At 45.8% G+C, this 288,358-nt stretch overlaps 2 protein-coding genes and 1 long non-coding RNA gene across 20 annotated transcripts in view; 2 read left to right on the top strand and 1 right to left on the bottom strand.

Moving 5' to 3' along the window:
- The window catches only part of HMBOX1 (homeobox containing 1), a 136,957-nt gene extending 70,197 nt beyond the window's left edge, over positions 1-66,760 (top strand). For 6 of the 16 annotated variants that reach the window (XM_082047562.1, XM_082047548.1, XM_082047549.1 and 3 more), the window contains 8 exons: positions 1,213-1,298; positions 10,700-10,810; positions 18,123-18,276; positions 39,980-40,062; positions 42,485-42,580; positions 45,717-45,811; positions 45,987-46,118; positions 49,218-66,760. In XM_082047562.1, the coding sequence (XP_081903688.1) occupies positions 1,213-1,298; positions 10,700-10,810; positions 18,123-18,276; positions 39,980-40,062; positions 42,485-42,580; positions 45,717-45,811; positions 45,987-46,118; positions 49,218-49,355 (895 nt within the window). In that variant the 3' untranslated portion in view covers positions 49,356-66,760. Of the gene's footprint in view, positions 1-1,212; positions 1,299-10,699; positions 10,811-18,122; positions 18,277-39,979; positions 40,063-42,484; positions 42,581-45,716; positions 45,812-45,986; positions 46,779-46,821; positions 46,903-49,217 lie in introns of those variants that run through there. The other 10 variants (XR_014183524.1, XM_082047554.1, XM_082047553.1 and 7 more) reach the window with 10 other exon arrangements.
- Positions 66,761-73,849: 7,089 nt separating this feature from the next.
- LOC309438134 lies at positions 73,850-77,672 on the top strand. Its single transcript, XR_014183714.1, has 3 exons — positions 73,850-74,555; positions 74,590-74,883; positions 74,963-77,672. It is a non-coding gene; the product is annotated as an uncharacterized lncRNA (long non-coding RNA).
- Positions 77,673-77,819: 147 nt separating this feature from the next.
- On the bottom strand, positions 77,820-199,733 carry KIF13B (kinesin family member 13B). 3 transcript variants are annotated; one of them, XM_082049082.1, is made up of 40 exons: positions 199,621-199,733; positions 191,458-191,551; positions 158,631-158,646; positions 157,610-157,670; positions 154,938-155,030; positions 153,251-153,431; positions 151,592-151,679; positions 150,721-150,855; positions 149,514-149,626; positions 148,441-148,552; positions 141,806-142,018; positions 137,511-137,621; positions 134,954-135,088; positions 133,462-133,592; positions 131,666-131,752; positions 130,641-130,831; positions 129,667-129,877; positions 127,920-128,082; positions 126,805-126,951; positions 126,182-126,331; positions 125,392-125,520; positions 124,290-124,460; positions 123,029-123,186; positions 121,874-122,006; positions 119,594-119,740; positions 117,626-117,655; positions 115,428-115,527; positions 113,955-114,081; positions 112,500-112,555; positions 110,901-111,025; positions 109,647-109,823; positions 107,503-107,595; positions 105,526-105,678; positions 104,509-104,586; positions 103,864-103,917; positions 96,730-96,844; positions 94,526-94,659; positions 84,544-84,606; positions 82,372-83,380; positions 77,820-78,561 (listed from the first exon to the last, which is right to left on the bottom strand). In XM_082049082.1, the coding sequence occupies exons 1-40, from the start codon at positions 199,673-199,675 to the stop codon at positions 78,272-78,274; spliced, it is 5,829 nt and encodes a 1,942-aa protein (XP_081905208.1). In that variant the 5' UTR covers positions 199,676-199,733; the 3' UTR covers positions 77,820-78,271. The 3 variants fall into 3 exon arrangements, with proteins under 3 accessions (XP_081905208.1, XP_081905209.1, XP_081905210.1); XM_082049083.1 differs by having other exon boundaries at positions 151,592-151,676; XM_082049084.1 differs by lacking the exon at positions 117,626-117,655.
- Positions 199,734-288,358: the final 88,625 nt, after the last annotated feature.

Below are 288,358 nucleotides of genomic sequence, written 5' to 3'. Positions count from 1 at the left end.
ACTTTGGTCATAATGTTGGAATGTATCTTTTTTCCCCCAAATTGCAACATTTATGGAATACCTATGAGAGAACTGGAGTCCATAAGCTTCGGGGTGAAAATATGTTTGAAGTAGATTGGAGATGTAGGGTAAAGGTGTGACTTTTGGGGGAGAGGATTAGAGATGAGCAGGAAAAGCTGATAAAGCTCATTTACTGCCAGCTGCAGGATAATGGAATAATGCGGGGAGATGGTGAGTATAGCAGAGCACACGAGTTCCCATTGCTGAAGTTTAATCGTTCCTTGGAGTTTTGGGTTCCTGTGCAATAAGTCTCAGGTAACGCTTTTAGCGCTTATTTAAACTGAAACCACTTTGATTCGCAGACGTATGGAGGATGAGCGTTACGTAGAAAAATAGAAACGAACCCACAATGTAGCATTTATTTTACATTTACATTTGCGAGGCTGGATCTGCCTTGAGTGCTGCTGAGGCAGGAGGAGAGAAGGGGAGGGGAAATTACCAAATAATAAAGCCTAATAAAGACTGATTTTAATTGTCTGCCCTTCTCTGGAAGGGAGAGAGGAAGAGCAGGGACAAGTATGTAGTTACAGCAACTAAAATTTGCTGCACATCACACAGTCCCTGTGCAACCTCCACATCATTTACTTTTTAGCAGTTTTAGTCCCTTCTGAACCATCTTTGCACACCTTGTGAAATCATACAAAGGCTCCAAATAAGTGGCACTTGTTCATTCCGTGCAAGCTGTGGACTCAGCAGGTAGGGGACAGGGGCTGCAAAATCCTTTCTCCTTTGGGTCTTTTCCTTGAGCGCTCAGAGGTTTATGTGTGTACATTCATTTGTATCGCTAACCATGCAGACCCTGCTACCCGTTCTTCTTTATTTTTGTGCCTCATTTTTATGACCGAGGTTTTTTATGCCGGTACGAGAGATTTATTCATCCCCGTGTAATGAAACTTTGTACATTCCATATGGCAGCACTGCACCTAATATGAATTATATAGGACATGAGTCATCCATTCTGCTGCTGGGGTACTTTGATCAAACGTGACACTTGTTAAAAGAAGCGTCCACTGCTGAGGCACTTGGAGGATTTTAACGCCTGCCTTCCCCTCTCCTGGTCCCCCAAATAAAGGAGATAAAGCCATTCTGCATCTTCAAAGTGCACTTTGGTCTGTCCGTCTTTTTGTGTGTTCTTTTGTTTTGTTTTGGTAGGAGGGACAGCAGCGTGATCAAGGAGGAAATCAAAGCCTTCCTGGCCAACCGGAGAATTTCCCAAGCAGTCGTTGCACAGGTAACAGGTAAGAGCTCGGGGAGCCCGTCCTTTATTTGGGGAAAAACTCTGTCTCGCTGCCGATGGGCGCGCGGTGCAGATGTTGGAGTATCGCTTGGCTTTCTGCATTGCAGTGCAGATCTGTCAGCTTAGTCATGATAATGTATGCCTTTGATTTAAGACCCATTGTCCCGCACATCATGGAACTTCCCCAGTGAATCACTTTTTCTTTTCTCCTTTTTTTTCTTGTGGCTTGTGCTAGCAGATTTTATTTTACAGCATTATCATAAGCCCGAAGTTCTTATCTTAAAATGAAAATGCTTTTCCTTAATTCTTAAATTGTTTGTTGAGTGCGGCAAATAGATGTGTATCTGCACCTCTGTGTATGGAGAGTTATGTAGTTATATTATAAAATGCATGTGAAGAGTCAGGAGGCTCGGCTATAGCTGGTATCGTTACATCCAGGAGTCAGACTGTGACATTTTGAAGTGTTTCAGTCATTTGCTTTTGAGTCCCAATTAATGAAAATGAATGTGAGGTTGAGGGTGTCACCAGATCAGCTCAGATTTTACCTGGAAGGAGCAGTAGTTATTATTTTGTGCTGTACCTTCTCTCTTCGACATCAGGACAAGTGAACAGATTGCAGAGATTTTATTCCCTGTGTGTGTTTCTAGAGCTCTACACACACAGTAACAATGTCTTTCTGCTCCTCCACGGAGCTGGGTGTTATTAGTTCTCCTTTCAGGCTCTCACTGCTTGTCCAAACAGCATAGCTGGGTGCAAATTTAGGATGAAGATTGATGATAAAATCCAGAGAGCTCAATCCCATGTTATACCTACAACATCTATTCATTTTTAAACCCAAGCTTGAATGAAGATCTTGAAATAGATTGTTTTTAAGGCTCCTTGATGACTAGGAATGCCAAAGCAGCAGGAGGGAAGCTGTTCTTTTATGATATTTTCGGTTTGTGAAATGTCATAAGAACCCATCTGGCTGGGAGCTGCGGGTTTGCAGACACACGAGCAGTTGGGGTGGGCAGGAGTGGGTGTATGAGCCACGGAGCCAGGAATTACAGAATCACAGAGTCCCAGGCTGGCTGGGGTTGAAGGGACCTCTGGAGATCCCCCAGTCCAACCCAGCTGCTCACGCAGGGTCACAGAGCAGATCACACAGGTGGGTCCAGGCGGGTTTGAATGTCTCAGAGCAGGAGACTCCACACCCGCTCTGGGCAGCCTGGGCCAGGCTCTGGCACCTCCCAGCAAACAAGTTTCTGCTCATGTTCACATGGAGCCTCCTGTGTTTCAGTCTGTGCCCGTTGCCCCTCACCCTGGCGTTGGGCACCACTGAACAGAGTCTGGTCCATCCTCTGACACCCACCCTGACATATTGATCCCATTGATCACATCCCTCTCAGTCTTCCACGTCTCCAGCTCTTCTCTGTGATCTTGAGCAAAATTAGTTGTCCTTCTCTGCTTTCTCTCTCTTCTGCAAAATAATGAGATGAACATTTTGTGTAACTCTAGGAATGTCATTATCCTTATCAGATTTTATTAGTAGTACTCAAAAAATAAAATGCTAACCTCAGTTGCTTAAAATTTACCCGAACAGTGCAGTTTTGGTAGGTAGTGGGTCATTCACCTATTTTGGTGTAATCCTTGCCTGCCTCTGAATTAACATCTGTATAGCTTTTCATAAGGGCAAACAACAGAAAAGCTTCTGATTCTGAGCCTGAGCCTGAAGGTTCCAGCGCCCTTCACATCTACCAGCAAGTCAAACAAGCTTCCCCTTCCGGAGAAGGGATGCGGACGGAAAAAATTGCAGGAGAAGAGTATTTCCAAAACAGGCCAGCGTTTTTATTTTGCTCGGTGGGACCTACTGGATCAGAATTACCACCCCGAATCTAAGACAGATTCTGTATCGGTTAAAGTAATTGATTTAGTTAGCCAGGTGTCTCGGTGCACGTCTTGATACCCCATGCAGACTGTAGCAAGGGCAAGACCCGTCTTTTCACTCCTGGTCATTCTTTTTCCTTCCATTTTCAATCTCTTCTCTTGGATTTCAGTTGCTGAAGTCATTAAGTCAGTGTTCAGGCTTTGGGAGCTTTCCCAGGCTGTTCCTCCTGGGAGTAAATGGCACCATCCACCTTCTATGTAGTAGATTGAAGTTTCACACCCATCCCACTCAAACCTGCTGTGGAACATGGGGGAGAATCCAGAAAGCGCATGCATGGTGAGCAAAGAAAATATTACTCCATGTCTCTTTCTAGCCTCTCGGTGGGACAGACTGAACTAATGGTACTGTTATTATCTTGTTTTCAAGCCAAATCAGTGGGAAACAAGGGAGAACTAAAGGTTAAATGGCTGTGTCCTTTTGCAGCTGACCCAGTAGTGTTTCCATGGACCTTTCAAATGAGAAAAGAAGGTGGTATTTTGCACATGAGGCAGCTTCTCCAGCAGAGAAGTGCCGCACCGATCTCTTCCTCCCATTGCCCTTTGCATCTCAACTGTGTCATCCTCCATATGCTTGGTGGGAAGGTCTACAAGAGCTGATTCGTTTGTATATATAAGTGTGCAGATGTGTAGTACTTTTGTACCACTGGTAAGTACGTAGTTATGGCTTATCTGAAAGGAATAGAGATGTTTGAGGAGCAGATTAAAGAGTGTGCTCAGCACTACCAGAGAGGAACATCAGCTCCCTTTCAAAAGCACGGGATGGTGAAGAGTGACTGAAAACAGCTGGCGACAGAGACCCGGAGCAGAAAACGTGTCCCAGGGCTCTCACTTCCAGAGTTCTTAGGCCTGATGAGTGCTGCTTGACTTGTGTGTTCTTCACATGTATCCAACATCCCATTCAGCTGTGAGACACGCTCCCAGGGAAGGCCTGGAAACCACTTCTGCTTCATTAAGCAAGTGGTTTTTATAGATAGAGGTAATGCTTCGCAGAATATATGATCCCAAACAGTGTCATCTCAGTATTTACAAACTTAAGCCTTGTTGGTCAAGCTGTTCAGTAAATCATTCAGTGAACAAGAGGAAAAACACATAAATAACATCCAAAGTAGCAGATGGTGTAGGGAGGACCATAGGGTGAAGTGATGCTTTTCCAGCCTCCGGTGGTCCATATCTCAGGATCCTCTTTATTATATTGCACATGGAGATGGGACCCTGTTCTTGCTGGGAAAGGGGCAATTCTGCAAGAACAGACCAGCACCCACAGAGACTGGTGTGTTTGCATCCTCCATCACCCTTTGCTGTGATGCAAACATATAATAATACATGAGTATAATAATAATAAATAAATATGTAATAGACATAATAAATATGTGATATGTAATATATATAAATATTTAATAATAAAGAAATGCAGAATGGAGTGGCCTTGGCTTTTAGCATTCATCTCTTCTGCCCTGTGGAGAGAGGCAAGAAAGAAATGAGATGAGATGAAAAACGGCTGGCTGGCTCTGCCCAGAAGGAGAGTTGTTTGGCTTGGCCGCCCATGCTTTGAACTTTCTCCTTTCAATCTCCACCAATTTCTTTACACACACCATTTTTTAGAGTAGCGCTGGGAGGGGAGAATGGCACGGAGATGGGAAAGGACTGAACAGAGGGATATTAGACCTTTAGCAGGAACTGAACACTTCGCTTCTTCAACTGCAGCCGGGTTCGAAGTTGGCCAAACTGGACACCCAAGTGATGAACTTTAGTATTCTCATGCCTTCAAATTGCAGGTCATGGATTAGCTCATCCAAGTGTAAAGTTTCCCCTGCGCTTATAACTATTTGTCACCGTTCTGTGTCTTGTCACGTTCTGTCCTTGGTTCAGGAACCTCCACTGCAACTTCTGCACCTCGAAACTTCTGTTTTACCTTATTTCGCTAATTCTTCAAGCCACTTAAGATTTCATTTGGAAATACCTTTCTCCTTTTTCTCATCTTAATTCTAATATTGTGATATACTTATTAAATACACCTTCTGACATCAGCTTCAGAGCACACTGAGCAGGCTCAGATTTACAAACAGCAACAATAAATGGCTTTTCCTTTTGGTTTTTTCCTGCGATGGAGAGAACGGAACTGAAAGTCAAACCCAGCTGTTGCAGTAGAACCATTTTTCAGGCTCTTTTAGTCTTTATAAAATTACCAGAAACTTTACAAGTTATTTAGATAATCAATCTGACAGGGAAAATTAAACCTTGAAGACCTTCTATGGGGCTGCCTTGTGTACTGAGAGGAGGGGGCAGGTTGGAAAATAGTATTAAATGGTGACTTGAAAACAGAGGAACGATTGATAAGAAGCAAAAACCACACCACTTATTAGTGCTGGGCCTAAATACAGGAGCTGCTTTTTATAGAAACTTTTTAAATGGTGTCTGTAATAAGATAAACAAGAAGCACTTGGGTTGGGCTCTGTATAAATAATCTCCCACTGATAAGAAAAATGACAGTATAAACAGGAGCTAATAATAGTTCCTGCTGAATTTCCTATCTTGTTATTTGAAGCTCCTTTTAACACAACTGCAGCTTGCTCCGGGGTGGGTATTTAGCCCTACATGTCGCAGGTGAGGCGCCCAAGCTTTCTCCACAAGAATTTCAAGTCCTGTGCTGCAATTTGCTTGAATTGCCAGCAGAATTGCGCCTGGATAGCAAGTAAGATCTGGTCAGAAGGCGAAGGATAAAGCGATAAATGTAAACTTATTAGGAGATGCTGTCTCTGAGCTTGCAAATCTAGACGGAGGGATGCTAAATGTTTGGAGGGATGATATCTCTGCAAGGTTTGGAAATCTTACCTTTGCCATTCTTTACACTTAGACAGTAAAGGAACAGAGGTCGAAGTGGCCATAGTTTGTGGCAGAGCAGGAATTTGAGTTCACACTTTTCAGTTCTTAGACTCATACCATAAAAACCAAACCACCATTAAAAAAAAGGCAACAATAAAATGCAAAGCGCATTTTTGTTTCTAAAAACACATTAAAAATAGAGCTTTGCAGTGTGCGGTTCTACTACCATTCCCAATTATTCTACTTGTATAATTCAGGCCTGTCCTACTGTTTCTGTCTTAATGAATCTTCAGGACTTAGCTTTATATTCTGCTAAATACACCCAGCATATAACATGGTGGAGGGCAGCCCTAAAGCACTGCTGGAAGTGACCTGGACAGGCTGGAGAGCTGGGCAGGGAAAAATTTAATGAAATAGAACAAGGGCAAGTGTAGAGTCTTGAATCTGGGCAGGAACAACCCCAGGTTCCAGTGTAAGTTGGGGAATGACCTGTTGGAGAGCAGTGTAGGGGAAAGGGACCTGGGGGTCCTGGGGACAGCAGGGTGACCATGAGCCAGCACTGGGCCCTTGTGGCCAGGAAGCCAATGGTACCTGGGGTGGGTTAGAAGGGGGTGGTCAGTAGGTCAGAGAGGTTCTCCTGCCCCTCTGCTCTGCCCTGGGGAGACCACACCTGGAATCTTGTGTCCAGTTGTGGCCCCTCAGTTCCAGCAGGACAGGGAACTGCTGGAGAGAGTCCAGCGCAGCCACCAAGATGCTGAAGGGAGTGGAGCATCTCCCGTGGGAGGAAAGGCTGAGGGAGCTGGGGCTCTGGAGCTGGACAAGAGGAGACTGAGGGGTGACTCATTCCTGGGGATCAATATGGAAAGGGGGAGTGTCAGGAGGATGGAGCCAGGCTCTTCTGGGTGACGACCAATGGTAGGACAAGGGGTAATGGGTTCATACTGGAACACAGGAGGTTCCTTTTAAATAAGAGAAGCAACTTGTTGGGGTGAGGGTGGCAGAGCCTGGCCCAGGCTGCCCAGGGGGGTTGTGGAGTCTCCTTCTCTGCAGACATTCCAACCCCCTGGACACCTTCCTGTGTAACCTCATCTGGGTGTTCCTGCTCCATGGGGGGATTGCACTGGATGAGCTTTCCAGGGCCCTTCCAACCCCTGACATTCTGGGATTCTGTAGTTCTGTAACAGAAATCAAATTCCTTAAGGTTCCAAACCTACGCACAGCGATGCTGCCCACATGCCAAATTAACTAGTTCCACTGTGATGAGAATTCAGAGAATTACTGAATTACAGATGATCTGAAATGGCAAGAAAACAGGGTTTGAAAATCTTTTTCCTTCCTTTTTTTTATTAAGTACTCATGCCAACGCAGGGAAAGGTTTGTTTTTCTGTGATTTTGATCTTCGCAGGTTGTCTGTAAACAAGCTTTGCTAATCTCCTAAATTGATAGCTGTCCTTTGCAAGCGTGTCGTATCTCAAACTAGGGCTTTGCTTACAAACTGAAGAATTAAAACCGTCGGTTGCTTTCTTCTCCAAATCTGACGCATTCCAGGTGCTTCTAAACTCATCCTGAAAGAGACATTAAAGAAATGCAAAATAGAGTCGCTGAGCAAACCTGTGAAGGTGAAACCCAGTTACCAAAGACGTGCCGAGCAGCGGTTTTGAGGGCTGTGAGCAGATTTGCGCCGCAGATACCAGTTCCCTTCTCTTGATGCTGCATTTTGCTGTTTCCTTTATGTATTTGAAAGGGAAACGTTTTCCCCAAATAATTTCTGTAGGAGAGAGTGGGGCTGGTCAGAAGAATGTGCCGTCGTCTCCATTGCGTTTAGAGTTACAAAGCATAACCTGCAATGGGAAGGAGTGACATGTGCCACAAGAAGTCAATGTTTGAATTGCCGTAATCCGTTGCCATCACCTTTTTTACCATATTTTCTGTGAGGAAACCACTTGTACTCATTACATGTTGGTGTCCCGATGCTGAGCCTTCCTTGAGGTCCACGATTCGGTTGGAGAGTGAATTTCCTCAAGACAGCTGGATTTTCAGTACTCCAGAGAACTTACTAATCTGCTTCTGGCAGCAGGATGATTTCTTTCTGTGTATTTTCCTGCCAGTGCAATTTCCTAAAGCAGCGTGATTACCGACAGCGTGACAGGATGGGACTGGTGCTGCGCCCTGTCCCTGTGACTCAGTGGTGTAAAACCCACAGGAGATGCAGAAACCTCTGACGTGACAATTTGGGGCTTTTTTGATGGAAGGGAGCGAAGTTTGGGATTTAAGACGCTGTGCTGGGATTTGGGAGATCCTGGATCAGTTCTGCTGCTGGGAGCTTGAATCAATATACAGTTTGGAATGTACAGTTTTGGGGGCTCTGCATGAAAAACATTTTATAACTTAAAAAGAGGAGAAGTTTAGGTAGAAGAAACCTTTAAGAAGCTGGGCTCTTACCACAGAGCTCTGAAATGAGAAGATAAAACAGGAAAAGGTGATAGGAAATGGGATGTAAAGGGTCTTCTGTAAAGGCACCTTTTGGCTCCTGCTCTTTGCTTTGTCTGGGGTGGGGAACATCTGCACCGCTGGACGCCACATCACGCACCATTTGGCTTTTCCACCCTGCTGATCTTGTGGAAGATGCTCAATCTCTATTTATAGTTTCTTTAATCTAATAATGCTTTGCGTTTATATCTTACGTTGTTATCCAAACACTCGACAAACACTAATTCACTGCAGTAAGTGGACAGGAGTAAGTAAGTAAATTAATGATGCTGTTGCCCATTGATTAATAGGAGCGAGACACAAACATTCGTGTTCCACGGGACTGTAAAAAAATGGCTTTTATAAATAATAATAGTAGGTGAAGAGCTGCAAAACTTGGCCGTTTCACTGACAGTCATCAAGATTGAATGATTTCAACAGATTGAAGCCGTGTTTTGGGCTGGAGAGTTTTATCAACTTCGACTGACTTCTTTTAGTATCAACTTGTACGCTCCCACAGTTACTGGATGTAAACTTGGCAGGATCCAAGGTTTGTGTTTGGTTGAATAATTCCACTTCCCTCGTAGTATAAACTCCATTATATATCCTGATTTGAGCCCTGGGGATTGTGAACTCCCGCCTGCCCCGGCTGGTTCTCAATTCTTGCAGCCGTGGGGCAAAACCAGTTGCTGGGAATAGGTGTTAAGAAGATAATTCAGTGTATGGGGAACAAAACCAAACCAGGATATATTTTGTGGGCAGAGCTTTGCTGAATGGCAATAAACTTCTGTTCTCGAAACAAAACACACCTCTCCCTTTTCCCCAGGACAATTAGAACTTCATAGGCTCTGGAATTCTGTATAAGGAAGAGCGGTTGAGAGCATAAACCATGTGATTTAAAAATATATATTTGGAATAAACGCACTGAATATGATGCCTGTGAGTCAAGTTTAATCATTCTAAAGTTAAGTACCTACAGTGTGCAATGTGCAAAAATAAGGCATAGTAAAACCTCCGTATTAGAAGTGGTAAAACTACAGGGAGTTGTTTTTCATGAGCTAAATATGACTATGAGATCTTCCAGAAGCTTGATGCATCTCAGAAGGGGAGAGGTAGTTGGGTTTTTGTGTGAAAAGCGGGGTTTTAGCTGCCTGGATATGATCCCCAAGCAGGTGGTGGCACACAGGGTGCCGAGTGGTATATTGGTGCTGCAGCACCTCCGAAAACTGGACTTTCAATGTCCTTAACCCCTTCTGGTAGCTGAGGAACCTCATGGTGGCACAGGGGGTGCTGAGCCGTATATTGGTACTGCAGCACCTCCAAAAACTGGAGTTTCAGTGTCCTTAACCCCTTCTGGTAGCTGAAGAACCTCGTGGAAAACACAGGGAGTGCTGCTTCAGTGAGTCATCAAACCCTTATTTATTGATCATTCCAAATGAACCTGCAGTTCACCTCTTAGTGCACTTTTAAACCTCTCGCTTTGTTTTTTCTCCTTCTGATCACTTCTTTTCCCGTTCTGCATTGATCCTTCATTCAATGCCATGCTTTGGAGATAACTACATTAACTTCTAGGGGATTTTTCTCTCTCTTTTCTTAGAAGTCTTGTTTTAAAACATCTGGAACTCTTGTCCCTGATCTTGCCTGGACACCCAGAGCTTGAATCCTTCCCTTTCTTTTTCATTAGTATTTTCTGGCTGTTATAGCTGCCGATAGTTGACTTGCTCCATTCCTGGGCCCATTTGATCTACATCACATAAACTATTTCTGTGTTTATCTCCTTTCTTATCCAAACATTGAATGATAACGATCTCCTGACTATCATTATTTATATATCATAGTGGGTAAGTGACTTGTTCCCTTTTCACAGATGAAGACATTTTACAACTAGGGAAGTTGTGGACAGTTCAGGTCAGCAGTAGATGGATTTGGCTTCCCAGTTTGTGCCCAGATTGGTTGTGCAGCTTCCAGGAGGTACCTTGAATAAGGCTGAAAATAACAACAGGGAGAAATTAAAGAAGTTAATGATGGGGGGAGCTTGAACTCTCTGCTTTTTCTGTGATTGAAACAGTGAGTTCGTAGGCTTTGCAAGTCAACACCTTTTATCAGTATGTAAACCACTTTGAAATGTTTTTAAAAGGATGACTTTTTTCCTCTTTTTTTGCTTTTTTTTATATATTTTCGCAGGTATCAGCCAGAGCCGGATCTCCCATTGGCTGCTGCAGCAGGGGTCGGACCTGAGCGAACAAAAGAAAAGGGCATTTTACAGATGGTACCAGCTCGAGAAGACAAATCCTGGTAAACAAATACAGCCTAAACATCTCCTGCTGTGTTATTTACGGAAAAGAAGCCTTTGTCCCTGTTTATTAGCACTGATCGTTCAGTTCTTGGGCTGGCGTACTGAAGAGGTGTTCCCTCCGACCAGAACAATCCATAAAGTTGTAGCCTGCTAACATGAAATATATACCAAAGCTCTTAAGAATGAACAGATAGAAATCATTAATATTGGCTGCATAATATAAAGTAGTGAAGAAAAACCACACATTTGGGCAGAGAGGAACTTTGGGATAACTTCAGAAGGTTTGCGGTTGGATCTCGAGCTCAGGGATGGGATGTTGAAAAGTTGAAGATGTGTCTCTCAAATCCCACCTGCTTCTCCAAATCTCAAAATAGATCTGAAAGAGAAAAAGAGAAGTAAAGCTCCTCATTATCTTTAACTAACCAGCAATCTTCAGAATCACAGTTCAATTAATTTCCTTGCATTATGCTCCTCCATAGATTGTGTTTGACCACAGTTCTTTTTGTTCCCTTTAGCGGTTTTATTGTAAAGATAAAAATATTTATGTTTCATTTCCTTTAAACAACGGCACAATTAAATTAACTGTGTAATTGTTTTAAGGAATTTAAGCCTCATGCTCTCTAATGTGAACTTGGCTTTAATATCCAGAATTTTATTATGAAAAATTCCACTGGAAAAGAGATCCTCGAAACTCCTGCTTTGTGTATAAGCTGAAAATCAAGCTGCCAGTTGGCCTGAGAACACTTGAGCTTCAAGCCGGGGGGGTTCAAAGTGACACCTAAGCCCGTCCTTTCTGTTAAGCCTTGACTTTTGCGGTGGCTGCAATTGTGACACCGAGGATCAGCAAAGCTACAGCCATTCGGTGGCGGCTGCTTTGAAAGCCACGTGTGTCGCACCCTATGAACTAACACTCAGCCGTTTCCCTTTGATGGAACGTGTTGCCTCCAAAACAGTGAAGAGAGGTTATATTTGGAAGGTGTATTTTGCCAAACAAAAAGCCCCAAAGCCTCTCCTGACAATGCAAACTCCATCTTTTCTTGCCAATGTCGTTTGGAGTTGTTTAAGAAATAGTGTTCTGGGCTAAGAGAAGCCTTGTCAAACTTAGCACTAAACTCTTGACTTCTTCGTCTTAACCTTTCCCCATGTCCACAAGCTCGCATGGTGTTTGTCCTTTCGATCTTGAGAAGAGTCTAAGGAGGGAAGAACTTGCCCGCTGAAGGTTGTGGCCGAACTGGAAATGAACCGACATGAACCTCTGCTTTTCCAATGCGTTCTCTTGCCGAGCTCTTGTTCGCTTTTCTTAATACACAGATGGAAAAATGTCTTGAAAAGTGGTTGTTTGAAAACAACCTTTTCCAAGTAAGAGATTTTGTACGGTATTTCCAAGACAAAAGGTAGAACGGCTCCTCTGCCTATGCCAAGCGACTATTTGGATGCGCTTAAATTCCCTTTAGAACCAAATAATATTCGGTTTCTTTTTCGAGACTGAGGCAAGGAGGAGAACCCTCTGTTTTCCTGGAGCTGTTGGAAAAACCTACTTGAGGAAAATGTGGTTGTATTTATTTATTTATTGTAGGATAATCCACTACTTCGAGTTATTGCCATCTACTATATTGTAGGTCAGGCTGGCCAGCCGAGTGATAACAAACACACACATGTGCAAGTGCATACGGTGTATTAAAGAAGGTATAAACCAAAGAACCCTGGATTTAAATTACAGTTATAAAATCAATTTGGAGCCAAAGTTTTGGAAACTGCTTACAGTATCCTGTGATTAGTAGACTAGACTGGTTGTTCTTGGATTCGGAAAATGAAGAGTTTATGTTTATCTCCCTTCTTATTCAAACATTGAATGATAACGATCTCCTAACTATCATTATTTATATATCCTAGTGGGTAAGGGCTCCCTTTTCATAGATGAAGACATTTTACAACCAGGGAAGTTGTGGACAATTCAGGTCAGCAGTAGATTGATTTGGCTCCCCAGTTTGTGCCCAGTTTGCCTGTAGCAAACTCCTGCCACGTTCACAAAGAAGATCGTTCTCCTTCAAATTTAAGACATTAAATGACTGGCATGTGTTTTTGCTAGTCAATTCCTGGGAAGTGATAGTTGGCTTTCTATTCTTTTATACTCCATCTTTTCCAGTTCCACCTCCTGGGAATAGAATCTCCGTTCTTCTTTGGGTGATGGCACCAGGTCCCTGTGTGCAGAAGCACCTACACGTTGGCGTTACCCATGGGCCAAGTGAGACCTTTGGAGGCTTTTATTCCCCCCATTTCTTCAAATTCCTTATTTTGGGAAACTGGATCTTCAGCCTAAGTCCATTTTCTGGCTGAATTTGTTTAGTAATGGGAAGGAAACTTAAAACGAAAACAATCTGAAGGACTAGGGCACCAGATATAATCAGTTTATGAGCTGTGAATGAGGAATAGTTGTTTAGCGAGGCAGGACTGGAGATCCCTTGGTAGACCTGGAGTCCCTCTCTGGCTCTGCCGGTTTTCTGGATGACTCTTAGGGAATTATTTCACATTTGTACCTCCCTTTCCCATCTCCTACTTAAAGATGAGACCATTTCCCTGTGCAGGACTTGCCTGTTGGTTCCTCCCAGCAGGGAATGGCTTTTGCTGTTTCATATATTGCACCCAGCCAGGAGTTTCTAATAATATAGGGGACAGAAGATGACTTATAAATACATCAAAAGATATTTTATTTTTCTTTATTTTTTCAAAAGTATAACGCTGCTATATGATGCTTTAAGTCATCCCCAGGCAGCCCTACACCTGACAACAAAAGAACTTCACGTCGTGGCAATTTTGAGACATCGCTGCTGTTGAGATGTCGCGAGATGTTGCTCCTGTACAGAAGGACTCAGCAATTCCATCACATTTATTATTTACCAGCGTGTTTTGACCTCTCGAATACGCTGTTTGGTGTTTGCTTGGGTTCGATTGCTGGTTTGCAGGGGCAGTTTCCTCCTGTCTTTGGCGCTGGGTACCCAGCAAACTGGAACATTGCAAAAGAGACTCGAGTCAGGATCAGGAAAATAACCACGCTTTTTCTACTGTATGCAATAGTCTTGCTCAAATTTTCTTGATCAACGTTTTCCTGGTAGGAGCGATGTGGGATTAATAGCAACGCTGCGAATTCCAGTGCACTAGCAACTATTTTTTTCTGGAAACTCTTGCCAATTAGGGTGAAAGGCAGTTTTGTATTGAAGGGAAAAAATCAGTGCTAAATGCTAGTGTGTTAAGGGTCTTTAATCCAATTAATAGGGATGCTTTTCATTTAGCTCGGCCTTTTATCAGACAGGCATCGCACCTCTTGTGTTTTGTGGAGGACTGAGAGCATTTTGACAGCAGACAAACAGTCTGTGTTTCAGAACTCAAACAGTTGAGTTTGGAAGTGCACAGAGTCCTAGAATGTTCTGATTATTGTTTTCGGAGCCCAGTAGTTTTAAATACATAATTCCCTATTTCATTTTACATTGGTAATTGTTAGCCTGATTAGTTTGACAGGCAACGTGGAAGGTCTGTTATGGAATAACTTCAGCGTGTCTATTGCCTCTGTGCGCTGCAAACTGAAGCCGGCACCTAGAAATGACGTGTTGAAGCTACAGATGAACACAGACTGATTCCATTTTGGCTGGATATTCATTTCTGCTGGGCTTTTGTAATAGAAAGGCAGCTGTGGTCACCTTGGAGAAAACCGTGTGCTCTTCTCCTTGAACAAAAGGGAAAAAGAAAGATAGTTATTATCAAGATGTAGCATCTCTTGTGTTATTCCCATAGCAGCTCTTGTTTAGCTGTAAAAGAAAAGCCTACAAAAAAAAAGAAGAAAAACTCAGGGGCTGGATCTCCCGTGAGATTTGCCCTGGAAATGGATTGTTGGTGATTTACTGGTTTACAGAGAAAATCGTCCCCGCTCTGGTCCTTCCCATCCGAGCAGTGAGCTCTGGAGGGAGCTGCTGCTGATCCAAACCCAGCCCGGCTCTGTGCTCACTGGAAGGTGGTTCTGGTTGTCAAGGGTTTGATTGCGGGGTGACAATAAACCCGTGGTAGATGTATTGTTAACCCCCTCTCCCCCTTCCCACTCAGGACAGGCGATCAGGAGGGAAAGAAGGACAGAGAGAAGAGACTTGGGAAAATTAAACATGTTTTACTAATGCTACTGATAAAATAGAGAAAATAATACAAAATATACAAAACCAATCTGGAAAGTCCCGGCAACTGCTCTGGCACCCGAAGTCCTGGACTGGACTCTGCAGCCAGTGGAACTGGATTCAGTCTGTCACTGGCCTCAGTTCGCAGGGATGACTCGCAAGGTCCTCTCCTAATGTCGCCATGAGGAAAAGGGACGAGATCCTTCTGATCTCCCACTTTTATATGAATTATCACGTGAATGGGATGTTATACTCCGTTGGTCAGTTTTTGGTCACCTGTTTGTCGTTGCCCCTCTGGCGAGATGTGCATCCATGCTTATCAATGACCTCGCATTCCATTGCTGTGTTCACCAGAACATGGATCTGGTTCTCCAGGAAAATGCAGCTAATCTGAAAGCTTTAGCTGACAGGCACATTCACTGAAAGAGAAGCTTGCTTTTAACAAAACCAGGACAATGATGTGATCTGGGGTCAGGCTGGCTAAAAATACAGTGTGACATCTGTTCTTATCAATATCATATCCGTACTTGCTGCAAAGGCTTGGCGGTAGATGGTTTCTCAGAGTGAAGAGGTGGCCTGAGGCTCCTCTGTGCACCCCCCTGGCCGAGACGTGTGATGAGGAGCAGCAATGTGACGCCTTTTGGAGCAGCGCTCTTTCTTCAGGGTGGTGTCTGGGATGTGCTGAGAGCTCTTTCCATGGGGAATTCTGAGTTTGGAGCTGCATTCCAGCACCGTTCTTACCTCCTCTCCCCAAAACCCACCTGCAGCATCCCCAGCGTTTGAGAGAATGCTGCCTTGCACAAAGAAAACACTGGTGCAAAAGATCCTCAGCGCTGGCAGGTTGGGAGAGATCTCACTTTTGATTTTGCTCTGCAAAAGGAGTTCTTCCCACAGAGTTCACCTCTCCACCCCTCCCAGATCTCTTGCTTTTTGATGCATATACCAAGATGAAAATCTCGTACTGCGTTCTGCTCAAGAGAGAAGTTTCAGTTCGTAAAAGCTGTTTGAGAGGTTTGTAAAAAGAACCTGACCTGGTAACTTGGGATGTAACGTATGAAGTTGTAAAGCAGAGGAGCTGGGTGAACATTGCAGTGGAGCTTTGGAACAGCAGAATAAACAGGACCCCAAAGTGCTCACTTAATTGAGGGGGATGAAGAAAATCTCCATAGTTGCCTTATCGAATGTGACAATAGTGTATATTCCACCACTTTTGCCACTGTCTGATAAATCCGAGCACGTTTTGTGCCTCTCTGTGCATTCAGATGTTTCCATCTTTATGTGTGTGCAAAACAGAGGTGGGCACTTGCTTGTAATTCTCAGCATACTTCTCTTATCTGCGGCTGATATTGATGTTACCCCATAGAAAAGAGAAATATCTTCTATTCAGTAAGTGAACGTATCAGTAGCAGGAGAAAATTTATGCTTTAAATGCCCTTTTTTTCCCAACCTTTGTCTGAAAAATAGAAGTATTTTGCATCTCTCACCTTGATGTTGGGCATCACTGATATTCCTATACTCTCCCTGTGAAAAGAAGTCCCCAGATAGGGGAAGTATATTGCTAAGACCATGCAGAAAAAGCTGATTTCTTATCCTATTCTCCTCTGCTTTTTCAGTTTTTGTATATATTTAAAGCCTAGCGACCCAGTGCTGACCCAAACCCACAACCTGTGCAAATACTAAAAGGAATAGATGAGGAATTTTCCTGGAAATGCCCTCCCAATAAACTGGCAGTATAGGAAGTAGTTCATGTGTCAATAGAATTTAGGAGTCTGGGTAGCTGGGAATTAGTGCGATTCGCCACCCGTTGTGCGTGCAAGGCGGAGATTGTGGGTGTCAGTTCCTACACACTTCTCCTGGGTGAAGGTTTTAGGTGGTTCTGGGCTCAGAAACAAACCCCTGGCAGGAGGAAAATACTCATCGTGCAGTTCTAGAGAGGAACGCAGCCAAATGCATAAATAGCCAATTTCTTGCCTTTTAACTCTAGGAATTCGTTTAGTGGTCAAACCCTAAGTTCCCCTAACCCTTTTCCTCTGTTTTCAATTAAAGCAGCAGTGTTGTTTTGCTAATGCAGTGTGTTTTTATGATTAAATCCTAACCATTTGGAGCAAGTCTGTGCACTCGGAGGGATTTGCTGTCTCAGCCCCTCTTTCCATGTTCTCACATGCACAGAGCTGCCTGCGGCTCTTCCATCTCCCCAGGCTGCTTCAGGGCATGAATTCCATAGCTCACTATGCATATGGGATATAGGTGGTGATTTATCTTTTCATCCACCTGTTTGGATTTGATTTTGGTTTGGGTTGGGTTTTTGAAATCTTTTTGCACACAAGAACTGCTATTTCTTCCCACTAGAGAAAGTCACCGGTCACAAAGCCGCCCTTCACAACATACCCCGTTTTACCTACTAATGTCCTATACCAGGTTCCCATCCTCAACCAAGCAATATAGGAGAGATCAGTCTCCCAGTGGGTCTTGATTGATCTTGATTTATTAACTTAGAAGCTGTTGTGGAAAGAATCAGGGGTAAGTTTCAAAGGGCTTTGCACCAAGTGCTATCTCTTGCTTAATGTTTTCCAGCTCAGGCCTCTTGAAAGGAGAAATACATCCATAGAAGGGGGACAGAAGAGGAAAGATGTGGCGTTAATCTGCTTTCAGTGCCTTTTTCAGGCAACCTGGCACTCAGGAGCCCGTGTTTGCGCAGGTCGCAGGGTGTGTTTCTATCGGTGGAGCTATTTCAAAGTGTTTACTCAGCTCTTCAGACACATCAAAATCCCTTTGGTATAAATTTACATTTTGCTTTTTGTTGTACAAAGAAATAGAAACCTGCTGTTTCTCGTTTTGTGGCAGAAGAGGTAAAAGCGCAACCTGAATAAATCCTGGAGCGTAGATCACCCGTTCTGTACGACCCTTTTCCTCTTGCTGAAGACAGGACAGCTTTTCCTATCAGCTCCATTACATCTCCCTTAGATTTCACCTCTACCTTGGAGGTTGGAGAGGGCCTTGTGTGTCTTTAAGGTGTCTCTGTTTGATAACGCTTTACCTTTTTAGTTTGAACGGTTTCATCACCTGTCTTGTCTTTTTTTCCCACGAGCAGGAGAGAGAAAACGGGCGTGATTTTTAATCCACTAGGAAACACAGTATTTATCATTCTTAGGGGCTACGTTAAGCATGAGACCCGCTCCTATCCCAATAGAAGAGCCAGAATGGAGACAGACGCCTCCCCCAGTCACAGCTACCTCTGGGACCTTCAGACTACGGCGAGGCAGTCGGTTCACGTGGCGGAAGGAGTGCCTGGCTGTGATGGAAAGGTACGTCACCTCGGGCTTACCGACGGGCATTTTAGAGCCAATACAAACATCCTTTTTCCTGCGCTGCTGAACACCAGCTTCATTTTGCGTTGGCATCGTGCAGCTTAATAACAGTGTAATCGTTTGATTCTCAATGGGAGGAGCTATTTCACACCTTTTGTTGTTTAAAAAGATGTTCTACTTCTCTGGACAATATCTCATATTTTTGTAGCCCCTAAGGCATCTTGTTCTTACTTCACTATTGGTGTCCAGCTCTTCCTTTGCTTTTGCAGAATCCTTTCCATCCAGCCCCACGCAGGCTCCGTCGCTGTGGGGCTCTGCACGCTCTTTACATTATACATTTCTCCTCTCCCAGCTTACTGATTTATCCTCATAATGCACCGGGTTATTTTCTAGCTTATACTGGCACTTCAGCAGCCCTATGAATCGTTCAGGATGCAGAGCTTTGCCTAACAAGCACTAGATTCCTTGTCCAAAAATGCTCTTACGGCCCTTTTATGTGAACTGGGAACAGCACAGAGCAAAGTGGATCTTTCAACTACATATGCAGAGTGGCAGGGGATCATTAGAGCTCCCAGCTCTTGGGTCCTGCGGAGACGGAGCGCTCTCTGAGCACGGCTACCCGAGCGCTTTGCCTTCCCCTCTGCTTGCAGTAATGTCTCTTTTGTGGATAATATTGTATAATAGAACAGGGCCAGGGAACTCAAATGGAGTTTGGGGATGAATGCTTGTTTCTGTTAAGGGCTAAATGGCTGGGAGGAGTTTCCTTCTCTCTGAGGAACCTCAGATGACTGTGTGTGCTACACTCCTCTCTGCTTTGCAACTCCGTTAAGTCCGCGGCCAGCAGATTTTGGGGATGTGCTTTTGCTTTCTGTAATGCTCCTCTTGTTCGCACAAGGGTCTTTGGAACTGATTAGGAGCAGAGAGTGTCTCCTTTTCCCTAAACTGAGACCAAAATACCAAGTTCTCTCAAGGACCCAAGGTGTTCTACACACAAGATGGACATATCCATACTTCTGTGTGGCCACAGGCCATCGTGGGGCCTTTGCAGCGCTGAGACCAGGATCTAAGTGTTTATTTCCATAATCTATCCTGGCACAGCACTGATGTTTTCAGGTTTGGCTGAATGTACCTCCAAAGGAAATAATCTAAATGTTTGAAATCTGTTCTGCTAATGCAAAGTCCTGAAACGTGACAGCACATAGACTGTGTTTTTCTAGCGTCCCCTCCACACAGGCAGGACAACATGCAGTGTAGGATCTTTAACGCTTTCAAATGCTCGTGTGACTGTCCTTATTGCAGTGTGTATGATGACAAAAATGTTCCAGCTCTGTGTACCATCTCCTTATTAACCCCCGGGGAGTGAAATATTTAGTTACTCCGAAGTACAACTAGAACTTTGGGCATGGATGTTTTTCATTCTTGGTTTCTGTCTAGCCTAAAGCGTGATAACTGCTGTTATTTGCTGTTGGAATCATGATAGTGGAAACACAGAGCAGAAAGAGAAAGCCAGGTCCTTCAGCTCCCTCCTAAAGCCGGGCTTTGCTGAGACAAGCCAGGTCCTTCAGCTCCCTCCTAAAGCCGGGCTTTGCTGAGACACTCAAGGAGTCAGCCAGCCTGTAAGGGTTTGGTATCTGTTAGAAAGATGTGAGGTTTAGTTTTGTGTACAGAAAGCAGCATGCTGGTGTTGACGTTGGAAATCATCCAGTTGTGTATGCAGATGCATAATCACTTGATCTAATTTGTCGTTACTCTCTTTCTTCTTTGTCATTCTGGGGTTTGTTTGCTGTGTTTTGTGCTCTGTAAGGTCTTTGCTGCTGGGGTTTTCTTCCTATTCTGCTGTTCTGCCACATTGCCTTAATCCTGGCTTTAATATCAGTTTGCAAAGCTCTTGCTGGGTCACTGCTAGCACTGAATTTCGCAGCCTTCTGTGTGGGTGCTGGAGAATATGGCCAAGGGCTTTGACTTGAGGCAAGAACACAGTAACCTCGAGCTGTGGCAAGTCACACTATTTGTGTGACAATAAAACTACACCATAAAGCAAGTTGGAAATGCGGTTGTTTAACTGTTATGCTTTTAATAGGCCGAGTTGAGCTGTGGGGATGGAGCTGGTTTATGTGACAACTTTTGAAAGAGTGGGAGGAAAATACCCCTTTGGGAGCCATAGGAAGAAGGGAACTAATGTCACATACAAGTCACCAGAGACTTCCAGGCTTGTCTGTGATGTGACTCGCATCACCAGCCAGGGCAGAGGTGACCAGACTCCTGCACATCAGGTTCACTTGGTGCCATAGGGTGAGGAATTCGGCCCCCTAAAATGCTGCTTTACATTACGTGTGTCCTGGTGCCATTTATCTGCTCATTTGCTTTTCCTTTTGACAGTGAGTGAAGCCATCTTACTCAGTTAATCCAGTGTTTTCCGTAATTAAACACAAGTTGCATTGCGTTGGTATGTTCTGCAGCACCTTGTGCTGCTGCTGCGGGGGTTTAGGCACCTGCTTTGAGCTGCTTATTTGGGAACGTCCGTAAAATGCTTGTTCATCCAGGCTTCTAGCAATTCAGCCATGAGAAACGGAGATCCAGGAGACAATTCCATCCCACTAATGCAACTATAAGCACCTTTCTGGCTGCAAGAGAGGAACCTTCTGCTATTAGATGTAACTCTGGTGGTCTTATTCGATGCCCGAAGATAAGAGGGTTGATTCTAGACCTTAATGGCAACTCCTGGGTCGGGAATGCAGAGCTACTTCTTCCTATAAACTTCTGAAACGCTGCTGTGAAGCTGTATAAACACTTTTTGGAGGCGAGGATCAAAGTCTTGGGCTGCTCTATCAGTTGATTGTGGTACGTGGTTTTGACTTGGTAAGAGATGCAGTCGCTGAAAGTCGCTGTGGCAAAGCAGCTGAGAGCTCTTCAAGAAAATAAACCCTGAACTTGATTGCAAAAATTAGAGAGATTTGCTTGCAAGAGCAAGCTCTTCAAATGCACAGCACCGGTCAGGGTTTGGCCCATAAATGAGAGGGTGAGGGTTGAAGGACTAGTTTCTCTTTTTTAAAAGATTTAAATCAAGCAAAATTCCAGTGCAATTAATTATTAGATTGCTGCCAACCTGATGTAATTAAGACTAGAGTTAGGGCCAGCACATATACTTAAATGTCTCATGTACAGAAGTGTCTGTATACAGGGTATGTGTATTAAAGAAACTAATTGGTTTATACTGGGTTTCCAGAATGCTGCTTGCGGTTTCTGTAATTCAATTCTCCAGCCTTTACTGCTTTTTTGGAAACCCTCCCAGAGCAGTTTGTTAGTCGCTAGGCTTACATTTCGGACAATAGATTCAGGTCTCTTTCTCCCTCTCTCTCTCTTTTTAAGTATCTCTCGGAATATTTATGCGCTGAAGGTTAAGAGGAGCAGTGGTTGCAGAAGGTGAAGCTCTATATTTAACTGCGGACTAGGTGTGGTTCAGACTGCAGCACAAGCTCCTTCTCGCCGCCGCGCTCCCCGGATCCACCTTGACCCGTTCCCTTCCCCAGCTCCCGAAATGTGCTGAGTTTTGCGTGCGTTTGTCGGCGGGTGGCTTTACCCTCCTTTGGGAGCTACAACAGACCTTTTTGTGAAAAGCTGAGGTTAAACTTGAAAGTCTGTTTCTGGTTCAGTTCTTCTGCATTTCGTCTTGTCCCACAGATGTTTTTTTCCCTTTTCTCTGCTTTCCTACTTCTTTTCAACCCCTCTCATTAGAGCTACGAAACTGAAAATTCCCTTAGGGGTTTTTCTATTTTAATGAAGCTGTGTTGTCTTGTCTATCTTTTTTTTGTAAGTGATGCGTGCTTCTCCTCTAATCGTATGTTAGAGTTGAGGTTTATCTTCCTTTTCAGACAAAAATACCACCCCAGATTGGCAGCAGAATCAATGACAATACACCCGTTTTAAGGCGCTTCCACTGAAGATGTTGGGCTGGGGGATTGCGTGTTGTTTTTTAAGTATATGTTTTATCCAAAGATTAAAATAACTGTAAGTTCTGCTCTAAACAAAATGAATAATTCATCCGTTGAAAGTATTTCACTTTGTCTGGGCAACAGGGACTTTGCTTTCAGGTTGGGGGTTATTCGGTTTGAGTTTATGGCTCTGGTTTTTTATTTTAACACTTTTCTGTGCTTTCGAACCAAGATGTATTTAGATTAAATAAGACTGGATGATATAGATACCTATTATTCCCATTTCATAGATGGAAAAACAGAGTCAGGTGTTTCATTTGGCCTTGCGATCCAAGGCAACTTTATTCATAAGAGAAATGGGTTTAGATTTCTCAAGATACCAAGGGTATGGTTTCGCGATACAGCTGAGCTGAATTAACAGTTTGTCACCATCTCATCCTTAGGTGTTATCCTGTCTCATCGCCCTTCTCGATTCCTCCTCCGTTTCCCTGCTCCTGCCTTGTGCCAGATGTGCTGCTTCCCTGGTTGAAATACCAGCCAATTCTGCTCGGTTCAGGACAAAACAAATCCTTTTTATCTCCCCCCTGCGTTGTATTGAGTTGGTTCAGCTTGCTGTGCGATGAGGAGGTGCCAGACCTGGGATGTACAACATGGAAGGGGGAGTTGAACAAAAAGAATTTTCGCGGTGTGTTTGTGATCCGCTCGCTCTTCTTGTGGTTTTTGCTTGGTTTGAATTGAATGCCCCATCCCTGGAGACATCCCAGGCCAGGCTGGATGAGCAGCCTGAGCTGGTGGAGATGTCCCTGCTCTTGGCAGGGTTGGCACTGGATGGGCTGTGAATATCCCTTCAACCCAAACCATCCTGTGATTCGATGATTCTGTGCTGACAGTTGTGCTTTGTCCTTTGATTTTTGCCCAACAGCAGGAACATCTCGCTGTATCACCCCTGTCAAACTCTTTGTGTAATTTGACCTGGTTGTATTCTTGTTCCCCCTTTAAATCAGACCCAAATTGATGAGGAAGGTTGTCTCCCATCCCTGCTGTGTTTCCTTCGCACCACAGAAGATTGAGCATCGCCCACCCTCCTGAGTATTGCATCCGGGTAGGAACAACCCCAGATTCCAGTATAATGACCTGTTAGAGAGCAGTGTAGGGGAAAGGGACCTGGGGGTCCTGGGGACAGCAGGGTGACCATGAGCCAGCACTGGGCCCTTGTGGCCAGGAAGCCAATGGTACCTGGGGTGGGTTAGAAGGGGGTGGTCAGTAGGTCAGAGAGGTTCTCCTGCCCCTCTACTCTGCCCTGGGGAGACCACACCTGGAATCTTGTGTCCAGTTGTGGCCCCTCAGTTCCAGCAGGACAGGGAACTGCTGGAGAGAGTCCAGCGCAGCCCCCAAGATGCTGGAGGGAGTGGAGCATCTCCCGTGGGAGGAAAGGCTGAGGGAGCTGGGGCTCTGGAGCTGGACAAGGGGAGACTGAGGGGGGACTCATTCCTGGGGATCAGTATGGAAAGGGGGAGTGTCAGGAGGATGGAGCCAGGCTCTTCTCGGTGACAACCAGTGACAGGACAAGGGGCAATGGGTGCAAACTGGAACACAGGAGGTTCCACTTAAATCTGAGAAGAAACTTGTTGGGTGAGGGTGGCAGAGCCTGGCCCAGGCTGCCCAGGGAGGTTGTGGAGTCTCCTTCTGTGCAGACATTCCAACCCGCCTGGACACCTTCCTGTGTAACCTCATCTGGGTGTTCCTGCTCCATGGGGGGATTGCACTGGATGAGCTTTCCAGGTCCCTTCCAACCCCTGACGTTCTGGGATTCTGTGAAAGAAGCACCTTGTGCCGCGGTCGGGCCGGCAGAGCCCTGTGCTTGGTTCTGGCCCTGAGCGATATCAGCCCTGACATGCGTTATTAGAAATTCTTCCGATTGTGAAAGCGCTATTACTGCAGCTCTCCTGAGCGCCGGGGTTTCCACGGCTTCCCTGGGGAAAATGAGAGCTCTATTAGCTCCTGAAATTCAGTTAGGAAATTTTCTTAGTTAATTTAATCCCATTACTCTTAGTTATGTCTTCTAGCAGAACCTTAATACCGGCCCCATAGGGGATCTAAGTTTCCTGTGCAAGGCTTTGGAGGAGATTTAAGTTTTGGATTCATTGCATTTCTCCCTTTTCAAGCTGACAACAGAGCAGGAAGTAATGTCTTTCGGTCTCTTCCATTAGCCTTGTACATTGTTAGGAACAGAACATCAGTTTCTCATCAATATAACGATGTCCACCGCTTGGCTCGGGGATGCTGCTCATCTTCCTTGGGTTTGTTTTGCAGGCTGCAAAGAGGTGAGGAGTGCTGAGAGTTCGGCTCGGCCATCCCTGTGACCCTCAGGTGTCATTGAACCTTTTGGCGACTCGCTGTTCTTACCCGTAAAATATCTACGACCTGCTGGGGAGACCGAGCCAAAGCGCAGAGACCATCAGCAAGATGCTAAATACCTGTAACTCTTGGGTTACCTACAAAGATTGGTGTTGGGAATTAGGAAAAACTTTCTAAATTAGGAATGGTTGAGCACTAAGAAATTATGTAGCGTTTCTCAGGAGCAAATGAGCTCAAATCTGTCCGGATGGCTCTGTTATATTTGATCTTAACGCAGAGGGAAACATCAGGTGATGTCTTTACATGATTTTCCAGCTTCTTCTATTCCGTCACAAGGTGTTTATTAGTCAGCAACTTGCAGTGGGAGGTTTAACTTCATTCAATCCCTTGAGATGTTAGGAAGGGAGTGTTTTTTCAGCATCTTTGCTGTTCACTTTGCAAAGGCATTGAGGAAAGTTCACTTGACAATTTAGACACAGGCAGGATCGGTTTATTGTCTGCAAGTTCAGATGCTTTGGCTCAGGGTCATTGCTGTATGTCTTCATAAAATGCAAGAGCAGCCATTTTATGCTTGCTACACGGTATCTTTCTTCTTTTGCATTAGATCAAGCACTGTTCCCTCTTAGACATGCATAATATTCCAGCTTCCTATTCTAATCAGCCATAAGCAAATCCCAGTTGTTTGGCAGCTTGCATGCAGTAAAACACAGCACTGGGCTGTCTGTCCAGAGAGCTCGCCAGACTCTGCTTTCCTGAAGGATCCAGCACCTAACAGGGTATTTTTCTTTTTCAGTGATCTCAGGTGCTTTTTGTATCTTTATGTTCTCTTTATTATTTGTTAATAATAAAAAGAGCGATGTGTGGGAGGGGCAGCTCCTTGCAGCAGACTCCAGATACAATTTTTGTACCTGCCAAGGTCACAATAATTGAAATCAACATTTGCAAAAGGAGCCTTGTCAGTCTGACCTGCAACAGCACTGGCTGCTGCAATAACCCTACGTTTTGAGAATGGGAATTCTTCCAGTCCAGATGCTCTCCGGCATTTCTGCAGGACCGGTTTCCTCTGTGTTCTGTCTCCCTGCTCGTGAAGGTGAGAAGCGAGATCTCACCCCGAGTTAGAACGTTGTCTTCTCGCAGCATCAAAGCACTGGTCGTACAAATGGGATTGAAACTCTCTCTGGAAGTGCCCAGGTGCTTTCAGCGCGGATGTAAAAACTCAGAGCTGCTGTTTACTGTGCAGGCTAATGTCATTTTTACTGGCTCCAGTAGCACCGATGTGTGGGAGGATCTGTAAGACCCGATTACCTCTTAACCTCTCATTTGTTTTTAAGAACATCTGCTGGCTCCTACTCACAGACCCCATAGTCAGAGTGTACCCCCGAATATTACGTGTGTGACATCCAGCTGTCCTGCTTGCCCGTGCAGTGATTTCATTTGACCGTCCCCAGCATGTGAAGTGATGCTGGGACATTGCATAAGGAGAGGAGCTACAGAAACATCCTCAAATCAACCCGAGTTCCTATTAGGAAAACACAAGTGTGACATGGCAGGTCTGAATAGCACCGTGAACAGAGTCCCAGCCTGGCTGGGGTTGAAGGGACCTCTGGAGATCCCCCAGTCCAACCCAGCTGCTCACACAGGGTCACCAGAGCAGATCACACAGGTGGGTCCAGGCGGGTTTGAATGTCTCAGAGCAGGAGACTCCACACCCGCTCTGGGCAGCCTGGGCCAGGCTCTGGCACCTCCCAGCAAACAAGTTTCCGCTCATGTTCACATGGAGCCTCCTGTGTTTCAGTCTGTGCCCGTTGCCCCTCACCCTGGCGTTGGGCACCACTGAACAGAGTCTGGTCCATCCTCTGACACCCACCCTGACATATTGATCCATTGATCACATCCCTCTCAGCTTCTCTTCTCCAGCTCAACAGCCCCAGCTCTCTCAGTCTCCTCATCACAAAGATGCTCCAGACCCCTCAGCATCTTTGTGTCCCTCCCTGGACTCTCTCCAGTAATTCCTTGTCCTTCTTCACCTGGGGAGCCCAGCACTGGACCCACAACTGCAGATGGGGCCTCCCCAGGGCAGAGCAGAGGGGGAGGAACAACCTCCCTCCATCTGCTGCTCACACTCTATTGCAGCTGTGGGCATTCTCATTATTCGCATAAATATGTAATTCCTTCTAAATCCTGCTAAGGACTTCAGGGTACTTGGGAGAACTAATTACATACCTAGTTTCATTTTATATGCTGAACTGTGTTTAAAATGTTGGAGGTCCCTTTTTCCTGAGTCTCATGAAAAATAATTACAAAGAACATTCTGTTTACCTTCCTGTCATCACTCCTCGTACATATTGCTATCAATATGCTGCTTATTTATCTCTTCTCTGAACTAAACAGGCATTCTCTTATCTCTTTTTAGATGGCGAGTCTTCCCTTGCCTCTAATACTATTCATTGTCACTCCTCTGTGGACCTTTTCTATTTCTGCATTCAGTTTTTAGTGACCCGGGGCAGGTGAGCGGGGACAGGAGACCTCTAGATGCTGCTCATTGTAAGGACAGCGCAAAAGTCTAAGTTTAGTGCTGTGGCTTATCTCTCTTTGAGCTTTCTTCTGTGCCAGCACTAAGCTTTCTCTAATCTTCCATGGTATCCTTCTTCCTATGACTGTTCTGTTTAATGTACACGGAATGGACTAGTAACAGCAAGCTCATATTAATTAGTTACGTCGTTATTTTCTTCACCGTGATTTCAGGAGGCAGGGCAAGTCACAGAAACTGCGAACATTCTGTCTACATTTTATATGCTGTAGAACAACTATTTGCTATAGACTGGAACAAAATCTCTTGGTCATATTACAGCCCTTGTAAGGGTGATGTGTCTTTGGATGTGCACAAGGGTATAACAGTTATAATCCACTGTCCCTCTGTCCTGAAGGAGTGGAGACACCGCTGGGGAATGTACTCGCTCTCCGTGAGCAGAATCTGGGGGCATGTCACAGGTAAGGCAGCGGCAACGACAAACACAAGTGACCATAAAGCTACAATCATTCCCCCTTTGGCTCTTTTTCAGAGTCTTGGGAAAGATCTGGGCAGCCCTGGCCCGCCAGGGAGGATCGTTCCAGGTCTAAGGAATAATCATCTCTCACAGGGAGATTTCCCTGACCTGGGTGTAATATTCCCCATGGAATAAACCTACTTCGGTCAATTACAAAAATTAACTTCTTGAGCGACCTGGGAAGCGTTTGGAAGGAATTAGTGATCAGGTTGGCACCTCGTTGTGTCTCAATTTGATGGGGCGGCTGTCGGCGGGAGCAGCTCCAATCACTCTCGGATTGGCCCATTCCTGGTTTATAGATGCAAAGCGTTGTGCCGACTCTTGCTTCATCTCCTCTCTGAACACGGTCCAAACCTACCTCAGCGAAAGGAAATTCTCTGCCATCTAGTAACAGATGGGAGGGCTTTATACAAGCAATAAACAGAGTCATTACGAGGAGAAGTGAGGGAGCAAAATTCCAAAGTACAGCTCCTAAGTATGTTGCATCATGTATTTATGGGCTCTTGGTCAGGCTGTGGAGCACTTTAAACAGACTAAAAAGAATGCTTTGTCAGGCAAGCATATGGGCTTTAACCACAAAAGTCACTACCACATCCTAAATTCTTTTTTAGCCTTTTTTTCTTGTAGTCCGAGATGGCACAATTGACCCTTTTTTGTTTCATTTTCCTTCGGAACATGCATAACTTTGAATTTGTTTTGAATTTTCTGCCATTCGCGGGGAACTCTGTCAACAGAATAAAAGGCATGGACACGTTCCAAAGAGCTTTTTTAATATGATTTACTTATGAAGAAAAAAGAAAATAAGGTACACAAGTAGAAAACATACAGAAAAAGTCATCTGATTTGTTGCTGATTATGTCCATCGGCTGGTGCTCCTTCAGTTTTTAAATGCTCCCTGATATTCTCTTAATCACAGGGGCTTCCAGTTTCATGTTCAGCTTCTCTTTTCAGTCAAACATTATTATCTGTTTCTCAGAAAGTGATTAAATTCTCCATCTTAGAAGCAGGTATAGCCAAGGGTACAAAATCTCTGCCCAGCAGGCTCTACTTGTTTTAGCGGTTAGAAATCTACATTCCCATGGCTGTTTGTGACCATATTGAAGCGATATTATCATTTAACTAAAATAAATCCTTCCTTCCATCTCCGGTATTGGTCACCTTCACGTATTTGTGCTAAACCGCATCCTGATCTCAGCCTTGAGCTTTGCTCAGCTAAAACTTGCTCCATCTCCTGCAAAACGGGCTTTTCGTTCCTCTGGCTTCCTATGATCGCTCCCTGAGATGTTCAGTATGAAATTCATCTTTCTTGAATGTGGGAGACCAGGTTTGTATAATACTTAGTCCAGGTGAGGTTATTACTAAGATCATCAAGTGGTTTTGTTCTTAAGATAGGCCAGAGTTGGTACCCGAGGAACAGCACTTGATAACCATTTAAAGTTTCAGCCCAGTTCTTCATTTCTTTTCTACCCTATCTCATAATTATACTAATCTTTGTCTTTTTCCAAAATTATGAATGATTTCCCATATGCTTTACTGAAGTCCAAAAATGATAAGACTTTATTTTTTGAGACATAGGATATATAGTCAATTACTACCAGTATTATTCTAGTCACTCTTCCCGACGAGATGAGACTGTCCCCAGGGAATTTGGCTTTTCTGAGGTGGAGTGGCCATACTTTTGAGTCCTCGGTGCTTATTATTTCCAAGGTAATTATTTACAATCCTATTGGGGAATAAGTAAGTTAAAAAAAAATACATAAAGTGGATAATAAACTCAACTATTTCCCTATGGATGATGAATGGTCATTGAATAATCTGTAGAAAATAAGTAAAAATATATTGCTCTTGTCAGACTTGAGAAGTAACACTCTCAAGGACCCACAAAGCGACCTCCTTGCTTAAAACTTCCCTTAAACCTTCTTTTTTGCTGTGACGTCTACAAAAAGCCTCCTGAAGCTGGCCTTGGCACTGTAGTCGCTTAATCAACTTGCATGCTGGCCTGTGCTAATTAATTATTTCTTGTTCTCGTTTGCTGATATCCATCTCGTTGCATTGCATTTCGGTTGCAAGGCAGGGAATGGATTGATGTTTAAAAACCAGCTTATTCTGCTTTGCATCTGTACGATATTTACTAGAGTAACAGTTCTGGTCCAGATCTTGTAGATAATGGGCAATAGGAAAAATATAAGTACTGAGCCCAAAGTCGGAAGCTTTGATCCTGAACCTTTTGACTTTGGGCACTCGTTACCCTGCAAGAATTGGCCTTATCCTGTCTTCTGAATCCTGTAGGATCCTTTCATTAGTTTAATCAGCTTTTCTTTTCTGAAAAAGCAGCAGCGGTGCTGTCTATGAGCTTCTCGGCTGAGTGGACCTGAGTCTGGTCCAATACTGGACATTGAAAATAAAAGCTTGCGGATCTTTGGGGGGAAATGCCAGTGGTGATGCTGGAGGTCGGCAGCTCATATGAAGCTTTATCACAAATCCCATGTTGGGTAATTTTCCTCTCCCGGAGGCTTAGGACAAAATGAGACTTCAAGGTTCACAGCCAGAAGGACTATAACATTTTGAAAAACACGACCTTACCGAGGCCAAACTAAGAACAGCTTGAAGGACCTTGCTGCTTATCCTTCACATTCTGTACATACTTACTTTTTCTGTGATTCAGTGCTGAACTTCCCATTAAAGAGTTTTGAGGCAAGGATAGGCTTTTCCTCCAGATGAGCTGAAAACTGAGAAAACTGCATCTGATGCATTTAATATTTTTTTCGAGAGAGCAGAGAATGGTGTTTTGGATTGAGTCCCGTGAAATCCAAATCAAACAATTTGCTGTTTATTTGTGTTGCCAGATAAAGCCTTGGAATCCTCTGCTGTCTTAAATGCAGTATCTCTAATGACCGTGGTGTTGACTGGAGGAACATCTCGTTGGAAAGGTCACGAGTGGGTGGACTCATTTCTGCAGGGTCCTGTCTCTTCACAGAATCCCAGAATGTCAGGGGTTGGAAGGGCCCTGGCAAGCTCATCCAGTGCAATCCCCCCATGGAGCAGGAACACCCAGCTGAGGTTACACAGGAAGGTGTCCAGGCGGGTTGGAATGTCTGCAGAGAAGGAGACTCCACAACCCCCCTGGGCAGCCTGGGCCAGGCTCTGCCACCCTCACCCAAACAAGTTGCTTCTCAGATGTAAGTGGAACCTCCTGCGTTCCAGTTTGAACCCATTGCCCCTTGTCCTGTCACTGGTTGTCACCGAGAAGAGCCTGGCTCCATCCTCCTGACACTCCCCCTTTCCATATTGATCCCCAGGAATGAGTCCCCCCTCAGTCTCCTCTTGTCCAGCTCCAGAGCCCCAGCTCCCTCAGCCTTTCCTCCCACGGGAGATGCTCCACTCCCTTCAGCATCTTGGTGGCTGCGCTGGACTCTCTCCAGCAGTTCCCTGTCCTGCTGGAACTGAGGGGCCACAACTGGACACAAGATTCCAGGTGTGGTCTCCCCAGGGCAGAGCAGAGGGGCAGGAGAACCTCTCTGACCTACTGACCACCCCCTTCTAACCCACCCCAGGTACCATTGGCCTTCCTGGCCACAAGGGCCCAGTGCTGGCTCATGGTCACCCTGCTGTCCCCAGGACCCCCAGGTCCCTTTCCCCTACACTGCTCTCTAATAGGTCATTCCCCAACTTACACTGGAACCTGGGGTTGTTCCTGCCCAGATTCAAGACTCTACACTTGCCCTTGTTCTATTTCATTAAATTTTTCCCGCCCAGCTCTCCAGCCTGTCCAGGTCTCTGATGGCAGCACAGCTTCCAGTGTCACCACTCCTCCCAGCTTGGTGTCACCAGCAAACTTGCTGACAGTCACTCTATTCCCTCATCCAAGTCATTGATGAATATATTGAATAATACCGGCCCCAGCACTGACCCTTGAACACTCCACTAGATCCAGGCCTCAACTGGACTCTGCCCCATTGACCACAGTCTTCTTGGAGATGTTTCATCCATGGGCTGATCCTGCTTTATTTTTGATTTCTGAGAACTGTCTAATCCATTGGATGGAACTTTAATAACTCGTCCCCTGTAGAAAGTTTAAAAAGATGTAGATGGGATGTTTGTTTCACGGTTGTCATTATAAAGATCATTTTTAATCAAGCCGTCAAGTCCGGAGGATTTAATTCACATCAGTATCCCTTTAGTGTGTAGGTCTCAATTTAAATACTGCAAGTAAATAAAGGAGAATAGAGACACTATTATTCACGCTTAGATGCCTTGTTAGGAAGAGCTTTGAAGGTGCTGTATGTTCACACCAACACGTTGTTGAAATATCACAGAACAATTCTCACTTTATCATGTCTCGATGTGTTAGCTATTTGCTGGTTTCAAAAATTTGTCATCTTTTTCTTTTTCCTTTTATTTTGTGAACAATTTAGTTAACTACCTTCGTTTCGGGAGCCTGCGATAACATTAAGCTTAAGGATGGTCATAAAATGTTACCTGTTGTCTGCTCATCAGCGATTTCGAGTTACCTGAAGCAGAAGGTGTGTTTCAAACTGCTCAAACCTGCAAATCTTTCTACTCAGAGAAGAGCTGTTGTGTCATTTCGAAAATATTCTTATCACCAAATCCAATTACAAGGAAGAGTAAATCGCCACCTCCAATGTCTTAACTATTCTTTTTTAAATTGTTAATTATCTGGCCAGTAGGGTGCTGTAGATTAGGAGGCAGAGATTATCTTTTGCAAGTACGAGGCTTTCAGAGCTATTATCAATTAATTCTGGTCTTAAACAAATTTTAGGATAATATTATTCATAATAGCTTGATAGGATTGTGTTGGTGCTTGAGACCGCTGTCAAAACACTGAGAAAGTTATTTTAGAATTGGAAACTTGATGATGTTGTAGTAGCTTTGAAGGTCACACAGTTAACAGACTCCGGTGCAAGGTGTATTTTTGGCATTTTAATCTACATTGCAGAGTAGATTCCTGCTAGGAAACATCAGTTAAACGACTGTCTCGGAGTTTAGGTGCTGATTTGTAAAACCAGAATAGAATCGACTCAGTCATACGAGGTTTTTATAACGTGTAGTGGAACGACTGTGCAATTTATGTCCATAAACACATACTAACAAGGGAAATAGTTAGGATTTCTAGAAGTCTGGTGCTCTAAGTGATCTAGTCGTGTTGAGATCTCATCTCCAGGTTTGCATTTTGCATGAAAAGAAGTAGAAGAATGAAACATCTCTTCCAGTAAAAGACTTAAAAGCCGTGCTCTGGGGTGAGCGCTCGAGCTGTGAATGAGGTGGAGATCTTTGGAAAATGAGCGGTTTTAGTTCGGTTCCAAAGCTTATTTAAAGTTGGGGTAGATTCTACGTCAGATAAAATCCTAAATTGTGATGTTGGGACTGGATATCTCTGTAGGTTGAACCTGGACTTAATGCCACGATTGCGGAGAAACCTCTGGTGAGATAAAGAGTCCTGCAGGGGTTTATTCACTCCTTAAATTGCACAGCCCTACGAGAGCCCCTGGCTAAGTGATACTGCTGTAGGGAAAACCAGAGAGAGCTGTAGCCATCACCTTCATCAGGGTATTTTTGGGCCTTGGGATTCTTATTTAAACTTGTCTTTTGCCTGGATGGAAGGTCTAGTTGAGCTGGTGCTGGGGGGATATCTCACGTTCATCTCTCGCAGCACATCCTCAGCCAATCTCAAGTGGAAAAGGACCTCGCCAGATGTTTCCTGTAGCGACTAAACTGGTGGTTACATTTTGCAGAGCTGCGAGGAGGAGATGGTGTTGTCAGTGTAATTCTCAGCTCCATCAGAGTTTATCTGCAGAGACGATATCTTTGAGCTTTAACTCTGCTGTCTAGAATGGAAATGACTTTACTGTATATTGCAGCACACACTTTAGTTGACACACATGCCATTATTATAGAATCTGTAGAAATATCAGTAGATGAAAGGGATGGTGTCATCTGTTGACCTCGCTGACAATGGCATTAGTGACATTCTTGGCCAGTATTTACTGGGAAATAAACCAGTCATTACGCTTCCCGATGAGATTATGCTTTGAATGTCACTTCTCTGTCTCATGCCACGCAGTGATAAGATCTCAGGCACAGATGACAGTCGAACTTCAGAAATCTTTCCATTGATTTGACAGGCTGAATAATAGTTCTCTGAAAAGCCACAGTGACTGAAACAATGACCTCTTGCTACTGGGTCATACTGCGTTGATAAATATACTAATGAGTGATAAAGTAGGTAACGATATTCGAGTGTTTCATGTAACTTGTCAGTGGAAAGCAGAGGTGCCGTTCGAAGGGAAACCGGATAGGGAGCTGGAATTACAGGCAGCCTTATCGAAGAGAAAACAGCAGCTTGTGCTCTTGTGTATTTTGAGACAGCAGAAGGTTTGGCAGGGAGCTCAGTCCCTGGGGGCAGCAAGATCTTCTGTTCCTCACCAGGGGTCAGCTGGGAGCTGGGGAAATGGGCTGGACCAGAGGAGCAGGTGGGCAGGAAAGCTCCCCCCAAAAAGGGAATCGAGGGGAGAGGATAGAGCTATTCCTTTGTGCTTAAATTGTGTTAAGCTGGACTGCAGCCTGAGCCTTGGGAAAGATGGTCTTGGGTGGCGGAGGTGCTGGTGGGTGAGAGATCGGCCATGACCCGGCCATGCGCGCTGGCAGCCCACAAACCACCCGTGTCCTGGGCTGTGTCCCCAGCCCCATGAGCAGCAGATTTGGGGGGATTCTGCCCCTCTGCTCCGCTCTGGTGAGACCCCCCTGCAGTGCTGGTCCAGCTCTGGGTCCTCAGCACAGGACACACATGGAGCTGCTGGAGAGGGGCCAGAGGAGCCCCAGGAATGACCCGAGGCTGGAACAGCTCTGCTGGCGGACAGGTGAGAGAGTTGGGGTGTTCAGCTGGAGAAGAGAAGCTCCAGAGACCTTAGTGCGGCCTTTCCAGACTGAAAAGTGTTGATAAGAAAGATGGGACAGACTTTTGAGCGGGGCAAAATGATTCTGATTTCTGAGATAAAGATTCTGAAAGCACACATTTCGCTGCATCTTCACCAGTTGAACACGTCATGAAGGGAAAAGAGGGATGGAGGCAGAGAAGGGAACGATTCAGAATGAAAAGTCATAGGGCGGCCGGTCACACAAGATCCCAGGGGACATTTCCATTCTGGAGTCACTTTCTCCAGATGCAACTTTCTGATCCAATATTTCCTGAATATCAAGAGCGATGGTGCAGCTGTGAAGCTGTTTGACTGTGGAAGAACCACTTCAGAGACAATATATACTACAAACTCAGGCAAACAATACGACGTATTCTTTACGAGGCGATTCTGTGCCAGAAGGATGTCTGTGCAGAGAGATGGGGGAGACCTCAGTGTGGCCTTTCAGACTTAAAAGGGGCCGAGGAGAAGGATGGGGACAGACTTTAGAGCAGGGCCTGTTGCGATAGGACAAGGGGTGATGGTTTTAAACTAAAGGAGGGAGATTCAGGCTGGACATGAGGAAGAAATTGTTGGCCCTGAGGGTGGTGAGAGCCTGGCCCAGGTTGGCCAGAGAGGTGGTGGCTGAACCATCCCTGGAGACATCCCAGGCCAGGCTGGACGGGGCTCTGAGCAACCTGAGCTGCTGAACATGTCCCTGTCATGGCAGGGGGAACTGGGGGAGATTTTGAAGATCCCTTCAACCCAAACCATCCTGTGATTCTATGAAGAGCACTGGGACATTTCACTCGCTTTGACAGAAATGGGAACCCAGAGATGCAAACACAAAGTTCAGTAATGGAGTGAACTTACAGCACATCCACTGTTGTTCAATAAATATCCACCTGTGTATTCTGCTCTCCCTTTAATTGCAAGTTAAATTATTCTCCTTTCAGCGCCATTGCCCTCTTGTCCACATACCTGAATTACCTCACCTGGGGTGTCTGTAATTCTGCTGTGAATTGTTACCCTGCAACACATTTCACCCTATATACTCTGAATCATTTCCACACTTTGAAGCTTTAACCAATACGTCATACTCTAAACTAAACCTTTCCCCAGTTCTGGGTGGTTTTATCGGTGAAAAAGCACCGAAGCCGTCCGTCCTTCCGCTGCTCCATCGCTCTGCTCCTTCCAAACGCTTCCCTGGCAGCTGCAAAGCTGATAGAGAGCAGCAAAACTTCCACCATGGATTATCAGGAGCGCTACCGAGGCGTTGCTTAATGCATCTGATATCTAAGCCTGGATAACAGAAGCTGTACAGCCAAGCCGAAAAAGAAAATAAAAGAGAGATTGGCAGCTATTGCAAGAATTCAGATGGGGCACCTTGGTAAAGAGTTGAGGGGATGCGTTTCCTCCCATTACAGAGCCAGGGGCTGAGATGGATTCTCTCTCCGTCATTGTCCCGAGCACATTATCCCTGAAAGAAAGAGGGTTTCTCTGAATCTGCAATTTTTCTAGGCTTCAGTGTTATTGAAATGAAACCGCTTCAAGGATATCTACATTCTTTACCATCGTATGGATTCTCATCTCATGTAAATTATTTGGCCACTTTTCATTTTAATCCTCCACTGTCATTTTCTACAAAAGAGATCATTTGGTTTCTTCATGGAAGGTATTCAGCTGACAGCTGCCCTTTGTCTAGAAAGCAGTTTGCCTTCGCAGGATTTACTTGTGCCTGCTCTTTTTCTTTTCTTTTTCCCTTATAATTTCATATTGCTTTATATATTTCATCCGGAGTTTTCAGGAACTGTGGTTTGTTGATGCAAAGACAAACTCAGACACGCCGCATTCTTTCCCCATCCCTTAGCACGACTATACCTGACAGATAAGTAACGAAACTAGAGGCAGATTAATTAATTTCCTGCTTGCAAGGAGAACCGTAGTCCAAAAATTCACTGTGTGTTGACAGCAAACCAAACCAGTCAGTGATGAAGTATTGAATTTTGTGCCCTGGTTTCCATATCTTGAAAACCCAGTTACTCTCACCTACTTCCCAGAAACATTGGGAAGTTTTAAATGTGTTTTATGTCATGACATGTCACCCACAAGTCCCGTTAGAACATCAGGATGAGTGATGGGAATGAAACGTGAGTGTGTATACGGAGAATTTGGAGGTTGAGGATGAAAATCAGCGCTTATGCTTGAGGTTCTATATTTTTGGCTACTTGTAGCTATGGGGCCTTTTTCTTTTAAGACTCAAAACTTCTGAGCACAATCTCTTCCATGATAAAACCAGCTCACAGTCTCTGTCAAAGGTTAAAATCACAACATGAGGATGGAGAAAAGAATATTATCAGAAGTCGAGAAGAAAGTCCAGTTTTGGGGAGCACGAGTCAAGCGATGGACAAGTTCATAGTCAGCTCGAATCTATGGGAAAAGGAAGCGGCACATCATTAATGTGGGTGAGGAGCAAACCAGGAGATGGAAGGAGAGGCAGGCGCTAAAATCACTACAGAAACCAAATTTAACTACTTAGTTTCCTTCCAGCTCCCCGTCGATACCCACTTCACTTCATGCTTTCCATGAAAATGTCGTATTTACCACGAGAGCTGCCTCAAAACTGCTCAGTTTTCTGTTCAGTTGTAAAATATGTTGAGATAAGAATTACTGTTTCAGTAGCGAGTTTTTTAAATCACAAAAGTGATTGGACTAGATAATTGGCTCTCGTGTTGTCTTTTCTTCATTAATTGGTGTCGCAGTTTCTTGTGTCAATGGGCAGTTCAAGTACACAGCATTTATTAATTTTACATCTTTTGTCTAACAGTTTGTGATCGCAGATGGTTTACATTCATAATATCGCAAGATATCAGGGTTTCACCTCCTGGTTTCACTACATCGCCTTGTAGATCCGTCAGGTTCTAATTTTATGGGGTTTCTTTGTGGTGTTTGTTCTTGACTTTTGACAAATATTAGAAACAGGATAATGTTCAGCAAAGGGAGGCCCTAAAAGAGCTGTTATGGCTACTAAAATTTGTGGAGTTAATTTTTGTGCGGAACAGCGATGACCTGGATTCCTGATCAGGATTTCAGACCGTACGATGTATTCATGTAAGTAATAGCACGGCAGTTTTCAGCTGTGATGTCTTGACGTTCCTGTATCTCTTGGCACTCAAGATGGTAGTCAATGGTGCGGAGTCCAGTTGGAGGCCAGTATCTAGTGCAGTGCCTCAGGGGTCAGTGCTGGGGCCAATATTATTCAATATATTCATTAACGATTTAGACGAGGGAATTGAGTGTACTATCAGCAAGTTTGCTGATGACACCAAGCTGGGAGGAGTGGTGACACTGGAAGCTGTGCTGCCATCAGAGACCTGGACAGGCTGGAGAGTTGGGCGGGGAATAACCTGATGGAATTTAACAAGGGCAAGTGTAGAGTCCTGCATCTGGGCAGGAACAACCCCAGGTTCCAGTATAGGTTGGGAAATTACATATTAGAGAGCAGTGTAGGGGAAAGGGACCTGGGGGTCCTGGGGACAGCAGGGTGACCATGAGCCAGCACTGGGCCCTTGTGGCCAGGAAGGCCAATGGCATCCTGGGGTGTATTAGAAGGGGGGTGGTCAGTAGATCGAGAGAGGTCCTCCTTCCCCTCTACTCCGCCCTGGTGAGACCACATCTGGAATATTGTGTCCAGTTCTGGGCCCCTCAGTTCCAGGACAGGGAACTGCTGGAGAGAGTCCAGCGTAGGGCAACAAAGATGATTAAGGGAGTGGAGCATCTCCCGTGTGAGGAAAGGCTGAGGGAGCTGGGGCTCTTTAGTTTGGAGAAGAGGAGACTGAGGGGTGACCTTATTAATGTTTATAAATATATAAAGGGTGAGTGCCACGAGGATGGAGCCAGGCTCTTCTCGGTGGCAAACAATGATAGGACAAGGGGTAATGGGATCAAGCTGGAACACAAGAGATTCCACTTAAATTTGAGAAGAAACTTCTTCTCAGTGAGGGTGGCAGAGCCTGGAACAGGCTGCCCAGGGAAGTTGTGGAGTCTCCTTCTCTGGAGACATTCAAAACCCGCCTGGACATGTTCCTGTGCGACCTCACCTGGGCGTTCCTGCTCCAGCAGCGGGATTGGACTGGATGATCTTTTGAGGTCCCTTCCAATCCCAAACATACTGTGATACTGTGATACTTAAATAGTTCTTGGAGGTGGGAGAGCTCAAACATTCCTAAGGCATCTGGACCTGGGTGGGGATGAAAATCAAGTGGAAGGACATTAACAGTGCAATTAACTGTGCTAGTTAATTGGAGTAAGTTTGGACCGTGTTTGGGGTGACTGTAAATAACACTGTGAACAACGGGGCAAAGAAGCAGTGGCTAAAATTCAAAGCGAATGTTCAAAATGTGTATTTACAGTGAACTGATCTAAACTGGACGTGAAATAGTGAGATCTGCGTTAGTAGCACTTACTCAAAATAAAGCTGGACACAAAAAGGTGCTGGATGGAACAGAATCCAGGTTTCCATAGAACGTAACTGTGCTGGGGAGGAGAAATATGACCATGGAAATAGTAATTGCCTGAATACGCGTGACTCCGCTGCTACCAAATGATCCACAATCCAAGGAAATCTCTTTATTTTCCAATTCAGAGCAGCTGTGCAGCAGCTGAACCTGCTGCTGATCGAAGTTGATCAAAGAGATTGTAGGATTATATATTACGGACAATCCACAGAAAAAAAAATGGTAGTATTCGCTGCTTATGGCGCGCTTATCAGAGCCCATTGAAGTAAACAGGACTTTTGTTGTTTGTAATGCAAATCTGATAAGTTCTGTCGAATGGAAATCAGTTCATTAAAATTTGTAAAGCACTTAAATGAAGTAAAAGAGAAAACAGTTTAACTTTTAGAGGGTGTTTACTGCATATAAAGTGGAAGCAAACCACAATTATTCAGAAAAATATAGCGTTAAATATGCTCTGCTCAATTGGTTCTGCAGAAGATTTAGAATTTTTGTATTGTGATTTACAATAAAATAGTCGAACTCCAGAAATCTGACTATATTACTGTGTGATTTGTCTGTACAATCTTCATACCTTATCTAAAGCATGCAATGTTTGTGTGCAATATATATCCAAGTATTTATGTATGTGTGTGTATTAACCCAGGGATCCAAGTGAATATTGAACAGCTCCATTTGTAGGATGCCGCCTAAACTGGGGGTGTATGTCAGGAAAATATAGAAATAAATGATAATAACCAAAAGCAGCAGCATGGCCTGTGGTGTTTCTGCTGTGATGCTTCACCTGAGAGTCTTAATTCTGATATTTGTAGCATTACCTGCTTCCTTCTATCTCCTACTACAATATTCCAAATGCCGAGTTAACACCTTTTAGTGAAGCTGCTTTGGAGGTTCATGCTCTGATTTCTTTCCTATTTTTATTGCCCTCCTTGCAGTTACTTCAATGAGAATCAATATCCAGACGAGGCAAAGAGGGAAGAAATTGCCAACGCCTGTAACGCGGTTATACAAAAACCAGGTGAGGAGCCGATCGCTGCATCCTTTCCAAAGGCAAATGCATTTAGATTTCCATCTCCTGCTAAATTCAGCACATCTCATTTTATGGCTTTTCCTAACAAATATAGTGCTCTCAACTAGTAGCAGGTTTCTTGGATATTCTATGACTGGTGTTGTTCAGAGCTGTGACGCTCAATGCCATTTTCAAACCTAAATGCCAGTGTTTGCAGCTGGAATTCCCACCAGTCGCAGGGCAACGAAGATGCTGAAGGGAGTGGAGCATCTCCCGTGGGAGGAAAGGCTGAGGGAGCTGGAGAAGAGGAGACTGAGGGGTGACTCATTTCTGGGGATCAATATGGAAAGGGGGAGTGTCAGGAGGATGGAGCCAGGCTCTTCTGGTGACAACCAGTGATAGGACAAGGGACAATGGGTACAAACTGGAACACAGGAGGTTCCACTGAAAGATGAGAAGCAACTTGTTGGGGGTGAGGGTGGCAGAGCCTGGCCCAGGCTGCCCAGGGAGGTTGTGGAGTCTCCTTCTCTGCAGATATTCCAACCCGCCTGGACACCTTCCTGTGTAACCTCATCTGGGTGTTCCTGCTCCATGGGGGGATTGCACTGGATGAGCTTTCCAGGGCCCTTCAACCCCTGACATTCTGGGATTCTGTGAGATATGAAGTGCAAGTTGTGCATCTCAACTTTTCATTTATACGGCGTTGGAAATGGTGTAGCTGAGAAAATAAATATGTCTGAAAGATTTTCGTCCTTTACATTACATTATTTCAAAGTCCTTGCACTCAGTAGTGACCTGAGAATTTTATTACACTCCACAAAAGTGGATTTTGCCGGTTTCTTTTTACAAATCGGAAATTTTAGGTTCACAGACTGAGGCTTGCTGGAGAATATACTTGGAAGAATAAGAGGCACAAGTTTCCTGTCTGTTGGTTTTCTTTACCACTTCTAGACAGTGGATCTCCTACTGGAATCTGGGTGTTAATGGAGGACCTTGTATTTGGGTCAACAAGTTGCATTTTCCCTGTTCCTGGAGAAGTTTTGCTTGTAGAGGTGCATGAATATTCAATGTACTATTAGTGGATGCACCTGCCTGTGCTTAGTTTTGCTAACCAAACATTTGCATAGTTTTCAGAACTGGTAAAATCTAAATAGATCCAAACTACATAACCAGACTGAAAATGATTGCAAAGCAAAGCTAAGGCACAAGTCCCAAACATTGGAACAGTCACAGGACAACACAGAATCTGAACAATTAAGGCTGGAAGTGACTCTGGAGAACATCTGGTCTGGCAGAACCAGCTGAATATGGTTGCTTGGGGTTTTGTATCATTCAGTTTTGAATATCTGCAAAAGCAAAGGTTTTCCCACCCCTGGGCCCTTGTTCCATGATGTCTCATGGTAAAATACTTGTTCCTAATACCTGCTCCAAATTTCTGGTGTTGCCTCTTTTCATTGTGGAAGCAGAAAGATGCACCAAAAAGGTTCAGGATTTTATTCCTTCTGGTTGGTTTAGCCCTTTGGAACAAGTGGCTTAAACGCTGTCTCAGGTTGGTAAAACACTGCAAGTGGCACTGATGTAAAGCGTTAGGAAACAGCGTAGCTATCATATATATTTCCAGATTTTTCCTTTTCGCTTCTCTCTCCTTGCTTATTTAAGCTTGCATTCGATTACGTGAATGTTTTGTATGCTGAATAAATAAAGTCTGAGAAACAGTCTGAAGCAGGGCAGTCTCACCCCCATGCAGCCTGCAAACGACTGCCGCTGCAGCCACGTTTAATATTGTATATTATATAGGGTCAAGGCCAACTGAAGAGGTTTCCATGATGTCCTTGCAATGCTGAAACCCTCCGGCCTTCCCTCTTTTATAGTCATCAGAAACAATTGTTTCCCGTAGCTGGCCGGTTGTTGTTGGAATTAGTTTTTATTGCCAGTTTAAGTGTAGAACTCCAGAGATCTGGTTCCCAACATCCACCCCCATGTCCCAAAAGATCCCAAATGTCCTGGCAGGAAAAGCAAATTTGAGGGGGGAAACACGACATTTCTTCATTCATTTTGCTGCTGAAGAAAACACGTCATTGAACTATATCATAGGAAGAGACTCGCCCAAGGGGATGCGATTTGCGGCGGGGCTGCGAATTGAACTTGAGCTGTTGTGCTTGAACCAGCAAAGCAGCCCTCTGGTCTCCCATACCTCTGCATTCCCTTGATTGAAGCTGCAAAGAAATTCCTCTATTTCAGATTTTAATGTTTTTTTTAAAGAAGAAAGGCCACTTTGTTTTTTAGAGCGATATTTGGCATTTATTGCTGTAGCATCTGGGCACAGTACACACAAAACTCACTTTATTCTCAGTAACTTTCCAAGGACCCACCTCTGGAACCCAGTGAGTAACAATGCTGTATGTTATTTTTTTCCCCCTTACTTCCATAGGAAAAAAGTTATCGGATTTGGAGCGAGTTACCTCCCTGAAGGTGTACAATTGGTTTGCCAACAGAAGAAAGGAAATCAAGAGGCGAGCCAATATCGGTAATGTATCAGAGCGCCTGCTTTCAGGGTTTAGTACATAGGCTTGCTCGGGGGAGATGGAAATGATGTAAGATTATATTAATGAAAACACTAGAGGTTCTGACATTCTCGGTAGAAAAGTGGAGGAATTATTGAAATGAGTCTCTTGCTGTTACGGGTTTTATTTCTAAAATATGAGTAGGGATTTAATGTATAGAATCCCATCATCAATACGGGAAAAATGGTGCAGTCACAGTTTTACTGGAAGATCAGTCTTAAAAGCCAAAGTGCGAATTCTGCTGGTGGAAGGAACATCATGCTTGGGCTCCTTGGGCATCCAAGGTAAAACCTACAATAAAACCTGGAAATATCTGCATTGGGAATGAGGGAAATGGAGCTGATTGCAGCTTCACAACCTTAGCGTGCAAAGGTCCTGCAAACCAAGTGTTTGTTCTGGTTACACCTGCGCTCCTTATTGCTTTCCAAGGGTTGCACAGTGACAAGTGGTTGGTGTCACGGTCCATTCGGTAATGGACTCGTGATGGTTCTTTTAAACTTGATCTCAGAGCGCAAAATTAAGGCGACCAAAATGCCAAGGGGTTATAATTCAATCAAGCAGTGTTGCTTTATTAATTTGCCTGTAAAGCGGCACGCGATAGAGAGAGTGAGAAAGAGAAAATGGAAAAGAAACAGGGAACAGTAAAAATAAAGATGAGAAATGAGGTTGCGTTTCTCACCAGTCCAGCTCCAGAAGCTCCCTCTGGTCTCCGGTCCCGTGGAGTCCGGCCGGTCCTCCGTCGTGGTTCGGGATCCTCTGGTGGGAAGATCTTCAACGGTGTCCATTCTGGAGTCACCTTTTATGCTTCTTCACCCCCCCTTGCTCCCCTTGTTTCAGGCCAGTCTCCACCTTGATTTTGATACTCAGGCTCATACTGTGCAGGCTCGAAAGAGTCACGCTTTCTTTTGCCAACGCTTACGTGCCCAGCATTCAGGGGTCCTTCTCTGGTCCATTGAGTGACCTCAGGACCCTTGGCGAGCTTCTGGGCGTGCTCCTTGTCATTGGCCATTGTTTGGGGGAGCAGGTGAGGGACACGTGTAGCTGAGGCTGCAGGTGAGAACACATCTTCTGGACAGCAGCTGTTGTCCCTGGGTCGAAGAGACCCTCATAACAATCCCTTTCAGGAGGTGGGGGCTGGTTTGGCTGGAGCAGCAGGTGAAGTCCACACAGCAGCCACTGTGAGCAGCAGCCCCTGTATCACAGAAACCAGTGCAGCACAATGCTGCTCCTCGGGCCGCTCTCCAAGTCACTGTCCATCTGTTCTTTCTGTCAGAGCCTCAGTTGTGTAAGTTCTTACTGGCGATGGTCAGGCAAATACTGCTCCATCTTCAGACCGACTCTCACAGTTGGAACAAAATAATCATTTTTCGTGGTGATCAGGATAAAATAAAACCACTTCAGAGTTAGTCCTGTGGGTTCTTTGAGTAGCTCGTCATCAGAAATTTAGAAGCGACTCTTAAACTTGTAGACCTTCTAATGAGAATAAGCAGAAGACGTTTTAATGTGAAAAAACACACATTAGTGGCCAGGACTCAACAAACCTCTGCAGTCCTTGCAAAATTTACTTACTTTTAGGTACTATTGCGTTTGCAATACATAGATGAGCAGAGATCCATGCCTGCTTGCTCACCACTATTCTTGCTACCTGCTGCTTTTCACTGTATTTGTGAATGCGCAAAATGTCTTTTTATATCGTTTAATGTGTTACTTGAGATTTAACCTGAATTTATTTTTTCTAAAATGAAACCTACCTGTTGAAGGGAACAAAGCAAAGTTGGTCCGAGGTGGGTGGATTTACAGCTGGAGATTAAGAACCAAAGGGAGCTTTAGCTGCATGGATCCTCCTGGAAGATGAACATATGTGTGTTTGTACATCCCTTAAGTGCTTTAAGAAATTTCTCCATCTATTTTCAGACGCTCCCCCCCACCCTCAAGTCCAAACTCTGTAGGAGGATCTCTAGGCGTTGCCTTTGCCACTCCAGTACATTAGAAATTAAGCAAATTTCTGATAGAAATTACACTAATTTCTAATAGGACCGGCTGGAAAATAAGGATTCTCACTCACAAATAAATCCGTTAGTTGGCAGGGAAGGATGGAAAAAACTGGAAAAATCAGGAAAAATGGGCTGATTCCAATGGGATGAAGTTCAACAAGGCCAAGTGCCGGGTCCTGCCCTTTGGCCACAACAACCCCCTGCAGCGCTCCAGGCTGGCACAGAGTGGCTGGAGAGCAGCCAGGCAGAAAGGGACCTGGGGGACTAATGGACAGGAAGCTCAACATGAGCCAACAGTGTGCCCAGGTGGCCAAGAAGGCCAATGGTGTCCTGTCCTGTATCCAAACCAGCGTGGTCAGCAGGACAAGGGCAGTGATCCTTCCCCTGTGCTCTGCATTGGGGAGGCCACACCTGGAGTATTGTGTTCAGTTCTGGGCCCCTCAGCTCAGGAAAGAGATTGAAGTGCTGGAGCGGGTCCAGAGAAGAGCAACAAGACTGGGGAAAGGACTTGAACACAAGCCCTATGGGGAGAGGCTGAGGGAGCTGGGCTTGTTTAGTCTGGAGAAGAGGAGGCTCAGAGGTGAGCTCAGCACTCTCTAGAACTACCTGAAGGGCAGTTCTAGCCAGGTGGGGATTGGGCTCTTCTCCCAGGCATCAGCAATAGGACAAGGGGCCATGGGCTTCAACTCTGCCAGGGGAAACTGAGGCTGGAGATTAGAAAGCAATTCTGTGCAGAGAGAGTGGTCAGGATTGGAATGGCTGCCCAGGGAGGTGCTGGACTCACCGGCCCTGGAGGTTTTTCAACTGAGATTGGCCATGGCACTTAGTGCCATGATCTAGTCAATGGACTGGAGTTGGACCAAGGGTTGGACTTGATCATCTCTGAGGTCTTTACCAACCCAGTCCATTCTGTGTGTGATTTCAGGCAAACCAGCACCTGTACCTGTGTTACCTTCCCCAGTACTGGAGAGTGAAGAAGAAAAGGCTGAGAACTAACTCTGTTCTTTCAGTTATTCTAATTTCTTAGGGGAAAAAAAAAAAAGTAGTTGCTTTTAATGACTCTAATGCATCAGATAAATTAGGGATCCATTTGCTTTTTTCGAAGAAGCAGCAATCCTGGAGAGCCATGGAATAGATGTACAGAGTCCGGGAGGTCATTCCAACAGTGACGACGTGGATGGCAATGACTACTCGGAGCAGGTGAGCCCAAAAAGGGGGAGTTCACGCCTGAAGAGGCCTCTCGCAAATCAGATCTCTCTCGTTTAAATTTTGCTCTTGTGTAATTGTAATGGGGAAAGTGGAAGAGCACAGCTCCCCTGTTTGAATGTCTTGAGCAACCAGTATTCACCCACATGGATTTATTGTCATACAACAGGACACTTGGCAAGTACGCAATGGGGAGGAGGAGGGAAGATGTTCAGAGGGAGGCAGAGAAGCAGAGAAGGTAGAAGAAGACAGGAGGATCTGCTCCAAACAAGCAAGTTACACCATTCACACCACACGCAATGTATGAAAAACGCTAGGAGAGCGTTAACTCGCCCAGCGCCCCACGAATAACTTGCGCTCTCCTTACCCCGGCACTGTGTTCTAGTTATCGGTACTTGAGGAAGGACGTACAGATTTTAACCGTTCCTCCTAAAATTCAGGCACCAACGTGCTTCCCTGCAAACCTGTGCCTTCCTCTCGCACCTGTTCTTTGTTTCTGCGAGAAATGTCTCCGTTATAGCCTGTGCCGCAGCCTCTGTGAGTTGTTGATCTGGCACCAGGCGAGCGCAGCAGTGAGCCCCCGCCCCATACATTTATACATATATTTATATGTACGCACGCCCCTGCCCCGTACCCTTTCTAATCTCTTTTGTCACCCTTGCCCAGCGCGATCCCGAGCGCCGTCCTGCAAGGTGCTGAGCGCCCAGTTTGTCTGGGGCAGCACCTTACGGGAGCGGCTCAGGATCCCTCCCTGAGACACTGACAGACAAAGGGTGACGGGTGGGGGGAATTAAATCGATTCACCAAAGTTTGACGTTTATTTGGCCCCGTACCTGTTCCCTATTGTTCTGCTACAATGTGCCACTATTTGGATTGCTTACCTATTATCTGTCTTTTTTATTATTATTATTATTTTTCTTTTTGCATTTTAACTCTTGCCTATTCTCTTATTTTTCTTGGTTATTTTTAACCCTTGACAGCGACTTCTTTTTTAAATTCTCTAGCAAAAGAATACCCCTTCCCGCACTCTGAGCCCTCACCTACCCTAAAGTTGGTGACCCTTCCTTCACACACCTTCCTGACAGGTATTGCACCCCCTTCCCAATTTTCCTTCAGGTGTCAGTGTTGGCCAAACCCCCCCAGGGCTGTGGGTGAGCTTAGCGGTTCACTCATTCATTCTGGTTTTTGACAGGAGCCGTGTTCTGTGCTGCACCCAACAGGGTGGGCAGATGGCTTTTAATTACCTCGTTTGGGAGAAGTTGGTAGGTCTCCCTCTATTAAAGGCATCAGAGTGGCCTGGAATGAGTCCCTGGCACAGTTGGCGCTGGCCCCGTTGGTCTGGCAGGGGCGTCCCCAGCCCCCCTGCTTCCGATGGCCATTAAATCCCTTTTTACAGGTCATCGCCAGCAGATTTGGTGCAACCAGCTTTGCTCTCTGATCAATATAAACTATTTCAGAATTGCTGCCGAGCACAGATTAATTGTCAGTCAGACACAAGACCTGAAGCCTGAGGTGTTACATAGACTCCCACACTATGTTTTCCTTCTGTTTGTTACCCAAAATACTTCGAGAAGCGAAATAAATTGGTTATTAAAATTTAAAGATCTTTGCTTAGAGTCCTTAAGAGTTACATTTCTCAGTAATCCCTGTGAAGTTTAATTACAGTGAAGCAGATGAAATGGCAAACGCTCCTGATGACCATGTAACATCCCTTAGCCATTAAAACCATAAATTCTGTTTTCTGCAGTGACTCCTCTTAGTAAAGTTTAAAATCAAACTTCATCCAAATACTAATGAAGTGACTAAACCTCCACAAGTCAGGACTTTGTAGATGGTAAAGAATACTGAGAGGACCTCAGAGTGTGTGCACATAACACTATTTGCCATGTAAACGAACACATTCCTTTAAATAACCTCCGAATTTTACCCAATCTTGGCTTTTCTGTCCCTCCCAGCATTTGCCACCTGTCATTTTAATTTAAAAACACATAATACGCGTTTTAAATTTCACAAGTTCATCGCTTAAAGGCTGTTGGAAGACTGATAAATGTTTATCATTTCCTTTCTGTAAATGAAAAAAGAGGTGAGGTCGTGATTTGTTAACAATCAGTGCCCCTTTTAAATAGGGGGAAACAGTGTGATTTTATCCAGTGTCCCAGAAGAATTAATTTAACAGATGGGATTAGAGATTAGATATTGCTGGTTCTCCTTCCTGTCATTCAAAACCCTATTTCTGATGTAGGCTGAGAAAGATGCGCAGCTTGCTATAGGATTTATGTTAGAATTGTCAGACTTTCGGATGTGCTGTTGTGCGGCCGTTCCGCACCTGTACAAGTTTTGCTGCAGTCCTGTAGCAGCAATTGCTCTGTATTGCTTCCCAAGCCATCACCACAGCGCTCCTCTTACAGCTCACAGACTTTGCTCTTTATTAAATAGATGAAGAAATATAGATATATAAAATATATAGATTAAAAAGAATACATATTTTTATATATATATATATATACATATGGCACATAGTTCAGTGAACTGGAGAACCTGGCAATATCTTCACCTGGATCTTTGAGTTATTCCAGTCCCCTGAAATCATTGCACTGTTGTTCTGAGCAGTCTAGGAGTTTTTCAGCATCTTTTTCCCTATATATTCTTTTTTTTTGGAGTAGCCTTTGGAAATCAGTAGTTTTGAGAGGCTTCCTGAGCCAGGCAATGTATCTCCTTTCAGTTTTGATAGTTTCTAGTGGACTAATTTTCCCTGCGCTTGTCCAACCCCCACCTTTTAAAGCCATTTGTACTTCTCATTGCTGCTTTGGAATATATTGTCATTCCCTTGCTTATTCCATCATGAAAAGTCACAAACAGTTGTTCTGTATTTACTAATTATTTGTGATAAACATTTAGCATATCAACCATCAGCCATTTCTTTTCCAAACCAAAAAACCTGAGTGTGTTCGGCCTCCCGTCCCAAGGAATCCACCCCACGCCTCTTCCCCTGGGCCGTTCTCTCTGCCTTTTCTATTGTGTCTTCTTTAAATGGGATGAGAACTGTATATTCAAAACCTAAGCACAGCATGAATCCGTGCGGTGCATAATAATTCCTATCTTAGTTTGGTTTCCCCACCCACCTTTATAATTCAATATTTTCCTCAGAATATCCCCTCCCCGCTCAAATCCCTCTTGAAAATCTGGAACGCCGCTCCTTGGCCCGTTTCCCTTTGTCTGCACAGTGAGGGAAATCAGTCCTGTATCCCTTTTGTTAATTCCTATCGATGTTTCACCTTCTCCCCCCGTAACGAATGTGCGGTTTGCCGCCCCGTGTCCATTACTTCACGCAGTAGTTTTATGGGCCGGTTTGCTGCTCCCGGAGTAACGATGCTTCTCTCTTCTCCTTTTGCGTGCACAGGATGACAGCACTAGCCATAGTGACCACCAAGACCCCATTTCGCTAGCCGTGGAAATGGCAGCGGTAAACCACACCATCCTGGCACTGGCCCGGCAAGGAGCCAACGAGATCAAGACAGAGGCTCTAGACGACGACTGATACAAAGAAAGGGGAGGGTCGAAGCGAGAAGTAACTTAGTTTTAGACGTAGCACCTTAGCAGACTTTCCTCGGTCCTTAATATGTGTTCTTACAGTATAACTTTGCAGTTTCTTGTACGTCAGTTAGCTGTTAGGGTCTTGTTCTGTGAAGATGGCATGGTGCCCTCAGCCTTTGCATATACTCTCTCAGTATTAATTCCCAATCAATAATCAATCAACCAACCAACCAACCTCCCTCTCCCAGCCCCAGTGGCTAGAAAAATCTTGCTGCTCTGTCTTAGCATTCAAAGTGCTTCCAGGTATTTTAGACAGTCCTTAATTACAAGTCTTAGGCTACACTTAAAATCTTGGATACCCTTAGAGATTGTGTTTAAAAGAAAAACAAGATTAGTCTGTACGCTTTTCCTTCTGAGACTGAAAGGATGCAAGCTGAGGTAGTGGCACAGGGTCGATGGACACCAGGTCGGGAGTACCAACAGAGAGTAAAAAGAACACTAGAAACCCCACTTCAGCATGGGAATAAATGATTTCCAGCTGCAATAAGCTGTGCCTCACTGCTCGTACAGTGACTTGATCTACTTTTGGGTGCTGTGCTGGGAATGCCCATTGGAAACACGCTCACATAGTTGGTCACATATTCACCACAGACATCCTCTGCGTGGCTTAGTGGATAAGTAACCGCCTTCTGCCTCTGGGACCGGGATTGAAACCCAACCTGGGATCGTGTGACAAATGAGCCGAATGTCTAATGGGCAACAGTCCACTTCTGAAAGCTGGTGCTGGTGATCCGGCACGGCTGGCAGAGCCTGCTCAGAAGAGGTCTAGACTCTTAGCCATCTGTCATTCACAGTGTCACCTTTTCAGCTCTTCCTCTTGCCTTTTCCGTCCCCACCCTGCTCCCCCCTCCACTTTGCCACTTTTCCAAGCGGTGTTTTCCAGGAAGGTTGTCGAGGTCGCGGAACGGGTGAGTGGATTTTTACACGTCTGTGTAACTAACGCTTACGTCCTGACTAGCCTGAACCGTTCTCGGAGAACTTTTGCGTCTGACCTGTGCTAGATCACCATCATAGCATCAATACTCTCCTATATATGGACTTTTTTCTTTGTTCAAAGGCAGGAGGATCTTTTACCTGAGAAACAGGATGTGAATGGTTTGTGTTCTCTTTACTCTGTCCTCGTTAAGATGTGAGAAAGCTATACTGCTACGAGCAATTTAATTAATAATTGGAAGCCATACTGATAATGGATGTGGTAATATTTGTAAAGTGAACCTACTTTAAGTAGCAGAAACTAATGGAATTGTTTTCCTTGATCATATGTAGCACTTTTGTTACTTTTTTCGTAAAGATATTTATATTTGATAAGTCTTTTTTTTATCATTTGAGAATTCAAAATACCAAACAGCGAAGTTGCATTACAGAGTCACCCTGCGATCACCTTGTCATCTCGTATCTAAATGATGAACTGTGTGTGCATCTAAGAAAATTACATCTGCTGGCATTGTGTGGAAATGATCTCCTGGCATGCTGATAAAATGATATGTTGCTGCCGGTAAGAGGAAACATTTCGATGGAAGCAGCATGGGAAGCGTTAGAGACGGGCAGGACTGTGCTCCGTTCAAAAATAAACGTTAAAAACCTATGTAAATCTTTTCATATATAGCTACATGAAGATTTGCATAGTGTTGCCACAACATTCCATTTTGATCTTCCTAGTTTATAGCTCCAAAAGAGGAAAACGGCTTAGTGTGACAGGTGGGTTTCCTTTCCTCCCCTCCACTTTTAAGGTGGAGGGAACGAAGCAAAGTCACTTGTCTTGTTCTCGTCCCTTCCTCACGCTTCGCTGTCACATAGCGTTGTGAACTCCCAAAATGTGGCTCCTCAGCAGGTTTCTAGCCAGCCTAAACCCCTTCGAGGCGCAGGCTTAACCAGATCATCTTCACCTCTGCTCATCTTGTGCAAATTGCTTAGGTGAGTGCAGGGATTTTGCGCTTTCGGAGGGCACCGAGTTGGCGTCTCTGTAACTTTGAAGACAGAGAGGTAGGGCTTGGCCTCGTCTTTCATTTATGGATTTCATTGGGAGATTTATGTGCTTTCCTCAGATATACATCACCGAAGCAGAATGAAGCCGTCTTGTTTCAGTTTTATTGCGTTGCTGGAGTAGGCAAATTCACAAGTAGCATCAGGGCAGACTCAGGAAAGAACGGAATTGGATCAGCCACCATTGCAGTTTTTGTCTTAATGTGTGTATGAATGTTTTGGTACTAAGGACCGAAAGGACGGGGAGAGCTTTTATTTCTATTTTTGCACAGCAGAATGATCGAGCAAACTATAGCCTTAGTGGAGTTTTACCTACTTATTCATTCCGCAGTCACACACCAAGCTGACAAGCAACATCCACGATTTATAGTAAGGAGATTTTAATAATCGATGGCCTCTTTGCGTTGGGATTGCCACCACCATTTGTTCTGGCTGTTTCATTTTAAAAAGAACAGACTCAAACTGTTGGACAGCTGCAATTTTAGAAGAAATATTGCTTACTATACCGTCTTTAAAAAAGTCATTGTTTCGAGCATCGCCTTTATAAAGCAATATGGAAGAATACAAATAGTACTGGAACTTCTGTATCCTGATTATAGGTTCATGTGATGCAGGATCAAAGTAACACCATTAAAATTGTGTGTCTGTACCATCTAATGTAGAGTCATCTGATCTTCATTCAGGTAGCTGCCGGTCTCATCCTGCATCAGTATCCCAGCTGAAGGTTAAACAGTTCAAACCCCTCGCGAACAACTGGAGATGGGCAGATCCTCCTTGTCTGTAGCTTCCTGGTAAATACCAGTTTTCTGCTTTCCCACATCATCATCTCACCAGAGAAAATAACAAATAACTGGGGAATCAGACGCTTAGTTCCGTGCTGCCAGTTTTTGGGTTGCCCCCATCTGTTTTCTTTGACTGCCGAGAGGTACGAGGAAGAGAGTTAAGAGTTCAGCTGTTAGCAGGATGCTCACGCAGTCTTATTTCCTTTATTCTCAAAGTTCATCATGAACAATTTGCAGCTGGCTAATATTTTTTGGTTTGAATTAACTAAAAAGGAGCAGAGGCTGGTGTGATGATATCAGGAGAAGTGTATGTGATCTGGAGTAAGTGCAAGAATTGGTGGAGAGCGTGTTGCGGACTTTAGGCTTTGTTCTAGGGGCTTTTTCTGCAATATTGAAGTCGCCTTTGTCTTTCTGTCTCTGGATTTTCTTGAAGATTAAGCCTCATTTTTGTAGCATTGCAGTTCACTTTGCAATTTGTCGTAGTCAGTTTGGAATTACCGCAGTTTGTTCTCATGTGGGTTCCCTTGAAGTGGGTCTGGTGGCCAACTAGATCCACCTTTTTGTTCTGTGAACAGAGAAGAAATTATTTAAGGTGCTCCTTTTCTGTGACGGGCACGGATTGCTTTTAACTTTGTAGAGTTCTGGCTGTTATTTTGTCGCTCATGAAATCCTTATACTTGAGTTGTCGTCTCTTACCGTCTTCTTAAAACAACAATTTCTACCTCCACTTACGTTTTGGGGTTTGTTTTTGGATTCAATCTTTACTTTCTCATTCCCCCGCCTTTTTCCTGAAGTATGAGATCCCAGACGTTTGCAACAGCGTTAGGAACCGATGGAAATAAGTCAGTGTAGCAATGAGCAGACGTGTTATCTGTTGATGCCCTACTCTTGCGGCAGCATCTTCTTAATACTCTATAATACTCTATAAACATCCTTATTGTTACAGTCCGATCCCATTGTTGGATGCGAACAGGTTGGTCAGCAGCGCGCCCTTGCAGCAATTAAATAAGAGCCTTCAGCAGGTCAAGGAGAGCAATTAGTCCCCTCTGTTGATCACTTTTGGGACCGCGTCTGGGGTACAGTGTGAAGCATTGGGTCCTGGGGGCCGCTGGGACCAGAGGGTTGGAGCACACGTGGCATCGCGAGAGTTTGCGAGAGCTGGGATTGTTCCGACTGGCGCTGGAGGCAGCTTCTATTCTGATTTTCATCTCTCTTAATGCGCGGATTTAGAGAATATGGAGCTGGGCTCTTCTCGGAGGTGTGTAGCGAAACGGTGGGGGGCAGCGGGCTCAAGTTGCATTAAAGAAAATCCCAGATGAACGGAAAGAGAAAGATTTTCATGCTCAGTGGTAGAACAGCGAGCAGGAAGGCAGTGGCAGCCCCATCCCTGGGGATACGCCAAACTCAACTGGACGAGGTGGGATGTTGGCTTGGAGACCTCCAGAGGTCTCTTCTGACATAAATTATTCTGTACAAACCTGCTCAGGTGGAGACGTTGGTTGTGGTCTATACATGTTGACTTGTTTAAAGAAATTGTCTTTTGGGTTGTTTTTTTCCTATTCATAAACAATTATCTTTCCTATTCTCTTAGCAGAGGGGACCTTTATTTGCAGGGTCTGGCTCCAGGCTCCAATCAAGCCATAAGTAATAAATTCCATTAGTTATTTGTTCTGTTTACACAGTTCTTTCAGGGATATTGGAATTACTCTGTTTGTTTCCTTGCCTGACACCACACTGGTAAGTTTTCCATGTTTCGTAATGTTTGCTCTTAGAACAGTTTTCGCCTTCATTTGTGAGGATTTATTGTCTTGCTGCTTTGGGTGCAGGCGAAAAATTTCATGTAGGTGAGCGTATTAGAGGAAAAATTGTAGTGACTACTATGATAAACTGGAAATTTGTGGTTCAGTACATCATTAATTGGTGATTCTCAGAACCTGCAAGGGTATGACTGGGAAAAAGTCGCATTATACTTGCTTGGATCCTCCTTTGCTTTCCTAAAGTGTTTTCCTGCAGCCACTGCTAGGAAAAAACAATACAATACTTTCCGTTAGGTCTGATTTGGATGTTATTTTGAAGAGAAATCGCAATGGTATTTGCCAAAATGGACTGGATGGGGTCAGGTAACGCTCCTCCTTATTCATTTCTGCCTTTAAGAGCATGGAGGTGATTTCACCAACATTTTGAGTTCTCCTGTGTGGTATAAACATTTTCCTTCCCAATGAGATGCTGCTCGCAAAGAAGTAAAATAGAAGCAGCAGAGTAGCTGAGTCACCGAGACGTGTGCTGGTTGGAACTGCTTTTCATTCAACATTTCGGTTTTCATATAGATAAATCCAGCAGAATTAGTAGAAGGGTTTTCCAAACTCAAAACTGCTGCCCCTAAAGCACTTAGTGAAGGATGTGTGGAATTTTAACTGGGATGCAAAGCTGCATTCACACCTCTCTGAATGACTAAAATTCGGTGCGAGATTTTGCCCATAGTACTGAGAGCTGTGGATGTTTATTACAAGATATTTTCCCCTGTTTATCCCTGGAATTCTGCTTATTTTAGATAATTTTCTTACCAGGAGGTTGATGTTCCTCCTCCCACCCCAGCTCCATCACTGCGCCGCCTCATTCCCCAGTGTCCATCAGCCGCTTTCCACCTCATTGGAATAATTACCAGCAAATTCTAGGGGTATTTTTGTCAAAATAAGCTTGGCTTTTATTTTAGACAAGGCTTCCCACCCAAGTAGCTCTTGCACTCTTTGAAGTCATTTAACTTGATAATATTCTTTTGATCAAAGTCTTAAGCTTGTAGGCAATAATCTTGAGTTTGGTGTAGCTTTTATCGCTTGGCAGGAATCTTTGTTGGTCTTGAAAACTGTGTTCTGTATCTGTGACCTGATATGTTCGTTTTGATTAGACAGCCGAAGATTGTGTGTATGTGTGTTAGTTGTATGGAGATCCCGGCTAATTTAACGGAGTTTTGTGGATTCGGGTGTTCTCACTGTGATTTCTTGGAAGGGAAGGTTGATGGCCCGACCAAAAAGAACGTTGCAGATCCCAAGAAGAGTTGCAGGGACATTTCAAAACAAAACGTTCCCTTTTGGGCTTTTTTTTGCAGCTGGGATGTTTACTCAGGATATTGAATCGGTTGTTGGCCAACAGGCATTTGGCAAGCTGAAAAGCCCTAAAACCTTCATTTTAGCCTCTCTTACTGTTGTGTAATTTATGGGGTTTAAACTGTCCGACTAAAGATGCTGCATGTTCATGAAAAGTGAGGCATTCTGGAGGTGGCAGCTATAAATGAGAATTTCAGATACAGAAAAATTATTATTCTCCTTTGTGAGAAATGTGTTAGAACAAGAAAAGCAGACTTGGTCCATTTTGAGGGCTGTCAATAAAGTGACAGCATCTTGATGTTGGTTTTTGCTCACCAGATATAAATGAAATCAAACAAATGGAAGTGATCTCAGCAGCACCGGGGAAACAGAGATGTAGGAAGAAAAATTCAAGCATCGCTAACCTTGGACTTGGGTTTGGTTACTTAAAAATAACCTAGAGTTGTTTGCTCCTGCTTGTTTTCACATCCATGATCATAGAATCATAGAATGTCATGAGCTGGAAGAACCCACCAGGATCATTGATTCCAACTCCTGTCCCTGCACAGGACACCCCACAGGTCACCCGTGTGTCTGAGGACGTTGTCCAGTCTCTTCCTGAACACTGTCAGGTTGGGGCCGTGACACCTCCCTGGGGAGCCTGTTCAGTGTCCAGCACCTCTGGGTGAAGAACCTTTTCCTCATGTCCCACTGACCTTCCCTGGCACATCTTCTGCCGTTCCCTGGGGTTCTGTCGTTGATCACCAGAGAGAAGAGCTCAGCCCTGTCTCCTCCAGGCTGAACAAACCCAAGAAAGCCAATGGTACCTGGGGTGGGTTAGAAGGGGGTGGTCAGTAGGTCAGAGAGGTTCTCCTGCCCCTCTGCTCTGCCCTGGGGAGACCACACCTGGAATCTTGTGTCCAGTTGTGGCCCCTCAGTTCCAGCAGGACAGGGAACTGCTGGAGAGAGTCCAGCGCAGCCACCAAGATGCTGAAGGGAGTGGAGCATCTCCCGTGGGAGGAAAGGCTGAGGGAGCTGGGGCTCTGGAGCTGGACAAGAGGAGACTGAGGGGTGACTCATTCCTGGGGATCAAGATGGAAAGGGGGAGTGTCAGGAGGATGGAGCCAGGCTCTTCTCAGTGACAACCAGTGACAGGACAAGGGGCAATGGGTGCAAACTGGAACACAAGAGGTTCCACTTAAATCTGAGAAGAAACTTGCTCCCGGTGAGGGTGTCAGAGCCTGGCCCAGGCTGCCCAGGGAGGTTGTGGAGTCTCCTGTGCAGACATTCCAACCCGCCTGGACACCTTCCTGTGTAACCTCATCTGGGTGTTCCTGCTCCATGGGGGGATTGCACTGGATGAGCTTTCCAGGGCCCTTCCAACCCCTGACATTCTGGGATTCTGTGAAACCCAGTGACCACATATTCCAGGATGTCCTTGATGCTTTGGTTCTCTGAAGCATTTTGGCGTGAGGATGCTGAATGCCATGAACTGTCAACCAGAGCCCCCAGATCCCTGTCCATGGAGCTGCTCTCCGGCATCTCGTTCCTCAGTCTGTATGTACAGCCAGAGTTGATGCGTCCCAGCTGCAAAATCTGGCACAAAAACCCCATAATCATTACATACAGAGCGTGTTGGCCCATCCAGGCACTGCACTGCGCTGGGTTGACTCAGCAGCAAACCAGAACTGGATTCAGGGCTGTGCGGTCTGGAACCAGGCCGAGGATCAAAGGCAGAACAGGCAGGGGCTTCTTCACTTGGTCAAAGAGTGCGAGACCCTCATCATCTCCCACTTTTACACGGTGTAAGACGTGGATGGGATGGATGCTTAGCTGGTCAGTTTTGGTCACCTGCTCTGTCCATCACCCCTCTCTACTTACGGGACACGCAAAATTCATCACCAACTTCGGCTGCCACAGCAATAAGTCTAAACCTGGGCCTATTCTGCACACCGTTGCTGCTGTTATCAGCTCCGGAGCAAACGGGGTATGAAAAATGTGCAGCCAGCTTCAGGAAGGTGCGGTTGATTAAAAGAACTCGCAGTAGCCAGGCCATAGTATTGACAGCGTATGTCACGGAGATAAAGGATTTTCCGTATTGACAGTGGGGGAAAAAATTCACAAAACATATTTCAAAATGCCTATTTAATCAGGCCTGTTGAAGAAAACAATGAATGGGTTTGATTTGGTGTTGTCCTTTTCCCCAGTCTTTCCAGAAAGCTTTGGGGCGCTCTGGCCAACAGCTTAAGCAGGAGTTGAACTGAAACGGTTGATCTGGGACGAACTGGGTGACGGGCCTTTGATATTTCGGTATGTTCAGCGCGTCGTGGCGCACTCAGCTGCCTTGGCAGGAGCCTCGCTCTGCCATTTATTCCCTGCGCCGTTAAATGGGAGCGGGTGCATTCTGATCAAAACACCCAGCGCGCTTCTGCCGAATCCTTTCAAACCGCGGCCGGGGTCATCGGGATGGGTGCGATAAATGGGTAAGAGTACGGCACTAAAGTGATGGCAGCTCTTCGGAATGACTGGGTGTCCTCCTGACATGTAATTAGCTGCTTTAGAAAGATGTGGATTGGCGTGGTCGTAATTAAAAGGATTTCTGTCTTTTCTGTGATTGAAAACAGAAGATCTTCCGCCCCCTAATTCTCTTTAATACCAGTGTTATTAGTGACACAGGAACACAGCTACTTCGGATACTTAAATAATGACCTGTTCCTAACGCTAGCTTACAACAGCAGGGACTGAAACCGAGTTTAGTTTTCTATGCAAAGCTGATTCTCTTCCTTTTGTTTCCCCCCACCCTGCTCACGTGTGTGTTGCTTCTCAGTGGGTTTTAGAAATAAAACAGACGCTTAGTTCTGTGTGACAGCGTGATTACAGGTTACCCCGGGTTCTGGTTTAGCTCTCCATGGTTTATCTTAGATTTGCAGCATTGAGGAGGATGCGCCGTGGTCCAGAACTCTGCCGAATCGCTCATCCTGTGGGTTTTTACCCATCGCACAGGTAGAGGGACCAGTGGCACTGGTGTCCCCCCGTTCCCGAGGCAGGGAATGTCATTGGGCTCTTCTGCGCCATTCCGAGTTGTCCTTCATCGTAGCTCGGTCTGAAAGGCTTACCAGCGGTTGTTGCCAAGTATAACATATAACCGTATGGTCCTCGAGTGTGCGCTGTCTCCTGTTGCTGTTAGCGTGGCGTAGGGTTACAAGCTAATCCACCTTTTTCTTACAAAAATCTCAAAATAGCACACAATGGAATGGTTGGATGGTACCACAGGAGAGGGATATGTGGTGGTGACCTGAAATAACATCGTAATCTTTCTCTGATATGTTGCCAGATTCTGAAAAAGCATCTGTCATAGGGCCTTATGTGCCTTTTTATTCTGTGTTTTTGTGAGAGGTGCTGCCTGTTGACCACGTCTTGAGCATTTTTGCCCTTAAGCTTCTCGGTGATATTTTTCCCTAGTGCTGTTCTCCTGCTGTAGTTAATCATCAAACAGGTTTCCAGAGTTTTTTTGTATGCAAAGATGCATATGGAGACTCTTAAATCAAATTTAGAAAACTTATCAGGTTCCTAACAGCAGATTTGTGAAAGAAGTTAGGAACTTACCTTCCTTAGGCTTTTGTTTAAATCCTTCAGTTACTTTTCAGCTTCTTTGTACTGAAATACTTGTGTAAATCTTACCCAGCGTCACTGTGGTTCGGAACAGACCTGTGGGTCTCGGGTACTTGAGTTCTTCCACCGGTGGCACTACACTCACTGTAGCAATTTCTTCTCTAAAATGTACATTTTAAGACATTAACTTGCTGCTGTCACTGTCACCTCAGTTCAGCTTCCTCCCCTCCCCATCCCTTCTCCTTAACTAATCAAAGTCTTCCATGTTACGGCAAGTTGGCGTATGTAGCTTAAATAACCCACCTCTCTAATTACGAGGTTGACCTCAGCCTTCTGAGATGCATTTTACATCATTTGGGATTTAAAAATACGTTTCACTTACAAAGTTTATCTGTCAAATCGCTCGAGGAGGGCAAAGAGATAATGAAAGCAAATTATTAATTAATATTTCTCACCCGGTATAGTCCATTAAGAATATTAAGCATAAATTCCATTCCTCAAAGCACATTTGACTTTGGATATATATATATTTTTGAAGTCTGCCTGCTGCTAAAGGTGCTGCTATCTCTCTTTGACAGGACTGTAGTGACAGGACTGAAAATACCCTTCAGGAACCAACCCGAGCCAGAAACTCAGAATATCTAGTTCACTGAGCAGGTTTTCCTATACCAGGGTACAAAACCATTTCGTTGACGCATGATGGCAAGTGAGTAGATCTTTTCAAGACCAAAATGCCGTAGCGTCTCCCTCGCCACATTCAAGCTGTGCTTCTGTTCCATGGGTTTGATGTCATTTTGGAGTGGAAAGCAGCAGCAGGAGCATCTCACCCTTCTGCGTGGTGGATAGCTTGGGTTTAGGTGGAGCTACGTTGGATACAGAACAGCAGAGTGGAAATTCGGTGTATTGCTGGGGAACACCAGGTGTATTGCGCAAAATACGTAATTACTGCTTGAGAAGGATGAACATCTCGGATGCTTCATTGAGGAGACAGTTGAAGCAGTTTATGAAATGCTCTGAAATGCCCATTTCTTTGTGCCAGGGTGTGTTCATGGCACACCGTATCACACTATAAACTTCATCCTTATTGGAATTTGATACATGCTGTTGTTCCGTAGTTGCCCATCAGTTTAACTTAACATTTCCATCTTGGCACATGGCTGCTCTTTGGTTTAATTCTGCGACTCTTCCTTCCTTTTAGAGCAATTTTGAATCACAATCCTCTTTCTGCAGGTGCTTGGAGAAAATAAATGCTATTGAGATGTGGGAATGGATCCCTTCGTTTGCAGAGTTACCAGAGTCAACATCAGTGGAGAATTTGTCCCAAGATCTCAACAATACTCACTTACTGATGCTGGGATTTGTAGCAGAGCAAGAATGAAACAGTACTGGAGTTTCATTGCCAGTATTTCAGTTTGGTGATGTAGGCTTGAAAATTAGGTGTCTGGTTGGGAGTTAAGAGTCAATGAAGTATCCGTGGACATAAAGAAGATATTTGTAAATGTGTTGAGAAAAAAAATACATTATTCCATTTATGTTTATAAATCCATTGGGTACAAATGGTAGAAGTTGTAAAGAGTTACATGGAAAAGGCAGACACTTTCCATTAGGGGATTTTGATTTTTTTTGCATTTGGAAGGGCAGGATGGTTCTGTGATTCTGTTCGTCCGTTGGATGAAGTAGATAGAACGGGGAGTTTGCATCAGAAACTGGGAGACCACTTAATATTCAGGGTCTCATTGTAGGTGATAGACTGGTCCCTTCTGGCCTTAATTGCAAAACTCTGATTCCAAAGAGGTAGACTTGGCTTTTACCCTTAGAACCTGTTCTTAGTATTTAATGATTTATAAAGATTTGAGTAGGAGAGGGGTTCTCTGCAGTAAGAACTTCCTTAGAAAGTCTGACTTTCCATCCGAGAACATGTTGTGCCTTATGTCTCTGAACCACGGGAAGTTCCAGTTAGGTATGATAAATGTCTTTTTACACTTTGTACTTCTGCCATATCAAACAAATGTAGTTTTAATACCAGGTGGTTTCTCTGCACTGCCGTATTACTTATTTTTCCTCCCGTATCTCACAGATTCAGTCTGTTCTGCTCGCGCAGCGATTCAGACTTTCATACCGGTCAGTGTTGTAGCTCTGGAACAGCTTTATATTCCGTTCAACTGTTCTTTTTGCTTCTTATTTGAAAATGAACATCAACAAAAAATGCCTAAGCAAAAGCCCAGGTCAGTCTGAATTTCTAATCCGGAATTCTTTGTTGCTTTTCACTCCATTAGACATTCAGGCACATGGATTCCTGTTGTTAAGGGTACCTTGTGGTATTTTGTACCGCCACCCAAGAACACTCAACACAAAACTGATTCACTGTGAGTAGAATTTGATGAGTCGTGGCCATTGCCTCAAGCAACTTGTTTGAGCTTTGTTTGCTTGGGTTTCTTTTCAATACTTTCATCAATTGCCAGAGCGCTTCAAAAAATATCGCAGGCAGCAGAAGTCCCTTTGCTTCCATTTATGTGTCCTCTTATATCCACACTGAGCCTTCATTTCCTTGAAGGAATTCCAGGCGAGTTTTGGGCTGAGCCCTTCGCTTTCCTCTCATCTGGGTTCTTCTCGGCACCCAATTTGTCACACGTTCTTTTCCCAAACTTCAGTTCTTCTCATCGGGGCAATTTCTCTTTCCTCCAAGCTCCTTCACCCCCTGCTAATCCTGTTTTCTCGTTCCGAAGTGCTCTGACCTGCACCCGTTGTTCTTACAGTCTCTAAATAAGGACTATATTTTATTTCCAGCCTAATAAAAAGCGATCCCGTGTGATGCTGAAGCTTGGATTTGGTTCAGCCTTAGGAAATCTTCTGCCAGCCGAAAGCCCTTGGGTTTTTCCAGCGTGATTCGTTAGCAGCTCCTCCCTCCCCTCATTTCAGTTTTGACGCTTAGATTAGCAAATCAGGGAAATAGTAGCTTTGAAGTATAATCTTAGTTTTTTGATTAATACTTGGGCTGCCTTTTGAACTGGGAAGACTGGTACTGGGTTCTGCAGATACTCAGCAACGTTCTAGGAAACACAGATCCATCTCCGAAGCAGCAGTGCTTCTAAACAGACTAATTGGAGGTTTCTTGCACACACTTATAGCGCTCAGGTTTATCTTTTCTCCTTCGTTCCTTTGATTTTCGCCTCTCCCGCTCCTGCTAAGACTCACTCGTTGCTCTCCATACCCTTTCAGTGACTTGTGCCATTTGGCTTTTCTTCCCTCGTTTTTCTCCTTATTGTCTTTTTCCTGTACAGGCACTTTATTCCCTCCACACCTCCAAGCGGCGTATTTATGCTTAGCCGGTTTTTAATTCCTTTAATCCAAATCCAGAGCCGTTCACCTTTCCTTTATGCCTCTTAGATGGTGCTGTATCAGCTGCTTACTTGAAGCCCAAATACACATTGTCCGCGGTGTCATGTAAATACGAAGAACGTTGTCTTCTCCCACAATTAGCTCATAATTCAGCCAATTTACAGCAGGTTCTTTACTTGCACCCTCCGGTGTGAAATCAGGTAGTTCCAAGGTGTCGGGCTGTGGTTAACAGAGAGGAACAAGGCAGGGGGGTATTTTTCTTGAATCTTATTTTGTCTTGCAGCACTTGGTGTTGGAAGCCGTCTCCATCGATGCGTTGTTTTTTTAGGTCGTGTGCTGCTGTCTGCTTGCTTAGTTTTTGGGACAAGAAACTTGGATTTATGCGGCTTTTCCGAAGGACGTTCCCCATGTCCCTTATAGAACGGTTTGGGACCTTTTAAAGCTCATCTCATCCAACCCCCGACCTCAAGACCACCTTTTGCAGCCAGAAAAGCTTGCTTTCATTATTTTTTTCAAGTTGTTTTAGATTTGAAGATAATTGAAAAACTCCAAGTTACTTTTCCAAATGACAAATCAGAATAAAAGTAGAGTTTGGATTTTGGGCTTCCCATCTTTCCATAATATCTACTGAATTTTCTCTTTTGGCGTCTGCGTAAATTTAAGCGTCATGGTGAGACAGGTGCTGGATTGAACCTCGCGACTTGTTTTCAGTTGGGTCGGGGCCCCGTTTGTTCTTTCGGGAGGGACAGATTTTCCATTTCATCACCCGTCGCAACATAAACTCGAAACCAAAAAGCCCCTTTGGCTCTGGCCATAGCGTTAGGAGCGTCTTTCCGCATCTCGTCAGCTCCTTAATTTGCTGCCGGGGTTGTTCTGGAGGGTTACGGGCCGCACTTCTCACCCCGGTACAAACCCCGTGCGCTACTGGTTCAAACTGGGAGGGCGCCGTGTCACTCTGCGTGGCAGATCCCATACGGCAAAGCCCTCTTGCCGTGCCACAGAACCACAGATGGGCTTGTACCTTAAAAGATGATCCAGGAATAACAGGTTTAATCGGGATTTAGTTCAACAGCGGCTCTATCAAAAGGGGACAAATAAAAGTCAGCCGTGTCCACGGGGAGCGCTGTTTTTGTGACAAATGGCCTTGGCTTGTCTCCCTCTTGGTCTTTATGATCTTCCTAAGGCTGCCGAAAGCCTGGGACGTGTGAAATATGTGCAGTACTTTTTTAATTTTATATATATGTATTATTATTATTATTATGATTCTTTTCTTTGAGTCAATTTAAGAAGTGCCTAAGTGAGTAACAGGACTCCAGAGCGAGCTGGAGGAATAGGATTCGACCTCATGTTTAAGAACAGAGCACGTACGACTCCGACCGAGTCCGGAGCTTTGCAGAACCCGGCTGGACCATAATAAATCTCCGCTCCTCCGTCCCGCCGCCCACCTCGCTGCTCGGGATCCCATCAGCCCACCGCATTTCTCAGCCAAACCTTCGCCACCTCCCGTTTGGGGTGGACGGTGAAGAGCGGGGGAAGCTCTGAGCAGAATCGGGTAGGAAACAGCCTCTGGGGTTGCAAATACAAACAGCTTCGTGCAGCTGGGTAAGGGCACAGCTGCCACTCGGGATGGAAACAGCAAATATACACGTTTAATCATCCCTTTTTGGAATCGCGGAGGCAGTTTCTTCCTCTATTCTTAATTATTTCTAGGCTTATAATAGCGGCACCTGCTTGACATTCTATCAGAATAATTATACCTGTCGGCGGGTGGTTATAATTTTGTAAACGTACGTGAGAATTTTATGTGGTTTAAAAGAAATATGTATTGATGCTAGTTTAAAAAATTACATTGAAGGAGGATTTCTTCTGACCGTAGTAAAAGGAAATAACGGAACACTATTAAGATGTATTAGTACCACTTAAAGATTCAGAAAATGAAAGCGATCCGTATGTAGATGGTTTATTTTTCATTAATAACAAAATGTTTTCACTCTGACAACTTAATAGCGTCTGAGTTGGGAAAGCCGAGGAAATGACTGTTGGCAGGAAAAGCTGTGAGGACGTCTGAGAGAGCAGCAAATGAGCTTGTGGGATGCTGATGGGTGTTGATTTAAGCCATGATCGAATGGGAACGTATTGCTGGGGTACTAATGCAAATCAGGTCTTTATGGAGCCTGCAACACATACGGACTGTTCGTTGTGCCGTCGTCCTGCTCTAGAGATGCCTTTTTTAACAGTGATTTTTGATTTTCTTTCCTAAACGAAGTGATTGTCAGTAACAGTGGCTGTAAGTGGAAGGAAGGATTCATGTAGTGGTGAGTGTTGCAAACCTCAGACAGCGGAACGGTGCCAGAGGCACAAAAACGAAGCAAAACTCCCCAAAAAGCTCCTAGCGAAGCGCAGGGGAGTCGCGGTTTTCATTTCCGAACTTTGTGCGTCTTGGTTTTGTTCCGCTGTCGCGTCCCCTCGGGGACGGGGGGCGGGCGACAGTCACCCGTGGTCGCTTTGTCACCCGTCCCGCCGGTCACCGAACCCCCGGCGGGTCCTTCCCCGCCCGCTGCTCCTCTCTCAGCATCTCGCGGCTCTGTCTGTCCTTCCGCGTGTCCCCACGGAGGTGACACCCGTGTCTCATCTGCTGTAGGTGTCTCACCTACCTCAGGAGCCCGTCGCGGTTTCCAGGGTTGTCCGTTCGCCGTCCGCTCCTCTCGTCCCCGCGAGCACTCGCGCACACACACACACACACACACACTGGAATGTAGATTCTCCTCTTCTCCTCCCCCAGATCGCCTCTGGACCCCATCCTTGCTGTAGCCACCACCAACTCCTCTTGCAAATTGGATGCTGCTTTAAATGTGAAAACAAATGTTTCAAGAAGCTATAAAACCTGAATGAAAGCTAAAGCTGAATTTATAAAGCCTTGTTGCGTATGAGCCAAAAGTGCAAAAAGCTCTATATAATGAACTAACCTGCCACTCATATAAATATAAATATATATAAATATATTAAAATCAGACTGTTCTACAAAATTGTGTATTTGTATTTTTGTGTACGTACAATTTTCTGCTAAGCAGAAGGAGGATGTAGTATAGGATGATGTGAGAAGAGATTTTGTTTAATCATATTTCTTTGTTACTTATTTTTGTTAACATCCAGCTGCCTGTCTTTGTCTTCTGTGTATGACACTGTTCCAAGGTGCAGTATCTCTCTCCCATCAAACCCTTTCCGTCCCCAAAGCGCCGGGGAACACGTCCTCATCCAACCAGGTCTCCACCTTCATTAACAAGGGCTGTTCGTTCAGCTTAATGACTATATGATAATTTTCTGTTGGCGCTTTGTGTCGTTGCTCCTCGTAGCCACGTCAAACACTCACAAACGGGTTGATCGCTCTTCACGCGGGAGTTCCCCGAGCACCTCGTCTGCACCATCCGTGCTCTGTAGGATCGTTGCTGCCGCTCCTCGGCCTGGAATTTCAGGGGGAAGACAGAAATGAATGTAGAGGTTGATCAGATCTTTGTGTTGGGAAGCTGCGGTGAGCAGTGAGCGACGGGGCGAATCTCGGGTAGCACCGCCACGGAGGGTGGAGGGAGCTGCATTCCCCATGGCTGCGCCACCAAGGTGGGTTTTGACTTGGGGAAGACGTGTTGGCCGTGTCCAAGGTTGTCACGTCCCCTGTGCCACCTCGGACACGTCCTCCCACCCTAGGAGCCCCACGCATCTCTTGTGGCTTCGTGACCGCTCGGTGCCTCGTAAGAACACTTGTTGCAGCCGTGCTTGGTGGGCTCCATCTTCTGGCTTGCAGCAAAGATACTGATTTTTCAGACAATATTCTAAAATCTTCTCCAAATCAGCGCGTTTATCTGCAAGACACCAAGCGGGTCTGCTCCATCGCTTGCTGAGAGGAGAGTTTTCCCCCTCGGTGCACTGGGGAAGCGTTAATTACTCATTATAGATCAGAGAACGACCCGAGGACAGAGGGGGGTCGGCGGAGAGCGAGATACACCGGGACGTGGTGGCCAAACAACGCGAAGCGTTGGGTGCGAGGTGGCGGACGTTCTTCCCTGGGGGCGAATCGCTCCTCGGTGTCCCCATCTCCAAATTGCGGGTGAGCGCGTCCATCGGCCGCATCTTCCTCCTTCCTTGGCCAACCGCCAACCTCTTCCCTCGTGTGCTTCCGTTCTTATTTATTCCTTTTTTCCATTTAAATTCTAACGCTGTTTGAATTCTGGCCCGGGGAGAGCGATACTGCATCTTTACACGTAGGGCTCATATTTATAACAATGTGTAATGACTGTAGCAAAAGTCCTTGTTTCTATATGTGAATGGACAGAGAAACAAGTGCTCTATTGTATTGATTAAAATAGTTAAAATGAGTCCTGTATCATTGTATCTCCTATTCTGGATTAGTGCCTTTTGGACAGTAGACTGTTCTGTAATTAAAAATGTAGTATAACTGCTTTTTTGTACAGTTTTGTTTTAATAAAACTTTTTTTTAATTTGTGTTTATTTTAGTATTGTACCTATTAGAAAATAAAACCGTATAACTCCACCACGCCGCGTTGCCTCCCTGGTCCTTTCTGAGCGGAGCTGTCGGGGTGTGAAGGCCCGAGAGAGGCCTAAGACGTGAGTAAGGCCTAAAATGTGTCTTTAGAACTTAAGAAGCGTAGGAAAATGAATTTAGTGAGGAAGACTTAAATATTTGTGCCTTCCCTTTTCCGTCAGGAGGGTCTGGGGGGGGATGAGGGTGGTGGACGTTGCTGTTCGAAGTGGTGGCATCGCTGGAGTTTGGCCCATGGCCTGAGGCCTTTGGGGGCTCTTTCCACTGGAAAAACATCTTAAAAGTAGCGTTTTATCTACTTATATCAACTTATTTGCATGCGGTTGTGTTTGCCACAAGCACGGGAGCTGCTTGGGGTAGAATGGATGAGGAGATGGTGCAATAAGCCACAAAAGTGCCAGTTTTCCTCAGAAACCCCGCGAAGGGCCCATCCCCATCTCGAGGGGACGCAGGGAGCAGAATTTGGGGCCATTTGGGAATAAAACTGACAAGATATGAGGTAACGGGGTGTGATTTTGAGGAGGCGCCGGCTGCCCCGTCATCCCGGTCTCGCTCAGCGGCTTCGGCGGCTCCAAACGGGGAGGATTTGTGTCAGAACAGGGATGAGTTTCTGGTGGGGCTGACCGAGCCGGTAGCAGAACAGACTCTTGATGACACAGGAATTGATTCATTAATTGAAATGGTGTTCTGCAATATGGATTAAAAATCAGTTTGTGCAGGCGCCGATGCGGGGGGGACGGACAAGGGATAGAACTCGGGGATGGGGAAACTCCCTTTGGACAGAGGGGTTTGTTGGTTTGCTTTTGGGGTGGGTTTTGTGTTGTTTGGTTGGTTTGGTTTTATTTTTACAGAAACAACCATTGGAGACGGGAGCTTTGCGCAAAGCTCCATTTCCAGCCTGTTTTGGTTGGTTGGATCTGTGTTTTGGGGGGTTTTCTTGGTTGGTTGATGGTTGGTTGGAGGTTTTCTTTTCCTTTTTGCTTCTGTTTTGTTTTCTTTTGGGAGGGAGTTTATTTGTTTTGGTTCTGGTTGGTTGGGTTTGCTTTTTTGTAGGGTATTATTTATTTGTTCGTTTAGTTTGGTTTTTTTGGGGTTGGTTGGTGTTTGCTTTGGTGGTTTGTTCTTTTTTTGTTGGTGTTTTTTTTTTGGATGGGGATTTGTTCATTTGTTTTGGTTGTTTTTGGGTTTTTTTTTATATGGTGTTTATTTATTTGATTGGTGAGGTGGACTGTGAACTGGCTGAAGGGAAGAACCAGAGAGTCGTGGTCAACGGGGCAGAGTCCAGTTGGAGGCCTGGATCTAGTGCAGTGTTCAAGGGTCAGTGCTGGGGCCGGTATTATTCAATATATTCATCAATGACTTGGATGAGTGAATAGAGAGACTGTCAGCAAGTTTGCTGGTGACACCAAGCTGGGAGGAGTGGTGACACTGGAAGCTGTGCTGCCATCAGAGACCTGGACAGGCTGGAGAGTTGGGAGGGGATAAATTTAATGAAATAGAACAAGGGCAAGTGCAGAATCTGGGCAGGAACAACCCCAGGTTCCAGTGTAAGTTGGGGAATGACCTGTTGGAGAGCAGTGTAGGGGAAAGGGACCTGGGGGTCCTGGGGACAGCAGGGTGACCATGAGCCAGCACTGGGCCCTTGTGGCCAGGAAGCCAATGGTACCTGGGGTGGGTTAGAAGGGGGTGGTCAGTAGGTCAGAGAGGTTCTCCTGCCCCTCTGCTCTGCCCTGGGGAGACCACACCTGGAATCTTGTGTCCAGTTGTGGCCCCTCAGTTCCAGCAGGACAGGGAACTGCTGGAGAGAGTCCAGCGCAGCCACCAAGATGCTGGAGGGAGTGGAGCATCTCCCGTGGGAGGAAAGGCTGAGGGAGCTGGGGCTCTGGAGCTGGACAAGAGGAGACTGAGGGGTGGCCTCATTAAAGTTTACAGATATCTAAAGGGTGAGTGTCAGGAGGATGGAGCCAGGCTCTTCTCCTTCTGTGCAGACATTCCAACCCGCCTGGACACCTTCCTGTGTAACCTCATCTGGGTGTTCCTGCTCCATGGGGGGATTGCACTGGATGAGCTTTCCAGGGCCCTTCCAACCCCTGACATTCTGGGATTCTGTGATCCTGTGATCTTTTAAAAAAAAAAAAACAACCCAGAACAACAAAAATTAACCAACCCATCCGCTCCCTGTAGAACAGCGGCCAAAAATGAGCAGAATTCTCCTTTAGCAATGAGCCCATCTCAGGCACATCATCTGTTGGGTAGTGACAAAACCCCCCTTTGCAAATGTCCCCATCCCCACCGCTCCGTTGTGGCCAAGGCCTTCGGGACAACGACCACGGTGTCAATTTAAAAGCAAACGGGAAGAAAAACAACAAAATAAGGTGTTATTTCTTTGTGGGTTTTATTTTTCCTGCTCGTTTTGATCGGTGCCTTTTCAGCTTTGGGTGAAGAACAGAAGGTGTTGCAACCGCCTTCGGGAAGAGCGAGGATTGAACAAAGTGAAGCGGCTTCAAAAGGCGCCGGTTCTGGCCTAAGAGCTGCGTTTCTTTCCTTTTTTCAGAAGGTAAAACATTAAAGGAGAAAAGGAAATAAAAGCAGGTGTATTTTCTGTATTTTCATGCGCTGATTGTGAGACAACGCGGATAAAAGTGTCCTCTGCTGGATGGCTTTGGTGGGAATTGGGGAATCAACATGGTGTTTGGTGCTTAAAAAAAGGAAAAAGGAAAAACCGCAACAACCATCACAAAGCCAGAAATGAAACCACCCAATAGAAATACACAGCAAGGCTGACGGTGTGTGATGGGAAAGGGTGGTGGGGAGAAAAGGGCTGGGAAAGGGGGAAGGGCAGGGGAGGGCAGGGGAGGGGAGGGGAGGGGAGGGAAGAGGAAAGGAGAAGAGGAAAGGGGAGGGGAGGGAAGAGGAAAGGAGAAGAGGAAAGGGGAAAAGGAAAGGAAAGGAAAGGAAAGGAAGGAAAGGAAAGGAAAGGAAAGGAAAGGAAAGGAAAGGAAAGGAAAGGAAAGGAAAGGAAAGGAAAGGAAAGGAAAGGAAAGGAAAGGAAAGGAAAGGAAAGGAAAGGAAAGGAGAAAGGAAAGGAGAAAGGAAAGGAGAAAAGGAAAGGAGAAAGGAAAGGAGAAGGAAAGGAGAAAGGAAAGGAGAAAGGAAAGGAGAAAGGAAAGGAGAAAGGAAAGGAGAAAGGAAAGGAGAAGGAAAGGAGAAAGGAAAGGAGAAAGGAAAGGAGAAAGGAAAGGAGAAAGGAAAGGAGAAAGGAAAGGAGAAAGGAAAGGAGAAAGGAAAGGAGAAAGGAAAGGAGAAAGGAAAGGAGAAAGGAAAGGAGAAAGGAAAGGAGAAAGGAAAGGAGAAAGGAAAGGAGAAAGGAAAGGAGAAAGGAAAGGAGAAAGGAAAGGAGAAAGGAAAGGAGAAAGGAAAGGAGAAAGGAAAGGAGAAAGGAAGGAGAGGAAAGGAAAGGAGAAAGAGAAAGAGAAAGGAAAGGAGAAAGGAAAGGAGAAAGGAAAGGAGAAGGAAAGGAGAAGGAAAGGAGAAAGGAAAGGAGAAAGGAAAGGAGAAAGGAAAGGAGAAAGGAAAGGAGAAAGGAAAGGAGAAAGGAAAAGGAGAAAGGAAAGGAGAAAGGAAAGGAGAAAGGGAAAGGGAGGAACGGGGAAAGGGAAGGGGAAAGGGAAGGGGAAAGGGAAGGGGAAAGGGAAGGGAAAGGGAAGGAAAGGGAAGGAAGGAAGAAAGGAAAGAAGGAAAGGAAGGAAGGAAAGGAAAAGGAAAGGAAAGGAAAGGAAAGGAAAGGAAGGAAAGGAAAGGAAAGGAAAGGAAAAGGAAAGGAAAGGAAAGGAAAGGAAAGGGGAAGGAAAAGGAAAGGGAAAAGTAAGGAAGGAAAGGAAAAGGAAGGGAAAGAGGAAAGAAAGAAAGGAAAAAAGAAAGAGAAGGAGAAAGAGAAAGAGAGAGAAAGAGAAAGAAAGAGAAAGAGAGAAAGAGAAAGAGAAAGAAGAGAAGGAGAAGGAGAAGGAGAAAGAAAGAGAGAAAGAGAGAAAGAGAAAGAGAAAGAGAAAGAGAAAGAGAAAGAGAAAGAGAAAGAGAAAGAGAAAGAGAAAGAGAAAGAGAAAGAGAAAGAGAAAGAGAAAGAGAAAGAGAAAGAGAAAGAGAAAGAGAAAGAGAAAGAGAGAAAGAGAAAGAGAGAAAGAGAGAAAGAGAAAGAGAAAGAGAAAGAGAAAGAGAAAGAGAAAGAGAAAGAGAAAGAGAAAGAGAAAGAGAAAGAGAAAGAAAGAGAAAGAGAGAAAGAGAGAAAGAGAAAGCAAGCAGGACCTCGGGAGGGAGGGAGTTTCAAGGCCGTGTTGCTGCATGGGTGGGTGCGTTGGGTCTCCCATCACCCCAAGGCCATTTTGGCCTTTGGCGGGCGGGTGCACAGAGTCCCCACTGCACCCCCAGCCCGTCCCTGCACCCCCGGAAACGCCCCCAAACCCTCAGCAAGGCAGGAAACCCCGTGGGAGCCCCAGCCCTGCAGCGTGTGGGGACACCAGGGGACAGTTTTGTGCCGGGTCTGGGACACACGGTGTGACCTGCGGGGTGTCCTGTGCAGGGACAGGAGTTGGACTCCAGATTCCTGGTGGGTCCAACTCAGGACATTCTGTGAGGCTACGATTGATTCTGTGCTTGCAGCAGGTCCCGTGGTGCCACCATGGCCGCTCCTCGGCCACCAGCGAGTTCTTGGAGCACCAAGGGACAACCCACAGTGCGACCCACGCGCTTCAACCCCGGTGACGCAGCCAGGGGGGCAGGGGGTGACACGGGGCAACGGCACCGAGCGACAGGGATTTCCTGGGCCTGCAACGCCCCGGACGATGCTGCAACCTGAAAAATTTGTAATACGGATTTTTAAAAAAACTTTATCACATTTTTTTTTTTTTAGTTTGCTGATTTGCTGCCATTATGTTAATTAGAGCCATCGATAATCTGTAAGAGGTGCCTGCCCGGCCTCTCACTGCTCTGCCTGAACCCCCAACAGAGTCACAGAATCCCAGAATGTCAGGGGTTGGAAGGGCCCTGGAAAGCTCATCCAGTGCAATCCCCCCATGGAGCAGGAACACCCAGATGAGGTTACACAGGAAGGTGTCCAGGCGGGTTGGAATGTCTGCAGAGAAGGAGACTCCACAACCTCCCTGGGCAGCCTGGGCCAGGCTCTGCCACCCTCACCCCCAACAAGTTGCTTCTCCTCTTTCAGTGGAACCTCCTGTGTTCCAGTTTGCACCCATTGCCCCTTGTCCTGTCACTGGCTGTCACCCAGAAGAGCCTGGCTCCATCCTCCTGACACTCCCCCTTTCCATCTTGATCCCCAGGAATGAGTCCCCCCTCAGTCTCCTCTTGTCCAGCTCCAGAGCCCCAGCTCCCTCAGCCTTTCCTCCCACGGGAGATGCTCCACTCCCTTCAGCATCTTGGTGGCTGTGCTGGACTCTCTCCAGCAGTTCCCTGTCCTGCTGGAACTGAGGGGCCACAACTGGACACAAGATTCCAGGTGTGGTCTCCCCAGGGCAGAGCAGAGGGGCAGGAGAACCTCTCTGACCTACTGACCACCCCCTTCTAACCCACCCCAGGTACCATTGGCTTCCTGGCCACAAGGGCCCAGTGCTGGCTCATGGTCACCCTGCTGTCCCCAGGACCCCCAACCTGTGACACAACCCAACTGTGGGCACCTCCAGCAGCATCAGTGTCTGGGGACCCCAGGCTGCAGTGGGACAACCTGGATGGGGCCCCCTTTTGTTATTTGCTTTTGTCTTTCAAAACCAGCCCCAGCTTTTCCTCCCTGTGCCCCGTGTCTCTGGTCCCTGCAGAAGGTCCCGCAGCACCAGGGCCAGGTTTTCAGGCTGTGGGGCACGTTATCCTGATCATCAAGTAAATGAACCTGCAGCTTCACCCGCAATGGGGTGACCCCGGCACTGCTGGGATCTCCTGCGGCAGCGATGGCTCCAGGAAACAGTGGCTGCTCATTGCTGAGTTTTCGGACAGTGGTTGGACAAGCCCAGGTTCTCACGGCTCTTCATCTGGACACCTGGTTAGAAAATAAATCATTTCTTCAGCCTTATATTTCAATTCTTGTTACCAATTCGTAACCAGCTCGGGCGGCGGTCGCTGTCCCGCTCCCCTGGGGATGCAAACCAGCGCTGAGCTCGCTGCTGCACCCCCGCTTCTGGGGGAATCAGGTAACGCCGCGCTGGAAACACATTAAATCAGTGTCAGCACTCACTTCATTCTCATCCACTTTTCCACAAGGAGCAAACCCCAGTCCAGCTCCCTCCCCACTAACCAGGTCATGGATTTTTTTAAGCAGTTTCCCTGCAAAATTGCACCACCCCACCCCATCCCATCCCATCCCATCCCACCCCATCCCACCCCACCCCACCCCACCCCATCCCCTCCCACCCCACCCCATCCCATCCCACCCCACCCCATCCTACCCCACCCCACCCCACCCCACCCCATCCCATCCCACCCCATCCCACCCCACCCCACCCCATCCCATCCCACCCCATCCCACCCCACCCCATCCCCTCCCACCCCACCCCACCCCACCCCACCCCATCCCATCCCATCCCATCCCATCCCATCCCATCCCATCCCATCCCACCCCACCCAACCCCATCCCACCCCACCCCATCCCGCATCCACCTTCCCTGTCCCCAAAGCATTTGCCCAGGTCGGGTTGGTTTTTACAGCCCAAAAGAGGAGCAGAAGGAATAAAAACCACCTCAGTGATTCAGGGCAGGGCCGGCGGCAACAGCCCCTTGTCCAGGCTGGAGAACAGGGGGAGCACGACCAGAACCCATCTGCTTTTATTTGGTGGAACGACAGGGAATGCCAGCATTAAATCAAACTGAGCATTAAATCAAGCTTTTCCCTGGCTCAGCACCCCCTGAGGATCCCCACACCTGAAGGTAAAGCCCTGGGCTCCTGCTCATCAACGGGAAGGTCCCTAAATTGCAGGTGACAAAGGCAAAAGTCACGTTTGAACCAGATCTCAGCCCCTACGATGCTGCTCCACTTCTTCACCTAAACGCACCCGATTAACGAAGCGCAGACTTCCCAGCTCTAAAGATGATGTTTATTTAAGTACAGCAGGCCGCGTTGGATGTATAATACAATATTACAGTCATAATTAAAAACTTTACAGCTCATTACGAAGTCATCTTTGGATTTTTAGCTCGTTTAAAGTACACCGACGGACACGTAGCGCCACAGGGCAAAGAGCCGCTCGTTATATACAGACCCACCACATTTACAGAACTCAACAGGAAGACGAGCTGGAAAAGGCTCAGGACACGGTGAGAAAAGGGAAAAGGGGAGGAACGGAGCTGAGGACGAGGATGTTTGAATTGGGGAAGGGTTTTCCCCCCCCCGCCCGTTATTGCTCAGAGGGTGGAGAGAGCAGAACCCAAAGATGGGGAAAGAGGATGGAGGAACAAGACACTTATTGCGACCCCAGCTCAAGAGGGTTTGGTATGTGACCAACCTGCACCTTCGCTGATGATGTTTCTTGCCCAAATCCAGGCGGACGGTGCCAAATCCAGCCCCGCGGCTGCTGACCTAAGGCACTGTGAAAATGGAGCTTGTGCAAAGAACCGGCACAACGACATGAGCATCAGCATGGAAAACTCCTCACCAGCACAAACGGGTCCCCACTACGCCCCAACTCAGCTTGTGTGGGTTTTCACGACCGACAGGTGGGAACGAGGGGGTTTCTTGGTCCGTAGGATGTGTTGGATGTTGGATCCCAACTCAACCACCGAGCAAACAAAGAGGTGTTGGATACCATCTCAACCACTGAGCAAAGAGGTGTTGGATGTTGGATCCCATCTCAACCACTGAGCAAGCAAAGAGGTGTTGGATACCATCTCAACCACTGAGTAAACCAAGAGGTGTTGGATGTTGGATTCCAACTCAACCACTGAGCAAGCAAAGAGGAGCTGGATTCCATCTCAACCACTGAGCAAACCAAAACGTGTTGGACGTTGGATTCCAACTCAACCACTGAGCAAACCAAGAGGTGTTGGATGTTGGATCCCATCCCAACCACTGAGCAAGCAAAGAGGTGTTGGATACCATCTCAACCACTGAGTAAACCAAGAGGTGTTGGATGTTGGATTCCAACTCAACCACTGAGCAAGCAAAGAGGAGCTGGATCCCATCTCAACCAGTGAGCAAAGAGGTGTTGGATGCGGGATTCTAACTCAACCACTGAGCAAACCAAGAGGTGTTGGATGTTGGATTCCAACTCAACCACTGCACAAACTCACTTCTTAAGGACTTGGGCATTTTTACCACAACTAAGCTTTTCCTCAACTAAACTCCATCGAAGAGCCACGTCCCTTGAACCGAAAACGTTAATATTTTGGACGCAAAGATGGAAACACCTTGAGAGCTGAACATAACGCAGGAAAAAGTCGTGGCTTGGGTTAAGAAAACCCCAAAAAGTCCCTCCGAAAAGCGTCATTGTCGTGGTTGAGCAGAGCAAACACCCCAAGCTCAGGACCAGTGGAGACATGAACACGTCCCCAACATCACGTCCCCAACATTTCCAACCCACCAACACCGTTTTCTACCCCCGTCCCCGGCGCAGAACACAGAAAGCAAAGCTTGCCTCCCAAATGACAGTTCCTGCGTTTAATATCCTTCTTCTCTTGTATAAAGTGCATGAAAACCTTGGAAAATATGCATAGCTATTAACAGACCAGCCTCAGCTGCTGGGCAGTTCCAGTTAAGAGCACCTCCTCCTTTATGCTGAGTGTAGAGTTTTTCTAACATTAGTTATCAATAATAATAATTAAAAAGATATCTATGTAAGCTACTCTATGGTTTTAAACAGTTTTCTGGTTAGCTGGTGCAAAGTAACGATGGCTTTTAGAGGGATGCGCTCTCACCGCACCAAAATCTTGGAAAGTATCATTAGAAGAAGCCTCGGGGGCCCAGGAACACTGGGCTGAGCAGGATGGAGTCCGAGAAGAACATGCTCAAATTCCATTTGTTTGGCTTTCTGGAGCTTGTGTCCCATCGGGGTGACGCGTTTATAGGGCGGCTTCATTTTTTGGGTGGAATTTGAGGAGAGGTTGAGTTTCCAAAGTCAAACGAGATGGTAAAACCCAAGAGAGCTCCGAGTAAAATCCCCCAGTAAACCCAGGCGGGCGCTCTGGTGACAGCCGCTCCGTTATCCTCATCACCTGCTGGTAATTCAAACCACACCGGCCGGATTTAACACCTTTGCTCCCAGGATAACTCACCTGGAGGAGACGGCAAGAATGTTTTGTTCCAACCCCTCTCAACATGTGGTTTTTGTAGAAGAAACCCAACCGTATCAGTCATCGGAGCCTCCGACCGCGTGTCCCCGATGGGCAAACACTGAAATTCGTCCCTATGCGGTGAGATGTAAGAATATGGCTGGAGGAATTGCTAGTGGGTGGTGCTACGAGTGAATTATTAACCCAATGGCATCTGCTCGACCCCTTCGCTCCGGCGCCTTCGCTCCCGTCTCATCGGTCCTGGAGAACGCAGAAAAGAGGCTTCCAAAGGATCCGCAGGTTCTTCCCTTCGTCTCTCCACCCAAACAGCAGGAAATCCTAAAGATATCCCTAAATCCAGTCCATGAAATGCTGAGACTAAAATAATAACCCACAGCTCGGGCAGGGGGCTGTTTCACATTAACGAACTTTCCGCAGAACAAAGTGCAATTAGGAACACGGGAAAGATGGGGTTGAGAAGATTCACAAGGCAAGTTTAAGAGGCATCGTGTTAATTAGCGACTGGAATTCATCAACAAGACTCATCGTTTCCCAAATCAAAGCGTTGTTTTTCTAGTCACAGATATAAAAACAGTCACGACTTTAAAAACCAGGATTTTAGCGTCTGGATTCTTTGCTGCTAAATTCCTCCCATCGCCTTGGCTTGAATGGACAGGAGCTTCGTGCAAAGGACAAGGAGGGAAAACTGTACACTAAAAATGTCTTTTAAAAGCTCGTCTGTACATTTTATATTAAGATTCCTTTAGGTAAAATTTAGGAAACACTGAAACTAGTCACAAAAAGCTGCAAGGACACCCAAATCCCTATGCATGCCGCATTGTAACCCAACCCACTTATTGCTGCTACAGATTAGTTTCTATTTTAATTTTATTCCTTCTGCGTAAATGATATTAATTACAGTAAATCAGCATAATTATCTCCTTCGCTAAGCATCTCTGTCTCCTCTGATGACAATATATCTTTCTCTTGGACCCCTGAACCAGATGGCTAAGGCACTTGGATACCCACGGGCAGCGATTAGGTGCATATTAAAGTTTAATCATTAATTTAGCATCCGAAATATTCCCCACGTAGATCAAACGCCTATTGCTCAAGCTGTCCAACGTGGTGACTAAACAAGACATAGCTCAGAACACGAAAGTCCGTGGTCTTGATTTGTTAGAAAATGAGTGTAGGTTGATATGCGCACATTTATATATATGGGCACACAGTAATTTGCGCCAAGGTTAAAAAAACCAGTAGGGGTTACCAAAAATAAAACCAAGTTTAATAAAAGCCCGCCCAAAACTCATGCTTTTAAGAGCGGGATTAGTGGTGGGGCCGAGGTTTGGGATGGAGGATCCTCCTCTCAGGGCAGCGGAGCTCACGGTGGGTGATTGTAAAGCGCAAACGTTTCGTGTTTTAAAACAATAAATAAAAATAAATAGAGCGGGTTAGTCCCGTTGCGAGGCCAGCAACCCCCTGCTTGTGTAACGCCTAAAAACACAGGCCGGGGGAACATCGCGGCACCAAGTGCCGATGGCGCCGCGAAAATCGGAACCTACGAGAAGGTCCCGGCGCTTTGGGGCAAGCGAGAGAGGGGATCCCGTTATGGTTCAATGGATTAGACAGTGAATTCGCTCAACTCCCCTCTTTCCCCAAAAGAAGGGGTCAAAAATAGCAATTTCTCCAATTCCCTGTAAATCAGCGAGAAGGATTCTGCTGATTTCCACAGGACAATCAACGGCCCAGGTCACACAACCAAAGAGCTGTAGCTTTTTAAAAATCAAATGGGTTTTGGGGGTTCTTTATTTCCAAATAAAGTTTTATGTTTGCTTCTCTGCCTGCCTGGAATCATTATAAACCTGCCCTTTCACCATACGGACTTAAAATTAGAAAATAAGTTATTTTGAGGCTTCTTTTTTGTAGAAATTGCAGTCGCAGCGAGAGGAGCGTAGTGTGTAAAGCGTAGTGGAAAACAACGCTGTAGTTTGAACCATTTACGTGTCTCTTGGTTGTCTGAAAGGTGGGAGAGAGCAGAGCTCACACCGCCACCTGAAGCGTCACCATCTGTGACGGGAACCGAAGGACGTAGCCCCAGCACCACGACAAGGCCAAGAATTAATGTGTCAACCACCCAAAGCAGAGGAAAACAAGAAAATAACCTTCATTAGCGTTTGCCACAAATTCAAGTTCGCGTGGTTGGTTTATCACCCTGAAGGTGGAGGAGCTGCTCCCCCGTCTCAATTTGCCCAAGATTTCCTGTTCTCGGCGTTTTTCTGGCTTTTCTCCGGTCGTGGTGTGGATGCTCCATCGGGTTTGGCCATGGCGGTGAGGGACGCCAGGCTGGAGCCCGAGCCGGACAAGCCGCTGCTCTTTCTGTTCTCGGCGGTCGCTCCTTGTAGCCGCAGCCCAGCGCTTCGCCGTCTCACCGCTCCCGTGGCCCTTCGCACTCTGCCGGGTTTCACCAGCAACCCGTAGCCCGGGTTGCATCGGAAATATTGCTTCCCTCCGATCGAGCCATCGTTCTTACCTTAAACAAAAAGAGAAACGATAGAGAAAATGGTTTTATTCTGTGCATATGCTGTGCTACCAGAGGGACAACAATCAACAGAGTCACAGAATGTCAGGGGTTGGAAGGGACCTGGAAAGCTCATCCAGTGCAATCCCCCCATGGAGCAGGAACACCCAGCTGAGGTTACACAGGAAGGTGTCCAGGCGGGTTGGAATGTCTGCAGAGAAGGAGACTCCACAACCCCCTGGGCAGCCTGGGCCAGGCTCTGCCACCCTCACCGGGAACAAGTTTCTTCTCAGATTTAAGTGGAACCTCCTGTGATCCAGTTTGAACCCATTACCCCTTGTCCTATCACTGGTTGTCACCAGAAGAGCCTGGCTCCATCCTCCTGACACTCCCCCTTTCCATCTTGATCCCCAGGAATGAGTCACCCTTCAGTCTCCTGTTCTCCAGCTCCAGAGCCCCAGCTCCCTCAGCCTTTCCTCCCACGGGAGATGCTCCACTCCCTTCAGCATCTTGGTGGCTGTGCTGGACTCTCTCCAGCAGTTCCCTGTCCTGCTGGAACTGAGGGGCCACAACTGGACACAATATTCCAGGTGTGGTCTCCCCAGGGCAGAGCAGAGGGGCAGGAGAACCTCTCTGACCTACTGACCACCCCCTTCTAACCCACCCCAGGTACCATTGGCTTCCTGGCCACAAGGGCCCAATGCTGGCTCATGGTCACCCTGCTGTCCCCAGGACCTCCAGGTCCCTTTCCCCTACGCTGCTCTCTAATAGGTCATTCCCCAACTTACACTGGAACCTGGGGCTGTTCCTGCCCAGATTCAAGACTTTACACTTGCCCTTGTTCTATTTCATTAAAAGGTGAAGAAGAAGATGCTGAGAGGGTAAATGTTCTTTATAAACATGCTGTGAAGGGAAACACCCAGGAGGAGAGAGCACTGTTGGCACGAGAGGACAAAGCTGGGACGAGAGCAAACAAATCCCGAGATCAATACACTTATTGATTTAAAGTCTTCCAGCTACCAGAGAGGTGGAGTCGCCTTCCCACAGAAGATTAAAAAAACAACAGTCGCTTTTGTATCTGAACTTGATAAAATTAAGAGATTAGAGGAAGCAGCGGCCTTGTGCTCCAGTGACACCAGTATAGCTCGCTGCCCCACACCAGTAAAGCCATTGCATGGAGACGGTTACTCCACATGGAACGTTCCATCTTATTCTCCCTCCCTGCTTGCCATTTGGTGGAATTCTTTAATTTCACCAGAAGTGTTAAATAATCAGTTCAGCAAGAGACGCATTAACAAACCATCAGGAAGGAAGGAAAAAAGACAATTAAAAGAGCTTCTGGGTTTCTGAGTTGATGAGAATCTGAAGTTGAGCAGAGTTATTGTTTCCATATCCTAAACCTCCCCAGAACAGAAAGAATAAATTTATGTTGATGCTGTTCAGATCGTTCTATTTGTCCCTTTAGATCATTCAAAGTTGGCACGGTCATTGTTCTGGGTACTGGGACAGAGACAGCTCCCATCTTTAAAGGGAACAAGAAAAGATATTTTAAATGACGTAAGGACACCACTTTAGTTTTACGGGTGTTTCCTTCTCTCTACAATCATCACCATGTTGGGTCCAATGTACCCACACATGGCTGAGGACTTGGACTTCGACTCCAAAGACACAAGTTCGTGACCGTCTTTCCCCAGTGAAGATCCAGAGAAGCCAGTTTTGCTCCAGCAAACCAGGGATTAATCACGGTGGAGACAGAAGGGGGGGAAATAAAATACCCAGTAACATTGGCAGTTGAGTCCTCAACAGACCAAAAACCTCGTAGCCATTCGACTCTTTGATGGATGGAGAAGCTGATGCTCAGCGGGTGTGTGCAAACGGCTTAAAATAAGGGAAGGTGGCCTTCCAAGACCTAAATGAATCTGTAAATATAGATACATATATGTTGCTTTGTTGTGTTTTTTTTTTTTTTAATAGGGCATGAATTCAGGATTGAGAATCAGCTCTACAGCTTTCAAAGGGATCAGAGCTCCAGTTTGCTTTCAGCATGGCCAACTCCAGAGAGATTTCTGAAACCAGCTGATGAGACACCGTCCAGTTCAGCTGTTCTGAGCACACCCATGTGCAGGAAGATAACTGCTCGTTCAACGGGAGCTCAGGACACTTGGCATGGTATTAATCCAGGTGAACAGCCCCAACCGCAGGGAAACGCGCAGCGACTCCCTGCGTGTCCTGATTCAGACCTGGAGTGCTGGAGATTGGTTAATAATTTCAATAAAGAGCTTTACGCATCCTTGCTAAACCAAACCCTCTTACTATCAAGGGCAGCGATATCTCTGCTTGTCTCCGGGATTTTCCACTCGCCTTCCCGCAGTCCTGCCTGCTCTTGGAGAAAATGAGTCCCATGGGAGTGGACGTGGTTTACTGCTGGACTTGACACTGTGAGTTTAATGGTTGGACTTGATCTTAAAGGTATTTTCCAACCTAAACAATTCCACGATTCTATATAGACACAAACAAACAGCCTTCTGCAATTTTACAGCTTATTTTAAAATAGCTTGTGGGAGACAAGGTAATGAAAAGAGACTTTGCATTTATCTAGTCTGATGTTCCTAAATGTTTTTAGTGGGATCTGTTGCGATAGGACATGGGCTGATGGGCCAATATTATTCAATATATTCATTAACGATTTGGACGAGGGAATAGAGTGTACTATCAGCAAGTTTGCTGGTGACACCAAGCTGGGAGGAGTGGTGACACTGGAAGCTGTGCTGCCATCAGAGACCTGGACAGGCTGGAGAGCTGGGCAGAACCTGATGAAATTTAACAAGGGCAAGTGTAGAGTCCTGCATCTGGGCAGGAACAACCCCAGGTTCCAGTATAGGTTGGGAAATTACATATTAGAGAGCAGTGTAGGGGAAAGGGACCTGGGGGTCCTGGGGACAGCAGGGTGACCATGAGCCAGCACTGTGCCCTTGTGGCCAGGAAGGCCAATGGCATCCTGGGGTGTATTACAAGGGGGCTGGTTAGTAGATCAAGAGAGGTCCTCCTTCCCCTCTACTCTGCCCTGGTGAGACCCCATCTGGAATATTGTGTCCAGTTCTGGGCCCCTCAGTTCCAGAAGGACAGGGAACCGCTAAAGAGGGTCCAGCGTAGGGCAACAAAGATGATTAAGGGAGTGGAGCATCTCCCGTGGGAGGAAAGGCTGAGGGAGCTGGGGCTCTTTAGTTTGGAGAAGAGGAGACTGAGGGGTGACCTTATTAATGTTTATAAATATATAAAGGGTGAGTGCCACGAGGATGGAGCCAGGCTCTTCTCGGTGGCAAACAATGAGAGGACAAGGGGTAATGGGATCAAACTGGAACACAAGAGGTTCCACTTAAATTTGAGAAGAAACTTCTTCTCAGTGAGGGTGGCAGAGCCTGGCCCAGGCTGCCCAGGGAGGTTGTGAAGTCTCCTTCTCTGCAGACATTCAAAACCCGCCTGGACACGTTCCTGTGCGACCTCACCTGGGCGTTCCTGCTCCAGCAGGGGGATTGGACTGGATGATCTTTTGAGGTCCCTTCCAATCCCAAACATACTGCGATACTGTGTGATATTGTGATAAAAGAGGGGAGATGCAGACTAGATATGAGAAAGAAATTGTGCTGAGGGTGGTGTGAGGTTTACACAGAATGGAAAAAAGATCACAGCAAAGCAAGACCTTTCACATTTCCCTTCTCAAAATGCACCCAGTAACGGTTAATGAAATTCCCTCATTGAAAGGAAACGTTGAAATGGACGCTGTACACTTCGACACGCTGTCTGCTTTACATCATATTTTACCTGAAGGTAAATCCAGTTCGACACCAACCCACGTTCCCTCTTGAAAGTCTGTGGGCCCGATGTATCTAACTGTGCCCGTCTTATTTGCACCGACGGTGACGTATTCTCCCTCTTTCAGCCACTCGGGAACTTCGTTGGCATCTTCCGAGTCGGAATTCACCTCCAGTTTGTCCTCTGCCGTGTCTGCCCCGTTGTGGTTCATTCCACGGGCACTGGACGTGCTCTTTTCTCCTTCTTGTTGCTCTTCTGTGTTTGGCCAACACGGGGGATCCGTCCCCAGCATGCTGGTGAAGGACTTCAGTTCTGATGTCTTCACTTTCTGGATTTTGAAGGGAGACGCTGCGACGCCAGGCTGGGACAATTGATCAGCATGAACCTGTGGCTTGGGAAACCCCAGTTCTGAAGCCACAGACGACGTTTCTTTTATCCGAGCTTGTCCCGCCGGCTCCGTTGATTGTTTGGATAATGACTCCTTCTTCGGAGCGGAGGTAGAAACGGAGGTTTTTGCATCGGTGGCCACAGAGGCGTCATTTGCCAGCTCGCTCGCAGTCACAGATGTGCAGGACTTTGATTTCGCAGCATCGCTCCCGTTCACTTCAGTGCCGTCTTTAGCTCTTGCGTGAGCGCTCTGAAGGCCGAAGGCGGGCGGACTCTCTCGTTTAGTACCAAGAAAGCTTTCTGGGTGCCCCGGTGTGTCACAAGAAGCGGTTTGAGCCGCGCCGGGAGACGAGGAGTCGCTCACCGCGGGCGCTTGGCCTCCCGGCTGGGCCGCAGCATCGCTTCCCGCTGCCAGGGCCTCGGAGAGCGTGGCCGTGGAGACGCTGTGGGAAAAGTACCCGCTGGAGGCTTCGCTCAGGGGGCTTGGAGGCCCCTCCTGGGTGTCCTGCGCTTGGGCATCTCCTGCGAGCTGCTGCGAAGGCACTTTGGGCGACTTGTCCGCACCCTTGTCCATCTCAGACGTCTGTGCTGCGGTTTCCAGTGGCCGTTCCCCTGCTTGCTCTTGGATAATCTAAAACAGAAGACAACACGCACCGTGGTGCTTTGTTATCCAAAACATCAGGGCTAAAAGGACACAAGGCCTTGGGGAATCACTAAGGCCTGAGCTTATCTAAACCCCCATCTGGCTGCAAACTGCGATGCGAGCTGATACGAAGTCAGCTTCACAAAACCGGGAGGATTGTCAGCTCGTTTCTTCCATCAATAAGAAAAGTGTCGACGAAAAAGAAATACGTCCCCCAATATTTACTGAAAAATTATTTATATTACAGGAATGGCCATTTGCTGTTTGAACAGCAGGATTTATATGAAAAGTGAAACAGCCGTGATCTATAAGTCTCCCGCAGTTATTTGGCTTAACTCGCGGGATTGATAAATCACGTCTCTCCAACTAAACCGTCATTTCTGTCCCCGTTTCCAAGCGCCATTCCCACCTCGACGCCGCCAGCACCGCGCACTTTCAGAGGACAAAATTAACTGCACCTCATGAGATTAACAGCCCGTTTTAGTGATGTATTTCTTGGCTGTAAAGTTTACTAAATCTGATGGATCAATATCTTTTGCCAGCACATGTACTCTAAAAGATTAGGATGTCTCTAAATCTCTTTGGGAGGGAGGAGGTTGTTAATATGAAGGACAGATTTGTACATGCCCTGTCTTAACTCTCGGGTGTACATTTTGTTCACTGTTCAAAATTTTGTGGTTTATCCCATCTAGTGGTTAAGTGTCCCAAACTACAGGATTTTCAGCTCATTTTGATGCACCTTTTCTGACGGAAACAGAAGCGAAGAGGGTATTGATTGAATCACAGGAATTTCAGAACCAAAGGCTAGCTTGCTAGTGCTAAGTGAAATGTCATACAGAAAGGGTGTTTTTTTAATATTCCTGTGGATTAAAGACATATTTTTAGCTTTTCTATGGGGAGAAGGGTGTTCATGCGGACCCGCGAGCTCTGCTCTTTGGGTTTTCCCTTTAAAGCGTTCAGATAAGACAATGAAAGCGGAGTGGAACAAAGCTGCTTCGCTATTCATCAGACTGAAGTTGTGCTGAACTGGGGCAGATCACAGGCTCTATTTTCCCTCCCGCTTAGCAAGAGCCTGTTTTTCACGCCAATATCATGAATTGGCCTGAAATGTAGAACTGAAAACTGTATCATCGCGACCGGGACGCGCTCACTTGTTTGATCCTCGCGGCGCTGGCGTCGGTACCGGCCGACTGGACCATAATCCGCGGGACAGCCTGCAGGAAAGAAAGAAGAAAAGAGCATTAAATACAAAGCACATAAATAAAAACCAGAGGATTGAATATTAAATATTGTCAAGCTGGTTAAACATTAAACCTTATATTGGAAATTTCGGAATTGCAAGCAAACCTTTGTCATGAAGGGACAGCACGTTGCTATTTTATTGCACTCTGATATACCAAAGGTGTAAAACATTGAACCTTATATTGGAAATTTTGGAATCGCAAACAAACTTTTGTCATGAGGGGACAGCGCGTTGCTATTTTATTGCGTTCTGATATACTGAAGGTGTAAAAACCCTAACCACGGCATCCCTGGATTTGAACACACAAGCAGCTACACGTACAAATTCACAGTGTTGGTCAAAGACAGACGGAGGAGCAACTGGACGAACCAGATCTGACCAGTGAAATCCATCACTTCAGTCCATCTCCAAAACTCTTTCTCCATCTCCAGTATCTTAACTCAGCTTAGATTTAGCATTTCCTGCTTTAAAGAAGCCAAACCCAAGACCTGTGCATCCTCTTTTCGAGGGTGGCATCACCACGGTGAAGACGACACGTGCTGTTTGCTATCACAATATCTTATGCCAGAAGAACCAGTTCTGCCTGAAGTCCGTCGCTTGCTCTGTATTCAGGTCTTTAGGTTAAAGATTTGAAATAATCACCCTCCTAAGGCTGTAACAGCAAACTTGACTACAAATTTTAGGGGCCACCAGGCCAATTGAGAACCATGGAAAGGGAAGAATGAAGAACAGGAAAGAGGAGAAAAAGGCAGAAACATCGCTCCTTATGACCATTAAATAACGTACAGATTCATACTTTCAGAGAAAGAGCTCTTTAAGGGCAAAATATCATACAATTTGGGAGGAATATGAGTAATCCTGTCCCATAAAGACATAAACATGGGAGAAAAGAACAGCTATTATCTATACAGAGATTGCTGGGCACTAAATAAAACCCACCGTTGTTTGAGGGAACAAATAAACAGTGGGAGAGGAGGGGTTTGCATGTCACTAAACCCGCTCATTGAAAGCACAACACTGAAGTGGGGCTCAGGGGAAACTGATTTTGGGTACACAAGGTGTCCGCAGTTTGACATCCTCCAGGTGACCCAAATCCGAACAAATCAATGAAGCCTAAAAATAAGCTCAACCCAAGAGGCTTCAGACACCTCGCAGTCCAGTTTCCATTGGAATCATGTGGGAATCTTCTCAGATAAAAGTATTAACCTGGAACCAAGTGCAGTGCTGACTTGAGACCGAGACCAGCGGTGGCTTAAAGCAACGAGCTGTGTGAGTATCCAGGCTCGGCCTAAGTATCACCAATATTAACTCAGACACGCAAGGATAATTTGATTATTGTAACAGCCAAGTGCTTCACTTTAACAAAGACTAGAGAGGAGATGGATTAACCTTCTTGCAAATTTTGGTTTAACAGAAGCTTATGGGAGAGTATTTGGCAGAACACTTATTCTATTATATTCTATTATATTCTATTATATACCACCTTTCAACCATGGGTTGGTCCATCTTGGAAGCGCAAAGCCAAGCTATTAAATATCACCTTTTAACAAAAAAACCTATCTGCAGTCACAAGGCGTTAGGACTAATCCCTTAGAGAAGCCAAAGCTCTTAAATTCAGATTATCCCAGTTAAACATCTCCATTCTCCAATGCTAAAAGCAAAGCATTTCGGCATCGTGGAAAGGTTGTGTGATGGAAAAACTCTGTCCTTGCCGCTTCTACGCTACCGTTTGTGATCTGGTAGATATAGTGGGTAAAACAGCTTTTCCTTTGTTTCATTAGACCTTGTATCAGGAGGTAAAACCAGCTCCAGGCACTGTAACAAAACTTGGTCTTTTCACCCCATTTTCTCCAGTAAATGTGTCATCTCTGGGATGTGCTCTGAGGTTTAGCATTGTTAAGCACTCAAAATTGGAATAAGCATTTGAAATTATTTCTCGGCTCCTTTGATTTCCTTTTATCACTTTAAAACAAACAGGGAAAAGTGTTCGGTTGGGTTTTTAATCTCTCGAAACCCTTCGGTCTCGCAGCCTGTTAATCCATGAAATCTAAAAATCCAGTTGATATCAAGCAGCGAAAGCGAGGAAACCATCACACTTCAATCGCTCCTCGTCGAGTTCTGCTCCTGAAATCTCCAAAGTACAATCAATTTGCCAAGGAACATTCAGAAAAACATGGAGAAAAACAAAAATGTCATTATGAGAAGTGGCGCTTGCCCAAATTTGGTGTTGACAAGACCCAGATGGGCACAAAACCCCTCAATGGAACTAAATCAGACCTTTGTTACGAAATATCATCAAGTAACTTGGGGGTGATGCTGAAAACAACGTGTTTGACTATCTGGGAAGACGTTTATTGGATGAAAAAGTGATTCTGAATCGAGAGCCAAGTTCTGTTATTAAACATTTGTAGATAGCGATGGCTAAATTAGACATATATATTTACCCCATGGAAAAACGTGACCCTTCCACAGTGATAATTTTTGGCGCAATTCCTTCAACCAAGCTGACAAGAAAATACAGAGTAAGAGAGAACATGAAAGCAATTCACTTTAAAGCATCTTTGTAGAACAAAAATTGTCTTTTTCCCTCTGTGCAGTGAATTTCTAAGGGTTTCGCATTATTTTCTGGTCAGACGAGGGTCGGTTTGCACGGACTTTGAGGTGACCAAAAGCCACGTCGTCACTGGTGATCAGTGCAATTTGGAGGCCAAGCCGGTATGTTGGTGAGATTGAAAAGGAAAAGCAAATGTGTATCTCACCCCACTCCCAGAGGCACCAATATTAGTCCTAAACGAGCTCTTTTTCATGCCATTTATTACATATATAATGGCAACGAGCTCAGAAAAACACATTTGGTGTTTCTATGTCGTTAAGCACTTTGTAAAATGCCTCTGACAATGGTGATGGATGACTTTGGTACAAAGCTGTTTGACTTGGTGTCGCTGGCTGAAAACCCTTCAACGTTACCACCCGATATGTAGAAAATGGGAAACTTCTGCAGCAGAACACAATATTTGCTTCGTTAAATGGACATTTAAAGCAGTTTTGAGCACTCAGGATGAAACACTTCCACAAGACATCACAGCAATGCTGTAAGGATTCGGAATCCCCCAGTACGTCACCAAAAGAGTTGAATTCATTTTAAGAATGTCCCCTATTTCCAAAAGTTCTCCCTCAGCAATAGTGCTCCCTGCCCTCTTTTTAAAAGTCATTAATCATTCAAATAGAACATCTTCTGCATTATAAAATGAGATCTGAATATCTTCTCTCCTCTCCTCCTCTTCTTCTTCTCTTCTTCTTCTTTTCTCCTCTTCTCCTTTTCTTCTTCTTTTCTCTCCTCTCCTCCCCTTTCTCCTCTTCTCTTCCACATCAAACTCCACCTGCTCCAGATGTGGCTTCTGAGCAGGATCTAATGCTTGGGCAAGCAGACTAGAAGAAGCTACTGTCTTTTTGAGAAAATGGATTAAATACAGAATCTCATTATAAATAATATCTCCTTTATTTGAGAGTTTATTTATAAAGGAATAGATCTCTATAGTGTAAATCTGGAAGATCACCAGCCCTGGAGGTGTTTAAAAGACACACAGGGACACGGGTTAGTGCCAAAGTTATGGTTGGACTCGATGATCTTGAGGGCCTTCCCCAACCAAAACAATTCTATAATTCTATAAATCTAGACCAGATCTCACTTGTTAAAGTTTGTGGCAGTCTGTTTCATCTATGCTTCGTTAACCATCCAGCTTATCCCCTGTCGTCTTCTCCATTTGCCGGGCGTTCTGGAGGCGCATCACCTGCTAACTTAGACCTTTCCTCACCCATTGACAGGCAGACAAATATTTTAAAGGCCATCTTTTGCAAAACAAACCCTTAAAATCCCCAAGCAACTATCTTTTTGTGGTTGGATCCAGACATTCTGTTTGCTACAACTAAGCTCGCTGCTATAAGAATGCCCTGGGGCTAAAGGAAGATGTTTCGTTCTTGTAGAAGTATGGTGTAATATTAAATAAATAAACAGACCAAAAATAAATCAGCCAAGGAGTATATATTTTTAAAGGTAACTTAGACCCAGCTCAAATAAAAATAAGGTGTATTTAAAATATTTTTAGTTCCATTGTACTTTTATTCTCTGCAAAATGAGCAAATTTTCATCTCAAATCTTTAATTTAATAATCAGAGAATCCCAGAATGTCAGGGGTTGGAAGGGACCTGGAAAGCTCATCCAGTGCAATCCCCCCATGGAGCAGGAACACCCAGATGAGGTTACGCAGGAAGGTGTCCAGGCGGGTTGGAATGTCTGCAGAGAAGGAGACTCCACAACCTCCCTGGGCAGCCTGGGCCAGGCTCTGCCACCCTCACCCCCAACAAGTTGCTTCTCAGATTTAAGTGGAACCTCCTGTGATCCAGTTTGAACCCATTGCCCCTTGTCCTGTCACTGGTTGTCACCAGAAGAGCCTGGCTCCATCCTCCTGACACTCCCCCTTTCCATCTTGATCCCCAGGAATGAGTCCCCCCTCAGTCTCCTCTTGTCCAGCTCCAGAGCCCCAGCTCCCTCAGCCTTTCCTCCCACGGGAGATGCTCCACTCCCTTCAGCATCTTGGTGGCTGCGCTGGACTCTCTCCAGCAGTTCCCTGTCCTGCTGGAACTGAGGGGCCACAACTGGACACAAGATTCCAGGTGTGGTCTCCCCAGGGCAGAGTAGAGGGGCCCCAGCACTGACCCTTGAACACTCCACTAGATCCAGGCCTCAACTGGACTCCGCCCCATTGACCACGACTCTCTGGCTTCTTCCCTTCAGCCAGGTTTTGCTTACAACAGCCTCAGTATTCAGACTGGAATCCTATAAACCTACTCATCTACAAAATTTAGAGCATTAAAATTACCACAGTGTCTTTCTTTAAAGGTATCAAAAGATGCAAATAGATGCTCTTTACAATTCAGTGACAATTTCACAATGTCTTGACTCGGAACTGAACCGATGAGAGCTGAGCTGAGCTTACAAACCAGGCCTAACTTCCTGCCTCTGGTTTAACCACCCATTCCCACTCCGCCCCACAGGGCTGCTCAAGATCAGCCTTGTATTACTGGTCTTGAAGTCAGTTTTTAAACTACAAAGAGATCTATTTTAAGAGATTTTAATTTATGTTGTGGATTACTTAGGGGACTCAAGCAATCAGATAATGAATGCAAACATTTTTAATAGGATGGGATGCTATTTCTGCTTTGTTTTTAAATAATAAAAGCGAATATATGAACAGGAGTAGGTGAAGACTCAATGCAGTTGCACTGGAGAGCAACCCAAGTTTTTCCGTGATCACTGGATGTGTGTAATAAAATGAAAGCTTAAAATTGCTACTTTTAGTTTTGTAATAGGATGAGTTAATTGGATTACAAATGCAGCTCAGTGATTGGAGAGGTTTATAGATAATCTTCACAGCTCTATCAGTAGAGGAATTTGGATTCTTCACTCCTGTTAGTGATCGCAATGCACGGAAGAGCGGAAATTGACGGAATTGCTACAAAATTAGCTACAGCACGGAAAATAAATAGAGACTTTTGTTGTGAGACAGGGTTTAAGATCATAACTATCATGTCTCCTGATCTGACTTGCAGCTTATTTGTATTTGTATATTTATATACTGGGTGCGTGATGGGGCTACTGGGGGGTCAGTGTTTGACAACCAACTTCTACACCTTTTACACCAGCTTCTACACCAACTTCTACACCTTTTACACCAGCTTCTACACCAACTTCTACACCTTTTACATTAACTTCTACACCAACTTCTACACCTTTTACACCAGCTTCTACACCAACTTCTACACCTTTTACACCAGCTTCTACACCAACTTCTACACCTTTTACATCAGCTTCTACACCAACTTCTACACCTTTTACATCAGCTTCTACACCAACTTCTACACCTTTTACACCAGCTTCTACACCAACTTCTACACCTTTTACACCAACTTTTACATCTTTTACACCAGCTTTTACACCAACTTTTACACCTTTAACACCAACTTTTACATCTTTTACACCAGCTTTTACACCTTTTACACCAGCTTTTACACTAACTTTTACAACTTTTACACCAACTTCTACACCAACTTTTACACCAACTCCTACATCTTTTACACCAACTTTTACACCAGCTTTTACACCAACTTTTATACCTTTAACACCAACTTCTACACCAACTCCTCCACCTTTTACATAAACTTCTACACCAACTTTTACACCAACTTCTACATCTTTTACACCAACTTCTACACCAACTCCTATACCTTTTACATCAACTTCTACACCTTTTACACCAACTTTTACACCTTTAACACCAACTTCTACACCAACTCCTACACCTTTTACATCGACTTCTACACCAACTTCTACACCTTTTACACCAGTTTTTACACCAACTTTTACACCTTTTACACCAGCTTTTACACCAACTTTTACACCTTTTACACCAGCTTTTACACCAACTTTTACACCTTTTACACCAGCTTTTACACCAACTTTTACACCTTTTACACCAACTTGCACACCTTTTACACTACAGAAACTACAGAACGATGCATCTGGGTTCTGTGGAAGAATAAAACTTCGATAAACAGCAACAGGGGACATAAATGAATGTGCGAGGTGAGAGAATTTGACCCCTAACTGGCAACTGATGGGTTTCTGTTACCATAAAGAGCAAATTTGGAGGAATGAATGACTAAAGGAATGCTTTACAAAGACAATGGAAAGGTCTCAATCATCCTTTCCCGGCTGAAAGCAAATGAGTGGATAAGTAATAAGTTTTTGCACATAAATACCAAAAAGTGGATCAGTTTATTATTTTCTCCTGGTTCATCAAACAACTGAAGCGAAGGAGAATTTCCAAATGCTTCTCAAGCTCCCTTTTCAGTGCATGTCCGCTCCATTATTTAAGAGCGCTCAATTATCTAATGTCATTAAAACCTCTTGTGGAAAAATGCTGGTGAAGTCTTGAACTAGATGGCCATCTAATACTAGATGTATTAAATCTCCAATATGTTAAATTATAGTTAATGGCTGTACATCTCTGTAGAAAAAGCACCAGATTTGTTTTGTTGTAAGTTGTTGATTTTAGTGCTTTTGAGCATCATTTCCGATACAGTACTTAACCTTTGCACTCATTTATAACTGAAGTTCATCATGACCGAGCAGCTCGTTGCCCAATTTCTGATCCCCGTGAGTAAACAGAAGATGAGTTCTGATCCCTCACGCTGAAAATACCTTTTCATTTCAATCGCACGCCGTTGTTAGCCTGGCATCAACTTTAAAGTAAGCGAGCACATATAGGAATTATAATTCCCAATGCTGCTTTTGTTTTATTGCCTGAGTTTCATAAATACAAACCCATCCCAGCCAAGGTGGTGGCAGCCGAACAAAACTGCCGTCTTTGACCTTCTGCTGCAAGTTTAGCGACTAATCTGGAGAATAATGAACCGCAATTAATGAAATCTGCTCTCGTATTCAAGTGCGTTCCTCAGACGGCACATAAAATAATTGAAAGAACTTCCTGCTCTCTAATTAGTTAGATTGAATTAATTTGGCATAATAGGATTCTTTATGTAACTAGCAGAGCAGCTTCCGATGAAGCTGTTTATGTCCCTAAAAGATTGGTTTCTGATGAAGCTGTTTATGTACTTTTAAGTTAGAAAGTGCCTATTTTCTCCATTATCTGATGCCTTTAAATTAATTGCCAGTGGTCTGTAAGTAAAGTAAGCCAAAATTTAAGCCTTTTTGGATCGCTGAAATTGCTTTTAATTTCCCTACCCTATTCGTGACAAAGCTTAGCACGGCAGCGCGCAAGATTTAAAGCCTGCCCCAACCTTAGTGCTGATGGGGAGAAGTTTAAAACACTTGTGTAAAATCTGCAGGTGGATGGAGAATCGGAGTTCCATCTGCCTGTGCTTCATTATATTATGTACCTGCTCTTGAGCTCTGTCTTTTCCATTAACGTGCTGAGGCTTTCGTGGTGTGTGCTGAGCAGAATTCCTGTTCTTTACCTTATGACCCTGGTGATCTGCAGGAACCACCATGTAATTACATTTTAGGGCATCACCGGGTGCTGACATTAAAAAAATATACATATTAAATTCCATTTTCTGCTTTTTTTGACATTGCTGTGGCAGAAGCATCTTCCTCAGACCCATGTGCGTTTGGTAAGTGGTTTTCTTTTCACCTTCATACTAAAGAACCTCATTGAATGCTCAAATCTTCGTTAGTACGTGGCTTAAACAAGAGATTTTGAGTCACAGCTATGTTAACAAAATGATAAACTATTGGAGTGCAATTCAGGTTTGTTTTGTGGTATAGAAATACAGACACATGGAGAGGGCAACTCTCAGGCTTTTCTCTTTCACCTCCTGGTGCAGACATAGTAATTAATCTTAAAAAATAATGAAACGCTGTTAATGAGAAGCTATCTAAGCAGACAAAAGCCTTCTTCTGATGGGGCGTTAAAGCCCAGCAGTTTCGTGGGGTTTGGTGCGGGGTTTAATTGCTAGAACGGCCGTTCTTTAACCAAATGTAAATAACGTGGCCTTGGAAGAACCTTCTTGAAAATCTTGAAGGCTTTTCTGAGTTTCATATAAAAATTGTTTGGATGCTCTAATCAGCGCCGCTCAACAGATCCTGTGTGGGCAAGCTCATACGGGTCCAGTTCTGGTGATTGAACTGTTGGTATTTCGATTTCTTTCTGAGTTCTGTTTCCTCTATCACCCTCATACAAGCAGTTTTTAATGAGAACGAGTACGGAAAACTGGCTTTTAAAGTTCTTAGAGCAAACTGCAGAAATGTCTTGATGAACTAACTTGAAAACAGTTCTGAGTTCCCCTTTTAATCTGCCCGGACCTAGGAATGAAGTCATTTAACTGCGTACAAAATGGTATGAGTAATTTTCATAAAGTATATTAGAAATGTGGGAGTCGGAAGTATTATTACGGGCTGGAATGTGCCACATATGGAAGGTGGAATAAGAGGGGTTTGTGTCAAAAGAGGGAGAGGAGGGGAGGGGAGGGGGAAGGGAAGGGAAAAGGGAAGGGAAAAGGGAAGGGAAGGGAAAAGGCAAGGGAAAAGGCAAGGGAAGGGAAAAGGCAAGGGAAAAGGGGAGGGAAAAGGGGAGGGAAAAGGGGAGGGAGAAGGGGAGGGAGAAGGGGAGGGAGAAGGGGAGGGAGAAGGGGAGGGAGAAGGGGAGGGAGAAGGGGAGGGAGAAGGGGAGGGAGAAGGGGAGGGAGAAGGGAAAAGGGAAGGGAGAAGGGAAGGGAGAAGGGAAGGGAGAAGGGAAGGGAGAAGGGAAGGGAGAAGGGAAGGGAGAAGGGAAGGGAGAAGGGAAGGGAGAAGGGAAGGGAGAAGGGAAGGGAGAAGGGCAGAGAAAGAGAAAGAAAAAGAGAAAGAGGAAGAAGAGGAAGAAGAGGAAGAAGAGGAGGAAGGGGAAGGGGAAGGGGAAGGGGAGAAAGAAGAGAAGAGAGAAGGAAGAAAAGCAACTGTCCAAAGCACAGAGCAGAAGATGGTAAAAGGTGCCACAAGGAGCAAGGGAGAATGGCACAAGAAATAGCCAATTAAAAATAGAATGACATTTTCCACTTGGCGATACGCAAACAACACTAAGTGCACGTCATAAATTTTACTACTGTCACTGCAAGTGGTATCACCATCTATCACACCGGGAGCGCACTCGGCACCTCTGAAAAGCCAAGTGAGTATCAATAAGTTTGAACAGCTCCGCTATCTCGGACGGAATGGAGGGGAAATGCATCGCGAGGCTTTACCATGACTAAAAGCTCGGTTTGCTCGGCATCAACATATAAAATAGCACTCACCAGTATTAATGCATAGCCCGTTGGGGTTAATTTTTTACCTGCTGTGCAAGAGGAGAGGTCTGCCTGCCCTTCTTCTCATCTCGGACAGGAAAAAGAGACTTGAGCAGCTTTGGCATCTGAGGCACAAAGGACTTGACGGGGTTCAAGTAGGAAGCAGCAATGCTACCAATACCTGTTGGAAAAAGGGATAAAACAAGGTTAGTTATGCTTTGGAAAGAACCCCAAACAAACAGAAAAACTCCAACGAACAAACAAATGCAAACAAAATACAACAAGCCCCCAAAGCAAACACAAAACCAAACCAAAAATGCCATAAAACCAAACCCCAACTCATTATATTATAAACCAACCCAAATATATTACAAAACTATTAGCATTTCAGTCTAAGACGGCATCTTGCAGTGGTCAAAGCATTAGCCAAGGGAAAGCGCTGAATGTTTGCTCCTCCCTCGAAAGGGACACATGGATTTGGATGGATCTGAATCTGTGGCCCCAGGAGATGGCATTTTTTTCATCGCATGGTGTGAAAAAGCTTCTCGTTTGCAATGGGAAACATAAAACGCTTTGTAACTTGCAGAAGCAGGAAGAAAAGCAGCAAAATTGAGAAAGGATGCCCACACAGTACACATTTTTAACAGCAATTACAGAACTTACTAGAAATAAAAGATGGGAAGATGCAAGTAAAGAAAAAGAAGAAAGTTAGGGGCATTCAACTCTCCTTAATCAGACTGGCATTTTTAATACACTAACCCCCCTTGAGCAAACCTAGTTAGACGTACAAAACATCACTACTATAGATCTCTGCATTCTCGGTTACACATTAGGCAAATCAGCTGCAAAATCATGCGTCCGATTCAAGACCTGCTCATTTTCTGCCACATTCACAGCTTTGCTGCTTTTGCTGGTTTTACTCACAGAACAAACGGTGCTTTCTGAGCCCGCTAACTTCAGACATTGAGATAATCCTGGGATAAGACTGGATCTTCGGACAACTTAAACCACGTGGCATTAATGGAACCAGTAGCAGAGATAAAAAAAGTGAGACCTGGACAGGCTGGAGAGTTGGGCGGGGAAAAATTTAATGAAATAGAACAAGGGCAAGTGCAGAGTCTTGAATCTGGGCAGGAACAACCCCAGGTTCCAGTGTAAGTTGGGGAATGACCTGTTGGAGAGCAGTGTAGGGGAAAGGGACCTGGGGGTCCCTGGGACAGCAGGGTGACCATGGAAAAAGGGTTTAGTTCAGATACTATCAGGATATACTTGGGGAATGTATATACATACATATATATATATATATATATATATATAATATATAGCCATAGCACCCTGAGAACACCCGATCTCATCTGATCTGGGAAGCTAAGCAGGGTCGGGCCCGGTCAGTACTTGGATGGGAGACCAGCTGGCAATAGCGGGTGCTGTGGGCTGAGCCAGCGCTGGGCCCGTGTGGTACCTGGGGTGTATTAGAAGGGGCTGGTCAGTAGGTCAGAGAGGTTCTCCTGCCCCTCTACTCTGCCCTGGGGAGACCACACCTGGAATATTGTGTCCAGTTGTGGCCCCTCAGTTCCAGCAGGACAGGGAACTGCTGGAGAGAGTCCAGCGCAGCCACCAAGATGCTGAAGGGAGTGGAGCATCTCCCGTGGGAGGAAAGGCTGAGGGAGCTGGGGCTCTGGAGCTGGACAAGAGGACACTGAGGGGTGACTCATTCCTGGGGATCAAGATGGAAAGGGGGAGTGTCAGGAGGATGGAGCCAGGCTCTTCTCGGTGACAACGAGTGACAGGACAAGGGGCAATGGGTGCAAACTGGAACACAGGAAGTTCCACTTAAATTTGAGAAGAAACTTGTTGGGGGTGAGGGTGACAGAGCCTGGCCCAGGCTGCCCAGGGAGGTTGTAGAGTCTCCTTCTGTGCAGACATTCCAACCCGCCTGGACACCCTCCTGTGTAACCTCATCTGGGTGTTCCTGCTCCATGGGGGGATTGCACTGAATGAGCTTTCCAGGGCCCTTCAACCCCTGACATTCTGGGATTCTGTGATTCTGTGAAAAGGCGTGTTGGAATATTCTACAGTCCAAGTAGCTTTGCCGCAACTGCTCAGTATTCACATAGAGGGCACCGCATGAACTCTGAAGAATAAATTTCTCTGCATCTCCCAAAGCAGCTCAGCTTTACCTGACACGCAGGAGCTGGACAACTTGAGTCCAGTTTTAGAAAAGCTGTTCCAGCTTTAGGAAAGGCCTTACCTGGATCAGGGGAGCGGTTTTGCTGCCCGGAGTCCGGCAGAGAGGTACGAGATGGGCTGATTCTACTGGAATTTGTGGCACCTTGGGATACATCTTGCTGACTCTCCCATCGGCCCTAGGGCAATAAAAAGAGTTGTATTTTTCAAAGTTGGCACATCAGCAGGAATACAGCAACACTTACATACCCTGCCAGCCCCTCCACAAAGATCAGAATGCACAGACCCTTACCCAGAGACACTTTGAGCTGAAACACCCAGTCCAGCAAAGATAAGCACCCTCAGCTCCCATCAGCATCAAGGCACAGAAAAAACTCTATGTATAAACATTAAAACTCTATTAGTTCACTCAGTTGTGCAGCCGTGTAGTGGAAGTTGAGTACATTACAACCAGTCTACCCCAAATTCCTAAATATTTTGTGTATCTGCTCCAGAAGAGTCACGAGCAAAGGCTGAGAGTGCCAGAGAGAAGTGGGGAGGACACACAGAGCTCTGAACAAGAGAAGAAATACAATCCTAACGGCTGGACATTAATACCTGGGGTCAGAGAATGAGGCAATGGATGAGCTGGTCAGATTGAGAAGAAACAATGGTGGCAATGTGACTTTTGAACAGCCTGGGAAAGAGGCGGATGGAACACAAGACAACGAGCTGCAGATGCCAGCAGCCAAGAACAAGACTAAGATAAGACAGGTTGGAGTTTTGATGCTGTTAGGAAAGAGCTTTTATAAAGGTCCATTGTGGCTCCGCGTCTTTCATCCCAACCTCATGGGTCAGAAACCGGCTCCATGACAAAGTCTCTTGGCTGATGGAGAGAATCTCCCAGTTAATACTTCACATCAGTGCACGGGCGTCAAGAATCTACGTGGCCAAACGGTTTTATCCTAACTCGATCATCTTGAAATGTAAAATCTTTTGCAGATGATTATGCTAAGTCTCCAAGGCTACAAGAAGTCTCAATGTCTTTGTGGAAAAGTGTTGGTCTGTCCAGCACAACAACCTCACAAAGTTTCACCTTTCCAGAAACAGAGGTTGCAAAGAGAGGACGGGGCAGCCAAACCCATAGAAATCCAAGTCTGATTGCACTTTGGTTAGTTACGCTGTGCTTGGTTGATATATTTGCTTGTCTGGATTATATTGTATCTGAATCTTGCTTGTCCTTTTAAAAGACATAACAAAAAGAGGAATACTCTAACGATGAGATGGTGCAGCAAACATAGTAGAAAGGAGTCACAAGGGATGGACAGACCTGCTGCATCCCAGAGCACAAGTTTTCCATATATTTTCCTAGGGGAAGAAGGGGAAATGTGCCTTTTCCAGAAGCTTCACGCTGTTGGATGCAAGGAAATAATCTGACCTTGAGCAGCAAACGACAGGCAGCTAAACTAATCTTAACTGTAACTTCAAGTCGTGAATGTTTCACAAACAATAAATAAGCCAGGATAGGAAGAATAGATTTCTCCAATGGGTTGAAGGTCAGCCCAGGGCAAAAATCGTTTCCAGGCGGATCTATAAGTCGGTCCCATTGAAGCTCTCCTGCTTTGAATAGCAAGTAAGTCGTGCTTTTGCACAGCAGCACCCTGTTCAGACCTCTCCCTGCTAACGTCTATATATTAGATGTAAAGAGCACAGGCGCCGTTTCTGTGAAGTGACGTTTGGGACACATAAAGACTAATGACGTCTAAGTTGAGCTGGGCCCATCGGCCTGAACATCAGAACTGCTGTAACCAGGCTGGGACTAACAGTAACACCCAGGCTTTGTTAAGTCTTGTGTTTCTGAGGACGCTGGTGTTTGAGCCCTTCTTGCAAGCTCCCTGCTATCCGTGTGGATGACTGAGATGTTCTACACCTTAAGCCTTCAATTTAAACATTATCTTTGACCTGCAACTTATTTATTTCTTACACGCATCAAAAGTCTGGAAAATTCCTGCCACAAAATGCTCCTCTTTCCTATCCCAATGCCCAGAAACTCTTGTGCAGGCTTTTGCCATCTTGTGTTTCAACTACTGCGGATTATTCCAGGTGGTCTTAGCCCATGCGGTCCTGTCCCGCTTACATCCATCCAAAATACCGCTTCATGGACTGATTTCTTATCCCGCCGCTGGGATTATTTCACGTTCTGCAGCAGACAAAGCCAGCATGGAACCAGCCAACGACTTCAGACTACGCTCAAACCATCTCTGGGATGTAAAACGTTCCCTGCAGTCTCCTCTGCCTCCCACTGATGGATTAGTTTGCAGGAAAAGAGTCAAACGTGAGAAGACACTTTATCCAGATGGCGAAAATATCTCAAGGTAATTCAGTATTTTTTTGGATGCACGACTGTAGCCATAAGACTCAAAATGATCTGGAAATACTGTTTGGTTTTGGTGCCTTCTGGTCCGCAACCAATTCCGTAGATGTTGGCATTAGGTTAAGACAAAGAACCACGGAAGAGCACAAACCACCTCAAGGCTTTTTTTTAGAAATGAAGTTTGGTGGGTGGTACTTTGGGATCACAGCATAATGATCCACTTACTAATGCCAAGTGGATAGAAGGGACATCTTAATCATTTTTTACCTATAGGCCAAGCCTAAGTGCTTCTGGAGACCAAGAGACAGAAGGAACAGAAGGACTTACAGGAAAGTTTTCCAGTTACTACAACGCTGATTTAAGGCAGGTAAGGAGCAGCTCCATCATCTTCTGAATCCCTTTGTTGAGTCAGAACCGCCCTTCATCGACTGCTCCAAAACAAACCATTTCAGGCATGTGTCTTACTTCCTAGATCTGATAAGATCTGATAAGATTTAGTGCCTTTTTCCTTAGGAAAATGTTTTTATCTTAGGATCTTTAGGTAATTTTGCATCAGCCTTAATATTATGGATGACCATGTTTTCCAAATAATTTTAATTTAATGTTCTATGCTTTGTGAGGTTAAATAAAATGCAGGTCCCAAGAATAGGAATATAAGCTTGAGAATAGGATTTGTCTGGCCATATACTTGGGTTTTTAAATAACACTCATTTTGGAGGGAGAAGAAAAATCATCATTTTAGACTAAGATGACAGCAAACCAATAAAAATAGGTAATTCAGGGCAACAGGTGGAGAAACATTGGCAAAATAAACTACTGAAGGCAACTGAAAGGGTCAACGGCCATGCAAAGGACCTGCAGACAAAAGGCAGTTCACCAATGATTGATTTTACTAAACCGAAAGGTAACCCATCTTAGTCTCACAAAAATAACAATAATAAAAAGAATTATTAACTATATTAACTTGATGAAGTTCCCAAGTTTCACATCGCGTGTTATATAGCGCTCTCGCATGATTGCTTTGTGCATTCGCTAACTGAAACACTTCAAGTCTAAGCAACGGGGGCTATTTAAGTGCTGTGAATCTTTCTTCTATCAAGAAGGGTGGCGAGAGAAAGGAAAGAAGCTTGTAAATCATCTGCCCAGAGGAGCCATCATTTCATGAATATATTTGGTCTCTGCCAAGTGACCAAAGAGAGGTCAAGTGACTCAACTCAACAAATCACAAATAGCCACTGGAAGAACACACGTCCCTTGATGTATTTTAACAAGAGCTGTTGGGAACGTGGTTTATTTATATAATACCTTCTTCTTCCCTTCTTTCACACACAAAAACCACCAGGGAATTTATTTCATCAGCACCAACACGCATGAAAACTTTGGAGCAAATAGGGGCGATCGCTACCTAAGTCATCTATAGGCTTTACCTGACAATTCTTCTCCTGGAGTTGACAGACCATTAAAATGCTGCCACTGGGTAAGAGAAATGAAGAGTGCTTGCGTTTCATTATTTTCGCAGTTCAGAAAAGGCTTGGGAAAAGGTGACCACGTAGCACTTAAATAGAAGCGTACGGCTGGGGCAAAAGGCACTTGTTCTCATGAACGGTGAGATCATTCCGAGTGATCTAGGTGGTACTGATTTGGTGGAAAAAACCTCTGGTACACAGCGAAACCTGAAGGTTCAATGGCACAATCTTGTCTCTCTTGGCTTCTGGATACACGGTTTTTGAGCTACAAGGTACTGGGATTTTGGGAAAGGAAAGACGACTGGCAAAGACAGTTTGTAGAAAGATGTTTTAAGAACAATTTATGAAATGTTTCCTCTGTACAAGATTATAGGCTGAAGAAGACCCGTAAAGCAAGTCAGAGGTGCCTTCCATTCTTTGGCCATCTCATTCATCCAGTTTAAGTCATTGCTTCCAATGCAAACACCCTGGATTGTAAAAATCCAGTTCTGAATCTTCTATCACCATTAAGACTCTACACTCTGCCATGTGCTAATGTGCAAGATGGAATAAAATCCACCTCACTCGCCCATAATCACATCTGGAGTGATAACAGGAGCAAAAATCATCTTTTTCTCATTTAAACAAGATATAGCTTAGAGCTGAGACCAAAAGCAGTCTTAAGCTAATTCCTGGTTAAAAAAAAACGATTTATGACTCCTTTTTCACTAAATTTCTCTGCAAGTGACAAAGACGTCTGGCTTAGCTGGAACTCCATGTATCGAGACGTTCTCAGATCCTTTATGCTAAACCTGAGCAACCTGAGCTGGTGAAGACGTCCCTGCTCATGACAGGGATGGGAATGGATGGGATGGGAAGGTCCCTTCGACCCAAACTATTATATGATTCTAATAATTCATGTAACATTTCATTGTGATCGCAAAAGCTTTTCTTCAATCTTCCCAAGGAAAGTGCACCAGAGACCCATTGGAAAGCAGAAATTTCTACCAGGGGTGTTATAGGAAAATAGGAAATTAGGATTTTAGGCCTATATCAGTGTTATAAGCTGTGCTGCTAAGGCTGCAAGTCTCAGCTTGTCTCCTGTATAGCCCTTGCCCAGAACCACGGGCGTGGTTACCTTATGCTTGCTTTGTATCCTTAGACATTGATAAATGCTATTCTTAGGTTTGCTGATTTTTGTATTAGATTGATGAACTATGGATAACAAATAGACAGGTAGAACTTCAAAGCTAGCCCTGCAACCGAGGACTTTTTGTTCGGTACTTGCCAAAGTGGAACATGAAGAAAGAAGTGAAACATGAAGACCACTGGGACGGAAGGAACCTGAAGACATCAATAGTGATAGACAGTGATAAATTTTGCTTAGCTGCATAATACCTGTTAGAACCCTATATAATGACTAGCTATAATGCTATATGATTGTCATTCTCTGAGGAGGTGATCCAACCCTGCTGTTCCTGCGAATCTTCTACAATAAATACTGCTCAGAGTAACCCACGAGAGTTCGAGTCTCTCTCCAGCGCCTTCCTAATAACCTTTTTCAAGGGGGGTTGTAAGAGTTGGTCTGAAGATGGAGCAGCATTTGCGTGAACAGGAACTGGGAGAACTGAGGCCCTGATGGAAAGAACAAATGGCCACTGGCTTGGGAGAGGCCCGAGGAGCAGCATTGTGTTGCACTGGTCAACAAACAACGGCCAATGAAAAGGAGCACGCCCAGAAGCTCAACACAGGTCCTGAGTCACCCAATGGACCAGAGAGAGACCCTTGAATGCAGCCACGTAAGCACTGGCAAAAGAAGCATGGATCTTTCAAGCCTGTGCAGTTAAGCCTGGCTTGCAAGATCAAGGCGGAGACTGGCCTCAATCAATGGGAGTGATGGGGGTGAAGACGCATAAGAGGCGACTCCTGAATGGACACTGTTGATCTCCCCACCAGAGGATCCCGGATCACAATGCAGGACCAGCAGGACTCTACAGGACCAGAGACCAGAGGGATGCCTTTGGAACCCATTGGTGGTAACCAATCCTCATTCCTACCTTTTCCTTTTCTTTCCCTTTTTCCTACTTTCTCTATCGCGTGCCGCTCTATGGGCCAAATAATAAAGTAACACCGTTTGATTGAATCCTAACCCCTCGGCATTTTGATTGCCTTAATTTTGCACCTCAAAATCAAGGTAAACGAACCATCACGAGTCCATCACCGAATGGACCGTGACAGTGGTTTGCATCCCCCACGTCCTGAGGAACAAGTGCCTTGAGATGAAGCTGGGAAGCGGGGACGATGCGCGATCTCAGCTGCATCAACCACAGTGAAGAGCTGCAGAACTCCATGCAAACCACGGCCGATTAACTCCAGTTAACCAAAGCTCGGTACAACCAAGTCATTCCTCCCAAAGCGTTAAGGATAAACACATTTTCCATTGGCCTAGTGTTAATATGAAGTCATTCTTTCATAGAAATCAAAGTTGTTAACACTGAACTATCCAAAGCCTGAGGAAAATTCAGAAGAAACACTCAATGTTTCATCTCCAGGCTCATGTCCACATGACTGGCACATATATGCTTGTTTTCATATGTATCATTATATTTTTTTAGCTAAGATGGGGTCATTTCTGAAATAACTTCACCCAAAGAACCTCAGGAAACAGCATTAAAGATGCACCCAAGAAGGAGAAACTTCTTGCGTTTGTACCGGGTTCGCGCTGCATTAATGACAGGCTTTTCAACGGAAAAACTCCTTTGCTATGTGCTATGCAAATAAGACACCGCCAGCAGCATCTTCAAAGCAGGAAGGAAAAGCGCTGAAGTGAGCAAAACGAGCTTTATAGTGAGATAAAATTATTATCCCACTCATTAGGTGGACCTAATGCATTTACCTCTGCTGGGACCTTTGGGCTCTGAAACATGCAATGGGAGGAATCATTGAGGGGAAGGGAGGAGAGAAACAGAAATCATTAACAACTCCAACCTTTAATTTTTGCTTTAAAAACCTACAATATTGAAGCATTCTCTCCAAACAGAAGTTGTTATAAGCACTTTATCATTTTAGCATTCTTTACATGGATGAGATGTAACAGATTTAGCAACCAATGCTAGAGCACTACATCAAAATTCCATCATTCCGTGCAACCGCATTATGCATTAAAATGCCTTGTCACCACTAGATTCTCCCTTTTAAAATGAATACATGCTCCCTGGGCAGAATATCTATCAGACGACCCTTCGGTTTATCAGATTTGGAAAATAAGGGTAAATTCAATCTTTTGCTTTTGAAATAAATATGGTATATTTAAGGAGTGTAATGGGCTGAATTATCTGCTATTGTGTAGTCACCATAATTACCTTTTTTCTACAGATTTCCCAGACCTTCAGCTACTTACCCGGTTAAAGCTCAGGTTATAGGGGGGTGCTAAATCTTGGCGGCTTCCAGAAAGCTGAAACAGTCAAGACAAGCAGAATTATTCATTAACAAAACCAACTGCTAAATACACCTCTTGACAAACATGAGGAAACATGCAAATAATGTTGCCATTAAAGCAGAACCGAAATCCAAGAGATGAAAGGTGAAATCCTGATTATTGACCTGGAAGGAGCCAGAACTTGACAAGTTTGGCCACCAGTTCTACCAAAGCATTTCATTGCAAAGTTTGGACAAGTCTTGTCTTTGTTACAAAGTTTAAGTTCAGTAAATACCTATAACTTGCTTCCAAATCTTCTAAAGAAAAAGAATCTTGAACTTGATACCTAAGTGAAAAAAGCTCCAGCAAAAAGGCAGAAGTTCTTATTACGTTGCTCTTTCAGTCTGGATTTACGGGGGCGCTTCGAAGCACGCCCGCCTGTATGATGAAAGCATTAATGCGCGCAAATTGTGTCTCCACTTGGCGATTTACGTGCTCACAAACACCACGGAAGGGTCGAACAGAAGGGAATTTATTGCTCTGCTCCATGATCCGGCATCACAGGACCTGTAAGCCAAAAAGGGGCCCCGCTGCCCTCAATCCGCTGCAGGTGGGATGGACACTCACCCGGTTCACATTGGGAGAGCTCAGGCTCCTGCGGCACAGTTTCCCTTTTCCCATCAGCTGCTCCTTCACTGCAACTTCCTGCCCAAGAGAAACGAAACAAATTAAAAGATACATCTAAGCTCCAATCGTCCCGGGATACCTTTGTCTATATAAGAATATTTCTAGTCTTACTGCTCTGTAAAGTCTTGTAATCCAAAACTTGCATGTAACGTGGCTACAACTATAAGAGTGGATAAACTTTGACATCTAGTATTTTGCTGATTGGCACATGTATGATTTTCCAGCTAGTTCTCATTCTAGGAGATGACTGTTCCAGCTGCAATGACTAAGACTCCCCTTCCCAGCTAAGCTCCTATTTTAATCCTTTAAACTAATTACATATGACAGGAAACTTGCTTTCAATACTTAGAGTGCATCACACTTCAGCATTAATTTACAGTGGGCAGGCGCATATTCTAGCTTGTTTTGCATAACTTTCTTTTGTACTTGCATAATTTAGATTCAGAAAAACAATTTTCAATAAGTGTTTTTCTCTCCTGCATTTTTCCCAGTAAACAGATCGAGTTACAGCACTTGAGATTAACCCAATCAATGTGTTATTTATGGACAGAATGGGTTTGGTTAGTTCAAGGTAGAACACGGGCAAAATGGCAAGAATTGTACCAGTGACTTTGGAAGCTATCGCTAAACCCCAAGCTTTCGAAAGCAAAAGCGAATGCCACGCGATGACTTTTTCTAAGCCAAAATTAGCAATGCGCGGTCTTGAAAACAAACCAAGGATCCCATCATAGCGAATTTAATGTAAAGCTCTCAGTCTCTTCCATCTATACGGGAGGTAGTTGAGTGAGGACACGTCTCGAGTGAGCTGCATTTGCTGCTTTGGATGTTTGCCACACGCACACTTTGTGGGGCGGAGGTTTGTGAGCCACTGCGTGCACTTAGGAGAACATTTGCATTGCCATACACTCTTCCCATTAAGTACATTCTCTGCTGTTTGCTGCAGCATTAAAACCAGACCTGGCGCAACCGATCCAAGGTGAGAATGTTCTCCACGGCCAGCACGCTGCGCAGGTACTTCTCGATATAGGCTTCCGAGTCGGCTGAAGCCGCGTCTTCAACATTCGCCGCCATTCGGGCCAGTGCCTCCCGCTCTTCAGCTCCCTGAGCATCCTTGGAAGACAAACAGAAATTACATCCTCCTGCAACAAAATCTCTCCCATCAGCCTTGAAGGGAATGTGTTTTTTAAACATACAGGACAGATTCAACATTGTTCTCCCTTAATTTCAGAAGTAGATTCAGACATCCTGTTGAATATTTCTAAATATAAGCCTTCTTACATTGAAGGAACTTGTGCCATGCCAACTGCATGAGTGCTCCTGCCACTGTCACAGGATCACACAATGTCAGAATGTCAGGGGTTGGAAGGGCCCTGGAAAGCTCATCCAGTGCAATCCCCCCATGGAGCAGGAACACCCAGATGAGGTTACACAGGAAGGTGTCCAGGCGGGTTGGAATGTCTGCACAGAAGGAGACTCCACAACCCCCCTGGGCAGCCTGGGCCAGGCTCTGCCACCCTCACCAGGAAGAAGTTTCTTCCCGTGTTTAAGTGGAATCTTTTGTGTTCCAGTTTGAACCCATTGCCCCTTGTCCTATCATTGGTTGTCACCAGAAGAGCCTGGCTCCATCCTCCTGACACTCCCCCTTTCCATATTGATCCCCAGGAATGAGTCACCCCTCAGTCTCCTCTTGTCCAGCTCCAGAGCCCCAGCTCCCTCAGCCTTTCCTCACACGGGAGATGCTCCACTCCCTTCAGCATCTTGGTGGCTGCGCTGGACTCTCTCCAGCAGTTCCCTGTCCTGCTGGAACTGAGGGGACACAACTGGACACAAGATTCCAGGTGTGGTCTCCCCAGGGCAGAGCAGAGGGGCAGGAGAACCTCTCTGACCTACTGACCACCCCCTTCTAACCCACCCCAGGTCCCATTGGCTTCCTGGCCACAAGGGCCCAGTGCTGGCTCATGGTCACCCTGCTGTCCCCAGGACCCCCAGGTCCCTTTCCCCTACGCTGCTCTCTAATAGGTCATTTCCCAACTTACACTGGAACCTGGGGTTGTTCCTGCCCAGATTCAAGACTCTACACTTGCCCTTGTTCTATTTCATTAAATTTTTCCCCATCCGACTCTCCAGCCTGTCCAGGTCTCTGGATGTTTTACTGAAATCAAGACAGACCACATCCACCACTCTGTCATCATCTCTCCACCTGGTCACATCCTCATAAAGGCGGTGAGGTTGGTTAAGCATGCTCTATGCGCTTATTGTTTTTTTTCTGTGTGTTTCTGAGAATCCGCAGTGAGATCTTGCCATTGATTAGCAAAAGGGCTGCATTCAGGTGGTTTGTAATTAGAAGGTGCTTAAACCCATTCGGGGCGTTACCTATCCAAAATTCCAAGTGACTTGCCAGAAAAGAAATAGAAGGTTGCTTGAGAAACATTTTGGAGAGCACTAAATAGAGCAGAACAGAAAAGACAGAGTCAGGCTGCAATCAGACTTCGGGCTCTTCATATGCTCATGTTTTCACAAGTGCTGTGATAGAGCATCTGCTTGGAAGGAGAGGATTAGCATCTATGAACACGCTCAGGAATCAAGAGCCGCATCAAGACGTTACTTAGAAAAAGTCACTTTTGTTATTTTTTTACATATTCTCATGCTTCCCACATCAGGCACTTCACCCACCCATCTTTCCTCCTCTTTTTCTCTCTCTTTAAAACGTGTCTTCGAGGACCTGAACAAAGAGACGCTCGCTCAACAAAACAATAAGCGACGCCGATGAGACACAGGTTGCTGCTCAGCCGCAGCATGTAAAGGAATATGCTTACTCTTTTATGAGAACCGTAGTCTACACTTGCAGCAGCAAGAAACAGCACCCTCAAATGAGGGAAAACCAGAAAGCTGGAGGCTCTTAGCCAATTTCAGACACTCCGATTTATTACTCACCTCTGGAATATTTGAGACTATCTCAAAAGTGACACCGCAGCCAGGGATGGAACTCCGGTGTGACATCCTTCGGAGGAAACTCTGTGCAAAACCCTGCGTGGAGGTACCAAAAAGAAAGGAAAATATTTATTGCCTTAAGGAAAACACAGTTTAACATATTGCACCTGGATATATTTTAGTTTACAATGAAAGAAGTCCAAAAGACTAGCCAATAAATACATGAGAGATCAAAGATTTGGAAACAACTTCTCTGTATTTTAGATGCAGAGAAAGGATTCACAGAATCCCAGAATCCCAGAATGTCAGGGGTGGGAAGGGACCTGGAAAGCTCATCCAGTGCAATCCCCCCATGGAGCAGGAACACCCAGATGAGGTTACACAGGAAGGTGTCCAGGCGGGTTGGAATGTCTGCAGAGAAGGAGACTCCACAACCCCCCTGGGCAGCCTGGGCCAGGCTCTGCCACCCTCACCCCAAACAAGTTTCTCCTCAAATTTAAGTGGAACCTCCTGTGTTCCAGTTTGCACCCATTACCCCTTGTCCTGTCGCTGGTTGTCACCCAGAAGAGCCTGGCTCCATCCTCCTGACACTCCCCCTGTATATATCTGTAAACATTAATGAGGTCAGCCCTCAGTCTCCTCTTGTCCAGCTCCAGAGCCCCAGCTCCCTCAGCCTTTCCTCCCACGGGAGATGCTCCACTCCCTTCAGCATCTTGGTGGCTGCGCTGGACTCTCTCCAGCAGTTCCCTGTCCTGCTGGAACTGAGGGGCCACAGCTGGACACAAGATTCCAGGTGTGGTCTTCCCAGGGCAGAGCAGAGGGGCAGGAGAACCTCTCTGACCTACTGACCACCCCCTTCTAACCCACCCCAGGTACCATTGGCTTCCTGGCCACAAGGGCCCAGTGCTGGCTCATGGTCACCCTGCTGTCCCCAGGACCCCCAGGTCCCTTTCCGCTACACTGCTCTCCAACAGGTCATTCCCCAACTTATACTGGAGCCTTCACTGCAAGGTGACCGATTCACCAAAGCATTCGCTACTTCTAGAGGTGTTTTTTTTGTTTTCCAGAGCCCTAGGTGACTTGTGTTGAATATTGACAAGCACAGGCATTAAATTCTTGACCGAAGAGATCGTTATGAAGAATGATTTAAGGGGCACGGTCGTCGCTTATGCTGACTTGGCGCCTTGCAGGGTTAAGAACCGGACTGTTGAATTAATGCTGAGATGAGTCATTGCAAGATGCTGCCGAGAACAACACCCGGGAAAGGTTATTGAAAACCGAGCAAGAAAGAATAGAATTAAAATCATCATTGACTACATCTGTAGAAAACAGAATTGATGAAGACTTAACACAATCGGAATTATCGGCATGCTCAATTTATCTATTGAATACACTCTGGACAACATTAACGACCAGGAATGATTAACTTTGACAAATTACACACAGGGATTTGTGCTCCGATTATTGCTAGTTTATCTCTAAATATCTCTATGCATAATTAGAAATGGTTAACAGTGATGTGCGAACATAATACAGGAGCAGAGAAACACACACGTTTCATCTGACGCCCAGTTTTTGCAAAACATGAACTACCACGTTCTGCTTTTTCAGTGATTGGGAAGAAAGTACTTAGTAATTAATACAAATAACACTAAATCTCTCATACTCAGATGCCACTGAGCCTTTAAAAAGAAGCCGCGTTATCATCCACAACATGAAAGATACTATGAAAACTACTTGGCAGTGTAAATTCTCTTTGCCATCGACACAGTGCTTCCATTCAGGCGGATACAAAAAAATAAGTCATACTTTGTTTCCCCAAAAATAAGACCTACCCCAAAAATAAGCCCTAGCGCAATTTTTCAGGATTTCGAGGATGCTCCAAATATAAGCCCTACCCCAAATATAAGCCCTACCCCAAATATAAGCCCTACTCCAAAAATAAGCCCTCATTACGGCTCGTAAAAAAAGGCAATTTAAATAGTGTCAAGGCAGCTATATATGTAAAAACTAAGTATCTTTGGGAGCAAAAATGAAGTAAGACCCTGTCTTATTTTCGGGGAAACAGCAGCAGTCTATTGCCCAAATCACAGCACTTCGAGCAGTGCTGAACAGCGTGAAAGCACAGAGGATTATAGAAGATATACCTGTCTGCCGTATACATTAACACAAATGCGCTTGCGCAGCACTAATTGCATTTCTGCGGGATGGCTGAGCTGGACGGTAACTCTCACAATGAGATAAACTCTTTCATCTGCCGCTGTTCCCTTACTGAGCTGGATACAGTCGTGGACTGTGGAATCCCACGAGGCTTCTGCTTTCACCTGCAAAGCAAAAAAAATATGCATCCTCTAATAAGCATAATTAGGTGTATAATTAACCGTAATTAATTAAGCATCATTAACAAAAATACATAATACATAAATTTGGAGAGTCAGCGCCTCCGTTTCGCTCCCTACGAAGAGAAATCCCTGCGCTTGAGAAGAGGCCATTTAAAAATCAAGATGAGTTCGCCGAATGAAGACGACGGGGTTAAAAATGCCAACTTGCTCAAACCCTGGAACGTTTCCGCTTGAAAAAATGATCTTTGAATACCCAGGAGCATCGCACAGAAATTAGAGAAGATGCAGAACTATAGGAACTCATTTATTTGGCCTCATTTATTAAGATAAACCAGAGAACAACAGAGATTGCACGGAAAATCTTCCATCACACCACACAGACTCTAATGTCTGTATATGAGAAAAAACATCACTGAAATGTTTCTAGCTGGAATTTCTCTTTTTGAATGCTAAAATATAAGCATTACTAAAGATTTCAATGGCTTATCGCCAAGCCATTAGAAAATTGGCCTGGTAGCCATCTCGACAGGTTTTAAAAACAAAACAGAACATAAAATCTATCCAAAATCTACCCAAAAATAAGGAATAAAGCTCCTCTATGAATATAAAAAGAAGCAGATGAGGTTCTTAGGGACGTGGTTTAGTGGTTATGGTTGGACATGATGATCTTGAGGGTCTTTTCCAACCAAAATGATTCTGTGATTCTAAGTAAGTTTCAGAGTCAGGAGCAAAATTTAAGTTAAAAAAAGAAACCTTAATCAGAGAATATTCTCAAACTAGGACCAAAAATTATAGATTAATAATTGTAAAATGATAAAACTATGATCTTTGTGGCAGAATGGAGTATAATGAATGTAACGATGCAGAGGTAAATATGTTACCCGGAGCAAGAGTTAATATGATTTAGTTTTTCAGCTGGGGGCTTCCGGACTCTAATAAGATAAGAAACCAACGTATCCCTTTGTGTTCCGTCTTTGCCGTGTTATTTTCACACCTTGATACATCAAGAGAACAACTGAAATGCTCCTATGATGAACCTACCGAGCTGTATCCGCTCACCTCGCTGTCGTGATGCTTCACGATCTGCAGCTCGAAGAATTCCTCCTCCTCTTCTGCAACCAGGGTGGCGTCCCACCCGCCCGCTTCGGCGTCATCCAGGTTGTCTTGGGAGCTGAAGTCGTCAGCTGGAAACGGAAGCGACACAAAGCAATTATCCCTTTTAAAAACATCCTGCAAGTCACCAATACCCATTTTGATAACTCACAGCATAGCTACTTGTGCTCTACTTACAAAAGCAAAGCTCCCCGCCTTGCTCCGCTTCCAAAAGGATCCTAAATGTGCACTAAAATTTGAGGACGCAGACCCAAGCCTTATCAACTCCTCTATGATTTGGGATTCTCCCCCAGCTGTAAACATCCCTCCTGCTCACAGGTATATATTCAGCAGCTCAACCATAGTAAGTACATCACTCATTTGGCATTAGTTAGGTGGTGTTTATTTTAATTTTCTTTTTAATAAATATAAGCTGCTGGTTGAGCAAGTAAAATTACGGTACTTTTAGGCCATGATTAAACAAATCCTTAAATCTGGTTTTTGAGAAGCTCGGCTTGCCCTGGCGCGAGTCCCATGAACGAATGATTAACCAGCTCCTCTCCGAAGCCATTGGACGTATCGATGTGCTTTTTGCGCTGAACAAATGCTAGATGTCAACAGCATTAACCCTCTTTTAAACGTCATAACAAGGATTTGTTCAATTGATTCCGCACTTTTGGCTCGTTGGGCTACTCAGGGGTTGCTGCTTTCTTGGCTACAATTTCCTGCCTTTGGTAGAAGTGTCTGCCAAACATGTTGTTTGAATTGGATCTTGTATCTGGACGTATAGAAACATCCGTTGTTTGAAGAAACACAATCACGCTCTGTAAAACTAATGTGAGCTTATCACGCCATGTTTTTGTGATATGCAGGTGTTATTACCAGTGACATCACATTTACCATGACATCACATTTACCATGACATCACATTTCCTGTGATATCACATTTCCCGTGACATCACGTTTCTTGTGACGTCACGTCACTTGACATCTCGTTTCCTGGGACATCACACTTCCCATGCTATCACATTTCCAGTGGCAGCACATTTCCCGTGACATCACATTTTCTTCTAAGTCATCAGTGCTATATCATATATATAAGGATATATCTCTGATATATATATAATATCTGATCACATCACATATATATAATATCTGATCATATATATATATATCATATCTGATCATAAAATATTTTTTTATATATATATATGTATATATATACACTGATGCTATATCCTTATGAGAGACCCCAGAAAGGCCATTCTGAACAATCTATTTCCACCGTCTTTTGCTGTTCACTCCCTTAGGTGTCCTCTTCTCACTGTTCCTATTTTACTTCCGAAATATCTGCAAAACATTGAGACTATTAAAACCTACGGTTCCTTCCATATATAACGCTGTGTATTTAGAAACATTAAACAAATACTTTTCAGTGTAAATTATCCACTAATCTACCTGCCATTCCAGGCATTTCTTCATTTCCTTAGCTGGCTTAAAGTCTATAATGTCGTTTGTTATACGAAGTTCGTTTCCAAGTGCTTTGTCATTTTAAGAACCACTTACCACTCAAGTCAAGGAAAATAACAGGAATGTGCGTCTCCATACCAGGCACCGGCGTCCTAAAAACGTAAGACAGGGACAATGACATTTAAACTAAGGCAGATTTACCCAGCTCACGTACCCACAGTACATCGCATTCAGTCCAACTGCAGTCCTAAGCCAGACCATTGATAATCTTGGCAAACAGCTTTATTTTAATTTACTGTTGTAGGTTCAGAGAGACTCAACCAAATTGGTATTTCTTTTATAGCAGCTCTCTTACAATTATTATATTCTTTGACCTTCTGCTTTCAGAAATGTTTTTTCCCTCTAAAATGCTCATAGCAAAATTAAGTTTATTTACTCTGACACACACATTTATTAAATGCAAACCCCTCTGTGATAGTGATGGCGGCGAAGAGGCAGAAAATCCAGCTTTCTACCCTTACATTGATGTTGCCACAATGCACTTGTTACTCTTCCTTGTAAAATATAGATATTTAAGCATCGGAGCTGCATCTCTTTCAGATAATGAAAGAGTAAGAGAGGTGGCCTTTTAAGCTACACAACATTAATAACTAAATGTTAATTACTAAAAATGTAACATGAAGCACAAAAGACATGAAGACTCCTTGTTGCAATCTTAGAAAGGCTGTAGCCATCTCATTATAAACTTGGACTTGACGAATTTTACGGCGAACAAGAGCAGGTTGGAGTCTTATGTCATCTATAAGGTGCTTGAACCATACTAAACGTTTCCTCCGGTGCAAATGTGTCCAAACCTGATTCTTCCTCAAGTATGTTCCTGCAGCTCCGCTGTTTTCAAACCTGGTTACAGCTGATGTGTTTCCAACAAGCACCGGCCTTTCTTTATGTTTCAGAAGTACCAGCTTTAACAACCTTCAGCTTAAATCTCAATATTTCATCAATAAATATTGCTAAAGGTTTGCTCGGCAAGTTGAAAGCAACTGAAGACAAGAGGTTTGAAGTGAAACAACCTCGCTCTACCTGCAGTTGTTACAGCTGCTGTACGACAACCTCAGCCCAGCCTAATTTACTATTTTTAATGTTTAAAACTTATATGGAACATTTCCTGACTAAACAGACTTTATCCTCAAACCAGGAGTGCAACAAAATGCTCCTGTAGGCGCTGTTTTATTATGACGGACCAGCCTTTTAAGTGAATGAACTAAGTAATTAACATATTAGATCATCTGTTTCAAATGGTAAGTGCAGTGGTAATAAATATGGATTGTTTTTTTCAGAAGGTCATAATTACGCCCTGATCAATAACGGTACCGTTTACTAAATAGCATTCCTGGACTTCAGATCCACAGCCTAATCAAAGCAAGAGGCCTAATTTTAACAACTTTGCTCATCCAGGGTACAGAGGCCAGATTGAGGAAAGCAAGAAATGGCAGCAATGCAAGGCAGGAACAGGCCGTACATTCTCTTGTGTGTAATAATATACATTCATACCACTCGGCTGGAGCTCCGGGGATGCCGCTGCCCGCGGAAGGGACCATGACGGCGTTCCGTTCTTCGGTGAGCGTCAGCCGCATCTCCAGCAGCTGTGCCTCCCGCTCTGCGTCATCCTCTGTTTTATCTGCACACACAGAGTTAAATTGGTGGTCAGAACAAGAAAAGCACTTCTTACTCTGCGCTTTTATTGCATGGCGATGAGCTTACACCACCATAATAGAATAAAACCCGCTCTGCTCAGAGATTCAGCGCCCGAAGAAGCAACACAGTGTGCAAAAACAAGGAACGAAGATACATAGGTTTCTCTAACTTTAGTTGCCCTGAAAGCAAATTACTGGTGAGTTCAGAGATTCAAATCTCCATTAATTAAAAAGAGAATAGAATCGTAGAATGGTTTGGGTTGGAAGGGACCTTGAAAACCATCTAATCCAGCTCCTGCCATGAGCAGGGACATCTTCAGCAGCTCAGGTTGCTCAGAGCCCCGTCCAGCCTGGCCTGGGATGTCTCCAGGGATGGTTCAGCCACCACCTCTCTGGCCAACCTGGGCCAGGCTCTCACCACCCTTAGGGGCCAAAATTCCTTCCTCATGTTTAGCCTGAATCTCCCTCTTTTAGTTTAAAACCATCACCCCTTGTCCTATCGCAACAGGCCCTGCTCTAAAGTCTGTCCCATACTTGTTCTTGGCGCCTTTTAAGTCTGAAAGGCCCCACTAAGGTCTCCCCCATCTCTCTGCACAGACATCCTTCTGGCACAGAATTGCCTCGTAAAGAATACACCGTATTGTTTGCCTGAGTTTGTAGTATATATTGCCTCTGAAGTGGTTCTTCCACAGTCAAACAGCTTCACAGCTGCACCATCGCTCTTGATATTCAGGAAATACTGGATCAGAAAGTTGCATCTGGAGAAAGTGACTCCAGAATGGAAATGTCCCCGTGTTCTTGTGTGACCAGCCGCCCTATGGCTTTTCATAACCATTCCCTTCTCTGCCTCTGTCTCTCCTTTCCCTTCATGACGTGTTCAACTGGTGAAGATGCAGCGAAATGTGTGTTTTCAGAATCTTCATCTGAGAAATCAGAATCATTTCGCCCTGCTCAGAAGTCTGTCCCATCTTTCTTATCAACCCTTTTAAGTCCAGAAAGGCTGCACTAAGGTCTCTGGAGCTTCTCTTCTCCAGCTGAACACCCCAACTCTCTCAGCCTGTCCTCCCAGCAGAGCTGTTCCAGCCTCGGATCATTCCTGGGGCTCCTGTGGCCCCTCTCCAGCACGTCCATGTTTGTGTCCTGTGCTGAGGACCCAGAGCTGGATCAGCACTGCAGGGGGGTCTCACCAGAGCGGAGCAGAGGGGCAGAATCCCCCCAAAACCTGTTTTCATGCAGCAATTTTCTAAACTTCACAATATATTAAGACAAATAACGTGCGTGCATATCCCTCTCAACCTATCGCTGTTACCTCTAAGGGTATTTTGCTCACCAGGCTTTCCATCGAGTTTCTGCAGCTGCTGATCGAGATACTCCTGCCGCTTGGTCAGGGCGCACAGCCACTTGCGACGGAGCCGCTCCAAATCCCTGTCCTGCACGGAGGAACACACGTTAAACGCTGACCCAGGAAAGCCAACGCTTCCTATTTGTGGCTCATGCATTTCCTCAACCCTTCTACTCATCCTATACCCAAGAAGCACATAAGAAACACAGTGTAGACCTCCAAGAAATCACTCAGCTCTTCACTATTATTTTCTTTAGCATCGGGTAACAGAAGTGCTGAATAGATGAGCTCAGAAGTGATCTCAGATTACCTAGTCCAACCTCTGTGCCCAAACCAAGATCAACTACACTTCGCTCAGGGCTACGTCCAGCTGGGACTTCAATATCTCCAGGGACGGAAAGTCCACAACCTCCCTGGGCAACTGTCCTGGTTTTGTTAAAACCAAGTTTCTCTTTCAGTGAATTTGCCTGTCAGCTAAAGCTTTCAGATTAGCTGCATTTTCCTGGAGAACCAGATCCATGTTCTGGTGAACACAGCAATGGAATGCGAGGTCATTGATAAGGATGGATGCACATCTTGCCAGAGGGGCAACGACAAACAGGTGACCAAAAACTGACCAATGGAGTATAACATCCCATTCACGAGATAATTCTTATAAAAGTGGAAGATCACGAGGATCTCGTCCCTTTTCCTCATGGCGACATTAGGAGAGGACCTTGCGAGTCACCCCTGCGAACTGAGGCCAGTGACAGACTGAATCCAGTTCCATTGGCTGCAGAGTCCAGTCCAGGACTTCGGGTGCCAGAGCAGTTGCCGGGACTTTCCAGATTGGTTTTGTATATTTTGTATTATTTTCTCTATTTTTTATTAGTAGCATTAGTAAAACATTTTTAACTTGCTTCCAACTCTCTTCTCTCTGTCCTTCTTTCCCTCCCGATCGCCTGTCCTGAGTAGGAAGCGGGGCGAGGGGGTTATCAATATATGTGCCATGGTTTATTGTCACCCTGCAATCAAACCCTACATGGCAACCTGTTCTTCCATCATGGCTAAAAAAAATTAGAAGTTTTTTAAGCTGAAGGGGAAAATTGTTGCCTCTTGTCCTTTTGCTGAGAAGAGCCCGGCTCTGTCTTCTTCACTCCTTCCCATTTACACACACTGACGGGATCCAGACCGAGCCTTTTCTTCTTCTTGAGCTTAACTCCAGTTGTCTTTGCCTTTCTTCACAGATTTAAACCCTTCACTTGCCATATCTTATTTGAGGTATTTTTGCTTGCCCGCCTAAGGCACCTCTGTTTCTGTTATTCTGGACTACCCAGCTGAACAAGCTCCAGTTTACACATCTTCTTGGCCTCCAAACTAGTCTAAAACTCACTAAATCTTGTGGCAAAGCTGGAAACCCCCGTCCTCATCCAGGATTCACATTAGGAATCCGTCCTCATCCCACATTATGCCACTGTCCCTACTTAAGGCGTTTGCAATTGAAATGCTGCAGAAATGATGGATGATTGTCTCCATGTGGCATGTTGGGTGCCGCAAAGCCGAGCTATCAGCTCTGCGATACCTTCATGCACACGCTACACAAAGCTGGGATATATAAAGATGTTAACATGCTAAAGTTATTCACAAGAAGATGAAAAATATATCACAGATATTGTATGTCATCTGTTCACCTTTAAGGCTCACGTCTGTGACATTATATATATAAAATAAAAGTGTGTTGATTTCAATAGTTTCATCACTGCTTTTTTAGGGGCCCAGGAACAGAATCCACCTTGCTTGCCCTATATTTGGTTACTCTGCAGTACAGCCCAGCTCATATACACATAACACATTAATTATATGAAAGAGCACGAAGAATTTTGACTGCATCTTTCAACCGCCAGGCCTATTGTTCTCAATGAGGCCGATCTCAATTTAACCACAGTTTGTCAAGAAAGGTGATTCCTTCCCACAAACTACCAAAACCAAAAAGCAATTTGATCTTGTCTTGCAAACACACATTGAGGCACCATGTTCTTTCCCTTTCACTTCTCTAAACTCTATATGACTTTGTAGAGGAACAATCTATGCGATTCTTCAGCTTTCAGGCTCTCTGCATATCCGACCACTACAGCAAAGATAAAATTCTGATCTTCCTCTAACATTTTAATCTGAGTTCGTGCAAAAAGAGAATTCAAAATTTTTACCTGATAACTGTCCATTTCATCCTCTTCTTCCTAGGCCAAAACATGCAAAACCATGCGGTTAGTATTATTTTGGCAGCAGGAAACGCACTGAATGCAAAAGGTGTAACTATTTGAAGGAATATTAGTCTGAGCTTAGCAATGGTGTGATCGTACAATTAAAACACGTCGACATCCCAAGGATTTGCTGCTATCAGCTCATCGAAGCACAAGCTAGAACAATCCAACAGTCATATTGGGAAATAAAATCACAGAAATATAGCTATTAGAAGTCTTCTTAATTGGAGGCAAGTGGGATAATAAAATTGCCCTAAGAAAGAAAAACGTGTTATAGTGAAACAACTTGAAACCTGTTGATCCTGGATGGCAAAGATCAATGTGCTGCTTAATCTGTAGGATTTAAGCACAAATTAAACATGAAGCTGACTGTAAGGGGGTCAAAATAACTCTGTCTGCCACACCAGGACTCACAATATAGACCTTCAATATTGGGATTTCCACTATTTTCTGATGGGAGACATTCCATCCATTCATCCTCGGCATTCAGCACAAGCGCAACTGCCACTCCTGCAAAGTGAATGGAAGAGCAACGAGGACTCCAATCCTTGCTGAGTTATTACTCATCTATTTAAGTAATAACAAGCCACTGGAGTCTACTGTTGTATCTCCATAATGAAAGCAAAAACTTCACTAAGCTATAATAAAAAAAATCACATTCTGCGATTCTGTAAGCTAAAGTTAAAAAGCCATATAGGAGCGACATTTCCTTAGTTCAAGGTCTTTAGAAAATCTTTTGCATTCCATAGATACTGATTTACCTGAGATAGAGAAACGCTAATAAAGGGCCTAAAAACCCAAGTGCTCAACTCAGGAGGCTGTTGTAAGCAACAGGACTAATAAAACCTGGCTTTCAAGAGCCCTTTCCCATGTGATTGTGTCAGATACAGTGTCAGATGCAACTTATCTCTTAAGTGGAGCCTAAGTCTTTATCTCTTGAAAGAATGTAGTGGTTTGTGGATTGTCAGTTCTGTTGGATATAGTTGAAACTGGTCAATAGATCAGAAATTCGCTGGGGAAGAAACAGAGTGAGACAGAAAGGGAAGAAAAGTAACAATCTGCCCAGGATGCTGTTCTGTGTCACCAGCTTTTTTGGTTCGCTAACTCAGAGGAGCAAGTTAGCAAACTAACCCTAACCCTAACCCTAATCCTAACCCTAACCCTAATCCTAATCCTAACCCTAACCCTAAATATTAATTTTGATGTCGGGGGGAAAAGTCAAACTGCACTAGAAACTGATAAGAGCGCTGCAAGGAGATAACCCCTAAAACCAGCTCAAGAACTTGTGGTTTAAGATGAAATTCGGGGCTTCCGAGCTTGTCAAACAACTGGCCAACATGAACTATGGGCCACCAACTGGCTCATCCAATTCTAACATTTGTAATCCAATGTTATTCAAATATATGTTCCATTCATTTATTTTGATTTGACGATGCACTTAAAATCACTGCCATATCTGATATTTGAAGTGAAATCTACTGGGCAAACCCCTCATGAATTCTAGAAACGTTGGCATTTTCTTTACTTTGAATGGTATCTTAAGGTTTTGCTGCCTTTAAGGAGAGAAAAAAACAAAACCAACCACAAAAAAACCCCAACAAACAAATTAAAAATGAAAAAAACAAACCAACAAAATAAACCCTGCAACACAAAAACCAGAAGAGACGGAGAAAGTAGTTTTACAAATAGCATTTTTGCCATGGAAAACCGTGTTTGACTAAGAGAAAGACCTTCCCCACCACTTTCTGAAAGACGGAGGTTTAGATATGAACAAAGCCGAACAACCCCTAAAACCACCAATAAAGAAAGCGATAGTGACTATTCTTGACGCTGCTTTAGATGTTTAAGAAGCAGGTTTGAAAAATACCCTCCAAAACCAAATTAAAACCTGAAATGAATGGAGTTGCCTCTCACCTGATAATTTTCAGGTGCTTTTAGTGACTTGATCCGTTTGATTTGAACGCAGCCGATGCCAACGGATAATATCGATTCCTCCATCAGCGGCAAGGTCCCAGATTCCTGCACGGATTTCACCTCAACCTGAATGCGTCGAGATTGGCCCTGCCCAAAAAGAACCATTTGAAACGTTTGGAAAACAAATATAAATAATACAAAATGCTGAAAGATTCATGACGGAGAGACCTCTACTGGCAGTCAGCGTTATATCTTTATTTTGTGAAAAACAAAGGTGGTGAGTACTTGAATCTCAATGGCCCAAGTGTCCAAGTTCTGTTACAAGGATTTATATTTAATGGATTTATGTATTTAAAGAAAAAACAAGTTCAACATTCAGCAACTCCCCAGTTTACTCTTTTAGAGGGTTTTCCAAACATACACTTAGAGGATTTGATTTGGAATGTTTCTGAAAGTAGAAAATAGGGTCTCTTCCCCACCTACAAAAGAGGAGAGAAAATAGTCTAATTTGGTGAGATATTGAGCTTTTCCTGACTTTAGTCTCCTTGACTGAAAACTCTTACCAACCGATGTTGTAAGTGAAGCAAAGTAACTATTCTTTAGTAAAAATCATAGGGAAGAGCAATAAAATCAAAGGAGTTGTACAGTTCAGAGGTGCAGTCTGTATCTAATTACTACTAATTCCTAGTGAACTCTGCGCAATAGTTTATCATTTAACGTTAACTCCTCAGTTAAGCATTAACAACTTCATGTGTGTAGAATTCAAAGGACAAAGGAGCCGCTGGGTGGAAGATGAAATAAAGGGGAACTCTGGACCTCTTTAAATTAATAATCGATTTTGGTGGAGACTGATGCCCTTTCCACCAGGTGCTATCACAGAATAGGGAGGAGAACACGGTGAAAAAGCTTATGGGTATGTGGGAAAGCAAGATGTGCCGTTCCAGCCACCTGGATGATAAAGGAAGATCAATACTAACATGACCATCTGGACGGTCAAAGAAATACTACTAATTAGATCATAGCAAAATACAACCGGCCTTGGACAGATTGTGTTGAAGTACGTTTCTCATCACTGTAAAGAGTTATAGCGCAGACTGGTGAGAATGGGATCTCAGGCCACAAGTGCATGGGATGTGTGAATGTCCTCTGGTTTGTAAATGAGTGAGAATGTAACTGAAACAAACATCACATGAGTGTGGTGTGTTTTTAATAACAATCATTGGAAAAATATCTTATGTAACATCTTAGTCCAGGCCCGTAGCGGTAAATCCTATGAATTGGCACTGACTAGTAAAGAAGGGCTCAGTCTGGCTCAGCTCTCTGCTCTGCCTGGCTCAGTGCTCCTTCCTGAACACGATCTGTCTGTGCGTGCACCTCTGTCTGCGCCCCGCTGTGCGGCGTTTCTGATCGCTGCACAGGTAAGTCTTCAATCACCTTTACATCTGAGCTGAGCTTCACAAAACATAGAATCACAGGATCCCAGAATGTCAGGGGTTGGAAGGGACCTGGAAAGCTCATCCAGTGCAATCCCCCCATGGAGCAGGAACACCCAGATGAGGTTACACAGGAAGGTGTCCAGGCGGGTTGGAATGTCTGCACAGAAGGAGACTCCACAACCTCCCTGGGCAGCCTGGGCCAGGCTCTGCCACCCTCACCCCAAACAAGTTGCTTCTCATGCTTAAGTGGAACCTCCTGTGTTCCAGTTTGAACCCATTACCCCTTGTCCTATCACTGGTTGTCACCGAGAAGAGCCTGGCTCCATCCTCCTGACACTCCCCCTTTCCATATTGATCCCCAGGAATGAGTCCCCCCTCAGTCTCCTCTTGTCCAGCTCCAGAGCCCCAGCTCCCTCAGCCTTTCCTCCCACGGGAGATGCTCCACTCCCTTCAGCATCTTGGTGGCTGCGCTGGACTCTCTCCAGCAGTTCCCTGTCCTGCTGGAACTGAGGGGCCACAACTGAGGGGCCAGGTGTGGTCTCCCCAGGGCAGAGCAGAGGGGCAGGAGAACCTCTCTGACCTACTGACCACCCCCTTCTAACCCACCCCAGGTACCATTGGCTTCCTGGCCACAAGGGCCCAGTGCTGGCTCATGGTCACCCTGCTGTCCCCAGGACCCCCAGGTCCCTTTCCCCTACACTGCTCTCCAACAGGTTGTTCCCCAACTTACACTGCAACCTGGGGTTGTTCCTGCCCAGATTCAAGACTCTACACTTGCCCTTGTTCTGGAAGCTCCTCAGCTCTCCGTGGGTTTTTTTGCAGCTGAAATCCTGTGCCCCCTCACCTGTCGGAGCTGGAAGATGCCCCCAGTGCACACGTCCTTGGCCGGAGTCACCTCCACTGGGCAGTATTCCCCATTCTCATTCAGCTCCAGAATTTGAACCCAGAGCTCTACTTTTCGGGTTACTTCACTCCACCTGCAAAACACATCAAATACGTCCTTTTTATTTTATTTTATTTTCCCCCTCCAAAAGCATTAGCTCAGGTGGCTGATTGAAGTAAAGGAACGCTTCAATACGTGCACCTTTTGTGACTACATAGGCTTGCTATCTTAGAATAAAAGCATCATTTTGGTTGGAAGAGGCTCTCAAGATTGAGTCCAACCATTAACCCAACACTGGAACTGCCCCATGTCCCTAAGAACCTCATCTCTGTGTATTTTCAACCCCTCCAGGGATGGCGACTCCACCACTGCCCCGGGCAGCCTGTTCCAGTGCCCGACAGCCCTTTTTATTATTTCTCGAATCATTGTTATACTCCTAGCACATATCCCTTGAAAACACAAAGTTGGTTATATAAGAAACCAACGTATCCTTTGTGTGCCGCCTTTGCTGCGTTATGCATTTTTTTTTTTAGCATTATATAATTCTATTTGTTTGCATCAATATACCCAGAAAGGTACAGTTTTCTGCAGTACAACATTTCAAGTAATCCAATATTATGTTATTTAAGTACCAGACCAACACTATCACCTCTCGCCTTTGTTTGGGGATGGATTTTGGATGGGAATTATTTTAAGCCATGGGATAATGTCCCTGTGCTTTCCAACTGCTCTGTTACATTAATTCTTATGGGAAAACTTGTTTTCCTTTCCATCCAACCACTAACTGACACACTTTTCAAGACCACGGTCTCTCTGTCCAATGGACTCCTTTACACTAAAAATTTTGATCGAAATTTCTATTTGTGGCATTTTTCTTATCAAAATTTCGCCTTTCCTTTGTTATTTCTATGTTTACTTGTAGGGTTGCCTATTATTACGATTTTTTTTACTTTCTGTTTCCCTGAATTCCAGTTTCTACCAGATATAGGCTCAAACAAATGTTCAGTTGTCTTCAGTTCAAAACTTGACTCCTTATCGCAAACCTGTTTCAACTCTGGGCACCTCAGACAGGGATTTTCCACAATTCTAAACGGAGGATCCGTTTTCCGTATTTACCTGTCACGGAGGCTGCGTGTTTTGGCTTGAATTATTCCCAGATCCCACAGCGCTGGGTTTTTGCGGTCACCGCTCTGCTTGTGCCCATATACTTCAATGGCCAAAGCGCCGTCGTAAAGATGCTCCATGAAGTCTTCGGAAATATTGACAGAGACTTCCTGTATGTGGATGACAAATGGGTTGGTGACTGTGACTACACAATGACTCAGGCTTAGAGATTTACTGTCTTGACTTTAATACAAGCTTGTGTCCTGGTTTTACCTGGATATAATATTATATCTAATACATTAGTAGAGTCACCCTGGTCCTCAAGACACAACATAGAGAACAGGAAAAACTGTCACCTCTGTTTGTAAAACCAGGAGGTGAAGCAAAGACGATTTGCTGAAGATTAACGTCTACAAAAAGCTGGAAAATGATAGTGTGTTGTTCCAAGTGCTGATCCAATGGGTCAAAAAAGTTCTATTGTCCAGAATCAGAAAAATCAACACTCATCAGAAGTTATTATATCTATTTTACAAATGGTTAAGTGGAGTGAATTGCTGAGTGTAACGACAAATGATAGAAAGACAGATAGATAGATAGAAAGACAGAAAGATAGTGAGATAGAGAGACAGACAGATAGACAGATAGAAAGATAGAGAGATAGGGAGAGAGATAGATAGATAGACAGATAGACAGATAGAAAAATAGAGAGACAGAGAGATAGGGAGATATAGATAGATAGATAGATAGATAGATAGATAGATGATAGACAGATAGACAGATAGATAGACAGATAGATAGACAGAAAGACAGATAGATAGATAGACAGATAGAAAGATAGACAGACAGATAGAAAGACAGACAGATAGAAAGATAGAAAGACAAACAGATAGAAAGATAGAATGACAAACAGATAGAAAGATAGAATGACAGATAGATAGAAAGACAGATGGATAGAAAGACAGATGGATAGAAAGACAGATGGATAGAAAGACAGATGGATAGAAAGACAGATGGATAGACAGAAAGACAGATAGATAGACAGACATATAGAAAGATAGATAGATAGATAGATAGATAGATAGATAAATAGACGGATAGAAAGAATGAAGGAAGGAAGGAAGGAAGGAAGGAAGGAAGGAAGGAAGGAAGGAAGGAAGGAAGGAAGGACAAGATAAGAAGTCAAGTGATTTGGCTGGGATTCATCTCACTAAATCTGTTGTGCAATAACAAACCTGCCTACAGTTTCAATAATAAAATAGCAAAAAAACTGTACATTGCAGTGATCGAAGACAACCATGCACCGCGGCTCCTTGCTGGTGGACGACAAGGAAGGATCCACCTCGGGTGCAACAACAACCGGCTCCAGTTGATCCCAGAAGGTGTATTTGCAGAACACAAAGTTGGAGAGGTGCTGTGGCAAACCTGTGGCCTGAAGGATTTTAATCTGCAAAAGGAACAGGAAAGAAAAACATCTTACGTTAGAACGATGTTATTCTGTTCCACTGCAAAGGGTAAGAAAATAAAAAAAGAAGCAAACCAAAAAACTGTACAAAATACACATTTCTGCACTGATAGACACTGCAGACAATATTTAAGTGCATGAGCCGAACGTCACCACTGGATGTCACCAGGCGCATGTTTCTTGGGAGTAAAAGGTAAAAGGCTGAATTTTACAAACACACCAAAACACGTTGTTAATTTTAACCATTATAACTGAAAAGCAATACCAGTGGGCCCAGTGCTGGCTCACGGTCACCCTGCTGTCCCCAGGACCCCCAGGTCCCTTTCCCCTACACTGCTCTCCAACAGGTCATTCCCCAACTTACACTGCAACCTGGGGTTGTTCCTGCCCAGATTCAAGACTCTACACTTGCCCTTGTTCTATTTCATTAAATTTTTCCCGCCCAGCTCTCCAGCCTGTCCAGGTCTCTGATGGCAGCACAGCTTCCAGTGTCACTACTCCTCCCAGCTTGGTGTCACCAGCAAACTTGCTGACACTCACTCTAGTCCCTCATTCAAGTAATTGATGAATATATTGAATAATACCGCCCCCAGCACTGACCCTTGAACACTCCACTAGATCCAGGCCTCAACTGGACTCTGCCCCATTGACCACGACTCTCTGGCTTCTTCCCTTCAGCCAGTTCACAGTCCACCTCACTACCCGATCGTCCAGACCACACTCCCTCAGTTTAGCTGTGAGGATGCTGTGGGAGACTGTGTCAAATGCTTTACTGAAGTCAAGGCAGACCACATCCACCGCCCTGCCATCATCCATCCATCTTGTTATGTCCTCAAGCACAACTTCCCAATGTTAAGAGTTGGGCTGAAAGCGGGTTGGGTTGCTCTGAGCTTGGGACATATCTCGAACTCACCCTGCAGACCAGTTTTCTCTCCTGAGCGTCATTTTCATTGGAATAGTCAGGACCATCCTCCCCTCCAACCAACCTCTCGTCTATCTCTCCGCTCACTCGAACGACCTCGACGTGGAGACGCCCCGATACCTGATAAGAAACAAACAAGAATTACTCGCATGCCAGAAAACAGCGACAGGTTTATCATTTCCAAGCAGCAACTACTGCTGTTTCCACTCTGTGAGCAGACAACACCTCATCTTTCCATCCTTTTGCACCACGCATTTGTTGCACACAATGCAGAACGCTTCGGGGGCAGAATCAGAATTTCTTGCTGTAAAAATGAAGGTATCGGCCACTAAAGTGACTTTGGGAGCAGCAAACTGCAATCTCACCTTCACTCTGGAGAGTCTGCAAAGAGCACGAGTGATGCAGAGCAAAGACAATGTTGCCTGGTACGCTCCAGCTGCCTTTGAAGTTGTTCTTATAGTATATATATATATATATATATTTAAGAGGCTGCTCTTGATAGTAGCCAGTGAAATTCCTTCTACAGAGTACTTGTTTTGGGCTGTTTTGTTCAGAAAGGTGTTTGCAAAGCTTTCTCCTTTCACAACCGCTGCGCTGGAATTCAGAGCTGCCTAAACAACTCCACTAAGTTATGATGGGATTTGCATTATTAATTTGCATTATGAATTCCAAACTGTTAGCAAAGAGCTTGCGCACATGAAGCTGGAAATTATCTGCTGTATATTGGTAATAAGATCCATGGGATATAATTAAGCAATTGACGGATTATAGAATGACAAACCTCTCCCTTCTGATTGATGATGGGAACGGCATATTGCAGTTTCACATCGTAGAACAGGCACTCAAGAAAGACGTTGGCTACTCCGATCAGGCTGTGGTTTTCCTGCTCGTCATAGAACGGGTCCGCTCTCCTGAAATAAGCTCTCATCACCTTTAATTAAATTCAGAATACGGTAAGGAAAACAAACGTTTCATTAAACAGTTTTCAAAGCATCGCGCAAGCAGCCTAAGGAAAGAAAAACGGACTCAAGCAACAGGCTCCATTAGATCACAAGAAGAATGGAAGCTTAAATTTTAATTGGATCAAGCGTAAGGCCCGTCCTTGGCAAATTGTCTTTAATGTTGTTGGAATGAGAGAAGTCAGCCTGAACATCAGCTCCCATTGTCTTTGCTTACCGCTTATTTCATGCTCAGTTTGGTCACCAAATACGCATGCAAACAAGCATCAAAGTGACAAGATAAAGGTTAATGATGTGCTGAAGATCTGCTTGGGAAAAGCCAAGGCTCAGGAAAATTTAACTCTTCGCATATCCCCCCTCCAAAGATTTTCTCACATCTACTTAAAAAAGATATATAATAGGACTGTAATTCTATCAGCAGAACACTGGAGTCATTTTTACTCACTGGGTTGTCTTCCTCGCAGTCTTTCCACTCCTGGTAAAGGTCCCTCATGTCGACCAGTCGATTCTCCAGCTTCTCCAGCGACCAGATCTGTTTGCCTTTCCCTTTCCTCCTCACCTGGATCGCAGGTTCGCTGAGAATGGCACCTCTCTGCAAAACAATTGCAGAGACATCCATGAGGAATTTGTGTCGTAATAATGAAAGAATACTTTAAAACAATAAAATACTGAGAATATATTTGGGGACAGTCTGGATTTTGTGGGATTTTTTTATTATTGTAGCTTGAGCAACCAAATTCAAGCACGTCAGACTCTGCGTTGGGCTGTCACAGCGCATTTGGGTGCAGTTTAATCAGAGCTACTAGTTTCCGCGAATTTTTGCCTTACGTAAGTGTTGCAAATAGGAAGATTTAAGCATTTCACAAATAGCAGAAGGGCTGCAGTTCTAGCTCAGGTTACTGCGTTCTGCAGCTTTCAATTAGCGCAATTAACCCTCTTTGCTATCCTCTTTCTAGATGGGACAGAAGACTGAAAGAAAAACAAGCAACCAAGAGAACCTTCTAAAGCATTTGATAAAAACTCTAATCCTGGATTAAATACATCTGTACTAATGACAGCCTGGTTATCCTCAAAATATTGAGCTGACATCAAGAACAGAAATAATAAACCAGCTTAGCTAGCCAGACTAAGACATGGAAGTCTGGGCTTAAAAGTTCCCTCCTTCCAAAATTTCGAAGATCTCTGGAACAAATAATCCAAATCCTCTCTGCTCCTGTTCCTCCCTGCACAATGGGGCATTATCTCAGCTCACTATGGTAATGTAAAGCCAAATGGCCATGAGTTGATGGTAAATACTCGAACCAGAGGTTCCCGAACCTGCACAGACTTGATAACTCTGCAACAGAAGCAAAACTTGGACGCCAGTGGAAAGGTCTTGCACCATAACGTCTATCGGTAAGCGAGCTTGTTAACAGACATGGTAGCAAATCATTGAAAATATGGTAAGGATGTAGCACGCACCAACAGAGACATGTGTAATGCACATGAATAAAACAGCGAACTTCTCTAGAGCATTAAAGTCAGAATCTTACAAATATCATTGCCAAGGGGCCGCCTTACCTTGCTGTTGGCATTAAGGCTTGAAGCTGGGATCTGGAGGGTCACTTTATACTCCGTCCTCTTGTCCAGCTCCTCGCTGATAAAATTGGCTTCTCTCACATACAAATTGGCTTTAACGATCTGCTCGCGCAGCTTCCTTAGGCTGTGGGTCAACATCTCCTCCCTGAAAGAAGATTTGGAGAGGGAGAAAAGGAAAAGTCACGGAATTCGAGTGCTGAAAGTGAGTGTGAAACAAATGATCGCTTGACAGGAAGGAGTCTTAACATTCAGCTTTTTAACACAAAAATCAGGTGAACGAAACGCGCAAATATTTCCTATTTCAAAAGTTGCTTCTTTAGCCATATAAATGCCACTTTTATTTTCTCATTACAACGTCTTTACCAGACTCATTGCTTTAGGGCACGTTTCATCCTACTCCTGCAGATGCTCTTTTGACAGTCATACTGCAAATGATCATTTAGAGCCTGAAGTAAATAACCTCAGTGCAAATTCCTAGGAAGAGGCAAAGAGAACAGCGGCTCCTGTCATTATTAAACAGCTTTTGCAACACTCTAGATCAACGTCCTTTGCATCATCCTCTTACTCTCTTTTCTTCCCACACTCTTGTGGTTGCCAGGACCTGCCCAGGTCAGACAGATGGATGAACCTCTCCAGCCTACTGACCACCCCCCTTCTAACCCACCCCAAGTACCATTGGCCTTCCGGGCCACACGGGCCCAGCACTGGCTCAGCCCACAGCACCCGCTATTCCCAGATGGTCTGCCATCCAAGTACTGACCGGGCCCGACCCTGCTTAGCTTCCCAGATCAGATGAGAGCGGGTGTTCTCAGGGTGCTATGGCTGTATATATCACATGTATGTATATATGTATGTTCCCCAACTATATCCTGAGAGTATCTGAAATAAACCCTTTTCCATGCTCATCCTGCTGTCCCCAGGACCCCAGGTCCCTTTCCCCTACACTGCTCTCTAATAGGTCATTCCCCAACTTACACTGCAACCTGGGGTTGTTCCTGCCCAGATTCAAGACTCTACACTTGCCCTTGTTCTATTTCATCAAATTTTTCCTGCCCAGCTCTCCAGCCTGTCCAGGTCTCTGATGGCAGCACAGCTTCCAGTGTCACCACTCCTCCCAGCTTGGTGTCACCAGCAAACTTGCTGACACTCACTCTATTCCCTCATCCAAATCATTGATGAATATATTGAATAATACCGGCCCCAGCACTGACCCGTGAACACTCCACTAGATCCAGGCCTCCAACTGGACTCTGCCCCATTGACCACGACTCTCTGGCTTCTTCCCTTCAGCCAGTTCACAGTCCACCTCACCACCCGATCATCCAGACCGCACTCCCTCAGTTCAGCTGTGAGGATGCTGTGTCAAATGCCTTACTCAAGTCAAGGTAGACCACGTCCACCGCTCTGCCATCATCCATCCATCTTGTTATGTCCTCATAAAAGTCAATGAGGTTGGTTAAGCACGACTTCCCCTTGGTGAAGCCATGTTGACTGCCCCTAATGACCCTCTTATCCTTGATATGCCTTGAGATGGCACCAAGGATAAATCGTTCCATCACTTTCCCAGGGATGGAGGTGAGGCTGACCTGTCTATAGTTACCCGGGTCCTCCTTCTTGCCCTGTTTGAAGACTGGAGTGACATTTGCTTTCGTCCAGTCAAACCCTGCAAAACTCACTAGCACTGAGGAACTGGAATGAACGCTCTTGAAGGTCGGACGGGGTCACCCACCTCTCCTCAGCCCACTGCCGCAAGCGCTGCTGCGCGCTGGGGGAATGGAAGGAGAAGCGCTCCATGCTGCGGAAATGCTGCTTCTCTGGCGACAAGCGCCGGCGCAGCTGCTCCAGCTCGTGCTCGTACATCAGCCTCTGCCGCTCCAGCGCCGATCTCTTCTCCTCCTCGTGCTGCTGCTCCAGGCTCTGCAGGATCGACTGCATTGGATCTAGGGAGATGTCGAAAAGATAGAAGGTAGCGCTTCTGAGGGTCAAACCATCAAATTAAATGGAAGCAATTGTGTAATTAATTTGGGGCAGAGATGCAGAAATATGAGATTTTTTTCCCCCATTCTGTTGCAGATATGTTGTATGACCCTGGGCAAGGCACAAATTACTGTGGTTTAGTACCTCCCGTCCCCATTCTATACCTGCAGCAGCCACTGAAATCCATGGTGAGGAACGTCCTAGAGACGTTAGCATCGTTAGCATATAAAAGGAGGAAGAGATTACATTTTTGCTGTAATGCATATAAAAAAATTCTGCTGAACTGTGGAGTGAAATAAACATCTAGAGAACAGACTGGATGGACGATTTAAGAGAATTAAGAGAAAGACCAAACTGCAAAACGCCTTCCTGTTTCCCAAAACCATGCCAATTGGGGATGGCTACGTAAGACCATAAGGAACATAGTTTCAGAGACAGAAATCACTACAGTTAATGCCCAAGTGAGACACGACACAAGGAAAATACACAACAAAGCGAAAACCATCTTGATTTGAGGCTGCAGTTCCACCACTATTCCAGTTTCGGCTTCTTCCTCAACTGCCAAACGAAAGAGCCTGTGATGCTTTTTGCAAAGGTTACGACGATTCATCCACGAGAATAACTCTCCAATAGGAAGTTGTAAGCGAAGAAGCCTGTGGTTTAGACTCCTTTAAGTTATAATCTCATATTCTGTACCTATTTCCATTAAGTTCTGTTGCTTCTTACCATTACTGCCAAGCGCCTTCATGGTGACTTCCATCTGGGCGTATTCGTAGCTGAAGTTGATCTCACTGGACACTTCGCTGGAGTTGTCGCCATCTACGTCCAGCTGCTCCACACTACTACTGCCCTTCATGGCGTTGTCTCGCTCTTCCTCCTCGTTCTCCGCCTTCTTTTTCTTCTTGGGCAAATTCAGCCTTTAAATAAGGGGAGAATTTGTCAGGAACTACGAATTGCTCGATTTCGAAACCAAGTGTTGCTGTCAAATATTAAAATTAAGTAGATTATCCAAATGGCTAGAATTTTCCCTTTCAAAATATTGTCAACCTCCCATGAGTGGAGTTTTTCTCAGGGTAAACAGGGGAGTTCAAGGCAAACGAATTAATCCGTTCTAGACTCTAATAATAGAGAGTACCTGATATTACTAATCATACAGTTTGGACAACCATCAACTTCCTTGGTTGTCCCATATACAAATAATTTAGAGGCAATAATGAAATTATACCCCAATTTTTATGCAGATTCTTCTTTCAAGCATAAAACAATTATTCTTAAGGTGATCATTTAAACCCACTGACCTTTAAGGTCTTTCAGACCAGACATGGAGGATTTAAAGAATAAAGCATTTCACAGAACACTTGTGTCTGATCCAAGGAACAGAGAACACAGTGTCCTTGTAAGAGCCAGATCACCATATAACATCAGCCAAAAATCTAACGCCTTAGGAGCAAAATGCAAAGGCAAGCTATCCAAGTCAAAGCTTGGGTGTCTTTCTTCCGTCGTGGAAGAGAAATTAATTAATATTACTGTGGTACTCGAATAAATTGAAATTAAAATTAAAATTAAATCTCTTCTGCAAGAGAACACGCGCAGTTGTTATGACATTGAGCATTTGAGAGCAGCCAAACATCAGCATTGCCTTTATAATCCCAATGAAAAAGCAATCGGAATGCTCCACCACCATCTTTCCTTACGCTTCATCCTAAAGCAAAGTCGGTGCGAACTTCCAAATTCTTCAATATCTTTTGTACCTGAAGAAATGGTTGTTTCCCCAGAGTATCCTGTCTCCATGATGCAGCTGGATGGGACACATGACAGCAGAACCATTTACGAACGTCCTGGGAAAAGGCAAAAAATCTAAAGCAAATGCATCTATTTAAGGCTTCAAAATGAAGGGCCTGAAAAAGGATGTCACTGGAAACCAATGCTTTTCACACTGCTTCGAAATACAGAAAAAATATAATAAGGCATCAGAGAACTTTGCTACCTAAAAGGCTTAAAGACAATAAACTAATCGTAATAATCAGAAATAACTTTTATTCCAGAGTCAAGTTAAGTTTGAATATAGGATCAAACCTGAAAGGAAACTCAGGATGTCACCCAGGCCAATCTGCTCAAAGAAGGATCAAGTATGAATTAGGGTGAATGTGAAATTCTTGAATTTTGTGTATCTAACAAGAAACTACTGGAGATGCTGATGGTGCATGTAATTTTGTGATCAATTTGAATGTACCAGCTGCTTTTCAAGTACTGCTGCTTAATCAAATAAAGCAACAAGTGCTTCACCAGCTCTTTGCATATCAACATGTTTCCTACAAAATGAATTCAAATTTTCACAGAATCCCAGAATGTCAGGGGTTGGAAGGGACCTGGAAAGCTCATCCAATGCAATCCCCCCATGGAGCAGGAACACCCAGATGAGGTTACACAGGAAGGTGTCCAGGCGGGTTGGAATGTCTGCACAGAAGGAGACTCCACAACCTCCCTGGGCAGCCTGGGCCAGGCTCTGCCACCCTCACCATGAAGATGTTTCTTCTCAAATTTAAGTGAAACCTCCTGCGTTCCAGTTTGAACCCATTGCCCCTTGTCCTATCATTGGTTGTTGCCAAGAAGAGCCTGGCTCCATCCTCCTGACACTCACCCTTTATATATCTGTAAACATTAATGAGGTCACCCCTCAGTGTCCTCTTGTCCAGCTCCAGAGCCCCAGCTCCCTCAGCCTTTCCTCCCACGGGAGATGCTCCACTCCCTTCAGCATCTTGGTGGCTGCGCTGGACCCTCTCCAGCAGTTCCCTGTCCTGCTGGAACTGAGGGGCCACAACTGGACACAAGATTCCAGGTGTGGTCTCCCCAGGGCAGAGTAGAGGGGCAGGAGAACCTCTCTGACCTACTGACCACCCCCGTCTAACCCACCCCAGGTACCATTGGCTTCCTGGCCACAAGGGCCCAGTGCTGGCTCATGGTCACCCTGCTGTCCCCAGGACCCCCAGGTCCCTTTCCCCTACACTGCTCTTCAACAGGTCATTCCCCAACTTACACTGGAACCTGGGGTTGTTCCTGCTCAGATTCAAGACTCTACACTTGCTCTTGTTCTATTTCATTAAACTTTTCCCTGCCCAGCTCTCCAGCCTGTCCAGGTCTCTGATGGCAGCACAGCTTCCAGTGTCACCACTCCTCCCAGCTTGGTGTCACCAGCAAACTTGCTGACAGTCACTCTATTCCCTCGTCCAAATCATTGATGAATATATTGAATGATTTTGATGGAGTTCCACCTACGCAGCTGCAAATTGGCGAGTCTCTGCTTTCTGAAAGCATTTGCGATTTGCCCATCGCCTTTTTGAAAACTTCCACTACAAACGCCATCGCAGTGAGAGATCACTTTAGAACGAAAGACACAAGCTGACAATTCGAGCAGAACACAAGTAGAATTTCCTTACCTCAGACCACATGGGAAAGTTAATTTTTAATGATCTTTTTGCACGACTAATAATAAAATACTAACAAACCATAATTCTTAAACAACTGGAGCTGTATTTTATCCCCTTACCGAGTATTTTTTTGGGGTGTTAACACAACCTGTCCTTCTGGGGTGATGTCTATAATGCAGTGCTCAGGAAGAATTCCCATTCCACACAGCTGGATATCCTGAGAGTTGTCCGAGCCTATTAACGTGTGCTCCTGGGGAAGAGGAATCCAAATGTTAGCCAAGGACTGCAGACGTTCACTAGTTCTAACTCGACTGTTCTCCTTCTAGATGAATCTGGTCATTTAGTTCCGAAATCTGAAAGTTGTTGAGTACTTTCCTTAGGGGGAAAAAGAGAATGAAACATCGCAAACAAATCACAGAATCCCAGAATGTCAGGAATGGGAAGGGACCTGGAAAGCTCATCCAGTGCAATCTCTCCGCCGGAGCAGGAACACCCAGATGAGGTTACACAGGAAGGTGTCCAGGCGGGTTGGAATGTCTGCAGAGAAGGAGACTCCACAACCCCCCTGGGCAGCCTGGGCCAGGCTCTGCCACCCTCACCCCAAACAAGTTTCTTTTCAGATTTAAGTGGAACCTCCTGTGTTCCAGTGTGAACCCATTGCCCCTTGTCCTGTCACTGGTTGTCACCAAGAAGATCCTGGCTCCATCCTCCTGACACTCACCCTTTAGATATCTGTAAACATTAATGAGGTCACCCCTCAGTCTCCTCTTCCCCAGCTCCAGAGCCCCAGCTCCCTCAGCCTTTCCTCCCACGGGAGATGCTCCACTCCCTTCAGCATCTTGGTGGCTGCGCTGGACTCTCTGCAGCAGTTCCCTGTCCTGCTGGAACTGAGGGGCCACAACTGGACACAGATTCCAGGTGTGGTCTCCCCAGGGCAGAGCAGAGGGGCAGGAGAACCTCTCTGACCTACTGACCACCCCCTTCTAATCCACCTCACGTACCATTGGCTTCCTGGCCACAAGGGCCCAGTGCTGGCTCATGGTCACCCTGCTGTCCCCAGGGCCCCCAGGTCCCTTTCCCCTACACTGCTCTCCAACAGGTCATTCCCCAACTTACACTGGAACCTGGGGTTGTTCCTGCCCAGATTCAAGACTCTACACTTGTCCTTGTTCTATTTCATTAAATTTTTCCCGCCCAGCTCTCCAGCCTGTCCAGGTCTCTGATGGCAGCACAGCTTCCAGTGTCACCACTCCTCCCAGCTTGGTGTCATCAGCAAACTTGCTGATACGCATTTTTGCTGATACACCCAGAAAAAATGCTTTTCTGGGTAAAACAGCGTGAAAACGAGCATTAAAAAAACCCCAGAAGACAGTTGATAAAAGAAAGCATCTCTTTCTTTTCAAAAAACACAATGAAAATATAAAACCTCAAATACTCCTCTGCTACAAAGAATTAGATTTGAAATAAAAAGGTTGTGCTCGTATTAATTCTGATGAGGCCGTGAGTGTCAGAGATATCCAGTTTTATAACATTCCTCAAGCACCCCAGTGGCACCAGGAGTCCACTTCTATTAAAAAACTTATATCTATATATATTAATGTATATTTTTACCTTCAAATAGTACACCAGAAGTTCATTGAGAGCTGGGTCTGCGTTCAGATTAACCAGGAAACACTTATTATCCCCGACTTTGATTCCGGAAGACTGCAGAGATATGCCGAGGCTTTCCAGCTGCTTCTGCCGCTCCTGCAAGAGAGCAGCCATCCAAAAACTAATCCCATCAACGCCCGGCCCTTCGCAAACCGGCAACCTGCTATTTAAGCAACGCAAATACCGCTTCCCGCTGAACGACAACAGTGGCGGTTTGGGTGGTGCGTTGTTCTTGTCAATAGACTTGATAGAATTCGAGAACAAAGCGTTACTGTGCGCAAATGTGCATCTCTCCGAGGGAAGCGCTTGGGTGAGGAAAGGGGGACGTTAAACATTTCTGGCTTAAGAACAGCAAAAGGATTCTTCTGCAAAATACACTGAGATGGAAACGCTGAGGACTGTTCATAAAGAAACTAGAAAGGGAGTCACTATCCACGAGAAAATGTAAAAAATTAACGGGAGGTTGCTCACAGAATTACTAAGGGGGAGCAGAAACAGAGCGTAAAACAGGTAAGTAAAGAAATACAAGAGACCTGCAGGGCCTTTCCTGTGATGCTGAGGCTTAAATATATATATGAATATATATAAAATTTATTAGTATTAGAGTAGACATTTATTATTATTAGAGATTTATTATTATTCTTCAGCCTTCTATATAGTGGGAAAATCCACGGCACGAATCCGCAATGGAAGCCGAGGGAGCGCCCATAGTCACAAGAGGCATTTCTGACAATATCTATAGATATATATATATTATTAGGAATAATGCTGGAATGTTTATTAAGGTTCTGAGCTTTACTCACCACTCTGCTTCGTGCTTAAAAACTGAGCCTATCGTGCTATTCGATATAATTCTCTGCTCAACACTGGAGCTGTACCAAGTCTAATCAAGACGAAAACTGCAAAGAACAGCAAGTGCAACTCCCTGATTTTCACTTGCGAACCCAACAGAACGGCCTTGGAAGGAAAATTGTGTGTGTGTGTGCGAGAAAAACAAAGGACAGAGGGAAGAACGGCAGTGTAATGTCCAGATCGCTCTTCCCATCATCACTGCCAGGCTCTGAAGTTCACGTAATTCCCCCTTATCTACAGGCGGAGATAAAGTGTCGACCAATGCAAGACTTGGCCCCGCAGTCCAAATCTCACAGCATCGACTTATAGAAAATCAGCCAGTTCCTGTGAATTTTTGCTCAAGACCTCACGTTAATCGACTTAAACATTGAAAATACATTAGGAGTACGTCAAATAACTCACTGAAAATGCGGAAAAAATCATCCTTTCCTCAAAGATTTACCATGATCTCCCCATCCCATCTGCCTGCCCCATTATAATTTGACAGACGGATGTTGGGGACGCTGATTAAAAATAAAATCACTTGAAAAGCCATGATATAAAAGTCTTAAACCTTGGGCCTCTGTAAACCTACTGAAGATGGGAGAACATTCTTTCCACTGGTCCTGAACCCGCCTTACGCTGCACAAACATTACTCCTTATCCCTCCTCTAAAATATAAATATATATATATATATATAAAAGAAATCGCTGTTTCTACAGCTGGAAGGGTCTTGAAACTCCCAGCTCCAAAATGTCATAACACGGTGAGAATTTAGAAACAACGGGAGCTAAAATGCAAAGATCAAGGCAGATTTAGTCAGTGGCGTTGAGCACATTACTCCAGTTTTTCAACCTCCTCGCACGCTCAGGGTTTCTACATCTAGAAATTATTGTGTAGGATGAGAGTAGAGATTTATTATTATTAGAGATTTATTATTATTCTTCACCCTTATATATAGGGGGAAAATCCATGACACAAATCTGTGATGGAAGCCAAGGGAGCGCTCGTAGTCACAAGAGGCATTTCTGACAATGGACCTTTAAAACCAAAGTCAAGAGAGTCTGTTCTGATTGTGTTGTCTACAAGAGGCCTTTGTATCCTTATTTATCACATCCTTATTCATAATTTGTATCCTTATTCATCACCTTTCAACAGTTCTCCCCCTTAACACTCCCTATTGCAAATATATCCATTGGTGTTTGTGTAAGGATTGAAGCGTCGCACAATAACTGAAGTGACCCGCGCAATTTTTCAAAATAATTATCATATTCAATTATGGTCTGAGGCCCTAAATATCAGCGTTAAAACACACCAAGATCATGAACAGTTCTATTTATTGATATTCTGAATGGCCTTTGCCTTGTGTATTGAGGCGCTTTGCGCCTTGTATTCAACGCTCTCAATGCTCCATCTCCCCTCGCAAACAATTTTACTGTGTGAAGAATATAAAATCCCTGTAATCCTCTCATCCGTGGGTTATTATTTTTTAAAATAATTTGCATACGGTGACAATTCATTATTGCCACTAGAATAGTGATCCGGGAGGCATCACAGGAATTAAGTGAAGCTTTTCAACACTAAGCTTGACCTACTTACCCAGAAATTCAGACAATATGAACTGACAGACAAAGGAAACAAACCTATTTTTCATAAAAAGGGGCAGGGGGAAAGAAAGCAGCAAACCTGTGCGATTTCCTCCGTTTTCCTTAATTTTTCTTCCCATGTTACGGTCATTTCCTGAATCAGCTTTTCCGATTCTTCCAAGCGTTCTTTTAATTCCGGCGATTTCAGAGCCTGTGGAAATTAAAGCAAATGAAAAGAGGCGGCTTGTTGTGCTTTGTGTTTTTCTCATGTTGCTCTCACATAGATGGGGAAAAAGAAAACACACCATTCCTCATTCTCCAAGGCACATTTACCAGTAAGCAAAGGCTTTTTTAAAATACATAATGCATATAAATGCAGAAGCCATCAAAAAGAGAGTTTAATTAGCTTCAAGTACAAATGCTAAGGGGGATTTTATGTATTTCCATGCAAAGCAATGACATGACACTGGCGGATTTGCCCAACGATATTCAAAAGCAAACTAATCTGGTTTCTATATCAACACAAGGATCCCAAATGACTCAGATCTTGTTTCTCAGATGCTGCTGATCTGGTTCGGCTGTTCGCGTCTCAGTCGCTTCAATGGCCACACCACCAATACATTTTTATTATTCATTTTTATATGGTCTGATAGGTGTGATTTGTTTTCTATAGTGAATATCAAGGCACCTGAGGTGTCCTGGTCACCCAGCGCTATATATGCATTTTAGAAGCCTTACAACGTGTTTCTGGACACGGGAATTCAATTTATTGCTAATCCATCACAGCTCTGCTTTTGTTCTATGAAACAAAGGCCCGTGTTCCATTCTTTACTTGATAATAAGAAGATATCCCCACCGTCACCCATTAGACACTCCAAAAATGGAAAGGGCATCAGTACTGTTCTATTACATGTATTTATTTCCTCCATTCTCAGCACTGGCGTATTCCTCCTCCATCACCTTGAACCCCATGGACTTCCCTGGGTTGTTAGCTCATTACTGCTAATGAGAAGGAGATGGCTTTGGTTGGGAGGTATTTCTGCAATGCCAATTAAACAATTAAACAATTAAAACAAAACTCCTCGCGGGAATTCAAATCAAATCCAATCGAGTGGCCTCGTTACGTGCAGTTCATTCCAGAAAAGGAGATTTATTGTAACGGATAAAACATGATCCGTGTAAAAGCGCTGGACGCTATGGAGCAGGACAAAATGACGATGCCCTCAAGGTCTAAGTCTTGTTTGTCCATTTATTTAGACCTGGAGAAAATTACTCAATGCTTTCACACGCTTCAACTGTAAAATGAGCAAGATAATTCACACAGTCTCCCACAGCATCCTCACAGCTAAACTGAGGGAGTGTGGTCTGGATGATCGGGTGGTGAGGTGGACTGTGAACTGGCTGAAGGGAAGAAGCCAGAGAGTCGTGGTCAATGGGGCAGAGTCCAGTTGAGGCCTGGATCTAGTGGGGTGCCTCAGGGGTCAGTACTGGGGCCAGTATTATTCAATATATTCATCAGGAAGGCCAATGGTACCTGGGGTGGGTTAGAAGGGGGTGGTCAGTAGGTCAGAGAGGTTCTCCTGCCCCTCTGCTCTGCCCTGGGGAGACCACACCTGGAATATTGTGTCCAGTTGTGGCCCCTCAGTTCCAGCAGGACAGGGAACTGCTGCAGAGAGTCCAGCGCAGCCACCAAGATGCTGCAGGGAGTGGAGCATCTCCTGTGGGAGGAAAGGCTGAGGGAGCTGGGGCTCTGGAGCTGGACAAGAGGAGACTGAGGGGGGACTCATTCATGGGGATCAAGATGGAAAGGGGGAGTGTCAGGAGAATGGAGCCAGGCTCTTCTCGGTGACAACCAGTGACAGGACAAGGGGCAATGGGTACAAACTGGAACACAAAAGGTTCCACTTAAATATGAGAAGAAACTCCTTCCAGTGAAGGTGCCAGAGCCTGGCCCAGGCTGCCCAGGGAGGTTGTGGAGTCTCCTTCTCTGCAGACATTCCAACCCGCCTGGACACCTTCCTGTGTAACCTCATCTGGGTGTTCCTGCTCCATGCGGGGATTGCACTGGATGAGCTTTCCAGGGCCCTTCCCATCCCTGACATTCTGGGATTCTGTGGACCGACCTGTGTGATCTGCTCTGGTGACCCTGCGTGAGCAGCTGGGTTGGACTGGATGATCTACAGAGGTCCCTTCAACCAGCCTGTGACCCTGTGATTCTGTAAACCCCATTGTCAGAACATCCTTACCTGGCTCTCAAAAATGAACGCTACAAAGAATTACTCCACACTATCAATGAGAAATCTCCATTTATATAATTTCATTCAATTTTTTCTGTACGTCAGTCTTGAAACGTAGATGATAACATGAGATACCAGGTTCTGTTTGAGCACATCGTTGAGCGATCTCACTTTTATTTCAAGACACAGATGAAAAGCAACAGGAACATCAGTGGAGTCTTAGGATTGTGCAGTTTACAGGCTGGGCTTTGCCTGTGTATTTTAAGAATTCAGTCTGGCTACAACGTGTGAATTCGGTTAAATAACGCTTGCTTACACTTTAACTGTTCTGAATTGAATCCCTTAGAGCTGCTAGACAATATTACAAATATCTGCACAGCTGCCTGGCTGAAATTGTGCAAGGAGCATGATGTAAGTGTACATCAGTTCAATGCCAAAATAACGGCAGCTTTCCAAAGTAATGAAGTTGTGTTTCCTTAATATGAAGTAATAAATATTTCCATTCCCAAGTATTAGATTCCCACCCTAGTTGTCATCTCAGTGGCATTGAGCGCGGAAAAAACAGTGGAGTTTGCTAGGAAAAGGCTACATGGTAAAGGCCAAAGAACAAATTAATTGCTTGTACTCTTCTCTGCTTATTGCATTTGTAGCCCATCTAATTGTGCTGACAGAAATATGCAGAAATAACTTACTAAAATGAGCCAATGAACCGAAACACTGGCTCAATCTGACACTCGGGTTCATTTGCAAAGCTCGTTTCCAAATACAGAGGTTACCAAGTTGCAGTTTTATTTCTGTTTTTATTTTGTGGTTGTTTTTTTTTTTTTTGTTATTTTGGTGTCAGTGTCTTTTTCTCTCCCAAACAGCTGAGGCAGAACAGAATTTGACACTTTACTTTTCTCAACCCCCCCAGAAGCTTACGCTATTATCCTCTTTCCCCCTTTTTTAATACATTTTGATCTTTTCTCACCAAAATTAATATCACGTGTTTTAATTTGTCTGGGTCGAGCCCAGCAGCTTGTCCTCTCTAAGCTGAGGATTTAAACTAAGTGCTTTCAAAGAACTAAAACCTGCCGGGCTGGGCTGAGTCCGGATCCACGTATCTGCTGTTTGTATCAGATTTGTAGGGCATGAGGAGAATTCACAGAATCCCAGAATGTCAGGGGTTGAAGGGCCCTGGAAAGCCATGGAGCAGGAACACCCAGATGAGGTTACACAGGAAGGTGTCCAGGCGGGTTGGAATGTCTGCAGAGAAGGAGACTCCACAACCCCCTGGGCAGCCTGGGCCAGGCTATGGCACCTTCACTGGGAAGAAGTTTCTTCTCATATTTAAGTGGAACCTCCTGTGTTCCAGTTTGTACCCATTGCCCCTTGTCCTATCATTGGTTGTCACCCAGAAGAGCCTGGGTCCATCCTCCTGACATTCCCCCTTTCCATATTGATCCCCAGGAATGAGTCCCCCCTCAGTCTCCTCTTGTCCAGCTCCAGAGCCCCAGCTCCCTCAGCCTTTCCTCCCACGGGAGATGCTCCACTCCCTTCAGCATCTTGGTGGCTGCGCTGGACTCTCTCCAGCAGTTCCCTGTCCTGCTGGAACTGAGGGGCCACAACTGGACACAAGATTCCAGGTGTGGTCTCCCCAGGGCAGAGCAGAGGGGCAGGAGAACCTCTCTGACCTACTGACCACCCCCTTCTAACCCACCCCAGGTACCATTGGCTTCCTGGCCACAAGGGCCCAGTGCTGGCTCAGCCCACACCACCCGCTATTGCCAGCTGGTCTCCCATTCAAGTACTGACCGGGCCCAACCCTGCTTAGCTTCCGAGATCAGATGAGATCGGGTGTTCTCAGGGTGCTATAGCTATGTATATCACATGTATGTATATATGTATGTTCCCCAAGTATATCCTGATAATATCTGAACTAAACCCTTTTTCCGTGGTCATCCTGCTGTCCCCAGGACGCCCAGGTCCCTTTCCCCTATGCTGCTCCAGGTGGGTTTGAATGTCTCAGAGAAGGAGACTCCACACCCGCTCTGGGCAACCTGGGCCAGGCTCTGGCACCTCCCAGCAAAGAAGTTTCTCCTCATGTTCAGATGGAGCCTCCTGTGTTTCAGCCTTTGCCAGCACCTACTGGCTAATTAATCCAGACTAAAATCTGTACCTCGGCTTTCGTGAGCTGTTCCCGCAGCTTCTCCACCTCCTCGCGCAGCTCCCGGATGATGCGCGCGTTGGGGTCCTCGTTCACCACGGCGTGGTTGACGATGTTCTTGGCCCGGTCGGCGTACCTCAGTGTGGACAGGGTCTCGTCGTAGTTGTCCGCCGCCGGGCTCACTGTGGCCACCATGGCCGTCTTGCTGTTGCCACCAAGGCTGTCCTGGAAAGTTATAAAATTAAAACGTGCGGTTTCTCTCATTTTACCCAGTGTTGTGTATTGATAAGCATCATTGCTGAAAACATTGTGAAGAAACTAGTTCAGCTACTCACAGGAGGTGACACATTCAGTGTGGGGTGAACTGTGAATTACATATCAATGACAAGCTAACAAATCACAGCCCAGGCCGGCTGGTGATACCGGAGGTGGGGGGACGAGCCAGAGGGCACAGAGCCCCATCTTCTGATATGCCCAGCGTGGCACACAAAGTGGGAAGGGAAAAGGCTGAGACCCTTCAACCTCTCATCATACAAGTCCCGTCATCCACACTGCAGAGCCGTAAGAGACCGGATCCCTCACCCTTTTCTTTCTTCCTTTCTCTCTGCTCTTCCCTTCTCTCTTTTTTCAATATCCCTATTTCTTTGTCTCTCCTTCTGCGATATATTACTCTCTTTCTCTCTCTTATACCTTAGTTTTCCTTCCCTCTCTACCACTCTCTTTCTTTCCCATTGGAACATACAAGGGTAACATCATCTTAAGCTCTGCTGTTGGGTTCTGGTTAAATTTCATATTATAACTACTAACGGTTGCCAATACATCACTCATAGTAGGACTTTTGCTGTTAATGTATTGATAAGTTCGGTGATATCATAAAATACTTTCACCAAGTCACTAATCACTGTAATTAGTATTTCCACCACGTGCTTTTAGTAAACTCACAATTGAATTGGATCCCGGGGGTGATTGTCTGTCATTCACTTCACATAATGGCGCAGAATTAACAGAGTCAACTCACACTTGGTCTCATCTGTTGATCAGGGCGATATTCACCTCAAAGGACTGCTACACTCTAGTCGTGGCTGGTTTAAAGGCAACTAGTTTAAACCTAGCTCAAATAGACTTGCTGTGGCAGCCACCCCAGGGACTGGTCAGCACAGCTAAAATCCATCTTTCTCCATACAAACTTTGGCTTATTTTTTGCAAATGTAGAGAGGAAATCACCCTTGTTCAGTTTCTGTGTTGCATCATTTTTCGACTCATCTGTTGTTATTCTGACTTCTCAGAGTGTATATCAGGGCCTTCTAAAAACAATACTCAGAGGAAGACTGAATAGCAAAAAACCCACTAATGGAAACCACACAGAAGCATTTGATCGTCTCTATCCCGATTATTTTGTTGGACCGTGAAGAAATGCGTTTGTGTGTCGCATTTGGAGGGAACTCGTCCTCATCCCATGTGTTGGGACGGGACACCCAGTCAATGGATGTCGGCAGAGAATAATAACCTGGGGTTAGGAGGACATGGCGGCGACTAAGAAACACTTAGGTCAGAGCTCCTCCAGTCAAAATTAACATTTTAAGCTGTGTAAATCAAGGAAAGTTGTTATCTTCAATATACACACACGTATATATATATATTAAGCACATTTAAGAAATGTCATCCTTAGCTTTCAAAATCAATTCTAGTATAAATAGGAATAAAAACAGTCCCTTTTCTATGTTTTATAATGCCTAGTAAGGGCTTCTAAGGTTTGATCCTATGTGTTCTGCTCAGTTTTATAAACCAGCAATACAAGCGCTTCAGCATTAGGCTTCTCAGACACGACCGATGGAGCTCAGGAAAGATCATGATGAATTCAGAATATCTTATTTTAAAGACAAGAAGTGAAAAGTCTCCAATGAGTCATGAATTTAAATTACTTAGAGGTTTCCTCATAAGAAATGTAGTTGATTTTATCTGTATAGACATTTTGGAATGGGGCCCTTCCCTTCTCCCCGCTTCCCAGCTCACACACCTAAATGGGGTTATGTAAGAAATTACCCTTTTGGAATGCGGTTGATAGACAAGTTGGGCTTGTTTGTTTTATTTGGGTTTTTTACCCAATTTCCAAGCTGAACGTGCTTTTAACTTCCACCTTCAATAACCCATGAAATCTAAGCCAGGCTTTGCCATTAGAACCATCTGCCCATATTAGCTGCTTGTCCAACTGCTTCAATTGCAAAGCCCACGTGCAGCTTTCCCTGGCAATCATGAGAACGCCCCTTCAACTATTTCCTTCAGACCCTTTTATTTTTGCTGCGTGATGCCTAAGACAGACGAGCGCTGATCACACAGACCCACATTGCATTGTCTGATGTCCCTGGTCACACGACAGGGCTGGTAGATCTTGGGGGAGAGAATATAATTTCATTTATATGGTGTTGAGGATACACAGCACAGTCAGCACTCGCGTGTGAGTTATTTATAAAGAAGTCAACTGAAAAGAAACAGCCTTCTGATGGATACCAGTGTGGTTTTGTTGTTTTTTTTCTCATCTGAGAAACATCCAATGCTGATTCCAATAAATACAGGGTTTGGGAGGATCCACCCTGGAACACACAAATGTTTTTCCAAAGCAGCTACCGAAAACTTTAAAATGACTAAACAAGAACACGTGGCTCATGCAATGGGATTGCTGGCTCTGCAGAAGCCAGGACTTTCCTTCAGTCTGTGAATCGTTTTCAAAAATTAGGAATAATAGAATGGTTTGGGAGGGAAGGGACCATTAAAGACCATCTAGTCTAATCCCTGCCATGAGCAGGGACATCTTCAGCAGCTCAGGTTGCTCAGAGCCCCGTCCAGCCTGGCCTGGGATGTCTCCAGGGATGGTTCAGCCACCACCTCTCTGGCCAACCTGGGCCAGGCTCTCACCACCCTCAGGGGCCAAAATTTCTTCCTCATGTCTGGCCTGAATCTCCCTCCTTTAGTTTAAAACCATCACCCCTTGTTCTATCGCAACAGGCCTTGCTCAAAAGTCTCTCCCCATCTTTCTTCTGGGCCCCTTCTAAGTCTGAAAGGCTGCACTAAGGTCTCCCCCATGTCTCTGCAGAGACATCCTTTTGGCACAGAATCGCCTCGTAAAGAACACGCCGTATTGTTTGCCTGAGTTTGTAGTATATATTGTCTCTGAAGTGGTTCTTCCACAGTCAAACAGCTTCATGGCTGCACCATTACTCTTGATATTCAGGAAATATTGGATCAGAAAGTTGCATGTGGAGAAAGTGACTCCAGAATGGAAATGTCCCCGTGTTCTTGTGTGACCAGCCGCCCCTTGGCTTGTTCTTCTGAACCGTTCCCTTCTCTGCTGTTGGGACTACGGTGGGTCCGTGGATTCCCTGACGGAGGCCACGGGAACACAGATCAGCCTTGGAGATATTAAGCTAATGAGATATTAAGGAATAAAGGAGTATCCGGAGATACTGAGGTGAACTTGTGAGACAGAAGGGAGTAGAAGATTGACATTGATGGCACCAAATCAGCCAATGAGATGTTACTGCTGTGACTTGTAACCAATAGTGAAGAGACACGGGAATCGGTAAAACTGCATAAAAATGCACCTGTGGCAATAAATGGCATCTACTACTTTCATCCTGGAAGAACTTGGTCTGTGTCGTTTGTCCATCTCAACCACATTTGTCCATCTCCATTTGCCCTTCATGACATGCTGGACTGGTGAACATGTCATGAAATGAGCGTTTTCGGAATCTTTATCTAGAAATCGCAATCAGATGCAGCTTGTCAGGGTGCCAACTGGGTATTCTGCATCCCAACCATCACACTTTGCACCTTGGGAACCTCCTTCACCACACTAATTAGCTCCAAACCAGAATTAATTCATTATTTGAACTGCAACTCTGCTGTACAGGCTGAGAACACCATTCCAGCCGTACACTGTAATTCACAAAAGACCCATTATAAACTGGGCAAAATTCCTCGTGTATTGTAACTATTTAAGCCCAATGCCAAACTAACCGATAAAGTTTTACGTATAAAACCGTCGTGCTGATTTCAGTGGTTTCTTTAACAGTTGACAAATAGTGAGCCAGCCTCTCATTAGCAAAGACAGCGTCTGCAAATTACCCTGGAAAAGCTGCGCCCGTATGTGACCGACACGGAGTGCAAATAAATCACTTCTGTTATTCCTAAGACTAAACCAGAGCAGTCTCGCATCAAATTACTGTGAAAACCACTTAAAATGCAGAGAGCAGACACCGTATTTTTAACAGCAGCCATCACTAGAACACACAAGGCTTCCGAATAAAATGGGAATTCAAGATGTTTGTGCTCATACAATTCGATAAAACCAAGAAGTTAAAGCACTAAAGCTATTCCACACAACCTGGCATCACTGCTCAAGCCTCCTCTTGCAATAGTATTTTTCACCTGGTGCTTTTGTCTGAAGATGCTCAAAAAAATTAAGTATAAAGTGTTAGATCTTGAGGTCTCCTGGACTCTATTGGTTCCTCAGATTAGTGGATAGATACTATATGATAGATATGCCCCGTGTTAGAACAGGTTTACTCCGCTGCAGCATCATAATTACTAGTTGAAAGCTAGAAAGACAGCTCACCATCTCACAGCTCCTACAAATGAATCCTTTAAATCTACAAATTCGTTTGGAAACAGCATAACGATGGAATTCATTAGGGAAGTTCCCACCCCGCTCGCTCGGGCCGCATCAGAAACCCTGGTGCACAAACCACGCCAGCAAAGCGAAGGAAACCGAACGCTGGGTTTGTTCCCATCCGTTTAATTAAAGTGTAAATATGTAGAGGCAAAAATATATTTAAGCACTAAGAAAGTCTTTGGGCAAGGAACACCGAGGATTGATTTTACTGCAGAAAAGTACAACGCTATTTCTGTGATACCATTCTGATTTTTACGTAGCCCTCATGACGGTGCTTCTTGATGTCCAGTGTCTGTAATGTTTGCACATACAAATAATTTCCCAGCAGTCATGTGTCCTGGTTTTGTTAAAACCAAGTTTCTCTTTCAGTGGATTTGTCTGTCAGCTAAAGCTTTCAGATTAGCTGCATTTTCCTGGAGAACCAGATCCATGTTCTGGTGAACACAGCATTGGAATGCGAGGTCATTGATAAGCATGGATGCACATCTCGCCAGAGGGGCAACGAGAAACAGGGGACCAAAAACTGACCAACAGAGTATAACATCCCATTCACGTGATAATTCATAAAAAAGTGGGAGATCACGAGGATCTCGTCCCTTTTCCTCATGGCGACATTAGGAGAGGACCTTGCGAGTCGTCCCTGCAAACTGAGGCCAGTGACAGACTGAATCCAGTTCTATTGGCTGCAGAGTCCAGTCCAGGACTTCGGGTGCCAGAGCAGTTGCCGGGACTTTCAAGATTGGTTTTCTATATTTTGTATTATTTTCTCTATTCTCATTAGTAGCATTAGTAAAGCATTTTTAATTTTCCCAACTCTTTTCTCTCTGTCCTTCTTTCCCTCCCCATCACCTGTCCTGAGTGGGAAGGGGGGCAAGGGGATTAACAATACATCTGCCATGGTTTATTGTCACCCCGCAATCCAAACCTTGACATCATGCTATTAATAAAAGCTTAATTACAAGACAGCGCTAAGAAAACGAGCACTTGTGGTGTGTCAGGGAATTACCTGAGTAGAGATTTGATTTCACTTCAGCATTGAACTTTGTTTTCAAATCCCTGTAACTCTTTCTTTCCATGTGTGCAGTTAAATCATAGGGATGTCAAATTCAAACATCACTAAGAATGGGTGGGGAAGAGGTTACAAAAAATGAACCGCAACATATGACGCCTCATTCAATAATCCCCCAAAATCCGAGTCAACCAAGACCACTCAGACTGTACCGGGCAAGATAAAGAAATCCAGATGACCAATATTCCTAATATCAAACTCGCACTGCCAAGACTTTTTGCCATCAAGCTACCGAGCTTTACAGCTTTACAGTATTTGGAAGTGGGAAGAACAAGACCAACAAAAGCCTTTGAATTTGACACACGTAAAACTGGTATTTGGCAATTTGGTTTTTAATTTAGACTTGACTTCCATCCAAGTGCCATCGTGATATAGCGAATAATACCAAATAGTGTCTTACGCAACACAGATTTAACTACTTATTTCACAAAGTCTTCTGAGCTGTTCCTCAGCCTGTAAGTGGGATAATTCTCTGCTGACAAAAGTATATTAACAAATAAATTAGACAATCAGGAAAAGGCAACAGCCTTAATCCAACTTTTCAAAGCCAACCATGCCAGTATGTAAAATTCAGCTGCATGTGGCAAGAGCCCAAATTAAACCAGAGGCGAGGTTTAGTGTGAAGCTGTGTGTAAACTGACCCATAAGAAATAATGTCTTATTTCTTAATTTATTTTTTTAGAAGTTCCTTATTCTTTAGGCCATTACAGCTCAGCAGAAGACAGGGAACATATTCAGTCTGTAGACATACTAATGGCTTACATCCAGCTAATTTATAAAGACAATTATTATTAACATCAAACCCAGAAAATGAGGCAAAAGAACAGTGTTTTATTTCACTGAATGGGACTCTTCATCCTTTTTCCTCTCTTTTATTTCTCTTTAAAAAAATATGATAAGAATACTTACTTTAAGTAACCAAGTGAGCACGGAATCCCGATAAGGAACAAATTTGTTCTTGTTCTTGCCAGCAGCCTGATCTGCCAGGGCAGAAATAACCAGCCCGAGAGTTGTGAGGGATCTGCAGAGAAAACACAAGCAGTCATTAACAAGTATAAATATCCATAAGCCAAATAAATATTTCAACAGTCACTCTCTCTCCAAAAACGAGTTCAGGGGAAGAAGTTCCCAGAATGGTTTTGATCGTTCTCCTCTCACAGAAGCTCTGCTCCTTGTTTTCAGGCTCTTTTCAGCCTTCAGTGTGTCTTCACAACGCAATTATGTGGTTATTGGAAGAACCCAAGTACAGAATGAAAAACGCTGATTGTTTTAAGAAGGCAGAGATATCATTCAAACATTGTATGTCAGAAAGAGAAGTAGAGAGAAGAAGAAGAAAAAGAGGGAAGAGAAGGGGGAAGAAAAAGGGGGAAGAAAAAGGGGGAAGAAAAAGGGGGAAGAAAAACGGGGAAGGGAAGGGGGAAGGGAAGGGGGAAGGGAAGGGGGAAGGGAAGGGGGAAGGGAAGGGGGAAGGGAAGGGGGAAGGGAAGGGGGAAGGAAAGAGGGAAGGGAAGAGGGAAGGGAAGAGGGAAGGGAAGGGGGAAGGGAAGGGGGAAGGGAAGGGAAGAAGAGAGAGGAGAGAGGAGAGAGGAGAGAGGAGAGAGGAGAGAGGAGAAGAGAGAGAGGAGAGAGGAGAGAGGAGAGAGGAGAGAGGAGAGAGGAGAGAAAGAAGAAGAGAAGAGAAGAGGAGAGGAGAGGAGAGGAGAGGAGAGGAGAGGAGAGGAGAGGAGAGGAAGAGGAAGAGGAAGAGGAAGAGGAAGAGGAAGAGGAAAAAGGAGAAGAAAAAGGAGAAGAAAAAGGAGAAGAAAAAGGAGAAGAAAAAGGAGAAGAAAAAGGAGAAGAAAAAGGAGAAGAAAAAGGAGAAGAAAAAGGAGAAGAGAACTGGCTACAACAGCTTACTACATTGACTTCATCCTATTTCACAAATACGCTGTACATAGCAGTCAGGCTAAAAAAAAGGAATATAAATAATCACAGAGACTCACTTGTTAATGTTGCTTCCTTCTTTCAGCCTGTCTCCCGCAGCCCCGGTTTTAGTCGCCCTTTCGCTCCCTGCTAAGTCCACCAGGCTCAGCTTGCCCACCTTCTCACCCGACGTCTGCACAAGGAACCAGAGATTAGTTAAAATCAGTTCACTCCAATTAAGTTCCATAGTTCACTGTATTTTCAAACAAGCATCAAGCTTCATTGCTCGGTGTAGACTGTACGGCTCCAGCACCTTCGAACGCCATCGGACTTGAGTGGTTTTGTTTGTTAACATAGTAGCTGCTGCTTCAGAAACAACAGGAGGATTTGGAGTGAAATCAGGTATATTAATGTCTTCAAGACATCTCTGAAATCTCCAGAGGAGAAAAACACGGGGTGCATCAGTGAAATGTTAAACCAAGCAAAATGCAGACATAGGACAGGCCAAGCAAAGCCATGGGAGCTACAATCCCATCCTGAAGAGAGTCTCCTAAAAACCTCCAATTTTACACCAAGTTTCTTCTCTGATTTTGAGAGAATGATGTGACACGAAGCAGGTTATAATATACAGAAATTACTACAATTGTTCAGTCTCCTACATCCTTAACGGCCTCCTAGAAAGCAACCCAAGCTATGTGACTATTTAAACCTGTAACGCAGATTTTGTTCCAAACCCTTTTATCTCATTTGACCCAAAATGACATTTTGAAATGCTCGATGAATTCTTATTTTAGTTTATCACCATTTCCTGTGAGGGATGAAATGATATTAACATAAATGTATTTCACACACCCTCCAAGGAATATTTACATATAAGGAAATGCAAAGAAAAATACCTGCCCATTTAAATGTCTTAGATATTTAATATAGATACACAAAAATATTAATGTTGCACAATGCAAATGTTTTTAAATTAGTAGGTCTTTCCGTTTATAAAGTTGATAATTCTTATACATATTCACATAAAATAACCCTTGAAGATTACCAGATATATAATCAGGTGTTCTATTTTCCATCCATGCCTTATATCTTTAGTTTCTGCTACAAGTCTGTATGACACACGTTGCTTAAGAAACACGGTTTCTTTAGTCCAGGCTTAACAAACATCTACACACTGTTGCTTAAGAAGAACGGTTTCTTTAGTCCAGGCTTAACATCTACACACAGTTGCTTAAGAAGAACGGTTTCTTTAGTCCAAGCTTAACATTTGGACCTTGTTTTACTCACCCCCGACTGCACATCATAGAGCGTGTGTGTGAGGATGATGTTGAAGACGGCGTGGGACCGGCTGCTCTCCTCGTTCATGTTGGTGGCGGCCACCGTGCGCGATTTATTGCCCTCCGACATCAACGACTCGATGTCCTAGACAGAATTTTCATGAGTGAATCTGCATTAACACCCTTTTCAATCATCTACCCAAACAACCTCATTTTGGTAAAACACAGTGAGTATTTTCCTGCTAAGTTGCCCACTGTTTATCCGTAAAATATCATGATGTCCCCTTTACAGACTAGAAACAACACAATGTTTGACATGCGTATTCATCCATCCCCTCTACCTACAAATATAAATTATCGGCAAAAACAATGCACTGCACACAGCAGTACTCAAAAGCAAAGAAAAACATGAGGAAACAGCAATTCCTGTTTGAACAACGCAACATTTTAGCCTCAGTTGCCAAACACACGTTGTTGAAATCTGTAATATGGACGTAAAGTGAGTTTGTATTTTGGGTAAATGAGATTTGTCGGCAACGGCCAACGGTGAGACACTGGAATTTTGTCTCTGCTAAATCCCGGTCCTGTCGTTAATCACAGAACATTTTCTCATCCATACAGTATAAACTCAGCTTAAGCTTGGGAGGAAAGCCGCCTCATTAAATAGCCAAATTTATTTCAGAATTATTAAATAGTACAGGATGAAGATAAGTTTCTGCTCTTATTTCTCCCTGGTGATTACAATACAACAAATCCCACAGGTTCTTGCTCTAAAATCAACGTTACTGCCACGGCAATTAGGAGTGGATGAATTTTGTTGCCCTGCTTAAGTGCCAATACCCTCGTGTTTATGATATCAAATGGATAAAACCGCTCCTTACCTTGTAGCTAGCAACAGCCAGTTTGGATAGGCCGTCTACGTAGGGACCATAAACACTGTGTTCTCTAACTTTTAATGACTGACGGCTTCTGGTTGGGAGAAAAAAGTCATTTATAAGCACACGACTTACTTAAGGCAGCAGTAAGATTAAGACAATTCCCCACCAACATATCTCAAACGTGATGGTGTCACAAATCACAGAATCCCAGAATGTCAGGGATGGGAAGGGCCCTGGAAAGCTCATCCAGTGCAATCCCCCCATGGAGCAGGAACACCCAGATGAGGTTACACAGGAAGGTGTCCAGGCGGGTTGGAATGTCTGCACAGAAGGAGACTCCACAACCTCCCTGGGCAGCCTGGGCCAGGCTCTGCCACCCTCACCCCCAAAAAGTTTCTTCTCAGATTTAAGTGGAACCTCCTGTGTTCCAGTTTGAACCCACTGCCCCTTGTCCTACTGTTGGTTGTCACCAAGAAGAGCCTGGCTCCATCCTCCTGACACTCACCTTTTAGATATCTGTAAACATTAGTAAGGTCACCCCTCAGTGTCCTCTTGTCCAGCTCCAGAGTCCCAGCTCCCTCAGCCTTTCCTCCCACGGGAGATGCTCCACTCCCTTCAGCATCTTGGGGGCTGCGCTGGACTCTCTCCAGCAGTTCCCTGTCCTGCTGGAACTGAGGGGCCACAACTGGACACAAGATTCCAGGTGTGGTCTCCCCAGGGCAGAGCAGAGGGGCAGGAGAACCTCTCTGACCTACTGACCACTCCCTTCTAACCCACCCCAGGTACCATTGGCTTCCTGGCCACAAGGGCCCAGTGCTGGCTCATGGTCACCCTGCTGTCCCCAGGGCCCCCAGGTCCCTTTCCCCTACACTGCTCTCCAACAGGTCATTCCCCAACTTACACTGCAACCTGGGGTTGTTCCTGCCCAGATTCAAGCCTCTACACTTGCCCTTGTTCTATTTCATTAAATTTTCCCCGCCCAGCTCTCCAGCCTGTCCAGGTCTCTGATGGCAGCACAGCTTCCAGTGTCACCACTCCTCCCAGCTTGGTGTCACCAGCAAACTTGCTGACAGTCACTCTATTCCCTCGTCCAAATCATTGATGAATATATTGAATAATATCGGCCCCAGCACTGACCCTTGAACACTCCACTAGATCCAGGCCTCAACTGGACTCTGCCCCATTGACCACGACTCTCTGGCTTCTTCCCTTCAGCCAGTTCACAGTCACCTCACTACCCGATCGTCCAGACCGCACTCCCTCAGTTCAGCTGTGAGGATGCTGTGGGAGACTGTGTCAAATGCCTCACTCAGGTCAAGGTAGATCACATCCACCGCCCTGCCATCATCCATCCACCTCGTTATGTCCTCATAAAAGTCAAAGCAACAAAGCACAGAGCAAGGACTACAATGCGAATGAAAAAGCTTTAAGTCTACATGCAAAATGCCGACGCAGACGTTTCTGTAGCTCCGTAAGTTACAATTAGGGTGAGTTTACCCCAAGCTTTTAGTCTTATCGCTTCCTTTGATTTAAAACGAAAGGACGCTGAGATTAGGAAGAAGCGAAAGCCACCCAACCCAAATTCCATAGATGGGTCCATGAAGGGAAGTTGGTTATGGAAAGGAAGAGCGTACGATATCATTTTGCTGACATAAAACTCACCCTTTTGGGTCAAGAAGATCTCGGACTTTCTCGTTGTAGATCTCCATGTAGGACACTTCCACTTTGAAGCTCTGCTCTTCGTTCTCCTCTTTCTGGGCCCTCTCGAAGAGCCCGCTGCACAGTCTGGGGATTAAGCCAGGCTGGTCGGCAGTTCCCATCATCGTGTAGGATTTTCCAGACCCTGCAGAGCGAATTTACCATTAGTGGAAGGGGAACAAAGTTTCCGTGCAGACCGTGAGAGAAGAGGGAAAAAGAAATAGCATTTCAGTGAAAGATATTTGTGTGGTTTTCTACCTTTGAGTAACCAAAATGCCATTTAGCTACATGCTATTAATCAAAAGGAAAGCAAGAAATTCAGTTCAATGGGCCAGAACGTATTTTTCAGGTATATACAGCCTGACCGTATCTCACTAACACTTGTGCCACAATGAGAAAAACCAAGCACACTAATTTTTGCACATTAAGTTTAAATTATACCTAGGAGTGGGAATAACTCCAGAATGAGTGTCTTACCCGCAAATACAGGCTCATTCAGAAAATTAACAGATCACCTTAATTAGAATATTGTTTAAAATACAATCTCTCAAAGAAGAATTTCATTTTACTACAGAAAGCAAAACATTTTTTCCTCTTTAAATGTAAGTACTCATTACTGATTTTGTGCAGAATTTTAGCTGTAAATATGAAAATCCTAGAAGGGTCATCTCATTAACCACGCAAAACCAAAATAATAAAAAATACCGTTACTTAACAGAGATCTTTGCTAGAGAACTGTTGGCTATTGAGTGCACCCAATAACACCGAGCTGTATTTCACAACTAATAAGTTGTTTGGTTCGAAACAGTATGTTTTTAATATTTATTTTTTTATTATTAATTAATCAAATAATTACATTGAAAATTATGATTAAAGGTTATTCTAACTACAGACGTGGAAAATCTGAGTGACACGTTCACAGAATCACACAGAATCCCAGAATGTCAGGGGTTGGAAGGGACCTGGAAAGCTCATCCAGTGCAATCCCCCCATGGAGCAGGAACACCCAGATGAGGTTACACAGGAAGGTGTCCAGGGGGTTGGAATGTCTGCACAGAAGGAGACTCCACAACCTCCCTGGGCAGCCTGGGCCAGGCTCTGCCACCCTCACTGGGAACAAGGTTCCTCTCAAATTTAAGTGGAACCTCCTGTGTTCCAGTTTGCACCCATTGCCCCTTGTCCTGTCACTGGTTGTCACCAAGAGGAGCCTGGCTCCATCCTCCTGACACTCCCCCTTTCCATATTGATCCCCATGAATGAGTCACCCCTCAGTCTCCTCTTGTCCAGCTCCAGAGCCCCAGCTCCCTCAGCCTTTCCTCCCACGGGAGATGCTCCACTCCCTTCAGCATCTTGGTGGCTGCGCTGGACTCTCTCCAGCAGTTCCCTGTCCTGCTGGAACTGAGGGGCCACAACTGGACACAAGATTCCAGGTGTGGTCTCACCAGGGCAGAGTAGAGGGGAAGGACCTCAGGGGCAATCGCGACCCAACGATTCCAATCTAAGGTGTGAGAAATACGGGCAGCCGGCAGCGACAGCCAAAATCCTATTTGTCCTCCTGAGAAAAACAGCTCTTATCTACATTTCAAGGCATTTCTCCTGGAACAATATCACAACAGCCATGGAAAGAATCTCCAGTTAGAACTGGACTAACCTGTTTGCCCGTAGGCGAAGATGCAAGCATTATAGCCCTCAAAGGCATTCTGAAGAATATTCTCCCCAAGGCACTTGAAAACAACATCTTGACCTAAGAAATAAAACATGACAAGAAAGCCAGAGATTATTTTTTGCCTTGATTTGGATTCTTCAGTAATTATGTACAAGCAGTTCATGTTTTCCCGCTGTTGTTGGGTAAATATCCAGCATTTGCTCTGTCTACAAGACACGCTCCAGATTTATGCGACTGTAGAAATCTGAAGCCACGGTGACCCCACACGTACCCGCATCCACTCACAACAACATGCGACCCGTGTTTGTACTCAAAAACCCTTATCAGCAGAAAATCGGCTGCCAACGGCGGAATTTAATCCACCAGTGAACGATGCCACCTTAAAATATGCTCAACTTGTGCATTTTAACCACTGTCAGTTGATTTTAATCACTAGGTGATTTCAAAGTCAATATGTAAGATAGTAAATAATACTATAAGAGATGCATTAATAAAATACAGGGTGTATCGCTTGTTTTGTTACTGAACTATGGTCCAACTTATGGTTGGACTCAATGATCCTTAGTGTCTCTTCCAAGCAAAATGATTCCGTAATTCTAACTAAATCCATAGGAACAGCTTTTTGGCTCCTTTAGCAAATGGAAGAAGAAATACTTAATATGTTTAGGTATTATCTATTTAAACAAACCCTCGATTTTCAGAATTTACAAGGAAAGGGACTAAAGTCTGACCAAAATACAGCAGAGCTTTATGGACTGAAAAGTCAAATACGTCCATGTTCCTGAAAAGTTTTCTTTTCTCTCCCCGATGGGAACCCGGATCTTTACACCCAAGTCCACTTAGAATTCAATGCATGCAAAACTACCCATCCAAATTACTAATAGAATACACTTCCAACGTATAACAGACCATAAGAGAAGTGACATAGGCACCTCCATTCGTTTGAGAAACAAAACATTTACCGTCCCATGTAATTTATATGGCTGCAAGTGTCACGTTTTCCTCAGTTCTTTGATAAGTTACTATTCATCACTTATTCGTTAGAGATATTAAGATCGAGAAGCAAAAGCATCTTTAATTTTTCTTGTGATTTTTTTTTTAACAAGCTGTCACGGAGGCCCCCCGAGGTTAGTTTAAGGGACAACAGGGCCCAAACCAACTTTTATTAAACCGGTGAGAAACAAGGTTTTAGCACTCCAAAAGTGACTTGAATACAGGTTCGGATATCAGTTGAGGAAAATTATTAAGGGCAGCAACAGGAGTTCCACAGTGTGCATGCACACGGCTTCACCAAAAACAATGCCGGAGACGCCCCTGAGTCCGGGAAGAGTCCACACTTGCCTGAACACGGTGTGGGATTATTTTAAAGAGATACACGTACTCGTAGCAAGTACAGAAAGTGTACACTCGCGATTCTGCGAGGGTAAATTTATAATATACTCGCAATCCTGCGAGGAGAAATACACATGCAAATGTGCACAGAATATTACACGTGCTTATGTGGAAGCACAGGAGGAAAATATACTCACGATTATGCAAGGAAATAATTTATACATGTGCTCGTATTAAGCACGGGAAGTAGGCGTGCAAATGTGCACGGAAAATATAAATACACGTGCAAATGTGCACGGAAAGTAGATACACTGGCAATCCTGCGAGGGTTAATTTTACTCACACACGTAGCGGCAGGGCAAGCGGAGTCTCTGTCCCGAGGGGGACAGTGGCTCCTGGTGGCAGCGGCTCCGCTCGTAACTCCAAGAGAATCGCACGCAAGGGGCACATCTCGATGTGAGTCCTGTTTTTTATAGGCTGATCAGATCTGACTGTGGGCATTCCAGAAGCTTCTCTGCACCCCCACCCTGGCTGTGGGTGCTCCTGAAGCTTCCAAACATCCCCCACACTGGCCGTGGGCGCCCAGCGGCTCCTGGCACCTCGGCGCTCCCTTCTTAACAGCCCTGGCCAGGGGGCTCTGGGGCCAAACAAAAGAAGCTGTTGGCCTCAAGCAGCAGAGCTACGCCTTCCATATCGAAGGAAGAGAGGGGGAGAGAGGGAGGTTTGCATTCTGCCACACAAGCTGAACTGATTTCCTATTTTAAAAGATAACAAGTATGAAAGGAACAGAACACAAGAGCGCTAAGTGCAAATAGATTCCATATTTTACCACAACTATTTGCCAAAACGTGTCACATTACATAGGAAATTCTTAGTGAAATACATTACCTGTTCTCAGAGCAGATGAATTCACGTACCCCTATAGTAAATCAGGCTTTTTTAATAGTCCATTATTAAGCTCTAACATCATGCCAACCTCCCATCAGCACTGAAAAGCATGAAATTACCTGCGCCTCAAATGCTGAAAAGAAATGGATTTGATGGATGATGATGCTCTTGAAACATTTTAAATAAAGACATAAATCTGAGTAACCCATCACGGTGATGGATTTCTCCATTTCCTACACCTTTTGGCTTTATCATCTTCCAAGAAGTGAAGCAGGAATGGTTAAAATTCTCCTTTTGCCAACAAGCGGGTGAAGAGTGGAAGGCGCTCCATGCATCATGGTCTGTGCCCTTTGGCAAATATCAGCCTTTAATTAGATCATTAGATCACTCATTAGACCACTCGGAGACGATGAGCACAAAGCCACGGTCAACATTACCTGCGTATTTTTCTTTGACGGACTCATCCATAGACCAAAAGCAGTGATCGTAGGCGAATACCTGCGGGAAAACAAATGGACACCTCGTCAAATTTCTTGCCAAACCAAACACCTTATCCACATTTTGACAATCTTCCTATAGGGAAACTTGTTAATTGATTTTATTTCTTCCCTTGATTAATTTTGATCGATTTTATTGATTTTATTTCTTCCTTTCCACACAAGAGGAGTATGTATTTATTAATAATCATACATCAAATAGCATATATATGACAGCAGTCGTCACCCAAGTCTAATACTAGTAAAGAATAACGTCATGCAAATTAGTTTGATTAGTTTGATTCCATTCTTCCGGAATATTTCATATTATGGGCTAACGTGTTTGCATGTTCCACTTCAGTGAAGTCACGAATCGTCCTCAACTATTTAAACTAAAATATCGAGCAAAATGATACAAGAGTCGAAAATCCATCCTGCCAACACATCCAAGCTCCCTACATTTATGAAAATGCCTGATATAGCAAAATCCTTGCAATTTAAGGAACTTATGTTCAAAAATACATTGTTGTTTGTTTTTTTTTTCCTATACTACATTAATGTCGCAGCATCGAGAGATAAAAGTGGTTATTTTACGTCCTCTAATTGAGGAAATGAGGGTTTGTTCATTCAAAATTAAGGCTTTTGGGGTTGTTTGAATTTATTATACAATTAAATATATTATTGTAAGATCCCACACCTTTAGAGCATTTAATAAAACACCAATAAAGCCGAACCCTGATACGCAGTGGAAGAGACAAGCGTCTTCATCGCAAATACAGAGTCGCGGGATCACAAGCCGTAATAAAACGATGAGTTTGCTTTAACACAGATGCCAGAAAACGCGTTGAAACGCCCACAAAATCCCACAAATCTGGTCCCTTCCAGAGCTGGGGTGCAAAATGCTTTTGATAGTTGGATAAGCCAAGACTAAGTGAGACGATGATTTTAACGCATTGATTTCAGGTGCGATAAAAGCCCTTACCTTTGGTTGTGTCCGACTGTTCTCCAAAGCGTCGCGGGCAGAAAGGATTTGGTACATGGTCAGGAAAAAAAGAGACAAAAGAGAAACAAAGACTGTTAGTTGAAGCGATTTTAGCTTAATTACTCCATCATTAATAGTTCACAATTGGAACAGCGCATTTAAAAAGTTCATTTCTCTCCTCGGATCTTGCTTACGGATCCCAAGTCATTTTATAAATCAACGCTTGTCTCTTTGCGGGAGGGAGATTTGAGACGCTGCTCTGAATCAGCTGATTTTAAATTCAAGACCACTGATCTTCCTCGTGTTGTCCCCACCTCTTCCTCATCCTCTCACATTGTTTTTCCTCCGACACCTCTTACTCTCTCTAGTTTCGAAACGACAAAATGTCCAAAACTGCTTGAAAAGGAACTTGAGGAGAGTTATTCAAGAAGAAGTTTCCAAGTCCGACCCTTATACTTGCCCAACTCGGTCTTGGGACATTTGTTTCCCTAAAAGAATGAGCAGAGAACAGCAAGTCACAGAATCACAGGATCACAGAATCCAGAATGTCAGAGATTGGAAGGGCCCTGGAAAGCTCATCCAGTGCAATCCCCCCATGGAGCAGGAACACCCAGATGAGGTTACACAGGAAGGTGTCCAGGCGGGTTGGAATGTCTGCAGAGAAGGAGACTCCACAACCTCCCTGGGCAGCCTGGGCCAGGCTCTGCCACCCTCGCTGTGAAAAAGTTTCTTCTCAAATTTAAGTGGAACCTCCTGTGTTCCAGTTTGCACTCATTACCCCTTCTCCTATCACTGGCTGTCACCCAGAAAAGGACCATGGCTCCATCCTCCTGACACTCCCCCTTTCCATCTTGATCCCCAGGAATGAGTCACCCCTCAGTCTCCTCTTGTCCAGCTCCAGAGCCCCAGCTCCCTCAGCCTTTCCTCCCACGGGAGATGCTCCACTCCCTTCAGCATCTTGGGGGCTGCGCTGGACTCTCTCCAGCAGTTCCCTGTCCTGCTGGAACTGAGGGGCCACAACTGGACACAAGATTCCAGGTGTGGTCTCCCCAGGGCAGAGCAGAGGGGCAGGAGAACCTCTCTGACCTACTGACCACCCCCTTCTAACCCACCCCAGGTACCATTGGCTTCCTGGCCACAAGGGCCCAGTGCTGGCTCATGGTCACCCTGCTGTCCACCAGGACCCCTTTAATCTGTTACGGGCATAATTTATGAGTTTGCTTGGGGGTTTGGGGGATTATGATTATTTTATTTTTTTAAAACAGCAAGTACAAAACTACTGGAGTGACCTTTAAAATAGCAGCACAGCTTCAGGCAGTGCCCGACAGGAGGTTACGCAGCCGAAAATGGGAGAAATATATATCGAAACTGGGAGAAATGCAGCAAACACACAACAACGAGGAACAAATATTCACCTGGATCCCTCAAACGAGATTAGGAAGCTCTGGACATCAGTAATAAGTCAAGCTTTGTGATGAGCATCACCCCTTTCTTTTGAGCGGAGCAGAAAGACATGGAGCCACGTAAGGTCACTCTGAGCTCTTGCCGCTCGTATGGGTTGAAAAGCAAGTTAAAAATAGTAACTTTTCGACGTCGTGCCTCAAAAATAATTATTTATTATGCAAGTCCATCATGTCTCTTTACTCAGGCTTGGATCTAATATGTGTTATCTGTTTGACACAACAGGAGCGGCGGCGACTCGGATAGGAGGTGGCGTGACCTGCCACGCAGGGTGGCTATTTCATTCCTACAGGGAAATCGACAAGTTTAACACCCAAAATGTGACTTGGGTCTTAATTCAGCAAGCGGTTATGCTCATGTTCCCCCAGCCCAGTTCCAAGGCAGGATTATATTAAAATGCAGGTTATCTTTCCAGCCCTCAATATAGGACAGATTATTGAGTGTCTGGATTAAAGGCCAAATAAAGATATCATCTCAGAAGTCCTATCGTAATTTTAACATGATGGATTAAACTTAATTATGTAAATCATCAAGCTTAGTCCAGCCTAGAGGTCTTAAATTATACATCTTGCTTTCTAAAGTGCTGCACAAACACATAAGCTATATCAGAAGCCTGAAGTCTAAGAAACCCGACATACAGCACTCAGGATACCTGGTGTGCATGAGGAAGAGTGTGAGCAGCAGGTCAGGGAGGTTGTTCCTCCCCCTCTGCTCTGCCCTGGGGAGGCCCCATCTGCAGTTGTGGGTCCAGTGCTGGGCTCCCCAGGTGAAGAAGGACAAGGAATTACTGGAGAGAGTCCAGGGAGGGACACAAAGATGCTGAGGGGTCTGGAGCATCTTTGTGATGAGGAGACTGAGAGAGCTGGAGCTGTTGAGCTGGAGAAGAAAAGCTGAGAGGGTTGTGATCAATGGGATCAATATCTCCTGGGTGGGTGTCAGAGGATGGACCAGACTCTGTTCAGTGGTGCCCAACGCCAGGGTGAGGGGCAACGGGCACAGACTGAAACACAGGAGGCTCCATGTGAACATGAGCAGAAACTTGTTTGCTGGGAGGTGCCAGAGCCTGGCCCAGGCTGCCCAGAGCGGGTGTGGAGTCTCCTGCTCTGAGACATTCAAACCCGCCTGGACCCACCTGTGTGATCTGCTCTGTGACCCTGCGTGAGCAGCTGGGGTGGACTGGGGGATCTCCAGAGGTCCCTGCAACCACAACCAGCCTGGATTCTGTGATACGCAGCTCTAAAGCAGAAACGATCACGTACATTTGTGTCACCTCCAAACCGCTCCCATCGAACCCACGTCCCAACCAGCCTGTGCAAGTGGAACAAGCAACGGCAAAACGATGGTTGCAGGACCAGGAAAAAGGAGGACGAGCGAAACGACGGCTGCAGCAGAAAAAGCCAGTATGGGAAGGCAAAACTCATCTCCCAGCTACGACAGGATGTCACCAAGATGTTTGCAGCTACGTATTTTCACTTGAATCCATTCTGACAACACTCTCCTTCACCAACTCCCCCTTTTATCTTTTCTCAACTCAATGTCAAACAGAAGCAGGAGGAATCTAGTGCATCTAGGGTACCTACAATTAAAATAAAAAGGAGAAAGCGAATATTCTAAAACAACCGTTGGCATTTAATACCATTTCATTTGTTGTAGCCAAGTGACTATATATGCAGCCCTGAATAACCATTTCTTTTTAAGCTAGCTCTTACACGGTTTAAGCTTCTTGATCATGACACATTTGCTTTGCTATAGAAACACTTGTGGTTTCACAGATTGCAATTTAAAAAGAAAGCAGCTCCCAGTTACAACCATCAGCGTATGCTCAACACCATTGTTGCCTCTTTTTCATGTGTGTTTTGTTGTTTGTTTTTTAAATAATAGAATCTTCACTAATTAAATTATTAAACCAAGTGTAGCAGGTTCCAACGTAATTAGTTCTATTTTACGCCCTTCAGCTCAATGTAAACTCTAAAAACACAACCAGAAAAACACACCAGAAAAACTAAAGAGCAGGACGGTGTCGGCATCCCCAGTGATGCTCTGCGAGGCCACGGATTTTGCTTCCAACTGAGTTACTTTGCCTCAAATCAACTTGTATTCACACGCATTTTATTAAAAGTAAAGTTGGCATCATGTGTCAGAGTAACTCACCCTTCAGATGCAGGAACAGCTCTGCTTGGGAGAGATTTTATACATTTTAAAGTTTGCACGGATATGGTCCAAACCAGTATTTCTGATGGTTTAGTTTGAGGTGACCCGTTCATACCCTGCATTTGCAGACTTTGTAGCGTAGAATCATGGAATAGTGTGCCTTGAAGGTTGAAGCGACATTGGAAACTCACCCAGCGCCAGCCCTTGGTATCAGGTCAAAGGGAAGAAACTGCAGCGTAGCATCTAAAGGACAAATATCCGACCATCCCCTACACTGCTCTCCAACAGGTCATTCCCCAACTTACACTGGAACCTGGGGCTGTTCCTGCCCAGATTCAAGACTCTACACTTGCCCTTGTTCTATTTCATTAAATTTTCCCTGCCCAACTCTCCAGCCTGTCCAGGTCTCTGATGGCAGCACAGCTTCCAGTGTCACCACTCCTCCCAGCTTGGTGTCACCAGCAAACTTGCTGACACTCACTCTAGTCCTCATCCAAGTCATTGATGAATATATTGAATAATATCGGCCCCAGCACTGACCCTTGAACACTGCACTAGATCCAGGCCTCAACTGGACTCTGCCCCATTGACCACGACTCTCTGGCTTCTTCCCTTCAGCCAGTTCACAGTCCACCTCACTACCCGATCGTCCAGACGACACTTCCTCAGTTTAGCTGTGAGGACCTGGACCCTTCCAACCCCTGACATTCTGGGATTCTGTGATCCCCAGAGGTCTCTTCCAACCATTCTGTGATTTTATTAATAATTCATTGCAGTTAAAAGCAGCACAAAACCAACTCTCCATTCTGACACAACCGCATCCTATTTCAGCAATGGAACCAAGCAACTAACGCTATACTGGACAGAATCACTTGTCCCCATAGATCTTCCTTTCCCTGGTTAATTATGCCCCAAATGGCCCCCGTAGGAAAAAATCTTGAACTATCATGCTCAGTTTCGTCTGTGGTTTCTGTCCAGTGTTGTCCCTTCACTCCTTCAAACACGGTGGGTAAGGATGCTCGGGGAACACCCTGAAAAAAACAGTATCCCACTCGCCCAACCTTAGCGCTGAGCTTTACTAAGCTAGCGTTTGCAGAGCAATGCGTTAAAGGGCAACAGCTTTCGGGTTTTTTCAGGAAAACTCATCCTTCAAACAGGACTTTTGAGTTTGACCCCTTGTCAAGGTTTTGATTGTGGGGTGACGATAAAACCATGGCGGTTTTTGTCCCTCCCCTTCCCACTAAGGACACGCGATCGGGAGGGAAAGAAGGACAGAGAGTTTGAGAAATTAAAAATGTTTTACTAATGCTACTAATAAAAAATATACAAAACCAGTCTGGGAAGTCCCAGCAACTGCTCTGGCACCCGAAGTCCTGGACTGGACTCTGCAGCCAATGGAACTGGATTCAGTCTGTCACTGGCCTCAGTTCGCAGGGACGACTCAACTCGCAAGGTCCTCTCCTAATGTCGCCATGAGGAAAAGGGATGAGATCCTCGTGATCTCCCAGTTTTCTATGAATTATCACGTGAATGGGATGTTATACTCTGTTGGTCAGTTTTTGGTCACCTGTTTGTCGTTGCCCCTCTGGCGAGTTGTGCATCCATCCTTATCAATGACCTCGCATTCCATTACTGTGTTCACCAGAACATGGATCTGGTTCTCCAGGAAAATGCAGCTAATCTGAAAGCTTTAGCTGACAGGCACATTCACTAAAAGAGAAACTTGGTTTTAACATAACCAGGATACCCCAAGTTATCTCTCAGTAAATACTGGGTGTAAATGGAGCGGCTCATGCTGCCTCATCACTCGATACTCACCTATAACAGGAGGTGGGATTTAACAAACTACTTTTATTTTGGAATAACAGGCTTATCATTTCCAAATCCCCACCGGCATAAAGCAAATATACCCTTTGCTGTTCTACAGGAGCTTCCAAGCGTGGAGAAGCTGATAAGGAACTACTCAAGCACCATCACGTCTGGATGCAGACAACGTCGGGCATGCAGATAACAACGTAACCACAAACATATATATATATATATATATATATATATCAGGATATTTGAAGTTTGGGAGTCATTCTATCTCTCTGAAGCAGATCCTTTAACTGGTAGCATCTTTTTTTCCTGTTTGAATAAAGGATTCAGAATGAGGTTTATGAAGAGCCAGCGCTTGGTTAGAAAAGACGCTGGAATATTCAGAGTTTTACTGTTTAAATGGAAGCTGCGGGATTTCTTTCCTGGTACGCAAACCAGCCAATGGTGAAATACATTTAGACTATACATCTAAGTATTTTACTAGCATAGACATATTGATAAGAAATAGCAGAATTCACTGAAAAGCTGTTTCTTTCTGTATATCACACAAATTTTGCTGCTGGGCGCACAATGAGAAGAAACGTCAACTAAATCAAGTTCAGGCTTCTTTATCTTACGATACTTAGAAATCCCTTTTCCCAGAATATTTTAGGAGATCAAGTGCTTATGGCTGTTGGGTTTAACACTTTATAAATATTGTTTCCCCATTTTTACATGTAGACCAAGTGGTATCAAAATGTTGAGTCCAATCCCTGGGTGACTTGCTGCAATATTGGATGATCCTGAGGGTCTCCTCCAACTTAAATGGTTCTATAATTAATACCATTCTTATGAAGTCTTGATTTTACCTCCACAGCGACGCTGGGAGAAAAACCACGTCGCCCTATTGGAGGAAAAGGTTTTGGGTTTGTCTCTTTAAAACAAAAATCCCCGAATGCGGCGAAGAAAATGCGAAAGAGCATCCGCGGTTCAGAGCCGGAACTCGTGCAGCCCAAAGGAACAAAAGTGCCGGCTGTTACTCGGAGAATTCCTCCAGTGCTGCCGGCATTCCAGGAATGGCTGGCGGGTACGCGCTTTCTGCTGACAAAACTGAGCTTTGCCAGCTCGCCCCGAAGAAAAGAAAGGGGGAAATGTATCGAAAATGAAGGGAAAAAAAAAGGAGAGAAGGGGGGGAAACAGGGGGGGAAAAGGGGGAGAAGGAAAAAGGGGAGAAGGAGGAAAGTCAAGGGGAAAGAAAACAAAGGGAAAAGGGGGGAAAAGGGGGGGAAAAGTGGGGAAAAAGTCGGGAAAAGTCGGGGAAAAAGGGGGAAAAGGGGGGGAAAAGGGGGGGAAAAGGGGGGGAAAAGGGGGGGAAAAGGGGAAAAAGGGGGGGAAAAGGGGGGGAAAGGGGGGGGAAAGGGGGGGAAAGGGGGAAAAAGGGGGGAAAAGGGGGAGAAAAGGGGGGGAAAGGGGGGGAAAAGGGGGGGGAAGGGGGGGAAAAGGGGGGGAAAAGGGGGGGAAGGGGGGGAAAGGGGGGGAAAGGGGGGGAAAGGGGGGGAAAGGGGGGAAAAGGGGGGAAAAAGGGGGGAAAAGGGGGGAAAAGGGGGGGAAAAGGGGGGAAAAGGGGGGAAAAAGGGGGGAAAAAGGGGGGAAAAAGGGGGGAAAAAGGGGGGAAAAAGGGGGGAAAAAGGGGGGAAAAAGGGGGGAAGGGAGGGAGGGAGGGATTTTAAAAGCAAGCCCTGAAAAACAAGAACTTGAGCAGAACAGCAGCTTTTGGGGGTTCAGGTTTTTTGTTTGTTCAGTTTTGTTGTTGTTGTTTTGGTTTTTGGTGTTCTGTTTCTTCTGTTTGTTGTTTTGTTTCGAAGCTGCAGTTCCATTTTCTGTGCTGTTCTTCTCAGTGCAATAACCTGCCTCGTCCTGCCCGCTCTGTGGTGTCCCTGTGTCCCATTGCGCTGCTGCGAGGACAAGATCACGACTTCATCCATCGGTGTGTAAACCCTTGGGTGTCCTGACCCTATTGTCCTGTGTCCCATAGGACAAGATCACAACTTCATCCTCTGGTGTGTAAACCCTTGGGTGTCCTGACCCTATTGTCCTGTGTCCCATAGGACAAGATCACAACTTCACCCTCTGGTGTGTAAACCCTTGGGTGTCCTGACCCTATTGTCCTGTGTCCGATAGGACAAGATCACAACTTCATCCTCTGGTGTGTAAACCCTTGGGTGTCCTCATCCCATTGTCACGTGTCCCATAGGACAAGGAGATCACAACTTCATCCTCTTGTGTGTAAATCCTTAGGTGTCCTGACCCTATTGTTCTGTGTCCCATAGGACAAGATCACAACTTCACCCTCTGGTGTGTAAACCCTTGGGTGTCCTGACCCTATTGTCCTGTGTCCCATAGGACAAGATCACAACTTCATCCTCTGGTGTGTAAACCCTTGGGTGTCCTCATCCCATTGTCACGTGTCCCATAGGACAAGGAGATCACAACTTCATCCTCTTGTGTGTAAATCCTTGGGTGTCCTGACCCTATTGTCCTGTGTCCCATAGAACAAGATCACAACTTCATCCTCTGGTGGTAAACCCTTGGGTGTCCTGACCCTATTGTCCTGTGTCCCATAGGACAAGGACATCACAACTTCACCCTCTGGTGTGTAAACCCTTGGGTGTCCTGACCCTATTGTCCTGTGTCCCATAGGACAAGGACATCACAACTTCACCCTCTTGTGTGTAAACCCTTGGGCAGCTCCTCATCCTATTGTCCCGTGTCCCATAGGACAAGATCACAACTTCACCCTCAGGTGTGTAAACCCTTGGGTGTCCTCACCGATTGTGCTCTACAGAATGGCTGGTGAACAGCCAGCACCATGCGAGTGAGGGAAATATATCTCCTGATCGTTGGGCAGCTCGATCTTTCCAGCGATAGATTTGCAGGTGGAAACACAATGGGATTTAGTGGAAAACCCGTTCGGCTTCTGGGATAAACGCACAACCAGGTTTAGTCAAACCTGACCTCCAGGATCCGTGTGTGTCCATATAGGTGTACAAAAAACGTATGATAACCTTGTTCTGCAGCACCAATACAAGTTTCTACACATAGAATATTCTTAAACCTTGAATTGAAGGCAAGGCCTAATAAACCAAGTCACTGCTACACAGGGCTAATCCCAGAATAATCTACTGTATACTAAGGAAAGCAAAGGGTTTACATTAAAAGCCATTAACACCCACACAAGCCATATAGGATAAATCTAAAGAACTCAAAGAATAGAGGCATATTGCAGGCTACCAAATGACTGGAAAGTATTTTAGAGGAAAATCTACACCTGGTAGAATAGCTAGGAATTCTGTAAGAAAAGCCTTCCTGATGCGGAGTTAACTACGTGTTGTAAAGGTACATTCGATAACAGAAAACTGGGTTTTCACAAAGCATCGTTTTTGGTAGCAGTGGCTGTATGACAGTAACTGTGGCATTGGAATTACTTTAACATGCTTATAATCGGAAAAAATGAAACAAAACTCAACAGTTCGACTGGATGAAGAATGTAATAAGAGCAGCGTAGGGGAAAGGGACCTGGGGGTCTTGGGGTCAGCAGCGTGACCATGAGCCAGCACTGGGCCCTTGTGGCCAGGAAGCCAATGGTACCTGGGGTGGGTTAGAAGGGGGTGGTCAGTAGGTCAGAGAGGTTCTCCTGCCCCTCTGCTCTGCCCTGGGGAGACCACACCTGGAATATTGTGTCCAGTTGTGGCCCCTCAGTTCCAGCAGGACAGGGAACTGCTGGAGAGAGTCCAGCGCAGCCACCAAGATGCTGAAGGGAGTGGAGCATCTCCCGTGGGAGGAAAGGCTGAGGGAGCTGGGGCTCTGGAGCTGGACAAGAGGACACTGAGGGGGGACTCATTCATGGGGATCAATATGGAAAGGGGGAGTGTCAGGAGGATGGAGCCAGGGTCCTTTTCTGGGTGACAGCCAGTGACAGGACAAGGGGCAATGGGTACAAACTGGAACACAGGAGGTTCCACTTAAATATGAGAAGAAACTTGTGCCTGGTGAGGGTGTCAGAGCCTGGCCCAGGCTGCCCAGGGGGGTTGTGGAGTCTCCTTCTCTGCAGACATTCCAACCCGCCTGGACACCTTCCTGTGTAACCTCATCTGGGTGTTCCTGCTCCATGGGGGGATTGCACTGGATGAGCTTTCCAGGGCCCTTCCAACCCCTGACATTCTGGTTTCTGTGATCTCCAGAGGTCCCTTCCAGCCATTCTGCGATTATATTAATAATTCATTGCCGTTAAAAGCAGCACAAAAACAACTCTCCACTCTGACACAACCGCATCCTATTTCGGCAATGGAACCAAGCAACTAACTGTGATCAAATTCCATCTTACTTGCGATTCTTTAGGATTATCATCAGAGCCCCCAAAATGTCTCAGCACTAAACAGACGATTCTCTACTTTCCTTCCCCACCAAAAACCTCCAAAAAGCACCAAAACCCACCAAAAAGTAAATCCCAACCAATAAACCAAAAACCCAATAACGAAACCAAAACCAACCAAAACCCCTTCTGGCTACAACACTAACACATAATAGCTAAATTTTTTCTTATTATTAACTATTGCCTGAACATAGGCACATGCAGAACTTTCACCTCAGACACGGGGGTTGTTTGGGGTTTTTTCTTTGTTTTAAAAAACATTTTAGTTCCCAATTTGCTGAATTTCAGCCTTTCCCCCTTCGCTTCCCCCAAGCTCTTTATTTCCAAGAGGATCCTCAACTCCCAGGTCAAGGTTTTATTTACCCCGTTGGCCCCGGTTCCTGTCAATACACACAATTAACCTGCAATTAATGCAGAAACCACGTTACGAAGCCTCAATTTCAGAACAGCACCATTCTGAATATAGATATATCTTTTGGGAGCAAGTTGACACTTTCTCATGCGACACACGGGGCAACTTTTCCAACGCAAAGTTAATCTGAACAACTGTGTTTAGACACCCTTAAGCCCAGCTTATCCATTGTAATATTTTCAAAATGTAGGTTTTCCTACATTTTTCCCTTGGGTGGCAGGTTGGATTTAGCTCAAGCAGACAACCATGAGTGATGAAATTCTTTATCAGCAGTTTGCTTAAACTCTCGACACCAAGCACATGCACAAAACAATGAGAACGGTATAAACACAAAGAACTTCCACCACAAATTTAATACGTATTTTTTCCCCTTTTTGAGCCTTTCAATGTCAAATAACCATTCCCTACTTCTACAGCTTTCTGCCTAAAAAAGTGGATTTGATTTGGGTGTATGAGTCACCAGGGCAGCCAACCTGTCACCAGGTTTTGTATATTTTGTATTATCTTCCTCTATTTTATCAGTAGCATTAGTAAAACATTTTTCATTTTTCCAACTCTCTTCTCTCTGTCTTTATTTCCCTCCCGATCACCCGTCCTGAGTGGGAAGGGGAGGGACAATAAACCGCCACGGGTTTATCGTCACCTCGCAATCAAACCCTCGACACTTGCCTCCACGGTTCAGTAACCGCCTGAATTTCTTGGCTCCAGCACACACACGTTTGGTGATCGTGGTGATACGCCAGAGGCTGTTAAACATTAAAGTGGTAAAATCAGCGTTGAGTGCCTCTCAAAACAAAGAAAACGTATCTTCCTGTCTTTCCGAAGGCGGCTGATAACGTGAAGATAAGAGAGCGGGCGGGGATCAATACCCACTTTGATATTTGCCGTGTGTTGTGTTGCACGATTGCTTTTCTCACCCGCAGAACGCCAGAGCCACTTTCTGTTGGGATTTCTCCAAGCTAAAATGAGCTCTCGGGATGGAAATCTCACTCGGCAAAGAAAATCTTTGTCCCGAAGATACTAGGAGTAGAAAGAAGCATCAAGAAGCCTCCATAGCCGCTGCAGCTGCTCCTTTTCAGGGGGGATGTTTTCGCACCAAGCTGCTCTTCTGCCTGACCTAGAAAACAAACCCTTATCCTAATTTAAATCAGCTGCTCCTTTCCCGGCCTGAGGATGGGAAATGAGTTACAATTGACCTGTTTGCTGAGAGGCAAAGGGAAAATACGGCGTATTATGGAAATTACAGGCCGCGACGGCTCAGCTCCCGTGTCCTCAATGCGCCCTGCTCGTGGCTCCAGGCAGGATTAAAGATTCGCTTAAACCTACAATTACATCAAAGCGCACGCGTTTGCATCAGGAATTTGTTCTGAAGATAAAACACCATCTTTGGGTTGAAAAGGAAAGGCCGGTGGGCGCACAATCCATACCATAAGGCAACTCAATGCATGGCCACGGGTACAAGCCTGAAGGTGTGGCTGTCCTTAGCTACACGACTAAAACATGGGATATTCAGCATTTCCGCTTCTTTCTCTTTGCAAAATCCTGATTTCTTCAGTATTTTGGTGGGGGGGGGAAGCCCCAAGTCTTGCTGCCTGAGTAACAGCTTCTTATTCCAATGATCTTCACTTATTCTTGTGTACAAAATAATCCTTTCATTAAACACTTGTACCAACACCCATCACTGCCAACCCAAAATCTGGCAGTTGCTTCAGGTTTTGTACATGACTGTTAGTAATTTATTTTTGCTGGTAAAAACTACAATATCAGTAACAGGCCATTAGCAGAGACATATCACTAGTGGCACCAACTGCAGAAGGTTCAACGTAGTTTGTTTAAAATCAACTGGCCACAAATTAATGTAGAAGTTGTAACTGGGCTTAATGTGACACAGCGGTGACTGAACTATACCATAAAAACAGATGTTTCCGCACCCATCTCGAGGGCTCTTCATTATTTTAAGTGTACACGCCACCATGGAAAAGCGTTATTTTTGCTAATGCTAAATGAAATTTAGAACCATGCTGAACAACGCCCGCGGTTAGTCCTGAATTACAAAGAGCAGCTCTGAGTATTTATGGTGAGGAAGAGGAATATGGTGGAATTTTAACAGGGCTGACAGTTGGAGACGAAGGAAAGTTGTTATATGACCATGTAGTTGTGGATTAGCTGCTCTACAGAGCTCACACTTCTTCCACCACTATAAACCACCTCAGATTCATCAAAGCAATGAAAATAAGATCCCACAACATCATTTAGAGACGAAGAAGTTTGCTGCACACCACGAGCTAACACAGATTTAAAGAGACAACCTGCAAATTGGCAGCAAAAGAGAAAAGACCGATGTGCAGCTAATATTTCCTATCTGAAAGAGGCAAGAAGAAGCATCACCAGCTCAAATTATTCCTGATTTACCACACTGGAGCACAAGGTTGTGATTAGAGACGAGTAAATGGTGTGGCAAAAATCACTTTAAGTGGCTTATATATAATCCTTTCCTTTTTCTGATTCCCCGCTCTTGTTGGCCATGGTGTCACGCAAGCTATGGTGGTCATGGTTGGAGCTACATCATCATCATCATCATCATCATCATCATCGTCATTATATTATTTTTTATTATTGTATTAATTGATTATTATTATAATTATGTTAATTTTTATTATTATTATTATTATTATTTTCTATTATTTCTTCTGCAGACCTGTTAGCGCCAGCCGCTCGCACCCACCCACCCACAGCCAGTCCTAAAACCCACGTTTAAAGGCAAATCCTTTTCCTGTGTGCCAAGAGCAAAAAAGAACCCCAAAGGCACCAGTTGGAGATGATCCAAGGTCGGCTGCTCCACGATATGCAAAAGAAACCATTTGTTAGCGGCTGTTTTCCCCAAAATGCGGCCCTGCAAGCGGCGGCGAAGCAAAGGGAAAAGACGCAGTCGCTCACTTTGATAAGAACCACTTAACGCGTGCGGAATTAATACCAGACACGCAGATAAAAGCCCGTGGACATCTGAAGAACTAAATATAGCAGTACATAAGAGGGAAGAGAAGCAAACGATGTTCATTAAAGATCAGATAACGTGTTCCAGCTGGGTAAGATCCTCAAAAATCAGGTTCCGGCATCCTGGTTTCAGCTACTGCTATGAGCTCTGTTTCAATACAGCCTTCATTTTAACCTATAATCTAATTTATCTAATTCAATGTCATTCAACCACTTTTATATATATATATATATTTTTTTTTCAGCATCTTTAATGATAAGCATCAAATTCCCAGCCATGTAAACACTATAATTTTTCTTTACAGGAAACCGGCCTTATGACGGTTGCACACACAATTAGCAAAGCACATTTATAGCAGACAATGGCATTCACCCTTCAGAATTTACCCATCTCTCTATTACATTCAGTCGCCTGTGCTATCAGATATATGTTTGCCATACGTACAGAATGAGAGGTGAAGCATTACGGGTGACGCATTGTATAAAATGAACTTCAGTCATGTTAACAACACTTAGAAATGAACCCTGAAATATAAGAGAAATGAGCTCGTGTGGTTTCCACAGAACACATTTGCACCATTCCGCCCGACTCTAAATGTCATAAACATAAATGTATGCAGAAATAATACCAAAAATCAAAGTATTCAGGTATATTCAGCAGAAAAATTAAAGTCTTATGTATGGCGATTTGGTAACTTCATCAAATTGTCAGGGCTCCTTTAACCTCGTTAGTGCTGCGCAGTCAGTATAAAAAATAAATGAGATGTCTAATTACCATAATTTGGCCACTCTGGTTTATAAAATCCCTCAGGGCTCATTCATGCAGCTGATGGAACGAGCCTGCCCAAGCACAACCGCAACCACAGGAAAGATGCTGGGTGTTCAATTTCCTCATTTAATGCTACAAAACCAGCGCACACCCATAAAACTCCTCTCTACGAGTATCAGGGCAACAGTCACCACCAGGTTAGAATTGTCTAAGCTCTTGGAGTATGTAATCCATGATTTCATAACTGGTTCCTGTCAAGATAAAGTGATAAGTGAAAACACAGAACCCCAGAATGTCAGGGATGGGAAGGGACCTGGAAAGCTCATCCAGTGCAATCCCCCCATGGAGCAGGAACACCCAGATGAGGTTACACAGGAAGGTGTCCAGGCGGGTTGGAATGTCTGCAGAGAAGGAGACTCCACAACCTCCCTGGGCAGCCTGGGCCAGGCTCTGCCACCCTCACCCCCAACAAGTTTCTTCTCAAATTTAAATGGAACCTCCTGTGTTCCAGTTTGCACCCATTGCCCTTTGTCCTGTCACTGGTTGTCACCGAGAAGAGCCTGGCTCCATCCTCCTGACACTCACCCCTGGTACCATTGGCCTTCCTGGCCACAAGGACCCAGTGCTGGCTCAGCTCACAGCACCCGCTGTTGCCAGCTGGTCTCCCATCCACGTACTGACCAGGCCTGACCCTGCTTAGCTTCCGAGACCAGATGAGATGTGTATATATATGTTCCCCAAGTATATCCTTATAGTATCTGAACTAAACCCTTTTTCCATGCTCATGCTGCTGTCCCCAGGACCCCCAGGTCCCTTTCCCCTACACTGCTCTCCAACAGGTCATTCCCCAACCTATACAGGAACCTTGGGTTGTTTGTGACACGAGTTATCGCTGCTAAAACACATATAGAATGAGTGGAGGGTATTTTCCTTGCTGGCAACCCGGCTCTAGTTACCGTAGCATTGGATCGAGGGGGAGCCAGAAACGCATGGTGGCTGTTGGGCTGGTTACGTTGGCTGGGAAATCAGCCCCCGGTGAGTAAAGTATTTGATATAAGTCATTAATCTAATGAACTGTATAGCTTCAAAACACTTTTTGTTTGGCTGTATATTAAAAGCAAACACCTACAGAATGTCCCTTGCTTATATCTCCCTCGCTCCACCTCTATTTTTGTCCCTTGAACTTGGATTTTCCCATCGGCACCTTAAGCACCGAACGCTCACAGAGGAAGAGCCGGGTCGTGCAATCCCAAACACGCCAGTTTCCATTTATTGTTCCGCAGAATGGGAGGAAAATCTCCCCTCTCCAAGCACAACACGGCGTTTCAAACATTACATCTGCCCTCCAGAGCTGAAAGGGAAATAAATCTGGTCAAAACGTGACTTGCAAAAAGAAAGGAAGAGAAAACGTTATCGGCGTCAAGCTGTATTGTCAGAGATTGCTTGAAAAGCTGCCAACGCTGCGATTCCCCACTGATTCCTTGTAATAAATAGCCCCAGAAACTCAAGGAATACCTGATATGATTTTTATTTTCGCTGCCGCACAGTTTTGAGTCACATTCTGACACCAAAAGAGACATTTTTCAACTCTTAAGCTCCTTTTTTATGACTTTTGTATCAAGTCCAATGCTCCTCTCCAAAATCAGGCAATTTTAGGCCTGCCTAAAATTCATTGAGCAAACCCCATAGAAATTAGCAGCAACAAAAAAATCAGATCACTTCGTATCCTCCCCAAGCTATTTTTTCTTCTCCAATGGAACATTTTTGAAGTTCGGCTGCTAAATGTATTTTGTCCAATGATGTCTGAGTGCTTAAAAGATTCAATCCTAAAAACTTTCAACCAAATACGACCCTTTGTAGCACTAGTTCATTAGAAAGGGAACAGGGACATCAAAACACTCCTGTGCTTGATGGGAAGGAAACCTTCATTAAAAGTAACCCTGTTTAGTTTAAACAGTTGATTTAGTTTAAACATTGATGCTTAGTTTAACTAAGGAGCCTAGAGGTTGTTTTATCAATTAGCACCATTCAATGACTTCCAAGGCCAGCGAGCTCACTTGCGTGATGCTTTATGTTCTTATATACATCTATCGAACTATGACAGCCTATAGATGTGGTTCACAAGATATTATGATACAAATATCATCAAGATATTATAAACCAAACACAGTTTGGGTTTGTGAGCGCACTTGTCACCTGGTTTGATGGCATTAACTTGTGCTATCAACAGATTCGAAACCAGGTTACTTACAAGTAAAGCTTTTCTTGTTTTCTTTTTAAATAACAGAAAAGCATCAAGAGTTTCTTGAAGCCTCTTGCCTTGTTCCCAGCGTATGGATCTGATAAAGGGGGACAATAATTTACCCAGGGCAGAGCTTGGACTCTTCATCGTGTTTTATTGCCTGTCGTGCCAACCTAAGGAAAGTGTTTTCACAACATGACTCATTTTTCTGGCATCGAAGTGCTTTAGGAAGATGGCAACTTAGAGTATATGAAAACGGAAGAAATACATCATTACATATCTGTATTACGGTGACAACCTCAGAGCACGCTCCCCATCCTTAGCAGAACAAAGGACCTTGTTCTGTTCTGTTTTGTTATGTTGGAAGGAAAAGACGGACAACACCTCCTGTTATCTTTCCCAAAGCTTCATGGCCGTGTGTTGTGCATTGATAAGGATCATGGATGAAAACACGGTGGTGAAACTAGTTCAGCTGCTCACAGGAGTTGACACATTCAGTGTAGGGTGAACTGCGATTTACATATCAACAACAAGCTAATGAGCCACAGCCCAGGCCGGCTGGTGATACTGGAGGTAGGTGGACGAGCCAGAGGGCACAGAGCCCCATCTTCTGATATGCCCAGCGTGGCACACAAAGGGGAAAGGCTGAGACCCTTCAACCCCTCATCATACAAGTCCCATCATCAACGCTGTGGAGGCATAGAGACTGGATCCCTCACCCTTTTCTTTCTTCCTTTCTCTCTGCTCTTCCCTTCTCTCCTTTTTTCTATACCCCCATTTCTTTGTCTCTCCTTCCATATATATGTATCACTCTCTTTCTCTCTCCCTTATACCTTAGTTTTCCTTCCCTCTCTACCACTCTCTTTCTCTCTTTCCCTTTTGAACATATAAGGATAATGCCATCTTTAAGCTCTGCTGTTGGGTTCTGGTTAAATTTCATATTACAACTACTAACGGTTGCCAATACATCACTCATAGTAGGACTTTTGCTGTTAATGTATTGATAAGTTCTGTGATATCATAAAATACTTCTGCCAAGTCACTAATCGCTGTAATTAGTATTTCCACCACGTGCTTTTAGTAAAACTCACAATTGAATTGGACCCCGGGGGTGACTGTTTGTCATTCACTTCACATAACGGCACAGAATTAACCCGGAGTGAACTCACACCTGGTCTCATCTGTTGATCAGGGCGTGTGTTGCATTCGGAGTGAACTCATCCTCATCCCATCTATTGGGATGGGACACCATGGAGGCAGACACCTTGGGAGATATGGGCAATTAACAGCGTTGCTGTGAAAGGCCTCATGGCCTAATTGGGATGATAGCGATGAACCATCTGTTGGATGACCAGCTACCAGAAGAAACCACGAACCAACAGCTACGGGCGAAACAACTCGTTCTGGTCAGTACCATGAACATTCCCCACGTTCAAAGACCCCAGACCCATTTCCAGAAGTTTTCCTGGTCAGTGTGAAGAGGGAGGAGACGAACCGCCTTCTCCTATCTCATGTGTAAACAATCTGGGTTATAAACCAACCTCATGTACAATGCGGGTTGGTGGCGTGTAGATCTTCAACGCGTCCCCCAATGTACTTGTGGAGCGCTGATATCTTTATCTCTCTGATATCTCAGCTTTCCTCCTCTCTCTTCCTTCTTCTTGAACATCTAAAGTAATATAATTGTAAGTTCTGCTGCTAAAGTCTCGTTAAGTCTTGCATTGCAGTCACTAATGGTTGCCAATCCACCGTTCGTAGAAGGGCTTTTGCCACCAGTGTGTTGATAAGTTCTGTGTTACTCTAACGCACTTTTGCCAAGTCACTAAATTCATCATTGGAGCCCTGCGGTGATTGTCTGTCATTTGCTTCACGTTGCCATGCAGAATGAACCCAGAGTTAACTCAACCTGGTCTCGTCTGTTGACCATGGCGCGCATCCCAGTTTGCTCTATAACCTTTGCTGTTAATAACATTGCACATAAATCTGTATTTCTCTAAGTTTTAGGCTTTTGTTCACTTCGTATTTGTGATTCCCATCCCTTCTTACAGTGCAAATTTCCACAATGACACTTTCTACTACGATGGAAGCGGCTCCAGCACATAAAACACGTCACGATTTACGACCCTCCGGTCTCTGCAGTCTATGGTGCGAAGACATATTTGAGCAAAACAAAGTAATTTAAGCAATGAGACAAATAACCTGCTGTCAGCAGGTATCTTGGGTACAAAATATCACATTTTATACTCAGTCCTATGCTAAAGTTCCACTTCCGAACCTTCCCATGAGTTCCCCGCATCAACACGCAAATCAAAAGAACGAAGAAACGAAGGGTAAGAATCTAAAGCCGTTTCATACCACTGACCTAAAACTACGTGACGAAGACTGTTTTCTATCACAGGAACCAATATTTTACCGAGGGATTCTAATAAAACCCCAGAATGAAAAATACATTAGCAAAGAGCGGATACCCAAGGCTACAGCACCGAAAATGGGTTTGATTTCGCAGAATGACGACTGCAAAAGAAACCAACCCCCCTGCCTTTTCAAATACCGAAGGACACAAGTCAAAATTCTGCCTAGTTTTATGGTTTTGGCTGAATAGAAACCATTAGTCCATCAACATATTTCCATCAAGGAAACTGCAATGCTAACGTTGCATTTAAATAGGGAGCAGCAATTATCCAAAACCTCCACGGTACCAAAACAGTTTCAGACAAATCATTAAACAACGGAATAAGGTAGAACAGAGAATATAATTAACCAACATCACTTCGACTGCTAGAAAAGTACCCTCGTTGTTTCAAACCACTCAGTTGTTCCCTATTTACCTTTTTTGCTTGCGGGATTCACAGTTAAAGCAGCATCACTTGGTTGCTGATACCACAGTTATCAGCGGTAAATCTTGCACTGATGACATAAACATATCATATACATTGTTGGTTCTGCGTGCAAAGCCTACAATTAATTACCAGGAATAAGGAGTTATAAAATGCTAGGATATCAAAAAAGAAAAATCAACCTAAAAACAATTCAACGCAGCTTATCTTAAATTTCTAAGCATGTGGAAAGATACGTTCGGCTTCTCTGCAGCACGGCGTACCCGCTGTCAAACTCCACGAAGCATTAATAGGTGATTCTTAATGAAGACGCTTTTAAATGCGAGGAATTTGAGCTATGAAAGCGTTTACTGCTCAAATGGAACTCGCTGCTATTAAAGCAAAGGCACTTTGAAGTTCCCCATAGCTGCGATTGTTTCAAGCATTAAACGGCAAGATAAACCTTAAAATACAACTGCAAGACTATTTTAGAGCTTCGGGGAGAAACATCAACCAGCAGACAAAACCGTCACGTACTCGCTGATTCCATTAAATACTCCACGTATTTGGTGAAGGAGCTCGTAGCTGTGTGATACTTCAAATTTACTAAAGCATTAACAGCATCTGTGCTCACCCAAGGCAGGTAGATCAGGCCAGAGAATCTCCAAAAAGGGAGACTCAGCCCAGAAGTGAGAAAACGCTGTTTTCCAATTGCTCCCAGCTCAAGGTTGGGTTGGTCTTCTGAAAGTTGTGCTCTGCGTTCAATGGTTGACGGGTGGAAATGTGTTACTCAGGCTCAATAGGGAATGAAAAGGTGACGGTGTTCATGAAGACAACGTCCCCAGACACGCGGGGTGAGCTGTGGGGTTGTCATTGCAGGGACAGCAGTTGGAATCAATGATCCTTGTGGGTCCCTCCAACTCAGGACATTCTGTGATTCTGCTGTTACAGTATTTGTGACTTTGAATAAGAGAATTCTAGAAAAATACCAGTTCACCTGAGAAGTAGGAGCTCAAAGGAGGAATGTGTGGAAATTGAGAATTAGCATAGGGGTTTTTTGTTTTAAACACTTTCCGGTGAATGGTTTTACTCTGACTGATTATGCCCAGGAGCAAATATAAGATACTGAAGTTACGTATGTGCTGGCAGGAGCTGACGATGACAGATCTGTTTCTACCCAGGTGTCTTCATCTGCTTCTTAAAACAAATCCCGTATGTGATGTTGATATTCTGGGGCGCGATTAAAAATACGGTTTATAAGCAAACACATTAATCTCTAAAACATGTATAATTTGCTAAACGGCTTTACATGCGTTGGTCTATCTGCTTTCGGTACCTGTTCATATATGTGATTGTTTTATATGTTAATGAGTTTTCAAGAAAAGCTTCACTCTGGGAATTTTTCTGTTTCTGTTGAATTTGCTTTCGGAGAATTTATTCCCAGCGCTTTCCAGCAGCTCAACCCCAATGATGTACAAACCTCCCAAGCGCAGCCTCGTGCACCAGCTTAATGGGAAAACATGGAATGAGACAGCTTGCTTAGTCAGCAATAAAATTAATTCTTGTTTCTAATTTCTCTGAAAACATTGAAATCCTCCTAACACTGCAACACACTCAAAATTAAGAGGGTTTGTTTGAAAGCAGCTTCGTCACATCTCCAAGGTGCTTGGCATTTGCCTGCTGCTGTACAAAGCCATAACAGGTCCTAAAATGGGAGCTTGGCTTAGGCTGCATTGTAAGTCTTGTAAGTCCGGTCTGGAATAGAAATAGTAGTTGCATCGGCTTGGTGGTGCAAACACTCCACAGCGTTCAACTGACTGTAACACATAAAATGAACGATTTGTCTAACTCAGTTTCTTTTGCAGCAAACTGATAGAATCATAGAATTGTTTTGGTTGGAAAAAACCTTTAAGATCATTGAGTCCAACCGTTAAGCTCACACTGGCACTGTCCCATGTCCTGAGAACCTCATCTCCGTCTGTTCAACCCTCCAGAGATGGTGACTCCACCACTACCCTGGGCAGCCTGTTCCAATGCCCCACAGCCCTTTGGGGAAGAAACTGTTCCTAAAATCCAACCTAACCCCATCACACTTGTGCTCCAGCCTCTCAGCTCCGCTCCCTTCTCTCAACTCGCTCCAGCACCTCAAGGCCTTTCTTGTTTCAGCAGGAATGACAACAGCGCTCCCCAAAATACTCTGGATTTATGCCCAGGCCCAACGAACAGCGATACATATCCCACTCTGATCAAACCATGAATTTCCTCTCCTGTGTTTGCACATCACGTCCCCTGGATGAAAAGGGAAGGAGGAGCTTGGGAAGAGAAAGCGGCAGCTCCTCAACAAGCCCCCAAATTGCAAATAAACACATATAGTGGACGATTCTTTATCCTTTGCAATGGCTACGGGCCCTCTATCTCTAAAGAACATCCAGCAACAGCTAATTACCCATTTGGAGACGTTGGATTTGTGTGCAGAGCGTGTCCTGGTTCAACGTGCTCTTCTTGGGCAAGAACAGCACCATGAGAACAGGACTAAGTCACTCAAAAGTGACTTTTCAAGGCTATTTTGGGGTCCTTTTCTGTCCCCCTCTCAAATACCTTAAGCAAGAAGGTTTGAGATGGGGAGGAAATCCTCTCTTCCCCAAAATTCACATGTGCCATCATATATTGCTTGTAACATTTCACATGAACTAATAGAAAAGGCTACAAAGGAGCCTTCTAGGAGAAGCTATAATTGAGATATATTAAATTGCTTCATCAATGGAAAAGGTTCCCTGCAAAGCATCAATGGCTCACGTAGGAATAGGCTGCAGCGGCTTGGGATTCAAATCATAAAACAGAGATCTCCCCCTAAAAAAGAACAAAAAACTGGTACTGCTATTATTGTCACTCATTTTATTATCCATACTGCCTTCGTTACTGTACTTTAAAAGGATCCGCAGTTTAAAACAGGATTTAAAAGGTCTTCAAACGGTGCTCTTCAAACGGCAATTAAAAATCCCTTTAGTAATTGTGCTGGTGTAAGATTTTTCCTCCTTTTCGAGTTCACGGAAACAGACTGAATGTAAACTCATATTTCATTAAAAACTTGCTCCAAAATTTAATTACAATCCAAATCATAATCATTTTCAAAACAGTGAAGATATTTAAGTTCTAGCCATTTATTTTTATAATATTTTATAAATCAGACACAGGAAAAAACCACGATTACCCCAGAATTAGTTTCTAGTTGGCCTGGAGATGCCCAAACAGATGAAGTTGTCAAGTGAGTTTCTTTTGCAATCAAAATCCCTTTTTCTGCAAGGATGCATTTCTCCAATACTTTTCCCTAAAGAAGCAAGCTCTTTCCAAGCATTAAACCTGACAACAAACTCGGATTAATGACTTTTATGCAACTTGGCAACAGTTTTAAAACTTGTTGGTGCCAATGAAGTCTTGAGAAATGCCAAAATTCACAGCAAATACGAGGCACAAACACAACCGACAAGCTCCTAAATGCTGATTTTCTCCCTAACCTGAGCTAACTGAATTTATCCAAATTCTAGCTTAAATATAGCACTTGAAAATAATATATCACTTAAAAATACGTATCACTTAAAAATATATATAACTTACTCTATATCACTTCAAAACCACTTTGCCAACATTTGCCATTGTCAAGGTTCGAGGATCCGAGTGGTAGGTCATGTTCAAAATGCAAAGAAAAACGTTAATACGTCATAATCCCCGGTAAACTAGAATGTCTGGGAAACTTTGCTAAGGGTTGTAATCCCTAATGTGAATATCCTCCCAGAATCACCCAAAAAAGTCAGGCAAGAGCTTTGCTGAAAGGAAGGAAATAAATTGGGGACAGCAGGATGAGCATTAAAAAGGGTTTAGTTCAGATACTCTCAGGATATAATTGGGGAACATATATATGCACGTACATGTGATATATATACAGCCATAGCACCCTGAGAATGCCCAATCTCATCTGATCTGGGAAGCTAAGCAGGGTTGGGCCCAGTCAGTACTTGGATGGGAGACCATAGATATACATAGAAACACATACGCATCCATAGCACCCAGAGAACACCCGCTCTCATCTGATCTGGGAAGCTAAGCAGGGTCAGGCCCGGTCGGTACTTGGATGGGAGACCAGCTGGGAATAGCGGGTGTTGCTGGCTGAGCCAGCACTGGGCCCTTGTGGTACCTGGGGTGGGTTAGAAAGAGGGGTGGCCACCAGTAGGTCAGAGAGGTTCTCCTGCCCCTCTACTCTGCCCTTGAAAAAAGGGTTTAGTTCAGATACTATCAGGATATACTTGGGGAACATATATATATATATACACACACATATATTTTGATACAGCAAAGAAGCAGAAAACTTGATTTTTACCCTCCACACTTACTGACGAAGGACAAAAAAAACCCAAAGCTCCACCTACTCCCCAGATGAAATCTTGACCTTTTCTGAATATCAGGCTTACCTCACGTTATGCAGAATACCGCATTTTGCCCAATGTCTATTTAAGAACCAGTATTACTTATGGATACAATTACCCAGTGACAGGCGGTATTTAAACCGAGTGCTGTGGGCTTCGTTACCACATCTCACGAAGGTGTTTTCCAAATGCTGAATATGCCATTTAACAGCATACAAACAACTTCCGATTTTATTCATGAATTATCCTTGGAGATGGTAAAAAAATCCCAAACATCTGGACCCAGCTGCAACCAGCTTTAAGAGACCCAGATTAAAAGCTAGGAGGAAATGCTGGATTAAAGTATATAATATTTTTAGTTTTGAAGAGTAACACCGTTTCGCTGGATATTTATTTATATGATATTTGGGAGCTCCATCAGTTCCACCTTGTGCCACCATGCCAAGTAAAACGCCTCATCACAAAACCACAGAACTGTTTATTATCATTACAGATCAATTCATGAAGGACTAATCCTTTGCCTAATTAAAAACCTACAGCAAAATACAGTAATAATTCAGCATGCTTACTCCGTATCACTCACATTCCTGTATTCAGTGTGAACCGTTGTGGTTCTACTAATCTGGAATAATCCCCATATCGAGCGTGCAAAAACTTGATTACAATTCCATTAAACTTGCAGCAGCAGCAAAGATAATTTAGCAGTGGCTGGATGTCCTGGCTTTGTTAAAACCAAGTTTCTCTTTCAGTGAATGTGCCTGTCAGCTAAAGCTTTCAGATTAGCTGCATTTTCCTGGAGAACCAGATCCATCTTTTGGTGAACACAGCAATGGAATGCGAGGTCATTGATAAGGATGGATGCACATCTCGCCAGAGGGGCAACGAGAAACAGGGGACCAAAAACTGACCAACGGAGTATAACATCCCATTCATGTGATAATTCATAGAAAAGTGGGAGATCACGAGGATCTCGTCCCTTTTCCTCATGGTGACATTAGGAGAGGACCTTGCGAGTCGTCCCTGCGAACTGAGGCCAGGGACAGACTGAATCCAGTTCCATTGGCTGCAGAGTGCAGTCCAGGACTTCGGGTGCCAGAGCAGTTGCCAGGACTTTCCAGATTGGTTTTGTATATTTTGTATTATTTTCTCTATTTTATCAGTAACACTAGTTAAACATTTTTAATTTTCCCAACTCTCTTCTCTCGGTCCTTCCTTCCCTCCCCATTGCCTGTCCTGAGTGGGAAGCGGGGAGTGGGGGTTAACAATACATCCACCACGGTTTATTGTCACCCTGCAATCAAAACGCTCGACACGGGGATAATTAAAGAGATAATTACCACGTGCAGAGGCTTTGCAGAGAGCGGTTGCATGGGCTGGAGCGAAGCGAGGACGCGAGGTTTGAGTTTGAAATTACCACAGGACTCATTTGCTGTTGTGAGCACTAAATAAGATAATCTGTAGGCGGAAGAGACGCTCATAAGCCTCAGCTGGTACATATGTGGTTTCGACAGATGAGTAAAGCAACCAGATAATTGTTTCCTCCCAGAACCAGCCCTGTTCCTCTGTTCTCCACCGCAACATTTGCATCTGCTCTTTCTTAGTCTTTTCTTTCCATTCTCACCTCCCGAGTGTTTGCTGGAGTGGGAATTCTCCCTTCCCGTGGTGAGGCGGCTGCAAACTCCGCAAAGCCGTTGGCTCGAGCTGCGTTTTTAGGGAGACAGCAGAACTCCGTGGGCTATCGGATGAAAGCTGGGTGCTGACAAACACCAGGCAAGGAGTTCCCAACAGCTTCCCCTTCGTACTGCGGGACCCAGGCGTCCAGGAGGGACCCAGGAGTTCTGGAAGGAGCCAGGTATCGGGGAGGGACCCAGGAGTTTGTTTGGGACCCAGCCATCCAGGAAGGACCCTGGAGTCCAGGAGTGACTTCCAAACAACGCATCCCTTCATCTTCTGTCTCCTCTTGCTGTGCAGAAGGATCTAAAACTTGAACAACATCCCCTCGTTTTGCTGATTGTTGAAACAGGTCAAATAACATGAAATACTGAAGCAGATATTGAGGTGCTGCAACAATCGCAATTTTCCCTCTTTACTGTAAGAGCTTGAAAACAAACACATGTAGAAACAATTTCCTCCACACTCAGCAGCGTTATTTCTAATTAAGATGGTGGCAGAATCAGGCGCAATAAAATGTAACGGAGCATGGAGTGTAACATAATCCGCTTTCGAACTTCTAATTCTAAAATTACCACCACAACCACAAAAAGTAGACAAGTTACCCCAAACTGATGCACACGAATACCCCCAAACTTGTCCAGAGCTCCTCAGGACAATCAATATCAACCACTAAGAGGTACAAGGTTTCTCCTTCTCCTCACTTTTCATAATAAGCCCATAAATAATGTCAGAAACAAACCCTGACAGGTTTAATATCCCATTTTCCAAAACCTAAGGAATTGAGAAGACTATATGGGATATTATCTATGTATTCCACTTGACGATAAAAATACACACATTGCAATGACTTGTAATATCTTTAGGCATTTAACCACCTCCACGTCCCGCCCTAGGTATTCAGATTATTTCAAATTATCAACACAATCTAAAATGACTGTTCAGCACCAAGTTATTCTGGTTATTCCTCATCAACCATGTTGGATGGCAACAAATTTCCTCTCTCACACCTTATTTGATCTTATAATCACATTAATCTGAGATCAAGATTTTGGGGTTTGATCTCAAATACCCTCGAAATAAAAATCGGTGGGAACAAAACCGGTTTAAGGCAGTTAAGAGGTTTAACAGACTCATTTTATATATATTTTTACGTTCTGTTCTTAAAATTGATATGAACTTACTTGATGAACTCATGATCAACCCTTATTTAATTCCCCCCCAGTTTGTGGCCACTGGGTTGGTCCCCGACCTTTCTTAATTTGATTTGATAAGAAAAAATACATGTACAGCCTTTAAGTCTTGACTTAACATATTAGATCAACATAAGAAGCAAATGTTTCAAACTTAAACTCAGCTTTTATTACTCATCCTGTGTTTTGTTTGTGCTGTCATTTGTAATTCATTAGTGTCATTTCCTTCTTTTCATATATTCAAACCGAGTTCTGACTTGATTTCTACCCTTTCAAAGAATTCCTGCAGCCACAACAAATGTTACGCTCTTTAAAACTGTTTTCATAAGAGATATAAACCCACGTTGTAGCGAAGTTTAAAAAGCCAAGGGGTTAAACTGGAAAACACTGCGTCAAATCCCAATTCCATCGAAACCGAGTCCAGAAAACGATCCACACTGAGCCAAACTCCACCAGACTCATCTGAAAGCAAAGGGATTTGTCTGTTCTAACGCGAGGATTTAATGAGTCAAGACAACAATTAACACTCAAACGAAGTTCAAATGGCCTGATATTCTGAGCTGCAGATATAGGCTTGGCTTTAAAAACAAAACTACCCGCAGTTCTCTCAAGGCTGCACTAGAGATTTACATTAAAGCTGCATTGCTCTCAAATATTTAATGTGTTCATATGGCACAAAGAGCGAGGTTTGGGGGTTGGTTTTATTTTCGGAAATGGCCCTTCCTGCCGATACTGCTTTCACAGAATCCCAGAATGTCAGGGGTTGGAAGGGACCTGGAAAGCTCATCCAGTGCAATCCCCCCATGAAGCAGGAACACCCAGATGAGGTTACACAGGAAGGTGTCCAGGCGGGTTGGAATGTCTGCACAGAAGGAGACTCCACAACCTCCCTGGGCAGCCTGGGCCAGGTTCTGCCACCCTCACCCCAAACAAGTTGCTTCTCAGATTTAAGTGGAACCTCCTGTGTTCCAGTTTGCACTCATTACCCCTTCTCCTATCACTGGCTGTCACCGAGAAGAGCCTGCCTCCATCCTCCTGACACTCACCCTTTCCATATTGATCCCCAGGAATGAGTCCCCCCTCAGTCTCCTCTTGTCCAGCTCCAGAGCCCCAGCTCCCTCAGCCTTTCCTCCCACGGGAGATGCTCCACTCCCTTCAGCATCTTGGTGGCTGCGCTGGACTCTCTCCAGCAGTTCCCTGTCCTGCTGGAACTGAGGGGCCACAACTGGACACAAGATTCCAGGTGTGGTCTCCCCAGGGCAGAGCAGAGGGGCAGGAGAACCTCTCTGACCTACTGACCACCCCCTTCTAACCCACCCCAGGTACCATTGGCCTTCCTGGCCACAAGGTCCCAGTGCTGGCTCATGGTCACCCTGCTGTCCCCAGGACCCCCAGGTCCCTTTCCCCTACACTGCTCTCCAACAGGTCATTCCCCAACTTACACTGGAATCTGGGGTTGTTCCTGCCCAGATTCAGGACTCTACACGTGCCCTTATTATGTTTAGTTAAATTTTTCCCGCCCAGCTCTCCAGCCTGTCCAGGTCTCTGGATGGCAGCACAGCTTCCAGTGTCACCACTCCTCCCAGCTTGGCATCACCAGCAAACTTGCTGACAGTCACTCTATTCCCTCATCCAAGTCATTGATGAATATATTGAATAATACCGGCCCCAGCACTGACCCTTGAACACTGCACTAGATCCAGGCCTCAACTGGACTCTGCCCCATTGACCACGACTCTCTGGCTTCTTCCCTTCAGCCAGTTCACAGTCCCCCTCACTAACAGCTAAACCTTTGACAGCATTCAGTTCATCTTGATCTTAATCTTCGTTTTATCTCCCAAAGGATTAAAAGCCTCTCCAGCTTTACAAGAAGAAAAAACCTTCTGTCTGAAGACAAACTACGGAAAGTTTTAACACACTGGAATATTCCATAGCAACCGTTGCCTGGAGTCCATCATTCCTCTGAAATCAGCAATTTCTTACCACATAAGTCAGATTTCTTTTATTGTCCTTTTTCAGAAAATTTGGTGAGTGTTGGTTTTATTCTCTCAACCATTTTTACTTCATCCTGGAAGAAATTTCTCCTTGGCGGCATTATTATCAGTAGCCACGACAATAAGTATCACTCACCTACAGCTCTGAAAGGTATTTTAATTACAAGGAAAGCAGCCCAAAAGTATTTCTCCCCACAGCCTTTTCCAGGGCTGTCTCACAAACAAAATGGGAATTGGAAGGTAGAAGAACCTTATACAAATGTCCCTTGAAAAGTTAAATATACTTGGGCTTCATCCAGCTCCCCAAAGCAAAAACCATCAAGCTCAGATGTTGCAGGCTAGAAAAATCAAGTCTAAGATAATAGTAAATGATACGGGGAATTAACAATTAACTAATTAACACTTAAAGAACTAAAGAGCCAACACTTAGAGTACAACCCTTCTGAGTTTCCAGAAATCAATCAGATTAAGTGTAATTATCACAACTTCATGAGCAAAACCATTGTCTGTGCGCACATATAAAAGTAAATTCGTTTAAATGCACAGATCCCTTAAAAGCAAATGGCTCTAAAAAATACTTATGAAGATACTCAATTATTGAAATAGCTGTTACAAAGCCTTAATTATAAAGATATTACAATAGCTGAAAAAGAGACATTACAATAGCCTATAAACCACAAATTGCAGCGGCCCTCCCGCATTCTTAAGCAAATTCTCACATAAAAAGGCTCAAAGGTGGTCTTTGGGCAGCTTTCAGAAATGCTTTGTTTTAAAAATATTATGGACTAAACACAATGGATTTCTGAGATTGTATCAGTTGCAATTAGGTTTGTGGTATATAATAAAACTCCTTTCACCAAGCTGTCAAAAATAACCATTTTTAACGTCTTTTTGATAGGCCTTGTTTGGGAAATGCAAAACGACAACGCGAGCAAATTTATAGGAATAATAATAATAATAATAATAATAATAATGGCTATAAAGGAAGCTAGAGCACTTAGAATCTATCTGGAGGTTTTCCAATAAATCAATTCCTAGAAACATTCCAATTGTTGCCCAGGACTTAATCCATTGACTTGAACCCAAAGGAGTTCACACCCTGTTTCAAGCGCAACCCACCAAAACTCCAGGCTCTGTAGCAAATTATTTAGGGAAAGCAATTAAAGATCGATCATTTGTACACAGTAATTTTTATTTTAATATGAGAAACCACCGCTCGACCAAACCCACCCCATAAAAACCCAAAGTTAGTAACAAAGCCAAGCCAATAGATTTTAAAATCTATCTTTTGGACATGATCGGATGACTGAAACTTGTGCTGCGCTATTAAGGATCGCTCAATAATTGCTCATTAAAATAGGTATTTTTTCAGTACAGCACGATGCTAGATTTTTTAATTTTTCTTCTTCACATCAAGCATCTTGCACACATCTATTAATCCTCAAACCTGCAGAGAAACCTGTCAATAATTTGCAGACACAAGAAAAACGGAGGTCAATCAGTTTTCACCTGAATTTCCCAAATAATTCTTAACGCAAAACCTGAAGCAGCCAGAGATGTTTTCTTGAAGACCTGAAAATATTGCGGCAGCTCAACCAACACAACCCGCTGTCCCCCAAAGCCCCACGCAACCCCAAAGTTGGGTGCCTGTCCAAATACGACATTCACAGAGTGAATTTCGGACTTTTTCTGTGCACGTTCATCCCCAGGCCCCCGGGAAATCAGGAGGAGATGTGGGGTTACACTTGGGACTCCACAGCCTGTTTCTGCTCTTTAACTCAGAGACAACTCAAAGCAATAACTCAGGTGTCCTGGTTTTGTTAAAACCAAGTTTATCTTTTAGTGAATTTGCCTGTCAGCTAAAGCTTTCAGATTAGCTGCGTTTTCCTGGAGAACCAGATCCATGTTCTGGTGAACACAGCAATGGAATGCGAGGTCATTGATAAGGATGGATGCACATCTCGCCAGAGGGGCAACAAGAAACAGGTGACCAAAAACTGACCAACAGAGTATAAGATCCCATTCACGTGATAATTCATATAAAAGTGGGAGACACAAGGATCTCGTCCCTTTTCCTCATGGCGACATTAGGAGCGGACCTTGTGAGTCGCCCTGCAAACTGAGGCCAGTGACAGACTGAATCCAGCTCCATTGGCTGCAGAGTCCAGTCCAGGACTTCGGGTGCCAGGACTTTCAAGATTGGTTTTGTATATTTTGTATTATTCCCTCTATTTTATCAGTAGCATTAGTAAACATTTTTCATTTTCCCAACTCTCTTCTCTCTGTCCTTCTTTCCCTCCCCATCGCCTGTCCTGAGTGGGAAGAGGGGAGAGGGGGTTAACAATACATCTGCCACGGTTTATTGTCACCCCACAATCCAAACCCTCGACATCAGGTTTTGCCTTTTGAACTGATCTGAGATTTTTGGCAGAGATTTTTGCAGACAGACGGACACGTGATGTCGATCATCGGTCTGCAAGGACCACCTTGGGAAAACACAAATACGTGTAACTGTGACACGGGGTTATTCACCCATTAAACTATTTATTTACACCTACTCACATCCCAGATTGGTTTCTACAAAGAGCATGTAAATGGGAAAACAGGCATGTTTTTCAAAAGCCATTGGTTGTTTTTCCAAATGTCACTCCCTGCCTGAGCACAGCTGAGTCACGACAAGGGGGATGTGACAGCACACATTTCTGTTTCTCATTTTGTTATCCCAGTTCCTAAATTGACCGTGGCATCTTCATGAGACACGCAGCAAAGCTCTTAACTTCTCCCACTTTTCAAGCGTCCAACAAGTGTATTTACAATACTATTTACGTTTGTTGAAGTCAGACCACCCTAGGTTTGCCAGAATTCCTCACTTCAGACACCAGAGAAGTCTGAAATCACAACCCAAAGCAACACAACACAAAGAGCACAACCCAAAGTTGTTGATGGTGGATTTGGAAACAGAAGCTGAGCCTAAATCAACCTGCAAACTTAGAAAAAATGAAACTAAACCCAAGCTCTTCCTTGAGCTGATAGTTAAGATTCCTCCGATGGAGCTGAGGAGCCAAAACGATTTAGTGGCAGCTCCTCTCAAGGGTTTCACATGTTCAGTACAACCCTGCTCCAAATCCTCGCTACTCCAACTCTGCTTTTGAGATGCATCATCTCACTGCTTGCAGCCAAACATTCAGTGCGATTCATAAGCCTCCACTTTTCCCTCTTCTATTAAATACCCCCTGATAAATTGACGATGCTTCCTGCTCAGATTAGCGCAGGGGGATTTGTGAGGATGCAAATGAAGCGTTCTTTGGGCTCCCCATCCTGGCTGGAACGTCAACGCCATTGCCAAATGTCAACACAATTGCCAAACGCCAACGCAATTGCCAATCAATTCCTCCTTTGCCAGGGGCACAGTTTGCGTGATTTATTCTCTCCTGGCTCCACTATGAACGTTTTCTTTTAACATATATTAGGGAGTATAAACTAAGCAGCGTTTGATTGGTTGCCATGTTATGGAGAAACTACAAATAACATTCTTAGTCCAGCTCTAAGTACAAGACTCCATTTCCTGCCGTTTTTAGCGGTTTTAAAGGCTCAAATCGACACAGGTATTTGGCAGCTGAACAACACACATGTCTCTGGAGGAGGCAGATACTGATCCTAACAAAACCGCCCCACCACACATGCTCTGTTTGATTTTCAGTAACTTATTAAAGCTCTAGTCCCACCAGCTTTCAGCTGATGACAATAGAAAGTACATAGTGCATCTGATGATCTCTTTGCTTTTCTATTTACTGCCACTCAGGTTTAAGAAATGTAAATTATCAGAGATCAGGCCAAGATTACTTCTACTGGCCACTGACACACAGTTCAGCTTTACATGAGAAAGCAATGATATGTTGCATTTAAACAACGCTCTTCTATGTATTTCACCGAATTTTTCTCATTTCTGTCACTGTTAAAACCACTTTTTTTTCCCCCAGAAAACAAGTCATGATTGACTATAGATGTCCAGTAATGCATTTTGCCTTTTCCTGCACCCCTTTATTTTGCTTCATGCACGCATTTTTCATTTCCTCCCCTTGCAAATAATAAATTAACCACAACTGTAACCCTATCAAGCATTCATTTCAAGAATTCATTTCATTACAAATCGACAAACTGCGCCCTGCTCAATCATTTTGCAGATTTAAATTCCTCCTGTTCTATAATAGGATATGAGAAGAACCGAAACAGTTCGCAGACGCATTAATTGCTGACACATCGTTTAGAGCAGGAAGCAAATGCAGGAAGCGCTGGGTTTGCAAAGCATCTTCCCAGCACGGTGAAATCAGCCTTATTTTATAGATGATGGCAATTACATTGAAATAATATTTATTATTTTTTAAATTGAAAGCCCTCTGTCAAGGCTTCCATTTCCTAGTTGTTAGCTGCATTTAATTTACAAAACATGACCTTCCTAATTCAAAAATCTTACCTGGCATCTCCTTTGGAAAGGTTGGTGTTTACGGGGTGAAGTATAACCTTGTTTGCATCCACATCCACCACACACTTTGTATGCAGATCGAGCTCTATGAAGAAACAAGAAGAAGGATTATATACCCCATTCCTTCCTCCAGCACCAGATTTATTCATGCACCCATCAGCTGGAGAATAGAAACAGGACTATTGCCAAATCCCACTTGTAGAGACGCTCTGATGGGATGGATCCCGTCCAGCTCTTTTCAAACTGAGAAAGGGCACTTTTGCTTTCACCCAAGGACAATCAGCATCTACAAGGCAATTTCTGCGGGGGAAAAGAACCATGGTGATGCAGCGATGCCAACTCTCGGTCCTGGGGTGCCCGGTCTGAGAAATTCAAGTCACGGCAAAAATAACCAAGGTGCAAATACGTAGAAAAGGGCTTGTCCTTCCCCACTGGGAAAGCCCGGCTCTTCCCAATGACTCTGAGCAACGGGATGTATACTATGAGTAATAAGAATATTTGGAATGTGTGAGAATTCTCAGCCATGGGGGCGGGGAAAACAAAATAGAAGCTTGACAAGCATCCAAGGTATCCACCCAATGACAAATGGAGTTAGATATGAAAAAATAAAGCACAGAGGCACTTGGAATCAAAGTCACTGCCTACAGACATAAGGGCTTGGATATAGGTCCGGTCCTACGTTCTTAGCAGTGATGCTGACCCTGGAAAGCAAGACTGCAGATCTTAACTACTGTACAGCACCTTGACTTCTTGCTGCTCTTAAATAACATAATAAGAGGATGTTTCTTTTATTGATGTGTTTTGAAAGAAACGCTACAGCCTTTTGCTGCTTGCAAAAATCCTTCCGAACAAAATTGCCCCTCTGCTGTTAAACCGCGCTTTTGCAGAGGAAGAGGTGGACAAGGTTCAGAAGCTGGTGTTTATTTTCATCTCTCTCCACGCCCTGAAAGCAAATTCATCCATATGCAATACATGCTTGCTCAGATGAAATTCTATTCTTCCTACACCCTGTATCTGACAAGCCACTTTATCTGGGTCTGGCTGGTTAGTGATTAACATTGTGTTGCACTGACCTGCTTTTCCTCAACTACTGAAGGTTTTTACACGCTGCCTCCCTTGTGCAAAGCATAAGGTATATGCACTCCATATATAAGCAGTCGCTCACCTTCCACCACCACTGTGCTCAGACTCCTCTGTGAGGCACTTTAAGTTGCTTCAATAGCAACGAATTGCTGTATCAGCTCCTGGCGCCCCATGAAATAAACCCCTAAGAACACCCGTATTCAGCCTTTTTGCTGGGTTATGTATCTCGACAGCCTTAAGGCTGCTTATCCCAGTTACCTTGGCAAAATGCTCACACGGCAGCTCTCCCTTCGGCTGAAAAAACAGCTTAAATCCTGTTTTAATAGCACATCGTATACTTTCTACAAATCCCATGACTAAGCACGTTCTTCGACTGCTTTCTGATTTCTTCCAGTAAGTTGAGAGATGAATCTTAAAATCCTATTGTCATCACTTCCACCTCATTAAGCTGTTAATATTACTAAAGCAGGTTAGTCTTACAGACAAATCACCTCCCTGCTCTTTGGGGTTTGATCACACATGGACTCCACCCTTATTTTACTAGTTATTGGTAATCGGAGCCCTCGCTGCCCCTGAACAAAATGAGGATGCTCCAACATAAGGTAATCGTACCCATCTTAAAACACTGAGTGGTTTGTCTTGTAGCAAGGACTCCTTTGTCCAGCCTTGCTATTATTATTTCTTTCCACTATCCACACATTGGGTCTGTGTGTTTGTTCACAAAAAACAAGAGCAGAAGTTGCCCACTGTCAAACTTTGGAGATTGATCACAAATCTCGCACCTCGACAAGACTTCAAATCTCACTTATTACCATCGCCAACCCGCTTCTACCTTCAGTCATTACCAAGCAAACAGGTTCATTTGCTTCATCCAATCCAGAAACTAATCAGCTAATTGCTTTGTGAAAATTTAAACCCCAACTCTTATCATTTCCAGAAACATTTATTGCAGGGAATTAAAGCCTCTTGCACAGATTTGGAGTAAGAGAGCGGTGATGTGCATAATAAAAGGGTAACGCTTATCCCAGCCACTATTCCACATTTAAATTTCACAGCTGTAGGTGTGTTAAGCAAAGCTGGGCTGAGTGTAAGAATAATTAAGTCAGGTGCACCCAAGTTACTCAGAGTCTCCCCATGAGTTTTTAATTTGATTTGTGAAATGGAGGGTGGGGTTTGAAGGCCTGTTCTGGTTTTGTTAAAACCAAGTTTCTCTTTCAGTGAATTTGCCTGTCAGCTAAAGCTTTCAGATTAGCTGCATTTTCCTGGAGAACCAGATCCATGTTCTGGTGAACACAGCAATGGAATGCGAGGTCATTGATAAGGATGGATGCACATTTGGCCAGAGGGGCAACGACAAACAGGTGACCAAAAACTGACCAAAGGAGTATAACATCCCATTCACGGGATAATTCATATAAAAGTGGGAGATCACGAGGATCTTGTCCCTTTTCCTTATGGCAACATTAGGAGAGGACCTTGCAAGTCGTCCCTGCAAACTGAGGCCAGGGACAGACTGAATCCAGTTCCATTGGCTGCAGAGTCCAGTCCAGGCCTTCGGGTGCCAGAGCAGTTGCCGGGACTTTCCAGATTGGTTTTGTATATTTTGTATTATTTTCTCTATTTTTTATTAGTAGCATTAGTAAAACATTTTTAATTTCTCGAACTCTCTTCTCTCTGTCCTTCTTTCCCTCCCAATGGCCTGTCCTGAGTGGGAAGCCGGGGGGAGAGGGGGTTAACAATACATCTGCCACGGGTTTACTGTCACCCACAATCAAAACCCACGACAAGGCCATTCTTCCCATTTCCCTTCATTTTTCAACTCCTCACTAAAGTTTAAAGACAAAAAGAAGACTGGGATAGAAGCAACACAGATGCTGGCTCAAACCACACGTTCCTGTGTAAATCCGAATTCACTGCACCTTTGATGAGCTTTACGAGTGTTGTAAAGAGAATTCGCGTCACGAATGCCCCGTGGGCTTTTCCACTATTCTAAGAAATTTGGTGTATTTCAAATCAAGATCAGGAAAAGCAAAAGCAGGATTCGGCAGGCACTGGTATATTCCCAGACAGAGAGTATTTGGGAATCCTGGAGGGAGGAGAAACGAGCATTTTGGAAAATACTGGACATTTTCAACCCCAGCGATACCGGAGCTTTTGCAGCCACTACCCTAAAAACTCATCCCAACTTAAGGTTATTGTATTTGAGAACCGAACACAATGATCCTAATCAATAGCTTTTACAGAGCAGTTTGAAATAATCTTCAATTTATTTACTGTATCATCTTTCATTTTATCCACAACTTATTAAATCGGGCCTACCCATCGTAACACCTTTTAGTACAACAGCCACGGTAGCTGAAAAGTCTGTTACAACTTACTTGACCTTCCTTTTTTCCCCTCTTTATATGCTCTTTTTTTTTCACATGTTATAACATTAATTAAGGGAAAGCATTTCCAGTTCATCAAGAGCCTCTATTTCCACGTATTTTTTCCCATCAGATTTCCATTTAAGAAAGTAGTTTGTGATAGTTCACAGTTTTTCAGCCCAAAAATGTTAATCCCAAACTGGTTGGGTTGAAGGGAGCTCTGGAGACCATCCCATCCATTCCACTTGCTAACGCAGGGTCACCTAGACATAGCAAATAATTCAAGTAAGAAATAAATTACCATTTGATCCTAAACCGCGCTGAAATGAAGGTGTGAAGCTGGTGTTATAACACAGGTTGAATAAAAGTTGTGATGGATTCATCCTGGTCCCACTGCAGGTTTAGGGCAGCTGCACCTAAAGCCAACTCAAGTATAACAAATCAAATGTGAAAGGTTCCAAGTGCACGCACTAAGCTCATAAGCCAAAACTGGCCCCAAATACAAAAGCTCAAAATAATCTCCGGTACAGACCAAGACGACAGAAATTTTATATTTTAAATTGCTGGTAGATTTTTCAGGGGATTAACATTCCCTTGAAGGTTAGAACTGGAATGTTGTGGCCTGAGCCTTCAATTGCATTGAGTACGAAATTAAAGTTGGGGTTTTTTGTACCTTTCTTTCTGGTCTAAAAACCGAAACAAATGGCAATAACACAGAGAAATATTTAAACAGCAACAAAAAGATTTAAATGTGTATTTATCACCTAATAAAGAAGCTGTTGTTTGGGTTTTCATTTTTGATTTAAAACGAAATATGAAAACAAGTTCCAAGTCAACAGGTCAAGTCTCCGTGCCAATGTTTGTTGCCTTAGAGTGACTTTTCCCTTTGCTACACAGAAGTCACCACAAATAAAGGAAAAACTAACTGACTATATGAGTGAAAATACATCTAAATGACAATGCTAAGAGCTTAAATGGAAAAAAAATAGTTTATGCCATAACACTTTTAGGCCATTAATTATAAGGCATAGTAATGGATCCGTTCTTAAATATAGAGTAATTTGACTTGTCCCTTAAGTCTATCAACATGAGCATCTTTCAAGCTTCTCTGCTATATATATATGTATATATGTGAACTACACAAATAAAACTCATGAAATTTTCAGTTTGCAGCAATTAAAGTTCATTAAATATGTATGAGTGCATCTGGAAGGGCAAACAGCGCTATCTAATCTTGATGACGAAGTGCAAGTCAACTCAAATTCATGAGCGTGTTGAATGCAAACAACGTCTCCTCCCATGTTAACGCTACCTTGTCCGAGTGGTAAAAAATAATCACACAGAATCAACAGGGTTGGAAAAGACCTCAGAGATAATTATTCAACCTTTTGCTGTTTCATTCATTAAGGCCTTCGGAGTTAACAGGAATGAAACGCAACAGCGTTTGCTCTGCCACGGAGCCCCAAAAGCCGAGATATTGTAGGACTACTCATTGTGTATATCTGACCTTGTGTTGAGTTCAGCAAGCAAACGTGAAACCAGAGCAGCGGGGTAATCTCACGCCGCTTTAGGCTAAGTCTAAAGGTGTAATTAGCACAAGAATCGTTTGCCTTTGTGGCACTGGGCTGATGAGTAGTGGGGAGTGAGCCTGTAACACCTTAGCAGCTCTTAAAACACAATTGTTCCACTAAGAAACTCAAGATGAAACACCAGCCCTACATGCCTTACCCGTTTGTCACCCGATCTCTGCGTTAATCCTGCTCGTAGTACAAACACTGCTTAAAGGTTCCTGACAATCACCAGGAAAATTAAAAACTTGAGGTGCTCGCTGATGACACGGATGATGGCGATGAAAAATCCTGCATTTTGCATATTGCCATCAGCATACGACGGGTGTCATTTCATCCTTTCCAACGCCATCATTAATCTTGTAAGAGCGCTTGCACAAACTCTAATTTATAGATAAGTTGTTGCTGTTGTAATTTCCAGTGGGGGGAAAAAAACAAAGAAAAACAGAGGAACAACCCCCATCTCCTCAAAACCATTTCAAGCAACTGGAAATACAACCTCGGCTAAAGGAGGATGTAAAATTACCACCTGATGCCGCGCTCAGAGGCAAATCCCTTCCTTAAAAACACTGGAGACTTTATCATCAAAGCACAACAGGATGCGTGTTTGAACACAGAGATCAGTCTGGATGAATTTACACATAAACATCATAAATATCTAAGAGTATTTTTACAGTGGTCCCACACAAATCTACCTGGCAAAGCCACCAGGTTGGCCGCTTCTATTGCTACTCAATAAATCACTCTGTGGTATGAGCATTGCACAGTATTTACCTGACACAGAATGAATTTCTGCTCAATGGAGCCAAACACCGGCAACATTTGTAAAAGTAAATCCCGTGCAACTCCGAGATACAACAGCAGAAGAGCTTTTAGTACCATAAACATATAGATCACCACTTTGCACGAGGATGAAGCCGGACCCTCAATACTATCACCCTGAATAACCGATATTTGGTATGGAAACCCCTTCAACACGCACGCAAGGAACCTATTGCGCTTTTATGAGCTGTATAACTTAGTAACAGTTTAACACACTGCTTTTATTAACCTAATAAACCCTCGCCTTAAGAAATTCGTAATTCAAACACTAAAGACAAACCACCAGCACCACAAATAAACACCGGGAAGGTTTTAAAGCTTAAATTCCAACAGTCGTAATCGTCTGAGAGGTTTGCGGCTTTAAGCCGAGGGAAGGAAAGAACGTTACTCGTGAGCCTGAAGAAAACAAATAGTTGCGTCAGGTCCAAAGCCCCAGAACTTCACACAAACTCAACTGAGAACAAAGTGCAGACTGGAGAACTTCCAAGAAGGCCTTGAAGCCCATTAGAAAGGCAAAGCTGCCCAAGCCTTACACCTGGGTGGCTCTTCAGAAAATCTTCATTTAATTTGTAAAATTTAATTTAAAATTTAAAAATAAAAAAAAATAATTTTTAAGTTAAATTTTAAATATTTTTTAAAAAAATCTTTAAAAATTTTAAACAGTTAAATTCTAAATTTTTAAAAAATTTTTAAAAATGAAATTTTAAAGATTTAAAAAAATGTTTAAAAGCGACATTTTAATGATTTAAAAAATGTTTAAAAGCGACATTTTAAAGATTTAAAAAATGTTTAAAAGCGACATTTTAAAGATGTAAAAAATTTTAAAAAGTGACATTTTAAAGATGTAAAAAATTTTAAAAAGTGACATTTCAAAGATTAAAAAAAACTTTAAAAGTGAAATTTTAAAAGATTAAAAAATTTTTAAAGCTAAATTTTAAAGATTTAAAAATTTTAAGTTAAATTTTTTAAATGTAAAGATTCTAAATATTAAATATTAATTTTTTTTTATTTAAAATTTAAAAATGGAAAATTTTAAATTTTAAAATGGAAAATCTTAAATTTTAAAGCATTTTGAAAATTTAAAAAATCTAAAAATTCACATTTTAAAAATTTTAAAATCTTAATTTAATCTTAACTTTACCATTCAGTAGGTAAGAAAACCACACTCTCCCCGTTTCCCCCAGATCCGTGCAGCTCAGCGTTAGGATATTCCCCAGCAAGGCAGAAGCTCCAAGTCGATTTACTGCTCTAAATCTACATTCTCCCATCATTTTTGATCCCCCCTTTGCTTTCGGCGCTTCTTCCCCACGTACATTTTTTGCAGAACTCAGTCTGTAGCTGGAAACAGCCTGAAGACCCCTCACACATGCACGAACATATATAGAATATACACCAGGAGCCAGAGGTGAAATATCCATCCTGCGGGATCCAAAACTTGACCGAATGAGGCTTTCGAGAGCTTGAACAAAACGCAGATTTGGGTCAAAACCCCTCAATAACGACATCAATTCTGTCTCCTCTGTGAGGATTTGGAGGGAAAAATCCACCCTACGCGTCCCTTGGACTTTTGCCTCACCCCTTAGCTCAAGTTGCTTTTTCACCCTCGCTTCCTCATAGCCTAGAACAAGTTTTTTCTAATTAAAACACGAATTAAACATTTAAACCGACGCCCGCGCCACGGTGTGATTAACACAACCCTGAGGCGAGTTTCGCTGAGAGGAAACAAATAAACAACCCAACGCAAAAAATTAAATATTTCCTTGTCAATTCATGCGTCCTCTTCCATGTTTTTGTGTTTGGTTTTGTGTGGTTTGTCCTTATAGTGGCTCTGTCAGCGGGTTAACGCTGTCCCACTCGGTCACCAGGGCTGAGGGATGATTTACCACACGGAAAAATACAGAAAAATAAGGATTTGTCCCCAAAACTCCAGCAAGCAGGAAGAAGGAAGAGCAGGGCTGTAAAAAGCAGGTGTAGGAAGCGCGGAGGGGGGTGTATCCAGAGGGGAGGAGGCAAAAAAATTATATATATATATTTTTTAAAAGCCTTAAAACGGGGCGAGTTGAGGAAAAACGTCAGGAGTGAAGGCAGCTCGGCTTCACCCCCAAACCTACCTGTACCTACGCACAGGAGTAAATAAGTAAATAAATACACATAAATGGATATATATGAAGCCCCCCCCCCCGCGGCAGGACACACCGATACGCCCCAGCCCCGCACACCTGCCCCTATAGACACCTATGGGCCGCCCCCCCCCAGCCTCCCGCACCCCTCAGGCCCGACCCCTCACACACACACACGGGACAAGGGGGTCTCACCTCGGCGGTTCATGGGGCGGACGCGCACCGCCACCTTCACTTTGGAGTCCCCCATCGCGCCGCTCGCCGTCCCCGGTGCCCCCAGCCCTGCTCGGCTTCCGTCTGCGCAGGGACACCCGGGGCGGAGCGCGGAGACCGGGAGGAGGCGCCGTGCGTGACCAACGCCCGCCCGGACTACAACTCCCGGCGTGCACCGCGCCGCCCCGCCCATCCCGCTGCCGCCGCGCCGCCGCGGTGCACGCTGGGAGTTGTAGTCCTGACCGCGGGCACACTTTGCAAGGAACGCGTTGCATGCTGGGATATGTAGTCCTAGAGAATCGGGGGGTGGGGCCCATATGGTGTTTGTGGGTGAGTTTGTAAGGTATGTTTACCGAAAAACTGTGGTTTTTATACCACTGAGGACCTGGCGCCTGAGCCCAGAGCGGGGAAGGACCGAGAGACATCAGACTATGAATCCTTAACGTAAAACACAGTAACACAGTATTTTCCCTGAATATATACTGATACCTGTATACATACTGATACCTCTATAGATACTGATACCTGTATTTACAAGTTAATTTTGGAGGAAGTACAGAGAGACATCAGACTATGAATCCTTAATGTAAAACACAGTCTTTTCCTGGAACATATACTGATACCTGTATACATACTGATACCTGTATTTACAAGTTAATTTAGGAGGAAGGACTGAGAGACATCGGACTATGAATCCTTAATGTAAAACAAAGTCTCTTCCCGGAATATATACTGATACCTGTATACATACTGATACCTGTATTTACAAGTTAATTTAGGGGAAGTGTAACCAAAGTACCAGGAATCCATATCTTAAACAGACTGATAAGGGGAAGGGTATTGTATGTAGTCTGTAAACCCTGAAGTACCAACCAGTGGGGAACAGGGGAGGGAAACTGCAGCCATGATTTTGGGGGGATATAAACAGGTGCTGTTCCAGGCTCTGGCACCCTCACCGGGAGCAAGTTTCTTCTCAGATTCAAGTGGAACCTCTTGTGTTCCAGTTTGAACCCATTGCCCCTTGTCCTGTCACTGGTTGTCACCGAGAAGAGCCTGGTTCCATCCTCCTGACACTCCCCCTTTCCATATTGATCCCCATGAATGAGTCCCCCCTCAGTGTCCTCTTGTCCAGCTCCAGAGCCCCAGCTCCCTCAGCCTTTCCTCCCACGGGAGATGCTCCACTCCCTTCAGCATCTTGGTGGCTGCGCTGGACTCTCTCCAGCAGTTCCCTGTCCTTCTGGAACTGAGGGGCCACACCTGGACACAATATTCCAGGTGTGGTCTCCCCAGGGCAGAGCAGAGGGGCAGGAGAACCTCTCTGACCTACTGACCACCCCCTTCTAACCCACCCCAGGTACCACAAGGGCCCAGCGCTGGCTCAGCCAGCAGCACCCGCTATTCCCAGCTGGTCTCTCATCCAAGTACCGACCGGGCCCGACCCTGCTTAGCTTCCCAGATCAGATGAGATTGCATGTTCTCAGGGTGCTATGGTGTATATATATATCTATGTATATCTGTGGTCTCCCATCCAAGTACTGACCAGGCCTGACCCTACTTAGCTTCTGAGATACAGGCGTTCTCAAGGTGCTATGGCTGCATACATGTATATTTAGGTATATAAATGGTCTCCCATCCAAGCATCAACTGAGCCCGACCCTGCTTAGCTTCCAAGATCAGATGAGATCAGGTGTTCTCAGGGTGGTATGGCTGTATATAATATATATATATGTATGTGTGTGTGTGTGTGTGTGTATATATATATATGTATGTGTGTGTATATATATATATGTTCCTCAAGTATATCCTGATAGTATCTGATGATTTGAACAGTATTACAATTTATCCCCATTAGACGGCTCAACCGCAGCTACTGATTGCAAAGACCGAGAATGAAACTATAACGCGAAGATGCAAAAAGAAAACAACCAAAAAAAAAACCTCATTTGAATGGTCACAGCTGAAAACCCTCACAGCTGCTATTTTAGTTCAAAACAAGGGTTCTCTCTGCACTATTTTGAAAGGTCAGATTTCAGCAAGGAACGTGTTCTTAGGAGGAGCACCAGAGCATGCCAAGTGAGTGCCAGGGTTAGGAAGATGCCTTGAAGTTAAAAAAACCCAAACAAACAAACAAGAAAAATAGGTAAAATAACAGCAGGTCAGACCAAGCACGGTAGCAAAACCTTAAAAATAAATGGAGTTTCTATCCATAGCAGCCAAGGGTTTCTGGTTGGGAGAGGGAACGCACAGTTGGTTCTTGCACCTGTGAACATGGGATCCGGTTACAGAATGAAACCGGGCTCTGAATTTATTGTATTTTCCAGCTGGGGCCTCAGCAAACGGTTTCTGAAACCAAGTACGTCTGCTATTAGTTATCATTGGTCTCTCTGTTATATCTGCTATTAGTTATCTTTGCTCTCTGTTTTATCCGATATTAGTTACCATTGGTCTCTCTGTTTTATCTGGTACTAGTCACCATTGCTCTCTCTGTTTTATCTGCTATTAGTTACCATTGCTCTCTCTGTTTTATGAAAAACTAAACAGCAGTTCTTTTGGGGAAAGGATCTTTTACCACCTTTTCATTTGCTAGAAAGAGGTGCTGGTGTGTTCGAAATACACAGACAATAATGAATGCAAACATACCCTTCTTGCAAGCTTTCCTGCTCAGAATATAGAATTTATTGTAAAACCTGCCAAATCGCCCTTTTAGCGATCCTCCAGCTCTAACTGCTGAATGGAAACCAGATTCACCTGTAATAGGTTCTGCGTATTCCTTCAAAGACGGTGATGTCCTCAGAGCCCCAAGAACCATGTTCGGCTTGGCTGTCGGTTCTATAGGGACTGTGGGAAGGGGAGGGGAGCGCCTCAAGGGTCAGCGCTGGGGCCGGTGTTATTCAGTATATTAATCAACTACTTGGATGAGGGAATAGAGTGAGTGTCAGCAAGTTTGCTGGTGACACCAAGCTGGGAGGAGTGGTGACACTGGAAGCTGTGCTGCCATCAGAGACCTGGACAGGCTGGAGAGCTGGGCGGGAAAAACTTAATGACATAGAACAAGGGCAAGTGTAGAGTCTTGAATCTGGGCAGGAACAACCCCAGGTTCAGTATAAGTTGGGGAATGACCTGTTGGAGAGCAGCATAGGAGAAAGGGACCTGGGGTCCTGGGGACAGCAGGATGAGCATGGAAAAGGGTTTAGTTCAGATACTGTCAGGATATACTTAGGGAACATATACATACATACATACATATATATATATAATATATACAGCAATAGCACCCTGAGAACACCCAATCTCATCTGATCTGAGAAGCTAAGCAGGGTCGGGCTCGATTAATACTTGAATGGGAGATCATTTATATACCTAAATATATATATATATATATATATATATATATATATATGCAGCCATAGCACCTTGAGAAAAGCCTGTATCTCGGAAGCTAAGCAGGGTCGGACCCGGTCAGTACTTGGATGGGAGACCATAGATATACATAGATACATAAACTCAGCCGTAGCACCCTGAAAACACGCGATCTCATCTGATCTGGGAAGCTAAGCAGGGTCGGGCTCGGTCAGTACTTGGATGGGAGACCACCGGGGAATAGCAGGTGCTGTGGGCTGAGCCAGCTCTGGGCCCGTGTGGTACCTGGGGGGTTACAAGGGGGTGGTCAGTAGGTCTGGCTCTTCTCCCCATTCCTCGTTACTGTAATGAGGGGCTGACTTCCCAGATGAGCTCTGCCCATGAAATGCTCATTTAATTAACAAAGCGTCCCAGGGGGTGAGGCATTAATTGTCCCTCCCGTTCATTTTTGGGCTTTCTGAATGCAACACTATTTTCAGCAGTTATTTCTCTATACACCCAGTCCCGAACTCCTGGGTCTGCCCCAAATTCCTGGGTCCTTCTCGAGCTCTTGGGTTCTCCCCAACTCGTGGGTCCCTTCTGTGAACTCCTGGGTCCTTCCCTGAACTCCCGGGTCCCTTCCCGAATTCCTGGGTCCCCACTACGAACTCCTGGGTTGCTCCCGAACGCCTTACTCCCTCCCGAACTCCTGGGTCCTTCCCGAACTCCTGGGTCCTTCCCGAACTCCTGGGTCCCTATACAACTCCAGGGACCCTACCGATCTCCTGTATCCCTTCCCGAAGTCCTAAGTCCCTTCCAGAACTCCAGGAACCCTCCCAGAACTCCCAGGTCCTCCGCAGAACTCCTGGGTCGCTCCCGAACCCCTTTCTCCTTCCCGTACTCCTGGGTCCCTCCTCCGACTCTTGTGTCCCTCCTGAACTCCTTGGTCCTTCCCGAACTCCTGGGTCCTTCCGATAACTCCCGGCACGCTTCCCGAGCTCCTGGGTCCCTCCCGAACGCCTGGGTCCCTCCTGAACTCCTTGGCCTTTCCAGAGCTCTTGGGTCCTTCCGATAACTCCTGGCACTCTTCCTGAACTCCTGGGTCCCTCCCCCAAACTCCTGGGTCCTCCCCCGAACTCCTGGGTCCCACCCGAACTCCTGGGTCCCACCCGAACTCCTGGGTCTCTGGGTTATTCCTGCGTCCCTCCCGTATTCCTAGGACTCCCCCGAACTCCTGGGTCACCTCTCGAACTCCTGGCTTCCCCACAATATCCTGGGTCCCTCCCCGAACTCCTGAGTCCCTCCACAGCTCCTGGGTCCCTTCCCGAACTCCAGGGGTCCTTCCCCGAACTTCTGGGTCCATCTAGACCTCCTTGTACCCTCCCGATCTCCTGGGTGCATCCCCGAACTCCTGGGTTCCCTCTGCGATCTCGTGGGTCCCTGGGGCACTCCTGCGTTCCCCCGAACTCCTGGGTCCTTTCCCGAACTCCTCGGTTTCCTGTCCATCTCCTGGGTCCCTCTAGAACTCCAGGGACCCTCCCAGTCTCCTGGGTCCCTGGAGCACTCCTGTAATACAGGGAATTAACAGTTAATTAACTAACCATTAACTAATTACCACTTAAAGAACTAACACTTAAAGACTTAAGGACCAAGGGGGAGCTGAGCGTTACCCCCATCACTATTGCCCGGCCTGGCTGAACTTGACTCCCTGTACAGAAACAGTCCCTCCAGAATTACAGGGCCCTCCCGAACTCCAGGGTCCCCAGGGGCACTCTTGGGTTCCCTCCCGAACTCCTGGGTCCCTCCCCTGGGTCCCCTCCGAACTTCTGGATGCCTGGGATATTTCTGGGTCCCCCAGAGCTCCTGGCTTCTTCCCAGACACCTGAGTCCCTCCCGAACTCCTGGGTCCCCTCCCCGAACTCCTGAGTCCTTCCGATAACTCCCAGCACGCTTCCCGAACTCCTGGGTCCCCCCCGAACTCCTGGGTCCCCCCCGAACTCCTGGGTCCCTCCCCCGAACCCCTGGGTCCACTCTTCGAACTCCTGGGTCCCTCCCGAACTCTTTGGTCCTTCCGATAACTCCTGGGTCCCCTCCCCGAACCCCTGGGTCCCTCCCGAGCTCCTTGGCCCTTCCAGAACTCCTGGGTCCTTCCGATAACTCCTGGCACTCTTCCTGAACTCCTGGGTCCCTTCCCCTGGGTCTCCTCTTCGAACTCCTGAGTCCCCTCCCCGAACTCTTTGGTCCTTCCGATAACTCCTGGGTCCTTCCGATAACTCCTGGCACTCTTCCTGAACTCCTGGGTCCCTCCTGAGCTCCATGGTCTTTCCCGAACTCCTGGGTCCTTCCGATAACTCGCGGCATGCTTCGCGAACTCCTGGGTACCCTGCCGAACATCTGGGTCCTCCCTCGAACTCCTAGGTGCCCTCCCGAACTCCTGGGTCCCTCCTCCGACTCTTGGGTCCTTCCTGAACTCCTTGGCCCTTCCCGAACTCCTGGGTCCTTCCGATAACTCCTGGCACTCTTCCTGAACTCCTGGGGCACTCCTGTAATACAGGGAATTAACAATTAATTAACCAACAATTAACTAATTACCACTTAAAGGACTAACACTTAAAGACTTAAGGACCAAGAGCGAGCTGAGCGTTTACCCCCATCACTATCGCCCGGCCTGGCTGAGCGTGACTCCCTGTACAGAAACAGTCCCTCCCGAACTCCAGGGTCCCCAGGGGCACTCCTGGATCCTCCCGAACTCCTGGATCCTTCCCCGAACTGTTGCGTCCCTGTCGAACTCCTGGGTCCCTCCCCTGGGTTCCTCCGAACTCCCGGGTCCCCTCCCGAACTCCCGGGTCCCCTCCCGGACTCCCGGGTCCCCTCCCGGACTCCCGGGTCCCCTCCCGAAGTCCTGATTCCTCCCCCAAACTCCTGGGTCCCTCCCGAACTCCTTGGTCTCCTCTCGAACTCCTGGGTCCCACGAACTCCTTCGTCCCTTCCCGAGCTCCTGGGTCCCTGGCGCATTTCTGGTCCCTTCCGAACTCCTGGGTCCTACCAAGAACTCCTGGGACCCTCGAATTCCTTGGTCCCCTCCCGGACTCCTGGTTCCTCCCGTACTCCTGTGTCCCTCCCGAATTTTTGGGTCCCCGCCCTGAATTCCTGGCTCTATCCCGAACTCCTGGGTCCCTCCCGAACTTTTGCGTTCCCGCCCTAAACTCCTGGGTCCGTCGCCGATCTCCTGGTTCCATTCCCGAGCTCCTGGTTCCCTCCCCGAACTCCTGGGTCCCCCCGAACTCCGGGGTCCTCCCCCGAACTCCTGGGTCCCTGGAGCACTCCTGGGACCCCTCGAACTCCTTGGTCCCCTCCCGGACTCCCGAGTCCCTCCCGAACTTTTGGGTCTCCGCCCTAAACTCCTGGGTCCTCCCGAATTCCTGGGTCCCACCCGAATTCCTGCGTCCCAGCAGAACTCCTGGGTCCCTCCCGAACTCCTGGGTCTTTCCTGATATCCTTGGTCCCCCGCCGAAATCCTGCGTCCCTCCCGAACTCCTGGGTCCCCTCCCCAACCCCTGGGTCCCGCCAGGAAGCTTCTTTCCCTGCCCGATCTCCTGTGTCCCTCCCGAACTCCATCGTCCCACCCGAACTTCTGGGTCCTCTCCCGAACTCCTGGGACACCCCGAACTCCTGGGTCCCCCCTCCAACCCCTGGGTCCCGCCCGGAAGCTTCTTTCCCTTCCCGAACTCCTGCGTCCCTCCCGAACTCCTGGGTCCCTCCCGAACTCCTCGGTAACTCGTGCACTCCTGGATCCTCCCCGATCTCCTGGGTCGCTCCCGAACTCCTGTGTCCCTCCCCAAGCCCTGTGTCCCTCCCCAAGCCCTGTGTCCCTCCCCAAGCCCTGTGTCCCTCCCCTAGCCCTGTGTCCCTCTCGTACTCCTGGGTCCCACCCAAACTCCTGGGTCCCACACGAACTCCTCGGTCCCTCCAGAACTCCTGGGTCCTTCCGGTGCTCCTGGGTCTCCTCTGAACTCCTGGGTCCCTCCTGAATTCCTGAGTCCTCCCCCGATCTCCTGGGTCCTCCCCGATCTCCTGGGTCCCCCGCCGAACTCCTGGGTTCCTTCCCGAACTCCTGGGTCCCTGGGGAACTCCTGGATCGCCCCCGAACTCCTCGGTCCCTCCCTTATCCTGGGTCCCACCCGAACCCCTGGGTCCGTCCCCCGAACTCCTGGTCCCCATAGAACTCCTGGGTCGTCTCCCGAATTCCAGGGTCCCCTCTCGAATTCCCGTGTCCCTCCCGAACTCCTGGTTCCCTTCTCGAACTCTTGGGTTGTCTCCCGAACTCCTCGGTCCCTCCAGAACTCTTGGGTCCCTGCCTGGATTCCTGGGTCCGTCCCCCGAATTCCACGGTCCCCTCCCGAATTCCAGGGTCCTTCCCCCGAACTCCTGGTCCCCCAGAACGCCTGGCTCCTCCCTCGAATTCCAGGGTCCCGTCCCGAACTCCTGGGTCCGTCCCCCGAACTCCTGGGTTATCTACCGAACTCCTGGGTCCGTCCCCCGCACCCCGCACTCCCTGCTCCCTCTCCAACTCCTGGGTCCCCTCTCGGACTCCTGGGTTCCTTCTCGAACTCCTGGGTCCCTCCTGGACTCCTGGGTCCCACGAGAACTCCTGGGTCCCTGCCCGAACTCCTGGGTCCCTGCCCGAACTCCTGGGTCCGTCCCAAACTCCTGGGTCCGTCCCAAACTCCTGCGCCCCAGCCCGATCTTCTGGGTCACTCCCGAACTCCTGGATCCCTCCCGAAGACCTGGGTCCCTCCCGGAAGCCTCGGACCCTTCCCGAACTGCTGGGTCCCATCCCGGACTCCTGGTTCCTCCCGTACTCCTGGATCCCTCCCGAATTTTTGGGGCCCCGCCCCGAACTCCTGGGTCCCTCCCCCGAACTCCTGGGTCCTCCCCCGAAGTCCTGGGTCCCTCCCGAACTCTAGGGTCCTCCACGAACTCCTGGGTCCCCCTTGAACGCCTTCATCCTCCCCGAACTCCTGGGTCCCGTCCGGAACTCCTGGGTCACGTCCGGAACTCCTGGGTCACGTCCCGAACTCCTGGGTCCCTCCCGAACTCCTGGGTCCCTCCCGAACTCTAGGGTCCTCCCCGTACTCCTGTGTCCCTCCCGAACTCCTGTGTCCCTTCTCGAACTCCTGGGTCCGTCCCCTCCCGAACTCCTGGGTCCGTCCCCTCCCGAACTCCTGGGTCCCCTCAGAACTCCTGGATCCCCTCAGAACTCCTGGATCCCCTCAGAACTCCTGGGTCCCATCCCGGACTCCTGGGTCCCTCCCGGACTCCTGGGTCCCACCCGAACTGCTCCGTCCCTCCATATCTCCTGGGTCCCTGCCCGAACTCCTGGATCCGCCCCAAACTCCTGCGTCCCAGCAGAACTCCTGGGTCCCGTCCCGAACTCCTGGGTCCCTCCCGAACTCCTGTGTCACTCCCGAACTCCTGGGTCCCTCCCGAACTCTAGGGTCCTCCCCGTACTCCTGTGTCCCTCCCGAACTCCTGTTTCCCTTCTCGAACTCTTGGGTTCCCTCCCGAACTCCTGGGTCCGTGCCCTCCCGAACTCCTGGGTCCCCTCCCGAACTCCTGGGTCCCCTCCCGAACTCCTGGGTCCGTCCCCCGCACTCCTGGGTCCCCTCAGAACTCCTGGGTCCGTCCCCCGCACTCCTGGGTCCCCTCAGAACTCCTGGGTCCCATCCCGGACTCCTGGGTCCCTCCCGGACTCCTGGGTCCCACCCGATCTGCTCCGTCCCTCCAGATCTCCTGGGTCCCTGCCAGAACTCCTGGATCCGTCCCAAACTCCTGCGTCCCAGCAGAACTCCTGGGTCCCTCCCGATCTCCTTGGTCCCCCGCCGATCTCCTGGGTGCCTCCCGAACTCCTCGGTCTTTCCCGACGTCCTGTGTCACTCCCGAATGCCAGTGTCCTCTCAGATCTCCTGGGTCCATTCCCGTACTCCTGGGTCTCCTCCCGAACTCCTGGGTCTCCTCCCGACCTCCTGGGTCCCTTCCGACCTCCTGGGTCCCTCCCGGACTCCTGGTTTCCCTCCCGAACTCCTCGGTCCCTCCAGAACTCCTCGGTCCCTGCCCGAACTCCTGGGTCCGTCCCAAACTCCTGGGTCCTTCCCGATCTCCTTGGTCCCACCCGAAGTCCTGGGGTGCCTCCCGAACTCCTGGGTTCCCTTCCGGACTCCTGCGTCCCTCCCGAACTCCTGTGTCCCTCCCGATCTCCTGGGTCCGTTCCCAAACTCCTGGGTCCGTTCCCGAACTCCTGGGTCCCTCACAAAGTCCTGTGTCCCCCCCGAATGCCAGTGTCCCCCACCCGATCTCCTGGGTCTCCTCCAGAGCTCCTGGGTCCCCTCCTGGACTCCTGGGTCTCCTCCCGAATTCCTGGGTCTCCTCCCGAATTCCTGGGTCTCCTCCCGAATTCCTGGGTCCGTCCCCCGAACTCCTGGTCCCCATAGAACTCCTGGGTCCTCTCCCGAATTCCAGGGTTTCTCCCGAACTCCTGGGTCCTCACGCTAACTCCTGGGTCCCGTCCCGAGCTCCTGGGACCGCCCCGGAACTCCTGGGACCTCCCCCGAACTCCTGGGTCCGTCCCGAACTCCTGGGTCCTTCCCGAACTCCTGGGTCCCTCCCGAACTCCTGGGTCCCTCCCGAACTCTAGGGTCCTCCCCGTACTCCTGTGTCCCTCCCGAACTCCTGTGTCCCTTCTCGAACTCCTGGGTCCGTCCCCTCCCGAACTCCTGGGTCCGTCCCCTCCCGAACTCCTGGGTCCCCTCAGAACTCCTGGATCCCCTCAGAACTCCTGGATCCCCTCAGAACTCCTGGGTCCCATCCCGGACTCCTGGGTCCCTCCCGGACTCCTGGGTCCCACCCGAACTGCTCCGTCCCTCCATATCTCCTGGGTCCCTGCCCGAACTCCTGGATCCGCCCCAAACTCCTGCGTCCCAGCAGAACTCCTGGGTCCCGTCCCGAACTCCTGGGTCCCTCCCGAACTCCTGTGTCACTCCCGAACTCCTGGGTCCCTCCCGAACTCTAGGGTCCTCCCCGTACTCCTGTGTCCCTCCCGAACTCCTGTTTCCCTTCTCGAACTCTTGGGTTCCCTCCCGAACTCCTGGGTCCGTGCCCTCCCGAACTCCTGGGTCCCCTCCCGAACTCCTGGGTCCCCTCCCGAACTCCTGGGTCTGTCCCCCGCACTCCTGGGTCCCCTCAGAACTCCTGGGTCCGTCCCCCGCACTCCTGGGTCCCCTCAGAACTTCTGGGTCCCATCCCGGACTCCTGGGTCCCTCCCGGACTCCTGGGTCCCACCCGATCTGCTCCGTCCCTCCAGATCTCCTGGGTCCCTGCCAGAACTCCTGGATCCGTCCCAAACTCCTGCGTCCCAGCAGAACTCCTGGGTCCCTCCCGATCTCCTTGGTTCCCCGCCGATCTCCTGGGTGCCTCCCGAACTCCTCGGTCTTTCCCGACGTCCTGTGTCACTCCCGAATGCCAGTGTCCCCTCAGATCTCCTGGGTCCATTCCCGTACTCCTGGGTCTCCTCCCGAACTCCTGGGTCTCCTCCCGACCTCCTGGGTCCCTTCCGACCTCCTGGGTCCCTCCCGGACTCCTGGTTTCCCTCCCGAACTCCTCGGTCCCTCCAGAACTCCTCGGTCCCTGCCCGAACTCCTGGGTCCGTCCCAAACTCCTGGGTCCTTCCCGATCTCCTTGGTCCCACCCGAAGTCCTGGGGTGCCTCCCGAACTCCTGGGTTCCCTTCCGGACTCCTGCGTCCCTCCCGAACTCCTGCGTCCCTCCCGATCTCCTGGGTCCGTTCCCAAACTCCTGGGTCCGTTCCCGAACTCCTGGGTCCCTCACAAAGTCCTGTGTCCCCCCCGAATGCCAGTGTCCCCCACCCGATCTCCTGGGTCTCCTCCAGAGCTCCTGGGTCCCCTCCTGGACTCCTGGGTCTCCTCCCGAATTCCTGGGTCTCCTCCCGAATTCCTGGGTCCGTCCCCCGAACTCCTGGTCCCCATAGAACTCCTGGGTCCTCTCCCGAATTCCAGGGTTTCTCCCGAACTCCTGGGTCCTCACGCTAACTCCTGGGTCCCGTCCCGAGCTCCTGGGACCGCCCCGGAACTCCTGGGACCTCCCCCGAACTCCTGGGTCCGTCCCGAACTCCTGGGTCCTTCCCGAACTCCTGGGTCGCTCCCGAACTCTAGTGTCCCTCCCGAACTCCTGGTTCCCTTCTCGAACTCTTGCGTTCCCTCCCGAACTCCTGGTCCCCATAGAACTCCTGGGTCCTCTCCCGAATTCCAGGGTTTCTCCCGAACTCCTGGGTCCTCACGCTAACTCCTGGGTCCCGTCCCGAGCTCCTGGGACCTCCCCCGAGCTCCTGGGACCTCCCCCGAACTCCTGGGTCGCTCCCGAACTCTAGTGTCCCTCCCGAACTCCTGGTTCCCTTCTCGAACTCTTGCGTTCCCTCCCGAACTCCTGGGTCTGTCCCCCCAACTCCTGGTCCCCATAGAACTCCTGGGTCCTCTCCCGAATTCCAGGGTCCCCTCCTGAACTCATGGGTCCCTCCCGATATTTTGGGTCCCCTCCCTGAATTCCTGGGTCCCTCCCTATCTCCTGGGACCCCCACGAACTCCTGGGTCCCCTCCCGGACTCTTGGGTCCTCTCCCTGCCTCCTAGGTCCTTCCGGACTCCTGGGTCCCTCCCGAACTCCTGGGTCCCCTCCCGAACTTTTGGGTCCCTGCCCTGAACTCCTGGGTCCCTCCCGAACTCCTGTGTCCTCCCCGAACTCCAACATCCCTCCCGATTTCCTGGGTCCCACCCAAACTCTGGGTCCTCTCCCGTACTCCTGGGTTTGTTCCCAAACTCCTGGGTCCCCCCCGAACTCCTGGGTCTCTCCAGAACTCCTGGCTCCTTACCGAACTCATGGGTCCTTCATGAACTCCTTTGTCATTCCCAATCGCCTGGGTCCCTTCTGAACTGGGCTGGGAGAGTCGTTCATAACTCTGAATTTTACTGATCCTGGGACACAGTCTTATAGGTATTTGCTTGTGTTTTCCTGCCCTCGCTGTGAACAGGATCCTCAGCAAATATATGAACTTCAAAGTCTTCTTGCAATAGTCAATTATAACAGATTAGAGCATGAAACAAACTTTTTATAGATAACCCCCACTTTTGAAAGTTATTCCAAACTTTAAAGTCCTGGTGATGAATTTTATGGCATTACAGGACATAATATTCTTTCCTATATTACCCAGAGGGAGTACAAATCAATCCCTGAGCTCTGATCACCCATAAACATATTTATAGCAATAAGATTTTCTATAGTTACATGTTGAGTGAGTTGCTTCTCCCAGACAGAGCGATTTTAATACAAATTCACACCTCCAGCAGCAACACAGGTAATATTAGCAATTTATGTGCTGGTTGGTTGATGCTCCCGATGAGGATTTTCTCATCTTATTGACTAATAGTTTTTATTATTCTTACCGGCCATTCAGTTTGTTGATACAACACGTTCCAAAGCAACTGGTTCTACCACGTGTGTTTCATTGTATCTGGGTGGTTGTTTCCTCAGATAAAGATTTGACGCTGGATTCAATTTGTTTGAAAGCACAACAGCTATTTCAGCCTTTGGAGAAAATGGAGAAATTCTGGAGAACTTGAAAAATACAACGTTACCAAGAGAGTGTGTTTAGTGGCTGTAAACCGAGGTTGTAGACCTAGAAAAGGGGAAAAAAGCACATTGGCAGATGCTGATATTCAGAAGAACACATAGAGAGTGGTGTGATTTTTGCAGCATTTATCTCCTGGTATTTTGATATATACGATCAGCAGGAGTTGAACTGCGTTGGCTTCAAAGGGTGGAACACGTTATGGCTTCATCTGCTGAATCGTGTTGTTCTTGCTGCAGTTCTGCGGAGGAGACACCTGCAAAGATGCTTTATTTTTGCTTTTCTGCCCATCTGAACCTTCTGTTGTCTTCACTTTCCCTCCCTACAGCAACTGTGAAGATTCAAGTCATGTCCTAGTGATCCAGCAGACCACGAGGTTCAGCCGAGATTAGGAAGCTCAGAGGGAAACGTACAGGGACAGCCTGATTCCCGGCGGGTCCCGATCGCCAAAGCCCCGGCAGCCATTGCGAGAGAGCGGCTGACGTGCCGGGGGGCGTTCCCACGGTGACGGCGGGAGGTTTAAAAGCGGCTGAAACTCGATACTAGCATTCAGTCAGCTGATCGGAGCCAGCCCAGCGAGAGCCGGAGCCGGCGGGGTTCAGCAGACCACGAGGTTCAGCCGAGATTAGGAAGCTCAGAGGGAAACGTACAGGGACAGCCTGATTCCCGGCGGGTCCCGATCGCCAAAGCCCCGGCAGCCATTGCGAGAGAGCGGCTGACGTGCCGGGGGGCGTTCCCACGGTGACGGCGACCACACCCCTTCCCCTTACCTTGAAAAAGCCTTTGGGAGGGCAGCGACTAGTCGCTGCCCACCTGGTGTAGGGAGGAGCAACCGGCTTGTGTAGCGGGTGAGTCCCACCCACACTGTGCTGTAGCAGCGGGTGTGGTAGCTCGTGCAGCAGGGTGCAGAGAGCACTTGTTGCTTGTCAGCCCTTCTAGCTTACTGCCAGCACCCCAGACTGCTGACAACCATGGTCGCCTCCAGAAGGAGAGCTTGCCTCAAACAGACTGTGGCTACACAGACTGAGGCTCTGTCCCGAACGGTGGCTGTTCAGGTCTCCAAGTGCAGGGAGTGCCAGAGCCTGCTGCTGCCGGGGCAGGGAGGCCAGCACTCCACCTGTGTCAGGTGTGAGCAGGTGCAAGATCTGCTCGACATGGTCGTCAAACTTAAGGAGGAGGTTGAGACGCTGAGGACCATCAGGGAGTGTGAAAGGGAGATCGACTGGTGGAGTAACACCCTGACGTGCCAGTCGGAAAGGTCACAGGGAGGTACCTCCCAAAAGGAGATGGACCTCCTGCCCTCTCGGACAGAGGCAGAAGTCCTGAGACGGCCCCACCCTTGTTGCTCTCGGGCAGAGGTAGGGGACCGAAAGGACGACAAGGGTTGGAAGCGTATTCCGGTTCGGCGTCGCGGGCAGCCCCCCTCCCTGCCTGCTTTGCCTCCCCAGGTGCCCCTCCGTAATAGGTTTGAGGCCCTGGATCTTGAAGAAGAGGTAGGTGAGGAGGTGGTGCCAAGCCTACAAGCCAACAAGCCTACAAGATCACGTAGGAAGAGGCAGTCGACCTCACAACTTAAGACTGCCTCTGATAAGAAAGAAAGAAGGGTGATTGTAATAGGAAACTCCCTTCTGAAAGGAACAGAGGGCCCAATATGCAGAGTTGACCCTCATCTTAGGGAAGTTTGTAGTCTCCCTGGAGCCCGGATCAAGGACATCGCTAGAGAGCTCCCCAAACTGGTGCACCCGACGGACTACTACCCGCTGCTGGTCTTCCAGACAGATGGGGAGGAAGCTGCTTCCCGTAGTCTGAGGGGGATGAAGAATGATTTCAAGGTCTTGGGAAGGATGGTGAAAGACTCAGGGGCTCAAGTGATCTTCTCTTCACTCCTTCCATCTTCAAGTGATGATGTGGGATGGAATAGGAAAATTCACTCTCTAAATGGTTGGCTCCAAGACTGGTGCTACAGGCAGGGCTTTGGATTTTTTGATAATGGTTGGTTTTATAAGACACCAGTCCGGACACTGTCACGTGGGAAAGGTTTATCTCGTAGGGGCAAAAGGATGCTGGGGCAGGAATTAGCTGGGCTCATTTGGAGAGCTTTAAACTAGGCTCGAAGGGGGATGGGCTTGTCCCAGTGGGGCTGCAATCTAAAACTGATGAGGACCGGGTGGCCTCCTATGCCCCTAGGGAGAAACTGGTGTGCTCTGCTCGCTCCCTGAAATGCCTGTATACCAATGCGCGCAGCATGGGGAATAAGCAGGAGGAGCTAGAATCCTATGTTCGGTCGGGAGATTATGATCTGGTGGCAATTACAGAAACATGGTGGGACAGTTCACATGACTGGAATGTGGTCATGGATGGCTATGCCCTTTTCAGGAAAGACAGGCCAGCCAGGCGTGGTGGTGGAGTTGCTCTCTATGTGAGACAGCAACTACAATGTACTAAATTCTGCCCAGGAGCGGATGACGAGCGAGTTGAGAGTGTATGGATCAGGATCAAGGGGCAGGCTGGCAGGGCTGACACTGTTGTGGGCGTCTGCTACAGGCCGCCAGATCAGGCTGAGGAAGTTGATGAGGCCTTCTATGGGCAGCTGAGAGTGGCCTCACAGTCACAGGCCATGGTTGTTGTGGGTGATTTTAACTTCCCTGATGTTTGCTGGAAGGACCATTCAGCCAGCCAGCCACAGTCCAGGAGGTTCCTCCAGTGCATTGATGATAACTTCCTCATGCAGATGGTGGAGGAGCCGACTAGGAGAGGTGCACTGCTGGATCTCATCCTCACTAACAAGGAGGGTCTGGTCGAAGCAGTAAAGGTTGAGGGCTGCCTGGGTTGCAGTGACCACGAGATGGTGGAGTTCAGCATCTCATGTGGCAGGAACAGAATAGCAAGTAGAATTGCAACCCTGGACTTCAGCAGGGCTAACTTTGGCCTTTTCAAGCAATTGCTGGGGGAAATCCCATGGGCAAGACTGCTTGAAGGAAAAGGGGCCCAAGATAGCTGGGTGGCATTCAGAGATTGCTTCTTCCACGCTCAGGATCAGAGCATCCCCACACGTAGGAAGTCAAGGAAGGGAGCCAGGAGGCCTGCGTGGTTGAATAGGGAGCTGTTGGGTATGCTCAAGCAGAAGAGGAGAGTTTACAGGTCATGGAAGCAGGGGCTGGCCACTTGGGAGGAATATAAGGCTGCTGTTAGAGGATATAGGAAGGCAGCTAGGATAGCCAAGGCCTCCTTAGAATTACAGCTGGCGAGAGGGGTCAAGGACAGCAAAAAGAACTTTTTCAAATACATAGCGGATAAAACTAACACCAGAGGCAATGTAGGCCCACTGATGAATGGGGTGGGTGCCCTGGTGGCAGAAGATACAGAGAAGGCAGAATTACTGAATGCCTTCTTTGTCTCTGTCTACTCTGCCGGAGGCTGTCCTGGGGAGCCCTGTACCCCTGAGACCCCGGATGAAGCCAGGTCAATGGAGGAGTTTGCTTTAGTCGATGAGGACTGGGTTAGGGAGCAATTAAATAGTCTGGACATTCATAAATCCATGGGTCCAGATGGGATGCATCCGCGGGTGCTGAGGGAGCTGGCTGAAGTCATTGCTGGACCGCTCTCCATCATCTTTGCCAAGTCTTGGGAAACGGGAGAGGTGCCCGAGGATTGGAGGAAAGCAAATGTCACTCCAGTCTTCAAAAAGGGCAAGAAGGAGGACCCGGGTAATTATAGACCGGTCAGCCTCACCTCTGTCCCTGGGAAAGTAATGGAACAGCTTGTCCTTGGTGCCATCTCAAGGCATATCAAGGATAAGAGGGTTATTAGGGGCAGTCAGCATGGCTTTACCAAGGGTAGGTCATGCTTGACCAACCTCATAGCCTTTTATGAGAATGTAACAAGGTGGATGGATGGTGGCAGAGCGGTGGATGTTGTCTACCTTGACTTCAGTAAAGCCTTTGACACAGTCTCCCACAGCATCCTCACAGCTAAGTTGAGGAGGTGTGGTCTAGACAATAGAGTAGTGAGGTGGGTTGCAAACTGGCTTAGGGAGAGAAGCCAGAGAGTGGTAGTCAATGGTGCGGAGTCTAGTTGGAGGCCAGTATCTAGTGGAGTGCCCCAAGGGTCAGTGCTGGGGCCAATATTATTCAATATATTCATTAACGACTTGGACGAGGGAATTGAGTGTACTATCAGCAAGTTTGCTGATGACACCAAGCTAGGAGGAGTGGCTGACACGCCGGAGGGCTGTGCTGCCATCCAGCGGGACCTGGACAGGCTGGAGAGCTGGGCAGGGAATAACCTGATGAAATTTAACAAGGACAAGTGTAGAGTCCTGCATCTGGGCAGGAACAACCCCAGGTTCCAGTATAGGTTGGGAGATTACATATTAGAGAGCAGTGTAGGGGAAAGGGACCTGGGGGTCCTGGTGGACAACAGGATGACCATGAGCCAGCACTGTGCCCTTGTGGCCAGGAAGGCCAATGGCATCCTGGGGTGTATTAGAAGGGGGGTGGTTAGTAGATCGAGAGAGGTCCTCCTTCCCCTCTACTCTGCCCTGGTGAGACCACATCTGGAATATTGTGTCCAGTTCTGGGCCCCTCAGTTCAAGAAGGACAGGGAACTGCTGGAGAGGGTCCAGCGTAGGGCAACGAAGATGATTAAGGGAGTGGAGCACCTCCCTTATGAAGAAAGGCTGAGGGAGCTGGGTCTCTTTAGTTTGGAGAAGAGGAGACTAAGGGGGGACCTTATTAATGTTTATAAATATATAAAGGGTGAGTGCCATGAGGATGGAGCCAGACTCTTCTCAGTGGCAAACAATGATAAGACAAGGGGTAATGGGATCAAGCTGGAACACAAGAGGTTCCACTTAAATTTGAGAAGAAACTTCTTCTCAGTGAGGGTGACAGAGCACTGGAACAGGCTGCCCAGGGAGGTTGTGGAGTCTCCTTCTCTGGAGACGTTCAAAACCCGCCTGGACATGTTCCTGTGCGACCTCACCTAGGTGTTCCTGCTCCAGCAGGGGGATTGGACTAGATGATCTTTTGAGGTCCCTTCCAATCCCAAACATACTGTGATACTGTGATACTGTGATCCAGACTCTGTCCAAGGTTCCGATCCAGAATCTGCCCAAGGTCCTAATCCAGATTCTACCCAAGGTCCCGATGCAGACTCTGCCCAAAGTCCTAATCTAGACACTGCCCAAGGTTCTCATCCAGACTCTGCCCAAGGTCCTAATCCAGACTCTGTCCAAGGTCCCGATGCAGACTCTGCCCAAGGTCCCTATGCAGACTCTGCCCAAGGTTCCAATCCAGACACTGCCCAAGGTCCTGATCTGGACTCTGCCCAAGGTCCTAATCCAGACTCTGTCCAAGGTCCCGATCCAGACTCTGCCCAAGGTCCTAATCCAGACTCTGTCCAAGGTCCCGATCCAGACTCTGCTCGAGGTCCTAATCCAGACTCTGCCCAAGGTCCCGCTCCAGACTCTGTCCAAGGTCCTAATCCAAACCCAGATCTAAATTTTCCAGCTGCATTTACACTAATAATAATAAGAACATTGAATGTGTTTTGCCTGTGTTTCGCAAATAGCACCAGCTCCAGATACCTCCAGATTTAATGAGCTGGTGATTTGATGTTGGAACCTGGGAAACTGTGATAAACGGGGATGCTGCTGTTGCCACTGGGAGCTGCAGAGTTTATTGATGAAATAGAATTTGAACAGCGACCAAAAATTCCTTCCTGACTCTATAGACAAGAGTGACACCCGGTGGCTAAGAAGCAAAATTAAATCAGGTCTAGTTTAATGTTCATAGAATCATAGAATCCCAGCCTCGTTGGGGTTGAAGGGATGTTTGGAGATCATCCAGTCCAACCCACCAGCAAACAAGTTTCTGCTCATGTTCACATGGAGCCTCCTGTGTTTCAGTCTGTGCCCGTTGCCTCTCACCCTGGCGTTGGGCACCACTGAACAGAGTCTGGTCCATCCTCTGACACCCACCCTGACATATTGATCCCATTGATCACATCCCTCTCAGCTTCTCTTCTCCAGCTCAACAGCCCCAGCTCTCTCAGTCTCCTCATCACAAAGATGTTCCAGACCCCTCAGCATCTTTGTGTCCCTCCGCTGGATTCTCTCCAGTAATTCCTTGTCCTTCTTCAACTGGGGAGCCCAGAACTGGACCCACAACTGCAGATGGGGCCTCACCATGACAGACCTTTCCTGTCTTTATTCCCATTTCCTGTCCTTATTTACTGTTTTTCTCCCACTGCTTCTACAGAAGTCCTTCCACCACCTTGGAGCATGAGCTCCCATCAACTGGTGACATCAGTTCCCCTGGACCAGCTCCTATGGGGTGAGACTGGGAGAATGAAGGGATGGCAGCAGCTCCTAAAACACTGCAGCCAAACACAGAGTCATGACTGTGGTCCTGGTACCCTGAATTTGGGCAGAGGCATCATATTTATCATAGAATCATAGAACAGTTTGGGTTGAAGGGACATTCAAAGGGACCTCTCCCCACCCTCATTGTAAAAAATTTCCATGGGCCTTTTGCCCCCTAAGACACAAAATGGAATATTTTTGAATTTTATGTCAGCTAAAATGGCAGCAAAGTCATTATCACAGATAAGTAAATATTTTGGGGGGGCTCCTTTTTGCATTGTGGCTACTACTGCTTATCATGCACTAAAGAATACCTGGTAAATTGAACAAAACACCATTTTTGACAATTAGCGTGGATGAAACAATATCTTCAGCTTGGTGATTAGTGACAGCTATCATGAATGGTTAACTACCTCAAGTAAAGTGTTTAAAAATACTTAAAATATTTTAAAAATAATAAATTATAATAAAATATAATTATATTAAAATTCTAATAAAAACAGAATTAAAAAAAAATTCCACAAAGGGCTAAAAACGTACTTTATTTGGACATTAATTTGGATTTACTACCAATGAAAATGGAAATGCCCAGGTAATTACGTCGCTCAGTGAGCTGTGGCTTTAATAGCTAAAAGGTGGAAATGTGCCTATTGAACAAACAAACCAGTTTGACTCCTAAATCAAAAGTACCCCTGGTATCTTTGGGTGGGTGATCCTTGATATTTGATGTTCCCTAAGGTATCTATGCATATCTCAATGTGTTATATAGAAGAAGCTCAGGCTGATGTCTGGGTCTAAGCATTTAAGTTCAGCTTATTGGGAAAATAAAGCTCAGTTCTGATACTTGGACCTTGCGCTTCACTGGTGCTGGTGATACCCAGATTTAGGAGCTTTGTGATGCTATTTTTAATTGAAAACGTGGAGCAGGGGAGGATGGTTGGAGGGATGGATCAATGTGCTCTGATCCCTTCCTTGTGGATGGCTGCAAAACTAAGAAAGCACAAAAATACTTTCTCTTAACATTTAGGAACTTCTCCATCCTTCTTCTTGGCCCCTTTTAAGTCTCAAAGGCCGCACTGAGGTCTCCCCCATCTCTCTGCACAGACATCCTTCTGGCACAGAATTGCCTTGTAAAGAATACGCCGTATTGTTTGCCTGAGTTTGTAGTATATATTGTCTCTGAAGTGGTTCTTCCACAGTCAAACAGCTTCACAGCTGCACCATCGCTCTTGATATTCAGGAAATATTGGATCAGAAAGTTGCATGTGGAGAAAGTGACTCCAGAATGGAAATGTCCCCTGGGTTCTTGTGTGACCAGCCGCCCCTTGGCTTGTTCTTCTGAACTGTTCCCTTCTCTGCTGTGGGAACTGTGGTGGGTCTGTGGATTCCCTGATGGAGGCCACGGGAACACAGATCAGCCTTGGAGATATTAAGTTAATAAGATATTAAGGAATAAAGGAGTATCCGGAGATATTGAGGTGAACTCGTGAGAGAGAAGGGAGTAGAAGAGTGACATTGATGGCACCAAATCAGCCAATGAGATGTTACTGCTGTGACTTGTAACCAATGGTGAAGAGACACGGGAATTGGTAAAACTGCATAAAAATGCACCTGTGGCAATAAATGGCATCTGCTACTTTCATCCTGGAAGAACTTGGTCTGTGTTGTTTGTCCGTCTCAACCACGACATTCTGCCTCCGTCTCTCTTTTCCCTTCATGACGTATTGGACTGGTGAAGATGTCGTGAAATGTGCATTTTCAGAATCTTTATCTCAGAAATCAGAATCATTTTGGCTGGAACATACCCTTAAGATCATTGAGTCGAACTGCTGAGTCCACTCTCAAGTCCACCACTAAAACATAGAATCATTTTGGCTGGAAAAGACACTCAAGATCATCTAGTTCAACTGTTACCCCAACGTTAACACTGACCCATGTCCCTGAGAACCTCAAATTTTCTCTTTCTTTCTCTCCCTCGTGGAACTAAAATAATGGAAAGCCAAATAGAGGCACCAAAATTTAAAGCACCAGGAAGAATTGAGTAGTTGACAAGTCCTAAGGCTGATACGGATGTTTCATGATGGTTGTGTTTGGGGGCTTTCATGGAAATGATGTGCTCAAGGCTTTGCCAAATGCATCCAACCTTCACCTCCTCGAATGACTTGAGATATCTCATGTAGCGTGTCGAGGGTTTGATTGCAGGGTGACAATAAACCCGTGGCAGATGTATTGTTAACCCCCTCTCCCCCCTTCCCAATAAGGACAGGCAATGGGGAGGGAAAGAAGGACAGAGAGAAGAGAGTTCGAGAAATTAAAAATGTTTTACTAATGCTACTGATAAAATAGAGGAAAATAATACAAAATATAGAAAACCAATCTTGAAAGTCTCAGCAACTGCTCTGGCACCCGAAGTCCTGGACTGGACTCTGCAGCCAATGGAACTGGATTCAGTCTGTCACTGGCCTCAGTTCGCAGGGACGACTCGCAAAGTCCTCTCCTAATGTCACCATGAGGAAAAGGGACGAGATCCTCATGATCTCCCACTTTTATATGAATTATCACATGAATGGGATGTTATACTCTGTTGGTCAGTTTTTGGTCCCCTGTTTCTCGTTGCTCCTCTGGCGAGATGTGCATCCATCCTTATCAATGACCTCAAATTCCATTGCTGTGTTCATCAAAACATGGATCTGGTTCTCCAGGAAAACGCAGCTAATCTGAAAGCTTCAGCTGACTGGCGAATTCACTAAAAGAGAAACTTGGTTTTAACAAAACCAGGACAAGCGTTAAATATTTCACTGTACGTGCTCCAGGAGCTGAATCACTGCTAGGCCTTGGTCAAATAATGAACTGCCAGTATTAAAAATAGCGAGGGAAAGCCATCATACTAACAAAGAGGTTAATATGGCTTCCATGGGAGGTTTGTGCATAATTTTCTTGACCAGTTGTCAACAGTTTTGCCTTGTAGGAGGTGGCCACCCCTTGCTCTCACCCCCCACAAGTCGTCTGAGTTCACAGGTGATGCTGCACGTGTACCCAAGGGTAGCACTTGGATTAAAATAGACACGTACAAATTGAATATTCACATGAATTAGCTTAACAAATTAGCCTGCATGAGGAACACGCTCTCATTAATTCACAGCAGAACCAGAACTACTGGAGTGGTTGCTTCTAGATTTGCTAGGGCACACCTGGATTTATCCCATCTGAGAATTTGTCTTTAATGATGTGTCCTACAACCAATCAGGAGAGACCCCTCTGGCCCCTCTACACTGCATAACACAGGAATTTGCACACTGATTCTTTCCCTAAATCTTCAGTTCTTCCCATAATCCGAGCTGCTGGTTTGAGCCAGTTTTGGTTTTAGTTCCAGTCTTCAGATCATTCTGTCTTCATGATCTAAATTTTATTTTAAATAGGTGAGATCAATTGCTTCCCACTCCATGCTTTTTTTCTCCAGGGATGCTCCGAAACTTGCTGAAGCCTTGGATAGGAATGGGAGATCATCTTATTCACTTCAGCTCCTAAAAATATGGCATCCAATTGAGATTAGTTGTCTACCTGCCTTTGCAGTTGGGAGAGAGAAGGAGAGAAGCACGAGGAAGAAAAGTTAATTTCCCTAAAACGTGTGTCAGAGACACATGGCATAAACCACCCTATTGCTGCTGCTGGTCTTTCTCCAGGGGGAACAGGGAGAATTGAGCTAAGACTTAGGAGACCAAACTTATAGTTTGGTGAAGTAAAGGGAAAAAAAGGGAGATAAATCCCACTTCAACTATCCCATTGGCCTTTTTCCATTTGTAGTTTGCAGATCTGCCATATTCTCCATTACTGTCTAAGTGTTGCAGAAATCAGTGCAGCTGCTTTTCCAGCGCCAATGGGATTAATTGATAAGTGTGTGGCTTTGGGAATAGGCTGATCCAGCTTCCCAGCAATGCTCAACACATTTCCCAGCCTATTTTACAAGAACCATCAGCACTCGGCACTTCAGAGAATCATCCTGACCCTTCTTTATCGTGCACTGATGTTCTCAGGCAGAAGGGGGAGCCCAGATATTATTTTTTGTGTGTAATCATCTCAAAATAGTGATACCAAGCCATCAAATCAGTATTATTTTTCCAAACACGAGTGCCTGTGCTTAGCTGATGTTACAGACACACACAACTAGGGGAAGGCAGACTTGTAGAGCCCAGATTGCTGTTATCTATTCCTTTGCAACAATGAGAAATCAGCAAAGATTTGGATTCTAAGCAACTTTATCATTCCATCATGTTAGTTCAAATGCTAGAAAGCAGGATTTAATTAAGAACGCGTTAAACAAACAAAAATACAGAGGGAAAACAGACCCCTTAGAAACAGAATAAGTCATAGATGCGTGACATTTATTTTTGCTAATTTACTTATGCACCCACTGGGAAACCAAATAAGTCATCTGTGCGGTACTGCTGTGGTTATTTGCATAGAACTGGCATGTCGGGTGTTGCCTAAGGATGCGCATGAACACTGAAGTGTTAAACTCTGGGCTTTTGTAGAGTACTTCTATCAGGATGAGCAAGTAGATCAAGGTACGTTGCACCTTTTTTATCACTGCCCAAACCCCCTTTGAATCCTTTTGCAGTGCAAAAGCTCCCAGGGATGTCACTGTCATGTCCTCCAGTCACAGCTCCTCCAACCTAGAACCAACATTTTGGTCCAAACATCTGCATCCAGCCTAGAACCATCTTTTTTTGGTCCAAACATCTGCATCCAGCCTAGAACCAACAGTTTGATCCAAACATTTGCATCCAACCTAGAACCAACATTTAGATCTGAACATCTGCATCCAGCCTAGAACCAACAGTTTGGTCCGAACATTTGCATCCAGCCTAGAACCAACATTTTTGTCCAAACATTGGCATCCAACCTGGAGCCAACATTTAGATCCGAACACCTGCATCCAACCTGGAGCCAACATTCATTTTGGTCCAAACATCTGCATCCAGCCTAGAACGAACATTTAGATCCAAACAACTGCATCCAACCTAGAACCAACATTTTGGTCCAAACATTTGCATTCAGCAGAAATGTTGGCCCTGAAACATTTGACTGCATGAAGTTACACTAATATAAGGTCAGGTTAGATTTAAACCACATCATATGTACAGGTGTTATTTTTTTTCACCTGGTTAACTGGTGCTGTGCTGGGTTTCGTATACACCATGGAGTTTTACTAGTTCAGATAGATTTATTAGTCAGAAATGTGGTTTTATCGCGTTCTCCTGGCTATGCAAATAAAACTGCATAGAGGCACTTGCATCATTAAAGCTGTTCTGCTCAGGTAGGTCCTTGTGTCCAAGGAACTGGTTAATGAACACCTAATATGAATTAAGGTAACCTGGAGAGAAAGTACTCACACTCCTCACAAGCTGAACACATCATGAAGGGAAAAGAGAGACGGAGGCAGAATGTCGTGGTTGAGATGGACAAACGACACAGACCAAGTTCTTCCAGGATGAAAGTAGTAGATGCCATTTATTGCCACAGGTACTTTTTTATGCAGTTTTATCAATTCCCGTGTCTCTTCACCATTGGTTACAAGTCACAGCAGTAACATCTCATTGGCTGATTTGGTGCCAACAATGCTAATCTTCTACTTCCTTCTCTCTCACAAGTTCACCTCAATATCTCCGGATATTCTTTTACTCCTTAATATCTAATTAGCTTAATATCTCCAAGGCTGATCTGTGTTCCCTTGGCCTCTGTCAGGGAATCCACGGACCCACTAGGCCCCACAGCAGAGAAGGGAACGGTTCAGAAGAACAAGGCAGAGGGCGGCCGGTCACACGAGAACCTGGGGACATTTCCATTCTGGAGTCACTTTCTCCACATGCAACTTTCTGATCCAATATTTCCTGAATATCAAGAGCGATGGTGCAGCTGTGAAGCTGTTTGACTGTGAAAGAACCACTTCAGAGGCAATATATACTACAAACTCAGGCAAACAGTACGGCGTATTCTTTACAAGGCAATTGTGTGCCAGAAGGATGTCTGTGCAAAGAGATGGGGGAGACCTCAGTGCGGCCTTTCAGGCTTAAAAGGGGCCGAGAAGAAAGATGGGGATGGGCTTTTGAGCAGGGCCTGTTGAGACAGGACAAGGGGTGATGGTTTTAAACTAAAGGAGGGAGATTCGGGCCAGACATGAGGAAGGAATTTTGGCCCCTGAGGGTGGTGAGAGCCTGTCCCAGGTTGGCCCGAGAGGTGGTGGATGAACCATCCCTGGAGACATCCCAGGCCAGGCTGGACGGGGCTCTGAGCAACCTGAGCTGCTGAAGATGTCCCTGCTCATGGCAGGGGTTGGATTCGATGGGTTTGAAGGTCCCTTCCACCCCAAACTATTCTATGATTCTATGATTCTATGATTCTATGATTCTATGATTCTATGATTCTATGATTCTTTTACCCCTGCCCAAGGCAACATCAGAGACCTTCTAAGCGGACCAAGTGGTCCCTGTAAAGAAGGAGCCTGGGTTATATTTCCTGTCCGATGTCCTCAGAGGAAGGAAGGAACCAACAGAGAACCACCAGGATGATTTCCATGGGCTGCTCTGAACACCTTGTGTAGCTCAGAGGACCGTGGGTCATTTCTATATCTTCTTCGATGGACAAGACAGACAGGAGTCAAGAGCAGCACAGACACAGCCAAAACCCCCAGAGGATCAACAGGCTGCTGGGAAATGTCCAAGCAAGAACCTTGTGTTTTCCAGGGGTAAAATGGTGCTGCTGCGATGGGTGGGGAGCAAAAGTGTTGCCACTAAAAAAAAAGTATAGGTCTCAGGAATTCAATTGTATTCATAGTTTTGTTTTAGATGAAGATGAGCAAGTTGTGCTGCAGGAATGCAATAACCACGTACTTCTGTAAGGAGTGAAACTCCTAAGAGATATCAATTCTGTGTCGGAAATTTGGTTCACAATAAGGGTTTTGAGATTGTGGAATTAATATGCAGGCTTGGAGGGTTAAAGGGATCTCCGGTCATAGTGGAAATCTGAGCTAAAGGATGGTTAGAGATCCCTTAAAACTAGAAGGAATGAGAATTTGGAGAATACAGACTACACTCTGCCCAAGACTACAAATTGAATTCTTATTACATGTGACTGGGATGCTGGGGTATAAATTAAGCTTTATTTGAAACTGCAGCACAAGCTTTGCCAAGAAACCTCATCGTGTTGAAGAGGGACAGGGGGAAACAGAAAGCAAAAAAATATAAACAAAAAGCAACTCTACAAGTAAGTATAGAAATAACTAAGGAAAGGAACAATTTTGGAGAGAAAAATGCCACAAGTAGAAATTTCAATCAGAATTTTTAGTATAAAGGAGTCCATTGGACAGAGAGACTGTGGTCTTGAAAAGTGTGTCAGTTAGTGTCTGGATGGAAAGGAAAACAAATTTTCCCATAAGAATTGATGTAACAGAGCAGTTGGAAAGCACAGGGACATTATCCCATGGCTTAAAATAATTTCCATCCAAAATCCATCCCCAAACAAAGGTGCGAGATGATAGTGTTGGTCTGGTACTTAAATAACATAATATTGGATTACTTGAAATGTTGTACTGCGGAAAACTGTACCTTTGTGGGTATATTGATGCAAATGAATATAATACTAGAAAAAAAATGTATGTCCATCTAGGCTTTTCAGCTTTGGCATCCGAAACATGTGGCTGACCTGGGAAGTCTTCATTGCTGAGACTTTATTTTTCATGGAAAGTAAAAAGCTTGACTAAAGGGATGTGGTAATGGATATTTATGACAGCTTTCTTTAAAACCAGCAAATTGTTGCTGTGTTTCTCTGTTTTGAAAAAACATTGCTCATTTATTTCCTTCTGCTGCCTCCTGCCAGCAGTGCAGCTTCGCGGGGTTGTCAGAGGGGCTTTCTGCAAAGGGATGAACTTCTTCATGGTGAGGGTGGCAGAGCCTGGCCCAGGCTGCCCAGGGAGGTTGTGGAGTCTCCTTCTCTGCAGACATTCCAACCCGCCTGGACACCTTCCTGTGTAACCTCATCTGGGTGTTCCTGCTCCATGGGGGGATTGCACTGGATGAGCTTTCCAGGTCCCTTCCCAGCCCTGACATTCTGTGGTTCTGTGAGTATTTAACAAATCGATAGATTGCTCAGGGATTGTTAACTATGTAGGTGTTTTGGGGGGGATTTCTTGTGTGCGTTGCTTGCATGGGTCCTTCTTTGCAAGCCTCCTGCTTTCCTTCATGCAGTTTTGAGTTGCTTCTTCTTCCAAAAAGGCTGCAGGGTTTTTCCAACTCCCGCTCTCGCACAGAGCTTGTGGCTGTACAGCCCTGAACTCTCCCTCTGGTGGCTGCCACACTGAAATGTCTGAGAGATGCTCTGCATGTTTTGGTTCGTCTGTGCTCTGGAATGGACAGCAGTGCCAAAATCCAACCATGTGGCAGAGGTCCGTGGTTCCTGTGGGCTGGGCAGCCAGACCCATAGGACACGTATCACAAAATCCCAGAATGTCAGGGGTTGGAAGGGACCTGGAAAGCTCATCCAGTGCAATCCCCCCATGGAGCAGGAACACCCAGATGAGGTTACACAGGAAGGTGTCCAGGTGGGTTGGAATGTCTGCACAGAAGGAGACTCCACAACCTCCCTGGGCAGCCTGGGCCAGGCTCTGCCACCCTCACCGGGAACAAGTTTCTTCTCAGATTTAAGTGGAACCTCTTGTGTTCCAGTTTGCACCCATTGCCCCTTGTCCTATCACTGGTTGTCACCGAGAAGAGCCTGGCTCCATCCTCCTGACACTCCCCCTTTCCATCTTGATCCCCTCTTGTCCAGCTCCAGAGCCCCAGCTCCCTCAGCCTTTCCTCCCACGGGAGATGCTCCACTCCCTTCAGCATCTTGGTGGCTGCGCTGGACTCTCTCCAGCAGTTCCCTGTCCTGCTGGAACTGAGGGGCCACACCTGGACACAATATTCCAGGTGTGGTCTCCCCAGGGCAGAGTAGAGGGGCAGGAGAACCTCTCTGATGTACTGACCACCCCCTTCTAATCCACCCCAGGTACCATTGGCCTTCCTGGCCACAAGGGCCCAGTGCTGGCTCATGGTCACCCTGCTGTCCCCAGGACCCCCAGGTCCCTTTCCCCTACACTGCTCTCCAACAGGTCATTCCCCAACTTATACTGGAACCTGGGGTTGTTCCTGCCCAGATTCAGGACTCTACACTTGCCATTGTTATAGTTCATTAAATTTTTCCCCACCCATGGAAATTAAAACAAAAACAAAAACAAAAACAAAACACAACAAAATAGAGAAGTAGAGACTATTCCTCAAACCTGGGAGCTGGGCTCTGAGGTTACGTGCATGGCACAAGCCTGTTCTTGCAGACCCTCTGGAGACATCCCTGTTTGACGCTGCAGGAAAATACCTTGGCCTCTGCACATCATAGAATCACAGGATGGTTTGGGTTGGAATGGTTCTTCAAAGATCATCCAGTTCAACCTCTGCCATGAGCAGCAACACCTTCACCAGCTCAGGTTGCTCAAAGCCCCGTCCAACCCGGCTTTGATTACTTCCATGGATGGGGCATCCACCACCTCTTTGAGCAACCTGGGTGTTTGGGATATGAAACAAAACATGAGTATAAAAAAATCAGATTAACTCTGAAAAATCTCTCTCCTACGTGAAATATGTTAATAACAGCACATTTGCACACAGAGAAACTCCACTTCACGTTCTACATCCCCAGGGATGTTGGTACCTCCCAACGTTTGCTGCATCAACAGGTGGGTTACTTCCCTACGTTGCACTCAGGTATTTATAGGCAGCAGATCTAGGTAGTAATTAGTATCCTAATTAGAAATTAGGATAGTTTCAACTTGTGCTGGGACTGCTGAGCACTGCTGGAGGGGAGCAGGGGATGCTCATCTGAAGGGAACCAAACCTACATCTAATTGTGTTGCTCCTCAGATGGAGCAGAAGATCCCAGCTCGGTGTGTCTGGTGACAATGTCTACCCGCTTGTCCCTCTTGAAGGCCATCAGGGGCATGGAACACGTAGCGAATAGCTCTTTTTATACCATAGGAGTTATTTATAAAGATAAGGGCTGCTACTCACTGGGAAGCTGCCCAAGACTTCAATGGTTTAATTGCTGTTTCCTGTATGTTCCGACCTCTGTTGTTCATCACAGATGACAACTGTGGTTTTGTGTCTGTGAGGCTGGGCTGGGGCTCCCCGGGAATCTCGGCTTCTCGTGCAATTACTGCTCTGGGATATCTCTGCTGGTCTGAGTATGTCCTTGGAGTTTCCTCCCAGTTATGTTCACCCATATAGGTCTTATTTCCTAGTGGGGACTCCTACGAGATTATGTTGGTCCCTTTTTTAGGCGTGAGTGAGGGATGGAGCACAGATTGGAGCATAAAACCCATAGAGCACTCTACACACGATGGGGTGAGACCAGGATGGACACAATACATGACAAAAACCAGGGGAGAATGGGAAAACAAGCACATTTTGGGTACCTTGATGCTCATGGGTGGTGCCAGGGATCTGCATTAGTGTAGAGCAGGGCACGGTTAGACCTTGCAAGACTAGGAGATAAATACACCATTTGCTCCACACCGATATTGATCCTGAAATAAAACCGCACCGCCCTCTGTTCCCTGTTCCATTATCTCCAACCCCAAATGCCCTGAAATTGCAGCCAGAAACCCCCAGATCACAAAATTGGCTTGAAGTTCTTGATCGTGTTTTCAGTGCTCTTCCTAATGTGCTTTGAATTTGCCTCCTGTTTTTAGCTGCTTGAGTAAACTCAGCTCATCCCTCAAACATGTATGTGTATGTATTCCTACATATACTTATATTTTCATAAAATGAGATGCATGGTAAAATTACACCTAACGTGCAGTGCTTTGTCTGCCTGGGATGGAGACAAAAGCGCAAACATTGGCTTGGCTGCATTGAGTCCTGTCATCCTTGATCCTTTATGTCACCCATCAGTGGGTTTCATATGTGCATCCCCTTCCCTTACCCTGAAAAATTAAGATATATCTCTGAATTTGGACTGGTCTGTGGCCAACGACTGGCTGTTTTTGCTTTAAATCACAGAGGTCTTCTCTGATCACCTTTAAAAGGTGATCCTGGGCTGAAGTCCTGCCCAGGATGAGTTTTATCAGTGATAGGAGGGAAAATCTGACAAAAAATATTATAAATTTCTTGGAGCTTCAAATAAAAAGGTTTTTCTCTCATGGGCATTTTAACAAAGTGAGTTGCCCTGGGATTGAGTTGGTGTCCACTGCACACCATTCTGGTTAATTCATCGCTTGGCATTTCTTCCTCCAAAGTTGCCATTGGCACCGTCACTCGGTAAATCTGCTGGAAAAAGCAGATTGTGCTCCCAGGCTTCATTTTTTAAAATATTTTGGGTAATAAAGGTATTGAAATGAGAGGCTGGGACCCCAGGTTGGTGGGAGAGGCCTGTAGGACCAACATCTGGAGACAGGGCTTTGCTGGAGCTTATTTCTCATCCTTGGGATCAGGGGCACATCTACAAGCAGAAATGGCCTCAAGTTGGGCCAAGAAATGTTTAGACTGAGTATTAGGAAAAATTCCTTCATGGAAAGGGCTGTCGGGCATTGGAACAGTGTTGGAGTCACCATCCCTGGAAGGGTTGAACAGACATGGAGATGAGGTTCTCAGGGACATGGGACAGTGACAGTGTGAGGTTATGGTTGGACTTTGATGCCCTTGAGCATCTCTTCCAACCAAAACGATTCTATGATTCTATGCTCAGCCAGGCAGGGAATGATGATGGAGGGGTGGACTCAAGCTCATGTTTTTAGCAGACTACACCTCCAGCTTCCCTTTCCTTAAAACTAAGGGAAATCTACTTTTTTATTAAACTCCAGTTTTACACCATTAGGTTTTGTTCTAGAAGAATGGGATTCCTGGGATTTGGCCTATATGCTCTGCTTTGCCAGTGATTTGAAGGGTGAGAAGTTTTCCCTCCATTAAACACATCTGTAATCCTCCTTGTACCTTGCTGGATTTGGCCACCAGTTTAGACGTCTACTTACACCAACTGACTTCAGTGGATTATAACCAGGAACTGTCCCTTTTTCATCTCCAGAGACCATATTGCCTTTTCTTCCCTAACGGTTTTGGTCTTGCTAATTTTAAAGAGAAACCCTTCAATAAAATATAGCACATCTGGATCAGTGGGTTTTAAAACCTGGCCTATAGATGGCTTCTGGTCTGGACTATGCCGCAAGCCAGCTGTTGTTATATAGATATTTTCTACACCATGCAAACAAGGTGAGAAAGCAAGAGAGAGGAATTAAGAGTTAATTTTGTTGGCATTTCAGACATAGCCTGTCTTTTCCGTCAGCTGCAAGCGATGGCAACGGTACCTAAAAAGCATTTGGCATTTTAATCCTAATTTACAGGCTATCGAGACCCATGGACCAGTATAGGTTGGAAGAGGACCTTTGGATGTCACTTGGTCCAGCCCCAGAAGCCTTCCTGGTCCTTCATTCTTTTTTATAGTCATTTAGTGTGATTTTTGGAAAAACACTGAGCTCCAACCCACCCCTTGTCCCAAGCCAGGATCGAGTATTTTCTTCTGTCGTTCCTGACACACGTTTTTCTAACATGGTATTAAAACCCCCCATGGGAGTCCATCCTAGCTGCAGGCAATTCATCCTCATGCTAAAACAACCTCATGAGAGCAAACTTCCCTGGTAGTGAGATAAGAAAAACTCAACTGAATCGAACTGAATCAAACCAAATCAAACTGAATCAACTGAATCAAACAACATTTATTTCACTGGCTGTCTTGGTAACTGAAACCTGGTTTTGCCTGGGCTGTAGGGATCGTTAACTCTATGCTAACGAGGGCAGCATTAAGAGGATGATGCTACAGTGGGCAGTGTATACAGGAAGAGGATGGACAGGTAAGTTCAGGTCCCTCGCAGGTATATACGATAATCTGACCACTTCTATATGGCCCCACATATCCCATCATACCCCACACATCACATCACCCTGTGTTAGGCAACCCAAGGCATTTGCCTTCTCTCCAGGAAAATATGACCAGCTAAATTCCTCTCTATACAGCTGAGCTCAAAGGAGTGGGGAAAATGAGAAGAAAATGCAATATAATAGGCCACGGCATAGTGCTATCTATATATATTTTACCAGGAAAGGTATGCGACTGGTATTTTGAACAAATCCCCAGCCACAGTTTTAATAAAGTGCCTTTAGCATGCCACTCTGCTGTGTTTAAATCTAATTCCAGTTGTCAGTCAAATCACTGTATGTTATTAACCTATGGGCATAATTGCCTATTCCAAGTCTGCAGCTTTAAGAGGCTTTATGTACGATTGTAATAAATGAAATAACTTTTATGATTCCAGCTCACAGTTGAACACATTGACATTGAAAATTACACATGCATACGCATTACTTTTGTCTTTTGCAATATAAGATATTATCGGTGCGGCTGCGGCTGCAGAGGGAGACCCGTGTTAGCAGGGAAATGACTGAGCTTTGCATTAGCTCATCTCTGCAGCTGGTGCCGCATGGAAACACTTCAGCTCATCTTAGTTTAAAAGAAAAAGTCTTCGTCCAAATAAGCAAATGTTCATAAAATTGCTACTGTGGGCATATACAATGGAGAAATTACAGAATCATTGAATGATTTTGGCTGGAAGAGACCCTCAAGATCAAGTCCAACCATAACCTAATTCTAACACTAAACCATGTCCCTAAAAACCTCGTCTAAACACCTTTTAAACCCCTCCAGGGATGGTGACTCCCGCACTGCCCTGGGCAGCCTGTTCCAATGCCCCACAGCCCTTTGGGGAAGAAATTGTTCCCCACATCCAACCTCAACCTCCCCTGGCGCAACTTGAGGCCGTTTCCTCTGCTCCTGGTGCTTGTTCCTGGGGAGCAGAGCCCGACCCCCCCTGGCTCCAAGCTCCTTTCAGGCAGTTCAGAGATCAGAAGGTCTCCCCTCAGCTCCTGTTCTCCAGCTGAACCCCCCAGGTCCCTCAGCCACTCACATCACACTTGTGCTCCAGCCCCTTACCACCTTGTCGCCTCCTCTGCACTCTCTCTAGTATTTCAATGTCCTTCTTATGATGAGGAGCCCAAAACTGAACACGGGATTCAAGGTTTGGCCTCACCAGTGCCCAGCACAGTGGCACAATTGCTTCTCTAGTCCTGCTGGCCACACCAGTGCTGGTACCAGCCAGGATGCTGGTGCCCTCTTGGCCACCTGGGCACACTCTGGCTCATGTTCAGCTGCTGTCACCAATACCCCCAGGTCCTTTTCTTTTCCAGCCACTCTTCCCCGAGCCTGTAGTGCTCATGGGGTTGTTGAGACCCAAGTGCAGGACCCGGCACTTGGAATCTTCCTAGGCTGCCACGGCCAAAATGATTTATATCGGATTAGCATTGCTGTCTCTCCATCCTCCCTCTCTCCCACCATGTGGTATTTTGTGATGCCAAAGGGATGATCAGTTTGCTGGTGTATTTTTCATTTGTCACCAGTGGGGCAATGCGAACATGAAACACAAAGGACAAAGGCAGCGTTTCGCAACCTTTCTGTGCTGCCAAAACCCACAGCGCAAGTAGAAAGGCAGCGAAGGGTCACTGACCACCCAAGAATGCAGGTTCTGTGGGTGGCAGGGCCTGAGAAGCGTAATCTCAGCCTATGTTGGATGTCACCAGACTTTACATAAGGTTACGGTGCCCCCAGCCTTAATCTGTGTTGGGAGTGTCTCACTTGGCCATGTTGAGCCCCTTGGCCTCTATCACTCACTTAAACCGGGGCTGGGAAACATCGTTCTTCACTTCGTCCATCTGAAAGGCACATGGAGAGTCTCCGTTGGCCTGCTGGACTGTTTCCTGCATGGGCAGAGCGATGGGCATCTCCAGAGGGTGGTTTCTCTTGGAGACAAGGGATGTCTGTCCATGAGCGATGGGCATTCACAAGGCGGTTCACAGGCACGAAAGGACCTTTGGGCAGCTGTGATAGGGTGAATCCCACCCCTGCAACTCCTCTACCTCCCTGGCCTAAAGGCTGCTGAAGAGAGGTTGGGTTGCTTGGGAAACACTTGCTGGGGACCAGACCCTGCTTAAAAACACAATGGACAGGAGCTGCGTCCTCCTCTGAGCTGTCCCCAGTTTACTAAATACCCTTGGGAGAGAAACAGCAAGAAGGGGATAAATCTTCTAGCCAGGATGCTCAGAACTTGCCTTGGGTGTGGGGAGAGGTTGTGGTCACCTCCAGTGACTCATAGAGTGGATTGGGTTGGAAGGGACCTTCACAGCTCATCCAGTGCCACCCCTGCCATGAGCAGGGACATCTTCACCAGCTCAGGTTGCTCAGAGCCCCGTCCAGCCTGGCCTGGGATGTCTCCAGGGATGGTTCAGCCACCACCTCTCTGGCCAACCTGGGCCAGGCTCTCACCACCCTCAGCATAAAACAAACCACTGGGGCGTTTAATCTTCTTGCTATTCTGCACTTTGGCTGAAATGACCCCAAAACACCCTAAGAGAGACCCCCATTGCAACCTCTTCCCTTGAAAACACTGTGTCCTCTCTGCAGGACAGGAAGGGTCTGTGCTTCTGCTAATGTCACTTTTAGCGCTGGGATAGGCTCATGTTGTAAAATCAGGATGCTTCCACCACTGAGCTATATGGTGGACATTTAAGGGTTTTTGGGGCCAGTATAGGTGTGTGTCACGATGTGTAGGTTCACGTGAGTGAGTGATACCACTCACATCTTTCCCGGCATCGTTAGTGACTAAAGAACTGTGATTTCACTGGGTATCACGTCACCGCTAAACCTTTGGATGAGGGTCCAGAGAGTTTCTGAGTGTCCTGTGCCTCTTGAGCTCCTCTTACCAAACTCTTGCCCCCCAACCCTTGTGGAGGAGGTCAGGATCTGCCCCTCCAATGAGGCCACCTATGGGAATCCCTCTTCCTTACTCATCCTCTGGTGTATGGGACATTTTGCTTCAACCCCATTCCCACCTTGGGACTCAACCCTGGATCCCTTTGCCCTGTGTGCAGCGTTTTTTGTCTTGGCTGCAGAGCAAAGCATTCCAACAGTGCTATAGCTACCGAGATACCATAGTAGCATCACCTCCTCGCAATCGCAGCACGACTTGGGGACCGTATGCACACACAACTGTGCGAGTGCCGTGGTAACGACGCATGCTCCATCATCACCAGCATGGCTTCTGATTGGAATTAATCTCATTACCGGTCTGATTCAGGGTGATGGGAAAAATAGCTTTTGAGGGGTTGCTTTGAGGTGTCTTGATAGGAGAAGCGGGATGACCTGAGTATGTGTAGGAGCATCATCAAAGCAGCGTCCCCGTGCCTCGGGGCGCCGCCTTCGGCTTCCCGATTTGACCCCTTAATTTCCAGCAGTGTTGTCACTGAAATCGCTGTTTGTGGGCTCACTGTACAGTCTAAATGTAGAGTGTTTGAGCTGATTTGTGACTCTGTTGCTGGGGAAGGTGAGGAAGGGGGAGGTCAGGGAACGACATGAGTCCCATGTCATTGAGGCTTGTTTGAGCTTTGGAGCTGGTGGAGTGATGCGCGGAGATGACGGTGCTGTCAGTCCTTCTCAGTCCTTTTTATAGTTTAAGCAATTTAACCTAGTTCGTTGCTTAGCCAAGATGTTAAGAAAGGATTTTCCCCTTGAATCCTGATTAGATTTCCCAATAAAATGCCCATTTTGACTGCTGCTGCTAGGAGATATGTTGGTTTGTGGTTTGAGGAGGCATTTGGCATAAAAATAAACCAAAAGAAGGAGCTTGATGCTGTGGGGATGTGGAGGAAAAGACCTTTCTGCATGGAGACCATCATCCTTCATGGGTCTGTGTGAACAGCAGAGCTGGATGGGGCTGGGACGTGATGGGGAGCTGGAAAATGAGGGAAATGGAGGAATTTCCCACATCTTCCTTTCCGCCAGAGCATCTTGAATCAAACCAGTGCTGCAGTGGTGAGCGGTTCGGCCAGGGGGTGGGCGTGGAGATAGAAAAACGGCATGAAACTGCAGATGGAAGGACCTGCGCACCCCGCTTGTCTGCTCCATCCATCTCTTTCCCCTCCCCACATCTTCGGTACCCAAGGGTCCCTCTCCCTGCATCTTTGGTACCTGAGGGTCCGTCTCTCCGCATCTTTAGTACCCAAGGGTCCCTCTCCCCACGTCTTTGGTACCCGAGGGTCCCTCTCCCCACATCTTTGGTACCTGCATCTTTGGTACCCGAGGGTCCGTCTTCCCGCATCTTTGGTACCCAAGGGTCCCCATCCCCGCATCTCTGGTACCTGAGGGTCCCTCTCCCCACGTCTTTGGTACCTGAGGGTCCCTCTCCCCGCATCTTTGGTACCTGCATCTTTGGTACCCGAGGGTCCGTCTTCCCGCATCTTTGGTACCCAAGGGTCCCCATCCCCGCATCTCTGGTACCTGAGGGTCCCTCTCCCCACGTCTTTGGTACCTGAGGGTCCCTCTCCCCGCATCTTTGGTACCTGCATCTTTGGTACCCGAGGGTCCGTCTTCCCGCATCTTTGGTACCCAAGGGTCCCTCTCCCCGCATCTCTGGTACCCGAGGGTCCCTCTCCCCACATCTTTGGTACCCAAGGGTCCCTCTCCCCGCATCTCTGGTACCCAAGGGTCCCTCTCCCCACGTCTTTGGTACGCGAGGGTCCCTCTCCCCAACCTCACCGCCCCCTCCCAGCGCGATCTTGCGGCTGGACGCCTGAAGGTTATTCGGGGGCATCGCCGTGTTGGTCAAACGTTGGCACAAGCTGCTTAATTCCCCCTCTATAATCCATGCAGGGATGGAGCCCGCTGATTTTTAGCCGTTCTGTTTACGTCGGGCTGCGGGCGGAGGGAGGAAGGAGGGGACGGACAGTGGGGGAGAGCTGACGTGCTCAGAATAAAATCGCACCACCTCCTCCTCCATCCCTCCGCGGAAAAAAACCCAAGCGCATCTGTCCACCCCCCCGAACCATTTCCCAACCCCAAAGTGTCCACCCAGAAGAGGAGGGGCTGCGCTGCGGCTCATCTCAAGGGGCCAAAGGTCTTTGAGAAACCCCCGGCCTGATTTATGTGAGGCATCGCAATATTTCTTGGGATTAATATTAATAAGAGCATCCTGCCCCCTCCTCTCCATCCCCCTGTGCTGAGCCTGGAGTTGGGTACCAGGCCTCCCGCCTTGGGGTGCGAGGTGATGGCGTCTCTTCATCCTGGCCGTTTCGCAAGCATTAAACGGGTTGTTTATTTATTTGGGGGTCATTTAGATCTCGTTTCTCCCTCCTGTGCTGCAGCTCGTTAATGGAAAAGCCATTTCGCCAGCTGTCCTGGCACTGCAGAGGGATGCTCGGCACATAGTGCGGCTGGGCAGGGATCTGCCTGCGGGGATGGAGGCGATCCCAAATAGGAGACGATCCCAAATAGAAGGCACCCCAAATCTCTATTTTCCTCCCCCTTTTATTCATTAAACAGGAACCCTCTGGCAGTTCGGACTCTCCTGGATGTCTGGATGCGGAGGCACCCACCCAGGGTTGAGCAGGCAACAGCGGGTTGCCAAATTGAAAGGCTGAGGTTTTTATTTTGGGGTGGATTTTCATATTCACCTGGCGCTGGGTGCGGGTCCTTCGGAGGGGTCCCGCCTCCGCCGCCGTAAAGAGATGGGCGAGAAACCTCCACGAACAAAGGAGAGGATGCAGGAACCCGCAGCGAAAGAGCTTTATTGGCGACGGCGCGACCCGCCGACGGGCTCCTTGCGGCATCCGCACCAAACGGGGAGGGCTGCCCCAAAATACCTGCAGCACCCCGGGGATGGGGTGCAAAGAGGTGTCCCAGCGACCCCGATGCTGTCGATGCTCCCGGAGGCGAGGGGCTGCAAAAAGAGATGGATCCCCCCCGGCACCATCATCAAAGGGTTGGAAACCATCCCCTTCAGTAAGGCCCTTCCTTGCCCAGTGCAAAGCACCTACTGGGAGCACTGGGCTGACCACGGGGATGGAGGGATGCGGGCAAGTTGGGCTCCAGCTGCAAAGAGAAGGGAAGGGAGAGAAGGATGGAGAAGGGCAGGGAGGCGAAGGGCCGCAGCGGGTGATGGGCTCCCAGGCACCCCTCTGGCTAAAAAGGTGGGGAGAAAGCAAAAAATAAAATAAAATAGAAATAAAAGCCTGATAAAAGATGGGGGAAATAGAGCAGCGGGGTGGAAAACCAGCCGCTGCGGGCGGCTCTGCGAGGGCACCCGCTCGTTAGGCCGCGGGGTCTCGGCATCGCCCCGTCACCCTCCCCTCCCGCCGCCTCCGGCTGCCAGGTTTTTGAATTTGATTTTATTTTCTGCATAATTCAGGTGCTGTTTCCCCCCCTTTCCACCCCCTCCTTTCCTTCAGCTCCTCGCACACACGCCGGGGCTGTGTTAGGGGTATAATGAGGCAGCCGATGGGTAATTGGGATCTTTTGTAGGGAGGATGTATGGCCGGGGCAGCTGCTGGGGGGGCAGCTGGGGGACACACACGCACATACACACACAGCATTACCATACAAAGGGAACAAATGACATGTTTATCCCTCCAAGAGATTTACGCCCGGCCTCGCCCTGCAGACACAGCGCTCCCCCCACACGGCGTTTTGGATTTAAATTATAAGGATTAAAGGGGAGGGAGGGGAAAAGACGCACAAACAGCCACCGGGAAAAATAATAATGATGCTTTTAAAAAATAAAGGGGGTGAAAAAATAAGCGGCTTTGCCTCAGCCTCCCCGTCCCGCCGGGGGAGCAGCGTGAGCCCCGGTGACCCCAAGACCTGCACTTGCTTTTGAGTGGGGGAAAAACCCTTCGCTCTGCGGAGAAAAGGAGAGGAAAACAGAATAAAATAGAATAAAGTAAAAATAAAATAAAATAAAATAAAATAAAATAAAATAAAATAAAATAAAATAAAATAAAATAAAATAAAATAAAATAAAATAAAATAAAATAAAATAAAATAAAATAAAGGCAAAGCACAAAGCGGCGGCAAAGGGGGAAGAAGCAGCCGCGGCCCCCCGGGGCCCACCCGCGAGTGACAGCTCCAGATTTCATTCCCCGCGTGTCTATGCGCGTAGGGACCCCCCTCCCTTTTCCCGGGGACACCCCCCCCCCAAAAAAAAAAAAGATGCTGCCCTCCCCAAATCGCGCTGCTCCCCCATCCTTCTCTCCCCCCGCTTCATCCTTGCGCTGCGGGTACCACTTGCGCGGGTGCGCAGCGCCGCCTGCGCGCCCCGCGGCCGGGCTCGGGGAGGGGCTGGGTTGCGGGGGGGGGGGTTCCGCGGGTGCGGAGATGCTGGTCAGCCTCGTTCTTGGCATTCACCGCGTGCCTTAATTGTATGGACATTTAAATCAAGGTCCGCTGTGAACACGGAGAGAGGGGCCTTTCCTCGGGAGGGAAAAATGGATATAAAATAAGAAGGGGAAATTATTAAAAGAAAGGAAAAGGAGGGGAGGAAGAGGGGAGGTGGGAGAGGGGGTCGCGCTGCCCACCGCCCCCGCGGAGCCCTGCCTTTGTTCTCCGCGCCCCGCGGAGGGCTCGGCGCGCCCTTCCCGATGGAGGGGAGGGGGGGGGGGGGATAAAATCCAACCCCGACAAAATACAAAATAATAATAAAAAAATATATCTATGTAATAAAAGGAACGAGGTGGCCCCCGGGCGGGGGCCGGGGCGGCGGGGGGGCCGCGTTACCTGCCCTCCGTCTCCGCCGCCGCTGCCCGTTCTCTGCCGCCTTCCCCGAGCCCCGCCGCGCTGCTATAAACGGGGGGGGGGGGGTCTGGAGGAAGCGCAATAAACCTTCCCCCGTTCGCCTGCTGCAGTCAATCCTTTCGCTCGGATCCCAAGTGGTGCAAAAAAAAAAGGGGGAAAAAAAAAGGGAAAAAAAAAAAGAGGAGAGGGGCCCATCTGGCTTCTCATCAGCTTTGTCAAGTCTTGCATACGCTAAAATGCTAATGACCTAGATAGCTCATGCAAAATGCAGCAGAGAGGGAGAGGGAGGGAGCAGCGAGGGAGGAGGGAGGAGGGAGGGAGGGGGAAAGGCAAAGGGAGGGGGGAGAGCCCGGGTGCATCGCCCCCCATCCCCATCATCCCCCCCATCGCACCCCATCCCATCCCCTACTGCCCAACGCGCCTTGGTAGGGTACGAGCCGGCTTTGATTTGAAAGGTCAGCCGGGTACGGTGCGGGGCGGTGGGGGGGACACACAGGGATAAACCACCCTGGCTTCATCCTTCATCCCCCCCACCCCCCCGCCCCAACACGCCAAAGAGGGGAAAAGCAGCCCCCATTCCATCCCCGCCCCAATGAAGGGTGCTCAGTCTCACCCCCCCCAACCCCAAACCGCCCCCCAAAATAAGAGGAGCGAAGGAAATACCCCCTGCAGCAGCCCCGCCGTGGTCCCTCCGTCCGGCAGCCGGTGCAGCAGCGCGGCCAGGCGCGTAATCCCGCGGAAGATGCTTGTGGGGGGGAAGCGCCGCCCCCCACCCCACCACCGCGCTATGCGGAGGAGAGGTGAAAATTCTATCTATACATATATAGATAGATATGAAAAAAAATATATACATATATAAAGGAAAAGGGAGGATAAACGTGGCGCGGAGGGAGCGCGCAGCGCGGAGAGAGAGGAGCTGTCAGCGGCGCCTTCTCATTTCTCATTAGCCAGCCCTAATCTCGCTCGCTGTCCTCCTTCGCTGATGTTGATCCACTTTCCCTCCCTCCTCCCCCAGCACCCCCCTCCCCCCTTTCCCCTCACACCCCCCTCCCCGTAAAGGATTATTCAGCCAAAAAAAAAAAACATGAAATCACAGCTGCTGACTCCGTGCGCCGCAAACGAGGCGGCTGCAGCCCCGCGCCCCCCGGCCCCGCACCCGCGGAGATGCTGCGGGTGTTGTCCGCAGAAATGCTGCTTTTTAAAACAAGGAGCAAGGAAAGAGCCTCCGGCCCTGCCCAGCTCCCCCCCGCACCCTCCACCCGCTGGGAAATGGGGAAAGATAGTGGGGGGGGAGTCAAAGGAAAACCCCTGCGCCCCCCCCCCCCGGCTCCGAACCGATACCCCCATTGCGGATGCTGCAGAGCTGGGCGCAGCTTTGCAAAATAAAATAAAAAAAATAATTAAAAAAATAAAATAAAGCACCAATTTTGCATGAGGTTTTGCCTCCCCCCCCCAGCCCCAACCCCGCTGCTGGTTTCATGGCTACGCTACTGTAATTATGAATTATTCTCCTTGCGACTCGTGCGTGTGGATGTGTGCGGGGGGCTGGTTTGCGGCTGACATCACTGCAGTGGTGGAGCTGACAGCTCCCCGGGCTGCGCTGGCTCTTCAGCTCTTCTTTTTAATCCTTTTTTTGTGTGTTTTTTGCAGCCTCTCTGCTGATAATTCTCAGGGAAAGGAGGGGGGGGGGGGTAATAATAATAATAATAATAATAATACCCCAACAAACCCACTGTGTGTTGCAGCGTTCAAGGTGAATTTCAAGGAGAAGAGCGGGCTTTTTATGGGAAGCTCCCGATGCGTGCTGGTGATAGGAAACGCACACTATGCCTATCTATACATCTATATGCCGGGATATCTATATATTCCCAGCATCACCGGTCCTTACTGAGCGTCCTGTTAGACCCTGTAACCTTGCACAGTGTAACCCAGGCGGGAAACCCTTTATTTTGTACCAAGGGCATATGCCCGCTGCTGGGATCCCTTTGCATGAGCCGCCGTTGAGATTATTACAGCGACGCACCGCATCGCACGTATATTCCTTCCCATCGCATGAAGACAAATGCACGCTTCACTTCTTTCTTATTTTTTTCTCTTATTTTTTCTCTTATTATTTCTCTGTCAAGGCCTTGAAGTTGCTGAGAAAATAGCACGTGAAATGTGAGCACAATTCATACACGAGCACAGACTGTGTGTGTAATGACGAGCAGAAGCATCCGGCTCCGAATAAGCACAAGAGCCTTGTGCACATTGGGCCCCCCCCCAGCTCAAAATCTTCATTCGAGGGGAGCCGCGGCCCTTTCTTTTAGTAACTTAGTACCATTTACTTTCCATTGCGTTAATGACATTTCATCCGATGCATCGAATCGGAGGAGTTTTCAAGGAAATAGTGGCAATCAGGTGTTGAAAATTGTTTGGGGGACTTACCAGCCCAGGTGAAAAATCTCCCTACGTGCCCCTTATAATGCCACCCCTTGAAAAAAACAACCCCAAACCATGACACAATATTATTTGCTTAAAAAAAGCAGCAAACCCTATTTACCCTGAACGAGCAACTTCTCGTCTATCTCCTTTAAACTGTTTGCAATTCAAATATGAAGCCGCGGAGCAGAGATTTTAAAGGTCTCGCTGCCAGAACAGCCCCAGCATCCCTCTGAGACCTCCGCGCTCAAACCGCAGCTGGAGCCACCAGCGTCGGCTCCGGCCCCGCAAGCGGCCACGCCATGGGGACCGCACCATGGGGACCGCGCTATGGGGACCACGCTGGGTCCGCGGTGTCGCCTTATTATCTCCTCCTCAGTTTTCTGCCTCGGAGATTTATCCAGAGCCGTTTTACCTAAAAGTAAGTTGGTTGAGAGGTGCGAAGTTGTCATTTCGGTGCCCATCCAAAATTCCTGTGATATATGTATATTGTTTTTTAATAAGCAGCGATCTCGATATATCACCTTCTTTTGGTGGATCCCAAAGTGTTCTGGGAATCTGCACGAGCGCCAAGTGGCAATTTGAAGGGACTAAATGCAATTCCCCATTTTCATGAGTGGGGAAACTGAGGCTCAGGGGCCTCGGGGAAGTTTTGCTGCCCTTCCCATATGGCTTAGGATGGTAGCAAGATGCCCGTAGAGTCAAACTGAGGAGATGGAGCTGCTGCTGCAAACCATGGGGGTGAATGGACATGCAAACCCAGGCCTGGGCTGGGAAAGACGTCTTTGCAAAACGGACACGGGGATTTTCAGCCTGAATTACAAACCTGCGCTGGATTAATGCTCAAACGGGTCTTTTAGGGCCTTTTCCAGTTCACACTCTTGCCCGTTCCCCACGACGTTTACCGGGGGGTGTTTAAAACCCGCTCCAACCCGCTCGGAAATACATTACGCTCCCTTAAAAACATAAATCCTCGGGCTTAACTGATGATCCATTCCCTCCCCCTGCACTGTTAGCACATTAAGAAATTAAACGATAAAACTCCTAAAGATCCGATTGACCAGAATCGCGCCGCTCCATATGGCACGGCATATGTGTCCGGGATGCGCGCTCAGGGATGGGAAAAGGGTTTCGAGGCAAATTTAGATTAATTTAGAGTTGTTTTCCTTTCTTTTATCTTTTTTTCCCCATGACATTTCACTTCTCTGCTCCACCTCCAGAGGAAAAACTGTAGAGGTGATGTATGACCCTAAATAAAGACGCAGAGCTTTGCTTTGCTGGGGGAGGTCAGGTGAGGCTATTTAACGCTTTGCGGGACAGCTCCTGGAAGATGATGGGCTTAAGAAAACCACCCCAAACCCCAAAGCTCCATCCCTACAATCAGCTTAATGACAACAGAGGTGACGCTGGGGAAATGGTTCCCTGTGGGTGGGTGCTGAGCACCCGGATCATGGTGGAGAGAAGACCCTTTTTCCGCCCTCCCCTCTCCACGATAAATCACGTTGCAGCAAACAATAGGCTCTGGGCCTCGCTGGGAGCTTTCCCTGAGCAACGGTGGGTTAAGGAAAGACTTTTTCATGGCTTTGGTGAAATTTAAACCTCCTTTTTAATCTCATTTTCTGGGTCTCACCTGAATTTCTGGGTGCTGGGGGTGAAGACAACGGAGCCGGCAGCACCTCGCCGGGTTCAGCCCCATGTCCGATGGACAGAGCCTGCACCGAGAAACTTTAAACACGGCCTAAAACCAGCTTAAAGTGGATATAAATGAAGGAAGGGATTAACCCCCCTCGCCCCCCAACCAGGAGCAACAAATCCCATTAACTCCCATCCCTGGGAGGGGAAACTCTGCAGACGTGGGTCCCCAAAATAGCGACCTGCCGCGTTTATTTAGTTGGTTATTTTACATAAAAATGCCAGCCCGTGGCAATGTCTCTGTATTGAGAATTCGCATGTATTTCCTCTTGCGGGAAGCATCGGCATCGCTGCGAACCAGCCCGCCTGCCTTGTTCTGGTGCATCGGCTGCTCACCTCCTAAATAGTTAATTCCTGGAGGCTGCGAGAAGGTTAAATATATATCGGGATCAGGCGCAGTCACCTATAGCTGCCCTTCCTGCAGCATTTCCCGGGGTTACGTAGAGAATCTGGAGCCAAATCCAGCAAGAAGGGGATGAAAAATCTCTCTCTGCCCAAAAAAACCCGGCTTGCTCCCAGGTTGTAATTTGCTTTAAACCAGGCGAATTACTCACCGAGGCGATAGGTAGGAATCGCACAAAATATATCGGGGGGTGGGGGAAAGAAGCTGTGAGAGACAACAGCAGAAGAAAAACTCTGTTATCTATGGTAACAGTCTGGAGACTGATTTATACGGTGTATAAATAGAGCGGGAGAAGCTTTCTTGAATGTGAAGGGAGAGTTGGTTTTATTGTCGCTCGCAGGTTCAGCTTAATATGAATATTTCCCATCGAGGTGGCGGCTCCTGCTCCATATTGCTTTGATTTCTATAGGAAATGGGCCCTAAATTTGTCCCCTTGACACCACACCATTTGCAACCATAGGATGCGATCCCAGTGGTCCCCCAGTGGTTCCCCACGTAGCCATTTCATCTTAATTACCCCCCTAGAGCAGCCCCCCAATATTATTGCTTTGTTTACTACGGGGTTGTGTGGAGGGTGGAAGCTGATGGAGTAGATCCCTAACCCAAGTATTTATTCCCTTTCAGAGTTTTAATGATATTATTTCATCTACTGGCTGAGAGGGAAAAAACCCACAAACCTCATCCCAAATCTCTTGATTTATTCCTGAATAAAGGGGGGAAAATATCATCTGAAGGTCTCCAAGCTAAGGGTTTAAAATAATGCATCGCATTTAAGTAAATTATATCGGAGTAGGCACAGAGAAAAAAGATGTAATGCCGGGCTGGAGCCTTGTTAAGCATTTTGAGTAACATAATGTATATTATAGATAAGGTAACGCGAGATTTCAGGGCTCGTCTCAAATATACCTGGGCTTTGTGTTTGGGAGACGCGAACCCCATCGCCCCCTTTGTCCCCTATGCTTTTTGTGCCATTTTCTGAGCATTCGCAAAGCCGATTACAACCGAAAACTTGCCTCCCCTTGCTGGAATTCGCTATTTATTTTCCAAGCTGCTCCGCTGCGGCGGCCTTGAAATCCCGCAGCTCCAGCTCGACGGTGACATCTCGCCGCGTATACATTATCTGGGCTCCCATTGTTCTATAGGTCAGCCCGGGAGCCCCTGAATCAGGTAAAAAGCACTTTCCGAGCCCCTTTTGTGCCGTACGCCGCGATATAAATGTCTGCCTAGTGTTTCCCATCCGCAGATTCCGCTGGCGTTGAGCAGATGGTTCAGGTAGCGGATTTAAATCTGTCCTAGCCAGTCCTGACCTATATCGCAGGATGAATGCCAGACATACCTTTGCTTTCCCTTATGTCAATCCTATATTTTTGGATTATTTTTTTTAGCCCGCATCAGCTGTCAAAAAGAAAAAGAAAGCGATACCTTCATGACTGATATTTCCACAAGTAAATATTTTTTATGTATATACAGCCAGTATGAAATGATTTTTAATGAATTATCCGTGAGTGGAAACAGTTCTGTAAATCAGCAGGGCTGCAGGCAATTTTTACCATATGTCGGCTTGCATTTGTATCACAGAAATTTGCTTTATGCGAGGACGAGGTATCTGCTTTCCTGTCGTTGCTTATGTGCTAGAATTAGGATCTACATAACTCAGTGCATTTAAACAAGAATATTGTCGGCTTTTATTGGACTATTATTAATGCAGAGGCAAATGTTTCCTATACTGCACACCCGGAGAGCGAGGCAGGCAATGAGAGCAGCACGTTTGCAGGTAGAAGCCGAACGATATTAAAAATCCCCTTTTTTCTCTCATTAAGCTCCCTTCAAACCTTTCTCCAGGAGGTTTCTTAGAGTAAATCAGCAATTTGCACAGCAAAAAAACATAAAAAATCTGCAAAATATAAGCTGCGCTCTGCACACATCCATCCCTTCCCCCTCCGTAAAATAACGTCTGAATTCCTAATGGAAACATGGATGAATTACTTAACGTATGGAGGGGGTGCTCGGGATAAAAACACACTCCATAATAACACTAAGCTTTATTATGGCTGTATTTACCCCCAGAAGTGCAAAAGCTCGTCGTGCACAACAGAAGGCAGAACATGAAATGAGAAATTGCCACCGTGATACCCTGCAAAACGCAGGTTAAAACTTTGGAATGATCCAGGTTAGGGATAAATCGCTTTCCTAAATTCAAGGTGAAAAGTAACTGATGGGAGGGAGGGGGGAGAAAAAAAACACAAAACCAACCCAAAATTGCTATGGAAATCTCTTACTCCTGCTTAATTCCTGAACTCGAGGGATTTTATTCCTGAGCCGAGGAAATGTTTTGGTTGTATTTTGAAAATGTCACTGCCGTAAAGATCTAAAAACTGTCAGATTCTCCATCTTTTGCGCTAAATGGGAGGGTGGGATGCTGGGAGGGAGGAGAAGCCTCTGGTAACCGTGGTCTTGGCTCCACCGCACCCCGAACAAAGAGACGTTGCCCCTATTTATATACGGGTCCTGTATATTGAGCGATTTGACTTCAATGGGAACAGGATGCTTTCCATTCACCCACGGGGATATTTCTGATATTTCTGGCGATGCTGCCTCAGGCAAGGGAGAAAGGTTGAAAATATAGGTATATTTTTTTTGCAAGAAAATAAAAATAAAAAAAAATAGTTTAAAAATCCCAATTCTTCCCCCTCTGCCCTCATTTTCATTCCCTCCCCTCTCCCTCCCCCATGGATGCAGCCATGAGACACAAGACGACGGTTATATAATAACGTAATGCTTCGACGAAAAATGTCACAACCATTTGTCACCAAATGCCCCGTGTACCCAGATGAAGCAAACAGTACGAGACTGACAGGGCTGATGAAAAACAGCACTTAAGCTCATTTTTTTGTCTGCGAAACTCCGTTGTGCACTATGCAAATATGATTGCAAAAGCGGGACGTTAACACTTCAACGCTAGTTAACTTTCGGAGAAGATGCTCGGAGCAATCAACATAAACTTAGCATACAGTAACTTAAATAAAAGAAATGTTTGGCCGCTCGGCGCTGACGTTTGGCTCCAGCCGGTGTAACGCCGCGTGATGGATTGCGCCGTGCCTGCGAACAAATTAAAAATACATTGCTCCAGACCGCTCGTGGCAGTAGTGAAGAGGAACTGGTTTTAAACCGGAATAACAATAATAGCAATTATATACCAATCTGGCCTCAATCATCTCGCTCTGCCAGCCGTTATCGATTATTAAAAGGATAATATTTGCACGAGCCCGCCTTAGACCGCATCCCTCATCCCGATGGCTCCTGCGCCAGCACACGGCAAGAACCAACCGGCTCCTGATGAATTCGTGGTCCGGTGGCAGGTGCTTCCCAGCTCTTAAATTTATTAAGTTCCTCAACAGCCTGTTTTTTTCCCTAAATATCCACTTCCTAACTCCATGTGGTCACGTGAGAATCACAGCTTTCCTTTCCTTTCCTTTCCTTTCCTTTCCTTTCCTTTCCTTTCCTTTCCTTTCCTTTCCTTTCCTTTCCTTTCCTTTCCTTTCCTTTCCTTTCCTTTCCTTTCCTTTCCTTTCCTTCCCTTCCCTTCCCTTCCCTTCCCTTCCCTTCCCTTCCCTTCCCTTCCCTTCCCTTCCCTTCCCTTCCCTTCCCTTCCCTTCCCTTCCCTTCCCTTCCCTTCCCTTCCCTTCCCTTCCCTTCCCTTCCCTTCCCTTCCCTTCCCTTCCCTTCCCTTCCCTTCCCTTCCCTTCCCTTCCCTTCCCTTCCCTTCCCTTCCCTTCCCTTCCCTTCCCTTCCCTTCCCTTCCCTTCCCTTCCCTTCCCTTCCCCTCCCTTCCCTTCCCCTCCCTTCCCTTCCCCTCCCTTCCCTTCCCCTCCCTTCCCTTCCCCTTCCCTTCCCTTCCCTTCCCTTCCCTTCCCTTCCCTTCCCTTCCCTTCCCTTCCCTTCCCTTCCCTTCCCTTCCCTTCCCTTCCCTTCCCTTCCCTTCCCTTCCCTTCCCTTCCCTTCCCTTCCCTTCCCTTCCCTTCCCTTCCCTTCCCTTCCCTTCCCTTCCCTTCCCTTCCCTTCCCTTCCCTTCCCTTCCCTTCCCTTCCCTTCCCTTCCCTTCCCTTCCCTTCCCTTCCCTTCCCTTCCCTTCCCTTCCCTTCCCTTCCCTTCCCTTCCCTTCCCTTCCCTTCCCTTCCCTTCCCTTCCCTTCCCTTCCCTTCCCCTCCCTTCCCTTCCCCTCCCTTCCCTTCCCCTCCCTTCCCTTCCCCTTCCCTTCCCTTCCCTTCCCTTCCCTTCCCTTCCCTTCCCTTCCCTTCCCTTCCCTTCCCTTCCCTTCCCTTCCCTTCCCTTCCCTTCCCTTCCCTTCCCGAATGGGGCTAAAAAGAGCTGGAAAAATAAGATTTAGGGTGCAAGGTGGGGAAAGAAAAAAACCAAAACCAACCAAACAAAACCCAACCCTGTGCTGCAGTTGAACCCAAGGAGAAAAGTTGAAGCTGAATTATTGATTGGGATGTTAACAAACCTGGAGCGCGGGGAGCGGAGGGAGCCTGGAGAGCCAGGACTGGAAGGATGCCTGCTCAGATATGGCAAAATCCACTCCCTGGCTTAGGTCTTCCCAGGGCTTCTTCAAAAACATTAATTAAGACTCGCACGCTGGGTAAAGCGCAGAAAATTAGCTCTATTTTGCATAAGTAGAATTGAAGTGTGGAGAGAAGCACTTTAATAAGGGTGTCCCAGGGAGCCCACAAAGAACTGAACCCCGCTTTCATGGTCCGAGTCCTCCTCGTTGACCGTGCTTTGTCTGGTCTTCTCCTTAATCAATCTACCAGTGATTCTATCTAGTTGGTTAATGAAACACAACAATTCATAGCAAATATTGTAGCTTGGGGGAACAAATGGCACCTTTTCCAAAATTCAGATGACACGCCAACAGGTGCAGGGACTGGAGAGAAGAGCAGAGCACCAGGATACCATGGGAGCTCTGGAAAAGGAAACCTTTGTATCCAAGGAGAAGTTTTCCTTCTTGTCTTGAGGGATGGTTGGCTACAGAAATGGACCAAAGTGCAGAGTTTTCCCCCTTTTTCAGACTAGGGCTGGCATTTTATGGGTGGAGAAACCAAGAAGGACCCTGCTAGATTTGGTGGATGAGCTCTCGGTTAACACCAGACCTGTGGAGCACAGGCTAGGTGACACCATCACACCAGAGAGCAGAGAAATCCATAGCTGGAGCCTTCTGCTCTTTGATAGGGGGGTAGAGCAAGGCTTACGCATCACCCTGGTCTCTCTGCTCATGGTGGGTTGGGATTTGCTTCTTCCAAACTTCAACTATTCTGCAGCCCAGTGCCAAGACCTGCTCTGAGATGTCTATGAAGCCAACAGCAATTTGGGAGCATCAAGGAACGTCTGAGATTACACATGCACCCCATGGTCGCAGCTACCGCCCTCCAAAGACATGGCCTCATAGCCAAGGAATGAGGAAAAAGCATGGGTTTATTTATTAGTAAAAGCATAGATAATTCTACAGTTTATCCCAGTTTGGGTGGGAAGGGACCTTCCCATCTCCCCCAGTGCCACCTCTGCCATGAGCAGGGCCATCTTCACCAGCTCAGGTTGCTCAGAGCCCCGTCCAGCCTGGCCTGGGATGTCTCCAGGGATGGTTCATCCACCACCTCTCTGGCCAACCTGGGCCAGGCTCTCACCATCCTCAGTGCAAACAATTTCTTCCTTGTGTCTACAGACGGGAAACAGAGTGGTCCAGCTTTTTTGGGTTGGGGATGGGGCACTTTTGGTTCATTAGCCTCTGCTGCTTCAGCAGCTCAGCTTGATGCTTTACTGTGTCTCAGCTCCTATGCTCTGCTGGAAGGACATCACTAAGGTGTTCACCAAAACCAGGATCTTGCAAACTCCAGGGTACCACCAAGGCAGCTCTTTCCATATTGTCCCATGTCCAGGGTCTCCCTGGACTTCACGCACCTGCAGCTCCACACCTTCAAAGGGATGTTTGACCATGGGAAGTAACTGGAGATCACCTCACCACAGCAGTGTCGAGGGTTTTGATTGCGGGGTGACAATAAACCCATGGCAGATGTATTGTTAACCCCCTCTCCCCTCTTGCCACTAAGGACAAGTGATCGGGAGGGAAAGAAGGACAGAGAGAGAGAGTTGGGAAAATTAAAAATGTTTTACTAATGCTACTAATAAAATAGGGGAAAATAATACAAAATATAGAAAACCAATCTTGAAAGTCCCGGCAACTGCTCTGGCACCCGAAGTCCTGGACTGGACTCTGCAGCCAATGGAACTGGATTCAGTCTGTCACTGGCCTCAGTTCGCAGGGACGACTCGCAAGGTCCTCTCCTAATGTCGCCATGAGGAAAAGGGGAAAAAGGGACGAGATCCTCGTGATCTCCCACTTTTATATGAATTATCACGTGAATGGGATGTTATACTCTGTTGGTCAGTTTTTGGTCCCCTGTTTCTCGTTGCCCCTCTGGCGAGATGTGCATCCATCCTTATCAATGACCTCGCATTCCATTGCTGTGTTCACCAAAAGATGGATCTGGTTCTCCAGGAAAATGCAGCTAATCTGAAAGCTTTAGCTGACAGACACATTCACTAAAAGAGGAACTTGGTTTTAACAAAACCAGGACAGGCAGAAAACCCTCTGTAGCCGTGGAGGGGAGCTGAGGTCAACCAGCGCATTGCTGTTTGATGAGAGTGCTCTCCTTGTTCTCACCCAATGCAAAGACACTTTGCTGAATTTCTGAAGCCCAGTCCTAGTCCCCAGTTGCCTCCCACGGCCATCAGCATGTCCCAGAGTAAGAACATAAATGCACTTGTTCTGCCTTCCTGAGTGCAAGGAAACCGTCTCAAAAAGAGAAGATGAAATATTTCTCGTGGCTTTCCACAAACGGAGAGAAAACAGGGAAGATGGCAGCTACTCCAACCACTCCACATGGTAATTTGTAGCCCACAAGAGCCTTGCTGGGATGAGGCTTTTTCTGCCACGGATGAACCCTCATCTTTATCATCTCTGCCCAGATTCCCTTTTCTGCTCCTCCAGCTCCTGGTTTTGTAACAAATAGGGGCCAGGTCGGTGAAGGGTGAGCAAGAACAGCCCCCCAGGGCCTCTTGCTCTGCTCTCTGTTGTACCCCCAAAACCCACATCCATCTCTGTGACGGATTTTTGTGTTGCTGGCAGCAGTGGGATGCAGGGGACCACCACCACTAACCTCAGATATCAGGAGATGTGTTATTGGGGATGTCTCGGACCTCATTCTCAATAAGGCAGAGATTTGGGCACGATGGAACTGTCCTCCACCAAGCTGACATACACCTTGAAGAACCTATCTCAGAGTCCCTTTCTGCACTTGAAATGGAGGCCAAGAAAATGTCCCAATTGCCATCACATAATCTCAAATCACTGCTATTTCTTTTTTTTCCACTTCAAGTGACCAGTATCAGCTCTCGTCTTATGTTTTATACATGGTCAGCAAGAAACAATCTCTTTCATAATAAGGCAGGAGCACATCCAATTATGCTGGCAAACAATATTATGTTTCCCTATTACTTCGCAGAGAACATCCTTTCTGGTAAAGAGAAGCCCAGAGGTTATAGAAATTTTAAGGATTTCTCTTTCAAACTCTTACATGGCCGAATCTCTGATCTCAATTTGAATTAGCTGGTACCTGCTGTTTGGGCTGTTTGTTGTTAGATGTCACCAGCGACAGGGACACCAGAAAGGCTGTAACACAATAAACTCAAAAGGATCTGAGGTCAAGGGCAATAAAGTTTAAAATATAATCTCTTATTGCTTGGAGATATTTTTGCACACATATATCCTGAAAAGAAAACTCAGGAGGATAATGCTTTCAAATGCAATGTGAAGAAAGTCACGGGGAAAAAAATGCAATATATTTTGTAATGAATTCATTTAAGTAACTCAGGTGATATTGTTGATTTGCTGCTCTCTGGATCATAATTTATTAGAAATTGCTTCTGATGTTTACAGGATGCATAAAGAGTAGCTCAATGTAAATAAGGTGCTGCTGTATAAGTGTCCCTTCTGGTGAATTAAAAAACTTTGTGAAAAGACTTCTTGCATGTATTTATTCCACTACCTCCTTCAATGTCATCTTGCCTCAGTTAACAGCAGGAGAAAAAACAGATTGCACATGAATATTTTCCCATTCTTGATGGCTCTTCACCTCAATATGGTTTGGAAAACCCCAAATCACCCTGTGTGCTCTGCAGCACTACTCACCCCCTTGACCATGAGGTGGTGAGAGCCTGGCCCAGGTTGGCCAGAGAGGTGGTGGCTGAACCATCCCTGGAGACATCCCAGGCCAGGCTGGATGGGGCTCTGAGCAACCTGAGCTGGTGAAGATGTCCCTGATCATGGCAGGGGGGGCACTGGATGGGCTGTGAATATCCCTTCAACCCAAACTGTTCGATGATTCTATGATTCTATAACCATATACAGCAGATCAGACCAAGGGGCTTGCTCGAGGAAGCTGGCACCATTTCTGGGAGAAAATGCGGGATGTCGTCCTACAAAAGCTGGCAGGGGGTTGCAATTTGGTTCTGCACTAACAGAAGTGCACGGTTAATAGTAGAAGCAAGTGCTGGTATTTAAAGTTTGGCTGTAAATCGGTTAAATAAACAGAGCCGCCTTGTTGGGTTTGTCTGTGAGGGACGTAACATGAAATCATGCTCAACAAACCAATGGTGGAGGAATAAACCTGTTGGAAAGAATTGATGCACTTCACACCAAGGCTGCACATTTTCAGAGCTCCTTCTTGCACTGCAAGAATTGGTTACCGGAGACATAAGCATTACCAGTCATGTAAATCTCAGATTAGACTGTTTGATCCAGCTGAATTATGTCTGAATAACCCCCCTTTAAGCACTATGAAAAAAAATTATAGCTCTGGCATAGATCCTGCCATTAATTTGAAGATGCTTTAAGGAATCCGTGCATTACAACTCCTTCTGATTAGCCTTGGCTATGCAAGATTTGTCTGATCAGTTGGAGACGGTTGTATATAGATTTTCAGATTTATTTCCACCTTGAAAGCAAGCCTCATATGAAGCAAATCACCGTGCTGGTAAGGTGACTCTTGAATGGTATTGTGTGCTCTGTCTGAGGAGGTTACGTGCCACGGTCCCCTCCTGTTGGGCAGCAGAAGCTTTTAATCTGCTGGATTCAGAATTTTCGCACTGGTGCAGTAGTCCAGGGGTGGGAGGGACCATTTCTGCTGCACGTGGTGGCATCTCGCCCCAGAAAAAAGCAGTACCCACGTCCCTGGGATCATAAGGTCATAGAATCATCGAACAGTTTGGGTTGAAGGGATATTCACAGCTCATCCAGTGCCCCCCCTGCCATGAGCAGGGACATCTTTACCAGCTCAGGTTGCTCAGAGCCCCGTCCAGCCTGGCCTGGGATGTCTCCAGGGATGGTTCATCCACCACCTCTCTGGCCAACTTGGGACAGTGCCCTCATTGCCCTCATTGTAAAGAAAGTCTTCCTTACATCTTCCTTCTTTAAGTTTACATTGCTACCCCCATCCTTTGCTATTGTTTTGTTGTTGCCAGTGGCTCCATCTTCCATGCCTCTGGGCTCTGTGAGCTTTCTCTCAAGACCTGCGTTTTCTTTTGATGTCACAGCTTCTTGTCACCTCTCCTAGGAGCTTTCCTTCTGAGGGTGGTGATGGCAAAGGAGAAGCTGGTTGAAGAGGAGCATCATGTGCAGAGCACTCTGCAACAAGGCAAATGCCCTTTACTCCAGGCTTTTGAGTGTGATGCAAGAGAGAAATCAACCCCAATATTTCCTCCCTGATAGCAGATGCAGCTAAAGCTGGTTTTGTTCTCATCTGTCCAAATTCAGGTATTACAGAGGTTCTGCTGCATGGATGTGGCAGGGATCAGTTCAGACTTGAGGGTCTGAATGCAAATCAGACTCTCTACTCGGTGGTCAGGACGTATCTTCATTTAAAAGTATGATGTAAAACGGTAAAATTCAGACAATAAGCTCAAAAATCTCACCCTGCTCATGCAGTTACAATCTTCTTTGGTATTTCATTTTCCATCCCCAGGAGGTGTTTCAGGAGCCAGCCCATGGCATGGTTTGCAAGCTGGACTAGAAGTGGCCACGTCCTCCAAGAGAAGTGTGTCCAGGGAGGCTGTAAAACAGAAATTGCAAGGTGGCATTTGGGGAAACACTGAAAATATGGAAAATGGGAAAAGTATTTCCAAACTAGAAGAAGACGTAGAGTTATCAGGTTATGGTCTGGCATCTCCTCTTCTGCTGGGCCAGCTGGAATGGCAACCTGGCCATGCATGCTCTGCATAGGGGTGGGCATAGGGGTGGGTTGGGGCAATGTCCCAAGGGCTTTGGGTTTGCTTTGGGTTCATGATGGGTTAAGAGCAGGTGGATGAGCAGCTCCCCCCGTTCCACTGATCCAGGGGAATTCATTATTCCCCGGAAGCTTGATAATGTCGGAATTTAAAATGATGCTAAAAAGACATCATGGGGTTTCCTGGTGATTGTCCCCCATAGTTCCAGATGAGCTGAATTCAAAGAGGCCCCTTTAGAGCTCCAAGGCTTTAAGGTCATGTGGAAATCAAAATCCCTTTCTGCCTCTTCCATCCTCTGTGGCCGTATGCTGAGTTTGGCTGTCAAAATTCAATCACCAGCGCTGGTTCCTGAAGCAGAAGAGACTCTAAATTATTCTTCCATCTGTATCTAGGCAAAGAGACGTTTGCCACACAAGCTGAGTTCGAATTAGACTTATTCATATTCTTGTTTTTCTGAGCAGAAGCCTAAACTTCCTTAGGCTTGATCTTGCAAAATGCTGGTTGCTTTGGCCTTGATCTGTGAGCAGAAATTACACATGGCAACTCGTAGCATGTCTGGAAAACATTTTCTATGTGCATGTAAATTCTAGAAAATACGTGATGTGTTGTTAACATGAAGCAGCTTGTTCTAGTGCCTGTGCTGGGTCAAAACTTGAGCAGAAGTTGCGTCCAACCAAGGAAGGACCCTGCCCATCAACAGTGTTGTGCTTGTGGAAGAGGGAACACCAAAGTCGATCGCATGAGCTGTGAAGAAAGAGGAAAGATGGTGTTTGCAACTGGTGATGCTGGTGAGCTTCCAGAACCACATTCATCCGATATTAGTGCTTTTTCTGAATTTTATAAGTGATTTCTAGTGACACAGAAAGGAAAAGCGGTGCCATCCCAACAGGATGGGGAGAGGCATTTGGACCATTTTTTCTCTCCAGATCTCCAAGTTTAGTGTGTAGCACTTTTCCTGCTAGTGGAGCCATGTTTAATGGCAAGAGATATCATCTTTTTGCAGCTCAGATGCTCACAGGATCTCTTGAATTTGCCTTTTCTGGATTGTCTGGTGAGACAGGAGAGAAGGTTAGAGGTGCAGGGAGCCCATTAGCAGACAGAGTGCTCCTGTTCTCTCCTTTTTTCTAAAGCCTGTTGAATGTCACAAATAGGAGAAGAAACTCAGAAATGAGCTCTGGGAGAGCTGTTAATACCTCGGAGTTAGGCTGGGACCCTAACCATAAATGATCACAGCTCAGATTCAACTAGGGTATAAATGGAGCCACTGGAGACCCCCATTGAGATGGTCTTCCTCGGAGTAGCGCATCTGCAGTGGAAGACTCACCTCCTTAGAATGGCCATCTAAGGAATGTTCCTCAATGATGGAGACATCTTGCCAACTTGGCGAGTGATCTTCTGGGTGCCCTTGAAAGTTCTTCTTTTGTAAGAGTGGGAAGATGGGCATTTTGAATCATCACTCAAGAGTTTTGGGGTCTGAAGCCTTGAGTTTGAGTTGGCTGTGTAGTAACTGAACTGAATCTGTGTTTTAGAATGTTGTCGGAGTGCTGAATAATTCTGGATAAACCCCATTTCTAGTTGGTTTTCTACTAAACATTTATGGTTAGAATTAAGTCTATTTGGAGCTTATTGCCTGCCTAAACTGACTTTTGTGGTGCCTCCATGACAAGAACATCTCATGTCTCTGAGCTCCATGGAAAGCTCCTGGCCTCTGGAGGCATCTGGAAGAGCTTTCCAGCCGGTGTCTACACTTGAAGGAGAAGGTTTCCAGCCTTGCTTTGTTTTTCCAGCAGATGGGAAGACATCCAGGATGGGGGGGTGGGGTGGTGATATAGCATGATTTATGGGATGGGAGAAGACACAGAACTGGGTTATGGATATGGGGTGTCTGGGAATGGCATGGGTGGGATCAGCTGCAATTGCATGGGGTGTATGCTCCTGAGTTTGCTCTGGTTTAGGTTATCTGGTTTAGGCTGTAGATGAAGTTTTCAGGGACATGAGTTAGTGACAGTGTTGGGTTAATGGTTGGACTTGATGATCTTGAGAGTCTCTGCCAACCAAACTGATTCTATGATTCTATGATCTTGGAAAATGCTTTTGCTGTTGCTTTAGGAGGAAATTCTCCACCAGCAGTTCTCAACCACAGGTCAGTTTATTTACATGAAGAAGGATTTGGATAATGAGAAAACACCATTGTGAGCGCAAATGAGTATTAAATCAAGTTTTTAAAGCAGGAAATAATTTTTCCAGCAAACAAACTAGTTAGAATTCAGGTTCTAATGAGAGTCCATCTGTGGTAAGAGGAGATGAGAGCTGTCTTGTTTGGATTATGTGATTAGAAGTTTTACTATTTTCAGTATCACTAATCTGAAAAAGTAAGCAATGTCAGCAGAAAATTAGTCAATGTGGGAGGAAAATTTGGTGAGTATTTTGGGTTTTATTTCTGCACTGGAAATCAGTTGTTAGCTGAAAAAACACACAGGGAAATTCAAGCAGTTGATGTTTCACATCTTCTGTTGCACGCAGAGCTGGGAGAAATCAGTGGCTTTTTGGAAGGGAATTTGTGTGGGACATGACAGCAGTTCCTTTCACATGACTCCTAATATGTCCAAATACAGATATTGTTTTAAATTGAAATTTTGGAGGCTTGAGAATTGTTCATAATTAAGTATGCCTCCAAACAAGCTTCACCTCGACGACATTTGTGCCTACACAGGTCTTTACAAGTGCCCGTGCATTATTTGAAAGGTAAATAAAATATCCCCGACTGCTCAGACAGTGAACAGGAGGGTGAAAGCAATCTGTGAGGTGCTCAAATTCGGGGTTAAACCAGAAGATGTGGGTGCAGGTCTCCTGGCTTTCTGTCTCATGGCATCCTATACAGGACGCAGGAAAGGGCAAGAGATTTGGAGGTTTGTTTTCAAATGAAAAGCCACCCTGATTTTCACCTCCGTGTAACCTGCACAGCAGCTGATGTGACCGAGCTGAACCCAGGCCTCCTCCAATTTTGGGAAAGCCAATGCGATGGAAACTGGTCCAACCCTAAATGCAATAATACGTTAGGATGGGGTTTGAAGTTGGAGATCCCGATTCATATTTATACTTAATTCCTTCCCATCCCAGTAACAATGTAAACCAGCCTTAAAATGCCTGTGAAGTATCAAATTCTTTCCTTATTTCCTAGCAGTGCAGAGATCTCTAAGGACAAGCCCCCTGAGTGGCTGTGCTGAGTAAAACCTAAAGAAGAGCTGGGGGATTTAGGCTTTATCTCCAAAATAGTCTTTCAATGCATCACCCCGAATGAACCTCTGTTGGAGCCGCCAATGGGTCAGTGATTTCCTCAGCAAACCTCAGAAACAGGTGAAACCCTGGGCAGGGCCTGGAGCATCATTCAGCCGAACGTTTAAAATAGCAGTCCTGGTAATAGGATTAAATGGGGCCGACCAATAGGGGCAGAAGCTTGAAGAGATTATGCCAGACATGCGAGAGGAAGGATTAGCGGGAGATACAACAAAAACGGAAGGCAGGAGGGTGCACTTAGTGCTAAGGGCAAGCGGAGCCACGTGCCGTGCACACGTGGGGCTCGTCAACCTCTCCAGCTCCGCTCCAGCCTGGGCTCACCCTCCATCCATGAGAGTGGTCCCTGCAATGTCCCATCGAGACGTCCCATCATCGCTTGGACATCAGCCCGCACCCCACACTCATACCAGCATGGTCCAGGGCTCCTGGGGCTGACGGTTGCTGGGAGTGTGGACAACCCTATGTACCAAAAATATGTTATTTAAGGCCACTTCTTCGCAGTCTGGTAGCCATGGAGTGAGTGTTGTCTCAACTACTCTTAGCTTTCTCATCCCAAAATGCCCTGACAGGCATGACAGCCAATTCAGGCACCAAAAATAGTCATCTGTGTGTGGTCCCTGATTAATATTTTTGCTTCCCTTTGGCTTTCTGAAAAATGGATCTGTTAATGTATTTATTTCCCACACGATATATAAATTTATATAAACTAGGTGAAAAATAAATGTTTCCAGCCACCCTCATGAGATAGAGGTATCCATGGTATGCATGGAATTCACCTTCTCTTGTGGTTTATGTTTTAGCCAAGGACACTGAACTCCAGTAAGAAATGTGTGTCCTATGTACCTTATAGGCTGTGGTTTAGTATCACTGTCTTGATGTCACTTCACTGATTTAAGTTGGGTGAGATCTGAGCTATTGACAGTCTACCTTGTCATCCTTCATCTGACTTTTCACCATACAAGCATGAGACTGTGCTATGTAACCTCAGGCATTATCAAATATTGTTATTTTTCACCTGCAGAAGGTGGAGGTTTCATAGAATCATTGAATTGTAGAATGAGTTGGATTGGAAGGGACCTTTAAAAACCATCTAGTCCAACCCTCATGCTAAAGGCAGGGAATTTGCTGCACCTTTTGACCAGAATAGAAGTTTATTTTGGACCTCGTTATCCACCTAAAACTAACTTCGCGGTGCCTCCGTGACATTTTTGGCGCAGCGAGCAGGGTTTCAGAAATGGAGGAATTATTTGGGGGTTGGGGTGACCCCTCCGCACCAGTCTGGGGTCCCGGAGTGATCACAGCCATGTGTATCGTGGTGTGTTTTAATCTGGGCGTTTGCTGAAAGACAGTACGGGATCTGCGTGAGCTTACGCTCCAGGTTCTGAAAAGCAGCTGGAAATAAATTGCTTAGAAGAGGAACTTTTGTGGCAAAATGAACGATCAGGCTTTTTAGAACAGAGACTTGAGCGACAAAGTGAACGATCAAGCGATTCTTGGAAACCACATGGAAGGAGTCAAGGGCCTCTTTCAAATGTTAAGGACATTTTGGGGTTTCCTGGATTTGTAACTGGAAATATAGTTTCCAACAAGCAGAAATCCCACTATTTTCAACCTACTATTTTAAACTTACTTTTAAAGTTGCCTCTCCAGCGTCCCCAGGCCTGTCAGGGCAGCCTGAGCGCACCCAACCTCCGCCAGAACCATCTGATCCTGTCTCTGCTTAGTTTACCCTTAGATGTTTTCCTAATATAGCTGTAAAATGAAATTATTATGTTTACAAGGAACCTCAGTGTGGATGCAAATATAATGGCAATTTATATGGAACAGCTCCTCCTTTTTTTGTGCATGCTGTGTGCCATCAGCCTGAAGCCTGTTTATAGAACAGAATCATACCTGTTACTGAAAGGTGCAGTTTTCTGTGTGTAGTGTGCAGTAAGCACACTGTGTACAGGGATCCAATGATTACCTATTTATTATCGACATATGCAGCTGGCTCTTAGGTCATTTAGTAGTTGGATTTTTACTTCAAACTAGGAGTTCAATTCTCCACTGGAGAGAAAGATTCACTTTCAGAAGGCAAATTTTCTTAAGCTGCCACAGAATGTGATGTGCTGGTTTCTGGCAGTGCTGATCTTCTGTACAAGAGAGCTTCCTTCCATGGGACAACCTTTTCATACAATCATAGAATCATATTGGTTGGAAGAGACCCTCAGGATCATCGAGTCCAACCATAACTCAACTCTAGCACTAAACCATGGCCCTAAGAATCTTGTCTAAATGCCTTTTAAACCCTGCCAGGGATGGTGACTCCAGCACTGCCCTGGGCAGCCTGTTCCAATGCCCGACAGCCCTTTGGGGAAGATCCAACCTCAACCTCCCCTGGCGCAACTTGAGGCTGTTTCCTCTTTTACAGCTACCAGCTTCTTAGGTCATGAGACATTGTTTTCAGCCACCTAAAAGAAAACTCAGAACAAGCCCATGAGACAATTTGGTACTTTGGAGAAACCCTAGAAAAGCCCCATACTGCCCACGTGCTGTAGAGCTGCGATGGGCATGGAGCAAACACCCCCGGCATCCTGCAGACCATCAGGCACCCGTGTTGTGCTTGAGCAGATGGGCTGTGAGCATGAAGGACATCAGGAAGAAAATTTTTACAATGAGGGTGGTGAAACACCAGGTTTCCCAGAGAGGTGGTGGATAAATCGTACCTGGAGACATCCCAGGCCAGGCTGGACGGGGCTCTGAGCAACCTGAGCTGCTGAAGATGTCCCTGCTCATGGCAGGGGTGGCACTGGGGGAGCTGGGAAGGTCCCTTCAACCCAAACTAATCAGTGATTCTATGAACATACTCATTAAAATACGGAATATAAAGAACATTTCCCATGAGCTAGTGACTACGGTCCAGCGTCAGGGTAAGAAAGGTGTGTCCATCTCCTTGTCCTGTGTGGGCCTGGTGTCAGCACTGCTATAGCCCCACAGGCTACCCAAGTGGAGTGAAACCTCCTGACCATATCTGGTGTCAGGAAGAAGGGTTTATGTTTTGAAGACCAGAAGGGATAGAGAGCTTGTGCTGAGCCTCGGTGTCGAGAGGAGGGTGATCCAGAACCACAGAAATGACCAGAGGGCCGGAGCATCTCTTCTATGAGGACAGGCTGAGAGAGTTGGGGTGTTCAGCTGGAGAAGAGAAGCTCCGGGGAGACCTTAATGTGGCCTTTCTGTGCTTAAAAGGGGGTGAGAAGAAAGATGGGGACAGACTTTTGAGCAGGGCCTGTTGTGATAGGTCAAGGGGTGATGGTTTATAACTAAAGGAGGGAGATTCAGGCCAGACATGAGGAAGACATTGTTTATGCTGAGGGTGGTGAGAGCCTGGCCCAGGTTGGCCAGAGAGGTGGTGGCTGAACCATCCCTGGAGACATCCCAGGCCAGGCTGGACGGGGTTCTGAGCAACCTGAGCTGGTGCAGATGTCCCTGCTCATGGCAGGGGTGGCACTGGGGGGGCTGGGAAGGTCCCTTCAACCCAAACTACTCTATGATTCTATGATTCTTTGAAGGGAGCTGCTTCTTTAACTCCTTTGAGTAAATCCGTGATCTCTCGTGCACTGAACTATCCCTGTGTCATCCTCCCGGGCAGCCTGCAGCAGCATAGATGGCTTTATGGGTCTGCTGGGGTCACATCCGATTATTCTGAGTTATCTTCATGAGTGATGGTGAAGTGCTCATGTGCCTTGGTAAATAGCTGCAAGGGGCAGTTACCATAGATTAAGATGTGCATCTTATTTCTAACCTCACCTTGTCGTGCAAATTGTGGGCAAGATTGAATCAGCCAAAGTGTTGTCACTAAGATTGCATTTATTATGTGTGTAAGATTAACGACCTGAGGTAAATTTCCATGGAAAATATTGATTTTGGTAAGAAAAGCCAACCACCCCATTCTTCAATGAAGAGACTGGGGAAAAAGAGAAAGGAAAACTACATGTATAAACACAAACAAAAATCCCTTTTTATTTTGCAAATAGGACCTTGAATGCCCATTGAAAAAAAAATGGTATAGAATTATGCATTTTTTTGTTTCAAAATGTCTTTTGAAATATGTCTTTGAGCATTTCTGACAAGCTCTGAAAAGAAACTTAGCCAAATAAAGCTCAACGCAGACATGTGATACGGTAGGATTCATGTGTCTAGACCCATATTTTAAATTTTTTTCAGCTAATCCCATTTAGATTCCTATGCTGACCCACTAATATAATATGTGAGCTTCAGTCTGCTGCTGAATAGGAGCTGAGCATCACTGCAAGAAGCAGAGACTACTCTCCAGTAGCAGTGACAACAACTCGTCTTCTTCATAACACATTTTAAGATCTCATGAAAAGTCACTTATTCAAACCGTTTTCTGCCCACCCACTCCTCCCTCTCGAATCCCGACAGGAGTCACAAGACGAGGTATCCAAACCGCTGCTAAACACGTCATGATGATGAGTTGTAGGAGGTGAAGATGAAGTAGAGTCGTAGCCACGTGAGGTGCTGTGTGGAGATGGGTGCTGGATCTGCTGCTCCTCAGAGCCTCCTCCATTGCTTTGGGGGATAAAAGGACCTCCTGAAGGAAAGAGATTGTCCCGGTTTTGTCAAAACCAAGTTTCTCTTTTAGTGAATTTGCCTGTCAGCTAAAGCTTTCAGATTAGCTGCATTTTCCTGGAGAACCAGATCCATGTTTTGGTGAACACAGCAATGGAATGCGAGGTCATTGATAAGCATGGATGCACATTTGGCCAGAGGGGCAATGAGAAACAGGTGACCAAAAACTGACCAACAGAGTATAACATCCCATTCACGGGATAATTCATATAAAAGTGGGAGATCATGAGGATCTCGTCCCTTTTCCTCATGGCGACATTAGGAGAGGACCTTGTGAGTCATCCCTGCGAACTGAGGCCAGTGACAGACTGAATCCAGTTCCATTGGCTGCAGAGTCCATCCAGGACTTCGGGTGCAGAGCAGTTGCTGAGACTTTCAAGATTGGTTTTGTATATTTTGTATTATTTTCTCTATTTTATCAGTAGCATTAGTAAAACATTTATCATTTTCCCAACTCTCTTCTCTCTGTCCTTCTTTCCCTGCTCATCTCCTGTCCTTAGTGGGAAGGGGGAGAAGAAGAGGTTAACCATACATCTGCCATGGTTTATCGTCACCCCGCAGTCAAAACCTCGACAACCACTGACAGCCCATGGCTGTGCCGAATTTCAGAGGGTGATTTCCACAAGCACTTGTCATCCATGGCTGTATTTTCCTTGCAGGCTATTAGATAGGGAGGGTCTGTTACATATAAAAAGAGCCTGATGAAGGCTGAAGGGCAGTCATGTTTTCACTGCCTCTCATTTAAATTAAATTCAAATTTAATTTAAGCATCACTGCATGCCCCATAAGCCAACAGCTCCAGTTGCTGCTGCTGCTTGTTTCACCTGAGGTTGAGTTTTGGCCAGAAAGGTGGCACATGGCCCTGGATGACTGGTGGATTTGCTAATTCTGGTGAAGATTTCCCAGATCAAGAACCTCCCATTGCTGCTGACACGTGAGTGATCACACGCGGCTGCGCTGAGATGCTTATCTGTCCCATAAAAGCCGGCTATAGCATAATCTTCTTGGCGACTCTCGGTCAGGGACACGAGATGTCATGCAACCCTTCACCACTCGAGTAGCCGCATCTCCAAGCTGGCTGAATGTGGATGCAGCTGGTGAGCCCTCGTGGTGTGCCGTGGGTTATTTTTGGAGGCAGAGTCATGTAAAAATGCTGAGAACTCTTGTTTTGATCACTGCTGCTGTCCCTTGTTGACCTCGCCGAGTCCTGAGTTGCATGCACAAACACTACCCCATACTCAGATAGCACAATGATGTTTTCCACTGTGTCTGTGTTGCTTAAGACCCCACAGAGGTGGCTTATCCCACTCCATACTAGGTTCAGGCTCCTCATCCATATCTTAGAGACTTGTTAACCGTTATCCTATAGATTTATGAGTGTAGTCAGCCAACATCAGACCCCTCCCACTGCTGTTAAATCATAGAATCGTTTCAGTTGGAAGAGACCCTCAGGATTAATGACTCCAATGATAACCCAGCTCTAGCACTAAACCATGTCCCTAAGAACCTCGTCTAAATGCCTTTTAAACCCCTCCAGGGATGGTGACTCCAGCACTGCCCTGGGCAGCCTATTCCAATGCCCAACAGCCCTTTCCATGAAGAAATTGTTCCCCACATCCAACCTCAACCTCCCCTGGCGCAACTTGAGGCCATTTCCTCTGCTCCTGGTGCTTGTTCCTGGGGAGCAGAGCCCGACCCCCATTGGCTCCAAGCTCCTTTCAGGCAGTTCAGACATCAGAAGGTCTTGCTCAGGGTCTTGTTCCCTTGGGTTTTGGATATCGCCAAGGATGACGGTTCCACTGCCTCTCTGGGTCACTGTCCCAATGTTTGACCACCCTCATAGCAGAGATTTTTTCCCATACATCAAACCAGAACCTCTCTTGTTGCAGCTCTCCAGCTCCATTCCCTTCTCTGAACTCACTCCAGCACCTCAATGTCCTTCTTATGATGAGGGGCCCAAAACTGAACACAGGATTCAAGGTGCAGCCTCACCAGTGACACAATCACTTCTCTAGTCCTGCTGGCCACACTATTCCTGATACAAGCCAGGATGCAGGATGCTGGTGGCCTCTTGGCCACCCGGGCACACTGCTGGCTCATATTCAGCAATGCAATACTGCTGATGCAACCGGCGATGCAGCTAGGAGCCCCCCTTGAAATTAGAGCTTCACGTGCTAATGCTTTATTCCCTCTCTTAAATAATCCTGAAGCACCCCAAACCCTCAAAATGGTGCAACCTAAGTGGACCACAGAGTGGTAGAGGAGACGACTTGTGTTACATAGTATAGCTGCATCCTGGATTTTTGGCTGCCCCTTTACTAGTGAGTTCACATTGAAAACCAGGAGAGAACTGTGCCGTGCTTATATCATCAGAACCTCCAAAACCAGGTGGACACATACCAGCTGCCTTTTGGGATTGGCCCTTGTCCTGCTGTGCTGAGCAAGCCCATGTTCTCACTCTAAGATCTACCAGAACGGAGGTGGGTTTTGAGTTTTCCACCTACATCCTGCAGGTACTGACCCTGAATTCCTGCACTGGCCCCTACGGCTGGGATTTCTGACTCAAAGGTCTCTTCAATGCGCTTTTCATCTCATTGCAGCCTCTGTATATGGTTAACCTTCACACACATCCCTGAATATCAATATGGAAAAAAAGAAAAAGGAAAAAGGAGCTGAGAAGTTGCACGTCTCTTAATGACTTTAAAAGCCTTTTTAAAGGACTGCAGTTGGATTTTTTTTTGCATAGAGCCACTCCTTTGGGACCAACTCTTGATATAAGCTTGTGCCAGTACAATCTAACATCTGAAATAAATCTAAAGTTGAGATAATAGTTTTGAGCTCCATCTCTGAGCACAATCCCCACCTGGAACGACTGTGTTTCTTTATTCCACCTCTGGGTGCAATGGAGGATCTTACAGACCTTTCTTTTAAGGCTGAACACTGTGTTCCCATCTTCATGTTGCTCCTGTTGTGAACCTTGAAGGTGGCTCTGACACTTCACTTTTCTCCCATGAGAAACACAGGCTACAAGATCTTCCCGAACAGCCTCTTCTTATAAATAAATACTTATTTTTTTTTTCAAAAATTTCCCTTGAAACGCAGCAAGTAAAGTACTTTCACCTGTTTACTGAAGTGCATATCATATTATCTGTACCAACATGAATGTATAACTTACATACAGTAAAAGCCTCTCAGCATATATCAAGGGTTTTCTCAGTGCCTTCTGTAACAGTTACATCAGCCCTGTCGCATTTTCAAGTGGAAAGGCCTGATCAACTTTAAATGTTAATGCCTGTGTTTCTCCACACCACAGCCTGGTTGAGTTCAGTGCCACTTGACTCGGTTCTTCCATCGCCCACAGGCTCGTGTGGGTACGTGACCTCCATCCCCATTGTCTTCTGCCTTGGGCAGTTACTTTCAAATGGGATGTAAGGTCTGAACATCACATCCACATCCAACGTTCATCTCACAGTAGGCTGTGTCAGGAATAGTGAATTTAATGGATGTTGGAACCTCATGGCTATTGGCAATGTGTCCCTGGCATGATTTTGACCCAGGGCAAGTAGCACTGAGCTGAGGGGCTCTGAGCAACTTGATCTAAGTGTAGAGTCTTACATCTCCACAGGAACAACCCCAGGTTCTAGTATGAGTTGGGAAATGACCTACTAGAGAGCAGTATAGGGGAAAGGGACCTGGGGGTCCTGGGGACAGCAGGGTGACCATGAGCCAGCACTGGGCCCTTGTGGCCAGGAAGCCAATGGTACCTGGGGTGGGTTAGAAGGGGGTGGTCAGTAGGTCAGAGAGGTTCTCCTGCCCCTCTGTTCTGCCCTGGGGAGACCACACCTGGAATCTTGTGTCCAGTTGTGGCCCCTCAGCTCCAGCAGGACAGGGAACTGCTGGAGAGAGTCCAGCGCAGCCACCAAGATGCTGGAGGGAGTGGAGCATCTCCTGTGTGAGGAAAGGCTGAGGGAGCTGGGGCTCTGGAGCTGGACAAGAGGAGACTGAGGGGGGACTCATTCCTGGGGATTAAGATGGAAAGGGGGAGTGTCAGGAGGATGGAGCCAGGCTCTTCTCGGTGACAACCAATGATACGACAAGGGGCAATGGGTACAAACTGGAACACAGGAGGTTCCACTTAAATCTGAGAAGAAACTTGTTTGGGGTGAGGGTGTCAGAGCCTGGCCCAGGCTGCCCAGGGAGGTTGTGGAGTCTCCTTCTCTGCAGACATTCCAACCCGCCTGGACACCTTCCTGTGTAACCTCACCTGGGTGTTCCTGCTCCATGGGGGGATTGCACTGGATGAGCTTTCCAGGGCCCTTCCCATCCCTGACATTCTGGGATTCTGTGATCCTGTGATCTGAGTGAAGATGTCCCTGCTCATGGCAGGGGACTTGGACTAGAGCTTTAATGGTTCCTTCCCACCCAACCCATTCTGTAATTCTATGATTCTATGAAATAATCCCCAAAGTAGATTGGCACAGGTTAGAGATTGTTCTTAATAGCTTTTCTGGGTGCAAACACCCTATTTAGGGGGAACAAGGTGCTTGGCAGTATGGATGTGGCCACACCACCCCAGCCATGATGGGGCCAGAGGACAGACCCCAGAACTCTTTATTTTATGAGGACAAATGCAGCCTTAATGTCAGCCCAGGCTGTTCTTAGACCAGTCGTCTTCCAGTTCTACTGTGCATTTGTTTTATCCTGGGCTTTGACTGTATTTTCTGAAGCTGCACTGTGAGAAAGTTGTAATTGGACTCTTGAAATTTAATTTAGTGGTTGCCTGGTTGTCGGGCAGTTTTTCTGCCTATCGCTCACCGGACGTAATCATATTCTCATATTCCATCAGAGGCAGAATAAGCCAGTATGTTCTGCATTACTAAGTGTAGCACAAGTTTATTGCCTGCTGGGTTTCCTTTTTTATTTTTCCAAGGCAGATGTGCATATTTGGTTTTGTGACCCTTGTCCGTGGACCTGGATGTGTTGAGTTATGATGGTATATGGGGAAATCAAGAAGGGATGGTGAAAAATGTCAAGATGCAAAGGTCAAGCAATGGTTTAGGGAAGATAAAATAACAATGTCAGCCCTGTGATTTTCATATTGGTAATATAATACTCCTGAGATAAGATCACCTCCAGGGGACATGGTAACCCTGATCCAAGGGGGACATGGTCACCTCCCCTGTCCCCACTGGCTTGCCCATAGCCAAGCTCCCTATCCCACTCAAACCAGCTCGGAGCAGCGATGAATTCACATTTGGCTGCACCTATTTCTGTTGAAACACCCATAGAGACCTCAAGGAGCCATATAGTGAAGTTAACCGGGCTAAGGCACGTCTTCCAAACCTGCATGGAGAGTTTGAAGCACACGGAAAACCCACATATTTAGGCTGTTCCTCCTTTAAATATGGACCTGCGAGTCAAAATAAATCAAACTGAAGGACTGGAAGGAACCACCACAGAACTTGACGCATTCTTAAAAAATGCATTTCTTAAAAAAAAGCTATCTAAAATTAAAAGTAAATTCATAGCTATCCCTATTAAATCTTAAGTTTATTAATAACCACTGAAATTACAAAGTGACAACCAGCAGCATCATTAAACTGTGATTATTCGCTAGCTGCTGCTGGAGACCCCGACCCAGGCTTGGAGGAAGCACTGATTAAGGTTTTGACAAAAACCTCTCTTTTTTCGTGGGTGCAAAGAGCATATTTTGTGCGGTCCCTGATGTCAGCCCCATAACACCGCATGGAGACGCTCTCATCCGGAGGGCTGCCGTGAAGTTGGTGGAAGATGCCCAGATCCCTTGGAGAAACTCAGCTGTGGTCCCCTGGCAGCTGCCTGGAGTCCTCAGTTGACATTATGTCCTGGCTTTGTCTCTGAAGGCCCCTCTGTCCTCTTTTGCTCCACGTTGGAAGCCGTTTCCCTTTGGCAGATTGATGGTGTGACGGGGGGTGTCCCCAGTGGCCGCGTTGCCATCTGTCCCCCCTCCCGCTGCCACGACCCGGAGGCACCACCACTTTGGGATGGGTTTCCTGAGTGCTCCCAAGGGTCCAGTTTTCCCTCTAATAACTGCTGAGTGGAGCAAACACCTCTCTTGGTGGGACGCAAGCACCTTAAAACCATGCCCAGCCATGGGACAGCCAAGCTTCCTGCCTAGTTAAGACACAGCAGATAGAGTGGGGCTGGATGATTTCCTCCAATCTGTTATAAAAATAACTTATTCCAAGACGATCTGGTCCCAGGAGGGAGCAGAAGACCCAATCTCCCGGTTCCTCTTCCAGCTTCATCTTTTATCCATCCCCATGGCTTTTCCATCCCCTGCCTGCTGCTAATCAGCATTCCTTGCAAAGAGCAGCTGCTAATTTGCCGGCGGTCGTTAGTGCGTGTGGAGGGTGAGGAGGTGGTCGGGGGGATGAGGCGAGACCCTCCCGGCAGCTCCTGCCACTGGCATCACCAAAACGCCCCTTTCCCAACCTCAAAGCCACCCCGGTAAAAAAACAAATTCAACCCGGTGTGCTGTGTCCCACCCATAAAATAAAAACTGTTTAGCAGCACTTGTATTTTAGGGAGGAAAAAAATGTATTTGTCTATGTGTGTTTGCATGTGCGTGTGTGTGTGTATATATAAATATATATAAATACATATATATATTTTCCCCGCTGAAAGAACTCGCTTCCCTTTGGGAATAAAGGCGATCTTTAAAAATGCAAAAATTCCTTCCAGACAGTTTGTCATGTCTTACTAGAAACAGCCGACCCTATTAGCAATTTAAATGATGCCTCCTATTAGCATAATTTTTAATGAAGCGGAGCACGTGTTTCACATCGGTGTTTCCGACGCGGCGAGGAGGAGGCACTCGGACACTCAATGAACGTAGTAAAAATTGCCTTTGAGAAGATAAGGAGCAATGCCACAACCTTTTAATGGTGACCCAACTGGTGCCATGAAATTCAGTCCTGGGGTGGCGAGTGTGTGTGTTAATGGTCCCTGCTAAGGCGGACAATGGTGTCCATGTGCACATTGTAAAGGACCTGCCTACAGACAATATATCCTACTTCACTGTGACACCATGTAGATTATATGTATATATACATATATATATATACTAGGGTTAAAATTGCACAGTCTTGACCTGTGTGCATGATTTCTGACTCCCAGCCAGCACTTTATTTTACATGGTTCTCTGCAAGTTTGCAGCGCAATAATTTTCTCCAAATTTGATGTTTAATTTGGTGGAAAACCTTCACCGACAAAAAAGGGAATAAACCACTGCTGTTGGTCAGTTTGCCAGATTTTTATGTGCAGGTGGAGTGAACAAAGTCAGAGGCGTATGTGGGGTCTGCATGTGTTTTTGCCCACTGTTGGATATTGGCGCTTAGTGCTATGATCTAGTAAACGGACTGAAGTTGGACCAAGGGTTGGACTTGATGATCTCTGAGGTCTTTTCCAACCCAGTCAATTCTGTGACTATTTTATTATTATTAGTATTATTAATATTATTTTATTTATTATTATTATATTTATTATTTTATTATTATTATTATTATTATTTTCCAAAATCTTGGGAATATCGGGATTGTTTTCCCCTGCTGCCATTCATAAACTCTTTGGTACCTTTTAAACACGATCCAGAAACTTCCTCAGGCCGTTGCCCTACAAGCCAGACAGCCATTGCAACCCCAAGTCCTCCTTACCCACTTGGGAATCCAAAAGAGCTTAGCACACCCAGAATGACCGACGGCAATAAATGCTGAATAAAATCACTTGCCACCCCAGATCTGTTACTACTAGTTCAAATTCCTATTTGCTTTACAGTACCCTGGTGGCACTGTGCAGGAAGGGAATGCCGATGGGTTTTCAACTCAATCAAACATCACGTAAGCCAGGGCTTGTTTTTTATTTTTGCTAAAGACATACGTGATTTCTTGAAGATGAAATAGTAACTGAAATTCATCTTTTCCCCTGTTTTCCCCGTTTTCCCCAGCTCTCCGCTGATCCGCTGCACGACGCCAGGTCCTTGTGCACGAGCCATTTGCAGCATTCAAAGGGAAACAGCGCGTGGGTGTGAAGTCGTGTGTGCACACATGTTCCGCATTTTGTTTGCTTAAAAGCCCATGTGAAGCTTTTTTCTTTTCTTTTCTTAATGGGAAGATCCTCCTGGGAACCGAAGTCACACAGGCAATAACACACCGCACAAAACAGTAATCGATCCCTCATGGGGAGGACAGAGCCACCCTTGTGCTTGGCCACCCTTTGGGACAGCAGGAGGTCACTTGGACCAACCTTTCCCCCTCACCAGCCTCCCCAGCTCGTGTGCGAACGTTCTGCCGCGACGCGGAAACATCCTCATTAGGGTAATAGGCAGATTTCCAGGATCCACTTCTGATTCCCTCGTCCTGGAACGATCCCAAATAGCACAGATGTTTTGACGGCTCTCCCGGAGGGCGGCAGCAGCTCGTCCTCCACTTTCGGCACGTCGAGCGCTGGCACGCAGGGATGCGGATGCCTCGCTCCGTGCCAGGGGCAGCATCCTGGTGAACCCAACAGCTTCGCCCCAGCAAAGAGAGGTCCCGACGTGGGGCAGTGCCCAGCTCAGCTCTCCAAAGACACGTGGCATCCTAGACATGCAATCTACACCCTGTGCATGCCGCAGCAGCTTCTGGGGGAAAAATACGGCTTTTTAGGACATTCTGCAAGCAAACGCTGCTTCTTGAGAAGAACCTTGCTCTTAAGAAAGATGCAGCTTCTGGGGAAAAAATACGGCTTTTTGGGACATCCTGTAAGCAAACGCTGCTTCTTGAGAAGGATGTTGGCCTCAAGAAAGATGCAGCTTCTGGGGAAAAAATATGGCTTTTTAAGATGTCCTGCAAGCAAACGCTGCTTCTTGAGGAGGACCCTGCTCTTAAGAAAGATGCAGAGGAGGTGAGAAGGATGAGTGCAGGTTGATGCCTCCATTCCACAGGCTAGGAAATTATGAATAGAGAGCAAAGCGTTGAATTGCAGTAAGGAGAATATGAACATTAGGGCAAAAAGCGGGGAATAAACCTTCAGCACCAAGGTGTTCTCCAGCATCAAGGTGACCTTCTTCAGTCTACGCCAGCACCGAGTAAACACAACCACGATTTCCATGCTGAGTGGTGTCCTGATGGCTCAAGGATGGGACAGTGGGTCAAGAGAGATGAAGCCACGTCTTGATTTGTTGGGTGTTCTCAGGAAACTGTTTCCCTCCCACCTTCCCTCCTACCCTCCCACCTGCCTCAGAAGAGGCTGTGAAGCTTTCTTTACTCAGGATTGCAAAGTACTTGGGAAAGTTCAAGTGAAAGACAGCACGGAGCTGCTATTGTTGCCCATGTTTTATTTTTCTCTGCCAGTCAATTAAGGGGGAAAACCTGACAATCAGAAGTTATTCATCGCACTATATAACAGCCTCTTGTAGGGTTTATCTTCCTTGGGAAGGAAACAAGAGCTGCCTGTTTATGAGAAGAATGGAAATATCAGACAATAAAAGAGAAGCATCTCTGCACGTTGCCAACCTGGCCCATCTCCCACCTGGTCTCCTCATTTATATCTGCTCGTAGCAATTGCAAAGTGGGTGCAAAGTGCTGTTCTGGCAGGGGAGTGTTGCTGGCTGGCACGGCACCGACGTCAATGCAATGAGGAGTCAGAAACCGTGGGGCTCGTCTGTGCTTGCAACTGAGCCGAGGTGGGACGAGGCAGGTTCTAAAGGGCTTTAAAGTCCAGCCTGAAAAGCCTGGTGATGGGGAAAGGGAGGAATGTAGCTTGCACTGCTGCGGTGATATGGGATTTGCATGGGTCAAGTCCTTAGTAGCAGGGGCAGAGATTTTGTTCATCCTCTTCATCGGAAAGAAATTCAAAACAACGTGGGGCTGCTCAGCATTGCTGCACTTAGTCAACCTGTCCTGCTCTATGGATTTTGTGGTATGGCAGCAAATTCAAAGCTCAAGATGCAAATAACAGATAACCCCGAGAATAACCATCCTTAGTGCTGCACATCTCATACCCTTGCTGTGCCTTTATTCAAAGCCCTTCACAAATATTCATCAAATAAAGTGCACTGAAGTGCCCTAGGAATTAAGTCAGGGAGAGGAGGGTTGAATCTCTGACGTAGTGCAGAGCATTGCCAGGCCACCGCTGTTTGTCCCTACAGGATCATCCATCCCTTCTGGTGTTCCTGGGGAGACATCATGCTTGGTCCTCAGGTTGTGCTCTCACCTACACTCTCATAGATCCTGTACCTTGAGCTAGTCCTGCATTTATGGAGTGAGCAAGTGACTCGGAAAGCGCTGTGTGATACAGCATGGACACAGACAGAAAGACTCATCGCTACCTTAGGGCTAAAATACGACTCTTTCCCTACCTTCTCTACATAGCTTTTTCCTTTGAATTTAATTTATTCTATTGTCCTTATTTTATCTGCTGGGTGGAGATCAAGAGGAAATATTCTATCTTATTTTGGATATTAATTTAGGAATATGTGAGTTATCTGATCAGAGCTGACCCCTGCAATACTGCCTGTTAAGTATTTCAGAGGAAGGTGCAAGGTGTCTATTGGTAGGTGATGATGAAATTTCTTGCTTGTCAGTAAAGTTTTTGTAAACCTTTCATCAGAGTTGATCTTACAGCTGAATAATTACATAGGTGGGGGCTGTTACCAGCACTAGCGATCCCAGAATATATTTGTCCTGCTGTTACAATCCCCTGGTTGGTCTCCACTTTCTCCCAACCTTTGCTTGCTCCTGCTGTACTATTCTGTCATCTGGAACACAACCTGACGGCAGTTGGCCTTTTAATAACATCAGCGCATTGTCCAGCATGACCAAGTGCCAGGTCTGATTTGGGCCCCCACCACTTTATTATCACACAGTCCTCCAGAAAACTAATTGCCAGCTCAGCTAGTGATAACCCAGACTCCTAATCATAAGTATCTCCTCCTGGTTTAAATAGTGAACTTACTGGAAGAAGTGTTGCCTTTTGCTTTTTTTGCTTAAACGAGTTTTAACTTGCACTGAGGAAGATTAGTGTAAATGAGAATTTAACTTCAGAGGCCGAAACCTGGGTTCTCCACTTACAAAAGACGAGGTTCACAGTGAAGAATGAACTCCAAGGAACAAACAGAAGCGTTGACGCCAACTTCTCCCGTATTTTTGGCCAACACCGATCCCGTCTGATTTCAGAGGATTTCCCGCACAGCAGGTGCCTCTTGCATGTAGGTTTTGCACTGGGCAGTTTGTTAAATGCATATGAAATGCCTTTTCAAATGTGCTCCAGAGCAAATGTGTTTTTCCTGTTTGTTGCCAGGCTAATGTTGTGAAGCAGCAGAATAGTCCATTTGCAATTGTAATGCTGAGCAGTCAAGCACAAGCACGTTAGCATCTAATGCTGGCTGCAGCGCCTGCAGATTGGCAGCTGGCACTTTACGTATAGCCCTTAAAGCTTATTAAATCAATCGGTCTTTGGAGTTTTAATTCTTTCCTACAGCGTCGAATTTATGGGCACTCGTGCCTACCAGTTGCTCTGCTGAGATTAACTGGCATGTCTTCTGTGGGATCTTAAAGTTTGATCCAAGTCATATGCAACAGCGGCATCTTCACGAAGTCCTCTGGAAGGAGCTTTGTAATAGATAAACTAATTTTCTTACAAATTTCTATTGTGGAAGTCTCTTGTGTAGCCATCAAAAAAGGGAGGGACTGGTTTGGGACACTTTGAGTGTGGATCCAAAACTTTAATCCTCCAAACCAAAGCTTCAAATTTGCAGACACAGAATCCCAGAATCCCAGACTGGTTGGGGCTGGAAGGGACCTGAGTCTGGTCCATCCTCTTGACATCCACCTTTCAGATATTTGTTAGCATTGACCACATCCCTCTCAGCTTCTCCAGCTGAACAGCCCCAGCTGACTCACTGTCTCCTCATCACAAAGATGCTCCAGACCCCTCAGCATCTTTGCAGCCCACAGCCAAGTTGATGGGAATCAAAATTTGCACTAGAGAAATAAAATGTGAGAAAAAAAAAGATGGTGAAGAAGTAATTTCTTCACAGATAAGTGCCCACAGCACCAGGCTGCCGGAAGAAAAGCGCTGTGCCAGTAACCCCTTTTCCTAATTTTCTAATTTCCTAATTTTCCTAATTTTAAACGTATCCCAGCTGGAAATCCATACAAACCCAACAGCTTCATGGGATGTGGCGTGTTGTTGTCTCTCCTGGGATAAAGCAGCTGGCTGTGAGCCTCCACGATGATGGCACTCCAGAGCACATATTGTTGTGCCATGAGAGGACAACAGGTCTTAAAGTTTGACCTGTATTTATTTTTCTTGCTGATGCAATATATTAAAACCCTTAAAAGACCCTCTCTGCATTCTCTGCACTTATGTTTTGGGAGTTTATTTTTCAAGAACCACAGTTGCATATTTTCATAGAATCATAGAATCATTGCGGTTGGAAGAGACCCTCAAGATCATCAAGTCCAACCATAACGCAAATCTAGCGCTAAACCACATCCATAAGAACCTTCTCTATACACCTTTTAAACACCTCCAGGGATGGTGACTCAACCACCAACTCAACTCAAGAGCTTGTTCCAGCCTGTTTTCTCCTTCCTCAGCAAAGGGAGGATACTTCTCTTTATTTTTCTTGTTCCCTGTTGCTGAGACCCAGGAAGAGGAAACTCACTGGGCTCTTACAAGGTTTACAAGGTGTCACCTTGGCACTGTGGTTTGGAGAAGCGATGGGAGGTTTCAGCAGCCCCATCTGAAGCTCTTATGCTGTTCATAGAGGGGACAGAACTTGGATTTATTGCCCTGTGCAAACTGCTTGGCAGGAGCACTACTTCTCCTCCACAAGGATGGTGGGAGGTGCATCGTCTTCCCTCTCCGCATAGTCGCTGGTGAAGCCGTGAAATTAATGTGACCATATGGAAGTAGGCTGTGGATCTTGACTGTCTAACACACTCCAGTTTCCAAAATCATGCTCCTGACACAACGCAACCACAGGCTGCTCCAAACCCAAGCCTTGTGGCAAAAAGACAATTTTGCTCCTCTACATCAGCCAAGGTACTCTTAGGTGTGAAAGATAAAGGTCTCTAGAAATTAAAACTGCTAATGTTCTGGCCCTGAAATGACGGCAGAAGACATTTTAATCTCTGTTTATTCATCCCGACTTGAAGTGAATCAACTTCTGAGCTCACACCATGTGACAGTGGCAGTGGCGCATGTGTTTTCTGTGCCAGCAGAGAGTATCCAGGCAACTAGACCAGATATCAAAATCTTGTCAGGTTTTTCCCACTCTGTGTTTGTCTGTCTTATGGCCCTTATTACTGCTGCATTTAGGACTCCATGATCTCTACGGAATCTCACATCTGCCTTTTGCAGACTGAGCGATGCCTCCGTTCTGCAGATGGAGATGGGAGGCACAGAGAGCTCTGCAGGGAACCTGGCTGAGGTAGGAAGGAAAGTGAGATGTCCCAGGTCAGCAGCTGCTAACAGAGACTCACCTTGTAAAGGTGGGAACAGTTCTGAGCATGAGAAGTTCAAGCGAAGAAAAGGTGTTGTCTTACTGGATTGTGGGGAAATTTGGGCTGGAAGGGGCCTTAGAAGGTTTACAGAATCATCAAATCATAGAATATTTTGGGTTGGAAGGGACCTTCAAAGCTCCCCCAGTGCCACCCCTGCCATGAGCAAGGTATAGAAATGACCCAGGGCCCTCTGAGCTGCACAAGGTGTTCAAAGCAGGCCTTGGGCATTGTCCTGGTGGTTCTCGGTTGGTTCCTTCCTTCCTCTGAGGACATCAGACAGGAAATATAACCCAGGCTCCTTCTTTACAGGGACCACCTGGTCCACTTAGAAGGTCTCTGATGTTGCCTTAGGCAAGGGTGAAAGAATCATAGAATCATATAATAGTTTGGGGTGGAAGGGACCTTGAAACCCATCTAATCCAACCCCCTGCCATGAGCAGGGACATCTTCACCAGCTCAGGTTGCTCAGAGCCCCATCCAGCCTGGCCTGGGATGTCTCCAGGGATGGTTCATCCACCACCTCTCTGGCCAGCCTGGGCCAGGCTCTCACCACCCTCAGTGCAAACAATTTCTTCCTCATGTCTGGCCTGAATCTCCCTCCTTTAGTTTAAAAGCATCACCCCTTGTCCTATCACAACAGGCCTTGCTCAAAAGTCTGTCCCCATCTTTCTTCTCGGCCCCTTTTAAGTATGGAAAGGCCACAATAAGGTCTCCCCAGAGCTTCTCTTCTCCAAGCTGAACAACATCAACTATAGTCCAACCTCCTCAAAGCAGCCCTGGGTTTAGACCAGGTTGCTCATCCACTTGGGTCTTGAAAACGTCCAAGGACAAAGACTACACAACCACAACCCACTCCACTCTTTGCACCCTCTGCCCGCAGTCCAAAGCCTTTCAGCATCCTTCTGAATCCATCCATCAGGCCAGTAAGTCCCCACAAGTAACCCAAGGGAGGGACCCCACTCACTGTATGGAGGCTTCTGCCTTTTTCTGCTGAAACCGATGAGTTCTAGTCCCAGTCACAAAATAGGGATCCCTGCGTGTAAGTCAGAAGCAGGATCTAAAGTTTAAAAGATGCATGGATGAGGTTCTTAGGGACATGGTCTAGTGACAGTGTGAGGTTGAGGGTTGGACTCAATGACCTTAAAGGACTTTTCCAACCAAAATGATTCTAATCTACCTAATACAGGCATCCAATCTACACCTAAATTTTGCTCCTGTCCTGATACACACATGTAACTGTTACCTGCTCAGGGCAAAGAGGCAGGTATCCTGAACACCTTCACAAGATGATCCTCAGACCCTCCATAGCTTCTCTACACTTGTCACCCACCCCTTGGTTGCAAAACCAGATCAATTCACCTGTCACAGTAATTCTTCCCTTGTGAGTGAACAGCAAAATCCAAATCCTGCAGAGTTAACTTTCCGTGCCTACCCTTTTTGTTCCTGCCTTTCTTTTTCAGCATTTCATTGTCAGGAGGAGAAATTGAGGAAGACAGGCATCATTTCTTATATCACCGAACAGCCAGAATGAAAATGGAATGCCTGACTCTTTCTTTTCCCCTAGTAGTTAGGAACGTGGAAATCAGCCATGGACATCACCATGGTGGAACGGTGGCTGCATACCGAACTAAATTAGACTTTACATAAGTGTGGAATTTTGAGACCTGAGAATTATTTATTATGTTGCAGAGATTCATCTCCCTTTCCAGCCTTAACGGTGAAAGAATAAATTTCTCCTATTCTAAGTGAAAAAAACCCCAAACTTGTTGATGACCCAACAGTCAAATGATTCCTTGGGGGTGGCAATCAGGAAAATCATATGCATTTTCAATTCCTTGTCATTTTAGTTTAATGTCCTAAGGTTTTATTTCTTTAGCAATTCTTCTTAAATGGGCTTATTCCAAAGCCTATGTCCTAATTAAAAAGCGCCGTGCCCTGAAATAAGAGATGGCATGCATGGATGTCCTAAATAAAGGAAAATAAATAAATAAAGGGCCTGTTAAATTTTCTACATAAAGTCCATGAACGAGGAAGCATCCCTCTCTTCCTTTTTGACCTATGGATATCATTAATATGGACCGTTCCAGCACAATGAACTGGAAAGAATGGTAATACTTTTAATTTCCTCCCTTCGGTAGAAATAGTTGCTTTACCATATTAATGTCTGCATGGGTAATACAGCGGCTTCTGGCTGACATGAAACGTCCCGTTTATCTTGGATTTTGTGGCTATGTCAGAACAGAGTCTGATTACTTCGGGAAACAATATTCATGCTGCAAATTCTAATGAGTCTTCCAAAGATGACTCTTCCCAAGTGACCCAGAGCGAACAATGGCTCAAAATTCCCATGGGCAGCTTGGCCACACTTGGTTCTAAAGTTGGGCATTTGGCTGACAAATTCACAGTTGTGTCTGGTAGAAAAATATGATTTTGCAGTAAGCAACAGTTGTAATTCAGCATTTGTGAGCTGGACCATGAGCTCTACTTCCCTCAGGTTTGCTGTTGTTTTTCCCAATAATAGTTTAAAGAGAATTGAAAGAGGTGCTATTGAGTTAGAAATTAGATACTAAAACAACTTTAATTGACTAGTGACTCTGTGGCCAGGCAGAATCAGAAGGTGTGAAGAAAAACAGACTGAGAAGTTTGCAAAGGAACCTGCTCATTCCCTTAGTGCAGCTCTCAGCCCTTCATTTTCCTGCTTAAAATTATTTTGCTAATAATCTTACTGAAGAAACATGAGAATAACAGCAAAATCAATAATCCATCCATCCATCCATCAGCCCATCTCTTTTCTACCTTCAGAAGAGTTTGCTCCTTCATGGACTATGTGGTTGCATCTCATGCATGTGTTGTTTCTTATAGGACTGGAAGGAGCTGGTCTAACCCTTGTCCCTCACTTTGTCTTTTCAAAGCAAAGGAGAAAAACAGATTGGAGTTTAGTTTGTATGCAGAAAGTCACACTGCAAGTAACACACTGCAATTTTCTAGCCCCCTGTGGACACATTATGTTTGATCTTTCTGTGTTATATTTAAAAATAATACGAAGATTTATCCAAGGAATTACTTCAGTTGAAAAACAGGCTTTTACTGCCTCACAATGTTTTGGTGGAGGAGAAAAAATGGAAGACCAAGCACGCTGCTCCCATGCAAGCCAGGATGAGGAATTTGTCACAATGTCCCAGACAGTAAGTTGCTCGTCCCCATGTCTGAGCTGGACACCATGGTCCTGTGATGGCTCCATGTAAAGACATGGTCATGGCAAAGCCAGGGGTGCACAGGGTGAAACCCAAACCCTCAACCGAAGCCACCTCAAAGAGGCAGGACAAACTGCAAACATGATTGGGACACGGAACTGCTGGAGAGAGTCCAGCGTAGGGCAACAAAGATGCTGAAGGGAGTGGAGCATCTCCCGTGGGAGGAAAGGCTGAGGGAGCTGGGGCTCTGGAGCTTGGAGGAGACTGAGGGGTGACCTCATTAAAGTTTACAGATATATAAAGGGGGAGCGTCAGGAGGATGGAGCCAGGCTCTTCTCCGTGACAACTGATGATAGGACAAGGGGCAATGGGTTCAAACTGGAACACAGGAGGTTCCACTTAAAGATGAGAAGAAACTTCTTCCCGGTGAGGGTGGCAGAGCCTGGCCCAGGCTGCCCAGGGAGGTTGTGGAGTCTCCTTCTCTGCAGACATTCCAACCCGCCTGGACACCTTCCTGTGTAACCTCATCTGGGTGTTCCTGCTCCATGGGGGGATTGCACTGGATGAGCTTTCCAGGGCCCTTCCAACCCATGACATTCTGGGATTCTGTGATCCAGGGTGGGAGCTTGGGCTGATGATTATTCTGATGTGTCTCGTGTGATTTCTGCTGCTGCAGGAGTAAAGACAAGGGAAGGGGAGGAGAAAGCTTGATTTAGGATTTTTTTGCTACTGAAGTCAAAATGTGATGATGGGACACCAGAAAAGTGTGGACTTGTGAAAGGCTGCTCTGGAGCAAATGTGGGTTGCTCCCCAGGAAGAGGACTGGAAGAAATGGGTTTTATTTGAGGGAGAAAGATGTAGGCTAAATATTGGGAAAGCTGTTCCACTCTGAGAGGTGTTGAAAAAGAAAAGCATTGGTATGACTGTGACCTCTTCAACAAGAGTGTTTTTGGCTTGAATGGGGAACTTCACAGATCTAACATGACTCTCATCACGTTTCATAGAGGTCCCAGCTGTAGGTGATCGATCTCCCATGGTTTTGTGTTGGTATGTGGCCTGGGGAAGGTGTCTGTGACCCTTCATTGGGTTGAAGGGATGAGTTGAACATCTGCCAGGAGTGAGCTGAGCCTACTTCATCCTGCCTTGGTGCAAGGGAAGCCTGGGAGAGCCTCTGGAGGTCTGTCGATCTGTCCATCCATCATCCATCCATCCATCCATCCATCCATCCATCCATCCACCCATCTGTCCATCCATCCACCCATCCATCCATCCATCCACCCATCCATCCATCTATTCATCCATCCATCTGTTCATCTACCCATTCGTCCGTCCGTCCATCCATCCATCCATCCATCCATCCATCCATCCATCCATCCATCCATCTGTCCATTCATCCATCCATCCATCCATCCATCCCACCCACCCCTCTGGCTCCCAACCCTCAGAGCAGCACAGACCATTTCCCCTCGCACAAAGCTTGGGAGATCTAACACGAGCAGTCGGGAGGGGGCACGGCTGTGAGCATAAATGATCAAAGGGCAGAGCAGGCCGATGCGCATAAAGACGCTCTGATACAGCAGAAGAGATCCCCTCTAGCCCTTGCCGATGCTAATGCATATATTTACCTCCTGATTGACTTCATAATTAATTGACTACAAGGGGTAGATGCTTCTCTCACCTCCTTTTCTCTAAATAGGGCTGCAGGAGCCTGCAGAGTGACAGAGGTGTAAAACAGAGCCACGCATGGGATGAATCAGCCCTTTTGTCTTTATTTTCTCTGGAAGTACATAAAAGCCATAAGGAGCCTGTAAGGATACAAAGGAGGGCAAAAATGTATTTATTTCAATCCCCAAACTGCAGCAGGAGACAGTCAGCATGCAGAAAGGCTTAAGCAGTAGTTAAAATGAAGAGGGGTTTGTATTTTTGACTCTACGCTGGATATTTTAAAAAATAATACGGTAGAAAGGTAAGGGAAATTAATACTTCCATCCTAACCAGAACAAGGAGAAGAAGCATTTGTTATGCAAATCTTTTCATTATTGCAAATCCCGAGTGCTGATAAGAGATAAGCGTTGTTCTAGCTTTATTTCAAGTAGCTCCCGCACAGACGTGGGTACGTGATTGTATTGCTGCGAAAGAAAGAAAGAAACAAACAGACACGTTTTCCCCTGTACATTTATTTCTGTTACTGGAACATGAATTCTGGAGCCTGCCTGAAAAGGCATTTGGTCCATTGAGGCTTGTTCATTTTACGGCTTTGTTTTCTGCTAAGGTGACATCTGCTCCTGAATGACCTTAGCATCTTTTCTCTCCGCAGCCTGGCCCGGGTGGCCGTTCCTTTTATGCGCATACATTAATGTTGGGTGAATCGCAGCTTCGTGAGGTCTGTTCTTTATCCTTTTCATTTCCACTAATCCCGGACTCTGCAGGGAACAAAGGGCTGGATCCTCGCGGTGTAAACGGCCAGACCCGACCGCAGGGATTTACATCCACAGCGGCGCGACACCGGTTATCTGCAAAACCCATTCCCCGCTTCGCCATCTCCGCCATCAAATTCCTCGTCCTTGGTGACAATTTATTGCTTTTTCCCTGTTTTTTTGTTTGTCTGCTTAGGAGGCAGCTGTAAAATTTGCTCCTGTCCCGGGTGTCCCCATCCCTGGTCGGACACGTCCCCACTGCCCATTGCAGCACAAGGGAGGTTGTTGGTGCGTTTAAGGGCTGATTCCACCTGAATGGCACTAGATGTTGCTTCCTCCCCATCACTACACCAAGGTGCTCCATATTTTTGCAACCCTGGTGCAGATTTGCCCCAACCACTGCTGGAAATCAATGAGATTTGCTCAGCCCTGCATTTAGACGACACACAGCTCTCTGTCTGTCTGGCTATTAAATTACTGTTCCACGTGACAACGGAGCTTCCAAAGTTTGCAGTAGAACTTCAGTCTTCATATGCAGCTCTTTGAGACATTTTTTTCACAGAATCACAGAATCCCAGAATGTCAGGGATGGGAAGGGACCTGGAAAGCTCATCCAGTGCAATCCCCCCATGGAGCAGGAACACCCAGATGAGGTTACACAGGAAGGTGTCCAGGCGGGTTGGAATGTCTGCACAGAAGGAGACTCCACAACCCCCCTGGGCAGCCTGGGCCAGGCTCTGCCACCCTCACCGGGAACAAGTTTCTTCTCATATTTAAATGGAAATTTTTGTGTTCAGTTTGTACCCATTGCCCCTTGTCCTATCACTGGTTGTCACCGAGAAGAGCCTGGCTCCATCCTCCTGACACTGCCCCTTTCCATATTGATCCCCATGAACGAGTCACCCCTCAGTGTCCTCTTGTCCAGCTCCAGAGCCCCAGCTCCCTCAGCCTTTCCTCCCACGGGAGATGCTCCACTCCCTTCAGCATCTTGGTGGCTGCGCTGGACTCTCTCCAGCAGTTCCCTGTCCTGCTGGAACTGAGGGGCCACAACTGGACACAAGATTCCAGGTGTGGTCTCCCCAGGGCAGAGCAGAGGGGCAGGAGAACCTCTCTGACCTACTGACCACCCCCTTCTAACCCACCCCAGGTACCATTGGCTTCCTGGCCACAAGGGCCCAGTGCTGGCTCATGGTCACCCTGCTGTCCCCAGGACCCCCAGGTCCCTTTCCCCTACGCTGCTCTCCAACAGGTCATTCCCCAACCTATATTGGAACCTGGTTTTTCTTTTCCCCCTCTCCCATTGTTTCACCACTCTCTCTCCATTTAGAATCTCGGTGTTGCAACAGGAATATTACATTTGCCCTGTCTCCCTTTGTCTGGTACCTTTGTTTTTCACATCGCCACCAAACAAAATCCATTTTAGAACTGATTTCTCCGACCTGGCACCAGAATGACATGCCTACGGTTTCTGCTACAAACTCTCCTCTCTGTCTGTAAGAAGTTACTTAACCATTCCATTATTTCATACCAGCTCCCGGTGGGCTTTAGCTGCACAAGGCGTCTTTCTGATGGAATTGGCAACGGCTTTTAAAAAATCCAAATCAATTATATCTCCTGGGCCCCGCTCAAGATTTTAAAAGATGTTAGTTAGGCAGGATCTTTATTTTACACATCTGGGCGGTAAATGCACTGGCATTTTTTCCCTCCGCCCGTACATACAAATGGCTCATGTCGTCCCTTCGATAAAACTGCTTATTGTTGGGAGAGTCAGGAGCTCACTCGGGGAGGAAATTTGGCTGATATATATGGCAAGACTCCAATGGCTTTAATGAATGCAATGCTGATCACTTAAACAACAGGGTCAGCAATATGGCAGGGATGCGATAGCCCTTTTTTCCAACCCAGGTTATAAAATACCAGATAACACTGTTGTGTCAGAGGGCAACTCTCGTTAGACGGGACGAATTATGATCTGGGTGTTAGATCTGGTTTCTTCTCCCATCTCCTCCCTCACAAGGCTTTATCCCTGGAGCTGGTCCAATTATTTTTTTTCCATTAAAAGTAGTATCAAAATCCAATATTAAATCTCCTGGCAAGCTTTCTGGTAAGGAAACAATCCCAATGAACTTTTTAAACAACAATTTCCCTAGATATCTCAGTCTTCTCAAGCAAGTCTTACTCGAACTAATTTCTAAATGAATACTGAAGTGTTCATTTATGGAAAGGAAAAAAAAATCAACTCCCTCATTTCTTCGAGGTCATATCGTTATGCAAAAACCCACATGTGCACAACTTCCCACCTTTTTAAAAAATCAAACCTAAATTTGACTTGTTCCAAGTACCTAATGGGAGCTGCAATTTCTTGCTAATTATATAATTACTCCAGATTGTTATGTAGCGCTGGCAATTAAACACTCGAAATACTTTTAGCTTGAAGAAAGTCATTACGTAATTCCAGTGGATCTGTGCAGGAGAAACTGTGCTGGTTCCTGGTCCCTTTCCCCGTTGGCTTCGTGTCCATGGCCGCTCGCACAGGGACACGACAGTGAATTCCTGAACAAACCAGCTGAGCTTGGCCAACCTTGGCACGTCACTCAACAGCATGTGAAGGCCAAGAATCACAGAATCACCGAATCCCAGAATGTCAGGGGTTGGAAGGGCCCTGGAAAGCTCATCCAGTGCAATCCCCCCATGGAGCAGGAACACCCAGATGAGGTTACACAGGAAGGTGTCCAGGCGGGTTGGAATGTCTGCAGAGAAGGAGACTCCACAACCTCCCTGGGCAGCCTGGGCCAGGCTCTGCCACCCTCACCGGGAAGAAGTTTCTTCTCATCTTTAAGTGGAACCTCCTGTGTTCCAGTTTGAACCCATTGCCCCTTGTCCTATCATCAGTTGTCACGGAGAAGAGCCTGGCTCCATCCTCCTGACGCTCCCCCTTTATATATCTGTAAACATGAATGAGTCCCCCCTCAGTGTCCTCTTGTCCAGCTCCAGAGCCCCAGCTCCCTCAGCCTTTCCTCCCACGGGAGATGCTCCACTCCCTTCAGCATCTTGGTGGCTGCGCTGGACTCTCTCCAGCAGTTCCCTGTCCTGCTGGAACTGAGGGGCCACAACTGGACACAAGATTCCAGGTGTGGTCTCCCCAGGGCAGAGCAGAGGGGCAGGAGAACCTCTCTGACCTACTGACCACCCCCTTCTAACCCACCCCAGGTACCATTGGCTTTCTGGCCACAAGGGCCCAGTGCTGGCTCATGGTCACCCTGCTGTCCCCAGGACCCCCAGGGCCCTTTCCCCTACACTGCTCTCCAATAGGTCATTCCCCAACTTACACTGGAACCTGGGGTTGTTCCTGCCCAGATTCAAGACTCTACACTTGCCCTTGTTCTATTTCATTAAATTTTTCCCCACCCAACTCTCCAGCCTGTCCAGGTCTCTGGATGGCAGCACAGCTTCCAGTGTCACCACTCCTCCCAGCTTGGTGTCACCAGCAAATGACAGTCACTCTATTCCCTCATCCAAATCATTGATGAATATATTGAATAATTCAGGCCCCAGTACTGACCCTTGAACACTGCACTAGGTCCAGGCCTCCAACTGGACTCTGCCCCATTGACCACGACTCTCTGGCTTCTCTCCTTCAGCCATTTCAAGACGGGTATGATTTAAGGGCTTAATGTGAAAAAAATACCTTATTTATACAAACAAAGAGAGTGATACAGTGGTGGGTGTGTGTATTGATGTGTGTTATGTTCTGTGTTTAGAAAGCTTTTTCTTTATCCCCTGGCAGACACATGTCCAAGGGTCATCCCAGCATCACAGCTCCCCAGGGGACTTCCCTGCCACGCTGCCCAATGCGATCCCAGTTCTGGGAATTCCCAGTGGGTATTTTCATGGCAAATGTTTACCTAGACCCAAAGAGGAGTTTATTTCATGGTTGCAGTAACAGCTCAAGAGCAGCCCAATTGCTATTCACCACCTCCTTCTACACGCCCAGACCAGTGCCCCATGGTTATACATGTCCAACCAACGTGGAAAGAAAAATGTTATTGCCCCCAATATCTCAGTGCATTGCCCCTTGACACCTAATGCTTCGAGTTCAGGTGACAGTTCTGTCTCTGAAGTCTTTGCAGTCACTATTCTCTATGCCAAGACACTCAGAAGATGCATTAGTCTTTAATCCTTTAACTCCTCCCTTCATAACAGCAGGAATAATAATAATAATAATGATGATGATGATGATGATGATAATAATAATAATAATAATAATAATGATAAAGAAATCTGGATTGTCTTTTAGGTCTGGTCCCAGACTAATGGGAACCAGTGACACCAGCAACAGCTGCCAAATACTGCAACTTGTGACTGCATCCTCAGTGGAGAATGAAGCTGAACATGTAGTTATAACAGTTGCGCGAGATTTCTACATTGCGTTAACTTCTCAGTTCAGAATTTAGGTAGGTTTTGAAGGCAATTGATAGGCTTCTCCCAGGGAAAAGGAAACACAGGCTAAAAATAAGAAATAAGAATAAACATAGTTAAATAACACTTCAGTTGAGGAGAATTCATTGGTGTCCATTGATTTCAACAACAAGAACCTCTCTGTGACATTCTTTATATAGACTCTATCATTGTTCAAAGACCAGGATTTTCATGGATTTTGGTTCTATGTCTCATAGTCCCAATGACTTTTCCTCCTTGTTTAATTTGTATATTTTTTCCATTGAAATAAGGGATGAGAGCAGAACCCCTAAAACCTCTCCCATGTACAATGTAGGGACCATGAGAAGGTTTTGAGCAGGTAACTGGAGATCTTAGTCTCAAGCTCATTGCATTGATGGAAACATTTGGATTGGATTGGCTCCAGTAGAATTTCGTTAGTCCCTAGATTATACCTATGTGTACATAAATATATATATGCCGCTATATAGTATATACATCCCTATGCCAATGAACATTTCAGGGCTCTGTCTTGCTGGCCTGATGCAAATAAAACCCTCATTGAAGTAGACACAGCTTTTACTTGCATGAGAACCGATAAATTTAGCCCTCGCTTTGCTAGAAAGCATTTCTATCCAAACCCAGGTAGCGCAAACTGACCTGGAAAAATACCCCTGTCACTGAGACAATGGGAGATGAACTGGTTTGACTTGACAGCAAAAAGAGAATCCAACCTCTTCCATTTTCCTTGCCCCTCGTACACCAGGGGCACCCCTCGGTTTAGTCATTCCTGGGGCTGAAACCAGTGTGGAATGCTAAATGGATTAATTAGTACTACATCACTCTAAATTTAGACAGCTTCCTTTCAGAATTAGATTTCTTCAGGTTTATGCCATTACATTTCTTAAATGTACATTCTCAATCACATTAGCAATTATGAATACATTACATTTATTTTCTTTTTGAAGTATTTTACTGTTGTACCTTAGGATATAAAATACATGCTCTGTCCTAGCCAGGCAGAAATGGGAGGTCACCACCACTCAGGATTTCACTGCAAATCTCACGAACTATCTCAGGAACTGCAAATCTCAGGACCTATCAAGTATCTCTTCGCATTATAAAACCAACTTCCATATTTCACGCAAGATTTTATCTCCTGGAGTTGCAGAGATACTATTGAAAATAATGCAGCACCTGCAAAAACCAGGAGGTGAATGACAACATTCGTTTGCCATTCAAACTAAAACTCCCTTTCCCTAAGGTAATCACATAACTCTGGGGATTAATCTCATGACTTCTCCCCATAGGAAGTTTACGCTGCTGAAAATGATATAAATTGACGTCATAACCAATCAATCAAAAACTCCCATATGGAAAGATCGTGAAGCAAGGACATCATCCTAGAAGCAACACTGGGGCAATTTCTGGGCTTGCAACACAGACTTTTCAGTTCTGGTCTTGTCCTGGAGAGCTTTTATCTTCTCTGCATTACACGTGAAGACAACTGTGGACAACAAGAACAGATGAGTTAAGCTACACCAAGGTAAAAGGCACATGGTGAGCTGTTCAAGAGAATTTGAGAATTTTGCGTACAAAATTAACTTTTTCAGAGGTGTTCAGCATCTGGCTACTCACATGGAATCAGATTTTCAAACCAGACAGGGGTATATCAAATATATGTTATGCACACTTGAACATCTGAACTTGTTGAGCTCTCCTGACCGTTCTGGTCATAGCAGTTCAGTTGATGTAGATTGGATATTCTCTAGAAAATTGGGTGATAAATAGAGACAGAAATACATGGAAAATCTGTGAAAATATTGCAGAAAGTGAAAGGCAGCAACATATTAAAAAGAAAAATGAGAGAATTTCACATTCCCTGGCGTTCTGAGAAGTGCAAAAACCAAACAAGAGATATGAGATCGGCACAATGGAAAAGACCAACTGTGTAATGTTTACTTAGAGATGTGGTAGGAGATATCACTGAATCACAGGAGAGTTTGGGTCAGAAGGGATGGCAAATCCGTTTGAGTATTCCACTTTTGTACTGAAGTCAATACAGCGTCTAGTGTCTTCTTTAGAGGTTAAGATTTCTTTACCTGGTTTTCTTCTCTCATAGGTAGAATAGGAAAAAAAAATCATCATTAATGACCTCACTTATTAGTAGGGAGGATACGTGCTTATCAGCCTGGGCTCTTCAGTGCCA

The sequence above is a fragment of the Streptopelia decaocto genome (assembly GCF_964273445.1).
Source record: "Streptopelia decaocto genome assembly, chromosome: 3".
Lineage (NCBI taxonomy): Eukaryota > Metazoa > Chordata > Aves > Columbiformes > Columbidae > Streptopelia > Streptopelia decaocto.
The sequence above is the reverse complement of the archived record's forward strand: the minus strand, read 5'-3'. Positions and strand labels throughout refer to the sequence as shown.

Bases quoted from the DNA above. Each gene is read 5' to 3' on its own strand.
- KIF13B (XM_082049082.1), bottom strand. From the start codon at position 199,675: ATGGGGGACTCCAAAGTGAAGGTGGCGGTGCGCGTCCGCCCCATGAAC. The intron at 155,031-157,609 runs GTAATGTTGACC...TTTATTTCTTAG, and splicing joins CGTCAAAGAAAAATACGCAG to GTCAAGATGTTGTTTTCAAG. The intron at 105,679-107,502 runs GTGAGTAATAAA...TTGTCTTCCAAG, and splicing joins TAGTCTCAAATATTCCAGAG to GATGCTCAGGGAGCTGAAGA.